The 287,858-nt window shown below is 42.0% G+C and overlaps 1 protein-coding gene across 2 annotated transcripts; it reads right to left on the bottom strand.

The window, feature by feature from the left end:
• Positions 1–48,333: 48,333 nt before the first annotated feature.
• On the bottom strand, positions 48,334–222,928 carry DPYSL3 (dihydropyrimidinase like 3). Of its 2 annotated transcripts, none has more exons than XM_063447373.1 (14): positions 222,530–222,928; positions 90,569–90,657; positions 86,593–86,777; positions 85,540–85,704; positions 83,843–83,904; positions 83,530–83,610; positions 80,784–80,852; positions 76,878–76,998; positions 58,997–59,153; positions 54,139–54,280; positions 52,444–52,614; positions 50,445–50,624; positions 49,645–49,807; positions 48,334–48,851 (listed from the first exon to the last, which is right to left on the bottom strand). In XM_063447373.1, exons 1-14 carry the CDS (start codon positions 222,863–222,865, stop codon positions 48,766–48,768), a joined length of 2,007 nt encoding a protein of 668 aa, XP_063303443.1. In that variant the 5' UTR covers positions 222,866–222,928; the 3' UTR covers positions 48,334–48,765. The 2 variants fall into 2 exon arrangements, with proteins under 2 accessions (XP_063303443.1, XP_063303445.1); XM_063447375.1 differs by lacking the exon at positions 222,530–222,928 and adding an exon at positions 132,082–132,328.
• Between the last annotated feature and the right edge of the window lie 64,930 nt (positions 222,929–287,858).

Here is a 287,858-nt window from a genome sequence, read left to right as displayed (position 1 = left end):
TATTTGTGTTCAACGATGTCTCCCAAGTAAAACAGTACCCCCCCATGTACAGATTTTATGGTGTCCTGGAAAGTAAGGGCTTGCGAGCCAAATTCTCTGGACTTTCTGCCTGTGTTGTCGGGCAGGTCCCTCAGATTGTAATTAATGAAATGACTTGATTGTGTAAAAATATTATATAAATATATTTGTAGAATTTAAATATATATATATATATGTATGTATATGTATATATTTATAATTTATAGATAGATTGATATTAATATCAAAATACAGTTAGAACAAATTAAAACTGGTATATAATTTTTTTTTAAAAAAACATTTATTTCATTTTTGTACATTTATTTATGGATAATTTTTATTTTATATATATATATATAAAATATATATATATATATATATATATATATATATATATATATATATATATATATATATATATATATATATATATATATAATTAACCTAATTCTAAGTGTAGTTTAATATTAATAAAATTATATATATATATATATATATTAAAATACACTTTTATTAATGATGTATGTTTATGTGTATATAAAAGTACTTAGATCATTTATATATTTCTAAGTTATATTAATATATATGAATATTTATATTCATATATACTTTTTATTTAATTTAAAAACTTTTACAAACTTTTTACAGGCATGAGGGGGACAGCCTGAGAGCTCAGGCAGTCCCCCTGCAGCCACTGCATAAGCCGGCTATTCCGGCCATGTGATCGCGAGGACCCCACGATCACATGGCCGGGGGGGGGGGGGGAATCGGGCAGAGGGCGTATGTCTAAGCTTCAAGGCAGACCCTAGGACCGCGCCCACTGTCGAGGGAATGGCGCGGACCCGGTAAGTACAAAGGATGACAGGAACGTTCTAGGCCGCCCGCCGGCGTTTAGGACCGCCTAAAAGAGGATGGCATAGAACGCCCGCAGTCCTTAAGGGGGTTAAGAACCTTAAAAACCATAACGGACTGAACAGGTATCCATATGGATGGATAAGAGGTACCAGAAAAGCAATTTAAAAAAAAAAAACAAATAAAAAAGTCAATATAAAAAGGAGTATGTATGTATGTATATGTGTGTATATGTGTGTATATATATATATATATATATATATATATATATATAAAACAACTGCTTATAAAAATGTAAAAAGTTACAAAACGTTAAACAATGCAAAATCCTGTATGATCTTACGAATAAAATCACCTCCTCTCCAGTCCCTAGATACTTGTTTGATACCAGAAAATTCTACATCTTGTCCATGTAACCTTTGAAAATGTTCTGAGACACTATGACTCTCCACACCTTTTTTGATATTATAAATGTGTTCCCTAATCCTTATTAGCGTCGTCCTACCCTCATATTGTAGTTTACAGGGACATCTCATAAGATAAACCACGTTATTACTATGACAAGTAATATGCTCCTTAATCACAAATTATTTTTGTGTCCTTACTGATTTAAACTCTGGCTTCCCATTAGTACATGAGTATTTTTACATGCAGAACACATCTTACATCTAAAAAAGCCTGTGACGCGTCCTAGAAAAGTACCTGGCGTTTTTTTAGTTTTCTCTTTATAATAACTATGAACTAGAGTATTTTTTATGAGATTTTAATTAACTATTGGAGAGAACTAAAAACAGTCTAGAAAGAGTTGAAAAAGAGACCAAGGAGATTAAAATCCGCAAATATAAGAGGGATAAGAGGGACTATGAAGGAACAAAAATACGGAGGTTCAGAAAAGAACACTCAACAAGGAGGGTCGACTCAAATTATGAGATGAATAGAAACTACAATAGGAACAAACCCGGTAAAAGAGAGACCAAAGACTCCCAACAAAAGGGATATCAGAAATGAAAAAGAAAATAAGAGAGAAGAGTGGATACAAGCAAGGAATAAGAATAAGAGACATAATGGTAGTATGAGATCTCCCCAGATACAAAGGGGTGGGGGGAGGGGAAGGATAAGTAGGATTAAGAGCCCACATTGGAATGTATTGAACAACCGGTTTGAAATTTTAAGAAATTAAAATATAGATCGTGATTTTTTAGACAAGGAAACGAGGAGTGACGATTTTCCTTTAAAAAGAACAAGGAGAATAAGTTTTGGGGATGCAGAGGAAGAAAACTAAAGAAAAGAAAGAAGATACAACCGGTGATTCCTATTGGGATTAACAATATCTTCTTGTATCCCCTAAACGAAAATAAGATTAATGTCTTAAATAAAGGCTTGAAATTTGCACCTATGAGGCACTTTATTACCTTCAAATATAGATCTAATGAAATATGGGAGGAGATTGTCTATCAAAAAGTTCTTCACAAATACAAGTTTTAATATAACACAGAAAACGGAGGAAAGTAATGATTTTAAACACACATCCCTCCAGAATAAGTCTAGTTTTTATCCTAGCCATCTTAAACATGGTAGCATTAAGGCTTTTGAAAAGGCAGTTTTTAATGATTTTAAAAAAATTGGTAAGAATAACAATGGTTGTAACCTCACTTTGGAAGAAAGGGCGCCCCTTAAAGGACACATTGTCATCAAACCCGCATATAAGGGCAGCAGTTTGGTGGTAATGGATTCTGAGAAGTATGTGGCAGAATGCACACGACTGTTGGGGGATACTGAGGTATACATTAAATTGCATGATTTTGCTATTACATGACGAAAAGTCATGATTTTATTAAAGACACGGAGGCGAGTATTGCATATCCCTTTCTTTACTGTTGACAAATAGCAGCAAAGGAAACAAACAGAATGAAAAAGAATGAACATGTGATAACATAGGCCCCTCCCCCTCAGGTCCCAGTATAACAGGCAGCACTTCCCTTCCATTTCCCTCTTTCTGCAGATGCGACCAAAGAACAATGTCCATAACTAGAGTAATGTGAGAATAAAGTCCCAAGGTAATAACAGAAAAAACCGAGGAGGTATAACATCACAAACTGGGAAGTGTGGCCGTAGAATCCATAGGACCGATGGAGGACAGCGGGAGGAGACCAATAAACTGGATCCTTGCTAGACGTCTTGCCAGATTAAGCTGTGGAGATATAAAGGACAGGAGCCAACAGGTTAAAGTCGATACTTGTAACTAGTTACAAGGTTACACCAGTGAGAACAAAGACCCTTGTATATACAATCCCACAAAACAATCAATGTTAACATATCCAGTAATATTGAAAACAACAAGTCTAAGGACGGCCCCACTTACCGTCCCAAACTATACTATGTGGTGTATCGTGGTATGAGTAATTAGGGTGGGGAGATACATACTTACCAGCGTGAGAATAACAAAAAAAGGGTGGGGCAATACTCGCCTCCGTGTCTTTAATAAAATCATGACTTTTCGTCATGTAATAGCAAAATCATGCAATTTTATAACAAGACACGGAGGCTCATATTGCAAGTTTAAAGCTGATCCATTATTACAGCGAATGTGTGTGGGGCCGGCCGAAAGTAGAATTCTCGGAAGGTAGATTCCCTAGACCAATCAGCTGTTCTCATAATGTTCTCTAGGCGGGCGCCCGCAGACATCATAGAAGAGGCCGATGCCCCTCGTACTGAGTGGGCGCCGAACACTGTAGTGTCAATGCCCGCTTGGGCCAGCAGCCATTTCACCCAGCGTGATAAGGTAGTGCTGGAAACTGGGTGAAAAGGGGGACGGAAAGACAAGAACAACTGACGGGAGGCAGTAGATCGGTGTGGTTCGGTGCGAGATTCGTATTCACGAAGGCAGGTCACTGGGCATAGCGAAGGAGAGGCAGGGAAACTAGGGTAGGATACCGCTTTGATGGACGTCTTAGTGCGTCTGCTGATGTTAAAAGTTACCCCGTCCGGGGTGTATGACTTGGCATCGACGTCCAGTGCACTGACATCCGAGACTCTCTTGCATGAGATGAGACAGAGCAGGCACACCAATTTGGCCGACAGCTGTTTGAGGGAGAGTCCTGCGTTAGCGGGCCAGGATGAGAGGAAAGCCAATACAACTGAAACATCCCAGGTCGTGGAGTAGCGGGGCCTGGGTGGCCTTGAAAATCTAGAGCCCTTGACGAGTCGGCACACTAGAGGGTGTTGTCCCGCGGGGCGGCCCTCGAAGCCTTGGTGAATCGCCGAGATAGCGGAACGGTAAAGGTTAATGGTCCTGTAAGCCTTACCGGCTTCGAAGAGAGACGTCAGGAACTGCAGGATCGTTGTTACAGGGGCCGAAACGGGATCCTCGTTCCGAGCCATGCACCAGCTAGCCCAAGCTCGCCAAGCTGACCCATATGCCCGTCTAGTGCCGGGAGCCCATGCTGCAGCCAATAAGAGTCTAGTTGCGTCCGAAACTCCTTGGATTTCCCAGGGTCCCCGGAGATTCGCCATGCCAGAAGTGGGAGAGAGCCCTCCAGCCGGAGGGGATGATAGCGACCCGTCGGGTCTTGCAGCAGGTCGTGGCGACCCGGCAGGAGTCGAGGATAGTCCAACGTCATCTCGAGCATTTGGGGAAACCAAGACTGCGTTTCCCAGAATGGGGTGACCATGACTAGCTCCGCCCGGTGTTTGCGGGTCTGCAGGAGTGAGCGAGGGATCATGAAAAATGGGGGAAAGGCATAGAGGAGGCCTCCCTTCCAATCTTGTAGGAAGGCATCCACTGCCTCCGCCATTGGGTCCGGCCTCCAGCTGAAGAAGCGTGGGAGTTGGGCATTGAGCCGGGAGGCGAAAAGGTCTATGGTAAATGGTCCCCAGAGAGATGATATGTTGGAGAACACCTTCCTGGCTAATCTCCAGTCGCTGGTGTCTGAAAGATAACGTGAACCCCAGTCCGCTTGGACGTTGTGCAGACCAGGTAAGTACTCTGCGTAGACCATCAGGTTCCGCTCCAGGCAGAATTCCCAAAAGTCTTTCGCCAACCTGGCCAGGACCGCCGACTGTGTACCACCCAGGTGGTTGACATATTTCACTGCCGAAACATTGTCCATGCGGAGCCGAATACACGATAGGGCACGGTCCTTGGCGAAGCTGCGGATGGCGAAGGAGCCTGCCAGGAGTTCCAGGGCATTGATATGTAGTCGGGCTTCGGACTCCGACCACCGGCCTCCAGTTGAGATGCCCTCGCAGTGGGCTCCCCAACCGTGTAGACTCGCATCCGAGTCGATCGTGAATTCCGGCGTTAAGCCGAAGATGGCTTTGCCATTCCATGCAGACAGGTTGAGAATCCACCATCGCAACTCGTCTTTCGTCTCGTTGTCCAGAGAGACCAGGTCTGCGTAGGATGCCCCGGCTCTTAGGTGAGCGATCTTTAGGCGCTGTAGCGCTCGGTAGTGGAGTGGGCCTGGGAACACAGCCTGGATTGAAGAGGCCAGTAGGCCTATGAGGCGTGCCAATTGGCGTAAGGTGAGCTGGGGTCGGATAAGGGCCCTGCGTAATTCCTTGCGGATGGATCGAATCTTGGATATCGGGAGATCAGCGTCGCTGCCCCCGAATCCACCTGGAATCCTAGGAATTCCAAGCGGGTGGCGGGGGTCAGGCATGACTTCTCCCAGTTGATTATGAAACCTAAGCGTGACAGGAGGTTTATGGCTAGTCGTAGATGTGTGAGGAGGGTGGAGCGCTCCTGAGCCATGAGGAGAATATCGTCTAGGTAGACGATTAGCCGAACTCCTCGACTGCGTAGCCAGGCCATAACGGGCCGTAGAAGTTTTGTGAAACACCACGGGGCTGAGGATAGGCCAAAGGGCAGACAGGTGAATCGCCATGTTTCGTGTCGCCAGTAAAAGCGTAGGAGGTCCCGAGAGGCCTCCGCTATTGGCACTGTCAGGTACGCGTCTTTTAGGTCTAGTTTCGCTAGCCAGTCTCCGTGGAGGAGGAGATCCCTTAGCAGGTGAATACCCTCCATCTTGAAATGGCGGTACCTGACTACGGCATTGAGGGGGCGCAAATTTATGACTGGCCTCAATTGGCCGCCTTTCTTTTCCACTAGGAAGATATTGCTTATTACGCCCGCAGGGCTGGGGGGTGCTAGTTCGATAGCCCCTTTGAACTGGAGGGTTGAAAGTTCTTCGTCGATCCGACCGCGATCCTGGAGGGAAAAGCGGATCGGTCGAGGAGGGGGAATGTGTGTAGGGTGGCAGGTGAGTTCTATATGGAAGCCCCGAATAGTGGCCAGTACCCAGGGATCTGAAGTGATTTGTGACCAGGCTGGGAAAAAATGTAGGAGTCTGCCCCTATGTAACCCGGGGAAGAAATGTGTGGTAGAAGGCAACTCACCGTATGGTCGTCTGGAGTTTGGGTTACCCCGAAGGCCTCTGGATCGCCATTGACGTCCACGGGATGGAAAAAACATGGGGCGGGAGGTCTCCTGGTATTGGTTATATTGTTGAAAGGAGCCTCTTCCCGTGCCACGGGATTGGGGATAGTTGCGGCCGGACAGACGGCTCCTGATTCTGCCGGCCCTGGTAGAGACCCGCCCCTGGAATACTCGCCTCATGGAGGCCTGGGCCTTGTCTAGAGCCGTGAATGCCCCCACAAAACGCCCTAAGTCTTTAATGAAGGAGTCTCCGAAGAGGAGTCCTTGGGCGTCTTTGCCCGCCTCCGTAAGGGCGAGGTTGGCTAGTTTGGGCTCAATTTTGAACAATATGGCTTTACGCCTTTCAATAGATAGGGAGGTATTTACGCTCCCAGCAATACAAATTGCTCTCTGGACCCAACCTCTAAGGTCTTCAGGGTCGACCATGCGGTTCTCCGCTCTGGCGTCTTCCGCCAAGTCAAATAATTTGGCCAAAGGCCCGAATATGTCCAGGTGCTTGTCCTGGCAGGACTTCAAAGCGGACTCTAGTCCTTTACGGGGGTTCCAGCCCAGTTTAGTGAGGAACTGGGTCATTTTAGGATCAACCTCTGGGGTGTCACACACCTTGTTGGGCACCAGAGGCCTAGGACACTCCGCCCTCAATTTGTTGCGGGCCGCCTTGCTTAAGGGTTTTCTGACCCAATTTTCCAGGTAAGTGGCAACGTGGTCGGCCGGGAGCCACTCCGCCGACCTCGGATGATGAAGGTCATCCGGGTCGAAGAGTGGGACCCCCGAAGGATCCACGAGGGATGGCCCCGCAGCCGCGGGGTTCCTGGTCCCTGTCTCGCCTCCGGGCATCTCTGCCTGAGCAGAGGAAAGGAGGTCGAGAGCGCCATCGGCGGAATCCGCATCAGAGTCGGTATCTGACTCGTTCATAGCCTCCTCATTTGACCCGATTTCTGAGTCGGTGTCGCTCTCAATCTGTGCTCTAGCACATTTCCAAAGCCGCGCCCGTTAAGCCTGGCGCGGAAAGGCTCTTTTGCGTGGATGGGACACGCTTTCTGGGGCGACCGAAGGTACGCCAGTCATGGTGTTTCTGGAGGCAGAGGAGTGTTTAGACTTACGGGCAGCCTTTTTGAAGTCCCCTTTAGATACCTCTCCCTGGGGTGTCAAGGTGCCCGAGAGTTGCTCGTCTGAAGGACGGGGCAAGAGGGCTTGTGAAATGGTGTGGGAGAGGGTGGAGGACATAGACCCCATAGCAGCCATAATGGCGTCTGTCACTGAGCGCTGTAGCGCTAGGAACTGTGGTCCACCGGGTTGGGTAGTCCCATCCGCCATAGAAGGCGAAATATCTGAGGTGACAGGGGCCTCAGTTCTGGTTACTGGGGAATCCGACTCCCCAGAGTGAGCGGACCCAGTAGATGGGGGTTTAGGCATGATAAAGGACGTATGGGTTAGTCACCCAAACAAACTAAGCAAAGGAAAAAACGCTCTCACCAGGGCCCAGACCAGCGACACACTAAGAGGTAGGGACAGGATGTCAGAAAATGGTCGCCGGGAATCTCGCGGGATTCGCAGCACCCGCGAGATACGCGGTGAAATTATGAAACAAGGAGAAGTGCGCAGAGAGGCGCTCGAGCAGAAGAAACAGACAAGATTACATAAGCAGGGGAGGTCTGGGCCCTGAGGCTAGTGTATAACGACACAAATACTAACCTTAGAAATAAAGGACTAAATAAATACAAATTAAATAAATATCAATTAAATTATCAATGAACAGTATATAAGAGAAATATGAGGAGAAAATATGGCATGTACTTATCTTTGTGTCAGAGCAGCAAAGAAAGAGGGAAATGGAAGGGAAGTGCTGCCTGTTATACTGGGACCTGAGGGGGAGGGGCCTATGTTATCACATGTTTATTCTTTTTCATTCTGTTTGTTTCCTTTGCTGCTATTTGTCAACAGTAAAGAAAGGGATATGCAATATGAGCCTCCGTGTCTTGTTATAAAATTAAATGGAGATCCACTTGGGAATATGAGGAAATCCTTAACAAGACTTTTGGATAGAGAAAGACTGGAAAGTATTTTGACATCTAAAGAATTGAGTTTTTGAATACAAAATCACAGAGAACACCGGTCTTCTATATCCTCCCAAAGGTCCATAAGGTTCTACTCAACCAACCTGGGAGACTGATTATCTCTGGGATTGGCTCCATATCCAATAATCTGCCGAAATATATTGATTAATTCCTTCAACCAGTGGTAACCAAAACAAAATCCTTTCTGAAAGACACGACAGATGTCCTAAGGGTGCTTAAGAATTTCGTATGGAAAGATGGATATTTTTTGGTTACCTGTGATGTTACCTCCCTGTACACATGTATACCTCATGACAAGGGATGTGCAGCTGTCAGACACTTTTTAGAACAAGATCGAACATTATCATCCACTCAGATTGATTTTTTAGTTGATTGTATCAGATTGCCCCTCGACCATAACTATTTTCGGTTTAATTCTTCATTGTTTTTGAAACAAAGAGTGACGGTGATGGACAGTTATGCAAATCTTTTTGTGGACGACTGGGAAAATTTGTTTATTTAGGGGCAACATAACTGGGGTGCACGAGTACATGCCTATCGTCGTATATATAGATGTTATGATTTTTATTTGGCAAGGGTCCGAGGATGATTTTGAAGAATTTTTGAGTTTCCTCAAAAATAATATGTGGGGAATACGCCTCACTAGTAATATTAGTGCCCTGACTATTGACTTCCTGGATCTTAAAATTTATGTTGAGGAGGGAGTCCTTAAAACACAAACTTTCATTAAAAAAATGGATGTGAATGGGTATTAGGGATGTGCATGATCCAAATATTCGGTTCGGTTCAGAAATTCAGGTAAGAAAAACAATTTGGCAATTCGGGACTTCGGCACTTCGGTTCAGTTCGGGATTTTGGCAATTCGGGACTTCAGCAATTCAGAAAATCTGTAGGGCTCTCTAACCCTACCCTAACCTAACCCTACTTTAGCCCTACCCTAACGTTAACCCTACCCCTACCCTAAGCCAACTCTACCCTAACCTACCCTAAGCCAAACCTACCCTAATCTAACCCTAACCTTACCCTAACCCTACACTAACCCTTAGCCAACCTTACCCTAAGTCAACCCTGCCCTAACCTAGCCCTATCCATACCCTAACCCTACCCTTAACCAACCCTACCATAACTCAACCCTGCCCTACTCTAACCCTACCTTAACCTGTAAAAATACTCAGTGTACTAATGGGAAGCCAGAGTTAAAGTTTAAATCACAAAAGGACACAAAATAATTTGTTATTAAGGAGCATATTATTTGTCATAGTAATAATGTGGTCTATCTTCTGAGATGGGAGGAGATACTGCTCATTTGAGAAAGCCCCAAGAGGAGGAGCGAAACGTGTCACATGACCAGGAACGCTGAAGGGCTTTGAAGTATCCATACGGGCGATACCAGCCATGAGAGGAACAAGAAGGACAGCAGAATTCAATCATCTTTCATTCACTGAGGGTTGGTGAGCGGACGGTGGTCTACATACATTTCTGCATATGTTTTTTTAATACTTATAATAAAGAAATTTTGATTACTTATTTATTGGAATTTTGTTTTTTTATTTATTTTTAGACTTTGTAATTTTATTGCACTAGGTGTGCTTTCTGTGTTTTTGTCTCCTATCTAGATACCACATTTGTGAATTTATGATTTTGCAAGTATATTTGTATTTGTCACATTGTGGGTTGAATTACAAAATCAACCAATTACTGCTGGTATACACCCAGAATATATCTAGAGTGTGAATTTTAAATATCACTATATTTATTATTTTGGTATCCTTAAAATGTAATAATCATATTGGTTTATCAGTGTGAGGTAAGTGTGTTTATATTTAATATGTAATAAAGTTAGAGCAGTTATGCAAACATTTCTAAATCCAGAATTGTTCTGGCTAATACAGACATTTGCAAGAATTCCAGAGGGAAAAGAGATGTGTCTTCAAAAGCATCTATTCCCAAGACTGACTGTATGTGTCTTCTCTTCTTCTTTTTCTTTCCTCTCTTTTTTTAAGTAGTGTGTCTCTATTTTTTACGTCATCTTAAATTTACCAATGGGATCAGATGGGGGTTCACTATTCATCCTAGTGGATCTTCATCAATAGATGGCGCAATTGTATCAAGATGGTTTTCATCACTATTTCCAATTACCACTTTGTCTTAAAGGGAATATCCAGTGCCAGGAAAACAATCAGTTTTCCTGGCACTGTAGGTTCCCTCCCACCCCCCAAGGGGTGACAACCCCTTCAGTCACATACCTGAGGCAGCGACGATGTCCCTCGTCGCTGTCTCCTCCTCCGCGCCGCTCCTCCTACTGACTCCGTCGGCCGGTGGGCGAGACTAAGCGCTCCCCATAGGAAAAAAGATTTTCAATGCTTTCCTATGGGGAAATGAGCGACGCTGGAGGTCCTCACACAGCGTGAGGACGTCCAGTGACGCTCTAGCACAGATAATCCAGGAAGTTCCCTCTAGTGGCTGTCTAGTAGACAGCCACTAGAGGTGGAGTTAACCCTGCAAGGTAATTATTGCAGTTTATAGAAAAGGGTTAGGAGTAGTGGGAGTTGGCACCCAGACCACTCCAATGGGCAGAAGTGGTCTGGGTGCCTGGAGTTTCCCTTTAAGAGTTAATTAAAATCCATGACGCAAATGACGTGGAAAACTGTTATCTTTTTCTTTTTTTTACTTTATTATTTATTAAAAAAAAATTTAGTCTATAAACAAGTACTGACAGACTTACAGAGTATACATAAACAACGCTATAGAATTGAGTATATTGTAATATAGATTTTCATGACCATTCTATAGCAAAACACTATACATGTGGCAATTCTATAGCAAAACACTGAACTAAAAATCATTACACAAACAAACCGCGAAACACCATAAATGATCAGACCAGGGGTATCATTATTTTCTAACTAATTCACTATAAATATATTTATGAATACTTATACACTATTTCAACCAATTAATAATTTGGAATAATCTTAAGAGGCAAACCCTATTATTGTGTAAAACACATATTAATAAGAAAATTGAAAGATGGAATATACTTTTTAAGAGCATGAGATTATATTTTTTTCTAACCACTTATCGTACAGTTCTTGTTTCTTAAATGAGTGCAGGGTGGAACTAGATAGATCTCTTTTCATTTGTAATTGGTGCGTTAATTAGTCAGTCAAGAGGTTTTTTTGGAAAGGGAGATTTGATTTCCAGTGTCTAGCTATTATAATTTTAGTTGCTAATAAACAATGCATAGCTAATGGTATTGTTTCTAACTCCCACTTCAAATGCAGTAAAGCTACTTCTGGTTTCCATTTTAGATCATACTCTGCATTGTGTTTAAACAAACTATACGCCCAAGTTATAATGGTTTAACCAATATACAGTGCCACCAAATATGTAAAAAGGAACCATCTAAGCTACCACATCTCCAACAATTTGATAACAGATTTCAATACACCCTAGATATTTTATAAGGCATCAGGTACCATTTGTTCATTATCTTATACTGACATTCGACTAATTTAGACAATGAATGTTTTCTTGTACAGCTTTGAATGAATTGAATTAGTTCAATTTTTCCAATTATTTAAGATCTTTAAAGGTTTATTATTTATGGAAAACATTAATTTATTAGCTTTGGATGTAAGTTTTAAAAAAAAAAAAAAAATTGTGGGAGAATATCGCTTGTAAATAATTTGTAATTGTGTTCGAGTTACTCATTAATGTGTTATTAAGAAAGTTTTTTAATCTTAGAAAGGTAAAAAGTTCTTGTTTGGAAGTTGATATTTTCACATAATACCTGCAAAGCGTAGTATTTGGTCATTCTGAATAATATTGACTATTCATATTTTGTTTTAAACCATTTATTCAGGGATATACCTTGCATATTGCCTTCTAAAGTTATTAGTCTTTGGAATTTTTGTCTCAATTCTAAACGTTTTTATTTTATTACGTTTTTTTAATTCATCCCATGCTTGGATAGTCTGAGCTAACATTAATAATTTATTGTACATAAATAGAATTCAAGTCTCTCCTTTCCTTTTAACAAAAAAACAAACTCAAGTACAGATGGCGCTGGAAACAGACCAAATAATTTATGGTGAGACGCTACACCTTCCACAGTGTACAAGCTCAATAACAAAATTGTAAACAACAAATAAGGTGCGCTGTGCCTTTAAGACTATTATATATTTAAATTATATCCTTAAAATGATTTTATAAAATCTTTTGCAAATATAATTTACTAAAGTGTGTATATTGTAAAGTGCAATAGTGCATCGGTGCAAAAAACACAATGCAATAAAGTGCTACCATATTTGTGCAAAAAACAGTGAAAAAAGTGCCACACTCACTTGCATGCTAATACATAAATGTATGCATGGGTATTGGGTGCTTCAATTAGAGGGTATACATGAACGTGAAAAAGACAAAAACAACCTCATAAGGTAATATAGCAAGGTAAACTACAATAAATATGGTAGTTTCAGAAAGGAACACTCACAAGTGTAGAGCAGAAGAGCCTGCTCTAACTGTAATGGCTTCAAGATATACCACTATGGACTCAACTGTGGTAGTAAAAAACATGCAATCTTTATTGTGACTTTTAAAATAGCAGCAGCTGTCAACAATTGCTTCTCACCCCACTGATAGAACTCTTCTTAGATATCACCACTGCCAGCTGTGGGATAAGGTAGTCGAAGTTCCGATGGTTCCAGGGGGTTTGGCTAGAGTAGCTTGTGTGCGTGTGACGTCAAGGCGTGATGACGTGTTTCGCCGGTATGCCGGCTTCTTCAGAAATGCGTCATCACGCCCTGACGTTGCACGCACGCTACTCTAGTTACTTCAAGTAATACTACAAGTAATACTTCCTGATATTTTTAATCCTTCGCTCCTCTAATTTAAGACTATGTCCTTTTGTTGTGGAAGTTTTTCTTCTTTTAAATATAGTCTCCTCCTTTACTGTATTCATTCCCTTTATGTATTTATATGTTTCTATCAACTCCCCCATCTCGTCTTTCCTCCAAACCAAGCATGTCAAACTCAAAGTCTAAGACGGGCCAAATAAACAAGGTTTATGTTTATGTGGGCCGCAAAAACAACAGCGTTATCTTGTTTATTTTGAAGTTCTATGAGTGTGTTCTTCACTTTGGCTGAGATGATTTGGAGGCTATTGTTCATGTGTGGCAAAAAGTTGCGCGGCTAAACAACATCTCCATGGGGAGCATTCAGCGCCTCTATGCAGACCCAATCTAACACACTGCCCCTCCTCCCACTCTAATACATTGCCCCCAAATCCAACACAATGCCCGTTCTCCCTCCCCTCATCCACTCTACCATACACTGCGCCCTTCACCCAATCTAATACATTTCCCCTTAATCTAATACACTGCCCCTCCTCCCTCCACTCTGATTGTTTTACTCGGAAGACTTCACTGAACACAAATATTAGTGTTTCAAAACAGTAAAATGTATTATAATGATATCGTCAGTGAAAGTTAATTTTTTTGCATTTTTCACACACAAGTGCCACTTACACGGACAATATAACTGTTGTGATACGTGTTACTGTTTTGAAAAACTAATATTTGTGTTCAGCGAAGTCTCCCGAGTATAACAGTACCCCTCATGTACAGGTTTTATGTTTTTTTCAAAAGTTACAGAGTCAAATATAAGGCTTGCGTTATAGTTTTTTCTCATTGAAATTCGCCAGATTGGTTACGTTGCCTTTGAGACCATACGGTAGCCCTGCGATGAAAATTACCCCCATGATGGCATACCATTTAGTGGACAACCCAAGGTGTTGCAAATGGGGTATGTCCAGTCTTGTATAGTAGCCACTTAGTCACAAACACTGGCCAAAATTGGCATTTAATTTAGTTTTTTGCATTTTTCACACACAAACAATTATTAACACTAACTTTGGCCAGTGTTTGTGACCAAGTGGCTACTGGACATAACCCATTTGCAATACCTTTGGTTGTCTACTTTTGCAAATGGTATGCCATAATGGGGGTAATTCTTATTCCTGGGCTACCAAACGGTCTGAAAGGCAACGTAACCAATCTGGCGAATTTAAAAGTGAAGAAAATGAAAAATGTAACATGCTGTATTTGACCCTGTAACTTCCCAAAACACCATAAAACCTGTACATAGGGGTTACTGTTTTACACGTGAGACTTTGCTGAATACAAATATGTGTATTTTATTGCAGTAAAGGCAAACAGTATTATGACATTCACAGTTAAAATTTTACATAGAACTTCATTTTCTTTTAAATTCTTATTTTCTCCCTTTTTTTATATTTTATTCATATTAAATAGGCATGTGCATGGGGAAAATTTAAGGTTCGGTTCGGCATTCCAAAATTCGGAATTAAACTTCGGAACTTCGGAACTTCGACACTTCAGCACTTTGGAACTTCGGCACTTCGGCGGTTCGACACTTCTGAAATTCGGCAACTTCGGAACTTCGGCTTTCTGCACTTCGGAACTTCGGCAACTTCGGCACTTCGACACTTCGGAACTTCGGAATTTCGGAATTTCGTGACTTCGGCACTTCTATTACTAAAAATTACTTAGTATTATTAAATTTTGACCCTACTCGCTATAACGCGAGTAGGGGCATGTCTAGTGAAAAGTGAGCAGCCTGTGCCTGCTCACTGTTTAAAAAAAAAAAAATGAAAATGAAAAAAAAAAGTAAAAAGTAAAAGTAAAATGATGGGGGGGGACCTATTGTGCTCCCCCCAGCCCCCACCCCTGAGCGGTGGGTGGGGGCCCTAAATACTAATAAGGGGGGGGACCTAATGTCCTCCCCCCTGGCCCACACCCCTGAGCGGCGGGTGGGGGCCCTAAATTGGTATAAGGGGGGGACCTAATGTCCTCCCCACTGCCCCCACCCCTGAGCAGCGGGAGGGGGCCCTAAATACTAATAAGGGGGGACCTAATGTCCTCCCCCTTGGCCCCCACCCCTGAGCGGTGGGTGGGGGCCCTAAATTGGAATAAGGGGGGACCTTATGTCCTTCCCCCTGCCCCCACCCCTGAGCAGTGGGGGCGGGGCCCTAAATACTAATAAGGGGGGGACCTAATGTCCTCCCCCCTGGCCCCCACCCCTGAGTGGCGGGTGGGGGCCCTAAATACCAATAGGGGGGACCTATTGTCCTCCCCCCGGCCCCCACCCCTGAGCGGCCCTAAAAAAAATGTCCCATCCCCTCCAGGTGACTAGGGGTCCCCAAAACCCTAGTCACCCCCTCCCCCCACCAAAAAAATGATCCCCCTACCTACCCCCCTCACCCTAAAAATAATGAGGGGGGACCTTTAACTTAGAACCTGTTCGATGTTTTCTTTCTTCTAAAATCTTTTTTCAGCCCCAAAAAAGGCCAAATAATAAAACATAATAACCGAGGCAATTAAAAAAAAAAAAACGAGCGCAAACAAAATAATCCTTCTTCACCCATGGAGGGCTCCGCGCAGACTGAGCTCTGCAGGGAGGGGGAATGCTTATAAGGCATTGCCCCGCCCTGCAATTAGGCTCAGAGCACTCTGATTGGTGGGTTTAAGCCATCCAATCAGAGTGCTCTGACAGGTAAGTCTCTACATTTACCTGTCACAGCACTCTGATTGGTTGGTTTGAAATCCACCAATCAGAGTGCTCTGTGTCATTTTACACAGCGTGGGAAAGTTCTTTGGAATTTTCTCACGCTGTGTAATTTGACTCATAACTCTCTGATTGGTGGATTAAGTAACCAATCAGAGAGTTATGAGTCATATTACACAGCGTGGGAAAGTTAGGTCCCCCCTCATTATTTTTAGGGTGAGGGGGGTAGGTAGGGGGATCATTTTTTTGGGGGGGGAGGGGGTGACTAGGGGTTTGGGGACCCCTAGTCACCTGGGGGGGACATTTTTTTAGGACCCCACCCGCCGCTCAGGGGTGGGGGCCAGGGAGGAGGACATTAGGCCCCCCCCTTTATTAGTATTTAGGGCCCCCACCCACCGCTCAGGAGTGGGGGCCAGGGGGGAGGATATTAGGTCCCCCCTTATTTTACTGTATGGCCCCCACCCACCGCTCAGGGGTGGGGGCCAGGAGGGAGGACATTACATGTGTCCCCCCCCTTATTAGTAATTAGGGCCCCCACCCACCTCTCAGGGGTGGGGGCCAGGGGGGAGGACATTAGGTCCCCCCTTATTTTACTGTAGGGCCCCCACCCACCGCTGAGGGGTGGGGGCCAGGGGGGAGGACATTAGGTCCCCCCCTTATTAGTATTTAGGGCCCCCACCCACCGCTCAGGGGTGGGGGCCAGGGGGGAGGACATTAGGTCCCCCCCTTATTTTACTGTAGGTCCCCCACCCATCGCTTAGGGGTGGGGGCCAGGGGGGAGGACATTAGGTCCCCCCCTTATTATAATTTAGGGCCCCCACCCACCGCTCAGGGGTGGGGGCCAGGAGGGAGGACATTAGGTCCCCCCCTTATTATAATTTAGGGCCCCCACCCACCGCTCAGGGGTGGGGGCCAGGGGGGAGGACATTAGGTCCCCCCCTTATTATAATTTAGGGCCCCCACCCGCCGATCAGGGGTGGGGCGGGGGGGCAATTGGCCCCTCCTTTAGTTTAAAAGCGCGGGTGAGGGCTCGGGAAGGGGGACCTTTTTTTTCAAAACAGTGAGCAGCCTCAGGCTGCTCACTGTTTACTAGACATGCCCCTACTCGCGGTATAGCGAGTAGGGGCATAATTTACTAATACTAAGTAATCTTTACTTAGTATTAGTAAATTTGGCTGAAAGACCAATTTAGGTCTTTCAGCCTTTTAGTAGATAGCTCCCTAATACCGTGGGAATTAGGGAGTTATCTACTTATTCATTCCTGTCATTACACTGACTGGCCAAGTAACTTACATTTTATATGAATGTATGTTACTTGATTGTTGTAAGTGTTGCAAATGTTTACAGGTGAATCCTGGCTATGTTTGTATACTTTTTATTTAAAATTGTATACAATGTAACATTCTTCTTCTTTCACTGGGTAAGTATATTAGTACTTAGGCAATACTGTGCTTCGGAACTTCGGCACTTTGACACTTCGACACTTCGACACTTCGACACTTCGGAAATTCGGTAATTTCGGAACTTCGGGACCTCTGCAATTCGGCACTTCGGCAATTCGGACATTCGGAAGTACCCGAATGTCCGAAATTCGTCCGAATTCATATTCAGACCGAAACGAATTGCACATGTCTAATATTAAACTTTGTGTCATACCTAAATATTTGATGTTAAATGAAAGACATGTTTCCCCTGAATAAAATGATATATAATAAGTGTGGGTGCACATAATATGAAAGAGGCGAATTACGCCTGAACAGACAGCGCAAATTCAAGTTTTTGTTTATGTTTTGTTTTGATCACAACGTGTACAATTGGCTCAGTCCATAAGGGGTTAAAAAGGATCAAGACCAAGATTTAGAAAATAACCTATTAATCCAGTTGATCCAAAAGAATGTAAAAAAAAGCAAAACTATTTGAAGCGATGGGCAAATATGATGCAAAAAACTTTCTTCTTGATATCCTAATGCCAATCAGATTTCTAGAAAGATAGTAGAGTGTAGCACACTGGTAGAGCGTTACACTGGAGCTCTGTGGTAGAGGTCTGCTAACCCCAAAGCACCTTCAAAGTGAGAAGCCACAGGCTACACAGTATAGGGTGAAAATAAATGAATTTATTAAGGTCCAAAGGACACAACAGAGATACAATATTTCAGCCATGATGCCATAATCATGTAATAATAACTGATTAAGGCCTCGCGGCCTAAACGTCATATCTCTGTTTTGTCCTTTGGACCTTAATAAATGCATTCATTTTTCACATAATACTTGGCTTCACACTATGGCTAATCAGATTTCCCTTTGGATTAAGAACCTTAAAGGTTTAGATACTTAACAAATCCTGAAACAGTACACAGGGGTCCATTATAGAGCAATATTGTTTGTAAAATTAAAACATACACAAATGTGTCGATTTTTCTCGCTCACTGGATTTTTTTTCTCGTCACGTCGGTAAAAGCATAATTTTCTAGCATGTTACTCCATTGGCAGCTGTGAATTATGCATTAAAATTCAGTGAACAAACATGTACATCATCGTTACAAGTTTAACAGCCAGGCACAGTCTCCGTGCAGACCTCTTCTAGTCTGGATTCCTTAGTGAGTTGTCATATTGACAACACTTGGCAAAGAACTGGAAGCCATATGAAAGCCAGCGGGAACAGGCACGTGCTGGGAGTCAAAGCACAGTTGGACATGAGTGCTGTGTAGGTCATTAGAATAAGACAACCTGGGGGAAGAATGAATATTCAAAGAAATGACGGGCTTTGATCAGTGTGGCCAATGATGTGTGCCTGGATTAACTGTCTCCTGGTAGATTGCAACTGATAACAGCATCAAACATCATAACTGCAATGAATGAAAATATTTGGCAGTCATCAGCCTACTGATGGTATACAGTTAAATGAACTAAGCATAAAATATTGATTTAATACTTGACTTAATTTCAGAAGCTTAGATTATCTTTTTCAAAGACTGTGCTACCGTGAATTGCTAGCTACTAAGGTTCTACAAGAATTTATATCTTCAAAGTAAGATGATGTGTTCAACTCCCATATTTCGAGAACAATCAAAAAATGTTGTCTGTTTCCATGAGTGTCATCATTGCATTCACAATCCAACATTATAGACCCATTTTACTGCAGGTTATACCTCGTAGTCAGAAAACAGTACCCATGTGAAAACCAAGACAAACTTGTGATTTAGTTGTTTTACACCTGAGGACAATCTAAGTAGGTTGACATCACAAGATTAATGACCAAAAACGTGCTTTCGCAGGCTTTTTGCTTACGTCACAGATTAAAAATTAGTGACAGCCAAGTGTCTTGATGATAATAGCTGCCAGGTGGATCATTTGCCTATTGTGTCCAATATGAAAATTTCACAGCCTGTAAGTTTCATTAAGGTAGTTTGTGTTGTCTTATATAGTTTGCTATGTTATTTTGGTGTTTCATTGCTTATTTGCCTGTTAGTTGGTTTCATTGATTAAAAAGGAATCGACAGTATGCATTTGGTGACATTACTTGCAAACATCATTAACTCAGTGGAGATGTTTATATGTTATTTCAGCTCATGCTCAAACATTTTGAATTTTGGGGTATTCTTGGTTAATTGTTAGAAAAGTGTTTTGAGTGCTTTCAAGTATCGAATTTGTAAAATCCAATGATTTGGTCAATATGCTGATAACATGAATTACTTAGTTGCTGATTAATTTGTGGTTGAAATATTTCTGGAGGACATACTGCCTGCAATATTTTTTACCGATAAAATGTCAGATTGTTTGTTTGAGCACTCTGTATATTTATAAATATATTTTATAATGGTTCACTGGTTATGTAATACATTTCTAAACTTGCAAACCATTCTGTGTTGGTATTGGTCAGCCTGAGACCAACGAGAACTTGATGCAAGTGGTTCAGCTCAAGCATCTTTCCACCTGGTTTTGAATTACAATTTTTTGATGCTGAGCCAGAATTAAAGACAAGTGGTGTCTGACTATAGAGCAGGATTACCCACAAGGTAACCTTAGGCACAACCTAGGGACCAGGGCTTAGATAGGGATCTCAGAACCATTCATTTGCTTGACCTCATCCACCATTATTAAATAAAGGACAGTTGCCTGTTTGCTCATGCTTTAAGGTGTTTAATATTACAACCACAATATTGTACAACTGGCACCGCCTAGGGAAAAAAAAGCTACTGCTTAATAACATAGACTGTTTTCTTGATCTTCTTTAAGCATATTCCTGGAATTAAACAAGAAACAACAAAGTTATATAATAAACATGAATGGCTCTTAATGCCTTTGTTGTTGCTTTAAATATAGCATTTTACACCAATGTTTGACTCAGCTGACGCTCTTAGCCAATGTTTGGTCTACATTGGCAACCGACATCTTCTCAAGAATACTGGAAGCAGCATAAGCTATCTAGATGAGTGTCAAACAAAGTTGAAACAATGTGACAGCTTATACTGGGGTGGCTCCAGGGCTCTCCTGACATCATAACCACTACAGTGAGCGTTCCTGAAAGAAGGAATTTTGAAAATTGGAAATTGCTTCCAATTGTTTTGTTTTTGGGATCAACGGCAGTAACAAAGAGGTGTATAAGACTGAGCCTGATTGTCCGAGCCTGAAATAAAAATTCTGTTTTTCATGTTTCAAATAAACAAAATTACACACACACACACACAAACAAAAAAACAACACAGTTGAGAAAGGGTTAAGAGTGTTCAGGGACACACCAGTGCTTCCAAAGCTTATACCCACATATATATATATTTTTTTTTCTTGCCTTTCTTATAGTCTACCAGTCAGAGATAACCACTTTGAAGCCTTCATAAATTATTGTATCCCCCTGCAGTGAATGTTCAGCATGAAAGTGATCTGCATGTAATTAACGGTATTAACGGTGGGCTTAACCCAACATGGCCATATGGTGCAACTGAATCCCCATATTTGTTTGCTAAGAAATGCCTATAACATTTAAACTGTATGTTATCTGTTCCCTAGTCTGTTTTCTGTAAATATTTTGGTCTTTACGGCAGCACCACTAATTAGAAATGCATGTTCTGGGTGTGCCTCCAGTTCCCATTTGTTCTGTGTAGATTTGGAATCTAGACCAGATTCATATTGGGCTGAGCACCCCACCCATCCACTATAGGTGCCCCTTTGGAGTTGACTACATGAAAGCATAAATTGTGGAGTTTAAGCAATAATTATTGCAGGTAGCTTGTTAATCTCCCACGTTTGAATTAGTGTAGGACCCACCGATATTGGGGTACTGTGACGTATGGCCATATGGTGGAACTGAATCCCCATATTTGTTTGCTGAGAGAGGTGATTTTAAGTAACCTTGCAAGATTTAAACTGTATTTTCTACGAACGTTTATAACCATAGAATTAATTAGTTCATTTATGTATTTATTTATTTATTTTTGCCTTTCTTTTGGTCTTGAACGTGTTAAAACCAGCACGAGATAACCACTTTGAAACTTTCATGAATGATTTCTCCCCTGCAGTGAATGTTCAGCATGAAACTGATCTGCATATAATTAGCGGTATTTAAATAAAACGTGAACTCGTTTGCATACTTGCTTATTCTCTTTGAAAAAATAAAAAAAAATCTGCCGCATCTGTCAAATATTGTTTTGGTTGAACTTCCAACCTGTCTAAAACAAGCAGCAAAATAGGAGACGTGGGTCAGGCAAGAACTAAAATAGTCTCACAGTTCTTTCTGAGTTCTGCCAGGTACACTCTGCTTATCCTTTAACCAGTTTTCATTAGAGAGGAAGAATTATGCAAAGCCATGTTTATTGGACACGTACATATTTATAGCAGGTTTGTAACATAAAATTATGTTTTAAAATCCAGACCTATGCTATTTCTTTTTCTTCAATATTTAGAATAATTTGTGTCATTTTATTAGATCTTATGCCATTTTTTCTGGTGGCATAGTTAAATTACCTAAAATAAGCTAAGCTATGCTACATCTGCACCAAGAAAAAAATAATTCTGGCCTGAGTAAAACCGCTCCATATAAACCATAGAACCCATGGCACCATCAAACATTTAATATGTAGAATTGAGGTTTTATTGGCATTATACCACCTTTCTTATGGAAATCCTATGTCTATGCAGTAGTCACTAATCGTGTGATAATGTAGCATAACCTGACTGAGTGAAAAAGAAAATAAATCGTATTCAGTGGCATTGCACTGATGACTTATGTGGTCTAAGTTAATTATGAACATACATATATGAGGTCCTTGAAACCCCAACATTTGAGCTTATCAAAAGAGCCAAGTTGTCTCTCACCTCTACCCACTGCACAGAGAGCAGGTAATTTAAACAAATGTATATATATATCTCAGTAGTAACCAGGGACTCCTAACAAATGCCTCCTCCTCTTCCATCACCTCAATTAAATTAGTAGTTATCTGTCAATGTCTTTGTAGAAGACCTTCATTCCCTTTTTTACTCAATCTACAAAAAGCTTGTCATGAAAACAAAACAAAAAAAAACAACACATCATTAATAAAATCCAGTAATTCATTAAAACACAAAGTGCCCTAATGTTCATGTAGTCATTTAAAAGTGCTTCACGAAATTATTAAAGATATCCCAGGCTAGTCTTATGAGAAAAAACGTGGTTGGGGTTCACTGTGATAAGGTGGCTGTGCAAGCCTTTTTATTACATTGCAGTGAAGGCTATGTAAGTCTCTACGTTTATGAACAGGAATTACTTTTAGCGTTATTTTATACCCATTTTTTTTGTATGTGGTTGGGTTTAGTATGTTGTCACTGTGACATTGTTATATAGTTTTATGGACAGTTCATTTTGTCTGAAGAAAAGAACATGAAAAGCATTATCTCTTAGTATCATTAGAGGTCAATGATTCCATACTTTAACTCCTTACTGTGTGTGATGATGAAATCATGGTTATGCTCTCAAAGATCCACTACTTCCATTACATACAGCTCTGAGCATCTGACAAGGACCTCTGGAGACCATGCAGCAGGAGGCACAGAGAGATAGGTAGATAGGATAGGTAAATGAGGAGTGGCAATGGGCTTGTGGAAAATGGAGAGAGTGACAATGGTGCTCTATGATATAGGATGAAGATATTGCAGGTATAGGGAAACTTTGGGCAATAGCGTTGGACATGAGTGCTGTGTAGGTCATTAAAATAAGACAACCTGGGGGAAGAAAGAATATTCTTCCCCCTAGTTGTCTTATTCTAATGACCTACACATATATATCATGGGGATGGCAAAGTCATCGAAGGGCATTGGGGGAGATGGAGACACAAAGAAACATTCTTGAGGGATGTGATGGAAAGACTGGGAGAGGGGGATGGATAGCTATTTAGGAAGGAAATTGTAGAGACAATGGGGTAAAAGAGAAATACAGTGGCCAGATGGAGACTCATTTGGTAGGGGAGATACACTAGTGTATATATCTGGTACACCATGTGTTGTGGACTACATCTCACCTGTTGCATTGCCAGCATTGTGGCTGTAAGAGCATTATGGGAGATGTAGTCTGCAACGTCTGGAGTGCTGAACGTTGCCTGTCCCTTGTATATATCTTCCTAATCTCAGAGTCCACTAAAGACTCTGGACCAGGAGCAGATTACTGTGGAATCCAAAGGCAGACTAGATTTGAATAAGGCGAAAAAAGACACTCGCAATTTTTTTCCTAAAAACACCAGATGCATTGATAATTTAATGCATTGGAGTCTATTTCAGTAGGATATTGGTCTTCTCAAGAGTCAAAATATTGCAATATTTTGCCTAGGGTTTTTATACACTCTTGATTAATTTCCTATACTTTGAAAAGTTGCTACAAAGATTGGCTATTTTAGTGTAAATTCAGATTTTCAATGGCTACATGATAGTTTTTTGTCGTTGCTTTGTTTGTGATCAACTCAAACTTAGTGTTTTGTAATTCCAAGATAACATTTGTGGAAATTAATCGACATTATTGTGAGGCATCAGGAATTTAAAAATACATATACATCAAGGCTGTACTTGTTAAGAGAGAGCAATCGTCAGTCCAATTTTCACCCAACACATCCCTAGTTGAACACGTCATTGTGTTGTAACTTAGCAAGCTGAAACTAAACATTTTTATTTATGATCAGAATACTTGGAATATAAAAGAATGCAAGTCCAATGCAACTAATTAATAAGCAAAAACTTTATTCAAACAAACACATATATATCAGTACTACATTTGAGAAAAGGCTAAACATAAAACCACAGTGTTTCGACACATACTGGTGTCTTTTTCGAGGGACAGCAGTATCACTACTGGGGTTAAGATGGATTTTTTTTTCTTAGCTTGTTACAAAATTAGAAGCGCTTCAAACTGGGTTATTTCCTTCTTTTGGATCGACAGCAATGACAGATGTGAGGAAGGCTGAACTTGATGGACGCATGTCTCTTTTCAGCCTGTGTAGCTTGGTACTGTGGTAGGCTATCTGTTTGAAGTATACTTGCTGTGAATAATATATTCAACCTGTTTGCTGTTAGTTCTATGTGTAGTACTGATATATTTGTGACTTTATTTTAGTAAATAACGTTTTTGCTAATTGATTAGTTGCATTAGAGTGCATCCTTTTGTATTTGAAGTGTATTTTGGTACTAGGGGAGAAGCTCTTTAGGTATGCACCCATAATTTGTGTCTGTGTTATTAAGTACTCTCCTGTGCAAACCTGTTGTGGAGCATTTTTTTTTTTTATTTTTTTTTTGAATTCTTTATTTTTGTTGTGCATATGAGAATACAACATTTCTTGAATAGCCACAACAGCTCTAACAAGCGCATTATTCGTGTAGTGGTGTACATATTTGTGGCATAGAAGTAACTTGCACATTTTTGGTTAAGTAGACGTGTCATTTAACACATAGTAGTAGCTTGACATTGCACATTTTCTAGTTAGTTGCAAGATAAGGTTACATGCAGGTAGTATATTTAGTTGAGCTAGGTACATGCTTGAGTATGAGAGATATAACATCACCCCTCAGGCCCCCCTGGACATACATGGATGCATTTGGTAAAGCATGAGAGACACAGCTGCACCCCTTAGTCCCCTATAGTTACATGTTAATGCATTTAGATCATCCGAAAGCCACTATAGGTATACTTGCTAAAGTAGGGTCGTGCACAAGACAAGGGAGAGTGCTGCTTATTAAGGGTAGCTTCTCTGTGCTGCAGCTTACGAGCATTAGTCCCTCTGACAGTTCTTCATTGATTCTTGCTGGAGCTGGACTTTGTCTCCGCGGGAAGCCGCCATCTTGGTGGTCTCGAGGCCGTACTTGGAGGGAAAGTCCCACTGCCGACCGATGCCAGTACAGCTTGTTCTAGGTAATGGGGAAGTAGGCTTCTGACCTCCGTCCATCTCTGCTGCTCTGTGGATTGTGCGCTGGCTCCAACTTCGGAACTCTCGGGGTCAAGGAAGCCTGCGTGCTGTGAGGGTTCTCGTGGGCTGCGGCTGCTTTGCGGTTTGCTTGGTCCACCGAGAGCCTGGGTCAGCCGTGGTGGGAGGCTTAGTGTTTTCTGCTCGTGGTCGCTTGGGAGCAGGCTGGAAGTGTGGTGAGTTGGATGTTCAGCTTCATGCAGGGGCACCCTGCTTGGCACCCTGCTTGGTCCTTGCGGTCTGCTGTTGTCGGGGCTCAGGTCTCTTGCGCACATGGTGGTCGCCATTTTGTGTGCAGCGGCGTCGCCCATTGTATCCCGCTCAGGCCCTTGGGGTGAGGACCGGGATCACCCCCCGGTCCAGAGGGGGGGGAATCAGGACCGGGTCCGCCGATGGTATCCCTGTTCGACGAGCTCCAGTGGGCAGGTAAGTGGTGTGGCGGCCGTCCACTCCTCTCGCTGCCGGGTAAGGTCTCGCCTGTTGCCGCAGGGACCTCTCCCCTGAGGGACTAAAACCCTGAGGGCAAGCCTCTCCTCAGCTCTGGTAGCCCTAGACGTCTGGGGTCGCAGTTGTGGGCTGTTCATGCTTTTCAAAACCCGATTTACAGGCATAAAAGGTGATTTTTAGGTTAAATTGAGCCGGAGCTGGTCTGTCCTGCGACCGCTCGGCTCGGCGGCCCGGCCCCGCCCTCGTTGTGGAGCATTTATAACCAGAAAACACACTTTTTTTTCAGCACTGTATGTATTTAAAAAGAAAAAAAATCTTGCAATATTTAACAGGTTCCATTAAATCAAGTCGAGCCTTTTTCTCAGTTTTAATCTTTTTTTGATCAATCCACGTGACTGATTCCACAGCACAGTAAGATCTGTCCGAATCATTTCTTGATCTTCTGTTTATTTCACAATCCCACTCATTTCGAACATCTTTAAAATGCAGTGCTATGAAGGCCATTTTGAGAACCCAAATGAAAGAAATGTATCTGGTGTTTATTTACTATCAAAGTCGGAACAAATTAAAATCCAAGTTGAAAAAACTGAAATCAAAAAAGCCAACATATGGCTATTGCTCAGTTGAAGAATTTTTCTAGATCTCGTATGTATGTTTTACTCACTATAATTCGTGCTCTATTGGTTTTGTTGTTATTTACATTAAAATGCATTCCTGGATTTTGCGTGTTATGTTTCTGTTTTATTTATTCATTGTGTTTTCCCAGGAAGAATACATCCAGATGTCTCTTGCATATACCATGCAAAATACAGTTATAATAAGATTTATATTCAACCAAATTAAGTTTAAGTGAGGCTTTACCAATTACCAATTGAGCCAGTGATTTTAATCCTGTGGAAGGTTTGATTTTTTTTTTCCTGAGAGGGTATTCCACAGCATGTAAAATAATGTCAAAGTATTTAACAAGGAATGATACATTTGGCTTCACTAGCTGCCTAGCAAAATCTTGGGTATTAAATATTATTATAAGTCTTCAAAAACTAGTGTAGATCTCTTAACTATGCCATGGGAATTGTATCCATCATGTTCCAAAAGATTCAGCTCAAGTTGAGTATGAATAAATGTACCAAATTTTATAACACAGAAAATGTGTAGCCAAAGAACAAGTATAAATTGGCTTTCTATGGGACAGCTGGGCCTGCTCAAGTAAAGCATCTTGGTGGGTTAGCTTTGTGTGGTGGAATGACCACCACTTTTGGTTCTCAATTTCAAGAGTGGGGAATTAAGGCTAGGGCTATAGCGTTAGGGAAGCACAAAAGGAGGTGTTGCTGTGTCAGTGTTGGCATGTTGTGATTTTAGGAACTCTCTTCAAGGTCTATATATGTTTTTATATCTATGGGCATTGTGCACTGTGAACCATCTCAGTTATTCATGAATTCTGAACTTCTCTATTCTATTCACCCATGCCATGGTAGATGGCTGTTGTGAGGATTTCCCCACACCTGTCAACACGGTTTTCGCAGCTATGAGGAGGAAAAATGTTAGGGCACGTCTACCAGTTCAAGATTTAGAGATTACCTGGTTGTATCTAAAGTGTTTTTAGAAATAAATAAATAAAAAAAACACTGTTAAAACAACTAGGTAATCTCTAAATCTTGGTCTGGTAGGCATGCCTTGAGGACTGGTTTGGAAACTACTGCGTTAGGGAGTGTTTGTATTTAGTATTTGGTTTGTCTGTAAAATGGAAGAGCCTAGTTGATTATGTAAGTGGCACATTTGTGGCCATTACTCCTTAGATTGTATCTCTTATCTCTTTCCAGAAAAATGTAATTATATCGCATATCCACCAGATGTGTTGGAGGGAGCCGATATCCTTATTACATCTTCAGCAAAGTGTGAACTCCACTATGTTAAATCCATGTATATCTAGAGGAGCTTGGTACTATCTTGAAATCAATTTAAAGTTAGCTTCCTGGTGAGGTATGATGCAATGTTCTTGAAATGCTCTTTGAAATATCTTCAACCAGTTCTGGTCTCCTATATAGGAGACTCAAACTGGTTGTTCCATGCCCAAGTCTCTAAGTATCTTAATTTAGAGTGTATTAGAGGTTGGAGCAGTTTATCGCATTTAAATAATGTCTTTGTTTTAGGTTTATATTGGAAACATAATAGATCGAATTTAGACTCATTACGTAAGCCTGATTCCGGAAGTTGGAGTGTGTTCAGGAAACGTTTGATCTGGAAATATTGGTAAGCTTGTATTTGGGAAGGATTATTTTGTAATTAGGTCAGAGATGGGTTTCAGTTTAGATTTGACTAATAAACATGTTAGAGATATATAGGGTAGTGTGTCATTGATAGTTTGGGGTTGAAGAAGTTCTTTGATTTTTAGAGTTTATGTTGGTGTATTTCTGCTATAGATTCTAGAAGTGAGAATGAGGTGACAGTGAGGGACACACAATTTTGTATTGGCATCATTGGTATTTTTGAAGTTTGAATGTTCCATGGATTGATTAACTATCACTGAGTGAGCTCTGGCTGATTGAGTATGTAATATAATACAACAATCAGATCCACTTCACTAACTGCAATTATACAGACTGGAAATCATAGATGTTGTAAAAACAATGTGGGCAAATGGTCCAGGAAGAAAATATTTAAGAATTGGTGTTTACACTCTGACAGTGTTAAGTTTGGCGTCAAATTTCAATGTAGTTTTAGTCATGGACTTTTGACTAAAAAGCCATTTTAGTTTTAGTCATATTTTAGTAATCTGAATTGTTTTAGTTTTAGTCTAGTTTTAGTTAACTAAAATTTGGCTAAAATTGTAAGTTGACGAAATTAACACTGCACTCTGAAAACATACAGGATTTTTCACAAAACTGTAAATGGCTGGGGGTTCTCATAAATCTCAGGGATTTGCAAATTTAGGGCAAAAATAACCTAGCTAGAACAATAACTCTCCACATCAGCTATGTTTCTAGTCCATTATTACAGTCAGTGAATAACAATGCCTTAGTGAATAAATTGGTGTACTAAGATCCAAACTAGACGTGACAAAACATTTTGCAATTCTGTTTGACACAACAGATACAATGATTTTGTTTATTTCAGACTTTCGTGAATCTGGTTAGTTTAACAGACTCAGCAATTAGTAGCAGCAAACCGATCTTCAGTTTCAGATCTGCAATGGCAGGAAGGAGCTACAATGAGAGGAATACTGACATATATATATATATATATATATGTATGTATATGTATATGTATATGTATATGTATATGTATATATGTAAATTAGACAGAAATCTGTGATGAGAAACAAGACAAGCCAATAAGTAAGGAAAGGCAAATTAAAGTCTTCTGACGCCTTGTTTTATTGGACTCTGACCTTTTATCTGTTGCAACTATTGATTGAAAATCAATCCAAAAACCCTGAAACAAATACCGTAGTCAGTTCTGCTTGCAAAGTTCAAAGTGTCTAGAAAGAGATTTACAAAACAACACAAATTGCAGGAGATGGTTTAGTTAACCCTTCCTGTTTAAAAGGTTGGGCATTCCTTCTGTTTGGCAAACACTGCTCATCTTAATGGTAGATTTCTCTTCATGTATATATGGACAATGTGAAATTCTCTCTAACCATAGGAGGCTGCATATGGTAACAGTAACAGTGAGGTAACAGTGAGGCCGCACTCGCTCTGTGCATTGATTCCTAGTACAAGTCACATCGAAGGGCACAAGGTGCGTGAGGCCTTATCACATCCACGAATCCTGGCTTTACTCAATTATCTCCCTGAAAATTAGCTTCATCATACAGTATATTGAAAGAAGCGGGAATCCAAGAAAATATACATTAGAGAACACTGGAAGCGAACAACAAATGTTTTGTTTTTTTCTTCTAATCTCTACCAAGTTATTGCAATGTACAAATACACAATAACTGGTATTTTGCAATAAAAGGGTTTAATTTAATCAAAACTGATCAAATAAGGGAAGTAACAACAAAATCGACAAAGTGTATTGTCCACCAATTCCCATTTTAAATAGCTGGTTTGCATACTTCCCTATGTTATATTTTATATACCAAGTCTTCATAATTTTATTTATCCATGCCATGGTATCCATTTTATAGAATTTTCCCACATTTATATGTCATTCTCTTCATCGCTTTATATGCTTTCACCACAATTCCTCTAACGAAGGGCCTATGACTGACAACAAGATACGTCTTATGCTATAATCCTTCTCCTCGGACTAGGTTCAACATTTTCAGTCAGTGTCAGTGAGTGTGTGTTTCAAATGAGTGAGTGTGTGCATCTGTCAACGAGAGTGTGTGTATCTCAGTGAGAGTGTGTGACTGTCAGTGAGTGTGTGTCTGATTAGAAAAAAGGGGTGGGCCTTTTAGGTGGAGAGGTGGGGTCGTTGCCATAAAAACGTGTATGGTCTGGATTGGACATTTGCAAAGTTAGTAAGATGACCACATCCATCTGGGAACACCATTTAGTTCAAATGTATATTGTTTATTTTATTTTTTGGTTCTTTAATTCTATCACAGATCCAATATATGACAGATATCTAGTTCTTAGTCTGATTATATATGTGACACATATGGGAATCGTAATTTCTTTAATAGTCAAAACCAGACTGGTATAGGTGACCTACAATCTAGTGAACACCTTACACAAAAATTACACAAAAATTACACAAAAATGTAAATTGCTATTTTCTGACCTGCAGAAAAGGGATTGCTGTATTGTATGTTTTACAAGAAACACATTTTAAATCCCCTCCACTGTCCCCACTTTACAAGTCACTATACCATATCCAGTTTCACTCTGCGACTCAAACTAAGTCTAAGGGTACATCTATTCTAATTTATAGAAATGCTGCTCATCAAATCATGTGCATAATATCTGACTCTCTGGGTCGCTTTGTAACTCCGGCATACACTGTTATTTCTATTGTCTATACTTTTATTAGCTTATTTTCCAAACTTTGATCAAACATCTTTTGTGACCAAACTGTGTGCCAAAGTGGATTCTGTCAAGGAACCTTGGTTCTCTGTGGGGACCTCAACTTTTTTTTGTACACTGACCTAGACTCTTTTGCCATGTTTTCTGCGCGTAGATTGCAGGCAGTACAGAGCTTCTGTAAATCCTCACATTCTGTACTGGATCTTAATGTTGTGTGAAGCACTTTCCTCCCTGACAAGAAGGATTTTACCTTCTACTCTACACCCCATAATTCTTATACCCACATTGATACATTTTGTATGCAACCCAGAGACTTCCTATAAGTTCATTAATGTTAAATTGTCAGGTCCCCTGCCCCCGCGCTGCTCATGGCGACCTTGCTTACCCCGTCACCACGAGTGGCGTCATCTGGTCCCTGTCTGTGGTGTGCGGCTGTCCCCGCCACCGCGCTCAAGACTGGCAGTGTGTCTGATGCTGCACGCTCCAGAGCAGCATCCTTATATGTGTGCCGGACCCAGTCATGTTACCCGGCACACAGTGATGACCTCAGAGACTACAAGGGAAGGAAGAAACTACTCCCACGTGTTGTGATTAACACGAATCGGAGGTTAGCCAATCAGACACACCCTGTGTGTATATAAGCTAACCTCCCCCTTGCTTCAGTGCCCTGTTGTGGTCTCTGGTTTACCATTGAGTATTTGGATTTTCTGGTTACCGATCTCTGGCTTGTCTTATGATTATTCTGTCCTCTCTATCCCTGACCTCGTCTTGTCTATACGTTACTCCGTCTCTCTGTATTCCCTTGACTTTGGCTTACTTTGACTATTCCTTTTGCATAGCTCGGCCATTCTTAGGACTGGTATTGGAATCTGTTGTGTCCTGTCTGCGTGTTTGGGTTCCCTACTGAACGTTACAAAAATAGGCCAAATAGTATGGTCTGACCATGCTCTGGTATTTCAGAGACTATTTGGTACACATTCTTACAAGGGTATAGAGTTTGGGATATTAAATGATTCCCTACTAGCTAATGACAACTTTACAAATGAAACCCTCAAAAACCTTAAGAATTATTTTCTTACTAATGACACACCAAATGTTTATAAGTCTACTTTCTGGATTGCCCATAAACCAGTACTCGGAGGTCTCTTTATACATGGCATCCTACATTAAAAAACAACATGGGGAGCAAATGACCTAATGGTTTTTAGAACTACACAGAAACAAGAGGGACAATAAAAGATGTCATTGCTTCAAAATGCAAAGCCAAGACCTTATCCTTCAAAATGCCAATTCCAATTTATGCCGCTTCGAAATAAATCATACCACCAAGGCAATAAGGCAGGTAGATGGTTGGCAACTAATTCAAAAATGTGTCAATCTAAAAAAAATAATAATAATAAAATGCATTTCTAACATGTGCACACCTGTCTAAAGGGCTGTATCAAACTATGCTGCACACTTGAGGAACTGCAGTTCACGTAAAAGATGAGCAATGGTACCTTGCCCTGGTTATGATCTGCTATCAATTCACACATTTTGTTTCTATTAATTCAAAAAAGGACAATCAGTATTACCCGACTTACAGAAAATGTACAGGAAAAACAACCCGATCACCTGGCCTTTAACATCTAAAGACAATCCCCAGATATCTACTCTTTTACTTTACAATTTATTTTGTACTTAATATTGCCTGTACTTCTGTGAATATCTCATTCTCAAGGTACGGTGTATGTCTGGTTGTCAACCTTTAAATAAAGAATGAAAACGAAGTGCCAATCTCAATTTAGGATTCCTTATTTGTTATTCTCAAATAAGAGCAGCATCTATCAACAACATTTAAAATAATAGCAGAAAATTTGCAACATTCTATAAATCACTATGCAATTCTCTCTCCACTCCCCAACCAACACAAGCACTTATAGACACATTCTTAAGAAACTCATCTCTTCCTACTTTGACAGAAGATCAGAGAACTCATATAACTAGTTCCTTTACATTGGAACAAAATACATCCATTATAATAAAATTACCTCCCAAAAGGCCACAGAGTCCAGATGGTCTTACTAACTAATATTATAAAACCTTCAGGTCAGTCTTATCTACTAACTTCCTCAAATTGTATAATTCTGTCACTCTGTCCCAAGGTGTGCCATCTGACATGCTAATGGCCAATATTATCACTCTTCCCCAACCAGGTAAACCCCCTAGTGACTGTAGAAATGTTAGACCTATGTCACTCTTGAACATAGACACTAAGATATACGCAAATCTCTTAGCTGACCGACTGAAATTGCTATTGCCTGGCCTAATTTCTGATGACAAAGTGGGCTTTATAGCAGGCTGCCAGGGTATGGACAATACGAGAAAGGTGGTGAAATTGGTGTCGTACATGGGAGGGACCATAGGAAGGGTTCTCCTTTCTTCCCTAGATGCTGAAAAAACATTTGATAAGTTGGATTTTGGGGTTCCTTGCTTCAATCCTCCGCAGGTTTTCCTTTTTGGATACCTTTATTGCCCAGATTTTGGCTCTTTATAAAGTGCCCTCGACAATGGTTTCTACTGGTTAATTTACAAAAAAAGGTTCCTTTTGTCCAATGGCACACTCCAGGGTTGCCCTCTGTCCACACTTTTATATGTTTTGGCTCTTGATCCCCTAGCCAACTTAATTAGAATTCCCACAGATGCACATGGCATCAGCATTGGTAACAGGTGCTACAAATTGAGATTATTTGAGGATGACTGGGTCTCTAAATATGCTGGGTCTCTAAATATTAAAGACTGAATTGTCCGCTAATGCAACGACCCGTTCTAACCGTTCTAAGTCGTTATATCTCTATGGCCCCTTTTCCAAAATTACCCCTGGAGATGTTAGTTCTACTAATCCCTAACCTACACCTTTCTCCATGGAAGAATGTAGGAATTCTGCATATTCAGGTTCTCTCCATTATGCTCACAAGGAAAGTTCCCATTATGTAATTCAGCATCCTATGGGCATTTTCAAATCATCCATTGGCTATGCTCTTATTTCCCTACTAAGATTTCTAGCAGTTCTTCATGCGTCCTGACAAAATTAGAGCTGTTGTGCTTCGGTAGATCTCTGCTACGAGGCCAGATGTTCACTTGTTATGAATTGATCCATAATTTCCCAAAATCTTCTTGTGCTATAAGAACATAGAACAACACAGAAAAAATCTTTACAATTGGTATACGGCCCCGACTAGAGTAACCACTTGAACCCTATTTTGACTGGCAGGTGTTGGAGGTGCACCAGCGCTCCTGGATCCATGTTCCACATTTGGTTGTCATATGATCTGATTGTCCCCTTCTGGAAATTCATTAACTTACTGATAGTGTGCAGATCAGGGGAGCCATTCCCTTTTTACCCCACTATGCATGCTCCACCTAATATTTCCACAGAACGTATCTACAGCTAGTAATAATGTATCAGGAATGCACTTTATTGATATTATGTGGAGATCTGATAAAACACCATCCTCAACTTTGTCAAGTGAAAAGTAGCCAAAAATAGGGTTTATGAAGTGGGCTTTTGCACGTCAGCTAATACTGAGTCCAGAGAGGTGCATTGGTGGGAGCCATGGGATAAATATCGTAATGAGACCCGTCCCAACCTGGCTTTACCTGAATTTGTCCAAGATTGCCAATGAGTGATCTGACCCACATATGTAGCATCTGATTCCAGACAACCCTTTCATACTTTGTCTTACCTCTTTGGAATCTGGTTAAAATTTTGGTACACTGCTTCACTTTTGAATCATGTTATCACCTACCTGCACTGCCTACTGTTATTTGCTGATATTTATTGACATTTTCTATATTATTGACCAGATAACTATATGTCTCGTATGCACTTCAGTATGCCATTAGCTTTCTGACGAAGAACCTTTAGAATACCACCAGTAGCGCGTGTGTTATGCTATGGTTTCAATGTCACTATTTTCCCTTTCAACCGTTTTTATTTCATTTAGCCTTTTCTCTTTTGTTTTATAATGTGGACAGCGATTTTCTACGGCATGTCATGATTATGTTTGACAATATTTTAAATAAAGTACAAATCAAAAACATAAATCAATGGAAGATAGTAAGAAGGGGTAAGATAGTAAGCAGCTTTATAAATATGTGGTCGATTTTTTAGTTTTATTTATTATAAACAAATGTTATGACTTTCTAGAGCTATAGACCAGTCCAGAGATTTTCTCAAGAGGTCTTCTAGCAACTGTCTTCTTTTATCTGATGTTGCACCAAGAATTCATTAAACTCAGAAAAATTTCACTGAATCAAAATAAGAACTGCTAGATGCAGGCGAATGTAGATGATTAGGAAAACAAATCTCCAAATCAGGTAACGTTACAGGCTGGGTATTTTGGCCCGAATTCAGCCATTTGGTTTTCCACTCACTTCATTTTTGTATTTCCTGAATAATCCTAACGCTGTCAGTATCTAGTCCTTGCTGGCCACAGAAAAAAACATTTAATAATCAGCTTGACTAAAATAATTTGAACACCCCTGTAACGTATTCTAAAGACAAACAACACATTCAAAATTATTTTCAGCAAATCTATTGATTTGCTCGAAGATGTGATACTCTCTCATCACCATATCTCGCCCTAAAACGAAATCTGCAGCTTGATCTGAAATACTAATATGTCGGATGTGGTTTCCTGGGTGGATTCTGTTCTGTGTTTCGTGTTAAAGGAAAAATTATATTATTGATATTTGAAAATGACCGTGCTTCCTGAAAGCAAATTAAATCCATTTAAAGCCATTTGTAGCATTGGAAGACATATGGCGAAGATGTCTTTCAGAGATGGCATGAAACCATTATATAATGTGCACGTTGTGGTAAGAAGAATGTAGATGAATTGGTTTTGTTGTTGTTGTTGTATTTTTTAGTGTTGATGAGTAATGGGCTTCAAATATTGAGCTTCATGTTAATGCTAATAGAACATAGTCAGAACATAGTCTAAAGGTCTGAGATCTGTTTCATCCTCAGTTCACCTTCATTCCTTGATTTCATCAAAACACTATAAATATTGAGATATATTCATTAACCTGGAACTGTTGAGATGTGATTATTGGTAATTTTACACCGTAATACATTTTAATAAAAGTATGGTATGAAATGTGGATCTATGTTCATTGACCAGAATAGTAAACATTTAGTTTGCTGGGTCCAGCACTAATGTGAGCCATATTTTGGGATGCTTTGGGAACATATCTGTAATCTAATATTTTTTTAGTCTTATTTACTAAACCAGCAGTAGATGGTGTTCGACACTCGCGATGGTGTGGTCTTCATCTCTCATAATGCTCATACAGCCATAATGCTGGCAAAGCATCAGGGGAGATGTAATTCACATCTGTAGAGACGAAGGTTACCTATCCCTGCATTAAAGGGAAACTCTACTCACCGAAAATACAGCTTATTTTCCTCCCAAACTAAATTCTACCCATCCCCTGCACCTCTGTAACCCCCCTTGCAAGACATATAAACTTCAATAAATATTATAATTCTTACCTTATTTCCAGCGCCGCGTCACACATCCATCCTCCGTCGTCTACACCCCCTTCCGCGTCATCCGATCAGCTGACCCACTCTCCTTCCCTCCGCCAATGAGCTCATACTCATTGGGAATCATTGGGAAGCAAGAGCGCATGCGCATCTAACGCAGCGCCCCACCCCTCGCACGCTTCACGCAGAGATTCATTGAATCCCCTTGTGAAGCTGCATTAGACCCACGTGATGTGCGACGTCCTCATACAGTGCGTGGGGGCGTCGCACGTCGTAACTCACCTTTCCTCTCCTATGGATGCGGAAGCACCATCTAGCGGCTAGGTAAGAGAAGGCAGCTGGAGGTGGGATTTTCAATTTAACCAAAACACTGCGGTTTAGCAAAAACCACAGTGTTTTGACAAACTTGGTTAAGGGTAGAGGGCCAAGGCACCCAGACCACTCAAATGAGATGAAATGGTCTGGGTGCCTAGAGTGTCCCTTTAAACTTAATTATAACAAATGAAATATGAATTGTATGAATTGTACGACTGTGTCTAAAGTAGCTGTTTTGGAAAAGTTCTACAACTCTGTTATTGTTATAAATTTTCTATTTTGCTTTCAGTTTTGCAATTCAGATTTAATTTGCTAACATTTAGAGTTTAGTGAATAAGCCCTTTGCTTGCTCAGCGAATTGATGATTTTGCTGTTTTGGAACGTGACCTGGAGTGTTGTTGAATGTGTGTTTCTGTCTGTTTATAAAACACAAAACATATCAAAAAATAATATAAAATGAAAATGCTAAAATCATAAAATCATAATATTAAAAAAAATACAATAAAATGTGTGTTATGCGTGTGCATTATATGAAAACAAATGACATCTTGTGGTTCTATAGACATCCATAAGACACTTGACCTTCTGTTTCAAGGTTTATGATGTCTCCCCAACAGCGGCATTGTTTTCCTATAATACATATATATCATATAACATTTGTGTTAATTTCCAGTTAGATCTGGTTTAACCTTTTCTAAGTCCCAGTGTATCTAAATTACAAAACCATTAACCAGTACTCTAATTGAAACATAATTGTAATGAAATAAGCCTAGTTTATCTGCATGACCCTAAAATTCAAAATATATTTTAAACGAAATGAACATTAAAGGAACATTTAAAACACCATAACCGCTACAGTTGTTGTAGTGGTTATGGTGCCAGGAGTGTCCTATGTCCCCCTCCCCCCACCTCCACCCTTTGTAACTAATGAAGTTGTTTTTGAATGGTTAAACGTCTTACTTGGTGCCGGTCCTTGCATGCAACACTAAGACAAGAGAACCAGAGATTCCTAAATAAGAGCCTTGCAGTGCAGTGAACCCTGGATAGAGTGTCAGCTTAGAGGACAACTGTCATCAAATTTTCACTTCTTGTTGTCACATGTAATGAAACTTTATTTTTAATGTTGTATATTGACGTTTTGGAAAATGTCACTATTTTATCAGGGCAGTGTCAGACTTCAATAAAGCATTAGTGGTGCAGCTCTGAATTACTGTGAGAAGCATTGGTCCAGCCTGGAGATCATAACTAGTGATTATTTCATAAGGCAAAGTGAAGCTGCCTCTTGTCACTGTACTAAAAGTATCTACTCGATTTTCGAGGAAAACAGATGGGGGAGGGGTGCAGTAATCCAAGCATTGCCCATACAACACTTCAGAGTTATATACACATCTTTTTTTTATATATTTTTTTATTCTTTATTTTTGTTGTGCAGGTATAAAATACATGAACAGTAGAGAACATGTCTGCCGGTCTGGAGGCAAAATGTTCAGAAAATAACATAGACATTGTGAAATAGATGCACTTTTTTTGTTTTGCTTTATATAAACGAATACTGTATCGTAGGACTGAAATGTGACTCATATGTAGATAAGTAGACAGCTACTACCTTGTTTTACCAATCACCTTCAAAGATGAAATAATAAAAGTATGAGAGGTAAAAAACAAAGGGGTATGGTCAGTTGGTGGTGCCAGCCCCACCAAAGGGCTTGTACCCAGATAAATTGATAAACTGAAGAAAGAGAAAAGATCTCCCCTAAAGGAGTTCCTAAGCTGGCAAGGAAAAGATTAGACAACAATAGTAAAGTGATACCTACAAATCCTAGGAGGTATGGTGTATAAATCGGAGGGAAAACGAAGGAGCAAAAATATGCTTCCTAATGCCGTTAATAGTGCCCTTTGTAGAAATAATTGGAATATATCTTTATTGAATCCTTTGAGAAATAACAAAGGGACACTATGTTAAAAATCCCCCCCCCCCCCTTACAGGCTGATAATTTAATGGTAATCCAATTACCTATTGTATCATGTTGCCTGAGGGAGAAAAAAATCCCTCTAAATCTATGGGTGTAGGCAGGAAATACATAGACCTGAGTAATGCGTTGGAAAAAATGTATCAATAAAAAGATATGAAGTTATTTGTATCTCAGACCGACAGCCAACCCCCGAGCGTCAGCTCGTCGTTTTCTTTCACTTCACTCGTGCACTAAGGTACACTTTATTGCACTATGGGTACTCAGACCCATTCTTTATCCTGCACAGTGTTATTCCTAGCTAGTATTGGTGATGGGTGTTTAGGCAGTTGATTCCATCGTTCAGATTTAGCTTCAGCCTAGAACACCCTTGAAGGTGTTTTCAGGAGACTAGGGGCTAGCTTAGGGAATTTTCCTTCTGAGGAAAGACCTTTCTGAGCCCTTATAGCCCATCTTCTAGTCCAGTACTCCTGGATACAAGCTATGCAACAGAAACAAAAGGGTTGGCTGTCGGTCTGAGATACATATAACTTCATATCTCTTTATTGATACATTTTTTCCAAAGCATTACTAAGGTTTATGTATTTCCTGCCTACACCCATAGATTTAGAGGAATTTTTTCTCCCCCAGGCCATATGATACAATAGGTAATTGTATTACCATTAAATTATCAGCCTGTAAAGGGGGGGGGGGGGGGGGGGGGAAACATAGTGTTAAAAAAAAATGTCATAAGACCGGCACTGCAAGCATCATTAGAGGAATATCCTACACGTGGGGAGTTAAAATACCACTGTATGCTGTTTTACTCAGAGCTGGTCATAGCTCTTTAAATTGTAAGTTGGCACTCTTAGGACCTCAGTGTTCTCTGTTGTTGCAGTATTACCAAAGTTATTGCACCATTGGGTTTTTCCATCTTTTATATATTTTATATGCTGACGTCTGTCTGGGATGGTGTAAAGAATCTTGTGAAGACACCTCCAATTGTCCAGTAATATCCTACATGTGGGGCGTATTAAATACCACTGTATGCTGTTTTACCTAGAGCTAGGCTTAGCTCTTTAAATTGTAAGTTGGCACTTCTCCACGTCTGTGTTGTTCGTGATCCTTTCTGCATTACGGTTTTGCACTATTGGTCTCCCCTCTCTGCTTTTGTATTCCATATTCGACTACTGAGATCCCAAAGAAAGAACATAAGAACACTCACTCAAGGTCCACATTGTACCTAAAGACTTTTTCATCTCCCTTTATTTTATTTAGCGCACCCTGTATTTGTTGTCTTTTGTTTTCTCCATTCTTTGAAGGGTTTGAGGGTTACCCTTCCTTTCAGGTGTGCAGCTCTATCCCCCCTTGTGATCAGTACTGTAGCGCTGTTCCCCTCCCTTTCAATTTATTCAGTAAAGTGAACATTCAAATGTAAGGTGAAAATAGCCGAACTGGGGGGCGGGGCCGGGCCGCCGAGCTGAGCGGTCGCAGGCCAGCTCGGCTCCTGCAAATGGAGGCATAAACAGCCTATCAATCGTGATTTTTACCGGCGAAATCTGCGACCCCCAGTGACGACGGGCTGCCTGAACTGAGGAGAGGCTTGCTGGCGACAGTTCTAGTCCCTCGGAGGATGGGACCCGCTGCAAGAGACGGGACCCATACTGGCGGTGAGTGCAGCGGACGGCCGCCGCAGCGCTATCCTGCCTGACGGAGCCCGACAAGCGTGGAGCAATATGCAGACCCGGCCCTGTTCCCCCCCCCCTGTGGGCCGGGGGGGTGATCCCGGTCCGACCCCAATCCCAGCCATGCTTACCAGCTACCAGCTCTCTGCACAAGCATCGCCATGCCGCCCGAGACCCACACACAAGATGGCGGCGACCACATGTATAAGACCTGCACTCACAGACGCAGGACGACCTGCAACCATCATCCGACCTGGCACACAGGGCACTACCAAGCACGGGTCCGGACACCCGGAGATACTCCTGCCACAGGGAGCTCGACGCACACCGCCCACGGATATTGCATTGCCGAGAGGCCCGCACACGCTTCATCTGAGCTGGGTGCTCACCGGGAGGAATCCCCTCCACAGCCTGCCATACACCCAGGGAGAAGCTAAGGGCCCGGCGGAACCCTGGGCCCACGGACCTGATGATGGGTCCAATGGCACAAGGGCGCGAGTGCCCATCAAGGCCTCAGGCAGAAGATGAGCGGCCCTCAGAAGCAGCACAGCCACAACGAAGATCCCGGTCAGCGGCCTAAAGGCATCAGACGCAAGTGGGACTCCGGGCCCAGATTTGGCCCCCTGTCGCTGGACAGCTTAAAGACTAACCTAAGTAACAGACCGGTGGTGGTATTCGCCCCTCTCTATGAGCTGATGTACCCCAACTTAACCCTATTAGCCTAATTGTCCTCACTTAGCAGATGTTGGGGTAGACATGCTGGTCTAGCCTCTCTAATCTAATACCAAACTCAGCATTATGTCTTATACTAGCTAGACTAACTAAACCTGCTGCTCCATAATCAGTGCGTATGGTGCTAACATTAACGTCATTTCTATACATGTAACTGCAGTTTCTTAATATGTCACAATCTTGGGCTCGGGCAGGTATCTCACTATTGATCCTTGAGTCATGCTTGTTGCTGAGCCTGGCGCAGATTCTCAGCATGTTTAAACTCATGTTAATATAACAATTAATCGCCTGTTATTGATATATGCTGTCGAACCACGTGTATCTTACACACAGTATTCTGAACCCTCTAAGCTAAGCTTGTCTATATAACACAAAAACGAGGCTGTTAATCCGAGGAGATAATGTAATGTACAATGATGTCTATAACCTGTATAACCCCTGCAAGTCTCCCTCTCTTTATTCTGTTCCACCATAATCTCATGCCTCAATAAAAGAAAGATTTACAAAAAAAAAAAAAAAAAAAATAGCCGAACTGGAAACATTCTCGAAGTCAGCTGTGCTTCCAGGGACACGGTAGGCACCCATAGCATGTCAGTTAATTGAAGTGGTCTGGGTGCTGTGACCCTTTTGCACTTAGTGTTGCAATGTAAAAAATTGCAGTTCCAGAAAATTGCAGCTCTAAGTCTGCCCTCTTTGGCTGTCTATCAGACAGCCACTAGAGGGCTTCCGGAATCCAAACCGACCTCACGGACCTCCAGTGACAGATTGTCCCCATAGGGAAGCATTGAAAAATGTTTTCCTATGGGGAGGTCTAATACACGCGCAGCCATTGCCACGCAGGCACATTAGGTCTCCCCCGCCAGCTGACGAGGGTCATCGGCGCTGGATTCAGGTAAGTAGCTGAAGGGGTTTGACCCCCTTCAGCAACATGGGATTGGGGGCGGGAGGGAGGGGGAAACTACAGGATTCTCTACCGCCAGGACAACTGGTTTGTTTTCTTGGCACTGGAGAGTCTTTTTAATTTGGCCTTCAGTTTGAAATTCACTTTGTAGCCTCACTTTAGTGAAGAACCCTGTCAGTTTAATCTACATAAATGCAATGTTTTCAGAAAAAAAAAGCTATTAAATAAAAGAAACTGAGGCTCTAAGATCAAACTCCAGCACCATATATATTGTTGCACTAAAACTCTCACCATAACTCTCTGCCCATGTATTGCATTCAAAGAATTCTGGAGTTTGATAACCCTATTTAAATTGTTTAATTATAGATGCTGTAATTTGATTTCATTGAAAGATTGGAAATTGTGTGATTAGTTCAATAATCCAAATTTTACAATTTGAAAGTGTTGCCACACAACTTGTTTCAGGATTGCGAACAGCAAATATCATAAAAGAAAAATGTCTCCACCTTCTGGTAGGTCCATAGCACTGCAATGACAGATTTCATACTGAATTATAAATTAAAGCAGTTTTTCACTTGTAACAATGAAAAGTCTGGTAAACTGGAAATAAACTCTTTAAAGTGACAGACTTACAATACTCGAGAATTGTAATGTATAGATATAATTAGGGCAAATTATGCTGTAATACAGAAGGAGATGACCATGTAGTTCTAGTCAGGTGGTGTTGCATATGAAGGTATGAGTGTGCTCTGAGTAGGGTTCTATCACATGTCAATTGACATGTGCAATCAACTGAAGTTCTTAACCCCTTTAATTGCCTATTAGTTGGTGTCGCACATTTGCCAGTTGCCGCAGTAGTGAAGGAGGAGGAAGCAACCGCACAACCCATATTTACTGTGGTGCTACTACTCCTAAATTGGTCAAGCGAGGTCAGATCTACAGTCATACATCCAGGAGTGACATGTGTCCCCACCACAGCTTGGAGCTCCACAATCCTTGGATGTCACGTCAGTTGTCAAATGGTCAAGTTTGGGTGCCAGAGATTAGAAGACTGTAGTATTCAATGTTTGCGACACTGATGTCACACCGGTAGTGCAGTGCTTAAATGAACACTCATAGTACCATTACCACTACAGCTTGCCCTTGCACCCACAATTGTTAGGAGTCAAAGCATTCTAGAATTCTGCTTCCCTAGACCTCAGTGCTGTTTTTCATGCTGTTCTCACTATTTAAGCTTAGCTCTTGGCTGAGTGTGACCAGCTAACACTCTCCCTGTAGGGCTTAGATCAGAAGAAGTAAAGGAAGCTTCTGAGCACACGCTACTGGCTCTCACTGAGCAGTAATGGAGGCATGGAGCGTCTCCCAGAGACGCCAAGGTATGCAGTCAAACCATGCTGTAGTAGTTATGGTGCTTAGAGTGTCCCTGTAATGTCACTGAAACTTTTGACACTGGCAGTGCAGTGGTTAATGCTAGTGATGTAATATGGATTTCTGCAGTGCAGCAATAATTCTATCTATACTTTCCTCGGGCAGCATGTTACCGCTACAGCTGACTAGAAGCGGGGAGTGCGCATATATCGGGGAAAATAAAAGTGGCTGAATTGATGACATTGTACCAAAGACAAAATGCATCTTTGCCTCGGGCAGTGAAAATCCTTGCTTTGACCCTGAGCACACGTGAATGATGATTTCTAAAACATGGGTTCCTCCAATGAATACCTTGAATTGATGTTTAAATTATGCATCGAGCCGTTCATTTTTCATTAGTCTGAATTACATATTTCCGGATAGAGTATTCAATCATTTATACTATGTGTAGTGAGTTTAGTATTTTATTATTTATTAGACTTTTCCAGGGTGTTGGCGGTCATAAACTTGTCATATCTTTTTGGTCTCCAATACACAGAACCATCCTGAGCTTGTACAACTAATTACAGAAAAAAAACTATTTCCAGAATGATATTCAGAAAATTAAAGGGACACTGCAAGCACCAAAACCACTGAATGCTAATGAAGTGGTTTTGGTGCATAGACCTTGTCTCTTTTGTCTAGTAATGTAAAACATGTTTACATTTTGCCTAGACAACTCCTCCGGTGGTTCTCAGTCACCAACTTGTTGGAGCGATTTAGGGTTTCTATGAGAAGAAATGCATTGCGCCACAACAATCAAAGGTTATGATTTCAGCGTAGGGGGAGTGGCTGCCGAGAAGAGCTGTATTACAGGTAAGTTTAACCCCTTAAGGACACATGACATGTGTGACATGTCATGATTCCCTTTTATTCCAGAAGTTTGGTCCTTAAGGGGTTAAAGTTTTTTTCTTACTTTTTTTCAGTTTTAAAGGGATGGCACAGTATCTAAAGAAATAAAGGAACACCTAAAGGTTAAAAATAATTGTATTTGTTTATAACTTTAGATTGTTATTTTAAGTCTTCCTTTATATGACTTTCCATGTGGCACGAGATTCCATTCATTATCGGTCAGCTGCTTCACTGTAAATAATTTCCCACATGATAAATGATCATGATACATTTCCTACATAACAAATTGTTTTCTGATACAAACTTGTGTATTGATTCAATGCTTTCCTATGGGCACGGCCTAATGCGCTCCCTTTGCATGTGCATTAGGCTCCTCTGTCAGATGATGTCGGAAGAGGTGAAGTCGGATGAGCAAATAAAGGGTTCTCTATAGAATACAGACTTGTATTCCTAACACTATAGAACCCCTTTAAAGTGAGCACTGCATACAGCCCACTAAATGCATTAAGAACACCATTGCAGACTGATTGCTGTCAGCCACAGTGATTCTCAGGCTGCAGCAACTCTGAGGAAGTACCCAGGGTTTGAACAGACCCTGGCAGGATCTCCCTGCATGCCCCCATGCATGGTGTGATCGGTCCTAGGCTTCGCCAGCTGCCCAGCTCTGATCACAGTGTACTAGGAAACCTATTTGCTGATGTGAGACTAGCAGAGGATTTCCTTAGGGTTAGGTGTTGGGTCAGAGGTAGAGGTTGCGGTAGTAATAGTCTCTGCTTTTTCAGTGGTTTTAAGTATTTGAATAAGTTCAACCATTTTAAAGATCTTAACACATCTATCCCTGTCTTCACATCTGTTCTAGATAGCTAGGTTCTTGCTAGGTTCTACGTGTTACTGGAGTTTTGCTTAGTGTTGGTATAAATGCCTTTTCAGAACCAGGAGAAATTTAAGAGCATGCAATACAGAGAGTTGCTAATGGAATACTCCAAGCACCATAACCACTGTAGACTGCTTCCGTGGCTATGTTGCCAGCACTAGTCAGCCTGTTGAGAATGGTTTGACAACATACTTGGTGTCAGCTGTCACCTCCTCTCTAACCAAAAGCTCCCTGCAGTGAGTTGAGCCCAGTGGTGCAAGGTGCAGCTCATTGGCGGAGAGTGCTCAGCTGACGCTCTCAGCACTGTTCAGGGGAGCTAACAGAAGTTCAATCCTCAATAGGAGGAAAGCCAAGTAAGTTATTAAAGCACTCTTAAATGGTGTGTTTGATTACTTACCTAGCAATGTTTCAGGGCACTCCTGGCACCATAACCCATAACTACTACAGAGGGCTGCAGTGGTTATTGTGTTTGGAGTGCTCCTTTAGTCTTTTGCTAGACATAGAGGGTATCTATCCCTGCATTCCATACTTGTCAAGCATGGGCTATTGTATGGTGTCTCTTCAGATAATGTGTGCAAGTGATATTTTTATTTGTATATATTTTGCTTTTGTGTATGTTAAGCAACTAAAACTCAACTAAATAAAGAATGCAATATAGTGCAGTCTGTTTTACCTGCAGGTTCCAATGGTGATTGTACTAGATAACTTTTTCAAAGAAAACACTGATAAATCTGCCCCATAATCTCAATCTTCAAATTTCACGAAAAGTGAGAATGACACTGATGCACAAACTCGGGGGGTGAGAATTGATATGGGTGCTGAGAAGTGTCATTTCTGGCTCTTTGATGAACAGGGCAGAGCTAAGAGTTTTGCTTTAGAGCCCTGTCTTTGACAAACTGAAAAATAACAATGCATAGAAATAAAGCACAGATGGCATACTAGCAATAGTCTGAAGTGGCTATGTTGCCAAGATGGTCCCTTCTAAATCAGTGATTTTTGTGTTGAAGCATAAATGAAAACAATAGCATGTTTGTAAGGAAAGGGAAGGGGGACTGATTAGTTTAAAACATTTTGCACTATTAAAATTGTTTATAGAAAGAAAGAACGGCTGATTAGTACTATCTGGGTTAGTCGGAAGGATTTTAAGGTATTTGTACTTGCTAACAATCTTTTTCTGTTTTTTTTTTTTTTTACACCTTTTAGTAGATGGGGTACAGAGGAACAGTAAGTTGTACATTTATAATAGGGAGTATAACACGACGGGATGCATAGAGCTCTGAGTGGGAATGAAAAGCACTATAGATACAGCAGAGATGAAGAAGCAGGATGTTTTGGCAGTACTGAAACATACAAGAAAAAAGTATGTATTGCTTTGGTTCACTACAGTGGTGGTTCCTTTTAAAGTTGCTTTAGCATAGGACATTCCAATGATAAAGAGACAGCATGAAAGAAACTCATTTTTACAGTAGAGGATGATACTGAAACAATGAGACAAGTTGAGTCTGTGTGTAAGTAATAAGATTCATAGTAAGTAAAGTAATAAATTCATAGAAAGAGATATAGAATGCACATAAAAGTTTAAGAGCTTTGAAAGAAAGGGGAATTTTGAAGGTAATATGTATTGTACAACAAGTAGTTATAGTCTTTTAGCTATTGAAGTTAAGTGGTGTACTAGAAGAAGGACACAGTTTTTTAATTGCTGTGAAATTTTAAAACACAACATAAAAACAAGAAATTATAGTAAAGTGTGGAGAGTAATCAAACCAAGACATAGCTGTGTGATAAATATGGAATATGCAGTTTGTATGTTAAATAAAAGAATTGAAAACATTTTAGTTCTCTTCCTTAATTGAGAATTTCTGCAGCAGCTTTTCCGACCAGTGAGTGCAGTGAGAACCCCCTTTCTTTAACCCCATAAATTATCTGTAATGTAGATTAATGACCTTCAGAAGATATAGCCATGCCCCGACAAACAGTGTGCAAAAACAATCTGAAATGTATCACTGACAGCAAGTTGTGTGAAACAAATAAAAAATGTAAAAAAAAATTGGCGTAGATGTAAAACAAATACAGGCATACCCCACTTTTAAGTACACAATGGGACCAGAGCGTGTATGTAAAACGAAAATGTACTTAAAGTGAAGCAATACATTTTTTTCACTTCCCTATAGTCATTTACAGGAATAACTGATACTGCAATTACAGATTTCCAGTGATTTATTTAATGATTTCCAGTGGGCTTTTATTCAGTTATAACAAACAGTAAAAAAAAAATCTCATTCCAGATTGTGCCATTTAACCTTAAACTGGGAGAAAAAGTAAAATAAACCTGCCCCCTGGGCCATTTTCTGTCAATACAGGGCCAATTTGTATGTGCACACTTTGTTTAGAAACACCTCCTCATTACTTTAAGCATTTATGGTTTAACTTTGAATCCTCAGAATTGTGGCTAATGCAGCTAAGCTGCTAAGTCATAATTATAGAAAATGGCAGGGTAAACCCTTTCACTGGATGGCGCTGATTACAGAATATGGACAATGTAGGGCAGTAAAGAAATGTATATATGCTCAGCTAGGAGTAGACATTATAAATTTGAGATGATTAACCTGTGCCATGGCAGAAGGTGTGAAAAGTTCTTGCCCCAATGACACTGAACTGAGCTGCTGCGGGAGAGAATAGAACCTTCCATTACCTGTTCACTCGCAAACAGAAGAGGCGCAGGAATGTCTGTACTCGCGAGGCATCTTTAAGTACACTCGTGGGTATGTCTGTACTTGTGAGTGTATGTAAAGTGAGTGTATGTAAAGCGGGGTATGCCTGTAGCCAGGTCTGTAAATAGAGATCTTTATGTTAGACTGCTCTCTGCAAATTGGTTTTCAACAATCTGCACTAAATATTTATTTAATAAAACATGTGTATTGTGCTGTGCAGTATGTCATGCATTGCACGCATATTAAATAGGGAACGTCAAAAAATTTTCTTCACGGAAATCAAGTTCAAGATATAATCCCAACAGGTATCACTGTGATTCAACACTGAATTTAGCTATTACCATGGTATGATTTGGCAGTTTTTGTTTTAGAGTTGGTATCATAGTACTGAATTACAATATTTAAACTCTCATACATTAAAAAAGACTACAGACAGCCAATCAGAATCTGTGATTTGCAAGTGCCTGCCAGCATTCCGATGTGCAAAGGAAATGAATTGATTGATGATAGCGCCACTTTAAATTGCTACATAAATTCAGAAACAACAACAACAAGAAAGAAATGCAAACGTGTTTTAGGGATCACTATTTTATTGCAATTCTTGTATAAAAACAGAAAAGCTTGTTAACAGCAGACCCATGATTTTTCACAACTAATGAATTCACTCAACAGATATTGGTGTTCAATGCCTCGTTAAAAAAAAACTTAAAAAATGTGAACACCAATAACAACAACATGAGAATGTTATTGGATCTGACACCCTCTGGAAAACCGTAATGAACTGAACTGCATGCACAGGTTGAAAAGTAAGGCTATGCAATTATGAAAAAAGGAAGCAACAACTTTAAAGCTAGGTAGCAAAAAGCGTTTGTAAAACATAAGGCCTGAGGGTTAAAAACTTTTTTAGACTGAACTTGGTTTGAAATTGACTTTACGTGTTAACCTTTGTCTTAAATACCAGTTGTACCATTTTGGCTTTCCCACTTGATACATGTCTTAGGTGTTTAGCTAAGAGATGTTATATTGGAGCGCCCACCAGGGGGAGCTACAATTCTCCTGCTGGCAGAACGGACACTCTCATCTGGGTTTCCTGTAAAAGAAGCAACAAATATAAGTATAAGGTTTAACTAGAAGTGTTTTATGGTAATTTCTGCAAATGATCTGGGTAGTGTATACAGTATCCACATTACATAATATTGTGCATTCTGGAGCCCAAAATATACACTACATTCATTGCTCAGACATGAACCACATTATAGATCCCTAAGAGAAAACTGTTGTAGATACCTGGGTAAAATCTGTTGTCAATACCTACAAGGTTATTCACTAAAGAGAGAATTGCTGGGAATTCAAAGTGAATTTGAAATTTAAGTCAAAATAGCTGAGCTGGAGGAATTCTCCAAGCTATTTTTCCAGTTTGGCTACTTTGGCCATGGCAAGTCTCATTTTAGTGAATAACCCTGTTAGTACAAACCTCCCTTTCCTATAGCAAGATAAACAAAAAAGGTTGGTGCCATTGATACGTTTTGCCCATTCAACTCATATTGGCTACAATAAAGAACAATATAAGCTTTGATTACTCTATGTAGACGCGTTGTGACAAATCTGGCCTTCTTTCTAAACACAGTATCTGTGCTTTATTCTGCTAATAATTTCTATTTCTTTAGGTTGTCTTCCTGGCAGTCACCCATAACAGTCTCGGCAAAGTATAAAATTCAACGTGAGTGGGTTCATAATATGGGATTAAGAGGTAGACTGTACAAATGCTGATCTAACTGACCTAGTTTTCGTTGTCTAAGGCATATAATGTGAAAATTCTCCCAATATATAGACAGCGTTTTTGTTTTAAAATGTCCATCACATCATCACGCAGGTTTACTTACCAGCAAGGCTAAATCCAGAATGGTGTAGGTTTCTGACTGGTGCAGACTGGCGAGTTGGGGATCCCTTTGCAGAGCCAGCAGGAGTCCCTGCTTTGGGAGTTGATGACAAGTCGAAGACTGGTCCATCATACATGCCTCGGGGCACGGCATGCAATTCTGCGATCTGGTACAAGGATATTTACGTATTAAGTATGTGCAAAAAAAAAAAAGCTTAACTAATTAGAACTAGGTAGGGAAAATTAGTGAAAATATTTTTTCTCTGTTAGTTATTTCTTAGTTCATCATAAAAAACATATCACATATTTTTTACGTCTAGATCATGTAAGGCTTGTCTAGGGCTATTAAATGAAGCATTACAATAACATTGTTTTGGAGTCCAAGTGTTTGAGGAGTATTACCCCATTTCATACATAACATACATTTTGCTCATAATGAAAATCTTCATCAATCAATCAATCAATCAATCAATCATCCTAGCCTTTATTTCTCACATACGGAGAGAGGATGATCAGGGATAAAATGCCTATTGCTATCCCCTAGTATGACTCTTGTCTAGACACACGGATACAATCCTATTAGCCACAATGTTGCCAGTTGTTTTGTGTTGTTGTCATATAATAAAATACTTGAGGACTTGTGATGGATACTCCAACAATGAAAGACTGGACTTTGATTAGTATACACCCCATTCAGTATATATCCTTGTATATTTCTTGACCGAATCACCACTAACAAATGTTAGAGTACTACCAATCCTCCATAACATTCTCTGATTTTCTAAAAAATGTTCTTCTTCTCACCTTGGTCCTTGCTTTGATTCGCTTGTACACATAGTCAGAGAAAGGAGTGCAAGGTATATAGCGACCTGTACCCTGGGTAACGTGGAGTGTTCCATCCTCCAACATTATCTTTCCTTGGCATATGACGACAAGAGGCGCTCCACGCAGTTCCATGCCTTCAAAGATATTATACTCTGCAGCCTGTAACACACAAAGAGATACCCAATTTAGGTTTACTGGTATATCTGACCTAAATGGATGCTGCCAACTTCTAATCCCAGGTAGCTAGAAAGAAAACCAGTTCTAAAGCTTAATTTCCTATCATGCCTAGCTACACATAAATCACACATTTTATATACCAGCACATTTGAGCTAAATAATCAAGTATATCTGCACAAAACTATGACCAACACGTAATTTAGAAATAGCATTTAATAAATACAGGTCTGTTGAAAAACGTATATTTGCGGTGCATAAAGTAAGCCTGAAGTCATTATCAACAGACGTTATATGCTGTTGTCAGTTGTTTGTTCTTAATGTAATGCAAATGGAAATCCACAATGGTCTCCCAATCAGTAGAACATCACCATAGGGAATGCAGTCCACAAGAGTTGCAATGGCAAAAGGTGCCAATAATATCAGCCCATGGTGAAAGGCTCAATAATATCCGCCCATATGATTAGATAATTATAGAACTAATAATGAAATTGTTGAAGTAAAATAAAATTGATAAAACTATTTGAAACTGCTTAAAGCCACTAGATTTACTTTTAAAAGTTATATATGGAATCATAGTATCTTATTGTTTATTGGTTAGTCGCATGCTAATTACTAGTAAACTCTGTTAGGAAAGTTGCAGTAACTGGAATTGCAATACTGAATAAAATCACAGAGATGGAAAACATTCCCATTGCTGCTGAACTGGGTAATTTTCTAACTCAGATGTTTTGTAACAACGAGGTGTCTGCTTGTTTATTCTTCTTATTTGGCCATAAAGATTCTGGCTTCTACAAACCAAAGCTCTCCAAGAGATGCTGTCATTCTATTAGATCATGCTTAAAGACTAAGACCTTCCAATGTTTTAAACACTTTCCAACGCCGGCATTTTTTTCTTCTTGCACGATATCAACTAATTTCAGGAGCTAGTCTCACTAGGAAGAAAGTGAGCTAAAATCTATGCTAGCTATGTTTCACATAGGATTCTGCTACCACCTTTTTTTATCATCATTAATTTAAATAAGCTATCTATTCAATTTTAGGATAAACGTCTTATTTATGTTTGGAATTAATTGGAAATACATGTTTAATTGAAGAACCATTTAACAAAGTACAAGGACAATATACTGACATATGGTTATTATCTAAAGATTAAAGGAAACACAAACGTGTATTTCTGACACTATAGTGTTAAACTACCTATTTAATCAATTATCAGCAGAGGATTGAGCAGTGAGACTGCAGGTCATGATCCATACACCAAAACTGCTGTATTAAGATAAAGCTGTTTTGGTGACTATAGTTTCCTTTTAATCCAATAGAAACCTCAATCCAAAGTAATACAAAGGCAGCATAAAAAGAATTATGCTAGTAGTTTATTGAAGTAGAGTCGGTTCTTGTTTTCTGCTGTGTGCTGTTGTACGTTTGACATTGTTATGTTATTTAATGGTACTTGTTGTCTCTCATATATATTGACTATGTTGGATGTGTTCATGACAGACAAAAGTAATAAACATTCAGATTTCTGCTACTGGGAGAGATCCTGCTGGATCTGCTGGGAGACATTCGTCTGAAACATCTAGATGTATCCCTGTTTCCTTTTAGGGTTTATATGAATGTACACCAAAGGGTGAAAGGTGTCAAGTTCCCTTTAAAGAGTATTTCTCTTACTGCACCCACTTATAACAACACCACATCTAACATTTCTGAGTTGTTATTGTATGTCTTTGGATTTCATACTTACTAATGTTCACCAAATACTCTTAAATTGAAGTTTCACCACTAAATGCTATGTAACACTTACTGAATGGTGACTCTTGGCAGAGACGATTTTCACTGAGTCTGGGTCCCAGATAACCAGGTCGCTGTCTGATCCAACAGCTATTCTCCCCTTTCTGGGATAAAGATTAAAAATCTTGGCAGCGTTGGTGCTAGTTACTGCAACAAACTGGTTTTCATCCATTTTTCCTGTGGCCTTTTGGGGAACAAGATATTTTGCATTATTTTCTAAGAAAACAGATGTTTTAAATATTGTAGATACACAGTTGGCTGTGTGAAAAAAAAGAAGAAATTCTAATATAAAAACAAAACAAATTACTAAAATCAAGCATTTCTTACCTGCAGCATATGGTAAGAAATATAAACCATGTGATGACATTATATAAAGCTGTAGATTAGGATAAACATTATATCCTACCCTCTCTACAGCTACCTTTCATATCTCTCGCTCAGAGCCTGGAGCAGACTATATAGATTGGGTAGAGGCAGATGAAGAGCTTAAGCTCTCTGTGCTACAATGTCTCTAACTGGGGGGTACACAAGGAGGCAAGAAAAAAATGGATAAGGGGAATCTTCCAAGTGGGTGATAGGGTAAGGGGAGACACAAAATGGACTGAGGGTGAAAGAAAGAAAGAAAATGGGCAGAGGAAAAAAGGAGATACACTAGGAGCGATTGGCGTAAGAAAAGAATCCCAAGGGAGTAAAGAGAGGCACAAAAAAGGGGGCATTTTCTGTGATGAGGTGAAACAGTTTGCTAACGATATATATTTGCACTGCTGTAAAGACGGGCAGACAGATGGTGATCTTGAAGGACCACTATAGGCACCCAGACCACTTCAGCTCCCCCTAGTTTTTACCCTGCAGCTGAAAACATAGTAGTTTCAGAGAAACTTCTCTGTTTACACTGCAGGGGAAATCCAGCCTCCAGTGGCTGTCTCTCTGAGCCACTAAGGACTTACTTTGTTTTGGGTGCTTTTCAATTATTGCACTCCAATTATTTATGCATTACTGCTCTTTTTTAGTAAGTCTCAAAAAGATTTTGTGAAAACATAGATCACAAGGAAATGTGTGAAGGCAATAACATGTCCTTATTTATGGCAAGGTTTATAAACCGTATTCTTACATAATCCATATCTATCATCCCCCAAAATTTACCAGCTGATTTTATTTGTTTAAATTCAGCAGATTATTGGTAGATTATTAGGGTTATTAACTAAAGTGAAAATCCAAGGGGAATTTCAAAGTTAAGGTCAAAATAGCAACATTCTCTAAGTCAGAGATGATTTCAGTTTGGCTACTTTGGCCCTAAATTTGAAATTCACTTTGAATTCTCACTTTAGAGAATAACCCTGTATATATTTTTAAGGTGAGAGCACCTAACTTATTGTTAACCTCTTAAGGACCAAATGTTACACATTACAGTTCTCATAATCTATTTTTTTTTAGGTTTTCCTGTCCCAATCAGCCCTGCAGTCTTTAACCCCTTAAGGACCAAACTTCTGGAATAAAAGGGAATCATGACATGTCACACATGTCATGTGTCCTTAAGGGGTTAAACGAGTGGGGTGTTGCATATTTGAACAGAATTCTTAAATATCAGATTGTTATGACAGCAAAGACTGACATTCTTCTTCAAAAGGTTAAGGTATCATGCACCCAATGAACATTGTATCGTTCACACTAAACTGTTTTCATCGCAAGGTTATTCAAGACTGCTCACCACTGCCTTGTCCCAGATCACAGACATCCTTTCTTCAATTCCATTTGTTCCTTCTGGGATAAGAGTAAAGTTATCTTTTCCAATGGCCTTTTGTGCTGTGCTAAATGTAGCATGAGCGCTACCAGACACCTGCAGATCCCCACTGAAAATACAAAATCCATTATAAATTAAAGTACATGAAAAAAGAAAGGCAGCATAGAAACTACATGTGCTTAAAGGACTCTTGCTGCCATATTGATAGTTAATATAGGAAATTATATATATTTACAGGGTTTTTCACTAAAGTGATAATTCAAAGTGAATTCTAAATTTAAGGTGAAAATAGTGAAACTGGAAAAATTCTCTGTTGACTATTCTTCCAGATTGGCTACTTTGGCCTTAAATTTGAAATTCACTTATGAATTTACTTTGAATTCTCACTTCCTTTAAAAAAAATAACATAGTGAATATTAGAAAAGGGACAAGTCATCAGTTTTTACGAAGTACAGAACTCACTGATATGCAGTCCCTGATAGCTAATGCTCAAGTCTAGAGCATTTTGTTCTCTGTATAGACTTGTGTATAAGACATCCTGCTTACATAACAAGAAAATATTATTGCATCATTTTAAACAGATTGAAAATATGAAAACAGCTTCATATACAAAATCCAAATAAACTTGTATTAATTAGTATAATTACTAATCCTAGAGACAACCTCCTAGAGACAAGCTCAGTTTATCTCAGATATATTAATTTTATTTTGCCTATTACGGAAAATGATTGCACGGTATGCACACACAGGGTATTAGGTTAAGGCAAAGTGAGAACAGTGACTTAAAGATACTTTCAAATGCACAAATAAAGATAAATAAATACACAAATAAATCACTATTTATAAATATATCTACTAAACAGCTTACAAAAGCTGCAGGTCTCTTGTCTGCAGCGTTTTCGAGCCCTACCATAATAAAACCCAGCCGAGACTATCTGAGGCTGTCCAAATACAGAATTCCTAATGTAGCTCAATGAAAAGTATTTGCAAGCCAATTGCCTGCCTATTGAGTTTAGCCATTAAGCTATACAAACCAGGAAGTAACAGGATTGGTTGTCTAATTTAAACCCAGGAATGTAACAAGGTTCATTTTATTGTAAAGTGTCAGTTCTAATGAAGTCTGGATTATGTAAAGAGAAAGAAAGCACTCTTCACAAAATAAAAGTGTAAGTACACTAAAAACAGAGATGGATGTGTTAGTTAATGAACACCAGGAAAAGGCAGATATTTTAAATAACTATTTTTCCTCATTATATAATAAGGAGGGGCCTATGGCAATCGATATGCCAATCGTTGCTGTGAAAAACTTGCAGAAAAATTGTTATTGGATGACTCAAGACAAGAAAGTTAACATAAACAAATCCTCAGGGCCTGACCATATTCACCCACAAACACTTAAGGAGCTAAGTGTGGAAACAAGTGAACCTCTGTTTTTAATATTTCAGGATTCTTTTTATGTTTTTTAGAATTGTACTGGAGGATTGGAAGATGCAGATGTGGTTCCTATTTTTTTTTTTACATTTTTTATAAAGAGGATTCAAAATCCTTTCCTGGAAATTACATATCTGTGAGCTTAACTTGTGAAGCTAGAAAATTATTTAAAGGGTTATTAAGGGATAATTTTCAGAAAATCATTGAGAAGAACATTGTTAATAGCAAAAATCTGCATGGTTTTGGAAAAAAAAAGGGCAAGTCAAACTAACATAATTGCATCCAACAAAGAAGTGAGTAGAAATATAGATCAGGGTGTTGCAGTGGATGTGATCTACTTGGATTTTCCAAGGCATTTGATATGGTCCGACACAACAGGTTAGTGTTCAAACCAAAAGAAATAGGTCTAGATGAAAATTCTACTTTTTGGAAAGAACACTGGCTTAAAGATAGGGTACAGAGAGTTGTCATCAATGGTAAATTTTCAAGATTGACAAAAGTGGTAAGTGGTGTCCCTCTTTTCTGGGATTGTTACTATTTAAAATATTTAAAAATGATCTTGAAATAGGCATTGTTTCAGTGTTTGCAGATATGACATATGAGAGTTGACAATGGAAATTGTATGAAGCACCTTGTTCCATACATGTAGTGCTGTGGTTCATATATGTAGTGTTGTGGTCAAACCTGTCCAGGAAGCCAGATATACAAGGAAGGGAAGTCATTCCCAAAGATGCCATGTATGTGATCCACCCATTGTTTGCTACCAACCAGAGTGTGTAAGTGTTCGATTTGTGTTAATTACGCTGTATGATAGTGATGGAAGTTTGGCAATGCCAACCGTCCACTTTTGGTGGGCACATATAGAGTTTTACGTTTAACTCTAGGGTGTTTCCCCATTCGCAATTGGTGTAATTGGAAATGTTTGGACAAATATAGAAACCTAGGCAGCAATGACATTTTAATAGAGGCAATCCTGTCTTAATATTAGGATAGAATATTTATACCAAGAATTTAAGTATTTTTCTGCCTTTTTAGTAGGGAGAGTAGTTTAGTCCATATGTGAGAGTTAGGTCTGAAGGCAAATTCATTCCCAGGTAGTGGAGGGGGGAATTCTGCATGTGAAACGTGAATTTAGATTATAAATTGTTTATAATCTCACGGAATATGCAAGGCTAAAGCTTATGTTTTAGCCAAGTTTTCTTTAAAACCTGATACAAGTGAATAAGAATCTATAAGGGAAAGAAAGTTTGGGAGGGATGTTAATGGATTAGTTAATGTTAGTAGTACATCATCAGCATAGGCCGCTATTTTATATTGCTCTCATCGGATTCGCAGTCCTTTTACTGAACTCTCATCCCAGACATTCTGCAGTAATGGTTCCAGAAATAGGACGAACAGTAAGGGGGATAAATCGACAGCCCTGTCTGGTGCCATTAAGTATATTAAAGGTTGGTGGATTAGTGCGATGAATGAGAAGGTTAGCTGATGGGATTTGGTAAATTTGGTTAATTTTTGAGATTGCACTAAGAATTTGGTCTGGAAACCCAAATATTTTAAGCATGCCAAAAAGAAAAGGTCAAAGTAACTGTTCAAATGCCTTCTAGTAAGAGAGTTGGGGTTTGTTTGTAATTAGCGTACAAAGTTAGGTCAAAGCATCTACACATGTTTTCGCATTTTTGGAATGAAGCCTAAATGATCTGGGTGCACCAATTTTACCAGAGAAGGTTGAATTCTACTGGCCAGATCTTATTATATTTTAAAAAGAGCAAATTTGTGATTATCTCTGTATATCCCTGATTATCAGCACTAGAGCAAAACTATGCTTTTAACAATTTGTTTGTATCTATAGCAGATACAGAAGCATTGGCATAATGAAATATTTATTAAATGCATGCATGTGTGTGTTTTGGGAAAAAACATGTTTAGAAAAAGTAGAAAAGTGGGTAATCTTTTTCTAAAGTGCTCCATGGATGAAAAGTGTTTAGGAACCACTGGTTAAAAGGACACTCTTTTGCTTCCTAAAAATGCTTTATGTGTGAAGAGTGTCCTCTTTTTCATTTTAGAAAAAAAATATTTCAATAGAAATTCACACTTTCATAAATGTACCCTGTCACACCCCCCTTGATTTAATGCAGACAACAGGACCTGTTCCTTTCTGGTTCTGTGTAGCCCATTTGAGCTAAACTAAAAAGGCAGCCAATTGCCCTGAGCACCTGCCTTGCAAAGCCAGCTTACTAAACTGTGATTGCCACAGAAGAACTCGGGGTGCCTTAAAAGACGAGTTCTTCCAAAGGCTGCAGACAAGAGAACTGCTTTTTTTCATGCTATTTTTTTATATACCCCCAATAATTTTTTTTTTATACATTTTTCATTTGGGGTATATCTACTAAATTATGATATTTTATTTATTTTTATTTGAGAAGTGAAGTTTGCCTTTAACATCATCATATATAACCATGAGATGGCAACAGAGAGGCCCAGCTTTCCATACTCTACAAATTAGTACATTGGTGTGTTTGACATGCAGCCCAATTCCTACAGCTGCACTGTTAAGAAATGATAAAACCCTATCAGATGTCTGCTGACAAACAATACATCACACAACGTTCTCAGTGGACACGTGTGTTTGTCTGTTTTTCTTTCTACAAATAACATTGTATAATGACGTTATTTCACATTGTGCCAAAAAATTAGGTAACTGCATTTAAGCCCCCAAACACCATGATTTATTCTTAAAATTATACAGTAAATGTGGTTTCAAATAACACCATTCCAAGGAAATATTGCATTACGTGTGTTTTTAAGCCTCACTATCCACAAATCTTCCAAAACCAAATCTGACATATGATTGATGAAGGGCAAAGGGGATGTTGGGGATTGTTGTCCATCATCCCTTTTACAAATCTTTGGTTTATCTGCCCATTACATATCTTTATAAAAGACTGATTAAATGTGCAGTCATAGAGTTCTTGCTTAGCACATGGAGTATACATGTTTGACCAACTCCCATTACAGCTATTTATCAATAAACATTGTCTGTCTTCTACTGCATTTACAAAGAGACAGAAACCATGCACATATCTTTGGTGATCTGAACCAGATGGAAAAACATTGCTTATACACAAGATTACAAAGCTTTTTAAGACTCAATGCAATGATCAAGGGTGTTTCAGAACCAACAAATCTTTGCAGTGAGAATATGTTTTGTTATTTATTTTTTTACTGACTGCAATCAAAGAAATGAGAATGGATTGATAGATAAGCTGAATCTCAAACCTCCCAAAATTCGGCTCCAGCAACCTGGGATGCTAGGGAGTAAATCATCTGATGTTTGCATAGGTGTGTGTGTGTGCATTGGTGCTGACATGCAGAGGGGAAGTTTCTCTTTACATACCTTGCCAAAAGTGAGTTGATGTAGTCAGGTGTGGTAGGGTCGGGGCTCAGAGGTGGAGATGTCACAAATGCTGCAGCTTTAGCCCAGTTTTTGCTCCAGTAGTGCGTCCCATCTGTCCCCAAGCTAGCCGTGATCGGTTCTCCAAAAACAACATTACCTGCAAATTAACAGGTTTAAACGTTATTATATTAAGAAAATATCTCTAACAAAAGTAAAATGGATTCATTACTTTGTATTTAGTTGTAAGATTAGGCTGTGCTATCATTCAATGTGAAAAATAACATCTGATTTAAACAAACAAGATGACATCAATCCAGGAACTGCAATATAAATCATCAGATATTCGGACAGAAAACTCTCGGAAACAGAAGAAAAACATATTTTACAGATCTCCCTAGTAAAACTTCTTTCAAAATAGAAAGATAGCGGGGGCGTGGCCGCGACCTTGACCAAGATGGCTGCTTAGTCCGTTTGCTCCGTTCCACTATACCCCCTAAACAGCGATTCCTCATAGCCACGGACGACAGATGGGTCGCAACAGACGCATGGAGCCCCCACAAACACCGAGGGGCTCCCAACAACACAATCCCCAAGGCACCATGGACTCCTTTCTGCAGCCGGCCTCCGGCTCCGGCGGAGAGCCAGTAGGCCCGAGTTCAGCACCGCCGTCTCCCTCATCACCTGCCGGCACGGAACACTCCACACTCGCCAAGATAAGTGAGGAACTTCGCTCCATATCGGCCTCTATAGCTTCTATGGCCACCAAAACAGATTTACTCACACTTACCACCACGATTCAGGATGCTCTCCGCACGGAGATGGCAGGCATCAGGACGGAAGTGGCTGCACAAGAGACCTGCATTGAAACCCTGGAGCACTCCACAGAGACACAGTCGACCAGAATCTCTGCGTCTGACACAGCGATTACACGGCAAGGGGACATGCTGCTCGACATGAGGAGACACTTGGAGGACCTCGACAATAGAGGCCGCAGGTGCAACATCCGGGTAAGAGGAGTCCCGGAGATAGGTGGGGAGGAAAACGCGGCGGAGGTCCTCTCAGACCTGTTCAACATCATACTACAGGCTGCAGCACCCCAAACATTTGAATTTGAAAGGGCACATAGAGCAACACGCCCGCGCTCCGCTGAGGATGGACCGAGGGACCTTATCTGCTGCCTCCACTCCTTTCCCATCAAGGAAGCCATTATGAGAAAAGCCCGTGAACGACCAGAATGGACATTCCACGGCTCTCAGGTCTCCCTTTTCAATGACCTCTCCCCCCTCACACTTGAGGCCCACAGAGCCCTCAGGCCGGTCACAGCGGCCCTGCGAGAACATCGCATCACCTACAAATGGGGCTTCCCTTTTGCGTTGCTGGCTCGCCACCATGACAACTGGATCTCAGCGAGGTGGCCGGCAGATATACCACGCTTCCTAGAAACCCTGGATCTACCACCTATCCAAGTCACGAACTGGTTCCTGGGCCCCGCCGGACAAGGCCCGCGACCTCAAAGAGCTCCACGGAGACGTAGAGACGGATCCCCTCAGAGACAGCCCCCCAGACGACGCATGGATCAGGGAGGCCAGGCCGAGTGAGTACCATTCCCTGAAGCGGGATACCTGTTCCTGTACCCCCGGTCCCAGCCACTCCTTGTGCCCAATGCCTATCCGCATGTCTGGGCCTAATACACCTGAACTGCCCCCCCCCCTCACTTATTTTCATCTCCCCGCCATGGACCGTACACCCCCACTTATGGTTGCCCTCTCTCCGTGTACCGCTGGCTGATACCTAAGGAGGACATCCCATCTGTCCCTCTGACGGACACCCCTATACAACACTTGGCAGGCCATAAGCAACCTACGGAGTTTATTTTACTTTCCCCAACCACAGATGCTGGTGGCTCTATAGCACTCAGCAGCTTCACCCGAGCACCGCTTTGATCTGAGCATACCCCATGATCCTCCCACTCCCACGGAGACAGAAGTGACCGCTAAGGCCCTGCCCACAAGTCTGCATTCCAAGGTCAGAGACCACTCGGGGCAACGGCCTTGTGTATCCCCTTCACGTGGAAATACACACACGACGAGACTTGTCCTCCCGGCTTTTGCGGCCACCTCACGACCGGCACCCACAGGATTGATTACTGCCGTTACTACCGTTCTATTACATCTTTACATTTATCCAACAGCGAAGACATGCAATGGCCCCCGCTCCTTGTAGTTTCCCAGATGGAACGGGACAGGAGGGATGGTCCCGCACGACCTTCCTGCCTACCGGACTAGAATGTAATCAGTCCCTTGGGCAACACTGGACTTTTATACAAGGACCTACTACAATGTTATGAACGGCTAGGCTATTAACCATTTAGGTCATTGGTAACCTAAGATTGAACTGCTGTTTGCTGATATATACGGTAACAATAACCACTGTTTATGATAACTTTATTGTGTACACCAGACAGGACCGACAGACTCACCCACGCCCCAACCACCCCCACCAAAGCGACACACCTATAGACTAAATGTAGATGTATATGGTATGACGGTATATGGTGAACAATGCGACACAGGGATGACGAGTTTATCCTTACTATATAAGGGACGCTTGCCGTGTGGCGCACCTGTGATCCACACAGTAGTTGACTGGGACGGACACGCTTCTAGGGAACTGAGGGAGACTCATGAGGACAGCGACCAACCCCTCACCACAGCTTACAGTGCTGGCCCACGACTTACACACTCTAGAGCCACGCGGGCCACAGACGGGGGGAAACAGGAGGGCCTTTACCACCCAAACATGCCCACGAAGCGACTCCGCACGGCCCGCCATACGCACTAGACTAGGGGGGCGGGACTGACTGACGGTTCGACAGACTGAGCCCATGCAAGATTCACGACACTCCATTATTCAAGGGACTGAGACCGTAGGCAACAACTGCCTCCGGGGGGAGGGGACCTCGGACGCACGGGGGAGGGGCACAACCGGGGATCTACAGGAAACATGGGAAAACTTTTTGAATGGTTGTTGTCATTATCGATATTGTTATTATTCTGTTACCACAATGCTGCATAGTTGCTGCTCGTCTTACTGTTGTTCTGTTAAATATGCTTAATTTCACATACACTGAATCGCTCTATAGACCGTGTAAGCTCAGCATACTGGGGTACTAAGTGGACGGACCCTACGTCTCCACTGACACCTGTTAACACTTGGTCAGGTACTGGCCCACGCAGTCCCACACATACTCGTGCTACAGACGTGCGACGGATCACAGTTGGACACTGTCTACAGGTCTGGTTACCGGGACGTGTTCCCTGTGCTACCCGCCGCAGCACGAGTCACCACCCCCTGTGGGGTGGCACACGAGGGGTACCTCTTACCCCGGCGGAATTTCCCAACTACCGGGAGGTTCACCTCACTTTTCTCTTACCCCCCCCTCTTTCTCCCTCCTGTCCACTCTCCTCTGCCTACCTTCTTACTCCTCCACCCCCCTCCCCGTTCCCGCCCCACTACCTACTGACACAGACCTCCCCATCTAGTCCGATTGGCCTGCCACGGGAACCCGCGCCCGCGCGGTGTGGCGAGAATAGACTTGCAGCAGGGAGGTGTTCGGGAACTTACTGCCCACCACACATATCCCTTATTCGTGACAGACCATGGCTTACCAGCCGGCACCACTATCTGTCCTCACCCTTAATTGTAGGGGTCTGAATATCCCGGAAAGGAGATCCCAACTTCTCTGCGAACTTAAGAAACGACGCACGTCGGTTGCTCTGATACAGGAAACGCACTTTAAATCCGGCGCAGTGCCTAAGCTTCATAACAAAGCGTACCCAACTAACCACTTTTGCAACCACCCCACGGCGAGGAAGGCCGGCGTAGCAATACTGATTTCCGCAACACTGGAATTCCAGGTTCTAGACACTGTTACTGACCCACAAGGTAGATACCTCTTCCTAAAGGGAGCGATAGCAGGCAGAATATATACCTTTGCCAACATTTATGTACCTAACAAACGCCAAGCAGCTTTCGTGAAGAACACTCTAGCGAAGCTGAATAACTTCTCGGAAGGAATCCTTATCCTTGGAGGCGATCTCAATGTCCCACTAGACCCTATTCAGGATTCCTCCACAGGGCACAGCAGCATCTCACAACTACACTTACGAGCAATTCGGAAAACCCTGGGGGACATGGACCTAGCCGACTGCTGGAGAACACTCAACCCCACTGTCAAGGACTTCACACACTACTCCGCATTCCATGACAGGTACTCGCGCATCGATTATCTCTTTATCAGACAAATGGGCCTGTCACGGTTGATCTCGGCCAAAATAGAACCCGCCACATGGTCTGATCACGGACCCGTGGTGGTGGAGCTCCAGTCACCGCTCTTTCGACCGTCCACATGGACGTGGAGACTCAATGAGACTCTACTCATGGACCCTGGCATTCGGGAACAGGTTGCCCAGGCCCTAACACACTATTTCCAAGACAACGGGTCCCCAGACGTCTCTCCGATCTCAATATGGGAAGCCCATAAGAGCGTCCTTCGGGGCACACTCATACGCATAGCCACTCATAAGAAACGGGCAGCGATGACGGAGATGGCTGAACTCTACAGACGTATCACGGAGCTGGAATCCCAACATAAAAGATCACGTCTTCTGGAAATATACCGGGACCTGATGCAAGCTAGGCGTCAACTACAGGAGCTCCTGCTGAAACGCCACCACCGCTCACTGCAGCGCTCTAAGGCGTTTTTTTACACCCACACCAATAAAGGGGGTCGGCTCCTTGCGCGTCTCCTGAGGGGCCAGACGGCCCACACTCAAGTTCGCAGATTACGCCTCTCCTCGGGCAAGGTCTCTAGCCTACCAGCGGATATCGCGGGGGAATTCAAGTCGTTTTTTTTTTTTTTTTTTTTAATTCTTTATTTTTCTTGTGCAGATGATGACAACAAGCAAGTAGAGCCACAACAGCATCCACAAGCATAGTTATTGCAGCTTACATTGTGGCAGATTAGTCGGCACATTTTTTGTATAAAGTTGACAGGCTAATAGAAACGCTTACATAACATGTTACAATAGTTAAGCCTTTAACAAAGCTAGTCACGTTTAAGGAGTGTTGAGAAATTTAACATCATTCGTTACCGAACGCTTTTGATTGAAAGAGTATTAACATAACGTATTTAACTCAAGAAATGCGTAGCTAGCTTATAAACATATAATGATAGAGTTGAACATTTGCTTGGCTTATAAGGAAGAAGCACAGATTTATGAATAGTGTAGTGCAAGCTGAATAAGGGCTAAGTACGATTAATGTAGTGGGTCACGTTGAGGTCAGCGAGTAAAACATAATGCATATATATTGGTACTTAAGTGTGAGAGAGTTCGCTTAGCTATGCAGGAGTAAACTCTGTGATCGCCCTGGACAAGGGCTTAGTGTGGGTATGCAGTCTGGTGAAGTTATACAATGGGTTCAGGTGAATGGATATGTCACATTTTGTGGTAGTTGTGCACTACGTGCTACTGTTGGCTTGTAGAAGCCCAACAGTGTGAAGCTGTCCGTTAGTTAATCGTTGTGTGCCTAGAGTGGGTTGCGTGTGTGTCCAGCAGGGAAAGATATCAGGTTTAAGATCCGCACGTTATGCCTGATCAGATAGGGCAAACGGGGAGCCATTAAAGGTGACGTGTTGACTGCCTGTGGATTTAAAGGCACAGGCTTATTTAGGGCATTATCTGTTGCATGCGGGTTAATAGCAGAGGTAACGGCTAATTCAAAGGGCAAAACAGATTTTAAACATTTTAGATGGACTGGGCTAATACATTTTGTGGTTAGATACAGTAGGCTTGTTACTCATTGGGCGTCAGGAGGGAGATTGCCTGGTGAAACAAAGTTTTATCTACAGTCCAGCACGTCTTTAAACTGCCATATGGCAATAAAATAAGATGTTGGGTACACATGTCTGCACAATTAGGACATGCGTGGGAGAAACACGCTGAGTATGTGCACTGGTTAGCTCCACACTTTTAAGTAAGGGACAGGATAATGATAGTGATATACGGGCACAGTGTTTAGATTAACTTGGTAGGGAGCTAAGTAAGATATCATTACACTGTGCAGTGCTGGTCTGTTATTCAGGTGCATGTCTGCTGAACACATGAGGATATTTAACCTTTACATAGCTGCGAAATATATAGGCATGCAATAGCTCGGGAGCAAAGCAAGAAAATAAAAAATAAAATAAAAAATAAAAAATAAATTAAAAAAAAAAAAAAAAAAAAAAAAAAGAAAAAACAACACTACTATGAATATGAATAAACTGCGCTCAGAAATTCGATGTTGATTGCTAATCTCAAATCATAGATAAATATAGAACCATGTACATCGTACAGTGTCCCGGAATTGGGGCCGACATGGGTGTAGTCCGCTTCTGGAGCAAACCCGATACCAGTACAGTCCGTTGGCTGCAGCATGGGCGGTAAGTTGGGTCGTCACGACCATCCACAGAGATCTATTCCCAGAGAGAGAGTCTGTGTCCGGTTGGCTGGAACGAGTCGTGGTCTCTTGGTGGCTGCGTCGGGACCCAGCAATGGGTGGGATAACAATCCGGTAGGTGATCTATTAAGTCCCAGAGATTTTAAGTTGCTTGATAGAGGTTGGTGGTGGGGCCCAGTGTAGTCAGGTGGGGGCAACGTCGGAGAGAAGGTGAAGGCGCCTCAGTTCGGTTTATGTGGTAACTGCGGCGTATGTAACTGGTGTAAGGTTTCGGGGTACAAATGGGGCGCTGCCCGCTGGATTCCAACTGTGGGTCGGTGTGGTGGAGGTTGCGGGGCCCGTCTGGAGGAGTGAGTCCCTTGTGAGGCCCAGGGTCTGTAGTAGTTCCGCTGCGTCTAGCGGGTCATTGATCTTGTGGGTTATCTCCCCGTGCTGTACATGGAGTGAGTTGGGGGTCCGCCAGCGATATGGAATATTTTGCTGCTGAAGCGTAATGGTGAGGGGTCGGAGTGACCTACGCCACGCCAAGGTGCCCCCTGACAGGTCTCCATAGAAAGTCAGCTTCCTATTCTCGAATTGCAGGGGGGTCTTTCCCCGGAGGGCGGTAAGGACCGACGCTCTGTCCGCTCCGTTACGAAAGGTAAGGATGGTGTCCCTTGTGGCTGAGGTAGGGGCTTTGGCTGATTTTGGGACTCTGAATATAGTTATGGGCTCAATAGGTGCAGTAGTACCTGGAGGCAGTATGCTGGTCAGAAGGCGTTTGACCGTGCGCGGAACTTCTGTCTCCGGTAGCTCTTCTGGCAGCCCCCTGACCTTGATATTGAATCGCCTCTTCGCGTCCTCCTGGGCATCTAGGCGTCGTTCCAGCAGCGCATTCTTGCGGTGCAGTTCCCGCAGGTCACTTTGCAGGGTAGCGATGGTGCTCTTGTGTTCCTGAGAGGAGGCCTCTAGCACAGAGATGCGGCCTGTCAGACCTCGCAGTTCGCCCCTTAAGGCCGTGACATCCGTGAGGATATTGCTTTGCAGGTCTGCCAGGAGGGCCTTGAGCACCCCCGTGGTCACCAGGTCGGCGTCAGGGTCTTTTCTCACGTTGCTGGAGGGTTGCTTTGGTTTCGGGTCTGAAGGTGGGAGGTATTCCTCCTCTGCTTCCTCAGAATAATCATCCGAGAGGTCCAAGCAGCCACCGTGGAGCGCCGCCATATTGGCTTCACTCGGGCCACATGCTCTCCTCCACATTTCCCCGATCGTGAGCCCCGGGGTTGTTACGTCTGCCGCCTTCTTCTTATGCTTGCGTCCCATTTGGCTTGTGGGGTACTTGCTGACAAGGAGCGGTGGTGATCTTGGCGTTGATTAGGCGAGATTTCTCCGATTTTGTCGCGGAGCTCCAGAGTAGTGCGTCCGATCACCTCGAGTCGCCGACCGGAAGCCCCGAATTCAAGTCGTTTTACCTATCACTATATAACCTGGATGCGGAGACACCGCAAGCACATTCCGCAACGACCATGGCTCATACATGGGACTACCTCCGTGACACGATCGGACCGACAATCTCACCGGACACAGCTACCGAGCTAGAGGCCCAGGTCACAGAGGAAGAACTGGCAGCGACGTTAAAGGCGACCAAGAGAGGGAAGGCACCCGGCCCGGACGGCTTCTCCACAGGCTATAATAAGGCGTTTGCACCGATACTCCTACCGTGGCTCACGAAAGCCCTTCATGCAATTGCTGACGGAGGCCGATTTGGCGCCGAATCCCTAGCGGCTACCATAACTGTTCTTCCTAAACCCGGAAAGGACCCAACGCTATGTGGTAGCTATCGCCCGATCTCGTTGCTGAACGTGGACACGAAGCTCTTTGCAAAAGCGCTCGCGACCAGACTACGATCCACCCTCCCCTCCCTCATACACAACGATCAAACGGGTTTCATACCAGGCAGGGAAGCGAGAGATAGCACACTTCGTCTCTTCGCGATACAACACCAGGCGAGGAGAACTCGGCGGCCCCTTCTCCTGATTTCCACAGACGCCGAGAAGGCGTTTGATCGTGTAAAATGACCCTATATGTTCGCCACACTCAGCCAGATGGGATTGGGACACAGATTCCTAGCGATGATCCGGGCTCTATACGATAAACCACGGGCCACGGTACGAGTCAACGGAGCGCTCACCGGAGATTTTGAGATATCCAACGGAACGAGACAGGGGTGCCCGCTATCCCCGCTGCTTTTCGCTATGTCACTGGAACCCTTCCTTCAGAAGATACGCCAACATCCAGACATCAGTGGCTTCCAGTGGCTGGGCACGACACATAAGGTGGCCGCATACGCGGACGATCTCCTATTCTATGTAACGAGCCCCCGAATTACGATGCCCTGCTTACTGTCGGAAATGGAGATATTTGGGTCGATCTCAGGCTTCAAACTCAACCTGTCGAAATGTGAGGTGCTGAATGTGTCTCTGCCTGAGGATGAATACGCGGCCCTGGAACCATTGTTCCCGTTCAGATGGTGCCTCCAAAAGATGAAATACCTTGGGATCTGGATTACCCCAGATCCCAGCGACCTTTACCGACACAATTTTGCTCCCTTACTGAAGAGGGTAGTGTCAGACCTGGACAGATGGGCGCACCCACACATTTCATGGCACGGACGAGTAGCCGTTCTAAAGATGAACATCCTACCGCGGTTACTCTACCCGTTCCAGACTATACCCCTGGCCCTACCGAACACCTTTTTCTCCGCTTTAAAATCCGCGGTCATACGGTACGTATGGAGGGGGGAGAGGGCGAGACTCCGACACTGTCAGGATCGGGACAGGGATCCAACACGCAGAGTACAAAGAGTGGAAAGGTACGTATACCGGGCCTTAGAATGGCCGGACTAACGTACCGAGAGTAATAGAGAATAGTCAGAGACAAGCCGAGGTCGAGGGAACGGGAAGACAGATAAGCGAGAGACAAGCCGGGTCAAGGGAGAACAGAGAAGCAGGGAAGTACAACAAGCCGAGTCAAAACCAAATAGAGCAAACTAGAAAACCAGAGCACTGAGTGACTAGACAAGCTAGAACCACGACAGGGCAATGAGCTGAAGAGAGAAGTAAGCTTAAATACCCTGGCTCCGGATGGTAAGCACGCCTCTGACAAGTGCCGATTGGATATCGGAGACTTGAGTGACAGGTCGCTCGTGATAGCGTCATGACGTCACGTATTGAGCGTCCTGCTAGAAAAGGATGTGGATTCCTCGCGGCCGGTGTTTAAGTGGCTGGATGGACCGCGAGGAACGGAGGAAACAGCTCGCCTGGATGGATAAACCACCAAGTCTCTACCTCCCTTAGAGGTAGAGACCTCAGGTACCCTGACAGTACCCCCCCTCTCAGATACGCCCACCGGGCGGAAGGAACCGGGGCGAGATGGGAAGCGGAGGTGAAATGCTCTGCGAAGGCGAGAAGCATGAACGTCCTCCTGAGGTACCCAACTCCTCTCCTCAGGACCATATCCCCTCCAGTTGACCAGATATTGCAATTTTCCCCTTGAAATTCTGGAATCAACGATGGAGCTTACCTCGTACTCCTCCCGACCCTCCACCTGAACAGGACGAGGCGAGGAGACCTTAGAGGAGAATTTGTTGCAAATAAGAGGTTTCAACAAGGAGACATGAAAAGAGTTAGGAATGCGTAAGGCAGGTGGCAGAGCAAGGCGATACGCAACCGGATTGATACGAGTGAGAACCCTGTAAGGGCCTATGTAGCGAGGAGCAAATTTCATAGATGGAACTTTTAGTCGAATATTCTTAGTACTAAGCCATACCCTATCCCCAGGAACGAAAACAGGAGCCGCTCTTCTATGCTTGTCAGCGTGTTTCTTGAACAACGAGGAACTATGTAAGAGAATTTGCCGAGTCTGATCCCATAATTTCTTCAGGTTGGCGACATGATCATCAACCGACGGTATCCCCTGAGAAGAGGAAACCGAAGGAAAAATCGAGGGATGAAAGCCATAGTTCATGAAGAAAGGGCTAGAGCGAGTTGAATCGCAAACAAGGTTATTGTGTGCGAACTCCGCCCAAGGAATCAGACCGACCCAATCGTCCTGGTGTTCGGAAACAAAGCAACGCAGATACTGTTCGATCTTTTGATTGGTACGTTCAGCAGCTCCGTTAGACTGAGGGTGATAGGCCGAGGAGAAGTTCAATTTGATGCCCATTTGAGAACAAAAAGATCTCCAGAAACGTGAGACAAATTGAGAGCCTCTATCAGAAACAATCTCCGAAGGAATCCCATGTAGGCGAAAAACCTCTCTTGCAAAAATCTCCGCTAATTCAGGAGAAGTCGGAAGTTTAGGTAATGGCACGAAATGGGCCATCTTAGTAAATCTATCCACTACTGTGAGAATAACAGTCTGTCTCTTGGAAGCAGGCAAATCAACGATAAAGTCTATGGACAAACAGGACCAAGGTTTCTCAGGAATGTCCAAGGGGTGTAACAGGCCACATGGAGATGCATGAGGTAGTTTAGTCTTGGCACAAGTCTCACAAACTGCGACGAACTCCTCAATATCTTTTCGAAGTGAAGGCCACCAGAAATCCTTGGATATCAAAGAGTATGTCTTGCGAATCCCAGGATGACCAGCTATTTTACTTTCGTGAAAACACTGTAAGAGCTCCAGTTGAAGTTCAGGAGGAACAAAGTTTCTTCCCTCAGGAGTGTTTCCGGGAGCTAGATGTTGTGACTTCAAGATCTGGTCAAGTAGCGGAGAATGAATTTTGAGACTGGTATTAGCAATAATATTGCATTTGGGTACAATGGAGGACATAAGTGGTTCAACTGAAGCAGAGGGCTCATATTGGCGAGATAGCGCATCGGCTTTAGAATTCTTTGACCCAGGTCTGTAAGTCAGAACGTAATTGAAATGGGTAAGAAACAACGACCAACGAGCCTGCCTGGAGGACAACCGCTTAGCCTCTCCGATATAAGACAAATTTTTGTGGTCAGTTAGAATGGTAACAGGATGTAATGTACCTTCCAATAAATGTCTCCACTCTTTCAAAGCCTTGATAACCGCTAGTAACTCTCTGTCACCAATGTCATATCTGCTTTCAGTACCGGTCAATTTTTTAGAGAAAAATCCACATGGGTGTAATGGTTTATCAACCCCCAACCTTTGAGATAGGACAGCACCTAAACCAGTCTCTGATGCGTCTACCTCAAGTAGAAAAGGCAGAGAAGTGTCGGGGTGAACTAAAATTGGAGCGGAAGCGAAAAGCTCCTTGAGAGTTTTGAACGCAAGGAGAGCTTCAGTAGTCCAATTCTTAGTATCAGCCCCCTGTTTGGTCATATTAGTGATAGGTGCGATAATGGAAGAATAGCCCTTAATAAAGCGCCTGTAATAATTAGAAAAACCAATAAATCTCTGTATGGCTTTAAGACCTTGGGGTAAAGGCCACTCTAGAATGGATTGGAGCTTATCCGGATCCATCTTAAATCCCTCCCCAGAGATCACATAGCCGAGAAAGGTTACCTGGGTTTGATCAAAGCTACATTTCTCCAACTTGCAGTACAAGCCATGCTGGAGAAGCTTGTGCAAAACCCTCCTGACTTGCTTGTGATGAGTCTCAATCTCACTAGAATGAATGAGTATATCATCTAGGTATACAATGACGCAATCTTGCTGAAATTCCCTAAGAACCTCATTTATCAGATCCTGGAATACAGCTGGCGCATTGCATAACCCAAAAGGCATAACAGTATATTCATAGTGGCCATATCGAGTATTGAATGCCGTCATCCACTCATGTCCCTGCTGGATTCTCACCAAGTTATATGCCCCTCTGAGGTCTAACTTGGTGAAAATTGTAGAGCCCTTCAAACGATCGAAGAGTTCGGTGATCAAGGGAATCGGGTAGGCATTTTTAATGGTTATCTTATTCAAGCCTCGATAATCAATACAAGGTCTCAAAGAACCATCTTTCTTTTTAACAAAAAAAAATCCAGCCCCGGCAGGGGAGGAGGACCTCCTGATGAATCCCTTGTCTAAATTCTCGTGAATATACTCCTCTAGAACTGAGTTCTCTTTAGTAGATAATGGGTATACATGACCTCTGGGAGGCATGGTACCAGGGAGTAGGTTAATTTTGCAATCAAAGGACCTGTGTGGGGGTAAGGTATCGGCTTTCTTTTTGTCAAATACTGCCTTTAAATCTAGATACTGAGACGGAATTTGTGTCTCTGTAGGATTGTCAGAGTTAGTCGAAGTGTTGGTCAAGCCGAGAGGTGAAACCTTCCGCAAGCATTTCTCTTGACAATTCTGTCCCCACGAAACTATCTCCCCTGATTCCCAATTAATAATAGGGTTATGCCTCCTCAGCCAGGAGTACCCCAGAACTATGGGAATAGACGGAGAAGAAATGAGCAGTAAGGATATGTCCTCTCTATGTAGGATGCCAACAGTTAAGTTAATCGGTATGGTCTCATGGAAAATAACAGGCTCAAGTAACGGTCTACCATCGATGGCCTCAACAGCCAGTGGTGTCTCTTTTAACTGGGATGGAATAGCATGCTTGGCAGCAAAACCCTGATCTATAAAGCTCTCAGCAGCTCCAGAATCGATTAGTGCCATAGTCTTAACTACTCCCTTCTCCCACTTTAAAGAAACGGGTAACAGAAGCCTGAGCTCTTTGTAGTTGTGAATAGAGGACAAAGTAGAAACACCCAAGGCCTGTCCTCTAGAGGAACTTAGGTGCGAGCGTTTCCCGAACGATTGGGACAATTTAGGCGTAAATGACCTCTGACTCCACAATACATACATAAACCCTCCCTTCTCCTGTGCTGTCTCTCCCTCTCTGTGAGATGAGTACTGCCTATCTGCATAGGTTCAGGAATACGTAAGTCCTCGAACTCAGAATTTTGAAAGGTAGGCGCTAGTTTAAAGGAGGGTCTACGGGTTCTATCTCGAGTGTTCTGCCTCTCTCTTAAGCGTTCATCAATACGAGATATAAAAGAGATTAAATCCTCCAAATTTTCAGGGAGTTCTCTAGTAGCGACCTCGTCAAGAATTACATCTGATAACCCATTCAGAAACACATCTATATAAGCCTGTTCGTTCCACTTAACTTCTGCCGCCAAGGACCTGAACTCTAGTGCATAGTCCACAAGTGTTTGATTGTCCTGTCTAAGGCGCAACAGTAATCTAGCTGCATTGACCTTTCTACCAGGAGGGTCAAAAGTTCTTCTAAACGCAGCTACAAAGGCATTATAATTATAGACTAGTGGATTATCATTCTCCCATAAAGGATTGGCCCATCTCAAAGCTTTTTCAATGAGTAAAGTAATAACAAATCCAACCTTCGCTCTATCTGTAGGATAAGAGCGGGGTTGTAATTCGAAATGGATGCTAATCTGGTTCAGAAAGCCACGACACCTCTCCGGTGACCCGCCATAACGTACTGGTGGGGTAATACGGGAAGAAGCACCTACAGTGGCTACCTCTAGACCTGAGACTGCAGGAGAAATAGACGGAGTACATGTCTCCTCAGGTGGATTACTAGCACGAGACAAAAGTGCCTGTAGTGCCAAAGCCATCTGATCCATCCTATGCTCCATGGCGTCAAACCTGGGATCCGAAGAACCAAGCTGACTGTTTGTACCTGCAGGATCCATTGGCCCTGTCGTAATGTCAGGATCGGGACAGGGATCCAACACGCAGAGTACAAAGAGTGGAAAGGTACGTATACCGGGCCTTAGAATGGCCGGACTAACGTACCGAGAGTAATAGAGAATAGTCAGAGACAAGCCGAGGTCGAGGGAACGGGAAGACAGATAAGCGAGAGACAAGCCGGGTCAAGGGAGAACAGAGAAGCAGGGAAGTACAACAAGCCGAGTCAAAACCAAATAGAGCAAACTAGAAAACCAGAGCACTGAGTGACTAGACAAGCTAGAACCACGACAGGGCAATGAGCTGAAGAGAGAAGTAAGCTTAAATACCCTGGCTCCGGATGGTAAGCACGCCTCTGACAAGTGCCGATTGGATATCGGAGACTTGAGTGACAGGTCGCTCGTGATAGCGTCATGACGTCACGTATTGAGCGTCCTGCTAGAAAAGGATGTGGATTCCTCGCGGCCGGTGTTTAAGTGGCTGGATGGACCGCGAGGAACGGAGGAAACAGCTCGCCTGGATGGATAAACCACCAAGTCTCTACCTCCCTTAGAGGTAGAGACCTCAGGTACCCTGACAGACACGACCTCCTCTGTCTCCCAAGACACCGTGGCGGCCTGGCACTGCCTGACTTCAGGAGGTACCACCAAGCCACAGCCTTGCAGCGTATAATTGAATGGCATGCAGTACCTCAGCGAAAGCAATGGGTTTCACTGACACGGAACGACCCAGACACCCCTGTGCAACCAACTATCTGGGGAAAGGGTACTAGAAAAACAATGAGGACGACAGGGGAGGGAATACTGGAACAAACGCTATACACCTGGAACTCTGTGAGAGAGGCCCCCCACATCTCACCTACGCCTAGCCCAATGCTTTCCATCACACACAACAAGGGAATAGGGGGCGGATTCCCGCAGACGATGTGGCCATCCGCGGAAGGACGCGACTACATACCCATACACACAATCCTACATAACGGGTCGATACGACCACTGGACACCCTTCTGGAAGGACAACCCCAGACGCCGCTAGCGACGCTCCGTTACCTACAGGTGAGACATTATCATGATAGTATGCGGGACAAAGAACGCCTACATAGGGCACGCACGTGGTTTGAGGACTGCTGCGAAAGGAACACCATCATGGACAACGCGATCTCCATACTCTACCAGCACCTCCTGACGGGACATCTGACAACAAATACACAGTTTCGCAGACAATGGGAGGAACGGTTGGAAACTACCTTTACCCCACAACAATGGGACAAAGCACTTCTGTGGCAACACAAAAGCTCGGTCAGCTCACAATATCAAGAAACCAATTACAAGCTGATAACCTCCTGGTACAGGACCCCAGTCCTGTTACACAGAGTATTCCCAACTGTTGCCCCAACGTGCTGGAGATGTCAGAGGTCTAGAGGAACGATAATGCACATTTGGTGGGAGTGCAGCGAAATAACTCCGTTCTGGAATATGATCAAACACCGAATAACAGATATTCTAGGCGACATACCGGACTGGTCAGCTGCTTTAGTCCTCCTACATATCTCACAGATGTCGCTGTCCTCCTATAAAAAGTCTATCCTTAGACATCTTTTGAACGCGGCTAAGTCGCTCATCCCGTTATATTGGAAACGGACGGAAGTGCCTAGCGAAGAGGAATGGATCCGCAAAGTGGAGGACATCCAGGGTGCAGAAGCACTGCAGGCATCCCTACAGGATGGAGGCAGTAAGCATGCCGAGCGGTGGTATCCATGGTTTGCCTTTGTATCACGTAATTCACGGGGCTAGGTCGGTGAACCGATGTCACGCGCAGGGATGCTGGACATCCCGTGGTGAGGCCAATGTATGCTCCCCGACGCTAACCCCCCACCATCATCCTCTATACAACTGACGAACCCCTGCCTCCCCTCCACACTCTGTCCACGACTGCTTCTCCACACAACCGTTACTGAACAACCGACTGACCGACTAAACCCCAACGCGCACATCCGATCAACACCGAGGGCTCTGAACCCACATACCCAAACGACCCTAGAACCACCCTACAATAGGCAGGAGACTTCTTACACACACTCACAGGACACTCTACCCGATACCCATATAACCCACTGGAGTAGAAACCGAGACATATTAGACACCCCTTATCCTCTCTCCCCCTCTTCCACCTCTCCCCCCCCCCCCTCCTTCCCTCTCTGCACCCCCTCTCAACCTTTACCCGCTTGGATCCCTACCTTTACAATAGGTACTCTAACACACTTTCATGCAACCCAAGCATGCGGAGGCATGACGAGACAACTCCGACTGTCGGACAAGTCTTTGTCACGCTATAGCGTATTCCATACGCCGTAAAGGGCGACACCTTCAGAGATAAATCATCTGAGCTTATAGAGCCACCTACAACGGTACTTCTTTCTAGAACCTCAAATGGGTAACCGATGTTATGTGACCGTTTATTGCTTAATGCCGCTGTATGACACACTGTATTGACCCCACTCTGTTTAAGAATGATGTAGTACCCTTTCTTCCCTTTTGTACCCACATGCTTTTTTGACCTAATAAAAACCAGATAATAAAAAAAAAAAAAATAGAAAGATAGCAGGAATAAGCACCCTCAGTGAAAGTTTCATTCATGAACCTTCACCAACAGGGGATAATTAGCCCAACATTCCCTAGAAATTCAGCCTGTATCTCTCAAGTGCCCTGGCTGAACAGAGACACTGACTCCTAGCTGCAGGAGTTGGAAATACAAAGGGAATTTAAAATTCAAGGCCAAAGTAACCAAACTTAGCCTTAAATTTGAACCTTGAATCACCGACAATTCTCAGTTTAGTGAATAACCCTGTAAAGCTAAATAAATAAAGTTTGTTATCAGGTGGCAAGCTCACTTTAAACAACTGGAGTGTGAAAGAGAGATAGCCACTAACGTGTTGTTGGTTGACTGTAAGCCCTCTATCAATGCTGCTTGACGTGCTTACGTGTATGCTTTCAAATCTGTATTGTCTGCATATTGCAAATTTAATATAGCAATCTGTATATGCCATACACATTAACTCATCTCACTCATCAAGCTCATTGGAACACAAAGTGAAGGACAGGAGGTGCATTGGGGTTTGGAAATAATGTTTTTGAGAAATAATAGGTTTTCATACATTTTCAAAATATTCATATAGTTAAAAAATAAAATATATATATATATTTTAATAGTTATATGACAAACAAAACAGGCATCATGTTCATTCTGATATGGTTTAAATCTGTTAAGAAAAACAAACTTCATATATGTTGATGGTAATTTTTTTTATGCCCCATTTGTCCCTTATTAGTTAATTTTGGACACGGGCAGTTGATTCAGTACTTAAAAATACGGAAAATATGATACAACAGATGTCAACAAAAGTAAATATATTACAGCTAGCCTGTGAAACAGATGTGAAAAGCAGATTTGTTTAATGAGAATAATATTTCAATATGCTTTGTTCCAGTTCTGGAAAGATTAAAAGTTTGCAATACAATTTATTGCTTTTTTTTTTTTTTAATACGGCTGTATAGCTCACTGTTTGTTATGTTGCTAGGAACATCATGGGCGACCTTGACTGGTGCAATTTTATGAGCTTTAGATTATGCTTAGCATTGCCTTAGCCTCTGATCTCATCATCAGCAGACACATCTACACAATGGTTTGTCATGGCAACATTAATGTATATCTTAAAACATAGGAAGCAGTGCACCTTTTTTCCTGGCTTGGGAGACCAGATCTACAGAGCTTTTACTCATCACTTTAGTCACATACAAGGGACAATTTGTTTGGCTTGCAATGGTAATGGCACGGAAAACAGCTTCAGCCTCCAACTGAAAGAAAAAGGATACAAGGAATTAGGAATAGAGAAATAAAGTTAGCATTCACATTCGTTATTTTACCACTTGCGATTTAATATGAGCCAGCAAACTTTTGTAGATAAAGCAGAAAAGTTAAATTAGACGCCTGAACACTATGTGATGCAAAAACTCCATAAGTTATGCTATATGATCTAATCTTGATTAATGTCATAACACATTAAAAAGGAATGGTACTATTCTATTGCATTATGTAACGCTGAAAATTGTTCAGTTACAATAGCCCTTATCAGTACAAGTATAAATTGAGTAAGGAGCACAACCATAAATGTATACATACAAAAAAATCTTTATTAAATGACTACTATAGGCACCCAGACCACTTCAGCTTAATGAAGTGGTCTGGGTGCCAGATCCAGCTAGGTTTAACCCCTTAAGGACACATGACATGTGTAACATGTCATGATTCCCTTTTATTCCAGAAGTTTGGTCCTTAAGGGGTTAAACCTTTTTGCTGTAAACATTGCAGTTTCTCTGAAACTGCTATGTTTACATATGGGTTAATCCAGCCTCTAGTGGCTGTCTCATTGACAGCCGCTAGAGGCGTTTCCGCGCTTCTCACTGTGATTTTCACTGTGATTGAGAATGCTTTCCTATGGACTGGCTGAATGCGCACGCAGCTCTTGCCGCGCATGCACATTCAGCCAGGGACGTCAGAAGAGGGAAGAGAGTCCCAGCGCCCTCAGGGCACTATAGTGCCAGGAAAACGAGTATGTTTTCCCGGCACTATAGTGGTCCTTTAAATGGGTACACACCAATAGAATATCTCATTAAATATGAAACAAGAAAACAAAATCATATAATGTTGCACAGCAACAGCCAGAAAAGCTCTGGATATGTATATACGTAATGCATGAATAGCTAAATATCAGTATTATAGATAACTAAATGAGATACAAATAAAACCCAACCCCAAAACAAACGAATACATATAGAAAAAATACAAAAAGCATACCAGACCTAGTGAGAAGTAAGGACAGAGTCAATCAAAAAGACCCCAACGTTTCGGAAAAATGCCTTTATCAAGGGAGCCTGTCTTGGCTCCATTTGGGGCTAGTTTGCATTAATTATTGGAGTGTGCTTACCTTGCTTTATTTTTACTACAATAGCCCTTATCGTCTGACAGTGGGTTTGATAAAAATGTTAAAACAATACACGAATAGTGTATAGTTCTGCTTTCTTTTTATGGAAAGACTGGGCTTACATCCAGAATGCAGATAATTGTAAGTTATTTGTCAGTATTAGAATTGTTTTTAAATTAAAAAAGGTGCTGGCGAAAGAACAGATACATTAGAAAGGCATGAAAATTAAAGGTAGAATTGGATGTGCTGTACCACAAAGTTTTACGTGATGCCATACAAAAGTAAGATTGGTTAAACAACTGTCTTGTAGGTACAGTTAGTGATGTTTTCTGAGCCAGCGAGACAGTCAATGTAGAAGAATGTAAATTTCTAGCTTTCAGACACAGCACACACCAGAATAACAGTACACACATTTACAGGGTTATTCATCGAAGTGAAAATTCAAGGTAAATGCAAAGTGATTTTTTAATTTAAGGTTAAATGATATCAATTATACTACTCAGGATTTACACTTTAAATTCACTTTGAATGATCACTTTAGAAAATAACCCTGTTAGTGGGAATAATGTAGCCTTGGTTCCATACAGATGGTATGCAGCAGATTTATTGTTACATAAATAATTTCATTTACAGATCTGTATCTAATCCGCACTCTGTATTCCTTTGTCTCATCCATGTTCCGTGCTTTTATAGTTGGAACTTAGCACTACAGCGCAGGAGATATGTTGCACTTCTTACATCACCATAAGCAACGACTTCATGCTCTGAGTATTCTCTTTTTGGCAGGCATTAAAGTCCACGTGGTTCAAAATGAGATAAGACCACTTCCTGTCTACTTAACAGCCTGGATGTTGAGATCGTTTTTGCCACGCACATCTTTTCCACATTACATGGCTTGTCAGTGTAACTTCTTTCAAAGGGCCCAGAACAAACAATGCTGTAGGATCACTAGTTTTTCAGCGTGTAGTCTAGAGCAGGAATGTCAAACTTAACTTTACTTGCTAAAACCCTGTGAGGTTGATAATCCCAATGTTTAACTCTACAGAGAGACACACAGCTGGGCATGTGTACAGATGCAAAACTCAACAGCAAGCCTTTATTCATAAATACAAGTAATATTTGCAAGAAACAGACTTTACAAAAAATATGTTAAGGGGTACCATTTAGAAAAGAGAGGGGAACTTGTTTTAAGCATGAGTCTGCTTTGAGTTGCCTGTCGCAATACAGTCATTCTAATTTCACAGGACAGATTGTGGATTTCAACTACTTTTATAGCAAATATAATGAGCTCATTGACCATTTATGGAGTTGTCGCTTTTCAGAGCAAAACACTGAAAAGGTGGATAACATAAGAACATTTCTTAGAAGACGGATAGCTGAATAAACTTACATGTCATCATAATCTGCTTTGGCCTTTATTTTAACTTTATTTTTATAATAATTGCAAGCTGGTATTTAGAGTTGGTGATGGTGTTATTTCCACTTGTTTAAACTGTGTGTCCTGTTTATTCTGTGTTCAAATAGACAGGAAAGCTATTTTGAAAGCTCTTTTATGTATGACTGTGTTCAGTTCTTTGTATTGTACACACTAAAAGTATTCCTTGATGCTTCTGGCTGTTATTACCACTAAATGGACAGTGATTTTGCAGAACCTATTGGTGTAAACAGTTACACACGCATAATTAAACTAATGCTAAGGAATTTAATTGTTAGAAAGCATCTTAATAGTTATGAGTGAAACACAGTTTTCCTTAAAATGTACTCTGGTAGCACAGACCAATTAAATTAGGATTGGTTTATAATTCAGATTTAGCATTTTTAGAGAGAGGAGTAAAAATAGATCTACTCCTAAAGTGTATTATTCTTTCTAAAACTGTTTAGGTGAAATCATTTTTTGGACATAGCAGAACACCCATTTCCTCTTTAACTGTTTATGTGTGTAGTGTGGCCTAAATTACCCAAATTACATTTCTACTTTGCAATATCTAGTGGGATTTGAGTTGTATGACTCTGCTGGAGCAAAGTTAACATCAGTTATTACTTTGGAATATAGAACATTGTGGAAATATTAGCTGTAGTAGCTTTTTTTAAAAGTAGAAAGCTGGGGGTGGGGAGTGCAGTGTGATGAACTTTTTTCATTACTTATGTCCTGATGATGAACTAACATCCCTTGTTTCCCTTAGTGGTCATTATGGACTATACAATAGTCAAAATAATGAATCATCAAGGTCTGTGGAGGGACAAGTCAAAAATGGTGGCCAATGCCATTTCACAGCTACAACGAGCCCACAACAGCATGAGTTGTCATGATGCTAACCATGATTCCTTATCAAGAAGCTTAATTTGAAACAAAACTCTATATCACGGTTTTCTTTGTTTTGATCTTAGTTTCAGTATTAAAAAAGCACAGTAAACAGTCTCCACCATACTGCAGAAGCAAAGATAGGAAATCCAGTCCAAGGCATACAAAGGCCTAGACTGAAGAAGCCAGTCCTTTAAGGCTAGTGATCTCCTCACCTCTGTAAGTTCTGATATTTTTTATGTATTTCTGTAAACCACACAAAAATAATAAAAGAAGGATAAGGTAGAAGGTTGTGGCAAAAATTGGCAATGTGATATTTCCTCTTAGCAAAACTTGAGAACAAGATTGGATCTTACCTCCTCTGGTCGGCTCAAAACATGGCCCTCAGGTCCTGTAATTCCCAGTTCTAACATTCGGCTTTGTTCCTAAAACCATAAAAACAAGAATGGCCAATGACAAATCCATATAACTCTACTAGAACATTACGTAATGTTGAAAAATTGAAATAGGCAAATTAAAGAGTTAGAAAATGTTACATTAAAGGTTAATGAGGTTCTACAGTTTTGTCAAAACTATGTCTGCTAAGCACTAAATAATTCCAGTAACATGTATACACTAACAGCAGTCAGTGTACCCCATTGTTGGCAAATCTTAATCTATATTAACCTGATGACTACTCTTATGATATTAGGGAGCAACCGTCCCTTCTCAAATGACATAACAACCAAATACCCAACCCATATGTTGCTCTTGTGCAAATGTTTTATTTTTGAAATGTATTTTTTTTTTTTCTTTTACTCTTTATTTTTGTTGTGCGGGTGATTACAGAGCATTGTCATGCGCCACAACAGTGTTCATTTACTTGAAGATACATATAGGTTAAACAGTGGCACAATTTTTTTAGCTAGGCAGTTTTGTTTAAACGATAGCAATCTATTTGATAAACAAATATGTTTGCGTGAACCTGACAGCGTTGGGTCTCAGCGTTGCACATAAAAAAGAAAACAGTGATCTAGTATAAACATTTGTGTCATTCTGCGGTGTTGTGTTATGATGACTATTGTATTAGATAGTGAATTATGCGTTTCGAAAGGTTGTCTAGTTTTAATATTTGCATTAGTAGTGTGTGTTTGAGTGAGACATGTATAGGGCATGGTAGGCAAATGCAAGATTGGCGGTGCTTTATGTACTGGTTTAGGTATGATTTGACATTGACTGCGTTTCTAAAGTATTGTGTGACAGGGTAAGGCTTTTCGAGCTAGCAGGTTGAAGCTTGAGCTAGTCTGGCTAGTCCTGGTGAGGCAGGAGCTGAACTACTATGCGTAATATATTACGCGTTAAGTGGTAGAAACACAGTTGGTCTAACATTTTAACAATAGAATGACAACTTTAACCTTCGTGATATTCTTGTTGCACTGGTGCCGCTGGGTAATTAGTAGCCTAGGTTAGAGTCCCTGTCCGGAGTTAAATGTATTTTTAAAATGTATTTTGCAAGACACACAGGGCAGAGCATGCAAATTATTTCGCCTCTAGAGAGAAGACTGAATGGGCTTGTGCTTGCCTAAACATTTCTCCCTAGACATGCACAAGGGGGCATGATGGTGTCCAGAGCGTTGAAGTGTAGCAGAGGTAAGGTGTTTTTAGTTGCCTCTACGACTTAACCCCTTAAGGACACAGCTTCTGGAATAAAAGGGAATCGTGACACACATGTCATGAACACTATAGTAACCTAAACAACTTTAGCTTAATGAAGCAGTTTTAGTGTATAGATCATGCTTTTCAGGTTTCACTGCTCAATTCACTGCCATTTGGGAGTTAATTCAATTGTTTCTGTTTATGCAGCCCTTGTCACACCTCCCTTGGCTCTGATTGACACAGCCTGCATGAAAAAAACTGGTTTAATTTTCAATCAGATGTAATTTACCTAAAACAATTGTATCTCTTTCTCTGTAAATTGAACTTTAATCACATACAGGAGGCTCTTGCAGGGTCTAGCAAGCTATTTACATAGCAGGGGATAAGAAAATCTACATTAAACAGAACTTGCAATAAAGAAAGGATAAACTTTAGATGACTCTTTACAGTAAGTGTATAGGAAGGATGTGCAAGTCACATGCAAGGAGGTGTGACTAGGGTTCATAAACAAAGTGATTTAACTCCTAAATGGCAGAGAATTGAGGGACATGATTTCTACACCAAAACTGCTTCTTTAAGCTAAAAAGTTGTTTAGGTGACTAAAATGTCCCTTTAATGTAATGAGAACCAGTGGATTGGAGTAGAGGATCATCAGAATTTATGACCTCATCATGGGCAGATCAGACCACAGAGAGGAGTCTTAAAAAAAAAAAAAAAAAAAAAAAAAAAAAATGATATATATATATATATATATACACACACATATTATTTTTTTTAACAAAGGACCACCAGTAAGCTACACTAAAGAAGGAACACTAACTAAAAAATTAAACATACTTATGTTCTTTTAACATTTTATATTAAAAGATTGTAATATTCCATAACACACAGTAAAGATATTATAAACTGTGACTATATTCTCAGGATCCTTAATATTGGACAGTCAGTGCTTAGAAAATATAGGGTACGCAAGAAGACTGTGCACGTGATGAATGTATTCTTAAAAGCCTTTACATTTTGAATCATATTATTATAATGTTCTAGTGAGTGTAAAGTTTGAGTGTAAAGTTAACAGAAACCACTAAAGAATAGCTAGTGTCTCAGCAGACAAGCAGAGGGATTCATTGTGACAATAAACCTGACAGTAACTCAATTTAGTCACAGTAATGTCTTATTTAATTTAATGGCTCTTAGCCTTGAATAAGCATGGTAGAAGTAACCTGGTATTACTGAAACCACATCAAATATAAATAATCAGCAGCTGCTACAGAGAAAAAAAAATAGCAGTTGTAGATGCAGAACTACAAGTCCCATGTCGTTTTACCAGCTGTAAAGCTGGCAAAGCATCATGAGAGTTGTAGTTCTGCCTCCGCTGATCTACTTCCTGGCCAATGCTGTTCTAACACTTTTTGGTATGTGTTTGTTACATTTTCAGAACAGCTGTGTGCAAATTTTCCCACCTCTTACCTGAGCTATGATGTCACCGTTCTCAGCATGAACCTGAGCAATCGCACCAAGTCCTCCCAGGCAGGAGAAAATCTCGTACAACTGAAAAATACACAGTCATAAAACACACCATTAGACCAGTCTTTTCTAAGGAAATTATAATTAACTGAGATAATGCAGGCATTTTACTACGAGTTACAAACTTATAAACAGTTCCCCCCAACCTCTCCCAAAAAATGTCCTGGCTTCCATCAGACACACAGAAAGGTTAAAACAAGTACATCGTTCACTCCATTTTGGTCTTTTGCCCAGAAAGGAAGGAAATATAATTTACCTCAGTGTTGGACATCTGATACAAATCTTTATAGGCCATGTAAACCATGAAAGAGTTAACTCCTAAATGAAATGAAGGAAGAAAAAAAAATGAAATAAGTATATATGACAGAATATAGAGATGGAAAGGCAGCGATACAATTTTCCTCTCATTTAGCACAGGAACATGAGATAATTACAACACCCCAGTGGAATGAGAGTAGTTGGCCAGAGCTAGTAAACATGTAGGGAAAGGTCTTTTTTGGCATCTCTGCAGGCCATTTATCTCCAGGAAAACAGTGGTAAAGAAACACAGCTGAGGTAGCCGAGGTATCTCAAATTTAATGTTCCGGCACTAAGACACTAATAAATAAACCAAAGTGAACCATCCTCTTTAAAAGCGTGCTTAGAATAACACTTTTATGACAGAACATATAACTAATTTCCACTTCCTCAGCTGAAAGAGTTATGTTCGAAGCTGGAAGCCTGGGCACCGGGACAAGGGGAAAAACATAGGTTGATCGAGTCTGCGTCAGACTGGTACTGCTAGGAGAGGTTTTAAATGCATTATTATCTTAGGAATGGCATAAACTATATGTTGCGTGACGGTGCCCAAGAGCTTGGAACAAGTGTCAAATACCAGTGTTCTGGAATGTCTAGACCGCTAATCCTCAAAAAGGTCTGTAGAACCTTCATAAAAATGGCTTTATATGCATTGGCACACAAACAACAAATACAAATATGTATGAACAAGGTATGAGATGTGCCTTTTATCCATTTTACTGCTGCAATAAGCCCTGTATGTTATTATAAGGCTGTACAGAGAGGCAGCAGGAGAATAAAAAATGAAAAAAAACAAGATTCACTTGAGATCACATCTGTATTTTGATTGGCTGTCTTATGTTTTACTCAAGAAATAGGGGAGGAATGGAGGCATCCACGATGTACCCTAGCTCCAACACATTAACCTAAATCCCACTATACAAAAGGGATGACCATATAGCGAGACCCCTTGGTTTAAAGCATGTCAGAAGACACCTAATAGTCTTTTTTCCTCCCTCATCATTGTACATTATTTACGGTAAGGGTAATGCACAACTGTGGCATTCTCTTGCTGTTGCACAGGATCTCTTAGCTCCAGAACACGCCGTATGATAAATGGTGGCTCTCCTGATTTATAGGGATCCTGAGAAACACCATATAGTACTTTTATTTTTTTGTCTGTTTTTTTATTTATTTATTTACTCAGTACAAAAAAAAAGCAGCTGATTTCTCAAATAAATTATTTATTTATTTATCTATTTATCAAGAAATAAATTCTCATCTAAAAAAGCAGTCTTACTGAAATCTTTATTGTCCTGCACTGACAAATTCAGGGTTGCTTCGGATGCAATCTAGTGTCTGACATGGAATGTTCTATTTCCATATTTGTAATTAAACTGTAAATGTGCATGCTAATAGTTGTTTTGTGAATACATACATTTACATTTTATGTGAATCGGACATGTAAAATTTGAAAATATAAAGTTAGCTCTGGTAAGATGGCAAACTCAACAAACATTTAGGCTGAATCTGAGTGTTTGGCTGGAATGTAAGGGTAATAGAATCCGAAGCATATAATGGTAAGCCCAAATAAGAAACCTAAAATTATGCCAAATTTACCAACTGTTTCATATAATTAAACACACGGAAATATCTTAGTGAAATCCACTAGAGTACCTTTCTGCTTGATCATTGTCTCCACCTCCTGCCTCACGCTGTCATTCCAGTGAGTGATATCCACATGCAATGAGTAATCACAACACGTTTTGCCATCGGCCCATTCTCTCCATTTATCAAAGGCTTCAGACAAGCTAGCCCCTGGTTCTGGGATCACATGGTCAACTGGACAAAACAAATCACATAATGCATTTTAAATGTCTTAAAACCCAATGCTGATAGTTATAGGAGATAAACACAAGGATCTTTCCCAAACAGTGTGTAACTAACATATATCTTAAAAGGGTCATTCCACATCCCTAAAGCACTTCAGCTTGCTCGCTGAAGTGCTTTATGGGTCAGCAGTATCTCATTTAAAAGGCCTTTATAAAAGTGTCAATTCTCTATGAAAATGTAACACTTTTATTATTACATACGGAAACACCCCCTGGATTTCAATCAAAAAGCCAGGGATGTTCGCTTCCTGCATTAGTGCGACTGCCTCCCCCTGTATACCTCCTCAGACCAGTGCTCTTTCTGAATGTTATACAAAGTGTGGATAGCTTCAGAGGCTTCTCAATGAATAGGTTATTTCCCTGTGAAAACGGGGATGGCTTGCAAAGGCTGCAGTTCCTAAGAATTCATGCATGTAATCATTGGGTATATACCTACTATATAGTGGGGGGAGTTTGTTTGTTTCTTAGTGATTGTAAGTGTGGAAAGTTTAGTTTAGTTTAAAAAGGGCAGAAACTAACTATACCTGTGTATTATCAAGGTTTGTTATAGAAGAAATACAGTGACCACAACTATGAAGTCTTTGGATTTTCTGTTTCAAGGTGATTGGGTAAATTCCTTGACATTCTTAACTTATATGATCTTGATTATCATGATTATTATATGAGAATACTTGGCGGCCTTATGCATCTACTTAATGAAACAAAACTCGCATCACCCTTATCATTCTCTACCATCTGTGTGTTGTGATGATAGGAAATTTTATATAAAATATCAAGAAACACATTGATCCCCAACCCTACTTTCAAGTGTTGAATCATATGTTACTAATATACTAACATATCATTGTCGTTCCACCAGCAAGAGCAGCTTTAGTTCCTTGGAAAAAATCATCCACTGTTGTCATTCCTCTGTAGGGCATCTGTAAATGAGTGTGCACATCAATGCCTCCAGGGATGACCATCTTCCCATTGGCTTCAATGGTCTTCACACCACCTGGGACTATTAAGTTGTCTCCAATCTGCCTAAAACACAAACATATAGAGCATTTAATGAGTGGCACAAACTGCAGCATAGCAAAGAGTCACTACTTCCTACTCCTGGTCTCAAGGACTTTATTTCCATTTATGATCAGCTCTCTGTAATGTATGAGTATCTATGAACTGTATAATGAGGAGAAAGGTTGTACGGGAGGAGTCTGGCGCCACACCATTTGAAAACTTAAAAAAACTTCAAACTTGTCAAAGACTCAGGAAAGTGAAAAGCTTGCTACTTTTTGCTGACTCAGTATAAAGTCCTTGGAATTACATTGGTGTACTTGTCTCTGTTGCTTTTAAAAGTGGTACTGTTGTGCTAAAAATCACAATGAAAGAAAATCAAAATAGCAATAATAGGCCTTGTTTCTGGTAATCTAAGTACTTGAGAAGCAGATGGCTTATAATGGTAGCTAAAATTGCAGAATAACTACATAAAGGATGCACTTCTTTACAAAATCTTTGTAGCCTGAATAACACAGAGAAGAAAATATGAGCTGGAAAAAAAAATATATATATATATATATAAATATACACATATAAATATATATAAATACATATACACATATACCTTCCAAGGAGGGACAGTCCCTATTTTTTGCAAAATCCTCCTGTCCCTCTTTTCTAGGAACTCCATATTGCTTATGTGTCTGAGTGGATAAGAGAGCACCTCAGTAATAATTTGCTTTGAAATGGAAACGATAGGCACCAAGACTACTTCATCGCACTGGTCTGGGTGGTCTGGGTGCAGTGTCTCCCTGTTCCCTTACGCCTGTGCTTTAACCCCTTAAGGACCAAACTTCTGGAATAAAAGGGAATCATGACATGTCACACGTGTCCTTAAGGGGTTAAAGAAACTGCAATCATTGCAGGGTTAAAACTGCCTCTTGTGGCTGTCTACCAGGCAGACACTAGGGGAGCTTCCTGCAGTTTCACGGAGTTTGACAGTGTCTAATGCACGGACAGTGCTCGCTACAAATTAGGTTCCTAAGTTGCTGTGACTTTTGCGGAGGAGGAGCCCCATTCTACACTGGAATCAGGTAAGTGAAAGAAGGGTTTTTAACCCTTTATTTACCCTACGTCTGGGGGCGTAGGGTCGGGCAGAGAGATACTATAGTGTTAGGAATACAGTTTTGTTTTCTTAACACTATAGTGTTACGTTAAATTATGTGTTTTAAAATTCATCTGTGTAAATAAGACACATTGTTCTTGGTTTAAGTGTAATTTTAATCCATAAATTGTTATCAGTAAGTCACTTAGTTATTGAGAGCAATTCCATCTCTGGTCACGCGCCCCAATCACACCCCTGATGTTCCTTTTTATTTATATGAAATGTTGGGAGGTATGCACACAGTATGTTTAAAAAGAGGAAACTAAGACTTTCTGAAGTCATGACACAATGTCAGCTGCTTGATTCTAATTTATTTTCCAATAAAACATACCACTGGAGCAAATAAAGGCCTTCCAGCTGTTAAATTGTCCTTGGCAGTCAAATAGATATAGATAGATTTACTTATCATGTTTGCTCTTATAAATTGGATTGTTAGGTTATTTATTGTTAGGTTACTCTTATTTTTAAAACAGAGTTGGCCAGTGATAAATTAGGTAAAGTTTTTTTATTTTACAAAATAGTAAATTGTGAAATCAGAAATAGTAAAAAATAGTAAATCAGATTGTGTCCCCTAATTGCACGGACCATCTCCTGATCTGACCCAATGTTTTATTTTGTATATTCACTAAAGGCAACTCGGGGGCACATTTGGGAAATAAACATAAAAGTGCAATTATAATTTGGAGCAATGTGTTAAATACGTGTCTGAATGCGTATGTGTCAGACACAACATTTGTGTTTCCTGTTCCATCAGCTGCCAGTTTGAGTAATCAAAGTGATCACTGACTTCATCTGCAACTTCAAAATTCATCTCCACCTGTGCTTCTATGAAAAGTGAGGTGATGGAAGCAGAGCAGAAGGCTATCAAAAGATACCAGAGAAGACAACAAGTTAAGGTTAACTAGCAAACAATTATTTCTACAGCCCACTGTAGTGGCTGTGGTGCCAGGAGTAGTGTCATGCCCTTCTAGTGTAATCTGTCTGTAGACATTTTAGAACAGTTGAACAACTTACTATGGTCATTCTGGGTGCCCGCAATTGCAGCCCATGCTTCTGGATTCTCCTTGCTGGGCAATCCAATTAGCTTCAATAAGCTAAGCAGGGCAGCACTCATTGGCTTTGAGGGTCATAAAACTGCGCTGCTGATTACACTACTAGACATATCCTACAAATGGAGATTATATCACTGTATGCCCATCATACAAAAGCTAGTCTTAGCTCTAAACAATGTGAGTAATAGCATATAAGACTTGCACTTTAAAAGTACCACAAAATATTGGAACATATTGCACTATTGGCTTTCTTCTTTGTTTTATTTTGTATATCTATACGGTACCCAAGAAACTTTGAATCCGGTATCCCTATAGAAAAGGACGAAAACCATAGCCTCCTCTATGGGATTTGGCTGCTACCTTTGCAAGTTACATACTGACTTTGGACTTTTATATTTGCTACTTGCTCTTTGCTTATTTGTTTCAGTGTTTTAATATTTTAAACACATTTGTTCATATTTGGCGCAACCTTTTCCTGTTTTGCTGCATTATTCTATTTCTGTTGGGTCTTTGAGGTAGCCCCATCTTTTAGGTTTGCTGACGCCTTTTCTTTTCTATTTGGTTGTTCAGCGCTGATCCTACTGTTTGCTTTTTATGCATCTTGTTCAGGAGAAGGCCAAAGGTGGCACGTCTGCCTGGTGGTGCCAGGTGTTGTCAATCCATTCTAAAATGGTTAGACAAATTACACTGGTAGGGTGGCAGGGTTCTAGTGGTTTTAGTGGTTTCTAAAGAACACACTTGGTCAGTAAAAACATGTTTAGTACACTTGATATCCATAGCAGTATTCCCCATACAAATCCTCAATGCACACTGACAGTACATGATTTATTTATATTCCAAAGGAGATATAGAAAAAAACCTGAACCACTGGTATGTATTGAGATCTGTGTTGGGTTTAGCTCATTTAAGAGTTATTGAAAAACTAAAAGGGAAAAAATAAATATTATGCTCAAGCTTCAGTCCAATCTTCCTTGATTTGAACTCAGAACATGGTAACCACCACAAAAAATACTGACCTAATCCATTTCACAGTACAAGGTGTGACGTGATATTAGTATATCAATGCAAATAAAGGATTCAGCTGGGTAGCTTGGTCTTATATTATTTATTATGTAGCTTGTAAGAAAAAATAAGAACAATCCTACAACGGATACATGTAATTTGTCAGTACATAGTGAAAAACATCCTTATAGGACCCAGACAAAGTTGCTATTCTTATTTTCCTATCAACTATCTGCCCATGCTGTCAGGGTAAACCAAAATACACATGGATTTAAGAACATGAAGTATGTATGCACATGACTTTTTACTCATTATTATACATTACTTTATATAGCTACCCAACATACTAGAAGAGTTTAACTCATACTGACTTCTCTCAAAAATGTGCCATTTCCTTGTCACTTGTTTTAAAAGCATAACTGTGTGGTGTGTAAAAACATAAAATATTAATAATACTTATAATACAAAATATAATATATAATAAAATAATTTGAGAAGGATTAGAATTAGATGTGTTTTATCACAAGGTACAATCTTCACTCTATGTAAAAATAATGCTGGGGACATTTAAATATTCCTACTCAGTATAAGGGTAGATATAGCCCCTTTTAACTTACTTAATAAGGCCATCTTCCATGTAGATGTCAGCATAAAAAGACTGGTCATCGTTCACTATTCGTCCTCCTTTGATCAAGAGACGATCACTCTGTAAAAATAAATAAGACAGAATTTAACAGACATACACGTTTGATAATTTGGTGAAAACAGAGGCATGATGTGTAGCAATGATAACAGTTCCAGTAGTTAACTATGAACAATTTAGATGTACATTCCAGAAACCAGGAGAGTTAAACAACAACAGATATCTGTGAGTTATCCTCCAGAATACTGAGAATACAAATTGCTTCCAAGATTAATAATGATATTTGTTGCAGCATATAAGGCTCTTGACGAACAATTAATCAGAGCCGAGTGTGAGCAACAGTGTTAATTTTGTTGACTAACAATTTTAGTCAAATTTTAGTCAACTAATATTTTTGAGATTTAGTCGACTAAAACTAGGACTAAAACTAGACTGAAACAAAAACAATTCAGATGACTACAATACAACTAAAACGGCTTTTTAGTCAAAAGACTATGACTAAAACTAAATAAAAATTTGCTGCCAAAATTAACACTGGTGAGCAAACCATAAGAAAAAGCTTGTGAGCAGGAACCCAGAAAAATCTGGGGGAGATAGCATTTTTAATTGCCGGGTATATTCTTATTCCGTAAACTAGGAGTTGTTTATCCCATTGTACAGCGCTACGGAATTTGCAGTTGCTATATAAATGATTAAATAATAACATTAATGGTCACTACAAGGAAGGGGTTTTACTTAACCAGATACAGCACCGGGATCCTCCTGATGCCGCGCCCCCTATTTCGTCAAAATGACGAAATAGGAGGGTGCGAGCAGGGAGCAATAAAACACTTCTATTCAGCTTTGCCGAGCATGCGCAGATACTTCATAGGGCGGCATTCATGTCTCGACTAGGAAGCACCTCTAGTGGCCATCTGAGTGTCCACTAGAGGTATTCCTCAGCAGTAATGTAAATACTGCCTTTTTACAAAATGGCAGTGCTTACATTAAAAAGCCTGCAAAGACTATAGACACCAGAACTACTACGTTTAGCTGTTGTGGTTCTGGTGACTATAGTGTCCCTTGAATATAGAGAGGAAAAAAGAATCATCACAAATGTAAGAAATAAGATGTCTATATCATTATTCTAAAAATTATTTTAAAAAAATAAAAAAATATGCACATTCCTAGCTTAATTTTTAGCACGACATATGACACAAACATTTTGTACTTTGCAGATTACTTTTTATATTTTAAAATTGTGTAATACTGACCACATTTGCTAACTGCCATTCAGTGACACTGTCAGAAATGCATTCCATACATTTTACTACCCGTCTCTACCCCTTCCATTTATATTAGAACCCCACCTACCCCTTCCATGAATATTAGAACCACCCCTACCCCTCCCATGAATATTAGAACCACCCCTACCCCTTCCATGCACAAAAGAACCCCACTTACCCCTTCCACGCATATTAACCCCCCTACGCCTTCCATGCATATTAGTACCCGCCTAACCCCTTCCATGCATATTAGTACCCCCTAACCCCTTCCATGCATATTAGTACCCCTAACCCCTTCCATGCATATTAGAACCCACCCTACCCCTTCCATTCCTATTAGTACTCCCCTAACCCCTTCCAATAATTTTTCTAACTCCCCCCTCCTCCCATCCATATTAGTACCCCCCCTAAACCCTTCCAATTATTTTTCTACCTACCCCTCCCCCCTACCCCTTCCATGCATATTAGTACCCCCTAACCCCTTCCATGCATATTAGTACCCCCTAACCCCTTCCATGCATATTAGAACCCATCCTACCCCTTCCATTTATATTAGTACTCCCCTAACCCTTTCCAATAATTTTTCTACCTCCCCCCTCCTCCCATCCATATTAGTAGCCCCCCTAAACCCTTCCAATTATATTTCTACCAATCCCTATCCCCCTATCCTTATTAGTAGCCCCCCTAAACCCTTCCAATTATTTTTCTACCTTTGTCCCCCCTTTTACCTGACATAGCAGGGGGACCTCTGGACGTCCGGCAGGCGCAGTGTCAGAGTGAGCGCCGAGTAGTCACGTGACACCCGGCCAGGGCCGGTGCAAGGATTTTTGCCGACCTAGGCAAAAGTAAAGTTTGCCGCCCCTCCCCCATGTGACATCACAATGCCCCACCCATATGATCTGCCATGTTAACTAATGCCAGTGCTGGAGTGCCGCCGTGTTTACATTAAAAGGCCTGCAGGGACAGGCTATAGACACCAGAACCACTACATTAAGCTGCAGTGGTTCTGGGGACTATAGTGTTCCTACGAACATGCTTGTGAGGTTCTAAACTAGCATTGTTCGATCCCCACTTGTTGCCCAGTGCATCAGCAAGGGAAACTGAGGGAGTGAAGGGCCAACATTATTATAGACTTCACTGTGCTAGTCTAGAGAAGAGGCTTCTTGTTTGTAGCCTATATAGTTATCCGGGGAATAGGTATCCCCATGTCTTATCATATGTGAGCTATTCCCCTGTCCTACTCTATATCTCCTGTCCTCACAACACATACCAGTACCACACAAAATAGTAAGAAGAGGTGTGGATTGTTTTCAAATGTACCTTCTCTTTTTAAGATGTGGAAAATGAGATGAGTAGCTACTGAGTTTCCCTCTTCTGGTTAAAGGAGGTTTAGGAAATACTAAAGTAAATCTTAAATGGTTATATAGGAGCCTTTTGGGTCCCATTACATTCCTATATGTTTGTATTTTATTTTATTTTGGTTCAGTCCTGCAGCCTAGGATGATATCTTGCCCATAGATTTCCTATAGATTGTTTTTGTAGCAGTCGGTCGAAGCTTATAGAATAAAACAATGTATATATTTTGTCCAGTGAAAGAGTTAAATACTGTAGCCAGCTACTTAGATGGAGGCAATATTTTTACATGTATTTTGTTAAATCAACATCTAAATTCTATATTTACAAGCATTTGGCAAGAGACTGATGTTATTCACTTACAAGTTTCATATGGCTAGATATTTTCATTACATTTTATGCCCTTACTGAAATTAGTCTGTTCATCTTTTTTAAACTATAATAACTTCCAGACATAAGAACTATTTCAATTAGCAACGAGGAAACATTATCACTTTATTAAACCGTATTGTAAATGAATACATCATGGAAAGCAACTCAAAATTATGTTTTATTAGGATGGAAGTGGAAGATGTATGGTGTACTGCTTTACTTTAAAAAAGCGTACCGCCAAATAATTCCAGTGGTCAAACAGGAGACAGGACTTTGCTGACAGTTTATGTCACAACTTATTGAAAGCTGAAAAAAGGAGAAGGTTTGAGAATGAATCCCCCACGTCCCAAACAAAAGGGGGAACAGGGGGACAAAGTCTCAAAACAATAACCAACACTAAATATATGTTATAACATTTGTTTTGGTAGTACCAGAAAAGAGTCTCAGATACTCTTTAATTTATATTTGAAAAAAAAGTGTAAAGCGCAAAAATATATCGTAGTTAAGACTAAATTTTATTTTAAAACACATGAAAAAAATATGAAAAAAACACACAAAGAAAACAAACACAAACAATAACGTGAAGAATTGTTAAAAAGGGGGAATCTAGGTAAACCAGAAAAACGCAGTTAATTAGAGGTTCTTGTGGCTCATAAACAGGTCTGTATGGATAATTATGGCCTATAAATTTGAAACAAACTTTATTATTTTTTTTATTTTTTTTAATTCTTTATTTTTTCAGTGCGTATATTGGTTACAGGCATACATATGGTACCCCAACGGCATTCCATATGCAGGTTTCAAGACATTAGTTACAGTGGGGGTAGATAGACAGTGCACTTTTTTTGTTTTGTACATATCACGTTATTATAGCAAGCTATTAGGTGTCGTTTAGTGGCATAACATGTGAGGTCAGACTTACGAGTAGGTTATATATTCTAATACAACATTAGAGTATTATGCATTTGGTGCTCCAGCTGTTTGAACCGCTAGTACAATCAGTTAATGCTGTAGGAGCATAAAGACAAGCTTGGCTAAGAATTACAATTTGCTGTACTGGAGTTAGCATGACATAAAGTTAGACGTTTGCTGTCTATAGTCATATGATTGTTTGGTCTCTGATGAGTCGTTTGATCTAGTGAGTTACGCTCTATCTTGGTCTACCCCAGGCGCCCCCACAGAGCATGTGGAGTTTTGTGTGGTTAGTCGCTGTCAGGTCTGGGGTCTATGTAGTTAACACTGATGGAGGTATTTGTCAGGGCTTATGTGCGGTATCTTTGTCTGGATTGGCTTGTTTATACCAGAAGTTGTCAGGTTGTGATGTCAGGTAAGTCAGAGTGTGTGTGAGTCAGTGGATACCGTTTCAGTGTTTGCAGGTACACAACGCATTTATGAGGTATACTAGTGGTAGGACAGGATTTGTGTGTATAGTAGTTTGCTAACAGTAGCTGTCATGTGTGGTACAAAAGATGTTATTAGGCATTAAGCAGGTAAGACAAAGGGTGTTAGTATGGCATAACATATCTTATAATGAGAAGAAAACATAGAGAAAAAAAAAAAAAGAAAAAGCATGAAACTGTGAAATTGCCACGTGTGAGAGTCCGTTACAGCCTATGCCTGATCGATGTTGATCCCATATCCAGGGAGAGTGTTCATGGGTTTGGGAGCGTGGGGTCGGTCTATTCTATTCCTGACCAGCGTGTGGTAGAGCCGCAATGAGGCTGGTGAGTGGGTCTGCGTTGGCGCCATGCCCAGTAAGTGTGGGTGTTGGGCGGCTGCGCGGGCGCTTGTTTGCTTGCAGGCAGGTGAGTAGGTGATCGCTTTGCAAAGGTGAGAGGCTGTAGTGGGGCTTGTAGGCTTAAGTAGGGTGTTGTGCCAGGTACCTCTTTCCAAATGCAGCAGTGAGTCTGCGTTATGAGGCTAGTTCAGTGAAGTCTCACACTTCTTGCTCCCCATTCATTCTCCGCCGAGCTTTGGTTGTATGTACCTGGGTCTGCACGTTGTTGTCAGCCGGCCAAGCCCTGGGGTAGGTTGTCATGATGGTCGGTTAGTGTTAAGTGGTCTCTCCTGCGTTCGGCTTGTTCGTGCTTGCTGGTCGCGCACATGGTTGACGTGCGGCGGCCATCTTGAGGGGCCCTTCCCTGTAAGCCCTCTGTGGTAGAACGGTTGTTTGGGCCCAGGCTAGCGTATCTGTCGCAGCCCATGGAGACCGGGATAACCCCCCCGGTCCAGAGGGGGGGGGGGGGAGACGAGACGCCGGCCGGAGACCCGGGAGAGCGGCCGTCCCTGCCCGGCTCAAGCTCCAGCGAGCTTCGGGCCTCGTCGGGTTACTTTGGATGCCAGTCCAGGGTGTGAGAGGTATCTCCGTGTGCCCCAAAGGTTGGAGGTCCCGGTGGGCATCAGTTTGGACCTGTGGTTGCCTTTGGCTCCTAGTTGGCTCCGATTCTTCAGGCCCTGAAGCGGGAGCTCAGACAGAGCACGTCCAGGGGCGGACTGACCGGTCGGGCACTTCGGACATGGTCCGAGGGCCCGGCCGGGAGGGGGGCCCGCCATCAGGGAGCCCGGCCGCCCCTTTAAATGCTGCAGCCGCCTTAGCGCTCAGGCGGCTGCAGCTTTTCACCTCCCCTCCCCGTAGCGTGGCCGAGCTGCTCTGCGTCCGCGGTGCCGGCCGGAGTGATAGGAAGGTGCACACACACTGAGTGTGCACCTTCCTGTCAGTCCGGCCGGGTACAGGAAACAGAAACTCCTGTTCCGCGCGGAACAGGAGTTTCTGTTTCCTGTACCCGGCCGGACTGACAGGAAGGTGCACACTCAGTGTGTGTGCACCTTCCTATCACTCCGGCCGGCACCGCGGACGCAGAGCAGCTCGGCCACGCTACGGGGAGGGGGTAAAAAGAGACAGGGAGGGAGAGAGGGAGGGGAGGGGGGGAGTTGAGGGAGGGAGTTGAGGGAGGGGAGGGGGGAGTTGAGGGAGGGGAGGGGGGGAGTTAAAAGAGAGAGGGAGGAGGTAAAAGAGAGAGGGAGGGGGGGGATTAAAAGAGAGAGGGGGGGGTTAAAAGAGAGAGGGGGGTTGTTAAAAGAGATGGGTTAAAAGAGAGAGGGAGGGGGGTTTAAAAGAGGGAGGGGGGGTTAAAAGAGAGAGGGGGGTTAAAAGAGAGAGGGGGGTTAAAAGAGAGAGGGGGGGTTAAAACAGAGAGGGGGTTGTTAAAAGAGAGAGGATGGGGAGGTTAAAAGAGAGAGGGGAGGTTAAAAGAGAGAGGGGAGGTTAAAAGAGAGAGGGGAGGTTAAAAGAGAGAGGGGGGTTAAAAGAGAGAGGGAGGGGGGTTAAAAGAGAGAGGGAGGGGGGTTAAAAGAGAGAGGGAGGGGGGTAAAAAGAGAGAGGGAAGTAGGGGGGGTAAAAAGAGAGAGGGGAGTAGGGGGGTAAAAAGAGAGAGGAAGGGGGGTAAGAAGAGAGAGGGAGGGGGTAAGAAGAGGGAGGGGGGTAAGAAGAGAGAGAGGGGGTAAGAAGGGAGGGGGAGTGATAAGAGGGGGAGGGGGGAGTAAAAGAGGAACGGGGGAGTAAGAAGAGGGGGGAGGGGGTAAGAAGAGGGGAGAGTAAGAAGAGGGGGGGAGTAAAGGGGGTAAGAAGAGGGGAGGGGGGAGTAAAAAGAGGAAGGGGGAGTAAGAAGAGGGGGGAGGGGAGTAAGAAGAGGGGGGAGGGGGGTAAGAAGAGCGGGGAGGGGGTAAGAAGAGGGCGGAGGGGGTAAGAAGAGGGAGGAGTAAGAAGAGGTGGGAGTAAGAAGAGGGGGAGGGGGAGTAAGAAGAGGGGGAGGGGGGAGTAAGAAGAGGGGGAGAGTAAGAAGGGGGTAAGAAGAGAGTGGGAGTAAGAGGGGGGTAAGAAGAGGAGGAGGGGGAGGGGGGGTAAGAAGAGGGGGAGGGGGGAGTAAGAGGAGGGCAATTGCCCCCTCCCCTGTCCGCAGGCACCGTGCGGGCAGCCGGCAGGGGAGGGAGGAAGAGAGGACCCGGGAGCTCAGCCTGCAGCTCCTCTGGGTCCTTCTTGCGCGAGCACAGATCGTTGCCGCGGTTACCACGGCAACGTTACGGCTCTTGCAAGAGTAAACTCTAGCCCTGGAGCTACGGGCTAGAGTTCACTCTCAACACTGTGACCACCAGGTATTCCTGGTGGTCGCAGTGGTGAGAGTGAACTTTAGCCCCATAAACACACTGCCCCCACACACCATACACATTCACACACTGCCCCCCATACACACACACCATACACATTTACACACATTGCCTCACACACACACACTGCCCACCCATACACACACAGCCCCCATACTAACATTGCCACACACATACACAGCCCCCTCGTACACACATTGCCCCACACACCCTACACATTCACACACTACACCCCCTCACACACACTGAACCTTTCACACACACTGCACCCCTTACACATTGCACCACTGCTCCTATACCCTACTACAGCCTCATATCCCAGCAGACCCCAGGTAAGTTGTCAAACTGTTCTTAAACGGTTTGACTACTTACTCTGGGAGGGGGGCCCGGCCCTCCTGGCACCATAACGACTACACAGAGTAGTAGTGGTTATTGTGCATGGATTATTTCTTTAAATAATCTACGAGTGCCCCAGTAGCCAGCAAGCCAGCCAACCCACAGGCCAGCGAGCCCACAGGCTGGCCAGTAGACAGCCAGCCAGCCTTCAGGCCACCAGTTAGGCTTAAAGCCAGCAAACCCACAGCCTGCCAACCGCAGCCAGCAAGCCACAGCCTGCCAGCCAGCAAGCCACAGCCTGCCAGCCGCAGCCAGCAAGCCCACAGCCTGCCAGCCGCAGCCAGCAAGCCCACAGCCTGCCAGCCGCAGCCAGCAAGCCCACAGCCTGCCAGCCGCAGCCAGCAAGCCCACAGCCTGCCAGCCGCAGCCAGCAAGCCCACAGCCTGCCAGCCGCAGCCAGCAAGCCCACAGCCTGCCAGCCGCAGCCAGCAAGCCCACAGCCTGCCAGCCGCAGCCAGCAAGCCCACACAGCCTGCCAGCCGCAGCCAGCAAGCCCACAGCCTGCCAGCCGCAGCCAGCAAGCCCACACAGCCTGCCAGCCGCAGCCAGCAAGCCCACAGCCTGCCAGCCGCAGCCAGCAAGCCCACAGCCTGCCAGCCGCAGCCAGCAAGCCCACACAGCCTGCCAGCCGCAGCCAGCAAGCCCACAGCCTGCCAGCCGCAGCCAGTAAGCCCACAGCCTTCCAGCAAGCCCACAGCCTGCCAGCCGCAGCCAGCAAGCCCACAGCCTGCCGGCAGTAGCCAGCAAGCCCACAGCCTGCCAGCCGCAGCCAGTAAGCCCACAGCCTTCCAGCAAGCCCACAGACTGCCAGCCAGCAACAGTAATTAAGGTAAGAGGAGCCAACTTGGCCTAGGTATCAGCTATGTTGTGTTGCTATATTGTGAATAGGAACCATAGTGTTGGAGAGACCCCCTCCAGGCCCCATTAGACTCCATTGTAGTCTCTAATGGGACCTGGAGGAAATTATTTCTAACACACTCTCTAAAGGACACTGAGATAGCCTCTGCTAGAATGCTCCCCTTGAAGGGATTATTGCACTTTTGTTCCTTGTGTCTTAAGATTGTGTAGGGTGTGGCTGGAGGCGGTGCATGGAGGCGGGACATGGGTGGCGCTTGCTGCGGAGTATGGGTGGGGCCTGTAAGGGGGCCCTTGATTTATTTTGCCCGGGGGCCCTGAGGGTTCTCAGTCCGCCCCTGAGCACGTCTGATCCCGCCGGCGGTCAGACCCCGCCCCCGAAACAAACTTTATTTAAGAACAAGCTTGTTAATAATTGTAACCTTTCAGTTTGAAACACACTATGTTTGAAAGCAAGGTTATCTTAAATCTATCCACTTGTATTTCTCTACATGTATGACTATAGACTGTGTTAAGAATGCAAACCTCCATCTAAGTACAGTTGGTATGAGTCAGAAACAAACATCAAAACGTCAACCAACAGGATAGGTTGTTCATATGTTAGCAGGGGGCCAATTCGTATAGTGTATCAGCTGGTTGTGGGTGTCTGCGGCAAAAGCATCTGCAGTAAGAAAACAAGTCACTAGTAGTTTTTTTTTTTTTTTTATTCTTTATTTTGTCTTGACACGACATGTTACATACATGGACTTGCACGGATTAAACATGAGTTAGCGTGATTCCACATGGGTTAACAGAAATTAACATGGTTTAATACAATCGTTCAGCGGACATGCCATGGGATCTCTGGAATCACATTGTGAACATGTTTTCGTATTGTTAGTTATTATGTGGCTGTGATATATTAACATGCATATCTGTAAATCCGGTCTGTGTGACCTATACGTGTCTTGCTAGTGTTAGGTAAGGTTCGCGCCCTGCCTATGGCAAGTCACAGGTGTTGTTAATGGCTATACAGCCGCGTCCCTCTTCCGAGGTGTCAGATGTCCGTATGTCCCATGAGTCTGCTCCCGTGAATGCATTACGGTGGTCAAATGTTTTGATAATTCCAATTAAGATTGGAGGAAAAGAAAACTAGTAGTTTTTTAAATAGATCAAATTGTGACTATGACCACTAGCAGATAATATATGCCACTATTAAGAAAGGTATTTTGACATCAAGTCTCTTGATATTCCCTCCAAACAGCCAGTCAATATAACGTCAAGTTTGCAGATATTTTGATAATTATTTAACAGAGAAAATATACCCAAAGGCTGCTTGACCTATGATATGCTAGAAGGAGAAGATGATAGTCTAGACCAGGGATAGGCAACCTTTGTCACTCCAGATGTTGTGGACTTGGCAACGAAGGTTGCCAAAGCATGCGTGGGATATGCATAAGGCTATCCTAGCTATGAGATAAGGCCAGGGACTAATGAAAGTATTTTAAAAATTGGGCAGACTAGATGGGCCGAATGGTTCTTATCTGCCGTCACATTCTATGTTTCTATAATGCTCTTACATCCATAATGCAGGCAAAGCATCATAGGAGGTGCAGTCCAAAACATCTGGAGTGCTGAAGGTTGCCTATGCCTGGTCTAGACCAAGCATGTCAAACTTGTGGCCCACAATTAATTTATTTGCGGCCTGCCATGGGGCCGCTTTGTGCTGTGGCGGTGACCAGCCGCAAGACAGGAAAGATATTTACTGTCTGCTTCTTGTCTTCCCTTCCTTGAGGGAGGAAGGGGGTACTGTATATTAATTTGGGGGGCAGTGTATTAAATTTGGAAGAGGGAGGGGTTCAGTGTATTAGAGTGGAGGAAGGGGGGCAGTATATTGGATTTGGGGGTAGTGTATTAGAATGGGGGAGGAGACATTGTATTAAATTGGGTCTGCATGGAGGTGCTGAACGCTCCCCATGGAGATGCTGATTGGCCTCACAGCTTTTTGCCACACTTGCACAATGGCCTTTCAATTATTTCGTATGGGAAAGCATTGGATTGGCTGAGATCATCAAGTTTGATGATCTCAGCTAAAGTGAAGGACACACTCATAGGACTTCAAAATCAACTAGATAACGCCATTTGTTTTTTACAACTGTGCAACAGCATACATTCACCACTTCAGTCCCAGTACCAAGCTTTTCTTAATATGTCAAGGTAGTTGGACTGAAACATTGGTTATATGCAAATGTACGTCTCCTTAAAATAAATCTGCTCCTTTGTTTACTTTGAAGCCCTACGAGCGTGACGATGTCCAGTGTCAGTTAGGCAACTTTTTATACTGTACTTTTCTATGAAAACTGAAGATTTAGTTTCTTTAAGGCCCACATAAATGTAAACCTTGTTTATTTGGCCCATGTTAGCCTTTGAGTTTTACTTGCTTGGTCTAGTCCATAGAAAATATAACAGTCTAGCCTAAGTTAAAGGGATACTGTAGTGCCAGGAATTCAAAGCTTAATAAAGTTAAAAACCCCTTATTTACTTACCTTTTCCCAGTGCCGAAAATAAAATACACATATTTGTATTCAGCGATGTCTCACGTGTAAAACAGTACCCCCTATGTACAGGTTTATGGTGTTTTGGTAGGTTACAGGGTCAAATATAGCATGTTCCATTTTTCTGTTTTTTTCACATTGAAATTCGCCAGATTGGTTACGCTGCCTTTGAGACCGTATAGTAGCCCAGGAATGCAAAAAACGAATTTGAACGCCAATTTTGGCCAGAGTTTGTGACTAAGTGGCTACAAAAAAATACTGGACATACCCAATTTGCAATACCTTGGGCTATCTACTTTTGCAAATGGTATGCCATCACAGGGGTAATTATAACTCCTGGGCTACCATACATTTTCAACGTAACCAATATGGCGAATTTCAATGTGAAAAAAATGAAACACAAGCCTTATATTTGACTCTGTAACTTTTGAAAACACCATAAAACCTGTACATGAGGGGTACTGTTATACTCAGGAGACTTCGCTGAACACAAATATTAGTGTTTCAAAACTGTAAAATGTATCACAACATTTATATCATCAGTGTAAGTGCCCTTTGTGTGTGAAAAATGCAAAAAAATGAATTTTTACTGATGATATCATCGTTGTAATACATTTTACTGTTTAATATTTGTGTTCAGCGAAATCTCCCGAGTAAAACAGTACCCCCCATGTACAGGTTTTATGGTGTCTTGGAAAGTTACAGGGTTAAATCTAGTGCTAGCAAATTGAATTCTCTGGACTTTCTGCCTGGGTTATCAGGCCATTCCCGCAAATTGTAATTAATAAAATGACTTCATTATGTAAAAATATTACATAAATATATACATAGAATTAATATATATATATATATATATATATATATATATAAAGATTTTAAAAGTATTCTTATTTATAAGTATATATACATATTTATTTATGTATATAGATATATATATATTATTTTGTTTTAAGTGTATTTTGATATCAATATATATATATATCTCAATATCAAAATCCAGTAAGCACAAAATTACACGTTAGGTTCCCCCTGCAATTATGTCAGAAGAGTCAGACAAGTCAGAGCCAAGAAACCTGGATGCTGAAATCAGATAAGTGTTTAAAGGGTCTTTAACCCTTTGTGTTAGCTGTGAGCAGAGGAGAGGGAGCTTTGTGTTCCTTTAAATTAATTTGTGAATAATATTCCTATTATTATTCTGCTTACTGCATAGTATTATAATATGTTTTTGTATGCAACTGGTCTTTTAAAGTGAACTTATTACTTAAGAATATTTAACTTCAGCTATGCATAAACTTAGAATTCATATGCCCTACTACAACATCGTTGGTTAAGCTCAGTACCCTTCCCCTCTTCTTGCGGTGCACGGATATAGCTCATCTAACAAAAATGTGATAAAGACGCTGAATTGTGCTTTTACCACAACATACAGATCATTTATGTTGTCTACAAACCTATTTTAGATACTCTTTGAGCGATAGGTTCACGTTAAATGAACTGTTGATTCTATAAAATAACTGGTCTTGACTCAACCTCAAAGCAGTGAGTCCGTATAAAAGGAAATATGCTTCTGTCTCTTCTGTCGTAAGCTGGTTCCAGACAGTCACAATGTAAACATTTCATATTGCAACAGTTACAAAAAGCTTTGTGTCTGGACAATATTTCATTTAGAAATTACATTTTCTGTATCCTTCACCTATGCGCAGTCTTGATGTTAAGATGTCTGGGGCACTATATCACATACATGGGCACTATATCACATATCAATCTCGTTACTTACTGTCTACGAACCCTAAAAAGAAACCAATTCTTTGGAAAATTACACCACAGAACAAAACATTGAAAATCACCTATAAAGTGATGCTATAGTAACTCAGACCACTTCATCTCATTGAAGTGGTCTAAGTGCAGTATCACAGTCCCATTTAGTCCTGAAATGTAAATCATTGCAATTTTTAAGACACTACAAATATTACATTGCAGGACTAATATGACTGCTTCTACTGTGAATCAGACAGCCACAAGAGGCACTTCATGGTGGTTAAGCGACTTTTGGTTGCCTAACTTATGCTGGATGTCCCCCCACTCTGCATGAGGACATCCAGCATCCAGACACCCAGTTAAATCAACAAAGGAAAGCGGTGAAGCAATGCTTTCCTATTAAAAGGGCCTAATGCGCTAGCGGTGTTAGCCATGCATGCGCCTTAGTCGTCCGTCCCCGTTAGGTGACTTCGGAGGAGGGAGACCGCCAACCCAGCACCGAGGGAGATCAGCGCTGGAATTCGGTAAGTGTTAAAAGGATTTTTTTTAACCCTTGCAGTGCTGGTGGGAACTATAGTGTAAGGAATACAATGCTGTATTCCTTATTGTATTTATTGATTCCTTATTGTATTTATTTAATTTCTTGTGATGCTCTGTTTTCTTTAATGTATTCTAAAGATAAAGCAAGTAATGTCACAATCAATTCGGCCCTGGCACAGAAAAGGCACAGGTTGTACTGGCGAAAGAAAAAAAAAAGGAACATTGTTTCCATGTTTCATCTTCTCTCTTCCAGGTGCAAATTGTAACATTTACAACACATATCACAGGTAGTCAAGATGGAGAAACTCCACTTTAAAACAGAGTTTAATAAAGCAGTGTGGATTTCTAAACACATATGTTAAATATAGGAGACAAGTAAACATAATGTTAAAAACCCTAGGTAGTGATGGTTATCCTTTTAACCCCTTAAGGACCAAACTTCTGGAACAAAAGGGAATTGTGACGTGTCAGACATGTCATGTGTCCTTAAGGGGTTAAATATAATCAGAGACAACATTAGTGGTATGTTTAACAGCTGTCATAATTAGTGATTACTGAGTCATTGCTATAACTGCTATTAAATTAAATTACATGTATACTTTCCGTCAACTGATGAAACAATCGCCTTATGGAACATTTGGGCTGAGTTACATTATCATACTGTAGAGAGTCTATAGAAAGTTTTCAATTCCCAATAGACAATACACTAATACACACCCTTCAATTATCCATCTGCTGAATCCAAATTGCCATGTACTAAAAGAATAAACATTGGGACTAAAGGAAGAGGTAAAACCATGGGGGATTATCTATAAAGATGCATACATAAAACTATAAATGGCGTATGCACAGAAAACAAGAGCATATGTCAAAAGAGATCATAGCCCCCTTTATTTAACTTTCTTAGTATGTTAAAATAAACCAAGCAATCAAAAAAAATTGAACTTTTTTAGTAGTTTCCGGGCGATAATCAATTTCCATTTGAAAATAATAGTTTGCATATAATTTTATCACAAAGTTACTTTAAGAAAGCACTTGACCCATGCACACATCCTAAGTCAAGTCACAGGGAGTACTTAAAATAAAGAGAAAAATAAATAAATTGAACAATCAAAAACATTCCATGTTTCAAAGCAGTTTGTTGTTGTTACTCATAGCTTTTTTACTGTCAAAAGATGAGCAGTATATATTTTTATCAAAGTGTTACTTAAGCAAACTGCTCAAATTTTGCAGACACCCTAAATCACGGGAAAATACTTAAATAGAAATGTGACGAACGCCCGCTTGCCTGGACGTCCCTGGGCTCCTGTAGGAGTGTGGAGGCTAGCATCCTGCCCACTGACTATGGGCCATAGAAAAGGCTGGTAAAAAGATTTGGTTCATGGGATTTATTTGTACTGTTCGGGAACCGAACAAACTCACGAACTGCGGACCACCTCTGGGCTGGTTAACCCCTATTTTGCCTTCCCAGGAACCATTATCTTCCTCAGTTCAAGATACCATTTAAACTTGTTTTTTATGTTACCAAAGTTGACTGACTGCTAGCCCTGCTAGCCTTTCATGGAACTGTTTTGGACATAGGACCATGTGTGCGGTTGGTGAAATAATTGACTTCCATGGAATCTCGAACCCCTGAACCGATCTGGGTGATTTTTGGATATGTTGGTCACCCAGATCGGGGCTATCCAGGGATGTAACTTTGTGGGGTTTTCATGTTTTGAAGGTACTTTTGGGGTGTTTGTAAATTGTATGTTTTTTCTGTGCCTGGAGATAATTGAGTTTGTACAGTTCCTGACTCAATTATCTCCCAGACACAGGGGAGGGATTACCCTATTTTGTGTGGGAGTGACATGGGCGTGTTTTCTGTGTTCTGTACTGCATAAAAACAGGCCATAGAGCATGAATTAAACAGATCATCTTACCCCTTCATGAAGTCCAGGCTCATGCTTAGGGGATTGGGAGCAATATTCATACTTATAATCACTACTGCGCTTGGGACTTGGGAGATTCTTCATGGATGTACTCAGCTGGAGTACTGGGATCCGTTACAAGAAAGTTAAATACATGATACAGTGAATGATTCCATGCTTTATGTATTTTACCAGTGGTTTCTATGGGAAATGTAAACTTTTGAAAGATGGGTGCTATATATTTTAATTTGCATATACATTAGAAGGCCCCCTATATCAATTATGCACAATAGAAATCCACAAAATAAGTTTAGGAGTTTGTGGTGTGTGGCTTAAATACCTATTTCTCCCTTATTGCTCGCCTCCAGTTCCTTCATTTATGTCTAATGTTGTTGACTTTTTAGTTGTTTTTTTTAATCAGAGTTTTTTTTATTGGACTAAAATGCTTGTTTATTACTATCTTTATTATAAAAAAAAATAGATTTAATATCCCTGTAGGCCCCTATAGCAAATGTTTAAAAGATCAATTAAAAGATTCATATACTTTATTAGATCATGTATTTGAATATACACAAAAAACAAGCATAAACAAACAAATGACCAAAAGATATGCTAAAAGGCTGTGGTCCCTTTAAATGACTGGTGATATAAATGTAACCAGGAAACACATATAAATCACTTAAGTCCCTTATGCTAACAAACAGCTCTAAAAAGTCTCCGCTAAATCACTATAGTGAAGAAAAATTATAACAGTGTAGCTAGCCTAATAAAACTAAGTGGAGAATTGGTAACCCTTGAGTGTTGGGTAGCTAAGCTAGCATAATACTAAATGTCTTCTATACAGCCAGATACATTGTCAGAATCTAGGAGAACGGACAAGGAGATTTGGATTGTAAATAATAACTCCTGCAAATGTAACTAAAGTTGAAACTGTAGTCGAAAATGGTTGCATAGTCTGCTTATAACAAATAACTGATGTTCAATAATGTTCCCCTATTACATATAAGAAAACCTACTTAAAGTGGCACTGTTACTGTCCCAAAGGGAAGGTAAAGGTGAGATTACATACATGAATTTGTCATCTTTCTCGCACTGTCCCATTTCAACAAGCACCAGGAGCCGACGTCACTGCTATACTCTTGCGCATGCACGAGAGTACAGCATTGAGGACTATGGGGGATCCCACAGACACAGCCAATTCCCTGCAGCCACCACTGGTGACAGCTGTCAGGATTGACTGTTAGACCCCTTCTTCAGGCTAAAAAGTCAGGCGTAGGAGAAATACAGAGACAAAGTAGTTCCTTTCACTGAAATTCCAACACAGTCAAAATAAGTATTTCCTAATTTATTATTTCATACCTATATGATTTTAAAAAAAATAAGCCTGATTATTTATATCTTTAAAAAGCTCAGCTCTTTAATGAACCCAAAATAAGCCAGATTTTTTATGTTTAAAAAGCTCAAAACTGTCCTAACATAGACAAGGTTCTATCTCCATGCAGTGTAAGTCAAAAAGCACGGATTTTCATGATGCCAGTGAGGTTCAACTTTTTTCAACTTTCTTTCAAGCGGCTTTAACAAGCAGCTAATTCATTGCGTGCAAGCTGCATGGTCAGCCTCCAAAAAAGCCTCTTTGAGAGATCTGATCAAAGCTTTTGAGACGAAACATATACTTTACCACTTAAAAACCCCCTTTTTGGATCTAACATTAGAAGCTATGAAACGCATAGTTACTCACAAGGAAGTATCAGCCAAAATTGTTATGTCACTAATAGGCAGACTCAAAGTCCAGTTTAATGAAGAAGAGAACTACAGTTTGTTCATAAATGTGTCCAAACAACCCACTAAGCAACTCACATTATATCTCTGTGTGGACGTCGAAAAATAGAACGTGTTTCAAAGTTGAATAGTAATTATCTGACCCTTTGTGCATTAACTATTACCAGCTGGTTAATTCTCTAATTTAGCATAATTTGCCAACAACACATTGGCTGATTTTTAAAAAAAAAAAATATTTTGTGCTGTCTAGTATATTTGTTATGCTTGTATTGTGTTCCTTGAACAAATTATAAATCATGGACACAACAAAGGGATATTTTGTATTCCTCAATCAAAATTCATCTGATTTATGAGTCAGAACCCAGGGGAAACAGCTGACAGTACGCCAAAGGCCCCTATCAACAAAAAAATGAAAAAAGGGCCACATACTGCTTACAAGAGCCTGTATAGTCCAAAAGTAAATCCAGAAATGGAAGCCAAAATGTTTGTTATTTTTACTACAAAAAAATAGCTTAATTTTGAAAATGGAAATAATGCTCTATTTTATGTCCATATGGAACAAATTTTCACTTTTCTCGGGTGCATATGTCATATGTCATATGAAATCATTGTTGCCAATTGGATTAAAACCACCACAGCTGCTTCACAGAAACCTACCTCCTAATTGCTGAGAACAACAAAGGAAAGGACTCAAAAAATGACATATGAGTGCTTTGAGCATTTTTAGCTAAAGGACTGCAGTATGTATGTGAGCAGTCCATCACCAGTGATGTACTGCTATGTACCAGTGGCATGATTCCACTCTGGCTGGACTCTCTTACATCCCATCTTTCATACTTCACAAAGTTACAAAGTATGTAAAAATATCAATTGCAGGTCTGTGGATGAGCAGGGCACTCCAGTTTGATCTCCCCATATGCCTTGTTGGAAGGGAATTAATTATGTGTTTTGTGTAGTAATGGTTTTAGAACCACACATCTAAACTGAGTTTACATTTACTTAGTAATGGATACCTTTCTTTACATTTAGCCAAAAAATATATTTTTAGGGCGGACTCTTTGATCATGTCATTTATAAATATAACTTACTAACCCACAAACAGACCTAAAACACGTAATTACATTTCATCCTTAAGAGGCAATGAGGACTCCAAGAGAGTTCACTGTGTTTTAACTTGCAAGTTAAGATAATTAAGGGTCTGCTTATCTTGTATGGGTGTCAAACGTTCAAAATGTTTTATATGATATAATTGTACATGTGTACACATTTATTTAGGTTAAAGAAACACCCATGAATGTTAGTATATTCATAGTACATTAATTAATTTAGATAATTTATTGAGTTAATTTGATTAATTTATTATTATTATTATATATTTTTTTAATTCTTTATTTTTAAAGTGCAAAAAGGAGGTACAAACATATCTGCAATGCTACAATAGCAGTTACAGACCGATCAAAGCTGACAATTTGTGACATAAGATCAATACTGCACATTTTTAAGAAAGTTAGAATATTGCTGAGTAAATCGGTAGATTAGAAAATACGATGAACAATAGCAAGAGATGTGTCATAAGAAGTAAATTGACATGACATACGTAATAACTTCAAGAATTATAATAAGTAGGAGACATGAGTCTAACTCGCTTACTTAAGTAGCCTAGTAGCCTACGGTATTTCCTACATTTTCCTGTCGCATAGTGGGTTTGAGCAGGCTACGCTTGGGCTTATAGATCGCTGTAGTTTGAAGCCGCAGCGAGACATCAATTTTAAAACAGTGCTAAAACATTGACTTTTCTATATCATCGTTAGGCTAGAAAGGTTTGTGGGATCATTAGTTACGCGTAAGTTTTATGTTTATGTAGTTAGTATTGCAGCTGCAATCTTCCTATCTAACGTGATAAACTGTCCTGGGTCATAGTGGTACATAGTACAGTTAGTTAGCTTTACAGGCTGTTCTATTCTATCTAGATGTCAGATACTCAGCATATAACCATAGCCCCAGTTGGTACTGGATTAATTAAATATAATGGAATAACGAGTATGGGTTTCAAGTATCCATAAGTCTCTTATGGGTAAGTGGGACAGGCCTGAGAGACCGGTGTTCGGCTGAAAGTTCACAAGGTATTGGTTTCTTACCCCCGACATGATGAAAGCACAGTCCCGTGCGGCATCTTGCTCCCCAGATGTCTCCGGTCTTAGTGGTCTGCCAGCTCTCTGCAGCCCCATGTCTCGGTTTGGGTTGAGGGGGGGCAGCAGTTGTTATGCATCGTGTTGGTCGAGGGACCGTTTGGGGGCGGGGTACACCGATCTGTGCACCTGTCATGGTTTTACCTCCCCTGCTGTGCTCTCAGAGTTACGGAAAGTTAGGTGTGCCAGGCAAGTGGTGAGGCTGTTCTGGCTTAGTGTAAACGTTGTGTCCAGGGGGTCTATCGGTTTGATATCAACTGGGAATTAAACTTTGTCTATGAACATTTACTAACTTGGTGTGGGTACTCTTCTTTCATTCCGGTGTGGTTGCTGGTTCACCTGGGTGCTCTGGTGTTGTCCGCTGTGTTGGAGGCCAATTGTTGTCCCCTGGGTGCAAATGTTTGCGCTGTGGCAGGATTCCATTGGTGGGATGCCCGTTCTGCCCCGTTCTGTCCATTTGTGGTCAGAGAGTCCAGTGGTAGACCCAAGGTCGCTAGCAACCCTGTGGCTTCCTTGAGGTCTTTGACTTCTAGTGTGGCATTATCCTTTAGGATCAGTAGTTTATGCTCCGTTTGCCAGCGGTATGTTATCCTGTGTTGTCGAAGTAAGGCAGTAAATGGTGCCAAGGTTCTTCTCCACGCCAGGGTGTAACCTGTTAGGCCCGCAAAGAAGGTGAGAGGCATACCTTCAAAGACATATGGCGTGTGGTTTCTGACTGCTGTCATTATCGCAAGTCTGTCTCTTCCGGACATGAAACGGACCACAAGGTCCCTGGGGGCCCCGTTTGGCGCTTTGGGTGACTTGGGAGTTCGGAAGAAGTCTTCTAGGCCTACCGCTCTGCCTTGTCTCAGGGGCAGTAGCTCTGTAAATAATCGCCGCAGGAGGTGAGGCAACTCATCGGTCAGTACGTCTTCCTTGATGCCCCTTATTTTCAGGGTTTTTTTTGCGCCTTGTGTCTTCCATCGTGGCCAGGCGCTGGTCAAATGATTTGTGCTGCTGCTGTAGTTTGTCTATCTCCCGTTGTAGTGAGGAGATTTGTTTGGAGTGTTCCCCGGTGGTTCCCTCCAAGGTGCCCAACCTGCCCGACAGGCCTCTTATGTCTTCGCGGATCTTGGCTGTGTCTGCTAGTATGGTATTCTGGAGGGTTGTTAGCAGTGTTGTGAGGACCTCGGTGGTGACTGGAGGGGAGTCGGATCCCTTGGGAACCGGTTTAGTGCGTTGTGCTGCTGACATTTCGCCTTCCTCCCCTTCCTGGTAAAAGTCGTCCGATACATCCGAGAAGTTCTCGTGGTAGGCGGCCATCTTGGGCCTAACCGCGTTGTTAGCTTGGCGCAGAAGGTCGCCAATATTCTGATTCAAACTTGGTTTGTCAGGCTTTAGTTTTTTTGCCTTTCGTCCCATTCCTGTTCTCTGTCAGGGGGCACGACTGGGGTAGATGTTGGGGGCTTTTGTGACCCAAATGGGGTGTAATTTCCTTTTGAAGGCCGGGAGCTCTCATGAAGTGTGTCTGCACTGCCTATTATTATTTTTTTTATTATTATTTTAACCATTTGTCCGCTAACACCTTGCGCTGCTAGAGGGAATTGCACTTGCCTTCTACAAGATTTGTTCACAGTGATTCTGGATAAAATTCAGTGGTTGATAAATATGCAAATCTTATATTTTATTATGGGATTAACATGTGAACACTACTGATTTTAAAGCAGACATCGGATGGTACCAAATGAGATGTGCACATTTGATTGAAACAATCATGTTTATTAACACGAACATAAGAATTGGAAATTTTGTTGTAATTCAGCAGTTTTTACCACATTTTGACATACCGGCCAGAGGAATTTTAAACATGTTTTGTTAGCGCCAAATCCTGATGTTTAAAATGGTTACTTTAACCCCTTTTCCAAGTTTTGTTTGTTAGCTTTGATATGTCATCAGCTATTAAACACCCCCTTGTTAAACTTTAAAAAAAATAATTATATAATCTTTTAATTTACCTTGAATCCAGAGCAGGCTGAGATCTTCCTTGCTCATTTGTATGTCCCATTTGACGTCACGCTGCATCATCAAAGGTCCAATCAAATGATACTTTATGAGAAGTATTTAAATGGACTGTTTTCCACAAGTCAGATCACATGGCTTTTAATATATATATTAGAAAATGTAATGTTCTAAATGGAGGGATGGAGGAAGGCAGGGAGGGGACTTCTTAGCTTTCAGCACTGCCTTCAATGGTAGAAGCTATTTGCGTCTGTCACCACCGCGCAGTGAGTGCTGATGACAGATGTCATTTTTGCACAGAACTCATATCAGGAGTTCTGGCCAAGCCATGATCTTGCTATTCTCTGACTTAAGTCTCCTATTAAGTAGGAACAGTCCCTATTTTGTACCCCAAACTCTTTGTCCCTCTCTCTAACGTCATGCCCCCTTTTTCTAAGAGCTCCATGTGTCTAAGTGCATAACAGAGCTCCACAGCAATAATGTGTCTTTAAACTACAATGATTGTGTTTAGAAATAAGTCTGTGTAAATATAATACAGTGAAGATGATTTAACCCTGCAATGTAAACATTGCAGTTTCTTTGAAACTGCAATGTTTTACATCACAGGGTTAAGGGGATAGGGGCACTGCACTCAGAAGTGGTCTGCGTGCCTAGTGTCCCTTTAACATGAATCGTATTTTAAATTTTTCTTTGTCATATTTTATCTTTTAAGGATCCCAGTCAGGTTGGCCGGCAAACATTTAATTTTAGAACTAAAATAGCGCATTTAAATCAAGCTCCCATCATCATCTTCCTAGCGGGTGCATAATTTGTTTCTCTCACATAAACACATATCTGCATATCTAACAGAGATTTATTATGTGTTGCACTAATGCACATTCCAAGCCGACCCTTGCTGTTCCTGTGAAAGGTTTTGTATGCTTGGCTTTGCTATGCAGTATTTTCTATATATCACATATATTGGGTTTACAATACATAAATTAGTACATTTATTAAAAGAAATTAAAAAGAATTAGTAAAAGTATTCTGAAAGAAAGAAAAAGTCAAAAGTAGAATAGATTCAATACCAAAATACTGAAATATTCACGGATATATTTACCAGACTGTGAGCTGGTAATCTGAAATCCCAATTTGCAAAGTTCAGACAAAAAAAAAGAATTAAAAAATAGCTACACTATGTATATGTTTGAGCTACAATAGGTATAAATTTAGATCTTTTTGACTTATTTTGATAAATTCAGCTTTCAATTCACCATAATTCGCGTTACTGAATACATTCCTAAGTAGATTCAAACCATTTCAGATTGTTTAAGAAATGTGTTAATCAACATAAAGAGACTACTTATAATTGCTACTGTGACCTGCTTGCCTACTTGGCACTTTCCAATGGCTGCATTGGTCTGGCCTTGCATGTAATGCTATAATCAGTACACGGCACTCAATAAGTACCAAACCTTATAAAGACATATCCTGAATGGGTGGCGTTACGAGGATGAGGCTAACCCAAGTGAAGAGAAAAATGCATGGTATCACTGCCAAGGTGCCCAGTTGGAAAATAGCAGCTTCAAAGATTTAGAGGCACACTAAATCATTTAAAATTGTCTGCGTGCACTGTCCCCTTAACCCTGCAATGTAAAACATTGCGGTTTCAAAGAAACTGAAAAGTTTATATTGCAGGGTTAAGACTGCCTCTAGTAACTTCCTGTTTTTCCTATATATATTTGTGTTATGAGGGAATGCCATGGGCGTAGGAACCCAAAAAAATCTGGGGGGGATAGCATTTTTACTCGCCGGGTATATTCTAAAACTAGGAGTTGTTTATCCCATTGTACAGCGCTACGGAATTTGCAGTCGCTATATAAATGATTAAATAATAACATTAAAGGGTCACTACAAGGAAGGGGTTTTACTTACCCAGATACAGCGCCGGGATCCTCCTGATTAGAACCACCCCTACCCTTCCCATGAATATTAGAACCACCCCTACCCCTTCCATGCACAAAAGAACCCCACCTACCCCTTCCGCGCATATTAACCCCGTACCCCTTCCATGCATATTAGTACCCCCTAACCACTTCCATGCATATTAGTACCCCCTAACCCCTTCCATGCATATTAGAACCCACCCTACCTCTTCCATTCATATTAGTACTCCCCTAACCCCTTCCAATAATTTTTCTACCTCCCCCCTCCTCCCATCCATATTAGTAGCCCCCCTAAACCCTTCCAATTATTTTTCTACCTACCCCTCTCCCCCTATCCTTATTAGTAGCCCCCCTAACCCTTTCCAATTATTTTTCTGCCATGTTAACTAACGCCAGTGCTGGAGTGCCGCCGTGTTTACATTAAAAGGCCTGCAGGGACAGGCTATAGACACCAGAACCACTACATTAAGCTGCAGTGCTTCTGGGGACTATAGTGTTTCTTTAATGTGAGGTAAATTAGAGATTAGTGCCACGAATAATATACTAGATTGCCTACTTACAACCAGATGAGGATGGTGATGGGCTCTAGCTGCCGTCTGGCTCCACTGGTCTGGTGTAGAACAGGCTCTCTGGAGGCTGTTTGTAACTGGTCCCAAAAATCAATGTTCTGTGAGAACGGAAAGCAGCTCCATTTTTGGGGGGCCCTTTACACAGCTCAAGGTCTGGGTCCCAGGGTCCACCTTCACGTTCCACTAATGAGTTTGTTCACAGGGGGTGGAGTGTGTAGGGGATGTCCTGATATGTGTGTAAGGAATGCATTGTGTGAATCTGTGTTTGTATGTGTAAGGGCTGCAAGGTGTGTTTCTGTGTATGTACGGGATGCAGTGTGTGCGTCTGTAAGGGGTGCATTGAGTGTGTGTACGGGGTGCATTGAGTGTGTGTAAGGAATGCATTGTGTGTTTCTGTGTGTGTAAGGATTGCATGATTGTGTGATTGTGTGTGTGTGTGCACGGGGTGCATCGAGTGTGTGTAAGGATGAATTGTGTGTTTCTGTGTGTGTAAGGGTGGCATGATTGTGTGTCAATCTCTCTCCCTCGTCACTCTCTTTCTCCCCCTCCCTCCCTCCCTCCCTCGTCACTCTTTCTCCCCCTCCCTCCCTCGTCACTCTTTCTCCCCCTCCCTCCCTCCCTCGTCACTCCTTCTCCCCCTCCCTCCCTCCCTCGTCACTCTTTCTCCCCCTCCCTCGTCACTCTTTCTCCCCCTCCCTCGTCACTCTTTCTCCCCCTCCCTTGTCACTCTTTCTCCCCCTCCCTTGTCACTCTTTCTCCCCCTCTCTCCCCCCCTCCCTGTTTCTTTCCCCCCCTCCCTGTTTCTTCCCCCCCTCCCTGTTTCTTTCCCCACCCCCTCCCTGTTTCTTCCCCCCTCCCTCCCTGTTTCTTTATCCCCCCTCCCTCCCTGTTTCTTTATCCCCCCTCCCTCCCTGTTTCTTTACCCCCCCTCCCTGTTTCTTTATCCCCCCTCCTCCCTGTTTCTTTCTTCCCCCCTCCCTCCCTGTTTCTTTATCCCCCTCCTCCCTCCCTGTTTCTTTATCCCCCCCCTCCCTGTTTCTTTATCCCCCCCTCCCTGTTTCTTTATCCCCCCTCCCTGTTTCTTTATCCCCCCTCCCTGTTTCTTTATCCCCCCTCCCTGTTTCTTTATCCCCCCTCCCTGTTTCTTTCTTCCCCTCCTCCCTCCCTGTTTCTTTATCCCCCACTCCCTCCCTGTTTCTTTATCCCCCCCTCCCTGTTTCTTTATCCCCCCTCCCTGTTTCTTTATCCCCTCTCCCTGTTTCTTTACCCCCCCTCCCTGTTTCTTTATCCCCCTCCCTGTTTCTTTATCCCCCCTCCCTGTTTCTTTCTTCCCCCTCCCTCCCTGTTTCTTTATCCCCCCTCCCTCCCTGTTTCTTTATCCCCCCTCCCTCCCTGTTGCTTTCCCCCCCTCTCCCTGTTTCTTTATCCCCCCTCCCTACCTGTTTCTTTATCCCCCCTCCCTGTTTCTTTATCCCCCCTCCCTGTTTCTTTCTCCCCCCCTCCCTCCCTGTTTCTTTATCCCCCCTCCCTCCCTGTTTCTTTATCCCCCCTCCCTGTTTCTTTACCCCCTCCCTCCCTGTTTCTTTATCCCCCCTCCCTCCCTGTTTCTTTATCCCCCCTCCCTGTTTCTTTACCCCCTCCCTGTTTCTTTACCCCCTCCTCCCTGTTTCTTTATCCCCCCTCCATGTTTCTTTATCCCCCCTCCCTCCCTGTTTCTTTATCCCCCCTCCCTCCCTGTTTCTTTATCCCCCCCTCCCTGTTTCTTTATCCCTCCTCCCTCCCTCCCTGTTTCTTTATCCCCCCCCTCCTTCCCTGTTTCTTTATCCCCCCTCCCTGTTTCTTTCTCCCCCCCTCCCTGTTTCTTTCTTCCCCCCCCTCCCTCCCTGTTTCTTTATCCCCCCTCCCTCCCTGTTTCTTTATCCCCCTCCATGTTTCTTTATCCCCCCTCCCTCCCTGTTTCTTTATCCCCCCCTCCCTGTTTCTTTATCCCTCCTCCCTCCCTCCCTGTTTCTTTATCCTCCCCCTCCTTCCCTGTTTCTTTATCCCCCCTCCCTGTTTCTTTCTCCCCCCCTCCCTGTTTCTTTCTTCCCCCCCTCCCTCCCTGTTTCTTTCTTCCCCCCCTCCCTCCCTGTTTCTTTCTTCCCCCCTCCCTCCCTGTTTCTTTCTTTCCCCCCTCCCTGTTTCTTTATCCCCCCCTCCCTCCCTGTTTCTTTATCCCCCCCCCTCCCTCCCTGTTTCTTTATCCCCCTCCCTCCCTGTTTCTTTATCCCCCCTCCCTGTTTCTTTATCCCCCTCCCTCCCTGTTTCTTTATCCTCCCCCTCCTTCCCTGTTTCTTTATCCTCCCCCTCCTTCCCTGTTTCTTTATCCCCCCTCCCTGTTTCTTTCTCCCCCCTCCCTGTTTCTTTCTTCCCCCCCTCCCTCCCTGTTTCTTTCTTTCCCCCTCCCTCCCTGTTTCTTTCTTTCCCCCCCTCCCTGTTTCTTTATCCCCCCCTCCCTCCCTGTTTCTTTATCCCCCCCTCCCTCCCTGTTTCTTTATCCCCCCCTCCCTCCCTGTTTCTTTATCCCCCCTCCCTCCCTGTTTCTTTATCTCCCCCCTCCCTGTTTCTTTATCTCCCCCCCTCCCTGTTTCTTTATCTCCCCCCCTCCCTGTTTCTTTATCTCCCTCCCTCCCTGTTTCTTTATCTCCCCCCTCCCTGTTTCTTTATCTCCCCCCCCTCCCTGTTTCTTTATCTCCCCCCTCCCTGTTTCTTTATCTCCCCCCCTCCCTGTTTCTTTATCTCCCCCCCTCCCTGTTTCTTTATCTCCCCCCCTCCCTGTTTCTTTATCTCCCCCCCCCCCTCCCCTCCCTCCCTGTTTCTTTCTTCCCCCCTCCCCTACCTGTGTTGTAGCGTGGCCGAGCTGTGTACTGTCCGCGGGTACAGGGAGCTTTTGTTTCCTGTATCCGGCGGACTAACAGGAAGTGCACACTCAGTGTTCACTTCCTTTTAGTCCGGCCGGGTACAGGAGACAGATGCTCCCTGTACCGGCGGACTATACCGCGCTCGGCCACGCTACATTGAGGGAGTGACAGGAGGGAGCGCTGAGCGCTTCCCTCCTGTCAGCCCCTCTCCTCTGGCTGCGCCCGGGCGGTGCGCCCTCATGGACGCACCAGCCCGGGCAGAGCTGCAGCCGCCTGAGGCTCTCTGCAGAGCGCTCGGGCGGCTGCAGCAAAAGGGGGGCCGGCGGAGCTGGGGGGGATTTCCCCATTACCTGTCCCCCCCGCATGATTTGCTGGGGGGGATACGTCCCCCCCATCCCCCCCGGTTCCTACGCCCATGGGGAATGCCATCTGGGAAGGTAAAATAAGCTGTGTAAAAAGGAGATAAATTAGTTATTTAGTATAGGTTTCATATTATATATACAGCTAAGTTGGAAAATGTGGCTCTTTTGTTTCCAAAAAGTTGTAATTCCCTAGTCTATTTATTTATATATTATATATAGCCACTAGAGGCATGGATATATGCCTCTAGTGGTTGTCTGCCAGACAGCCACTGGATGTGCTTCCTGCTTTTTCACACAGAGTTTAACACTGTAAAATGACACTGGACGTCCTCACGCTGTGAATGAGGACATGGAGTGAATTCAAATCCCCCATATAAAAGCATTGATTCAATGCTTTCCTATGGAGCAGGCCTAATGTGCACTCGGCACCCGCCACGCATGTGCATTAGGTTCCCCCACGGATGTAGGTTGAGCCAGTGTGGGGGAACCTTGGCACAGGAATAAGGTGAGTGTTTAAAGGGGTTTTTTTTAACATGGGGGGGGGGACACACTATAGTCTTAGGAATACAGTTTTGTATTCCTAACACAATAGTGTTCCTTTAAAAGGACATCCTAAGCATCATAACTATCACAGGTCATTTAGGTGTTATGGTGCAGAGTCTTTGGGTATCATCTCCATGGTTTGTGTCAAAGCATATGAAGTTGTTTGACAAAATTTGTGGCTCTCCCAGGAACTAAAGCTTGACCTCTTCTCAGATGATGCATTAGTAAACTATATAAGTCATCAAATGCTGCATACCAATGGTAGACAGAGAGCAATTTGGTAGCCTACAGTGAGATGTAGTGGTTTTGGTGCTTAGAGCGTCCCTTTAAGAGCAAAGTGCAAGCTTAATTCTGAAAGATGCTACCGTAGGATGCTACATGTAGATTGAAATTAGCATTTGACTGTTTCAAATGGCCCCTTCGATGCATGCAAGCTGCCAAATGCATACACATAGTAGCATTGATACATTTATCCCCTACATTGGTCTGAAATTTGACAAGCATAATGTGTGCGTTCAGATTTATTTTTTGATAAAGTCAAACTTTATAACATCTTTTTGGTGGTATACATTTGATCTTTGTACCTTATTTCATAACTGTTGCAGAAATTGGGGCTGAGAAGTTTTCTGCCTTTTCAATGTTTATGAATAAAGAGGTCCTCGTAAATAAGGATTGACATTTATCATTGAAAAAAATGAAACATATTGTCAATGCACACCATGTACGTCTCCTCCTTCTCTGGGAGGCTTCATTGTGCTGTAGTTTCAGTCATGTCTTTTAGCTGAAACTGATTTCCAAATGATGTCAAAATATATTGTAACATTTGCTAGTGGTCTATGGACAATGTTTATTGAAAACAAATATGAAATCTGATTGACTGAAAGATTTTAGCCCCTTCTTGGCCTGGGAAAGGTTTAAGGCTCATTGCAGCAATCTCACAAACTGATATAGTAGGATAAAGTAAAATATTGGTATAGGATTCACATTCTATTCTTTCAGAACCATGGACAAGATTTGGCATTTTACATATCTTTAATTTGGACTCAAAGCAACCTGAAGCTACCAATTAGTGTACATCTTTTTTCTTATCAGCAGGCACAGGCTTTTGGAAGGCGTGATTATTGGGGTCTACTGCACGCTGCGCCAATCAGCATCTATTCATAGAGATGCATTATACCAACACATCTCTATGAGGAACATTCAGCATCATCATGCTGGAAGTGAGGAACATGAAACGCCAGTCCTGTAACAATTGCAGGAATGTAAGAGGGAAATGGTTCTGATGGCTGTTTTAGTGACAGACACTAGAGGCATTCTGAGAGCTCAATGTAAACACTACCTTTTCCCAAAATGGCAATGTTAACAAACGGGAGACTGCAGGGACAGGCTCTTTGCACCAAAACCCACTACATTAAGCTGTACTGGTTCTGGTGATTAGCATTTTCCTATAAAAACAGTTTATTGGATACAAGTGCCAAGTTTCCAAACATTTTACATTTATCAAAAAAGAAATTCCTGGGTGCCCACACTCAATAAAATATGCGTTTCACCACAAATAATGCAAGCTATGTTCATTATAATTGAATAGTAGCAATAGTATAATAGTACAAAGTGCTAGGACCACACAAGGAAAGTATAGTGCAGACTACCACGTTCACACGATGCCTATGGTACAAAATACCCCTTTATTTTATTTATTGTTTCATTGATTTGAATACGAATTTATCATTGGTCCATGTCAGTCTTTACATATTCACAGATTCATTAAATCTAGAAATAGTTTTTATTTGTTTCATCCCTGTATATTCTTTTTCCACACATGATAAAACATTCTTTTGTTTGGCACAGATAAATAGGCCTGTCAGTGCCTGGAGGCATGGAGTCTTTTTACAAGTTCAATATCTTATCTGTGTAGCTCCATTTGTGAGCAAATGGGAGCATTTTTACAAGTAATAGCTCTTTGATCACAGCTGACTGGAATAATATTGAGCAGCTAAATACCCTACATTTTTGCAGTCATGTACCCAGACAGGGTTACTTGCTAAACTGGGAAATGTTGGGTTCTGACCAGAAAATTGCACTATTTAGTTAAAAACAGCTAAGCTGGAAAATGTGGCTCTTTTTCCCCCAAAAAAGTTGCAATTCCCCAGTCCATTCCAAATAATACCCAATGCAGTGAATAAGCTTGGGAGATTCTGCAGTCTCATTCACTTTGTTTCCCACTGTCGCATGCACTAAAATACAAATATTTTTTTTAATAAGCTTTTAACTGATTTAATATGTTTGAAAAAATATTGTAAAATTGCCAAATATTTTGACACATTTCTAAAAAAAAAAAATTGTTATATATTGATAGATTTTAATATTTTGATTAAATCGTTTTAACAGTTCATCCAAAAATATTAAATAATTTGAAAATTTGATCCAAATATATTAACTCGAGGCCTAAATCAGAATAGCAAAAGTGAGGCTAAAATAGCTTAGCTGTAATTACAGCTGAGATGTGGAATTTTTCTGAAGAAAAAGCTAATTTTGCTAATGGAATATAATTTGCTAGAATTCTGCTTTTAAAGGGGGCTTCTCTTTTAATTTGCAAATAATTGTATTAAAGGGACACTATAGTCACCAGAACAGCTACAGCTTAATGTATTTGTTCTTGTGAGTATAATAGCTCCCTTCAGGCATTTTCATGTAAACACTGCCTTTTCACATTCTGCATGGAGATGCTGAATTTTCCTCATAGAGATGCATTGATTCAATGCATTTCTATGAGGTGCATCTCATAGAGATGCATTGATTCAATGCATCTTTAACAGTTCTCTATGGCATTTGGCCTCGCCCCACACCTATGGGAAAGCATTGGATTGGCTAAAAATCGGCCATTTTGATGATTAAACTTTTTGATTATTAAACTTTTATAGGGGAGGTAAGGGGGGCAAGATAAATGGTGGGTATAGCACTATAGGGTCAGGAATACATGTTTGCGTTCCTGACCCTATAGTGAGCCTTTACTATATTGTGGAAATGATGGTGCTTAGCACTTTCTCCAACAAAGGAATCTATAACTGTAGACCCTATTTCTGGTCTTTTTCTGTAAAGGATAAATATAGTGTCAGGAAAACAAAGTGGATTTCTTGACACTATAGTGCCCTGAGGGTGCCCCCACCATCAGGGTCCCCCTCCCGTGGCGCTGAAGGTTAAACCCCCTTTCAGCAGCTTACCTTATTCCAGCTGGTGACCTCTCCTTCCCCGCAGACGTCAGCGGAGCCGGCCGACATCACAGGATCCGAATGCGCATGCATGGCAAGTGCAGCGCACGCATTCACGCTGTCAATAGGAAAGCATTTCTCATAATATGCCTCCAGTGTAGCAGATGTGCCTCTAGTGTCTGTCCGGAAGAGAGCCACTAGAGGCTGGCTTAACCCCAAATGTAAACATAGCTGTTTCTCTGAAACTGCTATGTTTGCATGTGAAGGGTTAAAACCTGAGGGACATGGCAGTCAGACCACTTCATTGAGCTGAAGTGGTCTGGGTGACTATAGTGTCCCTTTAAGGCACTATAAATATATAATACAGTGCCCCATTCTCCATGAATTGCTCAGTTTTCTAAAGGTTCGTCTTACCTGGGTTTGCTGGGTGCCTCTCCCTGCACCCTCACAGCCGCAAACTCTCTCTTTACTGAGCTAAGCCCACTCTTACCCAAAGAGATGGCACAGCATGGCAGAGCATGGCAGAGCTAACAGAAGCTCGTCGCAGGAGTTTATGGGGGTAAGGAAGAAGGGAGAAGCGATGGCAGACCCCAGTTAAAATGTCAAACATTTTTTATATTTACACTGAGGGAGGGGACACCATGGCACTACTGACACCATAACCACTATAGTGCCATAGTTGTGCATGACCTGTTTCTTTAATCTTTCGATCTGTTTGAAGTTACAAAGATCACATTTTTATGCTTGCCCTATACACTGTTCACAAGTAAATTTGTTTCAATTTAATTGATAATATTTAAAACTTGGGGTTGTACTAGAACATTTAAAGCTTTTATCTGAGCAATGATACTTCAGTAACTGTACTAGATAAAGAAAACAGATTAATTCAGAAATTATAAGTGGAAACAAAATACAATTAAGATGTTGGGGGTTTGGTTTAATCACGCTAGTCATGTTTCCCAAATGGTAATTAGCAGCTGTTGGTGTTTCTGTGCATATCACATATTACAACATCTTCAAAAGGCCCTTGACAGCAGTGGTATTTTAGTAATGTGCAAATATGCCTTTGCTGTTTATACAACTGTATAAAATCGCTGGAGAAAATTTTATGCTACCAGTGCATTCAAGCTCCGAATCTGATATAAACGATGTGATGCTTTAGGACAGGGTTCTCCAATCTCTGGCCCTTCATATGTTTCTGAACTACAACTCCCATGATTCTCTGTCAATCTATTTAATTCAAACAATCATGAGAGTTATAGTTCAGTAACATCTGGAGGGCCAGAGTTTGGAGAACCCTGCGATTGGAAGAATATTCTCTTTGAAGTTTCAGATATACAACAAATCAGCACTCAGTTAACCTCAGTGACCATTCTTCTTCTCCACCACTACTGCATGTTAATAAATGTATTCTCTTGAAATTATTTTGTTTGCTTTTTTTAACATGCCACCGTACTCTCAATAACTAGATTATTTTCACTGATGAAACGAATGCGGAATAAAACAAAAAATGATTGCTGGTGCCCAGGGGACCCTAGTCCATGTCAACTAGTCAAAAAATGGTTTGACTTATTACCAAAGAATGGTGCAAGGAGTTCCAGGCACCGTAACCGCTACAGACCACTGTAGTAGTCATGGTGCTTAGAATGTTCTTTTAGTGACTATTATTTCATTGCTTAAAATAGGATGAACTCACATCTATTTTGAGCTTGGAAATTCCACATTGAGGTTTGAAATTGTGCTTGCTAGATCTAGATGCAAGCCAGGAAAAAAAAGCATCTTTGAGGAAATAGATCAGCGACATGAGTTCACCATCAGTGTATGAGTGCAGTGACAGAATACAATGCACACACTGTGTGGGACTCCAGATTACATTTGTATGTTGACTAGCCAAACGGCCCTATGCCAAAATATTCTTGTGATCGCAGCAATAGAGGAAAAATTATCTGGTTGAAAATCCCAATTCTAAGATGATATGTAATCATGAATCTCTAAAAACTGCCCTGTACTCCACGGTTCATAACAACACACAGTTCCTGCGTAATGTATTCTTGGAATATATCTACACTACTTGAACAGCTAATAAACAAGCTTCCAATATCTTTCCATAATTATTAAAGTGTATTGAAATTCACACCACTTTGTCCTTCAACTGAATGCCACCATCTTAGCTCCATGTCCTTCTTTGTCTTATACACCTGGCAAAGAATTTGAGAAAATAAATGGTGTTTCTTTTCATTCTCTTTATTTGCAGTGTTTGCCTTGGATTTGCCTTGTCTGAAAAAGATTATATAATCTTATAATCTTATAATCTTTAATGTAATATTTAGAGAAAAACTAAATCAATCACAAAAAAAGTTAATAGAATTGCAGATGATTTTCAGTGTTCTATTAACTGATACAAAGTCAGAGAAGTAGCAGTACCCTTAAATGCTAATTTAAAGGCTAGTACACAAAAACAGGGTTATTTAGTGAAGTGAAAATTCTATGTGAATTTCACATTTAAGGCCAGACTAGCTGAACTCAAATCATAGCTGACTTAGAGAATTTATCCAGTTCAGCTATTTTGACTTAGAATTTGATATTCACTTTGAATTCTCACTTTAGTGAATAACCCAGAGTGTAAAACTGGTAATACATAATGTAATTTTACATTTAAAAAATTGTGAAAACGTACTGATTTCATAAACAACCAGCAAAAAAATGAAATGTGAAACAATACAAATGAGATGTTTCCAGATGTCACTAAAATGTGTCCTATTATCCAGACAACTATGGCTGTTTTTGTTGTTGTAGAACAGATCATCAATGTGAAACTGAGGCATTGACAAAAGGATGCAATTAAACTAATTATAATGGCAAAAAAAAATTGACGACATCTGGTGGTATATGTCGACAATAGCAACCCCATGGAAGGCCAACATTCTAACAATGCTTTTGAACCTTATCAGGGATTTATAGAAGCACAAGATGCTCAATTAAAATGGCAAACTAACAACAAACCAGTTGGGATTCACTGGGTTCCAACCCAAAGCTTATTGGACATTTTGTGTGTGTTTCTTTTAATACTCAATATCAGTTTATTGAAAAAGAGATCTGCAGAACAAGTATATGTAATATGGCCCATGTCAGAAGTAAGGTAAATTAACAATGTTAAAACAAAGTATATAAAGGTGAATACAACAATGTTACCACATACCAAAGCGTATTAGTACAGACATATCATTACTTTATGTGGGATATTTGTGCACGTAGAAAAAATTAAATTCCAGAATAGAAATATATTTATTTGGGCTTGACTATACATGTGTCCTGATGAAGGTCTGCTGTGACCGACTGAAACGTTGACTCGGTTATGGAATAAAGAAGATTTATTGATCTAAATCCTTGGTGTGCCGGTATTTCTATTTTTATATATATATATCCATTTGCCTATTGTGACCCTACCTCGTGCAGGGCAGGTGGTAGTGTATGCAAATCTGAAGTATACTGTTGAGACAGTTTTAGAAATAGAAAATGAAAGTGCAGAAAAGCTTATGGGAAATATAAGAAGGAAAGAGACATAGTAAGAACAAGAAAGTGAGATAATAGGATATAAATCAGATAGCTGGTGCTGAGAGGAGAAACAATATGGGAGGAGAATGGGTAAGGAGCTATTAGGAACAGAATAAACAGTAGAGTGAAGGAGTAAGGGGGGGGTACGAAGAGAGAGAAAGAGAGAGAAAAGTTGGGGGGGGGGGAGAAGGAGGGATGGGAGGGGGATACAAAACTGGTGGGAGCAATGAGGCTTGCTGTCCACGCTGCAGACAGTCCTCTACATCGCTTAGGTGTGAAGCATGCTGCCCCCCCCCCCCCCCATGTCAGAATCCCGCCCATTGAGGCATTTGGCATTTTTTTATATTTTATCCCAGTCACAATTACCAGGCTCATTATTCCTGTTTTTCCTTCTTGTCCTTATTGCGACCCTGCCTTGTGGCGAGAACTGTACCTGTTTAAAATCATTTCAAGATGTAAACTAAGAGTATAAAAATGTTTAAAGACTGATACAGTTACTAATTGTTAAAAGTGAGTCACAGTAAATGTCTAATTACTGACTCCTGAAACAAAGGCATTATTCAGCCACACCCAGCTGTTTCAGATCTTCAGATGCATCTTTATGCTTGGACATGGGAATTTAAATAGTTATTACATTGTGTCCCATTTCAGTGTGTTTGCTCAAGCAATGTCCTCAATGGTCAGTCCAGACTACCACTCATGAGATGCAATGTTTTGGTGAAGGCTGGTCCATAGGGGCCGGTGGGAAGTGGCCACATAGTTTTTGTTTTGTGTATTTCTTTTTTAATCAAGTCTATTTGCATGCATGGTAAGGCCTATTGGCACTGTAAGGCCTATTGATATGTGTGTGTTATAGAAAACACACAATCTGTCATGATTACATCTGTAGTTTCCAATCTCCTCTTTATTGATGACTGGAGATGCAGCCCGTATCAAACAAGGCATCCCCTCCCATGGTGTTAAGTGGGAAGAACCAAAAAGGTCAGCGGGGGGTGGGAGTCAGTGCCCCACCATCTTTAAACTTCACCAGCTGTCACTGGTTTGTTTAGTTATGTATTCTCTTTTGTTTTGCTTTTTTTTTTTTTTTTTATATTCCTTTTTTAATAATAATAATTTTGAACCTTGAACACACTCTTTCAGCCCTGCCTGCTAAACCACCAGTATTGTGTTTTTTTTTCTTGAAAAATACTTCTATACAAATACATATGGCTCCGATCTCTGGGATTTGTAGTTTAATTGTGAGCTAACTATAAAGCAGATAAGAAAACTACAACACCTAAAAACCCTTGTTGTCTCCATAAAGCAATGTTTATGTGATAAATTCACCAATAAAGATAAATGAGCATAATTGTCTGACATATTTCCAGGTTTAGTAAAAGCTCATTAAAGAATCTACATTCTACTTGGGCTGGGCAGCAAATGGATTCTAAATACATTCTAAATGTATTGCTTTTTAATGCTTTAAAATGTATTAATGACCATCTGGTCTAAAAAAAATGGCACTATAATGACCACCTGATCTAAAATATTCACTCAGTTTATAAAAGAGGAATAATCATAAACCTTACTATGTGAAAAAAACTGGAAATTATACAGCAGGGATTTGGCTAATCCTTCATACAATTAACTACTATCTTTGAACCACAACAAGAAATGTCAGGAGACCTGCCTGCTTCTCTGGAGACAAACTATTTCTCCTGATAGTTTTGGGTAGACCAATCACAGATGTATGGCTTCTGTTGTGTTTGAAGGCAGGATAAAATGATTGATCCCAAAATTGGGTTTCCATGGCTGCAGCCAGCTACAGTCGCCCATAGTCTCCATATTACATCACTGTTTAAAATATTTTTCCATAACAATAAATTAATAGGTGGGTATAGTAAAATACAAAGTCACAAAAAAACTGAAAATTTGTAGACATATACACAGTAAAATACACTACTGATATAGAGGTTTTTCACAGCAAGTCTTCCTCTGGAGAAACCTGTTTGATTATTTATTGATGTATAGTATCACACTATATATTGTTTCACATTTTTACAATCACCCCGCTTTTTACCTATGTATCTACTGGATTTGACAGCATTATTTCAAGTTTAAATCAAATGGATATTGTTTTGACTAAGTCACTGTTAATGTTTAGCATTATTTAATATTGCTACCCATAGGTTTCTGATATATTTTGAGTTTATATATATATATATATATATATATATATATATATTTCTACCCATTTATAATATAGAATAAAATAAATCTAAATATAAGTAACAGTTAATTTCACATGAAACACTGTGCTTTTCATTACATAACTGCATGGATAATTCAGAAGGAAGAAATAGATTTTCTCCAAAATTATATGTTTTCATTGTTGATTATCGATCAGGCATGGCGATGGGCTGTCACACAGGCCTTAGGATGATGCCTGTACATGTCAACAAATAAAAAATATTGAGCTTGTGTTTAACTGTTGACTAAGCAAAGGTAATAATTGAAAAATATATACATTTTCCAGTTTGGATTTTGAAAAGATTTTACCATTTCTGGGCACAATTTGAAGCTGCTTTTTCAAAACGGTTGTTTGTCTTTTTACAGAAAACAACAAAGAGAATGTGTAAAAGGCCTAACATGAGGGGCTTCGACCTACATATTTACAAATACAATTTCTGGCACCTATCTTCCGATTAAGTTGTATGTTTTTATAGTTGATATTGGGTAAAAGTTCAGAAATATTTTTTTAGTTAAAAAAAGTCTCTTTATATTTTTATGTATAAAAAAAACACAAAACATAGAACACAGTAGAGAATACAATTGGGTATTGTTAGGCCCCAAAAGACAATAAGTCAAAGGGTTGTCCAACATGTTTTAGGAATCAGACAGACAAATTTGGGAGCCAAAAATTGCAAAACCAAATACTCACAAATGCACATTTCCCCCCCAAAATGTGTTATACTATATTAAAATGTAAACTCCAATTTATCTTAATTCACTTAGTGTTAATTCTCTAAATAGTGATTGCGGTGAGTTTACATCGAGTCAAAGGGGAAGTCCGGGCTGAAATTTAGCCAAACCTCTTTAATTGGTTTATACAGATTATACAATTTAAACATTCAACAAATACATTTAAAACAGGGGTTTTAATTATGCTTTGTCATTCTAAAGTCATGCAAAGCATCAAGGGAGTTGTAGTTCTACAGCATCTGGGGATCCACCTTTTGGGCACCCCTGTTTTCAAATAAAACCAAGTCCCACATTTGCTGCAAAACCCAGGAATAACAGTTTGTACAAGGCACTCTCAGCAAATCAGGAAGTGGCAAGGCCAATCTCAGTATATCATGCATATCCCATAAAACTATGTATAGTAAGGTTTATGGGTACATTAGTAAAGTCATTGATTTAATGTTTAGCTCATAGCTTTCTGTCGATAATAGTACAACCTGCATTAGCTTCATTTCTAAAATGAAAAAAAAATAAAAAAATAAAAACAACTGAAGGTAACAGAAGCCAGTAGTAGATTGCTTAATTTATGGGTATTTTTTAATTAAATTAAGCTAATTGCAGGTTCTACAGAGCTTTAAGCAGAATGCTGCCAGATGAACAAAAACTCCTAAAGACCCTTGCTGTGCAACTGGCACAAACAGGCAAATAAAAACGGGTTGGGAGGAGTGAGGGACAAAATGATATTAAATGATACTAAACCTATTTTTAAAAAAATAATGTAAATTAAAAAAAACAAAAAACCTCTACTAAAATCAATGTGTGCCTACAGCATCCATTTGGGATAAAACAGCTGAGTTGGAATCAATCTCCAAATTGACAATTTTGGCCTAAATTGAAGTGAACTGTCCCCTCAGCGAATAACACTCTAGGATTTGTTAGTCACTGCACAATGGCGTGCCTTATTTCTGAGCTTTGAATCACCTATACTGAATCCTAAACACAATGAGTATAATGGAACATAAGGACTGTGCATTAATTTATAATTTTCATGTAATTAAGCTGCATACTACAATTGTGCTAAACATTCATCTGAAGAAAGAGAAGAAAGAGAGAGAGTGTAAAATAACGTAATAACGTCTTGCTGGCATGGGAATGCCATGTAGGGCGTGGCACATTCTCCAGATTGGAAGGTACCTTCCAAAGCAAATATCTCTAAGCAACAGTGTTTTCCTAACAGTTTACAGTAACAGTTATACAGTAAAAAATATCACCTCTGCCTCCAACAGACAAACCACTGGGTCTGAGGGTGGTATTGTTAAAAATCTACAAAGAATATGTTGTGGATTATGTAACTGCATGTATGACTATACGTGGAGAGTACAATTATTTAATGTGATCTTCTTCCAAAGCACATGAATACACAGAAAAGGATGGATATGTCCTATTTATGCACCAGAACAAAGATTTATTTTGGATTTAAAAAAAAGAAAGAAAGAAAGATTAATGTAAATTATACAGCAATGTCTATGAAACCTTAACGTGTGTGTGTGTGTGTGTGTGTGCGTGTGCGTGTGTATTATACAGTACGCAATTAATCCCTTAAGAACCAGGCATCCATAATGTGCCACTGGTCACTAAAGGGTTTATGGAGAATGATAAAATAATTAGAGCAATTCAAGGTTTATTCAGCACAATTATGAATATTTAACAAATGATTTGCCAATTTTACTTTGAGCTGGAAAAAATAGGTAAACTGGAGAATTCATCCAAATAGACTATTTTAGGCCTAAAATTTCCCATTCCTTCACCGATCACTCGCAAACCAAATTAAACATTTTTACTAAAACCTAAGATGGCTCCCAGTTTAATGAATAACCTGCATTGATGGCAACAGGTAGGACGCAGGAATTCTGTCTCTGGGTTTACTCACTGATTAAGGGAATTAATTGCTAGAGACACAAGCAAGTAACTGCTGCTATATCATGATGATTGTATTTGATGATTAGTGAACTGTATCTCTGTTGTAATTGTAATCCAATTTGCTCCTATCTTGATGCATGTGTTCATTGTTTACTCAAACTGAGGAGGATATCCTGAGCACGCCCTCAGACTCTTTGTGCTTATACTGCCTACATTTGTAAAAAGATAAAATAATGCAGAAGACGGTGGTGACACTGCAATGGGAGATTGCTTTTGGATTACTGCACCTGCTTGCCACTCGCTTCCCTTGTGCAAATCTTCAGATGCACAGACGTACATACCAAAGGATATTGCTAATACAACCGTGCTATACTGTATCTGTGTGGAGTATTGACCTGCATAGATGGCTGCATTGAGTTGGGAATAGATTATATGAGCCATCACTGCAGATGAGGTAGAAATATAATTTTGGCTTTTGTGAGAAAAAATGTGGTAAATCTTCAAAAATGATGTATATAACCCAGATCTTTAGAAAACTGTTAAAATGAATGTGATTTGCAAGCAGTGTCATAGCTCTTCAGTAAATGATATAGTAGAATAGAATAACACGTGATTACATTATTTTTAGATTCAGGAGTTATACAGGGAATCTCGTGTTAATTGAGCGTTTTGTAAATCTGGTCCACCTCCCACCTCTAAATCCAAGACCGTGATAACCTAAATGATAACACCAAGTAAGAATTAAATCTATCTATATATCTCTCTATCTTGTATCACAATTTATATATATACATATATATATTTATATATATATATATATATATATATATATATATATATATATATATATATGTAATCCCTTGCATGTCATACCAAATTCCCTTTGTCTGCTTTGTAAAGATGGAGTTGCCACCTTTCCCACTCCCAGAGCATCCCCCACCCTTTACCCCACAAAAGGTCTAATTAAATTCAGCAGAGACAAAGCACAGCTGCACGTATTGCATCTGACATGCATGAAGGGCCAGCCTGCCTGCCTTCCATAGAAGACAAGGAAACCAAGCATCAGTCTGCAGATCGTTGCATTGCACCTGTGATAAATCACAAACTGATAAATCCTTTATAAGTGATAAGGACATCTTAAATCTTAAGTACAGGATGGGGATGAAGCATCTATAAAAACATGGAAGTCGTGGCCATTTATTCTTGGGTGGTGCGGCTAGGACCACCCCTAAGATAAAATATGACAGATGTAAATCTGACATATCTTAGATTCTATAAACCCTAGGACCATAGATGCATTGTTACTGTGTCACGTATAGAATATGATGGATGTGCATGAACATATATGTAAGGAAATACATCTCTGTGGATCCTATGTATTTAAATAAATCAGACACATACACTTATGTATGTGACAATGTATCATTCTAAAAGGCACACATCTACTCATATGTGTGTATCTATATGTGTGTGTATACATATATGCACAAATATATCTACACGTCCATACATGCTGAAATCTAAATGCATTATTAAAGGAGCAAACACATATGTTCACATGTGTATGTCAGACATGTTTTTTTCCATACATTTCCTCTACATAGATCTATGTATGTGACAATGTATAATTCTAAAAGACACACATGTACCCATATGTGTGTATCTATATGTGTGTATGTTTGTGTGTGTATGCATATGTGCACACATATATGTACCAATACATAGATGCTGAAATATACATGCATTATTAAAGGAGCAAGCACATATGTCCATCAGGCGTGTGTTTTTTGCCTATATTTCCCCATACATCCATGACAAGCAAGTACATAGTTGTACACAATTTATGTTAATGTATATAGGTTAGTGTATTTCTACCCATGCATCCCTTGTATAGGATATGCCTTTATTACTAATTAGAAATAAACAATGTTCTTTAAATAGATTAATGTCACTTTGCAGTGGAGCTTATCCACCTGCCAGTCACATACAGACCATCAGCCCATCCCCAGCATCGGTTTATAAAGATGTATCTAGATGTATCCCAGCCCTTTATGCTGATCTAATACAGTCAGGTCAATTTCACCTTCTTATGGCTAATCCTTAGAAAGCTGATAAATGCAGGGGACAGTGTAATAAATTCGTCTCTGCTCCCAAGGAGTGAAAGTCTGGTTAGAGGAATTATAAACACAAAATTAGGAAATGTGAGCAAAATAAAAAAAACCGCAGGGGGGGTCTAACACCAAACTAGGTCGCCTGATCTAACCAGGATCGTCATGGAAACATGTATCAGACATGCTAGAGGAATCATGACAATGCAATAGAACGTGGAATGTTTCAATGCAGTGATACATAGAAACATATCCTAGTAAGGTGCATTTAATGGGAAACCTCCATGTGAACACCATTTTGCAAATGATCCATTTTAAGGAAGACAGAGATGGGCAGACTCACTGTTATCCTGGGAATGTTCTTCTTCCCCTGGTAAGACATTCTGAGAATTTCCTTTCCAATCCAATGTCCCTCTGCTCTGGACTCTGCTCCCTTGCTGTCTATGGGGGTTTTCACTGTTTCTTTTCAGTAGATCAGGTGAAGGATTTTTTTCCCCTTGCTGCCTTGGACAATAGTAAATCCCTTTTAGCAGTGCCAGCTGGGACTCAGAAAACAGAGAACGATAGAGAGCTGATCTCGGCTCCTCCCTTCCCTCTAGTAGCTTTCTAGTCCCCCATTGCCTCACCCACTTTCCTTTCTGCAGCCGCAATTGCAGCCTTCTGACACGAGGTGGCGCTGCATCCACTGCAGTTTTCAGCACCAATTCAAGAAACAAAATGGGTGCACTAGATTCAAATTTAAAAAATGTATTTTCATGTGACAATGTCTCATGATTATGACCTCCTGAAATTGGCAGGAACCAAGTATTAGCGTAATACAGATGCCATCAGCCCGATAGCAGAATAAGTAAAATTTTACTGAGAGAAGAACATATGGCTAACAGTTTGAAGAATGATCATGTTTGCAAAGCATTTCTCTTATTTTACAGCTTCCTATATTTTAATCTGTGTGGGGTTTATGCACCTAACAATTAATAATTGAAGTGAGAATTAAAAGTGACTTTCAACTTTAAAGGGACACTATAGTCATGCCAATGAAGTGGTCATATATGTGCAGGGTCTATCCTTTTAACCCTGCAACATAGCGTTTATTTTGTTTTTAGAAATTGCAATGTTTACTGGAATTACTAAATTATTTTTATCTACCAAGACTACACTTAAGGCCTGGGATATTGTTTTTAAAAATGATCATTCTCCCAGCCTATATAGAGCAATGCCTATTGAGTTATTGAAATATTATATTCCATCCTTAAAAATAGAACTGTTGAAGGAATGCTCTATAACTAATCTTGACAATTTTTTTCACGGCAATGCTATTCTTTCTTTGGAAAAATTGAAACTTAAGTATGGATTAACGAATGTATGTGAGTTGGATTGTAAGGTAATCATTGACAAATTGAAAGAACTATATAAGGTACCTGAAACGGATAAAAACTATAAAACGCTTGAGATGTCTCCATTAGAGAAAGCTTTTTTATGCAGCCCCACTAGTAAAGGCATGATATCCTTATGCTACTCGTTTTATAACGCCAAGCCCCTAGTTAAATTAAAACATATGTTGTCATGGGAGACGGAGTTGGGTGCCCAGTACCAGGGCCAGATTAAGAGCCCAGTGGGCCTGGTGCTGACAATTATGACGGGCCTAATTACAGGATCATATCGACCAAAAACAGTAAAACACTCCCAAGCGTCATGTATCTGATGGAGATGGTGCTGGAGAGAAATAAAACAGCAGCTATAAGAAAACACATACCCTAGGCTAATCTCTCACTAATTTATGTTTTCATCTTTCAAGCAAATCCATAACCCCTAACAGCAGTGTCCAGTCAAGCAGGAAGTCAATGGGCACGGTAAAAGGGTGTGCCACTGACACAAATCACGTAATCTGCCAAAAGGGGCGAACATGCCCAAAAAGAGGACATGTCTTCCCAAAGAATTAGGCCAGCCTGGCATGAATGCATGTCAGGCTGCCTGCCAATCATGCAGCTGGCCAACTAAGGGCATACTATGCAGACAGCACCCGAGCTTGGCATAAATGCATCTAATGACGCGCTCGCTCAACGCTTTCTAGGGACTGTCCCCTAGCACTCGCTGGTCCACTTGTCTCCTTACCTTCTTACTAGCAGGTAGAAGCTCCTGGTATATAGTCTGGGACAGAGAAAAGCTGTATGTAGTCATAGGGAACATGCCACAGTGTTAGAGAGACCAACGTCTGCATTACCTTAAAGGATCACTATAGGGTCAGGAACACAAACATGAATTCATGACCCTATAGTGTTAATACCACCATCTAGCCCCCCTGGGCCCCTCATGCCATTAATATAGCAACATCTTACTGTATTCAAGCCTGAAGCTGTAACTCTGCATGCTGTTAGAATCAGAAAAACAAGCAGTCTGCTGACATCATTAGAAGTGGTGGCCTAATCCAATCACAGTGCTTCACCATAGGATTGGCTGAGACTGACAAATAGGCAGATCAGGGGCAGAGCCAGCATGATTCAAACACAGCCCTGGCCAATCAGCATCTTCTCATAGAGATGAATTGAATCAATGAATCTATATGAGGAAAGTTCAGTGTCTGCATGCAGAGGGAGGAGATACTGAATGTTTTAGATGCATTTTAGGCAGCCATGACCCAGGAAGGATATCTAACAGCCATCTAAGGAGTGGCCAGTGAAGTTATCGCTAGTCTGTAATGTAAACACTGCATTTTCTCTGAAAAGACAGTGTTTACAGCAAAAAGCCTGACGGTAATGATTCTACTCAACAGAACAAATTCAATAAATTGTAGTTGTTCTGGTGACTATAGTGTCCCTTTAACTATATTCATTGTCAGCCAGTCCACACAAGTTTTGTTCCCATGCATCCCTCTTAAGTTTCCATACTTAAGTAAGAGTATGTGAAAAGTAGTTAGGGTTGCCAACTTTCTTGGAAAAAACATACCGGCCTTGCTAATTTGCATAATTAAATATGTATGGGTGACATCACATGATGTAAATCACAAGGAGTGACATGAGAGAAAATGCTGTAAAATCACCAAAAAAACTACTTAGTTTGATTCTGCTGTATAGATGGATACCACCCAGTGCCCCTATGTCTCCCAGTGCCCCCATGTGTCGATTACTCCAGGTCTCAGTGTTCCTATGTACCAGTGTCTTAGTGCTCCATGTCTCCCAGTGTCCCTAGTGTCATGTCCCCAGGTCTCCCAGTGATCCTATGTATCACAGTGTCTCAATGCCCCATGTCTCCATGTGTCCCCATGTATCCCAGGGTCCCCATGTCACTAGGACACTAGGAAGACGGGGTGACCTGGGGACACGGGCAGGGGAGGGCTGGCGGCCTTAGGCCTGGGGGGCAAATCCAGTCAAGTGGCCCATTGCACCAAGAGGAGAGTAAAAACACCTTTCCCATGTGATTGAAAGTGTGTGTGTGTGGGGGGGGGGGAGGGAAGCAGTCACCTAAACAGACAATCAATGACAGGCACACACACTTGCTGATTTGGCACACACTAAAAACACACACTCACTGACAGGCACACGTACACACTCACTGACAGACACACAGATACACACAGAAAGACACATTGTTACAGGCATACTGACTCAGACAGACAGACATACTGACACACACAGGCATACTGGCTGACACAGACAAATTGGCACACACAGAGACATACTTGCACACAGACATACTGACACACACACAGAGATACATACTGGTACTCACACATACACACACAGAAAGACACACTGTTACAGGCATACTGACTCAGACAGACAGACAGACATACTGACACACACAGGCATACTGGCTGACACACACACAGACAAACTGGCACACACACAGAGACATACTTGCACACACAGACAGACATACTTGCACACACAGACAGACATACTTGCACACACATAGACAGACATACTGAGACACACACAGACAGACATACTGGCACACACATAGACAGACATACTGATGCACACACACAGACATACTGATGCGCACACACACAGACATACTGACATACTAACGCACACACAGACATACTGACATACTGACGCACACACACACAGACATACTGACATACTGACTGACACAGACATACTGACACACACAGGGGCTGACTAATGCTGAGGTGGGGACAGGGGCTGACTAAGGGGACAGGGGCTGACTAAGGGGACAGGGACTGACTAAGGGGACAGGGACTGACTAAGGGGACAGGGACTGAGGAGGGGGCAGGGGCTGAGGAGGGGGCAGGGGCTGACTAGGGCTGAGGTGGGGACAGGGGCTGAGGTGAGGACAGGGGCTGAGGTGGGGACAGGGGCTGAGGTGGGGACAGGGGCTGACTAAGGGGACAGGGACTGAGGAGGGGGCAGGGCTGAGGAGGGGAATAAATAAAAAACACTAAAGTGTATTTCCCCCCTCCCTGAGTCTTACCTTAGGCCAGGGAGGGGTGGACAGCAGCCAACAGGAGCAGGAACAAGCAGCAGCCAGTGAAGTCGTCCTCTCCTGATGATGTCAGGAGGAGGGGCCATTACTTCCTCTGCTCTTCTCCCAGACTCCCCAGCGGCCCTGTGAGAAGAGCAGAGGAAGTCACGCCCCCTCCTCCTGACATCATCAGGAGAGGCCGGCCGACTCCACTGACTGCAGACTGCAGGTAGAGTGAGGTAAGTTGAAAAATCTGACTCCTCAGCCAGAGGCAGGAGATTCAGATTTTTCCTTTTTTTGCTGGATGTGGGCGGCCCTGGGTTTAGGGCGGCCTGGGGGGCAATTGCCTCCCTGCCCCCCTTCCCAGCCCGCCCCTGGACACGGGGGACCTAGGGACACGGAGACACCAGTGACACTGGGAGACTAGGGGACTCTGGCTGGGACACATGCGGACATTGGGAAAATAGGGGATACTTGAAGACATGGGGACACAGACACCAGGGACACAGACACTGGCTGGGGGACATGGGAACATTGAGACATGGGGACACTGAGACACCAGGGCCACAGACACTAGGGACACTAGCTTGGAGACATAGGGACATTGAGACACTTGAGGCACTGGGAGACACGGAGGCACTAGGAGACATGGGGACAGTGAGACACCGGCAGACTGGGGGCACTGGGAGACTAGGGGTCACTGAGACGCCAGGGACACTGGCTGGGAGACATGGGGACACTGAGAGACATGGGGACTCTGTGTCCCCATGTGTCTCTGTGTCATAATGTCTCTCAATGTCCCTTAGTGTCTCAGTGTATGTCTCCTTGCAGCCTTTTCCCCCCCATCCCTTACTTCCCTGAGCTGTAGGCTGTCTCTGCAGGGTGGGAGCTGCTGTCTGGACTCCCTGTAGCTGCTCCCCTGCGGATCAGTGATTAGAGATAGGCAGGGAGGGATATGCTGGAACTTCCTATCCCTGCCTCTCTCCATACACAGCGACCCCTACTGGCCAGTGCTGGTATTGCATAGTGATCTCTTGTTTATACTGAGAAAAATACCTCAGTATATTTGTATTGCCAGTATCACTGTAATATTGGAACCAGCCAGGCAGCCTCAAATACTGGCTGTGCCAATAAAATAAAAGCCAGGTGGAATCCCTAAGAGTAGTGTGTAAAAAAAAAAAAAATGTAAAAATTTTTTTTTATTTTTTTTTAAATCAATGGGCCTATTCCATGGGCCTGGGCCTGGAGCTGCAGCTCCATCAGCCCCTATGTTAATCCGGCCCTGCCCAGTACGATCTAGAAGAATGGTTCGGTTTTTTTAAAGCTTTAAAAGGTATTTCGTATTGCACCGACCACTTTGAAAATCATTATAAAATTTTATATCGTTGGTACCTGGCCCCGTCTAGATTGCACAACATGAACAATATGTATTCTGACCGGTGTTGGAGGGATTGTGGGGGTGTGGGCAATATGGCCCATATTTGGTGGTTCTGTCCTAAATTAACTAAATATTGGAAATTGATTCACAACCTAATTATTAAAGTGGACAGAACCATTAGCATTTTAACCTCGGAACTAGCCTTATTTAAAAAACTCCCGGAGTCCATTAATAGAACAGACAAAATAATCATAGGTCACATTTTGATCGCTGCTACATCCTGTTTACCTAGACATTGGAAGTCCCAAGATGTGCCATCTCTCAGGGAAGTTTTTAATTTGATTCTAGAAAACAAGGCACACGAATTATCACATAGAGCTAATATGCGTGGTTTCCCAATATTAAAATACAATTGGGATAAGTGGGAAGAAAAAATCAAAACTGCATATGGTCTTTGACATATTTGTTATTAAAGTGCATTGATGTAAAAACATATTATTTTTATTTTTGCCATATACACTGTTATGCCTATTGTAATACTGGATGGTTATTCTTTTCCATTTCCAAGTTTCCCTTCCCTTCCTACCCCCAATACAATGTTTATGTTCTTGTTGTTGTGTAAAACTTTAATAAAAATTATTTGAAAAGAAATTGCAATGTTTACATTGCATGGTTAAGTCCACCTCAAGTGGCTCAGTATTACAGCCACTAGACACACTAAAAATGCTGCATTAAAAATGGAATTCATGTGTGAAATTTACAAATAAATGGACAACCACTAAATGGAACCTGCATCTGTAATGAATTGGCTAGAGTCGCTAGACCAAACAGCTCAAAATATGCCATTTTGAATACTCTGGTTTGCCTACTTTTGAAAATGGTATGCCATAATGGTGGAATTGCAGAAAGGTAATGCAAAGGTAACCCAGGTCCAGAATATCACTTTCACAAATTTCCGAGTTGAAAAGGGCTTCCAATATGTTAAGCCATGTGACTTCCCCCAAAAAACTGCAAAACTGGCACATAGAGGCAGTTATATTTATGAGTCAATGTTAAATAAAACATATTGAGGTTTTTTTGCACTAACTCTTTTCAGGACTATGAAATGTCTTGTGCAAATGGAATTCACGTGTGTGAAAAAACACAAATAAAATTATAACCATCATATTGGCCCTGTATTTGTAACAAAGTGCTAGGCCAAACATCTCAAAATACTCAATTTTGAATACTCTGGGTTGCCTACTTTTGAAAATGGTATGCTACAATGGTGGAAATGTTATTTATGTGCCCATAAGCACCAAGCGCTCGACAAAGAAAGTCTTTGATATTTCTGCCCTCCTTGGGTCTATCTGCCCTCATTCTTTGGTCTTGCGACCCATGGCAGGTAGGAGCAACAATCCTCCATTTTTCAGGTTGAATTGCAGCTAGAAATCACTGTTTTAGGGCTAACAATCTACGACCTCATCAAGCATGCCCGGTTTGGCTGCTTGGCTCCACCCCCTCAGAGCAGGGCCAGATTAAGAGCCCAGTGGGCCTCGTGCTGACAATTATGAGGGGCCTAATTACAGAATCTTATCGAAAAACACTAAAACAGTCATACCTCTCAAGCGTTATGTATCTGATGGAGATGGTGCCAGAGGGAAACTCATAGGATGCAGCTATAAGAAAACACAGATTCTCTTAAAATATGCTAATCTCTCTCTAATTAATGCTTTCATCTTTCAAGTAAATGCATTCCCCCAGCAGTGTCCAGTGAAGCAGGAAGTCAATGGGTGGTGTAAAAGGGTGGGCCACTGACACGAATCACGTGACCAGAACTGCCAAAAGGAGCGAACATGCCCAAAAAGGGGGCGTGTCTGTCCAAAGAATTGGAAGGCCAGCCTGACATCAGTGTCCCTATGTATCACAGTGTCAGTGTCCCCATGTCACCCAGTCCACTAGTCTCCCAGTGTCTGTGTCCTCATTGCTCCCAGTGTCCCCATGTCTCAGTGTGTCCTGTGTCACTAGGATACTAGGGGACACTGAGAGACATGGGGACACTGAGACATGGAGACACATACACTAGGGACACAGAGACATGGGGACACAGACATTTTGGGACACTAATACACTAGGGACACAAATACATGGGAACACATACACTGGGAGACTAGAGGACACTGGGAGACATGGGGACACTGGCTGGGAGGCATGAGGACACAGAGACATGGGGACACTGAGACCCTAGGGACACAGAGACATGGGGACACAGACACTGGGAGACTATGGGACACTGGGAGCCATGGGGAAACTGAGACACTAGGGACACTGGCTGGGAGACATGGGGAGACTGAAAGACATGGAGACACTGTGTCATTAGTGTCTCTGTGTCCCAATGTGTCTCCCAATGTCCCTATGTCTCACAGCGTCCCCTAGTGTCTCAGTATTCCCAGGTCTCCCAGTGTCCCATAGTGTCTCAGTGTCCCCATGTGTCCCCTAGTGTCTCAGTGTTCCCATGTTTCCCAGTGTCCCCAAGTGTCTCAGTGTCCCCAGGTCTCCCAGTGTCCCAATGTCTCCCTGCAGCCTTTCCCCTGCATCTCTCACTTCCCTAAGCTGTAGGCTGTCTCTGCAGGCTGGGAGCTGCTGTCTGAACTCTCTGTGCTGTGTAGATGCTCCCCCGCGGATCAGTGAGTAAAGAGAGGCACCGAGGGATATGCTGTAACTTCCTATCCCTGCCTCTCTCCACACACACTGACCCCTACTGGCCGGCACTGATATTGCAGAGTAATCTCCGTTTATACTGAGAAAAATATCTGCATTTGTATTGCGGTATTACTGCAATACCGGCATGGCCAGGCAGCCTCAAATACTATTTGTGCCAGTAAAATACCAGTCAGGAGGAAAACCTAAGAGTAGGGTGTTAAAAAAAAAAAAAGAAAGAAATTTTTTTTTTTTTTTTTTTTTTTAAATGGGCCTATTTTATGGGCCTGGGCCTGGGCCTGGAGCTGCAGCTCCATCAGCCCCTCTGTTAACCCGGCCCTGCCTCAGAGTTTTCTTTACATGAAAAGTAAGCTAATAAAATTTACACAAACGCCTGTGTAAATAAAGGGGCCTTAGTTAAACCTGTACTCCCTATACTCATTCCTTTTTCTTACAGCCCACCATACACAGAAAGCGCAGGGGTGGGGGCCAGGGGGGGAGGACAGTAGGTCCCCCCCACCCCTATTATTTTATTAGGGCCCCCACCCACAGCGCAGGGGTGGGGGCCAGGGGGGGAGGACAGTAGGTCCCCCCCTTATTATTTTACTAGGGCCCCCACCCACCGCGCAGGGGTGGGGGCCAGGGGGGGATACAGTAGGTCCCCCCCCTTATTATTTTACTAGGGCCCCCACCCACCGCGCAGGGGTGGGGGCCAGGGGGGGACGACAGTAGGTCCCCCCCCCTTATTATTTTATTAGGGCCCCCACCCACAGCGCAGGGGTGGGGGCCAGGGGGGGAGGACAGTAGGTCCCCCCCTTATTATTTTATTAGGGCCCCCACCCACAGCGCAGGGGTGGGGGCCAGGGGGGGAGGACAGTAGGTCCCCCCCCCTTATTATTTTATTAGGGCCCCCACCCACAGCGCAGGGGTGGGGGCCAGGGGGGGAGGACAGTAGGTCCCCCCCCTTATTATTTTATTAGGGCCCCCACCCACAGCACAGGGGTGGGGGCCAGGGGGGGAGGACAGTAGGTCCCCCCCCTTATTATTTTATTAGGGCCCCCACCCACAGCGCAGGGGTGGGGGCCAGGGGGGGAGGACAGTAGTTCCCCCCTTATTATTTTATTAGGGCCCCCACCCACTGCGCAGGGGTGGGGGCCAGGGGGGAGGACAGTAGGTCCCCCCCATCTTTAACCCCCGCGCAGGGGGGGGGGGGTTATTAGGTGTTTTTTTGTTTTTTTTTACAGTGAGCAGCCACAGGCTGCTCACTGCTTACTAGACATGCCCCTACTCGCGGTATAGCGAGTAGGGGCATATTATTTACTAATACTAAATAATCTTTACTTAGTATTAGTACATTTGGCTTCAAGACCAATTCAGGTCTTTCAGCCTTTTAGTAGATAGCTCCCTGATACCGTGGGAATTAGGGAGTTATCTACTAAGCGGCTGCAAGATGCAGCCACAGCAATGAATAGGATCGGAGTTTCATTCATTAGAATGAAATTCCGATCCGAACAAAGTACCGAATTGCATCCTAACACCAATGGAGAAACTGTTCTCATTCTGTTAGGATGCAATTCGGCAGTTTTGCCGGCGTTCTGTCTAAGTGACAGGACTTTCGGCAATACTGACAGGAAGCATTGTGGGAACTGGGAGGAAAGCTAGGGATCATGGGAAAATTGCTCTGACCAGCGGAAATGAAGCACACTTTGCTCCTCCGCTGGTCAGAGCTGGTCAAGCGGAGGAATCCTCCATAAGACAGAGTCCCTACTTTGTCTTATGATTTTAAAGAAAACTAAAGAAGAATGGAAGAAAAGAATAACAGATCCTGAGAGAGGCGGAGAAGAGGAAGAGATTGAGGAAAGGTAAGTTCGGCATGACAGTGCCGCTTTAAAACATTAGAGCTGGAAGCACAATTAGTGCTAAGGTTCTTTAACAATGTCATTCTATTTGGACTAGTGAAATGCTATATCTAATTAGCAAAGTTCAGAATGAATACATGGAAGTTGATGTTAATATCTGCTAAGAGCTGGAGTTTTAAGGATTTGTAGTGCAGTTACCAGCTTTATATTTATGAAAGCTGTTAGCTTAAAGTGTCATTGTCACTGTCTGTGAACTTTGCCGAATTTGCAAAAAACTCAACGGTAACATCGCCACTGGGGGTCATGTGGCTGGGGGGGAGGGGGAAGAGCAGTTAAAGATGAAATTATTTTCCAGAACCTGGCCCCAGCGGATGCTGCTGCCATCTTTCTCACTCTAACCAACGTAATTCCTGTATTTTCACACATGCGCAATAGTACCGCATTGAGGTCTATGGAGGATCATATGAGACAGTGGGATCTATCATAGATACAGCCAATTCCCTGCAGCCGTCCATCCTGAGTCTAAGAAAGTCAGGCGGAGAAGAAATAAAGCGAGTAGTCCCTACTTTGTCTCCGTATATCTCTTGACTGGGTTGGAATTTCAGTGAAATTCCAACAGTCAAAATGAGTATTTAATAAAGATTCTATCATCATAAAATAATTTTCTTTTGCCAGGGGGAGGTATGTGACAGTGACACTTTTACTACCACTCCGAGAAAGTTTTGCTGTATTTCCTGGTGGCAGGATATTTTATAACAGGGGAGGTGGGCCGAAGGAGGTAGGTTTAAGATAAATAATGTGGTAAAACCTTTATTTTCAAAAATAACACTTAATTGGGCAAGCAAAAACAAATATCTAATTATTTAGTCCAAAAGCTATAAATTGTATAAAATTTTCCTTTAATAACCAAATGCTTTCTTTTGATGTCATCACACTGGTCACTGAAGACCTTACATCAGCATGTACTTTCCTGCTAATCAAGCCTTACCAGTTCTATACAGCCCTGTGCTCATCATCAAATAGGTGGGATATTAGGTTTTTAAATTTGATCTCAGAAAACCATATCATATTGAGAGTAGAGACTGTCATTTGTCTTTAGTGGGTTAAGAAAGTTTGGATACTTTCTCTACACCTCCCTTAATAATCTAACCCACCCATTTCCATAATTGAAAAAAAATATATATTTTGAAAAAATAAAAAATTGAATGCAGTCAAGATCTTGTTTAATTAAATATGTTTCACACCATATTAAAAAATCTGGAACAATGAGTCACAAAATGATAGACTTTATAGTAGCAGTGTATTCCATTTAAACTTTTATTGCATTACTAATCCTGTTTGTCCATAAATATATAAAAAAAAAACAAAAAAAAAAAACAGTTATCACATATGGAAAAAATTCAAACACGTATTATATAGTCTTCAAGCCTATTGGAAGAGTAAATAACAATTTTAGAAATATATTATCAGGGGTTTATTCACTAAACTATTCAAAAGCCAAACATTTCTCCACAGCTTGGCTAAACTAAATATGGTACATAGGTGAGTATAGAGAAGGGAAAGGGGGATGGATACACCCCAGAAAGTCTTCTGGGGAATAAAAGCGTGAGAGGGACAGCCAATCATGATGTTGTGGCTATTAAGATAATATATTTTACCGTTTAAGCAATTGCAAAAACATAGCATATTGTTTAAAGGGACACTGTAGTCACCAGAGCAACTTCAGCTTATTGTATGCGGTCTGGTGAGTATAATCAGTCCCTTCAGGCTTTTTGCAGTAAACACAGAGAAAAGGGAAGTGCTTACAAAACAGGCTAGGGATACCTCCACTGGCCACTCCTCAGATGGCAGCTAGAGGTGCTTCCCGAGGCACTACTGCACAGTGTGTGCAGTGTGTGATTGGCTCAGAACATCACTTCTGATGATGTCAGTCAAGCATGCAGATCAGGGGCAGAGCCAGAAGCAGCAGACTGGAATAAAAGTAAGATTTTACTATATTTAGAGGGACAAGGGTGGGCCAAGGGGGATAGATAGTGATTTTAACACTATAGGGACAGGAATACATGTTTGTGTTCCTGACCCTATAGTGCTCCTTTAAGTTGGTTGGTTATCATCTCTACAAAGACATATAATATACTATAACGATATTGCTGGGACATCCTGCTTTAGGTCCTTTCTGTCCCGCATCTCGGGAAATGTCCCCGAGTAGCAAAGTATGGGCGCATCATTAGACATGCTCAAACAGTGAAGAGGGCACTAGAACCATGGAGGGAATGCTTCAACAGCGCTCCAGGCATGGCCCTGAAGGCTTAGAGCCGGACAGGCAAACTGTCAGTGGGCAAGCCTGCCACTTGTTTTGGACTACGCTTTTTAAAGGCCGACCCATACATTTTGGCCATTCATAACTGGCCACGCCCTCTCAGGCCCAACACTCACCCTGTCCTGAATTACCCAGGCAATATGTTTAAAAACATGCGGACCCAACATGCGGACCCAACATGCGGACCCAAGCTTCCATGGCTTTTAGACTATAACTGATATGCAGTAGTGTATCTGTGTATTATACAGCCTACCAAACTTTATTTGAAATGATTGGGATCTTCTCCAAGATAAAAATACCCTACGACTTATAATGTATTTGGAAAGTCTCGGGGGAGTCTTTGTTGCAACAAAGGCCAAATTTGATGGATCTTCTCCAATTTGGACTTATTTTTCTTCTGAAGATGCCAGCAGTGCATCGTAAAAAGAACAATACATTTTTCATTCTCTCATTAAACAGACACATTCAAGCGTAAAAGATTCAAAGTTGAAGGGTTCATATTTTAAACAATATGTTGCATGTGCTTCTGGCTACAAGTTAACTGTGATGCAGTGCAGTCACTTTGCATGTTCTGTTTTTTTTTTTAAATTCACCTTATTTTTTCTTACAGGGAGCGTAATCTTTGGCATAGCTTAAAGCAACGCTATAGCATAGGAATACAAATATGTGTTCCTAACGCTGTAGTGACCTGTTGACCGTTTAGGTCCCCGGACCCCACATACATGGAGTAAAAAGGTATTTTGCTTATCTTTTCTCCCTCCTACCACACTTCTCCGTACTGAAGCTCTGCCTCCATGGCTGAGAATATCAAAATGGGCTGCTACGTTGAGGACAGGGATCGGGACAGGAGCAGCAGGTTAACACATCCATGGGGTACAAATCTCAGTTATTGCTCCCTCACGGTGTGGTTCTTATTAATGAGTCAAAGCACTGCCTCCAGTAATCCCGACAGCTATGCTCTGACTCACTGAGCGCTGGACCGCGAGGGACAAATTACTGAGGTCTGTACCCAATGGATGTGCAGGCAACAAGCTTGACCACTGGTCCACCAGGAAAAGTTAACACCCTCTGCCCCCATGGACCACAAGGAAAAGTTAACACATTCTCCCCCCATGGACCACCAGGAAAAGTTAACACATTCTACCCCCATGGACCACCAGGCAGAGAATTAACCAACACAGTCCGTTAGGGATATTTAATTCCTGCTGGAGCACCAGGAATCATATCCCCCCTATCTGCAGTCCTGCAGAAGGGTAAGCAGGAGGGGGACAAAGCATAGATAACCATTATACACAAACACACACAACAAACAACCAACACCATCACACAAATCCCTACTACACACAGCACACAACACACATATTCCACACAGCCAGCACACAATGCAGACACATACTACACACAGCAAGCACACAACAAACGCACACACACTTACTACAAGTCAGCACACAACACACAATACACAGAGGCGTATCTACTGAAAATAGCGCCTATGGCAAGCATGGCAAGTCCCTCGCCCTCTGTCCAAACATCTGGGGAAATCAAATGCTTCCCTATGAGAAGCATTTTACTGGATTTTAGAGAGAGAAGCAGTGATGCAGTGTGACAACAAGTGGTGCGTAAAGCATTGTAGAGAACTGCAACTGACTCTGGATTCCAGATAAGATCATGCTTATTTTACCGTAGTTTTTGGGGGGGTTTTAAACACCAGGGGGAGAGGGATTAAGTAACTAGTGGCCAATATGGCATAATACATTTAAAAAAAAAAAATAGTGAAAAGGGGGGAAAGGGCTGGAGTAACCCTTTAAAGACAAACTACAAGCACCATAACCTTTAAAACTAGTAGTAGTAATGGTCATAATGGTATAAAGAGTGTACTTTCCACATTTTCTTTTAAACCATTTTTGGACAGGTTGCAAAAACTTAGTATCTCCCCAGCACCTGATTCCCTACACCTTAGCATCCACTTAGATAAATGTGCAAAATTAACTTTTGCTTTATCCTTTAAAGCCATCCAACCTTAGATTAAAATTACAGGCTGCGAGTGTTTGGAGAAAGTTATCCAATGCTTATAGCCAATCACTGCCTTCCAAGGTTGGAAAGATAAATGAGCTAATGAGTCTCTCATATAATTCAAAAATAGTGTCTTATACAAAGCCCCCATTATCCCTTGGATGAGAGTGCAAAATATGATCTTCCTCGAATAATAGGTTTGAAATTGATTAAAATAAAACAACATATTCCTATGTCAACAATAGTCACATATTGAACCAGAATAAACCAAAATACTGACAAAAACAGGGATGACAATAAATATCAACAAATAGTCTAATATTGCCACATATTTTGATGGTCTATCATGAGAAAAAAAAATGTTTAGAGCTAGAATGAACTACATAGCTTCCAAGTGTCCCTAATTAAGGACAGTCCTTATTTTGGGCACAGATTCTTCTCTCCCCCTGTTTTATCCTAATGCCTCTTTTTTTTAGAGCTCCATATTGTTGGTGTGTCTGTATAACAGAGCTCCACAGGAATAATTATCCCAGTAATGTGTTTATGAATTAGTCTGTGTTAATAAGATCATTGTTCTCACTCAGAATTACATTTTAGTTGCATCATGTATTAGTAATGCCACCTACATTTTTTTAGCACTACCCCTGCAACACCCTCACTGAAACCCCTTAAATTAAAGTGTCTCTCTTTGTCCATTTATGCTTTTGCCCTAATTATTTTTTGGAATGTCTATTATTTATTAGTGAGTTTTACAGAATAATACTATTGCTAATGCATGTGTAAAATGAAATAATAGTTAATTTTTTTTTGTTCATCCACAGTTTTGTGATATTAACTAATAGAATCCAGTAAGCATAGCTGTGATAACGGGCTGCTACGGAGCTTGGTGTTACTGTGAGAAAGAGCTTTATAAACCTAATTGCCATGGAAACCATACAGAGTAAGGCGTGTCAAGCAGCAGTGCTTGATTTCTCCATTGGTAGTAAATGAATGGATAGCTAGCTAGTAAATACCATATCTGAAAATGTAAATGTATTAATGTGTGGATTTGTACAATACATTGTAGTATGCACTGCTGTACTCCAGACACGCACAACTTTGTATTTTTTACAAAAGCTAAGTAATATCACATGGCACCGCATTTTCTAGATCTACTGTGTAAACTGTAAGCAATATCAAAATAGTGTATTTAGAAAAAAATATAAAATACCAAAATTTAAAATTTAGTGAATAAAAATGTAGGAGTAAATTTAAATACATCCAGTGTTGGGAGAGTTGGATAATGTGACTAAGGGTGTAAAAAAAAAAAAAAAAAAATCCTAACCACTGAAGGATTACAACGGAGATAAAAAAAAAATACACATTATTTAGAATAAAAAAAATCAGAACATTAGGTTAACACAAGTAGCACATATATAAATACAGTTATTAAAATGTATTATGTCATTCAAAATCAGTAACACCCAAGGACAAGATAAAAGGTAGACCTCCTGATGTTGAAGATCTACAAATTCATCGAATCTTTGCCAGTCTTAATATCCGGGGTTTTTTAGGTCTGTATATAGGCTATGGTATAATATTGACTATTTAACAAATGTTTTCAAATTTTAATATTTTAAATTCAAGGTCAAAATTGCCATGCTATCAAAAAGACACTTAAATTAAGCAGCTTTTTCCGTGTTAACTAATATGTGCAATTACCATAGCAATTGCCCCTAATTGCATTTTAGAGAATACAATGGGGTAGTATCCATTTTGAAAATAATATTGGTATTGTATTTATTTTTTATCACTTACTCTAAAAAAGTTTTTTCCAGAAATGCTGAAATCATTTATTTATTTTACCCATACATAGGTTTTTTTTTTGTCATTCTTTGTTTTATTGAAGCATTGAGTGAACATTACAGAAAGGAAGAAAATGAGTCATATATATCTGATAATAGACGCAAGATTACAGTGTTAACAACATTATATATCCTCCCATGAGGGACTGCTTCGTTTTATGGGTTAGAGTAAGTCGCTTCATCCGATTAGCTATGTAAATCCAATTATTATATAAGGTCATACAGGCTGAACAATACATGCTATGATTGGCATAAAAAGACTAAATAAGATCATTTTAAACAACTCAAACTAATTTTAAACAATTTAAACAGGTCTAGCAGTGTAATGCGCAGTACTAGTACGGTAGTGCTTGTAGGGCAGATATGAACCCTCAGCGGTGTATATCGTATGGCTAGTATTATACTGTCACGTAACATATTATCTTCCGTCTAAGGCACCGCACATCATGTTAATCTGTAAGTTGTGCTATCTTTCTACGGCATTAGTTATATTGAGTATATGTGTGGGTATGTGGTGTTCGCTTTGTCAGACATGGAGGTGTTTCAACAGTTGTGCTCCTAATATCCCCAGCAAGCTGGGTAACCATGTGGTGTTTTATAAGTCACTTAGCCCACGCCAGTAGCTGGTACGATATTGTCCCCCAAGATGGTGTTGCATTGCACGGGGTCCAGAGGGTGAGGCAGATGTCCATGTGCATCTCGTCTCTCAGCTTCCCGGTCTGGAAACTTGGTTCCCGCCTCAGCATGCGGCAGGGTAGGCCCCTTTTCAGCCGTTCTAAAGCCTTGCTCCGACGAGAGTGTGTCCTCCTTGTGGCTGAAGTTTCAGGTCGGGCTTGGAGACATCTGTGATACCGTGCAGGTGCTTGGCGTTTCTGATTCTTCTGTCCGTTATGGCGTTGAGTGGGAGTGTCGCCGGGGGGTTGCGGCTCGGTATCAGGCCCTGATTCCCCGTGGAGCGTGTCTTCTCACTGGACTCTGGATGCCGGTAAGGCTGTAGGGGTGAGTCGTCAGATGGCTGTAGTGGGCTGTGGTGGGTGAGTGTTCGTGGGTGATCCCCCTTTCTAAGGGTGTCCCCCTTTCTATCGGCTGCGCGTGGCCCCTCTCACCTGCTCTCCTGGGGGTTTGCTGTCATGCCTTTGCATTCTGAGCTCGGAGCTGCAGCTTCTCCCAGAATTTGGCGAACAGCTCGTCAATGCGCCTCGTGAGGTTGGTGCCGCTGTCTGTGCTGCTGTCTGTGCTTTTGGGGATAGAACCGCTGTTGTGGTGAGTACTCAGCCGCCATCTTGTACATGCCTCGTGTGTCGCCGGCCCTGGAGCACGTCTGCTTCGTGGCAATCAATATAAATGTGTCGCTCCTGGCACACAGCAAGGACCGGGATATCCCCCTCCGGTCCTGGGGGGGGGGGGGGGGGGGGGTAGGAGATTCGAGGGTCGAGGTGGTTTTGTGGAAGGCAGGGGGAGAGAAGAGCGTCCATCTCTCCGTCCTGTAGGCCTCGGTTTCCGTAGATGGGGTTCTCGGGCAGGCAGTCTAGTGATTTGGGTATCCGAAGATGTGCCCGGGTGTCCCCCACATGACTATGCCCCTCTCAGGTGGATTTGCGCCAAGTGGTGGGGTATTTACCCTCGAAATCTAGTGTTTTGTGCAGGAGCTTAGACCTGGCACGTCCGCTCAGCCTGGGTGCTAGGCTCCGCCCCCCTACCCATACATAGTTATATTGCTTTCAGCATGTCTATTGATGTAGCAGAGACTCTGTGTAGATTATTCTTGTTGGACGATTCCTGGCTGTAGAAATCTCAGTTCATCTGCTCCTTTTATCACCTTTTGTAGCTAAAGATGACAACAACCACAAAGATAATGATTATTAATACCGCTGAGATACTATGCTGACTGTATAACCTGCCAAATTGTCCTACATTGCACGTACGCATGTCTTGTTATTTTGTCTGTATCTTAATTTATTTATTTCATTTATAGTCTGGCTGTAATTACGTATAGCTAGATTTTTATCTTTATACAAAACGATTGTGACAAGTCATGGTTTGCCACAATCTTTCTTAACATTGTACACTAAAAATTGTCAATAAAAAATTGATTTACTGAAACAAAAATCTCACTTCATGTATTGCAACCCATTATGAATTCAAGCACTTTACAGACAGATGGTATTTATGTATTGATTCATGTACTGATTAATTTATATACCAATAAAGTAACAGATATGTCAACAAGTGGCAAACTGAATAAAAATAAAAAAAAACTACGTCTGTATCAACAACAAGGTAAGATAGTTTTCTGGAGTTGATTCTTGAAATGTTCCGGCTCTATTTTCTTTTTTTGCATTTCTGTTTTTTTTCCTTACAACGGGTGGTAACACCACATCCTAGTAATTATACAAACCTGGTGGCTCAACATCTGGGGAGAGTGGAAGCTGAACATGTACATGGTGCTCCACCTTGTTATATCACAAGTTTTGTAGCTCTCCTGCACTATATTCTGTAGTGCAGGGTTTAACTCAGGAGAGCTAATGGAAGCTTATGCTTAGGAGCTTCCTGCACTCCGGTGTTAGTAGAGGAGATAGGAGGTAGTGCCGGTGAAACGTAGGTAAGAAGTCAAACCGTTCCAAAACTTATTGATAGCTTACAAGGGGAGTAGGGCACCGTAGCAACCAACTATTAAAATCATATTTCAAAACCTACTGTATCAGTTTGTATATGAATCTATCAAGCACCATGGGATTTCTTGGGATATATGAATAAATTATGATAATCAGATACCTAGCTAGATCTAACCCACTTATGAATCACTAATGGAATGCTATTATATACAAATCTTTCCTTTTTACAGACCCATATGAGAAATGCATTTCTTTCACGAATGCCTTAGAAAGTGCTAACGACATAACTACTAATCTCTGGAGATACAGTATTGATTACAGTAAAAAGTATGTTGGACAGGAAGGAGCAATGAAAGGATTAAAGAACAAGGGGAAATGTAAAATATCAACAAACGTCTTCATTTTCTTAATAGCTGGCTGTTGTATTGTCCAGAAAATAATAAAAAATATATTTTTCTTGAGTGTGATAGGAAGTGTGATGCGAATTGTTGAAAAAGTCTTGTAGTATAATCTAACTATGCCTTAAAGGACCACTATAGTGCCAGGAAAACATACTCGCTTTCCTGGCACTATAGTGCCCTGAGGGTGCCCCCACCCTCAGGGTCCCTCTCCCGCCGGGCTCTAGGGGGGTGGAAGGGGTTAAATTTACCTCTTTCTCCAGCGCCGGGGAACTCTCCTCCTCCTCCATATCGCCATCATCGGTTGAATGCGCATGCGAGGCAGGAGCAGCGCGCGCATTCAGACAGTCCATAGGAAAGCATTCATAATGCTTTCCTATGGACGCTGGCATCTTCTCACTGTGAAAATCACAGTGAGAAGCGCGGAAGCGCCTCTAGGGCAGTCAATGAGACAGCCACTAGAGGCTGGATTAGCCCTATTATAAAGATAGCAGTTTCTCTGAAACAGCTATGTTTATAGAAGAAAGGGTTAATCCTAGCTGGACCTGGCACCCAGACCACTTCATTAAGCTGAAGTGGTCTGGGTGCCTATAGTGGTCGTTTAACTGGTTTGATTTAAATAGTAATTTTCCCTGTACAGCAATGTATGTGTGTAAAAATGAAAAGCATAACGATCTCGGGACGGGACCCTGTATCAGCCGATTCCTCTGCTGGGGAGAGTGGTGATGAGTCATAGGTGGTGGAAGGCCTCTCCCCAGCCCTAGGCCTTGTGTGAGGTCGACATCCGTTGTCCACAGACTCGGGAACTCAGCAAGGCCCTCCCTGTATGGGCACTGCGGAAGGTCCTGGTGGTCATCCGCCACCAGCGGTGGGTGGCCTTCCGGCGTTGTGGTTGATGTCTCTGAAGGGATCTCCGGCCTAGGTAGGCATTTGGCTCGAGTAGTGGGGGCTTGGTGTGTTGCTTTGCCTGGGACATGCCTGTTACCCCTCTGTAACCCTGGTCTTCTCCAGTTCACTGCAATGGGTAGGAGGTAGTCGGGTAGTGTGCTGCTCCAGCTTCTCCCAAAAGTGGCTGAATATGTCATCTAGTCACTCGTGTAGGGGCTGACAGAGTGCAGGCATTGAGGTGCAGTTGGCAGCCGCCATTTTGCTGTGCCCCATACAGTCTACGTGTGGGCTACAATAGGCTGCAGGGGCCAGTAGCTGCATGTGTGCCAGGTCAGTGGGGATCGGGATAACCCACCTGCCAGTCCATAAGGGAAGAACAGAGGCTCTTATTAGGATCAGCCGAGAATTGTGGCAGTGGGAATGGGAGAGCGTCCGTCTCTCCCGTGTCGCCCATGTGTCTAGGCCGCAAGAGTTTTCCGAGCAGAGCGGAAATAATAATCCACATGTGTGGTGTCTTCATGGAGGTCACTAAGTCCCCTGTCAATTGCCAGCCAGCTTTTGTCCGGTTCCGGCTTCTGTTTGGTAAAAGTTAACCAGATTTGCAGATTTTTTTCAGAGCTGTTGCAGGCTGCGTCCGCTCAGCTTTGCGGTCAGGCTCCGCTGCCCAAGTAATACTTTTTTAATACCATTACCTGAGTTCCTGCACTTATAAAAGAAGGTGGCGTGGTCCTCAAACATACAAGGCTACAATACTGAGCCAGTATTTAGGCTCCACGTTTGTGAGTATTACACTATTTCCAAAATTTCCTTTCACTCTGAGATACATCACTGGATAAAGGGATCCATTGATAGAACTAATACGAGAAAGGGAAAAGGTCGCCCAAACAGACCTAAAAGCTATACACGCCAGAGCACCTTAATATATATAATATGGTTTTACACTATTGTCTACTATTTTTCTGTTTAAGGTATACTTGCTGGTTTACCACACATTTTCATCAAAGCCAGTTAAGTAACTTGTTGAAGTATTGCACTAAACACAGATCTGTACACTTGTTGCACTTTAAGGACACATGACATGTGTGACATGTCATGATTCCCTTTTACTCCACAGTTTTTTTTATTGAAATTTCACTTTTTGTGTGTTTGTACATTCAGTGTGGTAGCAGCTACTAATTGATGAACATTTGATTAATTAATAACAGTTTTTAACACACAACACTTTTTTGTACCTTGCCCTATTAGTGTCTGCCCTCGGCCCACAAAAATTAAGGATTTGATCATGAACGCTATATCCAGATTTCTTATGTAAAATACGCTGACATAGTCTTGGAAAAACTGTATTTTTTTTATTTGTATTGCTTTGTACTCTCTATCCATTTTTCTTTCCTACAAAAATCTTATTTCCAAATTAAAGATTGTAGAAAAATTTAATAAAACCATTTGATGACCCTCACCAATAATGAAAAATAATAATTAGAGAAGAAATACATTAATGCTCCACCTTTATTGTCTGTCCATATGCGGGTGGTTAGGTAATTGTTAATTGTGATGGATAGGTATTACCCTTTGCCATGCTACTTCCCCAATATTGCAGGCTCTGGGATAAAAAAATTGAAGCCTGAATCCCCTCATGGATTATAACATACCTTCCAATTGTCACTATTTAGGAAGGAAAATCCCTATTTGAAACCCAAATCCCTATGCCCATCTTTTCTGTCCCAACCAGGGCCGCCATCAGGGGGTGACAACCATGACGGTTGTCACGGGCCCGGTGGCCCTGGGGGGCCTGGCCGCCTGGGCCCCACGTGGAGCATCTGCACCGGGGCCCATCAGGTGGCTCAAGCATTTAGGGCCACACGATGAGCCCTATATCTTCAGGGGCCGTCAGCGCTGAAATAGCGCGACTGGGCCCCTTTAAAAAAAAATGCGGCTGCACCGCAAATGCTGCTGGGAGGAAGTGACGGACAGTCACTTCCTCCCATCTTTCTGTGTGTGTGTGTCTGTGTCCTTTTGTGTTTGTGTGTGTGTATTCCTGTGGGTGGGATTTGGAGGCGGGGCTTGGAGGCGGGCACCCGAGGGCCCAGACCTTGAGCTGTGTTAGGTAACACAGAATTTCTGATGGCGGCCCTGGTCCCAACACCTAACTTTTCTATAAGCTCCGTATTGTGATAACAGAGTCTTAGTGTCTTAGTGATAACAGAGGTCCAACTCCTAGTAATGTGTATTTAAAATGTGTGTAGAAATCACTCTGTGTAATTAAGATACATTATTCTTTGCTTATCTACATCTAATCTACATTTTAGTTGCACAACTTGTTATTAGTATGTCACCTAAAAAATATTTCAGAACAGCCCCAGTTACCGTGCTTAAAATTAAAGTGCCCCTCTTTGACCATTTAAATGTTGGGACATATGGGAATAACATGAGGATGTGAAGTGCCTAAAGCACTTTAGAGTTTTGGAAAACATAGGAGTTTGGGGAAATGTACACAGGATTTTGATGATAACAGGCAATAGTTCAACAGAAAAAAGCTATTTTTTCATGTGGCAGAAAGAAAACAGTGTTGGTCTGGCCTCCAGAGCTATGTCTTCGGACTTGCAATATGTGTAGCAGCCAGGGAATTCTCTGTGCGTTGCCATCATTGTCATTTATAGTCCTGTATTACATCTCAAATCAAGGTACCATGAAGCTATAAAGCTGTCTACATCTCTTCCCACTGCTCTAACTGGGCTTATTTTGTAATGATTCCAAGTATAGATATCTGCTTTAAACAGCTTATTACAAGATTACGTTAACAATTTTTTTTTTATTTTTTTTTTACAATAAAATAAGCAAATCTAGCTAAATGTTTGTGAATGTATGAGTGCTTATATGTGGTTTTAAGCTAAAAAGCAAGTTATACTCCATAATATGGTTTTTGGCTTCTCATCCAATCAGGACTGCCAACTGGATCTTGTATGGGAATTTTATCCCTTGATTATAATAGACTTAAACGTTCTTAGTGTACATGGGTGCGTACAATTAATTATTCCTGGTATGTAAAAATAAATTGTTCAGCGTAAGGCACACATACACTGGATTGTGTTTATTGACCTCTTTACAAGCAGTGTTTGGTAGTTTTTAGACCCTCACAAATAAGTATAGATTATACATTAATAATGGTTTGATTCACAAAATTGCAAATGACAGAAAAGGGAAAATTAGGCTGAAGTAGTTGAAGCAGAGTTTTTTTTTTAAAGAATTAAAAGGAAGAAAAAATTCCCTTGTTATTTCTCTTTATTTCTATATATAGTCTATATTTCCCAGTTAAGTGAATACACCTCTATTACAATAATAACTACTAAGAATGCCATAAGCTGCACTGTATAGAGCACATGGCAATATTTTAGCTGCAGGCATCAATGTAGAACAGAACAAGGAACAATTTATTATAAAGTGAACTTTTAGCTGTGGTTCCTGGCAGCATGGCACTCTCTTTGTTAAACTGCAATTTTCCATATTGGAGATATTCAAATTCAGATGCATTTAGAATTGTTTGTGTGAGACAGCATACTTGAAATCAGGGGTAGGCAACCCTCGGTCTCCACATGTAGTGGACTACATCTCCCATAATGCTCTTACAGCCATTATTCTGGTAAAGCGTCATGGTCCACAACACCTGGAATGCTAAATACTGCCTATTACTGTGTGTGAGAGAGATGATAACTAACGGTAAAGTCTGTATTATGAGACAATAATGCTAATGACATTTCTAGAGACATCATAAACACCACAATAAACAATAACTTTAGCGCTAACCTTCATACTAACCTTGCCTTAAAGCAGCCTTCCCCAAACTACAGCCCTCCAGATGTTGCTGAACTACAACTCCCATGATTCTCAGCCTATTTATTTCATTCATAGAATCATGGGAGTTGTAGTTCAGCAGTATCTGGAGGGCCGGAGTTTGAGGAAGCCTGCCTTAAAGGAAGGTGCTTTGGTGCCCCACCATCTTGAAACTTCACCAGTCACCACTGCACTGGAATATTGCTCATGAGTCTTCAGAGGTAATGATACCACATATGTAAAGTGTGGCGAGAGCCACTTCACCACTGGGTTTTGGAGAGGACTGCTTGCCAGCCCTTTACCTTGTGATTATGGCCCCTGTGACTTATTTGGTTCTAAGGCACTATTTCTGCCTATTGGGACTGTGGACAGGGGCTCTTCGAACTTTCAAAGTAGTTGAAGTGGCACTTCCGATTCAGTCGAAGTGTCGAAGTAGTGGCTGCCATTCGTATAATCGAACACGTGGCGGTGGCCATCTTATTTAGTCGAACGTGTTCAGCTGTGTTTTGTCGTCGAGTTCATGGAACTCAAATCGGACACGCGATAGCACGAACACTGCTGAACAGTTACCTTCTCTGACCACAGGAAACAGAGCTGTTTTCATATACCAGATTGTACAATGACAATGGTTGTGTTATTAGTTGTGTTACATCGATGACTTATATACATTCGTCCAACATTCGTCCACAAGAAGTCGGGACAGGTAGGCGATGTCATTAAGGGGTGTTGTCAGTGACGTGAGACGTGTCACTAGCGACGCTCACAATCTGTGGGGGCCGTCTGGAAAAGGGGTGATCTCATCTAAAAATGGGGCAGGCCAGAGCAGGCCAGAAAAGAGGTGGGTCCTCCACCTGAAAGCAGCCTGGCTGCCCTTAGCTTTAAGGACGATGCTCCCTGCATGGTCCTAGTGCCTGCTGCACTGCAGGAGCATGCCAAATAATGCACGCACTCTGTGCTGCTGAAAATATGACCACTTTGGAAACAATATTGTATCATTATAAAAAGTTTTATTAACAACCTATTTACTAACTCTGGCTGACAATACAGGGGGAAATACACGTCATCTAATGCATTTCATGTCCCAAGGTACTTAGTCATATTTGTAAAGGGAAGGCGCATGGTTGTGCATTAAAGGAACACTACAGGGTCATGAACATAAACGTGCATCCCTGACCCTATAGTTTTAAACTAACTATTTTGTAAGCTTCCTTGGCTGACATCATCAGTATTAATTATCTCAACCAATCACAATGCTTTCCCATCCAAGGATGCGGGATGAGGGGGGGTAGAGCCAAACAACGCCCTGGCCAGTCAGCATCTCTTTTTCTCTGAAAAAACAGTGTTCACAGCAAAAGTGTGCAGGGACAGGCTATAGACACGAGAACAACTACATTAAGCTGTAGTTGTTCTGGTGACTATAATGTCCTTTTAAGAAACCACAACTCATACCATACAGGTATGTAATATAATTTTATTCGCTCAGAAATAATTCCTTTTCATCAGTTTTCTGTCATTTATGGCAAATGATTTGTGTATACTGTAAACATATTGCCTATTTATTGGCTGTTTTCTTTACTTGTGTGCTAAGCAGGGAGTATAGTACAAACACTGAAGTACGAAATCTGCAACTACCGAAAAATTGCAATTACTCAGACGGAGCCTTTTTTCATGCTTGTGAAGCTGTGTGAGACTAATCAAAATGTAAAAACACATATTACTGTACAGCTGTAGGAGGTGTTCTGCTCTCCCTCTCTGTACTCCCTATTACTATAATAGTTGTGTATTGTATTTCAGGAACATGTCCCAGTTACGTATTTGGGCTTTTTACTACCCTAGGCACAGCCAGGCCTATCCCCCTCTGCCCCCAATCACACTTTCTCTCATCAAAACTTCCCCTAGGGGTTATGACTTTGATGCCTGTCAATATAAGAGTGTATTTGAATATGTATTTCTATAAGTGAATACAGATATTTGTGTATTTCATACTTCCCAACAAAGGCAGTCCCAGAATCGGGACATTGGTGGGAGGGTAGTAATGGGGGCGTGTCAGTTACGTATTTTATTTCTACCTGCAGAGTGAGGCAACAGTCTCAAAGCCAATTTGAATGAGACAGTTGTCTCAAAGTATGCATGTCATTGTCATGTCATGTATATATAATATATGTAAACATCCAGATGTTTGTGTAATGTGTGATGTATTCCATGAATGGGGTTCTCTTTACTGTATAGTTTCTGTGAAATATTGGGGGACTAAGGCGTGGAAAATCTAAAGAAAGCCTGTCCTACTCTTGTTTCTACCCTAAACATGACGGTTACTAGAAATACCTGTTTGAATAGCAGGAAGCAGAAGCAGGATTTAAAGTCTATCGGCACTAAATCCCCAAGGATACTACACTGGTTTTTATCACCATATATCATAACCTAATGAAATATAAAATGTAGGATTTCTGAGGGTGATGGATGTACTTTACCTACTAACGTACATCAATATACAACCACAAAGGATTTATTTCACTAGCACTTTAGCTTTTAAGGGTGTTAAACAGACCAGGGACATGACACTGTTTATGATTCAAATATCCCTTGACAACCTCTCTTTCCATTTTATGGGCATTTAACACATATAAACCTCATCCCATAAAATATGCCCTCCCCCCCACCTCCCTAGTAATGAGAGTGGAAGGCCTAATATCTGAGGCCTGAAACCACATTAAAGGTTTCAGTCAGTACTGCCTTATGCTGTTTTACAGCTGTGTTTAAGAGACTACTCTTACAGCTTGTTTTCTTCTCAAACCATCGTTCCAGCTGAGGGATTTCGGCCATCTCTACAAAATGAGTCAGGATGTAGAGTTTGAACCTCTGTGGGCTTGGAATTAAATTTTTTTTTTTTAAATCACACATTTTAGTTCTGGAAGCGCTCTGTCTCCAGGAAGGGAATTTGTGATGTATTTATTTTTCTTACCTCTGTTGTATGCCATCCACCCATAGCAACAGTTGTAATTCATATATATTTGCAGGATGACAATACTTCGCTCACGCATGATAAGAGTAGGGGGGAAAAGGGAGACATTCTCTCAAACTGTAATACAACCTTTGTGGTATTTTTATCAAGAAGGAAGAGTCACTAAAATAGACAGTTTGCATTTTGTACCTCATTTTTTAATTATTATTTTTAAAGTACAATTTCGATAATTTTCTTTAGGTGCACACCCTGCTTAGTAAAAGTTAAAGGGACACTCCTCTGCTAAAATACAAAAATAAATTTTAAAATTCTATGTTTAGCAGATCTATCCTGAATTAAAACTTGCTTGCATTTAATTATGTATTTTTTTTATCGGGTTATATTCAAAAACAGCTTGCAAAAACTGCAGATCCCGTTGCAAGCCCTCCTCTTCTAACCCCGCCCCCACTTCCTGTGGAGGTCCAATCACAGACTTCCAATTTAGCTCAATGAAAAGTCTTTGCAAGGCAGGTGCTCTCAGCAATTGCTGCCTCTTGAGTTTAGCTCCACTGAGCTAACTAAACCAGGAAGTAACAGAACCTCTTGTCTGCTTGAGAAAGCCAGGGAATGTAACCAGGTTAATCTATAAAGGTGGCAATTTATACTGAAATCTGTGCTTTTTATTAAAAAAAATAAAATGCGGACACAGTCTTCACACCTAAAGCTTTTCAGCAAGCTAAAGTGTTTTAGGGGTTTGAAGTGCCCCTTTAAGAGAACACTTTAATGTTAGTAATACAAACATGGCTTTCTAACGTTCGCGTGACAAAAGTAATACAATAAAGCAATTTACTTATAGCTTTAGTAAAGGTATCAATACTGATAATCTCACATGTGTGACAATCAATGTCTCTTCATAAAGAGGCATTGACTCTTGTCAGTGGAGTGTGGAGCCAACGTACGTTGGTTGTACAAAGACTACAGGACCTCACGAGGAAGCCACTCTAATGGCTGTCTGAGTGACATTCACTAGAGGTGGCGTTAGGTAGCATTGTAAACATTGTCTTTTCTCAGACAATCTATTTGCCCCAGAATCACTACATTAAACTGTAGTGGTTCTGGTGCTTAGAGTGTCCCTTTAATGGATGTAGACTGTGTTGTCTTTATCCAAGTTTGGTTCTATAGGCAACAAAATCTCTATAGTTTTATTTTTTTACAGATTCTTTATACATGTATTTTTTTTTTTTTTTTTTTTAAGAAACGAGTTTTCATTTTTTGTAAGGACTCACATCACATTCTTCTGGACACCATAACCACTTAATATAAGTAAAATAGTTATTGTGTCTGGAGACCATTGGCGACCTTCTTACCTTAACCCCTTCAGGACGGAGTCAATAGTACACGTTCTGATCAAAACAAAATGTAAACAAAAACTGGAATTTGCGCTATATGTCTGTTCAGCCGTAATTCACCTCTTTCATATTATATGCACCCGCACTTATTATATATCATTTTGTTGAGGAGAAACGGGGCTTTCATTTCATATCAAATATTTATATATGAAACATAATGTATTATGAATAAAATCAAAAAAACTGTGAGAAAATTTGTAGTTCCGCCTCATATTTTAGCTGTAAATGTCGTAATACTGTTAGCTTTTACTGCAAAAAAAGCACATATTTGGATTCAGCAAATTCTCACGAGTACAACAGTAGCCCCCATTAACAGTTTTTACTGTTAAAGTTAAAGGATCAAATATGGCACATTCCATTTTTTCTGTTTTTTTCACATTGAAATTTGCCAGATTTGTTATGTTACCTTTGAGACCGTGTGGTAGGGCCTAATTTGCCGGGGAGCCCTCCAGAAGAGGATCGCGGTGGAGGTGAGTAGTTGCAGGCTCCTGGGGACGGCATAGAACACCATAACGGCGTTAAGGGGTTAAAGTGTTAATCGGTTTTTGAACAGAGTAGTGTTAGGCTGAGAGACTCAGATAAAATGTTTATGTTTCCTAAAGTAACCATTTAATTTTACTTCATATCCATGATTTTAAGTACTACTGTACTCTTAACCCATTAGTGACCAGACCGTTTTTCAATTTTCTTACCGTTAAAGATGAGGGCTGTTTTTAAATTTCTTTGGTGTTTGTGTTTAGCTGTAATTTTCCTCTTACTCATTTACTGTAACCACACATATTATATACAGTTTTTCTCCCCATTAAATGGTCTTTCTAAAGATACCATTATTTTCATCATATCGTATAATTTACTATAAAGAAAATTATAAAATATGATGAAAAAATGTAAAAAAACACACTCTTTCTAACTTTGATCCCCAAAATCAGTTACGCATCTACAACCGCCAAAAAACACCCATGCTAATATTTTTTTACATTTTGTCCTGTGTTTAGAAATATCCAATGTTAACATGTTCTTAGCTTTTTTGCAAAAATTGTACAGACAGCAAGAGCAAGTGATCTATACAGTGATCACTGGCAGGATAGGGGTTAATAGCCCCGAAAAGAGCCTTTGGGTCTCACCAAAAAAAAAAAAAAAAATTCACCAAAAAATGAACCCCTAAAAAAATGCACAGACAGCAAAAAAGTTCTGCTGTGCAAGAGACAGTGATTATAGTGATCACAGGCAAGAAAGGGCTAATGGCTCTGAAAAGAGCCTTTGAGTCTCACAATTTTTTTTTTTTTTTTTTTAATTTTTTTTTTTTGCAGTGCAGATAAAGGTTACATGCAGGCTCGGGGTGCCCCAAGAGCAGTCCTCAAGCAGTTCACCTCGCTTAACATGCGGGGAATGAGATTATCTAGCACATTTTTTATATTTTAAACAAGATGGTTCAGTAAAGTTTCATCAGTACAATGAGGTAAGTATCCAAGCAAGCTTTATCAGGCGTGTCTATTGCTAACTACAGTGCTGTGGAAATACAGGTGAAATAGGTGTTGATTTTAACAAAGATTCGGCTAGTTGCTAAGCCTGGCTGTCTCAACTGCTTGTGCCTATTCAACTTTTCAGTAGTAGCCCTCGCTAAATATGCTGATCTTAAGATGTGTACATAATATGAGTAGTCGTGGTATCTATGCAGGTCTCTTACGTGTATAGGTGCATGAGTATGTGTGATTGTGTTATGTGTCACATGTTAGGTGGTCGTCTAATGTACAGGTAGATCTGAGGCACAGAGGAAGTACCTAACAATTAATACACAGACAAATCCGAAATAGACCATTAACAAAAATAGTGATCGCAATCATGTGGGGAGTTACAGTAAAGCTGGCATTAGTGTGTGTGAGTCCCATCGTGGCAGCTGCCGCTTATGGTCAGATCTCCAAGGACGGTGCAGCTGCAAGGAGCTTGCCAGCATTCAACCAATGCCCAAAGTAGGAAATTGAAAGTCCTGCATTACGGGTGCTAGGGAGGTTGCAGCATTCGGGTGGTTCCGTCGGGTGTCCCTCTCGCCCCAGGCCGGTTGGTAGGCCAGCATCCTCTTGCCACAGACGTGGGGGCTCCTAGGATCCCAGTCCTCCCCTGCATGGGGCAGACAGGAGGTCGTGATGGTATGCCGCCACTGGATGCGGGTGATCCTCCGTCTTTGTGGGTGATGCCGTGGGGTTTTGCCCGTTTTGGCCCTCGGCCTAGGTGATCTCTGGCTAATAGGCTTGCGTAGCTTTACGGTGTTGGGGATCAGAGGGGGCCAACTCACCGCCCTACTGTGTACCTCCCTGAGCTGTATTGTGGCTGCAGCTTGACGGGCTTCCAGCTTCGCCCAGAAGCGGTCGAAGATAGCATCCAGCTTCTTCTGCGTTATTTGCGCGGGAGTTAGCAGTGTTGTTTCCGGCTGCGGAATGGCTGGTTCCCGCTGGGCAATACAGGCCTCCATTTGTGGGCTCTGCTGGAGTTTGCGTGCTGAGGCTAGCCAGGTCGGACCGGGATGACCCCCGCCGGTCCAAAGGGGGGGGGGGGGGGAGACAGGGCTGTAAGAAGAGCTTGGGGTCGCACAGCTTCACATCTAGCGGGGGATCGGCCGCAGCCCCCGCCTGACGGCCGTACTGGGCCTCTCTTCTCTCCTCCGACCTCCGTCGGGCGTGTGGTGTACCCGCGGGCGACAGACCCGGGGTTCCTCCGCTGGCTCCAGAGGTGGGTAAGTCCCTTTTGGTAGCTTTATGGCTGGCCGGTTGGCTGTAATCAAGTTTAGCTGGGGAATTGAGCTCGGAGCTCACACAATGTGCGTCCAGCCGCCATGATGTCCAGGCCCCGCCCCCTGAGTCTCACAATTTTACAAATCCTTACCTAAAACTATCTAAATTTCTCTACCTAAACAAAGATCTCCCTCTCTCACTAAACCACAAGTGAAGAGAGGGAGGGAGATCCACACTGATCAGAGTCATTATTTACTAATATTGACCTTACCAGACAAATGGGGTTCATAGTAATAATAAATATTATTATAAGGGAAGCTCTGATTTATTTTACTTGTTTTTTTTTATTGATTTTATTTAAGTCTTTACTGACTGCACACAGGCAGAGCATCAGAAGCCTACCCGATGGCTTCCGATGCTCTGCTACTCTGCCTGCCGCCTTGTGGGGCATCCCGGAAGGGATCTTCGGAAGTGATAACTCGGCTGTCCAGCAGTCAAGGGAGTTATTGCAGTATCGAGTCATCACTTCAATACCTTTAGAGCAGCTGGAAGCGATCACGATCCCTTCCAGCGCTCATATTTGCCGCGGGCGTACTAGGTACATCCGCAATCCTTAATAGCCGTTTGTTGTCGGACGTACCTAGGGCGTCGGCGGTCCATAAGGGGTTAAATCTAAATAACATTTCTAAATAGATAAAGAATACAGGGTGTGGCACTAGTCAGATTATCCTTTTACTGTTTATTTCAGTGATCTTGTGATTTCAGAGGAAGCAGAAACCACATGAGAATCATTTCCATGTGAACTAGATATCTCTGGGAATTGAAGTATATCAGGAATTAATTCACTAGATCCAGAAATAAAAAAATGTAAAAAAAAAAATGTTAACATTCCTTTAAAAATAATGAACATGGAGCTGTTACATTGGCTTTTCTGGCCAGTAGATGGTATTAAAGAGCTTCTTCAATAACTCCTGCCTGTAAAGCCGCGTGAGTTGAAGGCTATTTGAGAACAGATACCCATGGTCAATATAAATACATGCATTGTCTTGTCTTCTTTGATGCCATTGTATACAAAATTCAACAAGTATCATTTCATCACACAAGTATTTTAATCAATATCTTAGTTAATCACTAAAGTGAGAATTCATTAAATGTCAAATTAAAGCCAGAGTAGCAGAATGCAGAGCATAGCTGACTTGGATCATTTTCCCAGTTAGACTATTTTGACATTAAATTTGAAATTCACTTTGAATTCTCACTTTAGTAAATAACAGTGTTGCCGCGGTACTTATAAAGCTAAATTAATATCATACAGAAAGCGCATATATCTTTTTTTTTCAATATAAAAACATACCTAGTAAGTATGTTTTAAATGCATTCTTAAAGGGTTACTCCAAGCAACATGACCACTTCAATGATTTGAAGTGGTCAAGATGTCTGGAGTATGTATTTGTTGCTTTTTTGCTTTACAACACTGCACACACATTAACCCCTTAGCTGCCAGAGGTGTAACTCCATCTGGGGTGGCGCCATGAGCTAGCCTGGGCTGGCTGCTGTCTATTGTGTGCAAAACCGGCATCTGACTCCAGCACGCAGATTTAGGAGTGATGTCAGGCAAGGAGGATCGTGTTGAAGGGATATCTTGGACTTTACAATGGAACAGAGGTGAGGTTTAGTGCTTTGTGATAACTTTGTGGGTAGAAGGGAAATACATCCTAAAGGGTTACTTTAATGAAAACCAATGTTTTAGAAAATCATGTGCTCTTTCATCTTTTCATTTCCTAACCCTTTCCTATTGCTTTATTAAAATAGATAAGGGTTGGCCTCTGACAAAGGGAGTTTATGATGTGGGGTGAAGTCAGTGCTATGTATAAACTTCACAGGCCAACTAAGACATGGAGTATGAGTTGGATGAGGTGGCTCCATCTTTAATATAGCATGCAGGGATGTATCTACGGTGAGGCAAACAAGGCATTTGCCTTGGGCGGCAATTTCCAGGGGGCAGCAAAAAACGCCGTCCCCAAATGCCCTGGCAAATACCTTGTTTGACTCGTTTTTTGGGGGCCCAAGAGCTGGCCGACTGGCCACCTTTGGGCTCCCCCGGGGCAGGCGACCAGTTGTTTCACGGGCGGGCGGCTAGGGAGCACTTTCCCCTGAGCTCTCTCTGCTCAGCTCCCTCGCGCGACCCGCAGTAATGACGGGAGCCAGAATATGACGTCATATTGTGAGTGTTGGGGGGAAATGTGTGTGTTTGCCAGTGAATGTGAGTAAGTGAGTGTCAGTGAATGTGAGTGAGCATGTGTGTGTCAGTGAATGTGAGTTAGTGGGTGAGTGTGTCAGTGAATGTGTGTGTGTGTCAGTGAATGTGAGTGATTGTGTGTGTCTGTCAATGACTGTGTGTGTCTGTCTGTCTGTCAGTGAGTGTGTGAGTGTGTGTCCAGTGAATGTGTGTTTCTGAATGATTGTCAGTAAGTGTACGCATCTGTCAGTGAGTGTCTAAATGTGTGTCAGATTGTGTCAAATCAGTGAGCGTATGTGTGTGTATGTCAGTGTATCTGAGAGTGTGTGCTTGTCCGTGAGTGTGTGTCTGTCAGTCAAAATGTGTGTTAACATAAAGAGGTGTGGCCTTGGCAGGAAGGGGCGGGTACATTTAAATTAGGGGGTGCCCGAGATCTATCATGCCTAGGGCAGCACCATTTTAAAATACACCACTGATAGCATGACACTGCTTTCAACAATATGGAAGGGGCATGATGGCATGGAGTAGAGCTACACTTCCCCATTCTTATCTGTAAAAGAGAAAACATACAGTTTCCTGGTATAGGTTTTTTGTTATTTTTTTATGTTTTATTAGTACTGTATACTGAAGAATCATATTCTCCCATTCTATGCAGCTGCCACCTTTTCATGAACAGGAAGTCTTTTTGAGAACAAGGGAAAAATAGTTCCCATGCAAATACTGCAAAAAATAAAATAAATGACACTGAAAAGGTCTTGAGTCAGAAAAAACACAGAGAATTTCTTGTTTCAACATTAAATGAAAAGAAAATCCTAAACTGGGTGTGACGAATGAGAAATTTGATTGAGCGAGTTTCATCGCAGTTGAGCTTCTGCACAAAATCCCTAATGAAGTTAGTTGGACCAAACTTGGGCAGAGTCAGAGAAAAGCAGAAAATGAAAGTTAAGTGAGAAATAAACATCCCAGTAAAAAATTTGTAAAATTTTATTATTTTTGCAGTGCACAAAATGTTACAGGCAGGCTCGAGGTGCCCTCGCTTAACATGCGGGGTACTTGTTTAACAGGCACAATTTTATAATATGTAATATAAACAGTCTGGGTCATTTAACCCCTTAAGGACACATGACATGTGTGACATGTCATGATTCCCTTTTATTCCAGAAGTTTGGTCCTTAAGGGGTTAATGCAGTATAACATCGACTTAAAGTGTATTATTAAGCTGCAAACAGGTTAGGTCCATTCGTCGATCTGGTAATAACATGAGGTATACAGGCTTACATAGCTAGGTACCTACACAGGCTAGTGCGATTCGGTATGTTTACAATAGTGATTTGTGTGAGGCCCAGAGGCAACCCTCCGAGGGGAGCCAGATACTTATCACCGAGCATATAAAAAAATCAACTTATATCTTAGCAGGTAAACTACAAAGGTAACTAGCCTGAGTGTGAAAATGCTAAGCTGTTATAGGTAGGTAAGCTAATTAAACATTGAGTCTTGCACGTTTTGATGTCAGTAGAAGGTACCACTGCTGCCCACCGGCAGTAGATTGTCAGTTAGCGGTCTGAGGCAGTCGCCTTTTGCAGGCTCAGGAGGCTTTGGGTCCAGGCTGCATGGTCAGTGTGTGAAGCTGCTTAGTCCCGCTGTGTTGCTGTCCGTCGGCGGTCAAATTCGTCGCTGGTAAGTTGCTGGGATGGCAGAGGATCCATAGGTGCGTGTGGTTATGGCGGTGGGTAACAGTTATATCTGGCAACAGTCCATCAGTCCCGAACTCAGACAGGGGCGTTCACCCCACCCCAATGCTTGGGAACCGGTTGGTGTAGGCCGGAGGGAGTACCGATCCTGCGTGCCTCGTGGTTCCCCTCCCGCCCCAGGCCTTGTAAAGAGCCCGCATTAAGGGGTCACAGACTCGGGGGCTCGTATCAGAGTCCAAGTCTTCCCCGGTTGGGGTCTGACAGAAGCCCTGGATGTACTTTCGCCGCTTGGGACAGGGGGCTTTCCGTCGCGGTGGCCTATGCGCTTGGTGTTTCCCCTTGTTGGCTCTCGGCCCAGGTGGGCTCTGACTGTGCGTGCTCGCTGCTTGTGTGTTTCGCTTGCCCAGAGGGTGTACCTGCGCCTGACTCTCCTCTCCCCCTCGTGCACTCCCCCGGCTCTGTGCTTGTGTGGCTCCGGATCGAGCCTCTAGCTGTGCCCAGAAGCGGGTAAAGAGCTTGTCCATTCTTTATTCAAGGCTGGTAGAAAATGTTTGGTCTTTAGTTGGCTCGTGCAAGTTATGCGTGGAGTATCTGTCCGCCATTTTGAGGGAACACATAGCGGGCCAGGCCCTCACTGTGGTTGCTGCTTGTGGAAGGCGAGGATAGGTGAGGCAGCCAGTGGGGACCGGGATAACCCCAACCAGTCCAGAGGCGGGGGGTGGAGGGGAGAGGGGGGGGATCAGGTTTGCAGCAGCCTTCTCCAGTGTGCAGGGGGGTAGCCCGTGGCAGTGGGGCAGGGCGGCGGCCGTCCACCCTGTCCTCCGCTCAGCTAGGCCGCAATCCCCGGGGTATCGCTAGATCGGCCGGAGTTTCAGATTGCCAGTAGTGAGGTCAGTCTGTCTCCTCTCCAGTGTCTTAATTTCTCTGGTTTAGTCAGCTTGGTGCTTGGAGAGTGTTTTTAGTCGCTTTTCAGGTCTTAGATTCTGGGAGCTCAGCTTACATGCAACTGATCTGCACGGCGGCTCAGCCCTGCCCCCCTCAGTCACTTTTTATTCTTCAATTTCTAGTTTTAAAAACATAACTGAGAAATAGTTTTTGGTGGTACAGCACGACAGCATAGTCAATTATTGACGCCTGCTTGTTTCACGTAATAACATGGTACAACTTTGAGGTCCAACCAAAATATAAACTATTCAAAATATGACTTGATTTTAAAATGATGGGTCATCTGGATTTGATTACTAAAAAATAATAGGCATGATGGCATAATAACATATGCCAATACTATATCAATATAGAGTACTAGAAAACTATGACAATAGTGAGGTGGAATCCAACAGGATATCAGTTCCGTTACTATATTTCCAGAGGGAAGTGAGCTCCCAAACTTCTTACTGTGAAGGGAAGTGTACAGCTTACAGCAGGGCCCCAGATGTTGTTTAACTACAACTCCCATGATTCCCTGGCTATCTGTTTAATTGAAAGAATCATGGGAGTTGTAGTTCAGCAACATCTGGGGGGCCGAAGGTTGGTCAGGCCTGGCTTACAGTATATATACCTCCTAAGTGACCCAATTTAGGAGAGACAGTGTTTATTTTTATTCCTAATCCCTCTGTCATTATTTTCTCTCCTAAAGTCCCACTTTAGTAAGAGCTCCATATTGTTGGTGTGTCTGAGTGTATAACAGACCTCCACAGCAAAACTCACAGTAATGTGTCTTTAAGTTCAAATGAATGTGTCTAGAAATCAGTCTGTGTAAATAAGATACATTGCTCTACATTTTAGTTGCACAACTTGTTATAAGTCACCTACAATTTCCCCAGAAAAGCCCTGCCCTTGATCACACCCCACTTACACCCCATAAAATTATTGTGTCCTACCTTAAGTAGAAAGCTATCTAAATCCTCCTGCCCTTCTCTTTTCACAGAAGTAGACATAATTTTGACAGTATAGCATGCAAAAGCCACCCATGAGCTAGGAGATATAAAATGTCATGTTAACTGGATTTTAACTTTTCAACGTTTGGTATTTACCTATTAAAAGCATTCAGTTGTTTGCACAATATTGTGATGGGTGGCTCTGTCCTTTAAAATGGAATCAGTAATAGAGATTTAACTGATAAGTATCCATATGTTTATAATTTGATTATGCCCATGCTTTCTTGCGAGCTCCAGCAGAATGCAGCATTGGAGTTTTGCCATGGTAACCCACAGCAATGCTTCAACAGCCAAGACTCGTAAATTAGCTACTTAATTTAATCCAGCGCCGGGCTCCTTCGGCGCTGGTAACCTCTCCTCTCACTCCTACGTCAGCTCCGTAGTGGAGTGGAATGCGCACATTAAAAATGCCCATAGGAAAGCATTTCTCAATGCTTCCCTATGGACGATCTGCACGCTGAATGCGATTTTCGCATTCAGCGTCGCAGAAGCGCCTCTAGCGGCTGTCAGGAAGACAGCCACTAGAGGCTGGATTAACCCTGCAATGTAAACATAGCAATTTCTCTGAAACTGCTATGTTTACATCTGAAGGGTTAAAATCTGGGGTCCTGGCACCCAGACCACTTCATTGAGTTGAAGTGGTCTGGGTGACTATAGTGGTCCTTTAATCCATGGTTTAAATTAATTTAAATTCCATTTGGGGTACAGATGTATTGTCGTGTCAGGGTAATAACTGATAGATACACAAACTTAATTGCAGTTACATATAAATTCAAGAAATTCTAAAGTTTCAGCATTATTATTGCTTGACTCCTAGCTAAATGCTGGCTCTGCATTTCAGTCTGGGCTTAACTTCAAAAGCTGCAGTTAAAGCATGTTTATTATCTGAAGCTAAGAATTTTTGCAATTAATATGTCTATAAACAATTTCCTTCCGTCTCAGTAATATAGTATATCTTACCTCAAAACAATGTGTTTCTGTGGGCACTTAGGACATTAGTCGGCGTGCCCCATAAATCTTTATAAAGTGAAATATTTATTTTACTGTCATCACTTAATACAAGGGAACAGCAAATAAAATATATAATTAAAATAAATGCAGGTTTAGAAGATACACCCAAATCACAAGAATATCAAATGATCACACTCATTAAAAAAAAAAAGAAAAAAAAAAAAAAAGAAAAGATGGACTGGTATATATAACTTTTCTTTTTTTTTTACAGTTTTATTATGTTTGTTTAGGAATTATGCATTATAGGGTTATATTGTTAATTTCATATATATATATATATATATATGCAATTTTTATTTTTTGTTGTAGTATTTGAAGAGGTGTTACATGCATCAAAAGTGTTTGCGACACCTTAGTAATTACTTTTTAAACACATGTGATTAGCTCTTTAATAATAAAGGCTTCCAATTTCAGCTAAATATTAATTTTAGTTTCGTTTGGAATGAGAACATAACATTGAGTTTTTTAACATATAATATTTTTACTATGTCAGTTTTAAATTCTGTGGTTTTTTCCTTATTTTAAAGAGGAAAAGTGAAAGTCTTAAAAAATATACGTAATGTGCCCAAGAAAATGTAGTAAAGAGAAAATGTAACATATGTATCGTATAATAAAGATGTAGTTTTAAATGTTATCTGGATATTATTCAAACCAACCATAAAAGACTGAAATTATTCTGAAAGCGGTGGTAACTTGCATTTTTTACACAACTATTTCGCCATGGCTTTTCTCGAGTTTCCTTCATGAGGAAGTTTCATTCCTTCCTGTTTTTTAATCAAAAAGGGAGGCTTACTGCTGCATGTGGTGGTCCTCCACTCAGTGTTGTGCTGGGACATTGGTTTCCGTTAAAGGAACACTTTTGTGTTAGGAATGCAAAGCATGAGAACGTCCAGTGTCGTTTCACAAAGTCAAACTCCATGAAACAGTAGGAAACGCCTCTAGTGGTTGTCTGGTATACAACCAGGCAGTCTTAAAGGAACACTATAGGCACTCAGACCACTTCAGCTCAATGAAGTGGTCCCCATAGTTTTAACTCTGCAGCTGAAAACATAGCAGTTATTTCAGCCTCTAGTGGCTGTCTCCCTAAAAGCCACTTCCGCAATTTACACTGAGTAAATCACACTTATTTGACACTAGAGGCACTTCCGTAATTTACACTGAGTAAATCACACTTATTTGACACTAGACGTCCTCATGGGGTCCAGCGTCAAAAATAAGATCCCCATAGGAAATCATTGAATGCGAGCGCGCCTCTGGCCGAACATGCACATTTGGCTCCACTCAGGAGCTGACGTCGGCAGGGGAGGAGAGGTCACCAGCGCCAAGTGAGCCTGGTGCTGGATTAAGGTAAGTGGCTGAATGGGTTTTAACCCCGTCAGCGCCGAGGTAGGTGGGCCCCAAGGGAGGGGGGCACTCCAATAGCCTTTAGTGCCAGGAAAACGGGTTTGTTTTCCTGGCACTATTGGATCCCTTTAACACTGTAGTGAAACTGCAGAGTTTTAGATCAGTGTTCTGCAACCTTTTAACACCTGCAGCCCGGCGAAAAGAGGAGATATATTTCGCAGACCGGCGTCAGCCAGAAATAAAAACCAATGGTATGTGTAAAAGATGCAGTGTGTGTGTGTGAGGGGTGCTCTGTGTGTGTGAAGGATTCTCTGTGTATGAGGGGTGCTTTGTGTTTGTGAGGGGTGCAGCTTGCATCTGAGGGGTGCAGTGTGTGCAGGGTGTGTGTATAGGGGCAGTGTGTGTGTGGGGGGCAGTGTATGTGAGGGTATGGGGGCAGTGTGTGTATGGGGGGCAGTGTGTGTGTGTATAGGGGGTAGTGTGTGTGTATGGGGGCAGTGTGTGTGTGAGGGATGCAGTGTGTGTGTGATGGATGCAGTGTGTATGAGGGGCGCAGTTTGTGTGTGTGTGTGTGAGGGAGTGCAGTTTGTGTGTGTGAGGGGGGCAGTGTGTTTATGGGGGGAAGTGTGTGTAGGGGCAGTGTGGGTGTGTGTGTGGGGTACAGTGTGTGTGTGGTGGGGCAGTGTGTGTGTATGCGGGATAATTCTTGTGGGTCTGTGGGGTTGGAGGGTAGGTTAATAAATTATAAAAAAAAAATAATTAACAAAAATAATAATTTTAATATCTCCCCTCCCTGCTTACCTTTGCCTGGGAGGGGGGACAGTACTAATCCCTGGTGCTCCAAGTGGTGAGAGTGAACTCTAGCAGCTCAGGCGGATATTCAGAGCGTGGTTGTAGTAACCGTGGCAATGCTCTGAGCTCGCAAGAGAACCTGGCAGAGCTGCAGGTTAGAGCTCCACCGGGTCCTCTCCCTCACTGTCAGCTGCCAGGATTACAGTGCTAGCGGGCCGGTGAGGGAGATCTCTGATCTCCCCTCCAGTCCTGCAGAGCCAGCACATGATCATAGCACTGGGGAAATATTTTGCGACAATTTATTGCCAGTCCACAAAAGCTTTCACCCGACTATACTTCTACACTGTAGCGGTATAGTCGGTGAAAGCTTTTGCAGGCCGGCAATAAATTCTTGTGGAACGGCGCCGGTTGAAGACCACTGTTTTAGATGACAGGGTTAAAGGGCCAGGGACAGGGCACCCAGACCATTTCAATGAGATGGGTGATCTGGGTGCTTTAGTGTCCCTTTACATAACAGTATCGAACTAACTAACCCAGATCTGCCATGTTCCATGGCAAAAGGTCAGCAAGAAAGAGGGGGTAAAAAAAAAAAAAAAACCTGTATTTATATACATGTTTTATCTGAAACTACATTTAATGCTAAAACAAAAACAGCCCTAGAAACAGTTCCCCACACAACTCTATAGACACACGCACATACGCAATCCTGCAAAGAGCACCCCAGACACAATATCACAAACAGCCCACACCACACATTCAAGTACAAGAAGCCTACATACACACATTGAACAACAAATACAGTTCACACACATTCATAACACAACAGGCAGCCAACATAAACACACACAATACTACAAACAGTTACATACATGTAGCACACCAGGGCCAGATTTCCCATTAAGCAGAGTAGGTGCCTGTCCAGTAAGGACAGCTGTTTTCAGCACTTATAATGTGTCTTTTTGAGCATCAGTAGTCTGATGTGGGGAAAGATAAGTACTAGGAGACATTTATAGAGGGAATAAAACTCAGCACTGTCCCAGCTCCTCCAGCATCTATGTCTGAGGCTGGACAGGAAGTGAAGGGATCCCTTCCCATCTGCCCACTAGAAACCTCTCACACAGGAAATGCATTGCAGGAGGAGCAGGGGGAGCTCTGGTTAATGTACACTTCAAAACCACTCCTGCAGCTCTAATATCATCAATCATAGCAGACTGACTGGAGAAGTATTTTGCAAATAATCATTCAAATTCCAGCATCCAAGGCCTGAAAATAAGCCATTACCTTAATCCTATGTTTAACTTCTCTTAAAAACTAGACACCTCATGTACCCCAATACTAAATTTAACCTACACCCAATAATCCTTATACTACAACTGTAACCCCTCTTTAATCTTTTTAACATTATGTAATCTAACTCTGACATCAGATTTACACAGCTGCATACACTCACTATATTCACAGATTCAGACAGAATTTGGCCCTGGACCCCACCACACACACAAGACCACAGACAGCCAACACAAATTCATAGCACAGACAGCCCGTATACATACATAACACAGCAGCTAACTTACACACACACACAATACCAGAAATAGTACAAATAAATACACGTAACAACGCAGACAGAACCAAACATAAAAGTACCACAATCAGCACACAGACATACAAAACACAACAGGCAACCCATAAACATACACACAATACCACAAATAGCACATACACAACCCCCCCGCCCCACACACATACACAAACATCACACACATGCATGCAATGCTGCAAATCCTCCACAGATACAATACAACATATACACCTGCATATATACCATGGACATCACACACAATGCATACAGCCCAAACATAAAACCCCACAATGCAGGCGCATAGCTATATACATGATGAATTTTCCTATATACATTAATGTTACCTTTAAAAACAGGGATGGCACTCCATTTTTTTTATTTCATCACAGCACTATCAAAGGTTTGCCTATCCTGCCCTGCAATATTGACCCAATGTATGAAATATGTGTCCTCTTTTTTTCATTTTATAAACTTCCTTTTGTGGAGCTAAACATATGAGGCAAGCATGTTTTGAGCTGTCTGAAAATATAATATAGTTTGTGTAGTTCGATAGCTGTCCACATGGTGGTCCAGTCTGTCCGAATACTGTCCATGTAAAATATTTGAGGGAACCAAAAACGTGTAAATAGTCCAGTGAACTGCAAAATACATATTTATGATATAACTATAGAACAGGATCATCAAAAATATTTATGATATAACTATTGTGTATATATTTTGCAGTATACTAATAGGTACATTTCTCTACTTTTTCACAGAACAAGTGAGAAAAAGTAACCAGTAGAGGGAAAAAGAGGAGAAGCAGTAAAATAAATAAAAAAATGAATCTATATTTATTTATATGTTTGTTACATATATAATTTGTAATAGAGATTATTTTACCGTTTCTAATTTTTTTTACTCTATTGGGCACTTCTTTTTTGATTTGTGAATAAATCAACGTTTAATGGCTACTATCAATCATCTTTTTTCCCATTAATCATCTATTTTTTAGGCCCCATAGACGAAACTCCAAATCACGAATCAAACAAACATGCTCATCCATTGCCCAATGCATATGTTTGCTTGTTTATTTGTATGCCACCTCACAATTAACAACCCAGCAATTAGCTTGAATTCGAGCAAATTGAAATTTATCCAAAACAAATGCACAAGTCTAAAAACTATGTGTAAAGTTTCTCCAAATTCTACGTTATAAACTAGTGCCAACTCCGACAAGCATAGCACCCCAGGGAACTCTAGGCTGGGTGGGCATCATGGGAAATGGAAGTCCACAACCATCTGAAGTGCTCAGGTTGAGCATCACTGTTATAAGGTCACAGGCATGGAGTTACTTATTGCTTTTGCACCGTTGTGTCCAAATATTGCACTGTCCGTGAAGTTTACATTACACATAGAAACATAGAAACATAGAATGTGACGGCAGATAAGAACCATTCGGCCCATCTAGTCTGCCCAGTTTTCTAAATACTTTCATTAGTCTCTGGCCTTATCTTATAGTTAGGATAGCCTTATGCCTATCCCACGCATGCTTAAACTCCTTTACTGTGTTAACCTCTACCACTTCAGCTGGAAGGCTATTCCATGCATCCACTACCCTCTCAGTAAAGTAATACTTCCTGATATTATTTTTAAACCGTTGTCCCTCTAATTTAAGACTATGTCCTCTTGTTGTGGTAGTTTTTCTTCTTTTAAATATAGTCTCCTCCTTTACTGTGTTGATTCCCTTTATATATTTAAAGGTTTCTATCATATCCCCCCTGTCTCGTCTTTCCTCCAAGCTATACATGTTAAGATCCTTTAACCTTTCCTGGTAAGTTTTATCCTGCAATCCATGAACCAGTTTAGTAGCCCTTCTCTGAACTCTCTCTAAGGTATCAATATCCTTCTGTAGATACGGTCTCCAGTACTGTGTACAATACTCCAAGTGAGGTCTCACCAGTGTTCTGTACAATGGCATGAGCACTTCCCTCTTTCTACTGCTAATACCTCTCCCTATACAGCCAAGCATTCTGCTAGCATTTCCTGCTGCTCTATTACATTGTCTGCCTACCTTTAAGTCATCAGAAATAATCACCCCTAAATCCCTTTCCTCAGATGTTGAGGTTAGGACTCTATCAAATATTCTGTACTCTGCCGTTGGGTTTTTACATCCAAGATGCATTATCTTGCACTTATCCACATTAAATGTCAGTTGCCACAACTTTGACCATTTTTCTAGTTTACCTAAATCATTAGCCATTTGGCTTATCCCTTCTGGAACATCAACCCTGTTACATATCTTAGTATCATCAGCAAAAAGACATACCTTACTATCAAGACCTTCTGTAATATCACTAATAAAAATATTAAAGAGAATGGGTCCAAGTACAGATCCCTGAGGTACCCCACTGGTGACAAGCCCAAGCTTCGAATATACTCCATTGACTACAACCCTCTGTTGCCTGTCACTCAGCCACTGCCTCACCCATTCAACAATATTGGAATCCAAGCTTAAAGATTGCAGTTTATTGATAAGCCTTCTATGTGCAACAGTGTCAAAAGCCTTACTGAAATCTAGGTAAGCAATGTCTACTGCACCACCCTGATCTATAATTTTAGTTACCCAATCAAAAAAATCAATAAGATTAGTTTGGCATGATCTCCCTGAAGTAAACCCATGTTGTCATTGATCTTGAAATCCATGTGTTTTTAGATGTTCAACAATCCTAATCTTTAACATGGTTTCCATCACTTTCCCCACTACTGAAGTAAGGCTTACTGGCCTATAGTTGCCCGACTCCTCCCTATTACCTTTCTTGTGAATGGGCACAACATTCGCCAACTTCCAATCTTCTGGGACTACTCCTGTTATCAATGATTGGTTAAATAAATCTGTTAATGGTTTTGCTAGTACACCACTAAGCTCTTTTAATAGCTTTGGGTGTATTCCATCAGGTCCTATTGACTTATTTGTCTTTACTTTTGACTGTTGAAATAGAACCTCTTCCTCTGTAAACTCACGTGTAATAAATGACTCATTTATCCTTTTTCTTAACTGAGGTCCCTCTCCTTCATTTTCATCTGTAAATACCGAACAAAAATATTCATTGAGGTAGTCAGCTAGACCTTTATTCTCTTCTACATACCTTCCTTCTTTTGTTTTTAATCTAACTAATCCTTGTTTTACTTTTCTTTTCTCATTTATGTATCTAAAAAAAGTTTTGTCCCCTTTTTTTACTGACTGTGCTATTTTCTCTTTTGTGTGTGATTTGGAAGCTCTTATAACTTGCTTAGCCTCTTTCTGCCTAATCTTATAGATCATTCTGTCTTCCTCACTCTGGTTTTTTTTATAATTACTAAATGCTAACTTTTTGTTTTTTACTATTTTGGCCACATCTGCGGAGTGTCAGGGTACCTGAGGTCTCTACCTTTGAGAAGGGTAGAGACTTAGTTGTTTATCCGTCTAGACAGGTCATTTCTCCCGTTCCTCGCGGTCCATCCAGTCATTCTAACGCTGGCCGCAAGGGATCCGCTTCCTTTTCTAACATGACACTCGATACGTGACGTCTTCACGCTATCCCGAGCGACCTGTCACTCTATTGGCTTTATCCTATCAGCACCCATCGGAGGCGTGTCTACTCTCCGGACTCAGGGTATTTAAGCTTGCTTCTCTCGTCAGCTCATTGCCCTGTCGTGGTTCTAGCTTGTCTAGTCACTCAGTGCTCTTGTATTCTAGTATTCTCTTTGGTTCCGACCCGGCTTGTTGTACTATTCTGCTTATCTCTGTTATCCCTCTGACCCGGCTTGTCTCTCGCTTACCTGTCTTCTCGTTCCCTCGACCTCGGCTTGTCTCTGACCATTCTCTGTTATTCTCTGTACGTTAGTCCGGCCATTCTAAGGCCCGGTATACGTACCTTTCTACTGTTTGTACTCTGCGTGTTGGATCCCTGTCCCGATCCTGACATTACGACAGGGCCAATGGATCCTGCAGGTACAAACAGTCAGCTTGGTTCTTCCGACCCCAGGTTTGTTGCCATGGAACACAGGATGGATCAGATGGCCCTAGCACTACAGGCGCTATTGTCTCGTGCTAGTAGCCCACCAGAGGAGACACGTACTCCTTCGATCTCTCCTGTAAGTTCCGGACTAGAAGTAGCCACTGTAGGTGCTTCTTCTCGTATTACTCCACCAGTAAGTTATGGCGGTTCTCCTGAGAAGTGTCGTGGCTTTTTGAACCAGATCAGCATCCATTTCGAATTACAACCCCGCTCTTATCCTACAGATAGAGCGAAGGTTGGATTTATTGTTACGTTACTCATTGAGAAGGCTCTGAGATGGGCTAATCCTTTATGGGAGAATGATAACCCGTTAGTCTATAACTATAATGCCTTTGTAGCTGCTTTTAAAAGAACTTTTGACCCCCCTGGTAGGAAGGTCAATGCAGCTAGATTACTGTTGCGCCTTAGACAGGAAAATCGAACACTTGTGGATTATGCACTAGAGTTCAGATCCTTGGCGGCAGAAGTTAAGTGGAACGAACAGGCTTATATAGATGTATTTTTAAATGGGTTATCAGATGTAATCCTTGACGAGGTCGCTACTAGAGAGCTCCCTGAGAATTTGGAGGATTTAATTTCTTTTATCTCTCGCATTGATGAACGCTTAAGAGAGAGGCAGAACACTCGAGATAGGACTCGTAGACCCCCCTTTAAACTAGCTCCTGCATTTCAAAATTCTGAGATCGAAACCTCACGTTTCCCAGAGCCTATGCAGATAGGTAATACTCACCTCACAGAGGAGGAGAGACAGTACAGGAGAAGGGAGGGTTTATGTATGTACTGTGGAGTCAGAGGTCATTTACGCCTAAATTGTCCCAATCGTTCGGGAAACGCTCGCACCTAAGTTTCTCTAGAGGAGAAGCCTTGGGTGTATCTATTTTGTCCTCTGTTCACAATTATAAAGATCACAGGCTTCTGTTACCCGTTTCTTTGACTTGGGAGAAGGGAGTAGTAAAAACCATGGCTTTGATCGATTCTGGAGCCGCTGAGAGCTTTATCGATCAAGTTTTTGTTAACAAGCATACTATCCCATCCCAGTTAAGGGAGACACCCCTGGCCGTTGAGGCCATAGATGGTAGACCTTTACTTGAGCCTGTTATTTTCCGTGAGACCATACCTGTTAATTTAACTGTTGGTATCTTGCATGAGGAAGACCTATCCCTGTTGATCATTTCCTCCCCTTCTATTCCCATAGTCCTGGGGTACTCCTGGTTAAAGAGACATAACCCTATCATTAATTGGGAGTTAGGGGAGATAGTTTCATGGGGTCAGAATTGTCAAGAGAAATGTTTGCGGAAGGTCTCACCTCTTTGCCTGGCTAACACGTCGGCTAACTCCTCTAATCCTACAGAGACACAAATACCGCCTCAGTACCTGGATTTAAAGGCAGTATTTGATAAAAAGAGAGCCGATACCTTACCTCCACACAGATCCTTTGATTGCAAAATTAACTTACTCCCTGGTACCATGCCTCCCAGGGGGCATGTATACCCGTTATCTACTAAAGAGAATTCAGTTCTAGAGGAGTATATTCACGAGAATTTAGACAAGGGATTTATTAGGAGATCCTCCTCCCCTGCCGGGGCTGGATTTTTTTTTGTTAAATTATCGAGGTTTGAACAAGATAACCATTAGGAATGCTTATCCCATTCCTTTGATTACCGAACTCTTTGATCGTTTAAAGGGTTCTAACATTTTCACCAAGTTAGATCTCAGAGGGGCATATAACTTGGTGAGAGTCCAGCAGGGACACGAGTGGATGACGGCATTCAATACTCGATACGGTCACTATGAATATACAGTAATGCCTTTTGGGTTATGTAATGCACCGGCTGTATTCCAGGATCTGATAAATGAGGTTCTTAGGGAATTTCAGCATGAGTGTGTTATTGTATACCTGGACGATATACTCATACATTCTAGAGAGATTGAGACTCACCACGAACAAGTCAGAAGGGTTTTGCACAAACTTCTTCAACATGGTCTGTACTGCAAATTGGAGAAATGTAGTTTCGATCAATCCCAAGTAAACTTCCTCGGTTATGTGATCTCTGGGGAGGGATTTAAGATGGACCCGGATAAACTCCAGTCCATTCTGGATTGGCCTCTACCCAAGGGTCTTAAGGCCGTTCAGAGATTTATTGGGTTCTCCAATTATTATAGGCGCTTTATTAAGGGATATTCTTCTATTATTGCGCCCATCACCAATATGACCAAACAGGGGGCTGATACTAAGAATTGGTCTACGGAAGCTCTCCTTGCTTTCAAAACTCTCAAGGAGCTTTTTTCTTCCGCCCCAATTTTAGTTCACCCTAATACCACTCTTCCTTTCCTACTTGAGGTAGACGCCTCGGAGACTGGCATAGGTGCCATCCTATCCCAAAGGCTAGGTGTGGATAAACCGTTACATCCATGTGGATTTTTTTCTAAAAAATTGTCTGGTGCGGAGAGCAGATATGACATTGGTGACAGAGAACTACTAGCTGTTATCAAGGCTTTGAAAGAATGGAGACATTTATTGGAAGGGACATTACATCCTGTTACTATTTTAACGGATCACAAGAACTTGTCCTATATTGGAGAGGCCAAGCGATTGTCTTCCAGGCAAGCTCGTTGGTCGTTATTCCTCACCCATTTCAATTACGTTCTTACTTTTAGGCCTGGTTCAAAGAATTCTAAAGCCGATGCTCTATCTCGTCAATATGAACCTTTGGCTTCTTCTGAACCGGTTCTGTCCTCTATAGTACCCCAATGCAATATTATTGCTAACACAAGTCTCAAAATCCATTCTCCATTGCTTGCTCAGATCTTGAACTTACAACATCTGGCACCTGGACAGACCCCTGAGGGAAGAAAATTTGTTCCTCCTGAACTCCAACTGGAGCTCTTACAGTGTTTCCACGAAAGCAAGGTGGCTGGTCATCCTGGCATTCGCAAGACTTATTCCCTGATCTCCAAGGATTTCTGGTGGCCTTCCTTACGAAAGGATATTAAGGAGTTCATCGGAGCTTGTGAGACTTGTACCAGGACTAAACTGCCTCACGCATCTCCTTGTGGTTTGTTGCTCCCCTTGAACATTCCGGAGAAACCATGGTCCTGTTTGGCCATGGACTTTATTGTGGATTTACCTGCTTCCAAGAGACAGACTGTTATTCTCACGGTGGTGGATAGATTCACTAAGATGGCTCATTTTGTACCGTTACCTAAACTCCCCACGTCTCCTGAATTGGCGGAGATTTTTGCGAGAGAAGTTTTTCGCTTACATGGGATACCTTCTGAAATCGTTTCTGATAGAGGCTCTCAATTTGTCTCACGATTCTGGAGATCCTTCTGTTCTCAATTAGGTATCAAATTGAACTTTTCCTCTGCATATCACCCTCAGTCTAACGGAGCCGCTGAGCGTACTAATCAAAAGATTGAACAATATCTGCGCTGCTTTGTTTCCGAACACCAGGATGATTGGGTTGGTTTGATTCCTTGGGCGGAGTTCGCACACAATAATCTCGTTTGTGATTCTACTCGTTCTAGCCCCTTCTTCATGAACTATGGCTTTCATCCTTCCATTTTTCCTTCGGTCTCTTCTTCCCAAGGAGTACCGTCGGTTGATGATCATGTCGCCAATCTGAAGAAGTTGTGGGATCAGACTCGTCAAATTCTCCTGCATAATTCTATGTTGTTCAAAAAACACGCTGATAAACACAGAAGGGCGGCTCCAGTTTTTGTTCCTGGGGATAGAGTATGGCTGAGTACTAAGAACATTCGTTTAAAAGTTCCCTCTATGAAATTTGCACCTCGGTACATAGGCCCTTACAGGGTTTTGTCTCGTATCAACCCGGTTGCGTATCGCCTAGCTCTGCCATCGGCCTTACGTATTCCCAACTCCTTTCATGTGTCTTTGCTGAAAACACTGATTTGCAACAGATTCTCCTCTACGGTTTCCTCACCTCGTTCGGTTCAGGTGGACGGTCAGGAGGAGTACGAGGTCAACTCCATTATCAATTCCCGATTCTCTCGGGGAAGATTACAGTATCTGGTCAACTGGAAGGGATATGGTCCTGAGGAGAGGAGTTGGGTACCTCAGGAGGACGTTCATGCTCCCCGTCTCCGCAGGGCGTTTCACTCCCGCTTCCCATCTCGTCCCGGTTCCTTCCGCCCGGTGGGCGTATCTGAGAGGGGGGGTACTGTCAGGGTACCTGAGGTCTCTACCTTTGAGAAGGGTAGAGACTTAGTTGTTTATCCGTCTAGACAGGTCATTTCTCCCGTTCCTCGCGGTCCATCCAGTCATTCTAACGCTGGCCGCAAGGGATCCGCTTCCTTTTCTAACATGACGCTCGATACGTGACGTCTTCACGCTATCCCGAGCGACCTGTCACTCTATTGGCTTTATCCTATCAGCACCCATCGGAGGCGTGTCTACTCTCCGGACTCAGGGTATTTAAGCTTGCTTCTCTCGTCAGCTCATTGCCCTGTCGTGGTTCTAGCTTGTCTAGTCACTCAGTGCTCTTGTATTCTAGTATTCTCTTTGGTTCCGACCCGGCTTGTTGTACTATTCTGCTTATCTCTGTTATCCCTCTGACCCGGCTTGTCTCTCGCTTACCTGTCTTCTCGTTCCCTCGACCTCGGCTTGTCTCTGACCATTCTCTGTTATTCTCTGTACGTTAGTCCGGCCATTCTAAGGCCCGGTATACGTACCTTTCTACTGTTTGTACTCTGCGTGTTGGATCCCTGTCCCGATCCTGACACGGAGTACCACAGTGGTTTCTTGAATTTTTTTGCTTTTACTGACAAGCCTAATGCAATTTTCTGTTGCCTTCAGTAGTGCAACTTTTAAATAATCCCATTTCTCTTGGACTCCATTTAAATTGCTCCAGTCTGATAATGACTCCTTTACACATATTCTAATTTTAGAAAAGTCTGTTTTTCTAAAGTCTAAAACTTTTGTTTTTTTGTGTGGTGTTACTCAGTCACTGTTCTTATATTAAACCACACTGACTGATGATCACTGGATCCTAAACTTTCACCTACAGTAATATCAGATACCAAATCTCCATTTGTTAACACTAAATCTAGTATGGCCTCTTTACGAGTTGGCTCCTCAATTACTTGTTTTAGAGACAATCCCAGTAGGGAGTTTAGAATATGTGTGCTCCTGGCACAAGCAGCTATTTTTGTTTTCCAATTCACATCAGGAAGATTAAAGTCACCCATGATGATAACTTCCCCCTTCATTGTCATTTTAGCTGTTTCCTCAACTAGTAGATTATCTAACTCTTCAATTTGTCCTGGGGGCCTATAAATCACACCTACACGAATTACTGTGTGATTGCCAAATTCTAATGTAACCCAAACAGACTCTATGTTCACCTCACTAACTTTTATTAGGCTACACAACCTGTAATATTTGCTTGGCACGCTGGTTAAGAACTAAAATAAATTAAATGTGTCCCTTCCCATAAACTGTAAGCTAGGAACTAGTTCAGAGAGTTGATTTTGTGATTTCAGGGAGGCCAAGGATGGAAATGTTGAGTACAGCATTCTTTTACACCTCCCACTAATGATCAGAGCCAAACCCTGCATGCTTCATTATTTGGCTATCTAACATGCCACTTATCTTACACAGACAAAGACCTGGCATAGGCAAGGTAGTGCTATTATTTGTGCTATCATTACAAACTGACCTAAAATTGGACAAGATCATTATTTGTCATCTTGACAGAGTTTTAACATTCTATATAAAACAAGATTGTATAGTGCATCCAGGGCCGGACTGTGAAAAAAATTCAGCCCTGGAATTTTTTAATCACAGCAGCCCACTAAGAAGGGGGAAGGTCAGAAAGAGTGTGTTTTGTCATCATCAATGACAAGCACGCCTCCTCTCAAAGTGAGCATGTTGGTTCAATGCTCTTCGAGGGCAGACCATGCGCAGAGCTCTTCTGAAGAGCTCTAGCATGAGAAAAGGGCCCTGTATTTGTTCTGCACTGTGCAAGCACAGTTAGTAACATGCTTGCGCTGTGTTTGATTGCAACTTGTCTCTGGTGTCTCTATAAATGGGATACCAGGAGACAAAAGGGCCAGGAAAGAGTATTGTGCATGTGTTTGGAGCCTGCTTGTGGGTTTGCGTGTGTTTACAGTGAGCTGATTGTGGTGTGGTATTGTGTAATAAGGTCGGTTTTAGTTGTGTTGTGTTTGTTGTGTAATGTAATGCGTGTGTATAGGGGATGTAGCAAGTGTGTGCATAAGGGCTATAGTGTGTGTGTGTGTGTGCATAGGGGTCTAGTGTGTGTTTGAAGGACCCAGAATGTGTATAGGAGATCTAGTGAGTGTTTGTATATAGCGGATTCAGAGTGTATATAGGGATCTAGTGTGTGTATGTGTGTAGATGATCCAGAGTTGGGTAAGGTATCTAGTGTCTGTCTGGAATGTAATGTGTTTAGGGGTGCAGTATATGTGTGATGGGTGCTGTAGTATATATATCTATATATATATATATATATATATATAGATATATATATATACAATTGTTTGGAAGTATTGTGTGTGTGTGTGAGTGGTGCAGTGTGTTGGGGGGTTCTGTGTGTATGTGTGAGAGGTGCAGTGGGTGTGTGTGATGGGTGTACTGGGTGTGTGTGAATGGTGCAGTATGTGTGCACCACTCACTATGTGAGTGGTGCAGTGTGTGTGTGTGTGTGAGGGGTGCAGTGTGTGTGTGTCTGTGAGGGGTAAAGTGTGTGTGTGAGAGGGGTACAGTGTTTGTGATGGATGCTGTGAGTGTAAAGGGTGAAGTGTGTGTGAGGGTGCTATGTGTGTGAGGGTGCTGTGTGTGAGAATGCTGTGTGTGAGGGTGATGTGTGTGGGTGGGTGCTGTGTGTGTGTGTATGTGTATGTGTGTGAGGGTGTTGTGTGTGTGTGAGAGGGAGCTATGTGTGTGTTAGGGTAATGTGTGTGAGAGGGAGTTGTGTGCGAGGGTGATGTGTGTGTGTGTGTGTGTGTGTGTGTGAGAGAGTGCTGTGTGTGAGGGTGATGTGTGTGTGAGAGTGCTGTGTGTGAGGGTGATGTGATTGTGTATATGTTAGGAGGGATTGAGTGTTTGGGAGGAGGCAGATTAATGCAACTATATTAGAATTTATTTATAAAAAAAAACCAAAAAACTATCATTATATCCCCCTTCCCGTCTTACCTTTAGCCTGGGAGGGGGGGGGGACCATGCTGTCATCCCTCGTGGTGCTGGTGGTGAGTGAACTCTAGCCTGTGAGGCTAGAGTTCACTCTTGCGATATTGGGGGGTTGCCAAGATAGGGCTCCGTCGGTTCCTCCTCTCCCTCCCCAGGTGCATGTCTGTGCAAGTGGGACGGTGAGGGAGATATTTGATCTCCCCACCGGCCCGTCATGGACTACAGCAGGGCCGGCGCTTCGACAGTGCGGGCCCTGCATAGACCGGCAGGTGAGATCCTGTGACCACCACTGCCAGCCTCGGCCCATGGCTATTGCAGCCGACCGGACATTTTGAAATAATCAAAGCAAAGGATGGTGTACCTACACAGCCTGAAATGAAAATCAGAAATTCGTGACTGGCTGTCAAATGTCAAAGATAACGGACTAATTGTTACCAGACATAATGCTAAGTTAATAACATTAAAAAACATATTTTTTTTATTAGAATAGCTAATAACGAGAATTAATGTGTGGTGAATGTGCTAGTGTACAAACAGTGAACATAAAATAGGTATTAGAAATCTGTTCCTTATTTAAAAATACCTAATAGTGTTAAGGAATTATATCAAAATGTAAGCTAGGGTATTATCTATTATTGTGTAAAGCCCTGCTGCTTGCATAGAAAAACTATCTAATCTGCCTAGAAATCAGATGCCAGTTAAGCAGGACTGATAAGGACTGCACAGGGAGATTGGCAAGGATGGAGTCCTAACTGTGAAATAAAGAAAAGCTAAATAGCACTCCATAAGCTGCATTACATAAGCTGCTAAATGAAAATACCCTAATTCTGAGGGGTTCTAGGGAAAATCATTGTAGAGTGAATTTAATACATGCACTTAGGTCATGACGTGCGGACGTGCTGAGGCGTGCTGACGCGCTGACGGCGTGGTGACGGAGGAGGAGGGGCGGCCCGCCATGTAATGGCGCGCCCGGCGGGAGACGACCTCGAGAACCACTAGGTTTTTTCTTTTCCCTTATCGCATGCCATCAAACTGAAAAACTGTGTGGGGGCACCTAGAACTGCAGCAATTTGAAATTATATCGGTGGCAGTTCGACCTTCTTCAGCCTTGAATGAGTAGAGGGGCAGGCAGCTCTTTAGCCACGCTGGATTCCTGGACTCCCGTGTCTCAGCTCCTAATGAACAGCCACGCTGAAAATTGATATGTGACAGTCGGATTTCCAGCGACGCTTCAGTGTGGTAATACATATTAGCCGCTGTGCTGTCTCAATCTGCTGTGTGGTGTGTGAAGACTCATATTTGCAGCTGATCTTGCCTCGGCAGGGTAAAATAGCCTGAAGCCCTTAATAATGTCTTTTTATGTCACAGTATGCTACAGTCTGAACAATTAGAAGGATAAAGAAAAAAAAGAGGCTATAACTTACTGCTAAATGTCTTCCCAAGTTTGGGGGGTATAATCTGTCTTGAATGCACAATATGTTTAAATCCTGATATATACAGTACAGAGCATTATAACTGCACCTTGGGAACACTATAGTGGATGTAGATATTTTCTTTATTGATCTGCTGCATCCTCAGGACGCTTAAATATATCAACTGGCAATATATCTGTTAAATTCAATCCACCCAATATCTGAGCAACTGTATTTCATTCTGTACTCTATGTGACTCTTGATCATGGCTGCTAAAAAGACACACGATTCAAAATCCTCCCTGAGGAAGGAGAAAAAAGATACAACTCAGGACAAATCTTTATCAGCCTATTTCTCTCCCCAACATAAAAACTCTAAACAGAAGATGAACGACACGGATGCCAGCTTAGAATGCTTTGACTCAGAGGCCAATAAGGAGCCTTTAACAATTACTTTCTTTTGTTCTACCTTAAAGGACAATCTGCAACAGATTAAAATGGAGCTTGCTACAACAGCCACAGAAATAAAATCAGAAATTAAACAAGAAATAAATGTACTTGCAGCAAAAATAGACAAATTCGAGGATCAAATTAAAGAGCTGGAATTCACTGTAAAAAATCTAGCAGAAGACTGCCAAATGGCCAATCATAAGATTTCAGACCTGGAGTCTAAATTGAACGGTATCGAAGACCGGTCTAGACGTAAAAATCTGCGTTTTAGAAATATAGCAGAAAAGGGAAGACCAGAAGATGTAAGACAAACCCTGATGGAATATTTTTCTGCGCTTGGGGTGGAGTGTAATTTACATAATCACTTAATAGAACGGTGCCATAGACTTTTCAAACCTCAATCCATTCAGAACGACGCTCCGCGAGATATCATTGCATGTTTCAATACAGACGACTATAAAGAAAAAGTTTGGAAAGCCGCAAGAGAGAATCAGCTAACCTCGGGCTGTTTTCAAAATGTAAAAGTATTCCAGGACTTATCCTTCGAGACGAGAACAAAAAGGAAAATGTTTAATCCAGCAATCCAAGTTCTTAGACGCCATGATATAAAATACAGGTGGCTTTACCCGCCCAAAATAAGCTTGTCATTTGAAGGGAAAAGAGAGGTATTTGAGTCAAATACTAAATTGCTGGACTGGCTGAAAGGGAACAAATTGACTTTGTAAACAGCTGAGTCAGGGGCCAGGGCTAGATTCTGATACTATAAGGAAAGAAAGGGAAAGAAAGAATCTTTTTTTTTTTTTCTTTTTTTTTTTTTTTTTTGCGTTTATGGTGTAAAGGATATGTCGGTGGTTTCTGGGTGGGATAATGGTAATATATCAGAAATAACCCCTATATTTGGTAGGTGAGCAACCAATTTTGACCTTACAAGTGTTAACAGCAAAGGTTTTTTTTTTTTTTTCATTTTGTGAGGAGTTTATGGAAAGGGCTCCTATTGAAAGGGCTATTGTAAATAATAGCCTGCACTATGGGTTTTTAACACTAAGGCGATGGTAAATAATTTGATAATAATTAGACAAAAACGTGTGTGTAAGTAAATAATTGTTGCATCATATTTTTATTTAATTTAGAACGATACTATTTCACAGTAAGGTTTGATTTAAAATTGGGAGTAACACAAATATATTGATATACACGGATATAATGATACAACTTAATATAACACAGAGATATAGTACTGAGAAATAAGAAAGACCTCATTGAGGTATATTGATAAAATACAACTCCACACGGGGATATAATACTCTGTAATTGGGATAGGATACATACACTAATTGATAATTTTTGAAATAGTTGCTTGTATAGTTTTATATTACATAAGTGGTTACTACATATACATACACTATGTAGGTAAATTTTTTGTAGACCAATATGGAGGGGTATATTTAGATACACACTGAAATAACGATATAACACAAAAAAACACAGTGCATATATATTTCGATAGATGATATGATGTGTCAGACTCGTGAGGCCAACTGACATTTTCTGTTTATTATCAACAAAATAGATGCTATACAATAGTCTCATTAATAGAATAACTGGAGAAAGTGGATCGGGTTTAAATTTTGTACATATGACGATATAAGTCCTTAAGAGGAGAAAGAGAAAAAAAAGGGCAAGGATTTATGTTTTTCCTTTTTTTTTTTTTTTTTTTTTTTTTTCTTTTCTCTCTTTTCGTCGATCAGGTACAGTGGTTTCCTCCAAGGCGTTTTTTCTGGGCCCTTTGGTAGGCTCGCCCCTCTTGGTGTAGTGATACTACATTGCTGCCGTTGATTTCTAATACTATCGGAAATCTACGGTTAAAATAGAGTAGAAAGAACCATCTTCTCTCTAATCTAGCTGTATGCTGGATGACCATGTTGGATCTTTTCCGATCCAATTTTAATGTGATAGAGTTCCTTGTAGTTTGTTTTTTGGTTGGTTTTTCTTCTTTTTATGTTTATGTGTGTTTTTCCGCGCTCAGAGCATATGAATTCACTGACAAATGTATGGCAAAAAATGATAATAGTACTCCTATCTGGGGTTACTGGGGGTTTAATTATAAATATACCCGACTAATTTTCTGATAGTCACAGATGTTAAAATTATTATCTTTAAATGTTCAAGGATTAAACACGAACAAAAAAAGGAGTAGATTATATGATACCCTTAGTGAACATAACATTCAAGTGGCATTCCTACAGGAAACTCATTGGTTGCAATATCTTAAACAAAGATGGGGTGGGGATAAATTTACCAAGATTGTCCATGCTTCTTTAAAAGACAAGAAAAAAAGAGGAGTTGCAGTCGTCTTCAATAGTAATATTGAATTGGTAATCGAATATATTGAATTAGACCCAGAAGCTAGATATATAATTATTGTATGCGTAATGGATAAAAAGACCTATACCTTAGTAAATGTTTATTTACCGAATGTCGACCCTATGACAAAATTCTCATCAATAATGGACAGAGTGGACAAAGTATCTAAGGGGTATTTAATTATAGCGGGCGATTTTAATTGTGTGGGAGACCCCAAAATGGATAAGACTTATATCTCTACTACTACAAATGATAAAAGAACTGTCAAACAATCTAAGAAACTAAATAATATCTGTAAACAATATAACCTTCATGACATATGGAGATTATTACATCCAACTGATAAAGACTATTCCCATCAATCGTGCGTGCATGGTTCATACGCTCGTATTGATTTTTGTTTATTAGAGGCTAAAGCGATACCCTTATGCAACTCAATTGAAATCAAAGAGAGTCTATGGTCCGACCATAGCCTTATTTTGGTAGACTTTGGTAATAAATCTCCAAGGGCATATAATACTTGGAGACTGAATGACGCTCTCATAAATGACCCGAAGAATAAGGAAGAAATAACCCAATTATTAAAATTTTTTTGGTTAGAAAATAGTCCCTCCGATACTTCGCCGGCAAACAATTGGTGTACACACAAATCAGTTATGCGTGGCTACTTAATTAAATTAGCACATATAATGAGGTCTATAAATGGGAAGCCCCTAAACGATTTGTATATTGAGTTTTATAATCTATCTAAAGTAAATAAACAAAATCCATCTGCAGAAATAAAAACTAAGTTAAATGTGTTACAAAAACAAATTAATTTCAAAGTGGAACAAAAAATTCAATTAAATATCCATAAACTAAGACTAAAAAATTACTATACTGGTAATAGAGCCAATAAGAACTTATCTAAAAGACTTCTAAATCATTATGCAAAAAACAGGGTGGAACATTTGATTGATGGCCAAAAGATCTATTCGACACCTGCTGCAATAGGGGACAGATTCAATCAATTTTATGAAGATCTGTATAATCTTAAACTGTCGCCTAACTTAAAAGTTATTCAAAACTATCTAGCCGATATCCAGATCCCAAAAGTCACACCACATGATCTACTAACTTTAAACAGGATCATTTCAGTGGATGAAGTTAAATTTCAAATCAATAGACTTCCTACCAACAAAACTCCGGGCCCTGACGGCTTCACGAATATATATTATAAACAAATGCAGTCCTTATTAATTAATCCTTTAACAGATATGTTTAATCAAATAGCTTTAAACAAATCTTTTCCAACTGAATTACTACAGGCCAATATTATTCCGATACTGAAACCTGATAAACCCAGCCACAACCCTAGTAACTATAGACCAATAGCCTTAATTAACGTGGACATGAAGATCTATGCGGCCATTATCGCTGATAGAATTAAGACTATTGTCGCGACGCTGATCCACCCAGATCAGATAGGGTTTGTGCCGGGTAGGCAAGCGTCCAATAATATCAGGAGAATAATTGATACTTTGGACTGGGCGAATAGAAATAGGAAGCCCTTCCTGGCCCTGTCATTAGATGCTGAAAAAGCTTTCGACAGGGTCGGGTGGGGCTACCTCAGCGAACTTCTTATTGCTTTTGGGTTCACTGGCTGGATACATGACGCCATTATGGCCCTATATTCCTCCCCCACTGCTAGAACGGTGGGTCCAAACATTACAGCAGGGTGGTTTGCACTCAAAAATGGTACACGACAAGGTTGTCCTCTTTCCCCCCTGCTGTATATATTGTCTATTGAACCTTTGGCAATCAATATTAGGAATAATCCCCTAATCCAAGGTGTCCAAACGAACATGATGGATATTAAGATATCACTATACGCGGATGATGCGTTACTTACTCTTACATCTCCAGAGTCCTCTTTAAAAGCGCTAATGATTGAAATTAAAAGGTACTCCAATATTTCGAACTTTAAATTAAATATAACTAAAACCACAGTAATGTTTTTGAATTTGAACAATGATCTGGTAAATACCTTAACCCACTCCTATAAATTTATATGGACAGACTCAGAATTAAACTATTTGGGACTATTTATAACTGCCAATGTGACAGACATAATGGAGAGGAATACAATGTTTTTCATGAGAAATATGAATCTCAAACTTAAAAGATGGAAAAATCTAGAAACCTCCTGGCAAGGTAAAATAAATATTATCAATTCATATATTTTGCCTAAATGGCTATATATGTTCTCTATGATGCCACTCAAAGTCCCGGGGTCTTGGTTGGCTATGATCCAATCTAGCTTCAACAATTTTATCTGGAATAATAAAAAACCCAGAATTGCTCAACAGATCTTAACTAAAAAACTGTCCAACGGTGGATTAAATTACCCTAGTATTACCTACAGTTATTATGCAAATATTATTAGACATATCTATCTCCTTCAGGACCCAGTGCAGGTCCCTGAACCATGGTATATTTTAGAGTCTGAAATGGTGCAAACAGATACATTGCAATTTTCGATGTGGACAGTCACAAACAATTCTTTAATCAACACGTTTAAGAACTCCACGATATTATTTCAAATTTTGGAAGAGTGGATAACAATTAAGAAAAAATTAGGCCTAATTAATAAGATACCTAAGACATGTACACTAGATATACTGCAAATCCTTATAAAAGATTTTTCTCTAAAGAACTGGGCCAATGCAGATAAAATTAAGTTAATACAAATTATGCAAGGCGATAATATTTTGTCATTTCAGACCTTAATTGATACTTTTCATATTCCATCTAGAGAAATTTTCACTTATTTGCGGATAAAAAACTTTATACATAAAAACGTGCTCAAATCGACTTCTATTTTTGCTAAAAATTTGGAAGTTATGTTTAAGTCTCAATCTATTAAAAAGAGCATGTCGGTTGCCTCATCAATGTTGGAACCCCTTAAGGAGTCGCCTTATAGATTGATCAAGACGTGGGAATTAGACTTGAAATTGCAAATTTCGTTAGATGACTGGAACTCCTCTTTAACTCGGGTTAATAAACATATCCATTGCTTGAATCTGTCAGAATGCCACTTCAAAGTTCTCTATAGATGGTATTATACTCCTGTTAGATTAGCCAAAATGTTTCACTCTGCCGAGCCAACTTGTTGGAGATGTGGAAGTCATTTAGGCACCTACATACATATTTGGTGGTCATGTCCAGTTGTTAAAGCTCTTTGGTCCTGGGCCTTTAATATTTTTGCATCTATGACCATAGATAGAATTCCGGAGAATGCTGCCGCGGCTCTTTTACATCTGAATTTGCCTTTTGATTCTCAAAAAGAGATCTGTTTTGCCATTCATTGCTTAGTCGCTGCTAAAATTATTATTGCGAGAAATTGGAAAATATCCAAGCCGTTTAATAAACGACTACTGATAGAACAAGTAAGGTACCAAATATCAATGGAACATGAGATGATCAAAAATTCGACTTTCACTTCTAGGAAAAACAATTGGTATTGTGAATGGTTAGATAAATACAGCTTACTATTTGGATAACTACCCTATAGATGGTTATCTCCCAATTTAATTCATACGAGACATATCGACATCTGTATAAATAGAGAAAGATCTCTTAAACTGAAAATAGAAGTTAATAACCCCAGTACAGGTGGAAGAGAACATATCATGATTATGCGCTCTGAGTTGGTGGATCTCTTTTTTATTTATTTTTTATTTATTTATTTTTTTTTATTTTTATTTTTTGTTGTGTCCTATTGTTGTTTTTCTATGTATGTATGTTAGTATTGATATGCTGGATTATAAGTGAATACGTGACTACTATTTGTGAATACGTGATATGCATGTTAAATATAAAAGATCTATGTATTTATTAGATAGATGTGCATATATGCTGCTAAGTATTAATTCCTGCATATTTGTTGTATGTCAAAAAAATGAAAAAATGTTTGTCTAATAAAGATTTATTAAAAAAAAAAAAATAAATACATGCACTTAATGAAACATCCACCCTAATTACTGAAGTGGTCATTGGCTCAGGTTAATGGAATAAAAAGTTTGTTTGAAAATGGATCCTGTCATATGACTGTTCCGGTAGCAATCTCATAAAAGTAACTCATAAAACATCTGCAAAACTAAATTGTTGAGGTAAGGGATTAACCTTTTTTTTTTCAAAATCGGAAACAATATGAATAAACAAGACAGGAATTATTTATTTGTGTTCTTTTTCCATTATTGTAAAATATGGATCTATTACTTAACTTTGGACACTATTTTCATGAAAAGCAGAGAAAGCATTGCATGGGGTAGTCTGTGATTCTTCAAATCTATTTATTTGTTGTAGTTATTGTCATGCCTACCACCAAATGACAGAAAGCTATGATCGTTTTCATGCTCTCAGCCAAAAATCCCATAAACAAAGGACACAATGGGGGTTATGTATAAAGTGTGTAATTTGCTTCTACATTTGCGCCAGTTTTGTAAACATGCACCATTTCTGTATGTATAAAATTGTTACTCCACTTCTGTTCATTGTTATCATTTGTTTCCACTTTTTCTATAAAGTGCCACATGTTTCTGCCACTTTTTATACCTGTTTAGGATATTTGTTTTTTTCCTGTTAAAAAGCAAATAAGGCAAACGAGAAATATTAGAAAGAAAAAAGGCAAATTCACAATCTTAAAATCTGCCACTCTGAAAATAGTGGAAAATGTTTTCAGAAAAAAATGGTACGCTTTTGCACCTTTTTTTTTTTCATTCTTTATTTTGGCGTGCAACAAAAGAATTACATACAGGCTGGTAGAGCCACGACGGCATCTACAAGCTTAATATGGTCGAATATTTGTATACATTGTCATGGCATGTGAGACAATTGCACTTTTTTTTGTGGGTTAAAGAAACAGGCTTCAATATAGATTGTAGTATAAGACTTGAAAGATAACAGGCTAGAAAACCAACCTTAGTAAAAGATTAAATGTGTTGCTGTGGGCAATCAAAAAGAAGACACTTCAAAACATCACCATTATCATTATGCAGACGTTTCTTTCTAAATCGAGTAACACACATTGGGATTGCTTAAATGATATTTAGTAGGTTACATGAGAGGTAAAACTCGGTTGGGAGTAGTGAATGATTAGGGTGTCCGGTTTGCCAAACCAATGATGGCACAACAGCTGGGCACCTTTAGGTGCCAGGCTATACAATTACTCTACCGGGTGTGGTGATCAATATGTAGTTAAGGAGTATTAAACCCTTGGTGTCTAGGCCAGTTATATTCCCAGCAGGTCGCACCGCAGTTAGGTGTAGGTGTACATTGAGGGATGAAACGGTTGCTTGGGTTATTTAAGGGACATCTCGTCCACATGCGGTTAACATAGAGAGAGCATAAGGCCATGCAGCTATAGCAACAAAAAATAAATAGTTCTGGTTAACGTTCTAAATGGCAAAGGAATCATTCAATATTGAAACTGAGTGTCTCCCAGGAGTATGCAGCAACTGTGGGAGTTTCTATGCTCTGTCATGAGTCCCTTCAGCCGATGCCCTTAAGTGGGGGGTCAGCGATCTGGTAGCGTGAGAGTCTTAGGTGTTGTGACCCGTGTTTTGGCCAGCTCTGTCGCCGCTTGTGCTCGGGAGGTTTCCCCTTTCGAGGTTGAGTGCTTTCCGTGGTCTGGCATAATATTGCCGCCATTTTGGGTCTCGTTTCTCGCCTTCTCCTCTGCCGATCAAGTGTCACTATGTTCCTGCTGGGTCTATTGCTGGTCACGGCTTGTCGGTGTGTAGAGCTGGAGTGTTCCGTCTTAGGCACTCTCTTGGCCCTGTGGGTCAGTTTCAGGCTGCCTCTGCTGGTATTGGGTCTCCCTGAGTGTTTCTTCAAGATGGCGCTCCTGCAGGGCCGGCCTTTCAGACACCTGGAACCTGTGAGAGCATTGGTTTTCCGCTGTGCGGTCACCTGGTCTGGGCTTGGTAGCTTGCCTTTTGTCTGAGTCATCAGGTGGGGTGGTCGCATGTAGGCATCCAGTTTCTCCCAAAAGGAGTTGAAAATTGCGGCCAGTCGGAGCTCCGTGTCCGCTGCGACGTGAGAAGCCTCCCAGGTCGCCGCCATCTTGGAGGCATTGTGTGCCGAGTTGCCCCTCTGTGTTACAGGCTCGGTCTTACGGTGAGGCTTTGCTGGGCTGCCCCTGTTGTCCAGGGGGGACCGGGATATCCCCCGCCGGTCCATAGGGGGGGGGGGTTGGAGGCAAGTGTGTCGAGGGGTCCGTGTGTGTTGTTGCTGTCGGGGTGAGCGGCCGCCTCTCCCCGGTGCGGTCTCGAGTAGGCCCCAGTGGCTTTTGAGGGTTCTCGAGGGATGTTCGTCTCTTTTTTGGGGTCGTTGGATACCCCTGGGTTTCTCCTGCCTGCATTGTGCCTTTTTGCCGGTATTTACTCCGATTTTCGGAGTGTTTGTCCCCAAATAAGTCGCTTCTAGTCAGGAGCTCTTTTGTTGTGCGGCTTTCCTGCTCGGCAGTTAGGCTCCGCCCCCCTTTGCACCTTTTTTTATACAATAGGAATAGGATATTTGTAAACCAAAAAAAACAAAAAACAATATGGAACAGGAAAATAAAATGATGGAAGAGACACAGAAATGAATATTTTCATCCCTTATCTCTTCTTTGCTGACTTCTATAAAAAAAACCTTTAGAACTTAGACGCTGAAGTCACTACACACAACCTAATAGACAATGACATAGTACAGTTGTTGGAGGGTATACATCTCCCCACAGTCCTCCCACCACAACAGGGTTCTCTAATGTAGATCTTCTGTGCATTCGGACCAGATGGGCTTGCCTTCGCTCCCCATGTGCATCAGTGAGACCTGGGCGCCCATGACCCTAATGTCGGTTTACTGAAAGTCCTTTCTTGCACCACGTTTGGTAGGTACTAACCACTGCATACTGGAAACACCCCCACAACGCTTGCCTTTTGGAGATGTTCTAAACCAATCAGTATTTGGTCAAAGCCACTCAGATCTTTTAGCTTGCCCATTTTTCCTGATTCCAACACATGAAATTCAAAAACTGTCTGTTCACTTGCTTCCTAATATAACCCTATCCTTGACAGGTGCCATTGTAATGATATAATCAATGTTATTCACTTCAGCCGTCAGTGGTTTTAATGTTTTTGCTGATCAGTGTATGTAAACAGGACAGGTGCTGTAGTTGCAATTCAGATTTGTTTTGGACCCCCAGTGGCATTATCATCGTCGGGGGTCTTTACAAATTCTGGAAAGTCCACAGATGGTGACAGTTCCTCTGTCTGAATGGAGCCTTCAAGAACAACAAGAAGGTTTCAGGTAACCAAAGGTGTCCTGTAAATATACTTACAAATAAATAAATGGAACACAAAAGAAAAAAAAAGTAATTCCAGTTAGATATCCAGAAACATACATATGGTAGTTACTGGCATTAGCAGATTAAAAGCTTAGTGTTTTGGAACAGCAGCTGTCATGGAAAAGGAGAATCTTCTTCACTTACTACTGCCAGACATCATCTTATGTCTTTGGCCAGATGATGTTATCTCCTTACAATAAAAAGAAAAGCATTGTTTGCTCACGAGCGTAACCTCCCGCTTTGTAAGTGCCATGTAAGATTCATTATACAGTGAGTGCTAATAACCAGAACTACATGCAAAGTCTCTGTATTTGGCATTGATTTTTTAATCTGTAGCATGCTAAAATTAACTTAACTGAGCAATTTGAAGTACCAATAAATATACACATAAAATACTATTGACCCTTTGTACCAAGGACAGATGGCAACACAGGCAAGATACTGTTCTTTCCTCTGTCTGTGTGTGTGTTTTTTTTTACAGTCTCTGTGATCCAGATCTTATAAAGAAATATGTTTGATAAAATAAAAGTATACACATTTCTTATTTTACTGTCTGGACCAGACTTATTACTTTTTGCACAGCTGTCATATTTGAAATTGATAAAAAAAATTCTTATTCAATCATTTTGATAACGATTACAAGATCTGATTACAAGATACATAGTGATGTATGAAATTAATACAATACATACATACATGATGTATAAATATATATATGTATATATTTGTACCTACTTCAGACTACTGTTATATAATTCCCTACTGGATCCCCCATGCAAAGAGCTCTGTGTATGGTCAGCCGTGAGCAGAGCTGGCCAGATATGCTGTGAGTCCGCCTGGCGTGTTCTCATGCTCGTTCTCTGGGTGTCTCAGTCCTTTCCAAATTGAACTTCTCCCAAGGCACCATAGTGGAACTTCTCCCAAGGCACCATAACCACTTTAATTTGTTGAAGAAGTGGTTATGTTGCCTACAGTGCTTCTTTAATGGAAAAGTTCTACCAGTGCCACAATGGGTTAAAGGTACAGTATAATTAATTTTTCAAACTTGGAAGAAATAGAATGTTCTCAAAAAATATTTTTCTGTGCATAAGATATAAATTAGATGTACAGTAAGAAAGAGAATGCACTCCCATCTAATTATTGCATCTAAGACCCAGTTCCCTCAAAACCAGTAACGCAGCAAAACAAAAAAAAAGAAATGGTTCAGCATTTTATTAAGGTCATACATTAGACTAAAACATTATCTGTTCATAGTAGATACCTAATAAATATAAAACAAAACAAAGGAGCGGTGGACCATTTCTTTGTTTGTAGGATATGAATTGCGATCTGAGCACTGCAACACCCGACCTGTACCAATCGGCTGTCAGCCGGGGCTAGGCCAGCATAAAAGCAAAGGCAAAGGTCCTGTTGTGGGTTGAAATGTTGTTTCTGTTTTGCTCCAATAAATCTGCCCACTGGATTGAACTTGAGTGCCTGGACCATCATTACTTTTTTGCAAATTTCATGTCCAGAGAGTCCAAACTTACAGACTGGAAAGTAATATATGCTCCCTCTATCTGCTTTTAAAGAAGCCCATCCATTCTACACCTACTCTGGTTCTATGAGTACGTAATTCACTTACCTCCCTTTACTTTCCTGCAACATATAATGAAGGGAGCTGTTCAATAAAACAAATTATATGGAAGACTTACCAATAACAGTCTTTTGGTGTGGAGTGTAATCATTTTCTCTACAATCATTTTCTTTGCTGAGTTAGGCTTTAAAGTACTTGTTAAAAATGAGTCAGGCAATAAAATAAAAACTTTACAGCTCATGATATTTAAAAAGCTTGACTAAATGTTTATATTCTGCAGAGAAGTCAATAAAATCTATTCTTCTATAAAGAACCTTAAGTCGGTAATACACTGCATAATGGTATTGGGAAACTGGAAATGTTCTAGCTATTGCTGTAATGCTGCACTCTCTGACTGTACATGCTGACTGACAGTAAGGGTAGTTTCAATTCCAATACCTGGAACATTTTGTGTTTCTTCTGCTAACATTTCATTGATGGATGATTTATAACAGTTAACTGCAGTATTTGACATATAATGCATCAAAATAAATCATTTGCTTTATGTAATGATTAGATTTATTGGAGGCGACCTATTATGTCACATTGCATGAAAGCTCATGGTGAACTGGTGATGCCAATTCTCACGTTTGCTGTAAAGCTACCTTAATAGGTCCTAATTAGGGGATGGCAGGGGAGTTCATCAGGGGATGGCTATTGTCCATTGGGCCAGTTGTATAGAGAGGATTTTGGGTTGCTGCCTGACAGCCCAATACTACAATATATTATGTAATTGTATCGTTTAGCATTGCATTCTAGTTATTGCATTAGTATAAACCTGGAAATAGAAAATGAAGGGAATGGAGTTTATTGTTTTGTTCTCAGATTTAGCTTTTTACTTGCCTAAGCCCCCTTAGCCAATTGTAGCCAGCCCTCCACCGGTCCCATCCCTGTAAATATCTGCATACCCTAATGCTGATCTGTTTCACTGGCACTCTGTTGGTGTTCTCTGCTGTTCATGCACTGCTTCTCATCCATTTGTTTATTAACCAGATTTAGTCCACCCTTTACTGTCTTACTGATTTTACTGACCCTTTTACTATCCCTCACACTAAGACAGTGTTACAAACATTTGTTTCTACATTCTATTAAGATTCATCCACATGTGGCCTCGTGCAGCATCTCAGGTTCAGACAGTATGGAATTGTCCTACATTGATTATATTTGTAATACAAGAGAAGATGTATCAATTGTAGGATAAGGAAGTGCTACTTCCTTCTTCTACTCCAATAGATTGATACTATGTGTCTTCGGATTTTTGCAGTTGGGATAGCTGCATATGTACAGGAAACGTGCCGCTGAAACCCTCAATGGTGACTTTACCACTTGCAGTGCTTTGGCCAGGGTGCAGGGGAAGCTATCCTTGATGTACACTGATGTCTATGAAGAATCCCACTAGATTGCGGACGTTTCCATAGACAATGCCTTTTTTATCATCCCCATCACTTGACATGGCTGGTGGAAATGACAAAATGTGACTGCCGTAGCTCTGCATTTCTCAAGTAGAGGAAATATATCGAAATAAAGTAGTCCCAACTTTGTCTTAGTATATCTTTTGTCTGCGCAGGGAAATTCTAACATTGCAAATGTGAGTAGCTTTTATCTTTATGAAATGCACATTTGTTAGAGGTGATTACAGAGCCGCTTTAATTATATGGCCCCCCCAAAGCAATATAAACACAGTGGTTATGCTATAAAACTAGGGGTGGCAGTTTTGTTTGTGTTTTTTTGGAAACTTAGGCCTTTCCTGACACCCACCCCCAGCACTCTCAATTCCTGGACATCAACAATTTAGATAATGAGAAACTGCATGTAAGCTCATTGAGCAGGGCCCTTAACTCCTCTGTTTCTGTGCGTCCAACTTGTCTGGTTACAACTACGCGTCTGTTAGTCCACCCATTTTCAAGTGCTACGGAACTTGCTGGCGCTATATAAATAATAATAAAATAATAATAATAACTGTATTTTTTGCATTATTAGCTACCGAAGAGGCAGGCTATTGATGCCGAGGTGAGGCTCCGTTTTTGTTGAACTGTAACGGACCGTTTCAGCAGACAAGGGGTTAAAATCGTTTAGGCGATAATCCCCTTTTCAAAGACAGGCACAGCTACTGTAGAATCACCAAAACTCACGAATTGGATATAAGTGAATGCACCAAACTCCCGAACTGCATACAAGGGAATAAGGTAGCACTCCAAACTCCCGAACTGGTACCTCACGAATAGCTGCTAGCAGACGTAATCCAATTACCTCCCAGCACAGAGACCAGGCTCCTTATGCACATGGGGACACAAAGACAGTAAAACACTTTAAAATACATAAAGTCACCTTTTACACATAACACACAGACATTTCACATATCCCCAGATAGCTGGGATCTGAGCGCACAAAACTACCGAATAGCGCTCAGATCCTATTCACACAGTTCAATTGCCATGGAGCCGAAGTCTTTAACTCCACGAATGGGCTCCATGGCATAGCTATCTGGGTTAACACATTCACATAAAGTCTGGTCCATAGTCCAAAGGCAGCAGGCAGGCAACCAGGCTCCTCCAATGCAATGTGGCGAGATTGGTCTCGTCACATCTCTCCCCTTTTCCAAACAGACTAACAGGGTATCTGACCTCCTGCCGGTCAGTGCCCTTGTTAGTCCAGCAGCCCACCCACAAAACAGAGAAAGCAGTACAGCCCACCCACAATAAATGGTTACTACACCTGGGTAAGGGAGAATCTTGTCCATGTCCAGGTGCCTCACCACGGCTGTGTGAGGGACTGGTAGGCTGCCTTGGTGGGTTGCTGAGTGGGCAGAGACCAGCGGTACTCTGCCCTGATGCCAGTACTACCGCAGGAGTAGTCTGGTTGGAGCCTGGTTGCTGGAGACTGACTGTCTCCCCATTAGGTGCATAGCTCTGCTGCTGAAGGGGAAGACCGACTGTCTCCCCTTTGGATACACAGCTCTGCTGCCGGAGGGGGAGACCGACTGTCTCCCCTTTGGCTAAACAGTCCTGTCGTGGGGGGGTAGGACCGACCGTCCCTACCCCCTGGGTGGTAAGTGCAGAGACCACGGTCCCATCTGCACAGGTGTGGGGCTTACAGTGTCCCCCTGGTACATTAAGCTGTCGCTGGGGAGAGGGGGTAACAAGCTCCTCTCCCGACAGAACACTCTGCCGCTGGGGAAAGGAGACTGGGCTCTCTATTCCCTGCACATTACTAATCTGCCGCTGGGGAGAGGTGGTAACAAGCTCCTCTCCCATACATACTTCCAGTCTCTGTGGAGGGAGACCGACTGTCTCTGCTCCCAATACAGTGTCCTGCTGCTGGGGAAAGGAGACTGGGCTCTCTATTCCCTGCTGGACACTCTGCTGCTGGGGAATGGAGACTAGGCTCCCAATTCCTGGCACATCACTCGGCCGCTGGGGAATGGAGACTGGGCTCCCAATTCCCGGCACATTACTCGGCCGCTGGGGAATGGAGACTGGGCTCCTAATTCCCTGCAGGATCGGTGGAGAGAACTCGGTCCCATCTCCACCGGCCACCTGGGGTTCTTCCCAGTACATCTCCTCAATATCTGCCCAGCTGAATGGGTCTGGATCTGGGTCTGTCACCTTACTGTCCTGCTGAGCCTTCCCAATGGAGTGGAAGAGATCTCGGTAGTCCTGCTCCAGTTCCCACTCCAGTATTGCTAGGTGAGCCAGGTCTTGCTCTACCTCATGGGGGTCATCCCACTCATGCCTAGCCTCCCTCTCATAGAAAATGTCCTGAAGTCTGGTTTGCGCAGGGCTCCCGAAGCCAGGCTCTGCAAAGGACTCCCATAACAAGCCAGGACCATCAAACTCCTCTCCCTCTGGCTTGTCATGTTCGGCTGTCCAGGGTATATACTGTGCCATATACCACCAGAGCGCCTGGTAGGCATCCTCCAGTCATAGCTCCTGCCATACCCGGTGCTCTAGTTCCTTCACCCATTCCTCCAGGGGCTGCTCTCCCAGGAAGGGCATCCGCAGGGCCACTTGCTTCTGCAACCGCTGCTCTTCACTGGGGAGACTCTCACCCCGCTGGTATTGTACATTATCCAGGGCCTGGTACCAGATGCCTTTCCTTAATGCATTCCGGCCATCCAGGTCCTCCTCCTCGTATAGCACTACTGGTTCCATCCTGGTGCTGTCAGGGTCGCTGTACTGGGACATGCGTTGCCCTCAACTTGTATATCCAAAGAAATGGTGTTCTGTAGCTGTCCTTCTGGCTGTAGGAACGATCCCGCCGCTTGCCACCAATTGTAACGGACCGTTTCAGCAGACAAGGGGTTAAAATCGTTTAGGCGATAATCCCCTTTTCACCGACAGGCACAGCTACTGTAGAATCACCAAAACTCACGAATTGGATATAAGTGAATGCACCAAACTCCCGAACTGGAACCTCACGAATAGCTGCTAGCAGACGAACAGGAAAAGCTCCCAAGCGGCTTACACTCCTGGCAATCAGTCTCTATCAGCATACAGTGAATCCCCCCAAGAACGAGACAAGGCTCCGTGTTGAGGGTCAAGGAGTGGTCTCAGGTGCTGGCACACCCAGCCTGGTTTTTATTACAGTCTTTTCAAATACAGGACCGCCCACAGGGAGGTATAAAACAACCAATCACATATCAGTTACATCCCACATATTCCCTCCCCTTATCCTGAGAGGAAACTCAATTACACATACAGTTAAAACATACTTTCTACCCAACTTTCATAACTCTAAAACCATACATCACGTTCACATAAAAATTACATATTCACAATCAATCCATTCAGGGGAACAACATATTAAAATGGCATGAATCAGACCAGGGGTTCAAAAGTTAGTAAAAATATCTTTTGGGGCCTGGCTGGCACATGGCTATCTGGCCCAGACCGGTTTCAGAGTCTTCTATCCTGGAGATAATGGAGAAGTAATCCAATTACCTCCCAGGACAGAGGACAGACTCCATTATGCACATGGGGACACAAAGACAGTAAAACACTTTAAAATACATAAAGTCACATTTTACACATAACACACAGACATTTCACATATCCCCAGATAGCTGGAATCTGAGCGCACAAAAGCGATCAGATCCTATTCACACAGTTCAATTGCCATGGAGCCGAAGTCTTTAACTCCACGAATGGGCTCCATGGCATAGCTATCTGGGTTAACACATTCACATAAAGTCTGGTCCATAGTCCAAAGGCAGCAGGCGGGCAACCAGGCTCCACCAATGCAATGTGTCGAGATTGGTCTCGTCACATGAACCATTCCAGAATAGTTTAGCAAAAAATGGGGGATGGAGCCCAAATACTTATAGCACCATAACCACTACAATGGGTCACTGTGGTAATTATTTAAGGTGGTTTAAGAGGTTAAAAAGCTTTTTTCGAGACTATACATTTCACACAGCTGTGTCTTTGAGATGCATTCATTATGTGACTCACAACACGCTGTATGACCAGATGATTTACATTACAATGTGTACACGATGTACACATACTTAATAAGTCTTGCAGTGCTAAGATCATTTAAAATAAATATATCTCTTTGAAAAGCAGAGGAGTAATAAATGCCTCACTCATCTGTCTGGCACTCAGTGGTTAAATATGTAAAGTGTGGTTTTAGCAAAGGAATTCAGCCCTAAGTGTTACTTGGCACCACATTATTAGTAATATACACAGTGGTCGTCTGAATGACAGCACAGATGCATTTCCCAGAAGGCCACATTCTACTGGAGATTACCTTGTGAATAGTAGCTTAGGTCTGCAATATTTAAAAGATGTTGCTGCCATTTTAATTTATCCCTCTCCCTTTAGTGAAATGTATGTTATAAAGATGAGCTAAAGAGACATAAAACTCTTTACTAGCCCCTCTCATTATTAGTAAAAGGACTGGTTTAACTGTATAAGATTAACGGGTAATTGTTACGTCTCTGGAATTAATGCCATTGAACAATGCTCTGAAAACCACCATTAAAAAAAGAATTATAAAAAAAATTTAAAATCACAATTATTTTCTTTTAATGTGATTTTAATGCTTCTCCATTATCTATATTAATCTATCAAATCTATCTTTAGGCAGAATTCACTGGCTTTGAATGGTAGCCGACACTCCTCAAGCAATGCATTATCTCAAAGTGAGTGCTTGGGAAACCTAGTTAAGTGTAAAACAAGAGCAGTTTGACGGTGGTCTGGTGCCAGCGGAGTGCTGAAACCATAACTACTATATTGTGCTGCAGTGTGCAGTGCTTATGGTTTAGAGTACCCCATTTACTACAGCTTGTAAGTGGGCTGAATTAAAATAAAAGCCTTTTTTGTTTTAGATACTGCAACTTTATAAAAATAAATAAATTAAGGTGCCCGGAGATCCCTGGTGCTGGCGTACCTTTATCGATTCATGAACGGTTTAACTCTAAAGTCTGTGTTCCAGCTCCGGATCACTCTGCCTCCCTGTCTTTCTGCTATCTGAAATCTTGGATAACAATGGCTCGGACAGTGGTGCCGCTGATTGGCTTTAAACCATCAGCTAATGCACAAAGCCAATCAGTAGCTCACCATTAAAAAACAAAACTCAAGAGAGCTTCTTGCTCTCATGGCGGAGGTAGCCAGAACTTGGAAGACCCCAGGTATGTTGTCAAAATGTTACCAAACAGTTTGGCTACCTACATTGGAACAGGGCACCCCTTCTCTGTAACTGTTCAGCATGCTTCCTTTAAATATAGGAATAAACAAAATATAAAAAATCCTGGAAAATGACAGTTCCTTTTAAAGGGACACTATAGTCACCTGAACAACTTTAGCTTAATGAAGCAGTTTTGGTGTATAGAACATGACCCTGCAGCCTCACTGCTCAACCCTCTGCCATTTAGGAGTTAAATCCCTTTGTTTATGAACCCTAGTAACACCTCCCTGCATGTGACTTGCACAGCCTTCAATAAACACTTCCTGTAAAGAGAGCCCTATTTAGGCTTTCTTTATTGCAAGTTCTGTTTAATTAAGATTTCCTTATCCCCTGCTATGTTAATAGCTTGCTAGACCCTGCAAGAGCCTCCTGTGTGTAATTAAAGTTCAATTTAGAGATTGAGATACAATTATTTAAGGTAAATTACATCTATTTGAAAGTGAAACCAGTTTTTTTTTCATGCAGGCTCTGTCAATCATAGCCAGGGAGGTGTGGCTAGGGCTGCATAAACAGAAACAAAGTGATTTAACTCCTAACTGACAGTGAATTGAGCAGTGAAATTGCAGGGGAATGATCTATACACTAAAACTGCTTTATTTAGCTAAAGTAATTTAGGTGACTATAGTGTTCCTTTAACTGTAAACATAGCATTGATTTATTTTGCATATTCACTATATGAATTAATGTACTTTTAATAGATAGATCCTTATTATTTTTTGTCTCAAAGCAGAATTCTTACTTCATCATTATCCTTGATCCCAGAAAGATGAACCCTTTCATGAATAGATTTACACACTTTTTATGAATTCAGAGGACATTCATTTTTTTTAAATTTATTACACTCTTTGTTATGTTGCCGATGTGGGTGCAGGAAAGAAGAATTTATTTTGAAGGAGAGCGAAAAAATAAAATTATCAATGGGAACATGCAATTCTGTGCATTTTTTAGTTTATGGAAATTGATTTAACCTACTCAACTACTCAACATTTATCTTGCTTGGTCTTTCTAAATTACAAAAAAAAACCTTCTGCATGCCTACCAACTTATCTGATTTAGGGTTGCCGTCCTGATTTTGTTCCCTAGTGTCCCGCATCCAGATGTAGTATCAGTGGTTGCTTGTGCTGCTTGTAATGGCTAACTACATTGGAGACTGCTAGCTCCACTAGAATGGAGCACAGCCAGTGTACACTGTAGGCACCATAACCACTTAAAGTATGGGTCCCTTTAGTACTCCCAGCCTGTCCCCCAGTGACTACATGGCAAAGCCTTACAGCACAGAGAACCATAACTGGTAATGGCTAAGAGCATCAGCTGACACTCTCTATCAAATCACTGTGTTCTCTCCCTGCTAGTGAGAGTGGTAAGTTTTTGGATTAGAGTGTCAGTTGACTATCAGCCAATCACCACTGGGTATGCCATAACGCAGAGCTATTCTCTGTCTTTGTCATGTAGTTATTGAGGGTAAAGGGATCCTGTATCCCTGTGAAATTGTAAGATAACAGTTTGACAGGGATGCAGGAGACAGCGTCTACAGACTCCAGACACCATAACTGCTTCAGACCTGGTGCCCTTATGTGGTGTTTCTGAGGGCAACATGATAACTATTTATTGTCCATTCATGATGTCTCCCTTTCATTGTCATGTGGGGTTCTCTCTTCATGTCTATACTTGATTCCATAAATTGGTAAAGTCCTCAATTTTATATTAGAACTAGCAAAAGGTTATTGAAAGGTGATGCTACTGGGCTCTATAGTATATACTATAGTATATACAATATATAAGGTTTGACGACTACTATGTAGGCAGGCACCGAGTGTCACAGACCATCAAAAGTAGCACCCAGTTTCATAGTTTTGTCATCACTGGCTAGACAGATAAAAACAAATTATTAATGCAAGATGTTTTATTTTTGTATTATCTCTTAACTGTCAAACTTAATTTGTAGATGATGGATTTAGTTTAATGAAAGTGACAACAGTACAGAAAAAAAATTTCCATGTATAATATGACAAGCATGAATATTATGTCTGTCATTCTAGCATGCTTACAGAAATCTGGTTCTGCTAATTTCTGTAGACTGTGGCCACTTTATTGGAAAAATATGTAAGAGTATAAATTCATGGCAGCATTTCATTCCATAATAAATGGACATCTTCAACAATTGAGCAGAAAACATGTAAAGAATTTCCTGTATTCTGCAAATTAAAGTGAGAGTGATGTTCTGAAACACAATGCAACTGCTTATCAATATGTACATGGCTAGTCTGTCGGATCCTTTTATATTTTATTCATTTTTTATTTTTTTAATTGTACTTTTAGGAGAGTTTTTTGATTGTCAGTCATCTTTTTTTTATTTTTTTTATTTCTGGCTTAATTTCATCTCTCTCGCATAAAAGCCATCAAGCAGATTGAGTATGGGGGAAAAAAGAAACTTCTGTTTTTACATCATTCTTATAGTATTGACCCCTTAAGGCCCAGTGATGGATTAGGGCAATTACAACAATTACAAGTATTCTTTAAAGGTACCATATCTAAATAGAATATGCATTAATTTTGCATCAATAAGACTGTGCAGAGCTGCCGATTAAACGGAAATTTTACCCGGATTGTTTAATATTGTGCTGACGTATTCTTTATATTTAACAAAAATATCTGTTCATGAAAAGTAAAATTAAATTAAGAAATACATACTTTTGTAATTACCTACTCTGACCCTTGCACAAGGCAGTCAGCATAGATGTGATATGAGGAGAAACAGAAAGTTTGATGGGAATATTAAAGAGATCTAGTAAATTCTGCTTATTTTTGCAGAAATTTCAATTTCAGAATACCATCTAATTTACAGCGGCTGGAAAAAAATCCTCCACTTTACTGCTTGAAAATGTGGCAGAAATATTAATAAATGTGTTGTATTGGTGAAACATATTACGGACATTCAGAAATGTTAGGGTGCAAAAAAATAAAAATCTAAATCATATGATAAATTACTAGACTTTAAAGGGACACTATAGTCACCAGAACAACTACAGCTTATAGAATATGTTCTGGTGTGTAGAATCATTACCTTCAGACTTTTTGCTGTAAACACAGTCTTTTCAGAAAAAATGCAGTGTTTACATTACAGCCTAGTGATAACTTCACTGGCCACTCCTTAGATAGCTGTTAGAGATCCTTCCTGGGTCATGGATGCCTAAAATGCATCCAAACATTCAGTGTCTCCTCCCTCTGCATGCAGACACTGACCTTTCCTCATGGAGATGTATTGGTTCAGTTCATCTCTATGAGGAGGTGCTGATTGGCCAGGGCTGTGTTTGAATCATGCTGGCTCTGCCCCTGATCTGCCTCCTTGTCAGTCTCAGCCAATCCTATGGGGAAGCACTGTGATTGGATCAGGCTACCACTTCTGATGCTGTCAGCAGACTGCTTGTTTTTTTTAGGCAAACAGCATGCAGAGCTAGAGCTAGGGTCAGGAATACATGTTGAATAAGTCATATGACAAGTTTATAAAAAAAATAATAATTTGGAAAGCTTGTTTTTTTGGTCTTATTTTGTATTTATTTTATTGGAAAAAATATTCCTGAAACAAATAAAATCACAGTAGTTAACTTGGGATGATAATATAGTTTTATTGCAGTAATATTTCGAAAATAACAAATACACAAACAATGTGATATTTTAATCAGTATAAATATATGTGAAGTAACATTATAAATCGATGAGGACCTCACAAATGGTGTACTGCAACTACCAATTTTTGATTCACTTCTTTATGTCTACCCTCTTCTACTCTGTATCTTTTTTTTGCAATATTGTCTCAATAAACAGCTATTGTATTAAAATAGCTAATTCTCAACAAATAGTTATTGAACTAAAATAGACGATTCACAATAAAGTTATTGAACTAAAATTAGATGATTCACAATAAAGTTACTGAACTAAAATGAGATGATTTGCAATAAAGTTATTGAACTAAAAATAGATAATAGATAATGGCTAAATATGTTGGATTATAGCACTCACACAATTGGTACATACAATTGGTATACACATTTGGTACATTTTACTACCCATGTCATTAGAAAACTGGAATCGAGACAATTTCCAGTCTATTAAGTAGCCAACACTATCCTCAGGCTTGTATCTGTTGTATTAGGGGACCATGCACACTATTTTCTAAAACATCTTTTAGGATATGATACAGATGGGCCTTTTGTTTTGAGACATTTTTTTTTTTTTTTTAGTAGATTCATGTGTATTTCTTGCAAAGACAAATTATATATAAGATTGTTTAAAACTTCAAAATCACTTAAAAGGATACTCTAGGCACCCAGACCACTTCTGCCAATTGGAGGTGTCTGGGTGCCAACTCACACTACCCTTAACCCTGCAAGTTTAATTATTGCAGTTTTCATAAACTGCAATATTTACTTTGCAGGGTTAAGTCTACCTCTAGTGGCTGTCTACTAGTAGACAGCCACTAGAGGGACTTCCGTGTTCTTAGAACACGAAAAGTGTGTTATACGACGCTGGATGTCCTCACGCTATGTGAGGACCTCCAACGTCGCCGAAATCCTCATAGGAAAGCATTGAATAATCCTTTCCTTTCCTATGGGGGGATCTAATGCGCATGGGCATTAGGCCTCCCCCGCTGGCTGATGTCGGCGGGGGAGGAGAGTAGGAGGAGCCTGATCCAGCGCCGAGGGACATTTTTAACCCCTTCAGCAACTTGGAATGGGGCTACAGGTTCCTGCAGTGCCAGGAAAATTGGGGAATCCCTTTAAATCATTACATCATTACATCACTGTAGAGCGTATGGTACCTGTATTATTATTTTATTATTTATATAGCGCCAGCAAATTCCATAGCGCTGTACAATGGGTGCCCAGGATCAATCTAACAGTTAGTGGTCAAACTGTTTAAATGATTGCTCCAATCACTATGACCATGTCAGTGATTTGAAGTGGTCATGTTGGTAGAAGTCAGTATGAGCAGTATTTCAGCTTGATATTTGTAATTGTGTGCTTTGGACTAGTTGCACCACCAGCACAGGTGACATTGACAGCCAAGAACACCTTTCCAGGCTGCCAATGTCAATTCTGTGCATAAAATATTTCTGTCGTCAACGCACACTGTACGCTGCCGACAGAAGTGATAATCTTCCGCTCTGCCTGCAAGTGGAAGATATCTCTCCTCTCGCACCCTCCCTACCTGTGGGTGCTACCATTTGCCTCCCTTCCTTGCACATTTAAAAAAGAAAAAATGCCTCCTTTCCACTCCTCTTGTTGGCCTGGAATGTGTGTATGCGCTCTGACCTGGTGAAGTGCTCCAACTAAACTGCGCATGGCCCTTGTGACATCGGGGGTGGGGAGGATGAAGATCAATGCCAGGAGCTTTGCCCGGTAGTGAGTAAAATCTTTATTTTGCAGGATTTGCTGCAAATCGAGGGGGGTGGGGGTATATCTCCATAGTGCCAGCAGTGCATTTTAAACAAGAAAGGTATTTTGCCTCAAAAGGGTTAGAGTAACCCTTTATGTATGGTTTGGCAACTTACCTCTTTCCTTTACTAAACTAAGCAGGGTCATTCAGGACTGAGCACATTGGCTGAGAGTATCAGGTGAGCTGCATCTACCAGGCATTACTCTGCAGTGACATCCAGCTTCTCTTGCAAGATAAAACCAGATGTGGCGTGGGTGCCCAAGACACCCAGGTAAGTTGTCAAATGATACGATAATTGTTTGACTACTTACTGTGGGCCAACAACAGGGCACTCTTGGCACCATAATCATTGCAGCCGAATGTAGTGGTTATGGTATTTGGAGTGTTCTTTCAAACACATCTTCAGCTTGTTCTACCATATGCAAGATGTCACTGCGGAGTTGTTACAATTCTGGCCCAGGAGTCACCAATGCCAACACAGTGAATGGAAGATTTCAGAGAGAGATTAACTGTTCTAAAATGATATTTATCACTTTAGTAAAAAGAGAGTTACATTCACAGGAGGGGGGAGATGTGTACAGACAGACGATTATACTATATACAATAAATCTATGGAACAAATAGCATATGCACTCAAAAGAAAATGTAGGGGTCATTCTCTAGGTAGAGAGCTGCAGAGAACTGATAAAGCAATGTTAGCCTAAATTTGAAAATGTATTTTCAGTACCGTATTCTGCAAATTCAAGTTCAGTGAATAAGGTAGGACGGAGAAAGGGAGACACAGAAAGACAGACAGATATATTATACCAAAAGGGATTCTGTGTTTGTTCACGAAACGATGAAATTAGGTAAACATAAGTTTGTATATTTCCAATAAACTACTGAACAACCTTTTTCTCATGCAAATGAATGAGCACTGAATGCAATACACATTGCATTTACTTGTAAAAAAAACAATTGAGAACTGTTCACACTAATGAATATTGGCTGAAAGCAGCTCGGCTGCTATAAATTAATTAAATACAAACTGTACATTGGGGTGGAAAAGACCCATTTAAATAGAAAAGTCACAAGTAGATTGCACTCATGGTTACCTATCTGAAACATAGAAACATAGAATGTGACGGCAGATAAGAACCATTCGGCCCATCTAGTCTGCCCAGTTTTCTAAATACTTTCATTAGTCCCTGGCCTTATCTTATAGTTGGGATAGCCTTATGCCTATCCCATGGAAGGACCATTTACATAACATAGTGCTTTTGCCTTATCTAAATATTTCATAGCAGTAATATTTGGAATAGGACAAACAAAGAAGCAATCTGATATTTTAAGCAGTACAAGTATAAGTGAGGTAACATTAAAAATAAATAAGGTACATTTTACTACCCATGTCATTAGACAGCTGGAATCAGGACAATGTCCAATCTGTTAAGTAGCCAAGGCTATCCCCAGGCCTGTCTCTCTTTTATTATGCAACCCTGCACAGTATTTTACAACATATCTTATTGGATATGATGCAGAGAGGCTTCAGGGGAGGAAAACATGTTGAGACAATTATTTTTATAAAGAAGAAGATTTACGTGTATTTCTTGCAAAAGCACAATATATAATAAAGGTTTGGTTTAAAGTACAAAATGACTTAATTCCATACCAGTGATTTTTTTACCCCTTGGGGACTCCAGACTGGGCTGGTGAAATAGCCAATGGATATGTAAATAGCCATTTCCATGTGAGTATATGTTCATTTGCATATAAATAGCCTTTTGAACTCTTGCACACGTTAAAGAACTCCCTATTCTTAGAGTTTCAAGCATGCAGACTTTGAAAACAAATAGTTTCAGAATTTCACTTTTATCGTGTTGCATGGATGATGACATGTGACTTGGCTGGATTAATCATGTCTGTAATAAATAAGACTGAAATTATCAAGAAGGACAGATGGACAATACCTACTGATACATTAGGACAGAAAATGCTGAATATTTTTCCATAATTGCAAAGGGTTTCAGTAACGGTGATAATGTAGACGGCTCGAATAGAAATTTTAGTGATAGGGAATATTGGCTGAATTCAGTCTATTGTTTGAAAAAATATTTTTAAACGTACTCCCCTAAATTTATGTGCATTAGAAAAAGACTGCCCCCTTCCAAAAATAGCACATTTAATTCATTGAACTTTTTTATCCTCACGATTTTTATTAAAAAAAAAAAAAAATGCATGTAAAAGATTTTCATAACGCCTTATAATTTAAAAAAAATAAATTACAACTTTTTTTCTTTCTTTTTATATAATGTAAACTCCAACTGGCTCTAGATCATAAACAAGGCCCCAACTGAAGATGAAAGTTTGCCAATATAGGCCTCGATTTTAAAAGCTTTCCAAATGATTCAATAATGTTAGAAAATTCCAAGTTATTTATCTACAAAACTCCTATGGACTTTAATGGTGATTTCTGGAGAAAAATCACTTGGAAACTTTTCTAACAGCATTGAATCATTTGGAAATCTTCATATATCGAGGCCCTAGATACCTGCTGCTGATCAGCACATTACCAAGGGAATACTGATAGCAGGATGTATGGCTGGAGGGGAGTCTAATTACAGGGAAGATTAAAGGGTCTCTTTAGGCACTATAAAGATTTCATCTCATTGAATAGTTTATAGTGTTTAAGGTCCCATGGTGCTACGCAGTCCCTCCATTCAGTGTTAAATGATTTTCGAGCAGTTTAACACTAAGGCCTCGATTTAATATTGGCCATGATTTAATAATATTGGATACGATTTCAAAATGATTTGGATACACTTTTAAATTACTCAATAGTAATTTGTAATACTTTTATTTTTCTAAATATGATTTATGTTTTAATATTTTAATACTTTGAAAATATCTTTTGAAACATAAATCCAAACATATTAAACTTTTGGAAAGCTTGTCCAAAAATATTAAATTGAGGCCTAAATCAGGGTCCCAGGTCACTCACAGCCCGGCCCCCTACTGGAAGTATGGCTTAGGCAATTTATATCAGCAATGGATACTATAATAATCTGAACGTGGTCAGCTGACACTCTCAGCCAATCACAGCTGTCCATTGCTGCTCAGGCTAATGCTTCCTAATTAGCAAAAGCAGCACAGATGGAATGGGCTGTTGGAGACTCTTGTTTAACATTAAAACATTATGAACAGTTTAATGCCAAATGGGAGAAGGCACCAGGGAATTCCACTCACTGAAAAAAACGTCATAAAGGTGAAGCAGTTAAAGTGCCTAAAGTGTCCCTCTAATGGCAATAGACAAGAAAACTTGAAAATGATTTGGTACCGAATCATAGTTTACATAATAAACTCTGGGTGCAGAGGATATGTTCTAGGTTAAACAGCCAGTTACATGTTTTGATAAATACAGTTTATAAGGAATGAAAAAAAATAAGTAGATTGCTTGTGGTTACTCAAACACCCTTCACTTCACTTCACAGTCTACAAGGTTATGGGGGGCTGTTAAGGGGCAATTGCCCCCTTGGCCACTAGCATGGGAGGACTGGCAAGTCAGATCATGGGCTGCTGCCTCGTACCATTCTTCTGATAATCAAAATAGCAGAAGTTGTGTTGGGATGTTTGTTTGCACAGTTCTGCAGTTGTACAGCTGCCCAAATTGTGTTGGGCCTTTGCTAGCCCAATATTGTGTTGTCTTGTGTATGGTCTGGTGGCCTATGCTTTCCAGACCTGGATTGGCCGACTGGAATATTTCCTTGGTGGACTGCAGTATCTTAGACTGAAAAAGCTGCCAGACTACAATGAGCATGTCTTTGAGGGATTCGGTGATCAGCGGGTGAGACAGTTATCATGATAATTCATGACACACTTCAGTTGTCATTGATATTGGTCTGTGGAAAACAGAACCTGCATTACTTAAGCATGTGAGTAAGACCAGCCTCACTGAAATCTATGAGTTTTGCGTAAATAAAAAAATAAAATAGGGCCATTCATTTGTACTTGCCCCCAGGCCAAAATTTGCCCGCTCTCCTCTACCTGAGGTGCCATCATGACGGAAACCACCCGGAAGATGCCAGGGCTTGTATCATCACGGCATCACCACTGTATAGACAATGAAAGAACCTAGAAAATACTGATGTCATTAACAGAATATGAAAGTCCAAAGATTGGACTGAAACAAAGTATTTTTTTTTTTTAAATTCTTTATTTTTATCGTGCACAGAATAACAGTACGCTTGTTCGGCCACAATAGCTGTTGCAAGCTGAGTATCGATCACATATATTATAAGTTGGTACAGCATATCAGTAGGCGGCATATTAGTTTACAAAAAAAAAAAAAGGATGAATTAACGCTGTGAGTAACATTTAACCTGTTCCACCATAATAGGAGTTGCAAGTAGCAGAATTTGTGTAGACAAGTTAAGTTTGGCGTGGCATGTGAATAGGCGGCACATTTTTAATTTAATAATGAAATAAAGTATAAGAAAATTAAGTAATAACGTCTTGACAGTGGAGAGGCAAAGCCTTGTGTAAGATGCAGGCTTTTCTGACTGTCTATAGTATGTACGACAGTGTTGCGTACTATTGATAAGGTCGCTGTTGTTTTGTGGAGGCAGGTGTATACCCGCTTTCACGTGGTTAGGCTTAGGTCTCGTGTTGATGGTGCACTACACTTTCCTGTACTTGTAGTCATGTTCTGTAGCTTAATGGTGTGTGTGTCAGTGCGTGCGTTTTAGTGATTTGGTCTGGTCTGTGTGTTCGGGAGTCGGTGTGTGTGGTAGGACTAAGGAGGCCTGTGTGGCTGTGTAGGTTGCCTTATCGTTTCAGCCCCTCTGTCGGTACTTGCGGCTTCCCGCAGTACGTTGCAAGCTAAACTTAAGATATATAGTCTAGTAAATAATACCAACAGTAATTAAAATCTAAATAAGATAGTACAGTGAAAAATCACAAGTGAAAACTAGGAACTTAGCGGTAGTATGATCGGGCAGTCTTTTTAGCTTATTCTTCCTTGTCCCCCCCATGGTCTCAGGTGTCCGTTGTGGGCCGGCCGGCCCTCTGCGCTCTAAATGCGGTGAAGGACGAAGTAGGGGCCCCGGCTGGCTTGAACGATTGCACTTTGGCCATGTCCCAGGTGTGAGGAGGCTGCTGGTTCGGGGCTTGGATGGTGTTCACCGGGTTTGTCGGCAATCCCAGCGCGGTCAGCACTGAGTCCATTTCCGCTGCGTCTGTCAGACGGGTTGTCGCGCCCCCATGGGTTATGATCAGGCTCCTGGGGAATGCCCAGCGATATGGGATGGAGTGTTGGCGGAGCGTGGCTGTAAGTGGCTTGAGCCGGCTTCTCCATAGCACTGTGGGCCTAGACAGGTCCTGATAGAAGGATAGGGTGGCATTTTCAAATGGGTGGTCGGCTTTGCTTCTTACTGCTGACATGAGGGTCCGTTGTGCTGTCCGAGTTCTCAGCTGCAGTATGACATCCCGTGGGGTATCCACTGGAGCTTTGGTGGCTCTTGGGATGCGGTACGCTCCGTCTATCTCTGCCTGGCGTGCTTGTTGTGGTGTGAGCAGAGAGGTAAGTAGTCTCCCGATGTAGTGTGTTAGGTCGCTCGAGACCACTGTCTCCGGGATGCCCCGGATTTTTACGTTACTGCTTCTGTGTCGGTCTTCGAGTGCGTCTAGGCGAGCGGTGACCTGAGACTGGCTGCGCTGGAGCTCCGTATTTTGGGCTTCCAGTTGTACACATCGGGCCGCCAGGTCTTTTGTGTCCCCTTCTGTTGATTTAACACGCCCTTCCACTGCTTGTATCTCTCCACGCAGTGTGGCTACATCTGCGGCAAACAGCATGCGGAGGTTGCGGAGCAGGGCTTTGATATCTCCCTTTGTGGAGGGCAGCTCACTGTCCTCGTCGGAGGATGGGAGGTGTAGTCCCCCTGCGCTAGGGAACTCATCCAGCTCGTCCATTACTTGGTCCTCGGAGGAGGCAGAGGCCGCGTCGCCATGTTTTTTTTTTGGCGCGGTGTAGTTTGAGGCCTGTGTGGGCCGGAGGAGAAGGTCTCCGATGTCGCGTGCCCCTGTCAGTTTTGAAGTGCCTTGGTGTTTGGACCTCTTCCCCATCTCGTTAGGACCTGGTGTGGGCTAAAGTCGGCGTGTTATAGGTAAGTATATTGCTTATTTCAGGCTCTTTTCAGCGGAGCTCTGCTGAAACACGTCTGCTAAGGTTGGCTGCTGGCTCCGCCCCCCTGAAACAAAGTATTTTAAGTATTAATCAAGAAGACTTTTGTACTGAGTGCAAAGTCCACTGAGTGCCCTCCATTGTTGAATTGTATACATTTGGCTGGACTTTGTAGCACCTTGGCATTGAATATTTGAGATAAGAGTTCTGGGCTCTGGAATATTACATATAAAGATATGTGAGTACAAGGCTAGTGAGCTAGTATATCAATATCGCAATTGTGCGCTTTAGTGGATATATTGATGTAACAACTCTAAATATAATACAAAGTGCTTAGAGACATATTAACTTTCTAACATATTTACACAAAAGAGTAATTTATAAAGACAGAAAATGGACACATGATGTTGGTGAGGAATATGCCTATAAGCCTTGACTCTCATATTAACTCTAACATGTTTAAACAGTTATTATAAAAAGGGGCCTTAAATGGAGTAATCACCATAGAAGTCTAGAGAGAATTTTAATTGTTTTTCTTTTACTGATTTCCCATTTTATTGTCAGAAATGCTGCAATTTTGCCTAGATAGATTATACCAACTAATAGCACATGAGGATACATTAAGATGAATAGCTCTAATGGAATTCACTAATCTCTACAAACCAATAAGTGTCCATAGTTCAATTTGGTGAACATACACATGCTCTTTACATGGATTCTTTATACTCATTACGCAAGCATATTTTCCTCTGAAAATTGTGCATTGATACAGCATTGCTTTTGGTGAGCGATGACAGCATAAAACACAGAAGATAGCTCACTTGGTAAATATAACAACTACACAATCTATCTCCACCTTGGATGACACATGTCTCTTCTGGCTAAATCACATTAGCCTGTCGTCAGATCTAAAAGTCAGAAAATGGGTCAGTGCTAGCACGCCACAGGAGATATAATAGTAAGAGAGTATAGGCAGCACACCTATAGGAAGAAGGGTCCCCTCTAGTCCCCCCAAAACGTGATAGGGATGATAAAAAATTTGAAAAATTTTATAAGTAAGATAAAGATAATAATGTAAATAAATAAATAAAGTATAAAATATATAGTCCAGGTAACTTAACACTAGTCCAAATAAGGTAACACAACAGTAAGGAGGGTTCTTTGTGGAGCGGCAGACTGGATTGATAGTCACGAATATGGGCTTGTAATCCGATGCAACATGTGGAGAGGAAACAGAAGAAAGGACTCCAATGGTACAGTATATAAATGCACTGGATAACAGAAGGTATAATAATAAGAAACTACTCACAATATCCAGAGCTTAAATCCAGCTCTGGTTGGGAACGTGTGAAGTGGAATAATCCCCACTCAAGGATATGTAGGGTTCTTCAGGTTTCCAATATTATACAACCCGGAAAAATAAAAGATAATAGAATATACTGCTCACTGTATCTTTAAATAATAAGATAAAATATGAAATGTACTTACAATATGCCGAGCAGGCTCACTGCTTGTTGTATAGCATATGGGTGGTATAGTCCCCACCTAAGGATCTACATCGTCAGTTCTAGTTCAGTAAAATAAGACATTTTGGGTTATTTACTAATGTTGAGGTGAATTCAAATTTAAGGACAAAGTAGTCAAAATAGAAACCTGTCAGCTATGCGTTCAGTTTGGCTACTCTGGCCTTAAATTTGAAATTCGCTTCCAACTCACTTGGAGTACTCACTTTAGTAAATAAGTATGTAAGTATTTTTCTTGCTAAAACAGTTTGATGATTGTTGTTAAATTAGACTACAAGATCTCCATCTGACCCAGGCTAACTAGTCATGAAATTGTCATGGACACACAAAAACATACTTCTAGTTGAGAAAGGAGATGGTAACTTTTAAAGATACCCCCCATTCCCACATTTGATGGGTTATAATCTAGAGAGGTGGCACAGACAACAATAGCTTGTCCATTCACAGTTAGTTCAGAAATGGCACCACAACCAAAAAAAAAACTGAACACATTAAAGGTTGATGCCAACCCAAAACACTGACTATTCTATTTCTAGAAAAAGCACAAAGTGGGAAAATGAGGCTGAGGTAGGATCCTCAGTTCCTAAATTTAAAAAAACAAAAAAACTCCTATGCAGCTACAAGTTCCTGAACCACTGTAATTCTCTAACATAGGAGAAAATATCAACATAAAAACTTCATGGACAGTGGTACACCACAGTGCTACTGTGTGCTTAGTGAAGGACAAGCAAAGGCATTTAGGGTCATATAACCTTTCTCACATATAGGATAAGTGCCCTGATAGAAATCCTGTGGTATGATTCAATATCTGAAATACCATGGGTGATCAAAGCACCCAACTATTAGACTGTAAGTGTTTTAGTGGTCAATGCATGGGCACGTGTTACTGTGGACATATAAATCTACAATTAGTAAAAAAAAAATATATATATATATTAAAGATATATATCTCATTGCAAGAAGTATACAATGAGAACCAAATCTGTGAACAATGGTAGTTTTTAGAAGAAAGCAGATGAGGAAAACCATATTAAAATCACAAAATGTGTATTAAAGTGCTTCATATGACATATATGATATAAATGATGGAAGAATGTTGCAGGTAGATAAAAAAAAAAGTTATTGTAGCAAACGTACAACCCGAGGGCCCATCATAGTAAATTTAAGGAAGCGAATAACCCTGTAAATGTATATAACTAGTTTAACTAATTTGGTACTAATTGTACATCTTTGGTATCTTTTCATAGATGTTTTTTAATTCTAATTTTAGTTCTCCTGTAGAATTGAATATATCATATTTTACTCCTGGCAATATTTTCACTTTTTTTTTTGTAATGCAAAGACAGCACACATGATTTTTGGGGGTATCAGATTGCATTATAGTTTAAAGAGAATTGCAAGGTCCCCATCTCCCAGCCATTTTGAAAACATAAGATATCATAAAACATTTTCCAATCTCCTAGAAAGTGCATAATACATTCCATTGTGTTTCACAGTACAAAATATATAGTTACACAGACATTATGAAGGCCAATTATATTATCTATAACTCATTGTTTGGGAGGGTGTCTGGTATTCATGGATACAGGATTATTTGATTGTTCACTGAAGTGTTAATTGTCAAGAATTTAAAGTGAATTTAAAATTTGCTGACTTTGGCCTAAAATGCTACTGTAACTTTCAGTTCACCTTGACTTTCTAAATGTGTTTTCACCTACATTTTGCTTTTTGAGTTTCATATAAACTCTGGGATATGAACAGTTTGGCTTTCGATCAAGGACGGACAATCTACAACACTCCAACTGTATGCCTGCCAAGGACAATACGAATAGTAGCCAAACAATAGCTAGATGGCCTATCTATCAGCTACATGGAGATAATTGCATTTTTTTTTAGCACAGACCCTCCTTTTGTGTTTGGGATGTCCATCTGCCGTAGGAAGGCAAAAAAAAAAAAAAAAAAACAACACATATGGACAAACAGGGGCAATGAATACTAAATACCACCTACATCATATCTGCTCAGTCAGTTAGGACTGGGGTAGCACCGTGTCCTGAGATTAGACAGTGACTGTGATTTAAACTCTAGACTTTAGCTGCTGCAAACTAAAAATGGGTGATCAAAGTTATGTTTTTTTTTCCCCCACTGACCCTATGGATCAGCATTTTGAAATAACATTAAATGTTAATCTTCACATACCCCTTTATATATTAATTCACAATTAATAGATATTATCTTTATAATAAATATAAAGCTAATTCAGTTGTTCAATATCATATATCTGTATATATATACACATCTATCTATCTATCTATCTATCTATCCATCTATCACAAGGAAGAGAGATAGATATTTAATAAGTCAAAACAGTATATCTGGAGATCTTTTTCAATTCTGCAATTCTGGCCCTAATGTTAAATGTTAAATGTAAAAAAAAAAAACACGAAACATTCACTATCACAATTTATGTGAGCAAACCTGCTCTGACAAAAAAAGTGCATTGTGGTATATTCTTCACAAATATATAACGAAAAACATTAATTACATTTTTCATGAAAAATATTCTGATCCTTTAATAGTTACAAAACTGATACTTCAAAGTCTAATTTAGCAAAGTGTTTAGCAAAATATAGAAGACTTGTCATGCATTTTAATATATGTCCTAATTAGAGTACCGGTATATAAGTATGTGTACTATGCTTTAATGAAGACCAGTGATAGCCAATCCATTAAGGAAGCCATTTCTGGTAGTTTGACAAGTTTACATTACTCTGCACTATTATTTGAGGCAGTGGAGACGTTCCAGTTTACAGACTATAATCTCACTGATATTAAGTAGTTATTACCAGGCATTTTTGGAGGCAGGGCTCATAGTTGGCCCTGGGTTCTCATTTTTTTTTTTTACTGCTCACATTTAATAACTTGTTTTTAAATATACAGATACGTGCACACACAAACACATCAGTGTGTGTATGTGTGTGCATGTATGTGTATCCAAAAAAAGTGTGTAGGAAAACTTTCATACTATTGTGCATGAGTCATAGACAACACTTGACAAAAAAAAAAGCATTATGTTTAACCACTAGAACCAATTTATTTTACATTGTTACATTAACCTTAAGTGGAGAATTCTGGGTAAATAGGAATCTAAGCTATGCACAAACAGGAAAGTCTTTATTTTCCCTCACACATCTGACTTATTGTTCAGAGAGCAAAGAAAAGTATTTGGAGCGTATGTATGGTAGACTGTTTATTTCTGACTAATGGCTTTGATCCATTAATTCTATTGTGGCATCTTTTGCCAACACCTCATTTTCTTGGGAGGCCACTTCAAAAGTTCAGCTTGATGTCAATGAATAGAACCTACATTTCTTTTTCTTTTTTTTTCCTCTCAGCCCAAAGAAAGGAGGAAGCAGAGCATCATGGGCTAACTGTTGACTACATCTGTGTCAGTGGTCATGATAATTAAACAGTATGGCGAGGAGGGCACTCTGAGTACCATCATTATGTCATATTGTCTGTTGTCCTTTTCCTTTTATATTAGGACTTTTCATGTATTCTAATAATAGCTGAACTCTGCCGAACTTTTTACGGTTATAAATGATACTTTAGAATACTCCAGAATTACTTTATTAACCATTTGAGTATAAACTAAAACTACCCACATTAACTTATTAATTAGGAACCCTTATCATATTTCCAATCTTTTTTTATTTTATTGACAAAAAAAAGCTGTCTAATGTGACAATGATAAACGTCGATTACTTGTAACATATCTAAACTGTGTCAGTTTTGTGTCTGAATTACAGATACACCCATCAGTTTATTTTGTCATAACACACTTGCCTACTCAAACTGAGCAACTATTTTACTTATATTTCCTCAATATCAATTTGAAAAAAAAAAACAAAACTAAAAACTAGTCGGTAAAAGTCAGACAAAAACTAGCGCCCCAGTGACATTATTTACACATTAAATGCCTGTTGAGGTCCAGGTCTTAGCAGGTGTTAACTGAGGCAATTCTAACAATGAAAAAAGAAACATAAGACAAACAATACGTCATGCAGTATTAGTACAGGGAAAATGAACATGTGTGGTTTTATTTATTTATTTATTTATTTAGCGAGTTTTTTAAATTACTGACTAGGCACATCCTTTCATGGTTCTGCCTGTAGAGTACAACCCCTATAGACCATGTAGTACAGGGAAGGGATCCTGAGACCCAGCCAATATCAACTTTGCAGAGAGTTCAGTAGAACTGACTGAGCAGGCTCTCAGACACAATAACTGGGATCTTACAATGCAGGGGCTCACCCACAGCCAAACTTTCACCATGTGCAGAAAGACATCATACAGACTTCTATACAGGAAATTAGTTTTGTTTTGTGTTTTTTTTTTTTTTCTCTCTCCATCACTCACTGTTACTTTGAATGACACACCCCAGTCACCTGGAGGAAACCTTGCTAGTCTGGTGTATCCTAGCAATTTTAGAACACTCCAAGCTGAAACATATTAAATTAAGAATTCGGAGGATGTTTGACTTGTTAAGTTCAGGATTACAGGTTTGCTGTGTCTCCTGTACTCACTCCCTCCTTGGTTGAAACACAGTCAGACTAGACCCAGCTAATTACCCATTTAGTTCCTACCTTCTCCTGGTCCAGGTTCTGCAGCACCTCTTTCCCAGTCGAAGTCTTGATCTCCACACCAGGGCTGCCCACATCTTGGTCCCCGGGGGCCTTGTCCTGTTTGTTTTTTTCTTGGGGTTGGCTAGTTGCCCCTGGACGAGTAGAGGTATTCTTCCTGCCCCCTCTCTGCCCCACAGATAGAGAGTCGAAATCTATAGTCTTGCTCTCAAAAGCTCCTTCCACATTGCTAAACAAGCCCCCATACTTCACCCGGGGCACCTGGTCAGTTGTTCCCGGACGAGCAAGGTAGAAAGGCAGATCGTCTTCCTTGTCCCATCCCCTGTTGCCTGATGCCATTGCTGAGACACACACAGAGGGAGAGCTGGAGCTGAGCACAGACCGGAGAGCTGGGAGCTGACACAGGACACAGAGCGATGCCGGTCACAGCCAGAGGGGGCAGTGCTGCGTCTGATCTATGAGCTCAATGACACGAACACACACTCCCCATCACTGGCAGCAGTCACGCTGACACCCTCCCCATCACTGGCAGCAGTCACAGTGACACCCTCCCCATCACTGGCAGCAGTCACAGGAACACACTCCCCATCACTGGCAGCACTCACAGAGGCACACTCCCCATCACTGGCAGCACTCACAGAGACACACTCCCCATCACTGGCAGCACTCACAGGAACACACTCCCCATCACTGGTAGCACTCACAGAGACACACTCCCCATCACTGGCAGCACTCACAGGAACACACTCCCCATCACTGGCAGCACTCACAGGAACACACTCCCCATCACTGGCAGCACTCACAGGGACACACTTCCCATCACTGGCAGCACTCACAGAGACACACTCCCCATCACTGGCAGCACTCACAGGAACACACTCCCCATCACTGGCAGTACTCACATTGACACCCTCTCTATCACTGGCAGCAAACACAGGGACACCCTCCCCATCACTGGCAGCACTCACAGGAACACACTTCCCATCACTGGCAGCACTCACACTGACACACTCCCCATCACTGGCAGCACTAACATGGCCATCTCTTTCGACAGTTAGTGACAGTGTGTGTTACTTTCATACAGCCATAGTTTTCTTAGCTCAGTACGAAGTGATAGCTCACAATGGAGGAGCTTCCATACTCAATACAAATAATCACTCTACATCTGAAAGTTATTAATAAGTACATGACTTTTTTTTACTAGCTTCTCTTTCCATTATTTTTTACACAGAGACACACTCCCCATCACTGGCAGCACTCACAGGAACACACTCCCCATCACTGGCAGCAGTCACACTGACACCCTCCCCATCACTGGCAGCAAATACAGGGACACCCTCCCCATCACTGGCAGCACTCACAAAGACACTCCAAATTACTGGCGGCACTCACAGGGACACACTCCCCATCACTGGCAGCACTCACAGGGACACACTCCCCATCACTGGCAGCACTCACAGGGACACACACTCCAAATCACTGGCAGCACTCACAGGGACACACTACCCATCACTGGCAGCACTCACAGGGACACACTCCCCATCACTGGCAACACTCACAGGGACACACTGCCCATCACTGGCAGCACTCACAGAGACACACACTCCAGCAATGGCATCACTCACAGGGACACACTCCCCATCACTGGCAGCACTCACAGGCACACACTCCCTATTACTGGCAACACTCACAGGGACACACACTCCATCACTGGCAGCACTCACAGAGACACACTGCCCATCACTGGCAGCACTCACAGAGACACTCCCCATCACTGGCAGCACTCACAGAGACACACTGCCCGTCACTGGCAGCACTCACTGAGACACACTCCCCATCACTGGCAGCACTCACAGGGACACACTCCCCATCACTGGCAGCACTCACAGGCACACACTCCATCACTGGCAGCACTCACAGGGACACACTTCCCATCACTGGCAGCACTCACAGGCACACACTCCCTATTACTGGCAACACTCACAGGGACACACACTCCATCACTGGCAGCACTCACAGAGACACACTGCCCATCACTGGCAGCACTCACAGGGACACACTTCCCATCACTGGCAGCACTCACAGGCACACACTCCCTATTACTGGCAACACTCACAGGGACACACACTCCATCACTGGCAGCACTCACAGAGACACACTGCCCATCACTGGCAGCACTCACAGAGACACACTCCCCATCACTGGCAGCACTCACAGGGACACACACTCCATCACTGGCAGCACTCACAGGAACACACACTCCATCACTGGCAGCACTCACAGGGACACACACTCCATCACTGGCAGCACTCACACTGACACACTCCCCATCACTGGCAGCACTAACATGGCCATCTCTTTCGACAGTTAGTGACAGTGTGTGTTACTTTCATACAGCCATCGTTTTCTTAGCTCAGTACGAAGTGATAGCTCACAATGGAGGAGCTTCCATACTCAATTCAAATAATCACTCTACATCTGAAAGTTATTAATAAGTACATGACTTTTTTTTACTAGCTTCTCTTTCCATTATTTTTTACTTGACAAATATTATTTCTGAATGCAAAGTGATAAATCATTTTACATATGATCTTATTTTTTTTACGATATGCAGAGTTCACTTTTACTGTAACTAAATCTCCATTATTATAGCCCAAGCCCTCCATGGATCGGATTATTGTTCTAGCACATCACACAGATTTTTGATTGGACAGAGATCTGAGGAATTTGGTGTCCCAGGGAACATCTTATGTTATGTTCCTCAAATCATTCCTGAACATAATTTGCAGTGTGTCAGGGGACATTGTCATTAAATGGTTTATGTGGTCTGCAGCAATCTGTAGATGGTTAGTATGTGTCAAAGTAACATCTACATGAATGCCAGGACCCATTTCCCAGCAGAACATTGCACAGAGCATAACACTGCATCCAATGGCCTGCCTTGCTCCCATAATGCATCCTGCTACCACCTCTTTCCCTGGTAAACCATGCACACGCACCTGGTCATTCACCTGATCTAAAAGAAAAGGTCATTCATCAGACCAGGCAGCCCTCCTCCATTGCTCCATGGTCCAATTCTGATGCTCACATCCTCATTAAATGAGTTCCTCATGGGCCCTCTGACCGCTCTGCGGCTACACAGCCCCATGCGCAGCAATGCAGTGTGCGTTCTGACACCTTTTTATCATAGCCAACATTAAGTGTTTCAGCAATTTGTGCTACAGTTGCTCTTCTGTGTGGTCAGACCATATAGGCTAGCCTTCATTCTCCACGTGCATCAATGAGCCATGGGCGCCCGTGATCTTGACACTGGTTCACCAGTTGCCCTTCCTTGCACCACTTTTGGTAGGTACCTACTGCATACCTGGAAAACCCCACAAGACTTTCTGTTTTGGAGATGCTCTGACCCAATCATCTATCCATCATCATTTGTCTCTTGTCGAAGTCACTCAGGTCTTTTTGTTTGCATATTTTCCCTGCTTCCAACACATAAAATTCAAGAATTGACTGTTCACTTACTGCCTAATATATCCTACCCCTTGACAGGAGCCATTGTAACAATATAATCAATGTTTTTAACTTCACCTGTCAGTAGTTTTAATATTGTAGCTGATCAGTGAATGTACATATACAGTAAATATTCGTTAGCCCTGACCAGCTCCCTGTTAGAGGCTCCTCGTTAAAGGGCCCTGTTTAAAAGAACCTGATTGAAGTTGCTATGGTGCCTGGAGCCCGCTGGTACTGGGTTCCTCACTACTGTCAAACTCACAGTTTAGCAGAGATGCTCAGTCCCCGGCAGCCCGCAGCCTGACCCCTACTGACAAAATGGCGAAGACAGTTATGTTCATCCTCACTCTATACCAATTCATATCAAGGACTGGTAGCTGATATTCACAGCCTTTGCATGCTACCCTGTTAGGGGCTTGACAATATCTTGTTCAGGAAGGCAGTCCTGCACCTTTCTGGCCCTGAGGGAGACTGAAAGTATAAATTTTAAGTCTTAATGGTAACCTGTTCCAAATACGAGTCAGAACTATAGCTTTCAGTGATGTTAAAATGCCCTTTGGTTGACAAACGCTCAGAGTGATACAGGCCTTCCGAACAGATGACAGCTCACTACAATCCCCTGCGCTTCTGAAAGCTACATGGCTTTTATATAGCCCTACGTGCCTTAATATGCCAAGGTTAATTGCATTAGAATCTTAATGTACAGGCACCCAAAGCTCCATTCTATCACCCCACAGATGCGCCTTAGGCCATTCTAGTTTAGGCGAGAGACATTTAACTAAAAAAAAAAAAATGAGTTGATGCATGCAATGTGTGACATGTCGAAACAATGTATTTTCTGTTCAATTTACCTGCAAAGCACACTATATGCTGTACAAAATGCACAAAAATAACGAAATAAAAATGCCCTTTTAATCAAAAAGACTATCGTTGGTAGAGCATTCATTTAAAAAAAAATTATTTTTGTTGTGCATAAGTTTGACAGACAAGCTTGTGATGCCACAACATCAGACACAGGCATTTCAAAAGGCATGTTACTGTGGCATGTAATTGAACTGCACATTTGCAATAATAAACAGGATAATGTAAGCAATGTCATATATCGAAAGGCAAGGAGATTAACTGAAAAATACTGCGTTGGCTGACCATGTGCGTCGGCCATCTTATGTAGCCCGGCCTCGGAGCAGGAGCGCTGCAACTCACCCAGGTATGTCTTGTAGGAGCTGTGTTTGCAACCCCATCGGGGACCGGGATGACCCCCACCGGCTCAGAGGGGGGGAGGGAAACGTGGCCCACACCGCAGTTGTGTCACAATAAGGCAGGAAATCGGCCGCGTCTCTTGCTACAGATGATATAGCAGGCCGCAAGGGGCTTCAGGTGCCTCAAACGTTGAGGAACGCTTGTTAAGTTGGTCTAGGAGATTGTCAATGTTGTCTCCACAAATCATAAGGCAAATTCGGCTGCTCAAATTAAATATTTCTCGATTTATGAGCGTATATCACAGGATTATCTGAGGAGCTCCCTCAGCCTGCGTCCTACTTGCTTGGTGGTCAGGCCCCGCCCCCGGTGGGACATTAATTTTAAGGGTGTTCATGCACAAAACCATGATATGTGTTGATTACACCATTGGGCTGTATCCCTGTGCAAGTTTTGAAGGAGCAAGGGGAAATTAATTAGTTATGTCTAAATAAGGTCACAAGATATCCACATAGCCAGGTATTTTATCTTTTCTCTGCAGTATCAGAATGGGAATTATTCCTGCAGGGAAGCAGATTCCTGGGAGGAGAGAGAGATGTCCAAGTCTTCAGACTTGTCTATGTTTAATTTAAAGTTAGATATCTTTCCAAATGTGGAGAATATCTTTTAAATATTCAGGAGAGAAATTTGAGGTTGTCGCATAAAGAAGAATAGGTTATTGGTACGCGATTTGATTCAAAAAAAGGCTCCACGTGTAAAGTTGGAGCGAGAAAAGGGACAGTCTATTTCAGACAGAAACTGGCCAGGAGAGAGAACCAACTTCAAACCGGCCATAGTGGCAGAATTTCTTTTTGACACTGATAGAGAGGAGAATGGTACACCAGCCATCTGAGCAGTATGTTTTACATCAAAAACTCTGGACATGTTGGCCTTTGCCTCCCTACCTGGAACAACTTCTGACTGTTCTGAGCAGACCAGGGAGGGGATTGGAGCGAGAACCTAAGCAAATAACATTGAGGTCCACAGTGAGCAGAGAAATAGGCCTATAACTCTAACACTGACCAGGATCCTTCCCCTCTTTGGAAATGGTTGTATGTGTGGTGAGTAGAGAGTCAATATGAAAACTATACTCCTGAAGCAGTGCATTAAACCCTAGAAGCATATGTTGGTATAAGATGTATCTGAATACATTGTAATAACAGAGGGATAGGCCGTCTGGGCCAGAGGCTTTGTTAGTGTGGGACAGCTTGACGGCAGTCTCCAATTTCTCTTCTGTAATGTCTCCCTCCAAACTAAAAGCCAGCTCTTCATTCGAAGACTTAGGAACCAATTTGTCCAGATATTGACAGATCTTCTCCTTTCTAGCCACTACCAATAAAGCAGATGGAGAACCCTGCAAGTTATACAGTTAGGTCTGGAAAATATTTGAACACTGACACAGGTTTTGTTATTACGGCTGTTTACCAAATTAACTTCAAGTTACAGTTAATGAATACAGGCTTAAAGTGTAGTCTCTCAGATTCAATTTAAGAGTATTCACCAGGGCTGGACTGGGGATACGAAGCATCAGGATCATGATGAAAGTCCACAAGAGGGACTGAAATGTTGATCTTCTCTTAAATAGTTCAATAAAAGTAAAGTTTTAAGGAAATCTGAGCGTGCAGTCAACTATTTCAATTGCCTGGATACTGGAGCCATGGTGATGCACCCAGTCACACAACTTTGAAGCCTGAGTGCAAGGTACAACAGCTTTTATTTATTTACATATATATATATATATATATATATATGTTTAAGGCTGTAAGGCCTGTATTTGTGGGAGGAGTTAAGCGTTCCTATATAAACGTTACTCCCCCCTTCCTACCTTGCCGTATGCACGCAGTTCACCTGTTCACCTCGCTTCCGTGACAGCTGAACTTCCGGTCTCGTCCACCGCTTCCGGTCTCGTCCACCGCTTCCGGTCTCGGCGTCCTCTCAGTGCCACCGCTCATCCGTTCGGGCATGTTCATCTAATTTGGTCCCCTAAACGAACCACCTCAAATACGAACACCAGGTAATCGGCGAATAGCCGTGTTCTGGCTATTTGCCGTTAGACAATACGCTATCACGTTGTACGTTTTTCTCCCCACTACTGCTTTATGTCAAACCTACTGCAATTAGTTCAGTTTATGTATTGATCAAGCAAAGTTTCTTAACAAAGTGGGGGAGTTGAGTTTACCCGATTTCCCCACTGATTAAGCCTTCTGTCAAAAGAGGGATTCTGTCTCACAAATAAAAAAGCCAGTTAATTCTTGCTTAGTTGTATTATCCGTGATTTACAAAGTATGGTTAACTGTTTCACTTCCAGAAAGGGTGGACAGTAGATTTCTCTTTGATGAAAGTTTTGATACATTCAGCACATTTAACTGTGCAGAGAGACATCGCTATAAGGGCACAGATTTCAATATGTGTTATGTCTAATCAAGAAGTAAGCTCAGTTTGTTAGAGGCTGGCTCTGTGATTGTATAAATCGTCCTGTAATTGTAAGGTTTTTTTTTTTCATTTTTGGGCTTTGACTTAAGACTTATTTACACAGGAGACAAGGAGGATGTTGTTGTTCTCGTAAATGTCTTTATATAGTGCTACACTCCATGGAAAGTCCGCTTAAAGCAGATCCGTTTCCAATTCTTATCTACACCTGGTTTATTCAAACAGCCACGGTTTTACATTTTTGAATAAATAATGCAGGAAGCAGCAGGCAGCCCTATCTTTAAGGAATATTTATTTTTGCATAATTTGGAAAATACCGTTATACATTGGTTTCGCAATTACTGTTGTTCTGCTACCATTAGTCAATTACTGGTTCACTATTGTCGCCTATACATACGTTTCTCGTTCACATTCCCAACAACTGCCTTTACAAGGCCACGTTGTTACACAATTGGGTATTTGGGGTATGTGGGCTTGATTCCTGCCTTGCCTCGTCAGGCCACGGCTTCACTCGACAACTTGTAGTACGTTCATTCATACTCACTGTCTGTAACAATTGTCCTGTTACTCACTACCTTGCTATTTTCACAGTCCTCTCTCCGTCGAATACTAATACGCAGGCTTTTACTACAAGCCATTACTCTTGTAGGTTTCGTGCTTTTCTGGTACTAGTCTATCCTAATTCACGTCTCTATTTACTGCCTGCAATACCACGCATCATTATAGGGGTTTTAACATAAGGGGCTTGATTTCGCACCACGACTCTGCACTACTACTCGTCTTGCGGTACCACATCTCACTATCTCACTATACCCATCCTAGACTCCCTCATCTCCTTTTATTTCTTCACCGTTGTCATCCTTTGAATCCTACCACGCTTTAGCACAGTATCCTCAAGGGCTACCTTATAGGGGAATAGTTAATGTCCTTAGTCTCTTCAGCGCACTCAGGATCTATGATTATAATCCTATAGGCAATATCACGGAATTCACTAAATAGATTACCTACTATCGTCTACCTGTACAACCAACTGTGTTGCCCTTCTGCATGTCTGCATAATCTGATACTGTTTAGAAGCCACTTATATTTTAGGGTTGACTTTTACTTTTAAACTGCACCTTGATTTCAGGTTCGAGACAACATCCTATCACCAGTCAATTACTGGCTTGTTTTATCTACAGGTTTCATTCAGGTACAAATACTTTTCGTTCATTTACTGCCTCATCAAGGCCACGTATTTACATGTTGGGTTATTGTGGTACGGGGGCTTGATTTCCCGCCTTGCCTCGACAGGCCACGGCTCTACTCGATTACTCGTTATACGTTTACTCAAACTCGCTATCTGTGGACAGTCGTCCGTTTCATACAAACCTCGCTCTTATCAACCTCCTCTCCCCCTCTGATACTATCGTGCTTTCTTGGCACAATACCTTCCTGTAAATCCCCCTTCAGGGTGATATCCTGAGTTTCTTCAGGGTCTATGGTTACTATGATGTTATCCACATCTCCTACAACTACACTGAGCTGCTAATACTTTTCTCTCTCTTCTATCCTACATCCTCAGTTCCTCCTCTTCTTCCTATCTCTTTTTTTATACCTCCCTGTAATTCGAACCTCACGGTTCCTATCAACCTCAACTCTGTTTACTGCATACGTTACGTTCCACCCTCATCAAGCCCCCGTCTAGGGTTAGAGAACTGGCTGTTTAGGGTTAGGTTGCTGGCCTTAGTTGTACCACGGATCGGGTCCCGCGAGGCCAACTCCCCAATCTCAACACGGAGATTTTGCCCCTCGGCCCAAATCATAGTTAGAGCCTCGCATTACCCACCTATCGGGTTCATAGCTAGGGCCTCACCTGACACGGCCACACGTATTTGGAACTTTACTGTCACTGAGAGGCCAACACCCCGCCACCACGCTAGTGGCACGAGCCCCACACCCAAACCATAGGTAGAGCCTCTCACCAGCCGCTTGGCAACTAGCAGGGCCTCACCTGTCACGGGGTAGAGAGCTTTTCGCTTCGGCACTAGTTAGCCAGCCAGTTCTACACATATTCAACTGTTTGTTATTAATCAGTTCGTTGTTGTTGTGATTTTTTTTTTTAGCACATCCCAAGAAGGTAATATGGGAGACGAACCATTCCTCCCTTGTACGATTACTGAACCGAACCCGGAGGATTCTGTGTTGGGGATCGGCTCGCTTGGAGAAATTTCTGCCATAATAGGAAGTCTAAACACCATTCTGGCCAATCTTCAGTCGTTCAACGATAGGCTTTCCGTCTTAGAGAACTCCAGCCTGGCTCGTATAGGCCCTCCACACACGCCCATTCCCTCCACCCCACAGAGTTGGCCCCCCGCATCACCTTTCACACCCCCTCACGGTCTGGGTACTCACCCGCTTATTTGCAATGATTTTAACCTGGGCATATGCAGGTCCGCCAACTGTGGATTACTTCACGTATGTGCTGTATGCCTCGGGACTCATGTCAAGACCGTCTGCCCATACATGTTGTATCAAAGTTCTTGAGTTCAATACTTTCAACTTAACGTTTTTGGGAGTCACATCCGCCCGGCGCTGGGTGGTATGTTCGTCTCACGGGTTCTACACTTGGTGGGGGTGTCTCACACTGTGCACCCTAAAATGTCATATCTCCTCAGCTAATCATGTATTATTTAATGTACACCACCGGTTGTACTAATAAACATTGCCTCAGCATTATTCTGTCTGCTCCGCTTTCAGTCGCATCCTCTTCCGTGTCATCGCGGTTAATTTCCGCATTTCTTAATAAGCATTTTTTAATCATCCTAATTCGGTCGCCCGGCTGTTGGGACTCGACAAATAGTGATCACCTATAGCGTTTTCTGATTGCACTACGACTACGTACGACAGAACGTGACCTTATTACAAGGCTCAGTGGTACACAACATTCACAGGCATACTGTATAATTGTAGTCTATTCTGCCTTTTTGCCACCTTTTATTCAAACCTTCATACAACACGATCGCACTATACTGAACTGGCATACACGTTCTGACAAACCTTTCAAACCATACCCCATCTTAAACATAAGATATCAAAAGATAAATAGTTGGTTTATCACTCTACAGTAACGTATGTCCACAGATGGGAATTCTGGGCAGTAACAGCATTCGCACCACACAACCAGGTCTTAAATCCATGTGCCTGCACCGTACAAGGGTTCTGAGACCCTACAACTCTACGATCACAACTAATCAGACTGGCAAATCATGTCTCCTCAAGGTAGATTTAGAAGGTGCAAACACTACATTGTGTCACGCCAACGTTCAAACCAGACAATTAAGACACTTGACCTACTAATCATTCCCTAACTACTCCAAAATACGATTCTACATTCATACTCCTGGCATTAGAGTAGGATAGAACCACTGGCTCCTATTTAGCACGCCCTTTCAATAAGCATGGCATCCAGTAGCAGTACGCCGGTACACATAATTAGTCACTAGGGATCAGGAACATTCCTAACAGATAAGAAGTAAGGCAAACGGATTTTATACGATAATTATAGTGCAATAAGTGTGTTTTCTTGCATTTCCTTTTGCCCTCTTTTACAGGCCTACCCCCTACGTCGGTTCCGGCACACCACACCGACTTAATTCCGATCACAAGGTATTTCACTATACGATATGAACCGACCACAAGTTTAAGGCTGTAAGGCCTGTATTTGTGGGAGGAGTTAAGCGTTCCTATATAAACGCTACTCCCCCCTTCCTACCTTGCCGTATGCACGCAGTTCACCCCACCCACCTCTCCCTCTTATACAATTCATTCGGGGAGGCCCTCTTTTACAGGCCTACCCCCTACGTCGGTTCCGGCACACCACACCGACTTAATTCCGATCACAAGGTATTTCACTATACGATATGAACCGACCACAAATATATATATATATATATATATATATAATTGTTCTCGGAATTTATCTAATATGGAATGGAATGTAGGAGAAGCAAAGTTGGTGGAGGTGTGCCGAAACCAACGTACGAGTAGGCCTGTGAGGAAGGCTGAACTTGATGGACGCAAGTCTCTTTTCAGCTATGTAACTATGTAACTATGTAACTGTAAAAGAGGGCCCACAAAGGTGAATTGTTCATATAGATGGGTGTAGGTGGGTGGGGACAAACAGCTTGCACAACAAAGGTAAGTAGGGGGCGTAGGGTTTATATAGGATCATAATGCCAAATGGCCTTCCAACTTGTGCTCGGAATTTATCTACTACGTGATGGAATGTAGGAGAAGCAAAGTTGGTTGAGGTGTGCCGAAACCAACGTACGAGTAGGCCTGCAAAAGAGGGCAAAAAGAGGATTCAAAGAAAACACACTTTATTGCAAGTTTATACATCTTGTCTACTGAAAGCTAGTAAGGAGCTTTTACTCTGATTGAGGTATACATGTAACTAAGCTGAGGATTACCTGTGGCCCCATCACCTAGTGATGTGGACTGGGGTGTAAGAGCTTGGAACTGCTGATGCAGTGCTTCTGCGAAAAAAGAGACCAGCGAAGGAAGCCGTGAAGTGAAGTAATGGATTAGTACTGATAGTGTGTGGCTGACCTTGGATACGTAAAACGGAGTGACAGCATAGGAGGTATAAATAAGATGCTTGATATGTAGGTTTAGAGGAAAAGGCAAAAAGTACAATAGTTTAAAAAAGTCTTGAATCAAGCAAACTCTACTTGTGATATGGAACAATATACAAAGCCCTGGTGTGAGTGATAGAGTAGTCGTGAAACTGCGTGAAGCGTGCGTATCTGTATGAGGTGTAACTGTGTGCTTAGTCCAAGATTATCTCATGAAAAGGTTGTATCCTGGATGGTATGTAGGGAGACCTTAAACTGAGCGTGAAAAAACTTCGGCGGCTGTGTTGTGGACACCAGTGTCAGGGTACCTGTGGTCTCTACCTCCGAAAGAGGTAGAGACTTAGCTGTTCCTCCATGCAGACGGTCTGATGGCTCCCTTCCCCGCGGTCTATCCGGTCATGCTAGGCCGGCCGCGAGGGAGTGACTGCCTTTTACAGCATCTAGGCAGGAAGTAGTCATCAGGACACTCCCCCGGAACGACCTGTCAGTCAATTGCTGCAGGACCAATCAGGACGCCTCGGAGGCATGGTTACTGCTCTGAACAGGGTATTTAACAGAGCTTCTTTCATTAGCTCATTGCCCTGTCGTGGTTCTAGCTTGTTCTAGTCACTCAGTGCTTGTGTATTCTATTATCCCTTTTGGTTTTGACCCGGCTTGTTTACCTTACTCTGCTTATCTCTGTTACCCTTGATTCGGCTTGTCTCTCGCTTACCTGTCTTCTGTTACCCTCGACCTCGGCTTGTCTTTGACCATTCTATACTGTACTACTTACGTTAGTCCGGCCATTCTAAGGTCCGGTATACGTATCTGGCTACTGTTTGTACTCTGCGTGTTGGATCCCTGTCCCGATCCTGACATTACGACAGGGCCAATGGATCCTGCAAGTACAAACAGTCAGCTGGCTGCTCCTGATCCTAGGTTTGAAGCCATGGATCACAGAATGGATCAGATGGCGCTTGCGCTACAGGCTCTATTAGCTTGTGCCAATAACCCACCAGAGGAGATACGTAATACCCCTGTTTCTCCTGTCGGTTCAGGTCTAGAGGTAGCCACAGTGGGTGCTTCTTCTCACATTACCCCCCCAGTACGCTATGGTGGGGCTCCTGAGAAGTGTCGTGGTTTTTTAAACCAAATTAGTATCCACTTTGAATTGCAACCTCGCTCTTATCCTACAGATAGGGCAAAAGTAGGATTTATTATCACCCTACTCATTGAGAAAGCTCTGAGATGGGCCAACCCACTATGGGAGAACGATAATCCATTAGTTTATAACTATAATGCATTTGTAGCTGCTTTTAGAAGAACATTTGACCCTCCAGGTAGAAAGGTTAATGCAGCCAGATTACTGTTGCGCCTGAGACAGGAGAACCAAACACTGGTGGATTATGCACTAGAGTTCAGGTCTCTGGCGGCAGAAATCAAGTGGAATGAGCAGGCGTATATGGATGTATTTTTGAATGGCCTATCTGATGTAATCCTTGATGAGGTTGCTACCAGAGAACTCCCTGAGAATTTAGAGGATTTAATTTCGTTCATCTCTCGTATAGATGAACGTCTAAGAGAGAGACAGAACACTCGAGAGAGGAACCAGAGACCTTCTTTTAGGTTAGCTCCCGCTGTTCCAAGTCCTGACTCCACGATATCTTTGCTTACTGAACCTATGCAGATAGGGCATACCCGCCTCTCTGAGGAGGAAAGACAGCACAGGAGAAGAGAGGGTTTGTGTATGTATTGTGGAGCCAAGGGTCATTTACTCTCGAACTGTTCTAACCGCCCGGGAAACGCTCGCACCTAAGTCTCTCTAGAGAACAGGCCTTGGGTGTTTCTATTTTGTCCTCTACTCCTGATTATAAAGATCACAGGCTTCTGCTACCAGTTTCCTTAACTTGGGGGAAGGAAGTAGTAAGGGCTATGGGATTGATAGATTCCGGTGCTGCTGAGAATTTTATCGACCAAGCCTTTGCTAGTAAGAACAATTTCCCATCCCAGCTAAGGGAGACACCTTTGGCCGTTGAGGCCATAGATGGTAGACCACTACTAGACCCTGTTATCTTTCGTGAGACCATACCCATTAATTTAAATGTTGGTATCCTACACGTGGAGAATTTATCTCTTCTGCTCATTTCGTCTCCTTCCGTTCCCATAGTTCTGGGGTACCCATGGTTGAAAAAACATAACCCTATTATCGATTGGGAGTTAGGAGAGATACTCTCCTGGGGCCAGGGCTGCCAGGATCGGTGTTTGTGCAAGGTTTCTCCATTAGCTAATATTAACATACCGGAGAATCCTACTCAGTCCACAGAAAGACAAATACCAGACCTTTACCTAGACTTAAGGGCAGTGTTTGACAAGAAGAATGCCGATTCTTTGCCTCCACACAGGTCATTTGACTGTAAGATTAAGCTTCTACCCGGCACTATGCCTCCGAGGGGCCATGTATATCCTTTGTCTGTTCAGGAAAACTCGGTTCTAGAGGAGTATATTCGGGAGAATTTAGAAAAGGGATTCATCAGGAGGTCTTCTTCTCCGGCCGGGGCTGGGTTCTTTTTCATTAAGAAGAAGGATGGCACGCTGAGACCTTGTATCGATTACCGAGGCTTGAATAAAATAACTGTCAGAAATGCCTATCCTATCCCACTGATTACCGAGTTATTTGATCGTCTTAAGGGCTCCAAAATCTTCACCAAGTTAGATCTCAGAGGGGCTTACAATTTGGTGAGAATCCAGCAAGGTCACGAGTGGATGACGGCATTCAATACCCGGTATGGCCATTACGAATACACTGTTATGCCATTTGGACTATGCAATGCTCCTGCAGTATTTCAAGATTTGATTAATGAGGTACTTAGGGAGTTTCAGCATGATTGTGTTATCGTTTACCTGGACGACATACTAATACACTCTAAGGAGATTGAGACTCACCATAGACAGGTCAGAAAGGTATTACACAAGCTGCTGCAACATGGTCTATATTGCAAATTGGAGAAGTGCAGTTTTGATCAGTCTCAGGTAGACTTTCTTGGATACGTGATTTCTGGGGAAGGTTTTAAAATGGATCCTGTAAAACTTCAATCTATTTTAGACTGGCCCTTGCCCAAAGGACTCAAGGCTATCCAAAGGTTTATTGGTTTTTCCAACTACTATAGGCGCTTCATTAAAGGATACTCCTCTATCATTGCGCCTATTACCAATATGACCAAACAAGGGGCTGATACTAAGTTCTGGTCTAAGGAGGCTCTGGGTGCTTTCAAGACTCTCAAGGAACTTTTTGCCTCGGCTCCCATTCTAGTCCATCCTGATACGACTCTGCCTTTCTTGCTCGAGGTCGATGCCTCTGAGACAGCAGTTGGGGCTGTTCTGTCTCAAAGGTTAGGGGTGGATAAACCGTTACACCCTTGTGGTTTCTTCTCTAAGAAATTTTCTGGGCCTGAGAGCAGATATGACATCGGGGAAAGGGAACTGTTAGCAGTCATCAAAGCCTTAAAGGAGTGGAGACATTTGTTGGAGGGGACCCTACACCCTATTACGATTTTGACGGACCACAAAAACTTGTCCTATATTGGGGAGGCTAAGCGCTTATCCTCTAGACAAGCTTGTTGGTCCTTATTCCTGACTCACTTCAATTATGTACTGACTTACAGACCTGGTTCTAAAAACTCTAAAGCCGATGCATTATCTCGCCAATATGAACCTTCTACTGTACCTGAACCAGTTCTTTCTTCTATAGTTCCGAAATGCAATATCATTGCTAATACGAATCTCAGGATTCATTCTCCATTATTGGCCGAGATCATTAAGTTGCAACATCTAGCACCTAAACAGACTCCTGCTTCCATGTGGATTCCTGCAACCCTTGGAGGTTCCAGAAAGACCATGGTCCTGTTTGGCCATGGACTTTATTGTCGATCTACCTATCTCTAAAAGACAGACTGTTATCCTCACCGTGGTTGACAGGTTTACTAAGATGGCACACTTCATTCCCCTGCCTAAACTCCCGTCTTCTCCCGAATTGGCAGAGATATTCGCTAAGGAGATTTTTCGCCTACATGGGATACCCTCTCAAATTGTATCGGACAGAGGCTCCCAATTTGTTTCCCGCTTTTGGAGGTCCTTCTGCTCTCAACTTGGTATTAAATTAAACTTTTCTTCTGCCTATCATCCTCAGTCTAACGGAGCTGCTGAACGTACCAACCAGAAAATTGAACAATATTTACGATGCTTTGTTTCTGAACACCAGGATGATTGGGTCAATTTTGATTCCTTGGGCGGAGTTTGCACACAACAATCTCGTTTGCGATTCTACTCATTCAAGCCCCTTCTTCATGAATTATGGTTTTCATCCGTCTATTCTTCCTTCGGATTCTCCTTCCCAGGGGGTACCGTCGGTTGATGTTCATGTTGCCAATTTGAGGAAGTTGTGGGATCAAACTCGACAAATCCTTGTGCACAACTCTATGTTGGTCAAGAAACACGCTGATAAACGTAGAAGGGCGGCTCCGGTCTTTGTTCCTGGTGATAGGGTATGGCTGAGCACGAGGAACATCCGTTTAAAAGTGCCCTCCATGAAGTTCGCTCCTCGTTATATTGGACCCTACAGGGTGCTGACCCGTATCAATCCAGTTGCGTATCGTTTAGCTCTTCCTAATACCTTACGCATCCCGAACTCGTTTCACGTTTCATTGCTGAAACCACTCATATGTAACAGATTTTCCTCCACAATAGCCCCTCCTCGCTCCGTTCAGGTGGAGGGTCAGGAGGAGTATGAGGTTAACTCTATTATTGATTCTCGAATCTCCCGGGAGAGAGTACAATATCTGGTTGATTGGAAGGGATATGGTCCTGAGGAGAGGAGTTGGGTACCTCAGGAGGATGTTCATGCTCCCCGTCTCCGCAGGGCGTATCACTCTCGCTTCCCATCTCGTCCCGGTTCATTCCGCCCGGTGGGCGTATCTGAGAGGGGGGGTACTGTCAGGGTACCTGTGGTCTCTACCTCCGAAAGAGGTAGAGACTTAGCTGTTCCTCCATGCAGACGGTCTGATGGCTCCCTTCCCCGCGGTCTATCCGGTCATGCTAGGCCGGCCGCGAGGGAGTGACTGCCTTTTACAGCATCTAGGCAGGAAGTAGTCATCAGGACACTCCCCCGGAACGACCTGTCAGTCAATTGCTGCAGGACCAATCAGGACGCCTCGGAGGCGTGGTTACTGCTCTGAACAGGGTATTTAACAGAGCTTCTTTCATTAGCTCATTGCCCTGTCGTGGTTCTAGCTTGTTCTAGTCACTCAGTGCTTGTGTATTCTATTATCCCTTTTGGTTTTGACCCGGCTTGTTTACCTTACTCTGCTTATCTCTGTTACCCTTGATTCGGCTTGTCTCTCGCTTACCTGTCTTCTGTTACCCTCGACCTCGGCTTGTCTTTGACCATTCTATACTGTACTACTTACGTTAGTCCGGCCATTCTAAGGTCCGGTATACGTATCTGGCTACTGTTTGTACTCTGCGTGTTGGATCCCTGTCCCGATCCTGACAACCAGGAATGTAAAGCAGGTTGCTGCCAGCCAAGTCAGCCTATGAAAATAGCCACAAAATGGTTAGCGAGGATGGCCGCCCGAACGTAGGCCAGGTGCCATGGTGAAGGGTGAATAGATAGTAAATTAAAGGCGTTGGATAAGTCCATCTTGCTCAACCAAGCCTTACTACTTGTTAAGTGATAGCTTGTATGGCATGATCGATTTGCGTAGTGCAGTGAGAACTCCATAGCGGGAATGAGGGAGTTTGATGCTGGGAATGGATGTGCGGGAATGGAGTGCTTTGCGGAAGAGGTCTATGATCAGACGTATTATAGGGTATAGTGAATTTCTACATCGATGGGAATGGTATGCCAAGATGCGAAGTGTGAAGACCGTAAGGAGGCGATCATGAACCCAGCGTATGACTGCTGTGGACAGAAGGTGGTCCACCGTAAGAGGGTCAATGGGTGTAGATAATAGGTTAGGGCCTACGAGTGTACCTGTGGGAATGGCGATAAGGCTCGTGTGAACCCCTGTGAGAAACCCGGCACCAGAATCTACCAGATGCCTAGCTGGGTGTAAATGCAGATAGTATATTAGGATAACAATGTTAACCTTAGTTGGGTGTATCTTAGGTGACAGATGGGCTGCGTATGTGGACTAGGTGTAGATTCTGGAGCAGATGTGCAAAACCCTGCATGTAGTGAAATAGCATACCCCAGGATTAAAGTCATAGTGCACCCGAGCCTTCCCCAGAAATGAAATGGTCAGCCCAGCTTGTCCCTCTGGCCGCCTCCCTGACTAGTGCATGGGGTGAAGGGGTGGTGAGAAGTGGAAGTAGCTGTCTCTATGCGAGAGGCAATGATAAACAGAGGAATGGAAAGCTTTGTTAAGTCGTGGGTGTCACTCTTTGGAGTACTAAAATGTTGCCAAGAATATATCCTTTGTACTGTAGGGAGTCTTGTGAAGTGATGTTAGTTTAACGTCCTTTCCATCGAGAATTACTTTCTCCATGGAAATTGGAACAGGGTGGGCCGGTGAGACGTATGGAGTAGTGAGCCAAACTGTATGACCGAGATTGCCAGGTGAGCGCCTGCCGGGCTTAACGAGACACCTGGTGTGGCTATAGCCGATTCCATTTATCAGCCTGTTAATCATTTGGAGGCTGGCCAGGATAGCGACTGGGGTCTCCTGATTGGAATCTGAGGAGTAAGCTGACGGCCCTTGTGAACTAGAGCCGGGCCTGGGAACATTGGGCTGAGCCATTGTGAGCCAGTGTAGTTCTGCCTTACTGGCAGTGGCTGGGGAGAGGATACCCCTGTGTCAGAGCTCTGCTGATATTTTTTAGAATGTACCAGAATCCCAGGTAACTGAGGGTAGAAGGGGTGAGGGATTCCTATGGAGACCCTGGCCAGACTGGCGTGCTGGGTCCAACAGCAGACCGATTATCGGGATGGATACTTGTGACATTCTGAAAAAGAAATAATGATTTGGATAAGTAATGTGTCTTAGAGGTATGGATGAGACCTTCAGAGAACTGGCCTGCTAGCTAGTGCCGAAGTGAAGAATTTACCTACTACCAAGTGACAGGTGAGGCCCTGCTAGTGCCAAGTGGCAGAGAGAGGCTCTACCTATGATTTGGGCCGAGGGGATTTTGTGGCCACTTGAACGTGGAGGCAGGATGTCTGCCTCTCAGTGACCGTAAGAGATTCAAAACGTGTGGCCATGACATGGGAAGCCCTAACTGTAGCCCTAAAGAAGGGCGAGCGAGGTGGTTAACTATGATTTGGTCGTGGGGCTGAAACTCCGTGTGAGGTGGGGTGTAGACCTTGCGGGACCGTAGTATTACTTAGGATAACTAAGACCAGCGCCTAACCCTTAATGCCAGTTCTCTAGCCTAATGGGGCTTGTCTCTTAGAATGGTGTGATATAACGTATGTAGATACTTAACCTTGGGTGTTTGTCCTCTTTATTTGGGCAACGCGCCGGAAGATTACAATATATTCTTGCTTCTGCAGGGAACAGGCCCGGTCCGGGAAACCTTAGTGGGAAAATGAGTGTAAAAATGTTGAACGTATGAGAAGGTGTGTATCAGAAATACTGTAACGTACGAACGTGGGTAAGCTGAGGGACTTGAACGTTGGTCCGTAAATTAGAGACAAGCCCCTGGGTTCCCATAAATGTGAATTTTTTTTCATTATACGAAGGCAAAATGAGGCCTTAAGGAGAAACGTAATCGTAGTGAGTAAGATTACCAATACCTGATACTGCAATGCAGGGAACCAGGTAGACTGTAGGTTGTCGATGGCGTAGGACTTGGTGTCTAAGTAATGATATGTAGAAATAAATGATAAAACATGTACCGTTAAATATAGTAGTAATATGGTGGATTATGATTATGAGATTGTTGTTGACATTTTGTGAGGAATCTTAGCCCAGGTACGTTTTGAAGTGCAGAGCCCACTTTGGGAGGTGGGAGGTTGTATGAGGCCGTGGAGGCTGAATGAGGCCTCAAGGGAAAATGTAAAATGGTAAACCTTCTTACCTGTTACCGAAATGCAGGATACTGGGTACCTCTTATTGGAGCTCTGTTTAAAGAAATGTATAAGTAGTAGCAAGGTGGTGTAGATTTGTGTGATTGATGTTTTTAAACGCCGTGAGGAATCTCAGAACTGGCCTGTTGGACGTTTAGAACCCACTTTGGGAGGTGGGGAGGCTGAATGAGGCCGTGGAGGCTGAATGAGGCCTCGAGGGAGAAAGAGAACTGGTAATACTGGGATACCGCTTCTTGAAGACTGATTGGAGGAAAGTGGAGGTGTATTATATACGTAAATTATAAAAGAAAGAGTCAAACTGTGCCTTTAAGAAGATTACCCTGTGGAAAAAAAGATGTCCCGCAATTATGTGACCATGGACGGAAAATTTGTAAAACACATATATTTCACCCAGTGATGACTTTAAGAGCCATATAATAAACTTAACATCATATAGGAAAAAAATTTATGTGAGTGCTTGGTATAAGTAAAGAGACATAACTAGATATTGTATAGTAGATTAGTACATTTAAACACTGTAGCCCCTTTCGTTCAGTTAACCGAATGAACAAGAGTACTATAAATAGAAAGAACTCCCGCATTCGGTAAATGGAATGCACAAAAGGATTTAAACGAAAGCCAATTGAATAATCAGCTGCAGGCTGTAAAGTGTGAATTAACGAAAGGTTGCATGAAAAAGCCGTTTGAATGTGTTCGGCTGAACGAACGTATGAAAGAACAGACGAACGTAGGGTAAGTGTGCACGTACGGTACATAGAATAAACGAAAGTAAATGAAAGCGTGTGTATTCCGCATTCGGCTGTGAGCTGCACGAACGCGGAAGTACACGAACAGCATAACAGCACGAATAGGTAAGTAATGAAGGGAGCCTATCCCCGCGTTTTTAGGCCCGAACGTGGGAAATAGCTGAATGCTATTTCCCACGTTATGCTTACGTGGACGTGCCGGTCTCGTGACCAGAAGCCGGGTAGCAAGTAGGGAAGTCAGGTAGAAGCCGGTGGACGGGCACGGAAGATGGAGGTAAGAGCTGCTGGCGACGGACTCTTTACTGGAGACTGACTTTGGCGGGAACAACGGACCAGAAGTGCTGGTTGCTATGGTGAAGACAAACAGCCTTCCAATTTATATATATATACTTGTTGGGACTACTTGTTGGGACTTTTTGTGGTCTGGGGAGAGGTTTTTTATTTATGGGCTTAGCATTGCTATATTGTATCCCCTTACATTTTTTTGGGGGTAGTTACTCCCCTTGGGGTCACCGCTCTACTGCTATCCCAACCCACCCTCCCCTTTCCCCCTTTTCCTTATTTCTCTCACTGCTTTTATACCCTGAGCTGTGCATAGTTTAGTATATTGCCCTCCCTTTTTTTCTGTGAGGACTTTCCTTTATTAGGCTCATTGTTAGCCGCTTTTCTATGCTACATATCTCTCTCTTAATGACACCTGAGCAACTGCTGGAATACATCAACAGTACCGACACACCGGTCCGCATCACCATGACGACAAATGAACAAACGATTGACTTCCTCGATATACGATTGTACATAGAACACAAGAAAATAGCATACACATTGTACAGTAAGCCAACCGACAGAAACACCATTCTGCACGCGGACAGCTAGCATCCAAGGCACCTAAAGAATTCCCTCCCACAGTCCCAGTTCCTGAGAGTAATCAGGAACAACTCGAATGAAACCAACAGACAGCATCAACTAAACGAAATGTGGAATAAGTTCTTGGCTCGAGGATACAGCCCCAGCATATTGCAGCAAGCTCTGGAGAAAAGCCTGGAAGTGGTTCCAACACAGAAGTCAAAGGTGGGAAGACTGACATTCCCCATCACGTACACAACCATCTCTGACCGCATCAGGGAGTCTACCAACCACAACTGGCGCATGATGACAAATGACACCAGCTTACCAAGCCAATTTCGACAGCCACCAATGATGTGCTACCGCAGGGGTAAGAACCTAAGGGACTTACTGGTCAAGACGGACCCCACGCATTGCTATGACAAACCAACTACCCACTCGAACCTGGGATGTTACAGATGCCTAGGATGCGTTACCTGCAGTCACATGATTCCGTGCAAGACCTTCGCCCATCCACACACGGGCAGAAAATACACTATCAGACACAGACTCACCTGTACCAGCGATCATGTAGTATACAAATTGGTCTGCCCTTGTGGACTGGCTTATGTGGGCAAAACGGACCTTCCACTCAGGGAGAGGATGCGCAATCATCGTTCCAGTATTCGCATTGCATACAGGGACAAGGGCTCTGAGCTACCAGTAGCCAAGCATTTTTGGGAAAAAAGCCATCCCCTGCCCTCCATGAAGTTTACGGCGATAGACCATGTCCCACAGCCACTTAGGGGCGGCGACCGAAAAAAACTTTTGTTACAAAGAGAACTTCACTGGATTCGGACGCTGGACACAGTCCAACCCAAGGGCCTCAATGAGAAGTACACTTTGGGTATTTTCCTTTGACTGGACACTATGGCGGTTTTGGCCTGCGATGGACTTTATGTATATAGTTGTGTAAATTCTTGTGTGTATAGTCGTATAAACACCAGTGTGGCTACTTAAGATTGTCTTCTCACCCACTAGGATCTAATCTGTATCATCCACTAGCACTTAACCTAAGACCCCTAGCATGTCTTTACCCATACCACTAAGCAGTATGGACACGACGTATTTACCTTACTACCATGCAAATGTTGTTACATGCCACCTATACTGTATTACGTTATATCATAAGCTAGTGACTTTAGGCCCTCCTATAATACACATGCTCTATCCCCTGCATCCTGTGTACGGAACTGGCCTGCAAACCGATCATACTACGATCGGCTGGTTGCCATGACAATATGCAAACGCACGCTAATTCGAGGCCTAGCCGGTAACCATGGGAACGGCCGACGCGTGGTCAGCACAGCAGCAATTCGTACAGCTGCAGAATACTTGGAATGGAATCAATTTTGCCCGCGATTTTCTGGCGCCCAGGCAGTTCGTTACACAGGGTGAGGGGTAAGTCTCAGCTGTATCGTATGTACTGTATTTTGATTTTAATTGGATTAGAACTGTTTAACTTTGCTATATATTCTGTCACTATTACAATGCACTGTTATCCTGACGAAAGTCCTGACACAGGACTGAAACGTTGAGTTTTTATGGCAGTTGCCGAATAAAATTTACTTATTTTCTACATTGAAAGAAGTCCTTGGAGTGCTTTTCCTACCTTCGATCTCTATATAATTTGCTGACAAGCACCGGGCTATACCTACATCCTTACAGGAGTGCAAGCATTGGACAATTTTATATATATATATATATATATATATATGTATATATATATATATATATATATATATATATATATATATATATATATATATATATATATATATATAATATATATATATATATATATATAAAAATATATATGTGTGTGTGTGTGTGTGTATATATATATATATATATTATTGATACATTTCTTCTTTCAGGGTAATTAAATTATACAGTAAAGCATACTCACACACAGACACTGACAATCTTACTGATGCACACAAATAGGCTCATTGACAGGCAATCTCAATGACACACACAGAAAAGGTTACTGGCACACACACACATTTAGTACAGACAAAAGCTGATACACACACAAGCTTACTACAGACAAGCTCACTGTCACACACACATGCTCACTGATGTGCACACACTCTCCCTACAGACAAGCCCATTGACACACACATGCTCCCTACAGAAGAGCTCAGTAACACACAGATTCACTACAGACAAGCTCACTGACACACACATGCTCACTACAGACAAGCTCACTGACACACATATGGTCACTACAGACAAGCTTACGATCACACTCATGCTTACTACAGACAAGCTCACTGTATAAACATGCTCACCACAGACAGGCTCCGACACACTCATGCTCCTTACATACAAGCTCACTAACACGCACACAAACACATATGATCCCTACAGACAAGCTCACTGATACACATACAAGCTCACTCACTAGCATGCACACACACAAACTCAGTAGCGGGTGCACACACACAGAGGCTCCTTCACTAGCAGATGCGCGCACACACACACACACACACACACACAGAAGCTCGCTCGCTCACTCACTAGCAGATGCACACACACAAAGACATCCACACACACACAGGCAGACAGTCACTGACACCGAGGCAAACATCCACACATACAGAGACAGGCAGACAGCCACACACATACACAGGCAGACAGTCACACACACACAGTCACACACAGGCAGACAGTCACACACACAGGCAGACAGTCACACACACACACACACACACACACACGCAGACAGTCACACACACACACACACACACACACACACGCAGACAGTCACACACACACACACACACACACACACACGCAGACAGTCACACACACACACAGTCACACACACAGACAGTCACACACTCACAGGCAGTCACACACACAGGCAGACAGTCACACACTCACAGGCAGTCACACTGACCTGCTTTTTACCTCCACATCTCTTGGAGCTCCTGGAGGCTGGTTGTTGGGGAAGCAGGGACTCCTTCCTGCTTCCCATGCTGCAGTTAGCCAGGTCCCCGCCGCACAGTAAGCTCCGCCCCAGACGCATGCTAGGCTCCGCCCCCGCTGCAGATTTTTTTTTTTTTATGATGTGTGATCTGTGCCGGCCGCCTGGTTCCCCCTGCTCCCATGGGGCTCTGTGCAGCCACACAGCTTGTACATGGCCGGCCGGGATCACAGTATCCCGGTGGGCCAGTCCGGCCCTGGTATTCACATCCAAATTGGAGGAAGAGTTTGGGAATTACAGCTCTTTAGTATGTAGCCCCCTCTTTTTCAAGAGACCAAAAGTAATTGGACAAGCTGTTTCATTGACAGGTGAGGGCTATTCCTTTGTTATTTCATCAACTAAGCAGGTAAAAGATCTGGAGTTGATTCCAGGTATGGCAGTTTAGAGAAGGCTTAGAATGGCTCATGATCTGAAGCATACCATGCTGTGATGAGACCAATCTTGCCACATTGCATTGGAGGAGCCTGGTTGCCCGCCTACTGCCTTTAGACTATGGCCCCATGTTGAAAATGCTTGATTTTTCCCTGCAAAGGCACGAAAGCCGGGTCATTCAGTGCTTGCCCTGTTTGAGCGGTGATACCCCAGATAGCTATGCCATGGAGCCCATTCATATAATGAAAGACTATGGGAAAGACTTTGGCTCCATGGCAATTGAACTGTATGTGTGTTATCTGAGCGCCATTCAGTAATAATGCGCGCTCAGATCTGAGCTATCTGGGGATATGTTGAATGTACCTCTTTTATGCAATGGCTGCACAGTTATATATTTTATGTATTTTATTGTCTTTTACTGCCATGTGTTCAATGGAGTTTTGCCTCTGTCCTTGGAGATAATTGGATTACTTTCCAATTATCTCCAGGATAGAAGACTCTGTGGAACTAGTTTTGGGCAGAAAAGCCATGCTTCATTTGGTCACAAAGGACTACGATCTATCTTTTGAACCACTGGACCAATTTGTATGATTTTGACGTATGTTTGTATTTTGAGTATGCTAAAAATTTAAGTTTTATGTGAATGTGATGCATACTTTTAAAGTTATGAATAATGTGGAAGAACTGTATTTCTCTGCCTGTGATAATTATATTATCCATTGTGTAAGGGAATTGTATCACAGGCAGAGGGGAGGATTTTGTGTGGGAGTGTCTGAGTGTATTGTACGTGTTTATTGGTTGTTTTCCAAAACCCTGTCGGTGGTACTAATGTGTATATAAGAAGAATAAACCCACAGCTCTGTCTGTTCCTGCTTCACCCTCAAAACGGAGTCTTGTTTCGTTCTTGGGGGGATTTATTGTATGCTGTTCCCGTTCGACTGCTAGGAGTGTAAACCTATTCGTATGTTTTTTTTCCTATTCGGCTGTTTACAGCATTCGTATGTTTGAGAGCATTCATATGCTTCTCCGGTTCGGTGTATTGGTGTCTACAGTAGCTGTACCTGTGTCTCTGGAAGGGAAGATCTACTAAACAGCTTTTAACCCCTTTTTATGCCTGGGGGTGCCGTTGCACATGTCATCTGTAAAACACAGTGGAGGCAGTGTGATAGCATGGGCATGGCTTCCAATGGCACTGACTAGTGTAAATTGATGATGTGATAAAAGACAGATGAAGCTGGATAAATTCTGAAGTGTATAGGGATATATTGTCTGCTCAGATTCAGGCAAATTCAGTGAAGTTGATTGAACAGTGCTTCAATTGACAGATGGACAATGACCCAAAACATACTGGGAAAGCGACCCAGGAGTTTTTAAGACGAAGAAGTGGAATATTTTGTAATGCCAAGTCAATCACGTGATCTCAACCCGATCAAACATGCCTCTCACTTGCTGAGGTTAAAACGTAAGGTCCACGAACAAACAACAACTAAAGACAACTGCAGTAAAAGCCTGGTAATTTAAATGTGGAAACCTAGCATTTGTCCACGCATTCCAGACTTCAAGCAGTCATTGCCTGCAAATGATTCTCGACAAAGTATTTAAAATTAACATTTTATTTATGATTGTGTTCATTTGTCTAATTACATTTGAGCCTCTGAAATAAGGGGACTGTGTATAAAAAATGGTTGCAGTTGTTAAATGTTTCATTTATATTTTTTGTTCAAACTCTTAAATGAAAGCTGAAAGTCTGCACTTCAATTGTATCTCGGTTGTTTCATTTTAAATCCATTGTGGTGGTGGACAAAAGCCAAATTTATGAAAATTGTGTCAGTGTCCAAATATGTCCAGACCTAACTGTATAGGAAGAAACAGAATGAAACTCTGAAGAAATATCCTCAGGGTGAGACGTCTCTCCTACAAGCTTGTTAGAAATTTAGTGAACATGACATAGCTGTTGCTTCCATTGCTGCCTCATAAAAAAGATAGAGTCCAGAGAATTGTCATAAATGGTAAGTTTTCAAGCTTGACAAAAGTGGTAAGTAGTCTCAGGGTTCTGTTTTAGGATCAATTCTACTCAATCTGGAAAAAGGCATTGATAAAATAATACACTGTGGGGGGGTGGAGCTTAACCGCCGACTGGACCGGTCGCATATCCTGAGTGCTCTGCGCAAATGGGCTCTAAATCGACAACAAATCGATTTAAAAACTAGAGATTTGGGCAAATACCCTATAGCAGACAAACCCTGAACACCACAGGACCTGGCAGCACCAAACTACCAGCAGTACCGGACCGAAATTGGCGGTTACAGCCGGGGCAGACTTACGACCCACAAGAGACCCACTCACAGCACGGGCAGGGGACGCGGCCGATCCTCCATCCCGCAGCTGTCTACGAAGCCTGAAGTCTCCCCACAACTCTCTCCCCCCCCCCATGCCGGCGAGGGATATCCCGGCACCTGCTAAACAAGAAACAGTGGTGAACCCGGGAGGAGAAGGGGAGCCCGGTGTCCCACGCGGCCTGCCCAAGATGGCCGCCGCACAGACATCTCGATTAACTCGCACGAACCTGGCGGCCCAGACCTGGGGAGAGGCCTTCGAGGCTTGTTTTGAGGCAGTATGCCAGGCCTTCTGGGACCGCCTGGCTGAACGACAGAAGCTACGTACCCCCCCTGGACCACAGAGGACAGGTGGAGTGGAGCCTGTTACCTGCCCCCCTTCTGGGCCGGGAGCCCAACAAGAGTTGCCCCTAAAGCACAGCCCATTCACACACAGGGCGGACCGCAGACCTGCAAACCCTGGGGCCCATGATCCTGCAACCGAAAACTGCAAGATCAGCAGACCGAGAATAAGGGCTCCCAATGCAGCTCGGAGCAGAGGTCGCAGAACACGCCGCGCAAAAGTACCAATCCGATATGGCCCACAGGCTCCCCGCGGCTACGACATGAAGCCGAGACCCACGACGCAACCACCTACGGGCATGCCCACCACACGGCTCCGAGCCCGTAATATATCACGGAAAGCCCCAGGGAATCTGAAAGAGACCCCACTTACCTGCAACATAAAAGCAGACCTACACAGAGACAGACGGACAAGCCAGCCACCGGAACCTGCGATACTGCCCCTACCTGTGCCCCAGCAGGACTGCCAAGTACCCCGATCATCTATCCCAGTGCTGGGCATAGGCTGACGGTGGGCACAAAGGCCGGGACTCTCAGAGGCTCATACCCAAAACCTCTACCACAACGGACGCTGTGTCTGCCATTCTGCAGCCTCCTAAACAGAGACCCATCAAACCGTAGATCTTAACAAAATAAGCCTATAATTACTATGTGCCAATAAGCACTATATGTTTAAACTTATCGCAAATGTTTAGCAATGTGATGTATCGATTAGGACTGTAACAGAATAGCCCGTAGCGATAGTCTGCAAGCACCATAAGCCTGATTTAAATGTTATGCACACAGACAGTTTAACCAACCTGTGAACAACTAGCCTGCGATACTCTCATTATACCCTGTCTTATGCGAATCCTGTTTCTTACTTTATTAGTAATCAGTTTGGATATAACTCTGTGTCAAGCGTTAACCCAAAAATGTGCAAAGTTTTTTCCACTGCCTAATTAATGCAAATATTTTTTTTTGACTCTGCATGCTCTTGCTGTTGTGGCACGGTGTGCTAAATGTGATATTTCATGCACAAATAAAATAAAGAATTAAAAAAAAATAATAATACACGGTGAGAAGGATATTAATTTGCTGCAGAACGAGTTAAATAGATTAGGTGACTGGGCATTCAAATAGCATATGCAATTTAATGTAGATAAACAAAAAGTTATACACTTTGGGGTGAAGAATGCACAAGCAACTTACGCCCTAAATGGTAGTGAAATAGGGAATACATATGAGAAGGATTTTTGAATTGTTATCAAGAGAATATCAAGAGCACCAAATATAAAAATATGCTACCAACCACCAGGTTAACCCTGTACATATGGAACATGCACAGAACCAAATCATGGCCATCAGCACATCCATCACCAGCCATGAAACTCCAAGCTCTCACAGCCCTCATACCCCAATTCAACGCAAAAGAGTGGGCCACACACGGAGTCACATCCCTCCATCAAATAATGGAAAATGGCAAACTAGTCTCATTCGCATACCTACAGACAAAATACCAGGTGCCGAAAACCCTAAACTTTACGTACATACAAATAAAGTCATGGTTTCGCAAACACCAACCCCCCGGACACTCAACTCAGGCAGGACCGGCAACTATCACCCACTGAGCAATTGTGTATACAAAACAAATTCCCTACCAAACTTATATCTCAGCTGTACCACTTGATCATCCACAAGCTATATACAGCAAAACCCGCTTTCATCTTAGCCTGGGAATCAGATCTCAATATACAACTGGAAGAATCCCAGTGGCTCCGCATATTCACAGCAAATAAAAACCTGACATTATGTGCCACACATATAGAAATGTCCAGGAAGATCAGGGAACGGGAGGGGGGCCACTGGTGTGAACAATACCAAGGATTCCTCACGGGTCGAGTCATGTCATTCCGGGACTGGGCTCTGGTATCAGGCTGCGATCTGCTAACGCAAATGTGGCAGTGAAACCATCCAATGCTGGGGGACACAACTATCACACCATCACTCGGCAACTCCAGGTTATACTACTAAGCAACCCCGAGGCCCTAATGTCTAGAGCCATCGGAGCCAAAGTTAAGAGTTTAAATGTTAACAGTTATTTCGCAATGTTGTTCATATATCCACTTGGATACTGCTTGTGTTACTTAGACAGGAGTTCCAGAGCTGGCCAACAGAGGTCACAAGGCAGGGGGAGCCAAGACAAATTGATCAACGACTTTATCCGATGTACTGGCTTAGTGGATGTGTGGTGGGCTCAACACCCTGGCGACCTAGATTTCACATTCTACTCCGCCCCCCACGGGACTTACTCCAGGATCGACTATTTCCTAGTGAACAAAACCAGCATGGCCAGAGTGGTGGACTCGACGATCGATCCATTACGTGGTCTGGCATAGGATCTCCAGAAACATCATGTACAGACAGAAACAGAGGGGGGGGCTGGGCCTGCCACACCTATACTACTACTACTTAGCCGCACAACTCGCACAAGTGGCCATGTGGCACGCGCCATTGGATGTGAGGAGATAGGTGGACTTGGAATCCCTCCTAACAGGTGCAGACCTCCCTCAATACCGCATATGGGTACCCAAGGCAGATAGGCCTATTCTAAGGACTACATGCCCAGACATACTTAACTCTCTGAGAATCTGGGACGCTACTGCACACAAATATAAATTGACATCCTCCCCGTCACCACTGACCCCCCTCCTGAGAAACAGGGCTTTCCCCCCAGGTATGGCAGCGAGAGATTTCACAAACCTAGAAAAAGTAGGACTGCAGAGGATATGCCATATGTTTGAGCACGGCCACTTGGTTACCTTCAACCACCTAAAACAGCTGGCACACCTCACCCCCACAGATTTATTTCGGTACTTACATATTAGGGACTACGTACAACACCCACAGGTGCGACAAGCCGCTAGGGGGCCACAAACTTTCTTTGAGAGAATGTGCCTTAACGAAACCGCACAGCGGGGATTAATAACTACGATGTACACGCACATATGCTCAGAAACAACGGAATGGGGTACCCTAGCCTATGCAGACGCCTGGGAGAGGGATCTAGGGGAGGTCCAGGAAGGGGTAGAGTGGAGGGAAATCTGGGAAGCTAATAGTGCCGTATCCATATGCGTTTCCCTTCAAGAACAGTCCCTTAAAACAATGTTCAGGTGGTATACCACCCCGGCCAAACTGCACCGCATGAAACTAACACAGACCGATACTTGCTGGAGGGGATGCGGCCTTAGAGGCACATATATCCACATGTGGTGGGAATGCCCACACGTGCAGATTTTCTGGACAAAAATACACAACCTAATTAACAGAATTTTCCACAGAGCGCCCAAATTAGACCCTTGAACATATTTACTCAACAGATCCTTAGATGACTGGACGAAGAGGGAACAGAAACTGATCCATAAGATCACACTAGCCGCTAGGAGAGCAGTAGCGCAGACGTGGCTACAAGCAGACATGCCACCCATACAAAGGGTAATCTCCAACATTAAAGAGGTGTATTTAATGGACAGTTTGACCGCCCGGGTAAGAGGATCAATGACCAGATTTGACAAATTGTGGGAACCGTGGCAGAGCAGCGACCTCTCAGATGATACAACACATAGCCAACCCCCTTAGGCTAGGGACGATCCTAGATTAAGGCCTAAAAAAGACGGACATAAATCACAGAACTTCACACCACTCCGAACTGACGTACAACCTTCCCCTACCCCCTCCTTCCTTCTCTCTCTCTCTCGCCTCCTCGCTCCCCTCTCTCCTATCTTCTTTTCTCTCCACTTTTCTTCTCTTTGGTTCACAATATTGTGAGGGAACCGGGAACCGAACCTTGTTTGATAGCGAATTAGAGAACCCCTGGCCGGCCCAGGGTCACACCACAAGGGACGGGAGACAGAGTTCCCTCATGACAAAAAAAAACGCTACCTTACTACACTGTACGCAACGTAAGGCAGAATGATGTATGTTTAATACCGTTGGTTTCAGATATAGAGTACGCTAACGACTGAATGCAATTTGTTTTGTTGAGGCAAGCACTTGTCCTATAAAGTCGGGACATAAGGGAACAAGATTGCATAACAGATTAAAACCCCACAATGTTCTGCACCCCTATTGTGCTTCGTAAAATTGCAACTGTTGGGACAAACTGAGCAAACAATACCATTGTTGTCATTCTTAACCGAAAAACCCTTGACAAGTAGCAGAACAAACTAACCCAGAGGGTACGAGATGTAATGCATAAATGTATCATACATGTGACAATGTATATCAGTGTTGCGATCTTATGGGCTTTTGCACAAGCCATGTTGCCAATGTCATATTGCTACCTTTGTCAAGCCGAAAAAAAAAGAATAAAAAAAAAAAAAAAGAAGTTGTTGTACCGCTGGCACATAGTCCCAACCAAATTACGGCACATAAACCCTCAATCCTCAGGGAAATGCTGGAGATGCAATGACCAACCTGGCACCACATACCATATATGGTGGACGTGCCCGAAAATTACAACATTCTGGACACAAATATCGCAGCTGATAGCAGACACCACTAAGGTGATCATGCCTCCCCGACCCGACCAATACCTACTACAACTACTCCCACAAAACACAACAAAAACTACAAAATACCTAAAATACGATATACTTACAGCGGCAATACAAACGATAAGCAGAAACTGGCTATCGAACCACACACCGACGCTGACGACATGCACCCAAATTAAAGGAATCTTCCAGAAAATACAAGATCATGGCTAGGGACCCATACAAAAATTCTGGGTAGAAGCCTGGGAGTTGTGGGATGAATATAACAGAACCACAATTCCAAATAACGCAAGCCTGGACTAAAACACAACCAAAACCGAGCGATAAGCACTAATTACCTCGACATATACCCCTTCCCATCCCCTCCCCTCTCTCCCCCCCATATTCACTATCCTCCATTCCATAATATATTGTGTATTAAATAAAATTTAAAAAAAAGGAAAAGTGTACAGCACGATAAACCCCTACATGAAGTAGGATGATAAAAGCATGAAATCTGATGCAAAAAAAAAAAAAAAAGAAACAGTTACGTTTGATATGTTAAAACTGCCAACTTGGAACACTGTCTGTAACAACATGCAATAATATGATGATAATGAACAGTATGCACATGCTGTAACTTTGTACAATTCCAAAATTGTAAATAAAAAAAAACAACAAAAAAATAAAACCTGAATGTAAACTACCTGGCTTCAGCCATATGGCTTGTACCTTTTAATTGATGAGTGGATTTCTTTGATATGTTAATGATCATTAGATTCCAAGAAAAGAGAAAAAGTCTTGTTTTCCAGTATGATATCCAAAAGAAAGAAACTAATATTTACTCACAGATTAATAATTAAGCAATATTTTTGTTATATTTGGAATGTGACCAGCACAATCTTCTAATCAAGCCCACACATGATTTGCATAACTTAACCACAGGGGAAGGGATTGTGATGTCTGCTATATTGGGTCACAAGTAAGAAGTATGACATATCTATGGATTGGGAAAATGGTAATCAATTCATAGATGCAATTATTGTTTCTGTGGCAAGTACATAAGAGCAGATAGAACCAAATGTTTGCATTTGGATTGATGTTAGTCTGGAACACAATGGGGTGGTCCCATATAGTTACTATAGGTACGCCTTATCTCCACCTCTGGGCGAGGCTTGAGAATCCACAGGTTATATGTCTAATGATTCTGAACTGTGTCTTTGTACTTGCTTGAGGGGCCAGAAATCTAATTCTAAGTGAGTCACCATCTTTCTTACCAGAGACCCCCTGGGGCAGAAGTTTTACTTTGAAAAGCCGAGAAAGTGATTAGGACTTTTGTAATTTTATCCCTTTTGTTTTTATCTGTTGTTGGTGCAACTAATTTGATTGTCATCTATATTTTGTATGCACTGACTATTTTTGCTAAGTTCTGCCTTTGTCTGGTAAAGAATCATGTTACCTGAAGAGACTAATTAGTATTTTGCAATTACATAGATATTGTGCTAAATTACATTTGATGGGTTTTTATTATTAAATTACCGGGGGAACAAGGCACCCAATTTATAAATTGTCTTGGTGGTGGCAAATAGTAATATTTATATTATTATGTTTAAGTGTGGGTGGTGTTAAGGGAGATTTTCTCATTATTTCCGGTCTAGTGCAGACAAATAGTGAACTTTAACCTTTTCACCACCACAACTATGTCACGCGCACTCTTGAAGTAGGGTGCGTTCGTGACATATGTAACAATGTAATTATCACTGATTAATACTGAGTCAGGAGTGTTTAAAAGTAAAGATGATTAATATAGAGTTTCTAAGTTCCCCATGGTAATGTCTGCACCTTTAATAATACTATTTGTGATGTTCACTTGGAAATGACAAATAGTTACTGGAAAGAAACAGGTCCTAGAGAGACTTTATGCATAATGTATCTTGGAAAAGGGGGAAGCATTTTAACGAGTAACTCAATTCAGCTCAATAATAAACAGGTTTGGATTTCCAGTCTACGCAAAGACCTCCTGAGGTGGGGACGATGTATGTATCATGGTTCGGATGAATCAACGCCGTGAAGATGAACCTGCTACCACACTTATTGTACCTGTTCCAAACCATCCCGATTACGATTCCACCGGTCTACTTTCGCACCTTGAGATCCGCACTAACCAGGTTCATCTGGTCGACTGCCCCCCGAGAATTAAACAAACACAACTAGCTCTTCCGAGACACAGAGGGGGAACAGGGCTACTGTCCATACATGCATATTACCAAGCCACCCACCTCCTGTCAATCATAGACTCAGAACCCGACACGGGACGGAGACATAAGGATCCACCCTTACATCCGGGCGACGCTGGGGATCTGGACGAGGATCAGGTACAAACTGAGACTCACAACAATCCCGACCCTCCTGACCCCGGTCATTCACAACCCAGAAATCGCAGAGGCCCGACGTTGCGAGACATCGAGGGCCTCGGCGGGAGTGACTCGCCAACAATATGCTACGACCGATCAAGGACATGCTGTCCCAGCCTAGGGCGATGGGCATCCTCAGATATCGATACCACCAGGTGCAATGCTCCTATACGGCCCTACAGGGAAAGCAACTCATACAAAGGGACCTCACACAGTACGAAACGCTCTGTGCTCGCAAAGAACACCTACCCCAAGGGATCTTTACCCTCTACGCTCTACTCCAAGCAGCAGAACAGGGTCCCCCGGGCCCACTTCCACTATAAATGGGAACAGGCCACTGGAACTACCCTCAAGGACCAACAATGGGAAAAGATCCATGTCCTCTCCTACCAAGGAATACTCAGCTCCAAAATACAAGAGCTCAACTATAAGCTCCTGACTGGTTGGTACAGAACCCAAACCAGACTTTATGCCATGGGGATCGTGCCGACCAATACATGCTGGCGCTGCGAGGCGGAGGAGGGAACGGACCTCCACATCTGGTGGTAGTGCCCCCTGATCGCGCCCTTCTGGCGGCAGATCCACAACAAAGTCATTGAAATACTAGACTCCGAAATGCCCTTTGAACCACTCCCTATGCTCCTCAACCACATGGCTGGCTAGCTGCAAGAAAACTATAACAAGACACCTACTCAACGCCGCCAAAAGCCTAATCCCCCCTAGGTGGAAATCGAAACCTTGCCACAATGGATGGCGAAGGTAGCAGAAATCTTTGCGATGGAGTCCCCGACAGCTGAGCTACGCGAAACACAGGAACGCAACACCCGGCTGTGGGCGCCCTGGATCGAACACATGGCTGGGTGGGGGCCTTGGCAGACACCGCCGGGACCCGGATGGGTGGCCGAGTAAGGAACTTCAGGGCACTGGTCAGCGGCGGCGAGAGTTTCTCCCCCTCCCCTCTTCCTCCCACACTCTTCACTCGCCCCCCCCACAACCTCGCCGACTACCTACCGAACAACGGAACAAGTGGACACTACCCCGGACAGATAACCACGCAAACGGATAGTTACCTGACCACAGACAGCCACACCCAGCCACACAGACCACAGCTTCACCATGACCTTAGACATTAGCCCACGTAACCCTGCCCAGACACCCATGGCCCCCCCTACATCATGCTGTGCCCCCCCTTGATCCCCCCCAAATGCCAGCAGCTTGCTGGCCATGTGTTTAAATTATATTCCCTCGGACTGTAACAGTGTGTGGGAATGCAGGACAGAGCAGCTGGAACAGTGCTGGGTGTTTTCAGCACCCAGCAGCTTCCCCGGCACAGGCCCTGCCCCCAAAAGAAGCCCGCCTCCCACACATAAGCCCCGCCCCCTCCACTAAGCAGTAGCCCATGCTGCTCATGGAAAGGCTAGAAGATGGCTGTCTGACCCCCAGCAACAGCCTCCAGTGACAGGTAGGCTTAATGTGCTTGTGTGTGTGTGTGTCTGTCTGTCTGCTAGTGAGGAAGCTTGTGTGTGTATGGACTCAGCAGTGTGTGTATGGACTCAGCAGTCTGTGTGTATGGACTCAGCAGTGTGTGTGTATGGACTCAGCAGTCTGTGTGTGTGTATGGACTCAGCAGTGTGTGTGTGTATGGACTCAGCAGTGTGTGTGTGTATGGACTCAGCAGTCTGTATGTGTGTATGGACTCAGCAGTCTGTATGTGTGTATGGATTCAGCAATCTGTATGTGTGTATGGATTCAGCAATCTGTATGTGTGTATGGACTCAGCAGTCTGTATGTGTGTATGGACTCAGCAGTCTGTGTTTGTGTGTGTGTATATGTGTGTGTATGGACTCAACAGTCTGTGTGTGTATGGACTCAGCAGTCTGTATGTGTGTATGGACTCAGCAGTCTGTGTGTTTGTGTGTGTATGGTCAGCAGTCTGTGTCTCTGTGTGTGTAAGGACTGTAACAAGGGAAATGTGTTTGTTTTTTAATAATCCTTGGTGGAAAATAATGAATTCTCCACCAGGGATTATTAAAAAAACAACAACAACACATTGTGTCGGGGCAGGGCTTAACATGCGGCAGGGGCGGGGTCAAACTGCGGTGAGGGCGGGATTAAATGTGCCCCCCTACTTTTGTCCCTGGCCCACCATGTGCCCCCCCTAAAAATGAATCCTAGAGACGCCACTGGATACAGTCCCCCGCCCAGCGAGGGTTAGACTAAAGCTGGGAGACTGAGAGGAATGACATGTCCCAGCCACAAATAGGGAAGAGGGCTTGGGTCCCACCTCCACCTCACACAGGCATAATAAGCATCCCGTATCTGACACAAGCTTCACAACCACTCCCCTAACAAAGAAGAACAAACACAAAGGGAAGGGTGTGACATAGAGGCAGGTCAAGCCTCCCATGCTCACATTATTCGGGTCGACACAGAAGCACACCTTCGAGAGGGCCCAGACTACCAGGGTCACTCCTGCTTTAACCGTGGTATGCAAAGGGCACATCCACTACGACTGTTGCATAAGCTAATATAAGTGTTGAAACAATAATACTATTGTACCCCCAATTGTTAACTACCTTGTTCAAACGATAAAACTTTAAAATAAAGAATGTCAAATTTTTTTTTTGCTAATTTTTCAAGTCTCTCTGGGTTTGTAAAGTAGAAATGTATAGCATTTTACAGATAATAAAAAGTTAAAAGTTTTGTGACCACCATATTTAATAAGCTGTGAATTTAAGCCAACTATTAATATATTTGTTTTGCTGGGTGGGGGTGGGGGAGGAGAATGCTCAGTTTGACGAATCTGCTAAAATGCAATAAATTTACTATGACATGAAAACAAAAGAATCTCATCATACGCAGGCCAATTTTCTGAGCAGTTATTTCACATTACCACAGAACAATTCTCATTAACTATTGCTAAACAAATAAAAAGATTGTATGAGCTGCCAAGAGAAACAATATTAATGAAACAGAATAGATAACAGTAGGGGCCTGATATTTCATACTTTACTATATGACAGCGATGACCAAATGTTACCGTAGACCATCATCTTCTGTAGAACAACAACTCCCATGATGCTATGCCAGCCTAGGGTTACAACATTAATTGTTCTTTTTTGGCCAATCCTGCTATATGGTGTAAAGAACACACAGTAATGAACTTTCCAACAGTCTCATGTTTGGAAGGACTGTAAGAAAATGTGGGTCCTGTCACACTGCACCAGATTTGCTTCCTGGTTTCTGGAATTAAGGTATCAAAGAGACCAAGTTTATGGAAAGTTTATATGCGATGGCCAGTCAGCCTAGCATGCATTCTTCCAGCACAGCAAAAGAGTGCTTACACCACACCATATGCACAAGTAGGAAGGATCAATGTCACCTCTCCAGAGAGAGGCAAGCTGTGCTTGTGTGCATGACCTGTTGACAACTCAGCAGCCCCGTTCACGTAGGGGCATATCCATAGCTTTTGCATGACACCATCATTAATAAACTCCAGCAGCAAACAGACCTTACACTTAAACAAACAACCAATCATAAAAAAATTCAGCAGGATATATAACGGCCCAACAACAAAAGCATCTCCTCTTTCTTTGCTGCTCCTGCTGCAACAGGTCAAATTATTTCTGCCTCTCCTGGTTTGTGTGCTTACATTACTGTATATTATGAGCCTGGGGGGTCAGGAGTATTGAAGATGGCTGAGATGCCCTTCTACTCATTCTATCCTTGCTTGAGGGCTCATGGGAGCAGTTAATATGGCATGCGGGGGCCAGCTTCAAGCTCATTAGATTCACGGCGGACATTTTATTTTAGGCCCAGGTCGGTATTCACCATGGTCTGGCCCTATGCAGGCCGCAACCTATCCTCTAGCATACCAGATTTCTTCAATGATTGCCAGTTATTTTCTATATTTGATTCTACTTTTCCACTATTCCTAGAGAAAATATATGGAGTTATGGAGGAAGGTGCTATGACCTATTTTATGTCTGGCTGTTTGTGACTCTGGAACAACCCATGACATACCCGCTGCAATATTAAAGACTGACTGGCGAATCCCCCATATATATACTTGAGTACACAGTTGGAAGCTGGTCTTTTAGGGGAGAGCCCCCCTACAGAGTACCTGCCTGGATACTGGTCTCATGGGATTGTGACTACGATGCCAGTATTTGTATATGTTACACACGTGGGTGCTCCTCTGCTGTACACTTGGGGTTATAATTATTTAATGCTCATACTGGTCATATGTTGAGGGAGAGACCCTCTATCACTGACATTGTTCTGGTTTCCTGTGACTGCTACTAGCTATGCATTTACTGGGTGAGCCCGAGTTTTACTCCGGGGACAGTTGCCCTGGGTACATATAACCACACTTTTCCTGATCCCACTGCCATTTTGCTATTTCCTCAAAAAAAGGACAGGACTAGAATTGTTCAGTAGTATTTATGGACAAATCTCTACAGCCTACTCTTGAAAGTCCAGGCCATGATCATAATAGAATTCCATTCACCACCCAGTCAGGTGCTTACATGTCTCCAGGGCTCATGGAATCCTCATCAACGTTGAGATCAATATGCTTTTCACCAAAGGCTTAATTCAAGTTGCATTGGACGATGGTGGCTTGTTCAGCAACATCTTCCTCATAAAGAAGAAGACTGGAGACTTCTGACCTATCATCAATTTACACCATCTCAACACGTTCGTGCTCTATAAACAATTCAGGATGGAGGGCATCCATCTACCAGTTAACTCACTTTGAACTGAAGAATGCGTGTCCCTTAGTTCCCGTCGCCACTGCGAGTCAGCACTTTCTCTGTTTCTCCTGGCGGGCCCCTCCCTGCCAATTCACTTGCTTTCCATTTGGTCTCAGTACTTCCCGCTGTATGTCTTCTGTGGCCCAAGGCTGTACGTTGTCTTATCTACTTAGACATTTATTGATTTTTTGCAATTCCGCTTCTCGATTGCGATCTCAGACAATGTTTACTGTTCACTTTTTCAAGTCCTTTGGCTTTGTGGTGAAAAAAGAGAAGTCGGTGCTTTCTCTTTTACATCCAGTTTCTAAGTTTCAAGATCAATTTGGTAAATTGTGTTTGACTGCCCGTGTCAAAGATTACGGCCATCCGGAAGGAGATTTGCATAGTTCTCCAGCGAGAATCCACTCCTTTCCATCTTTTAGCATGCATTGTGGGTCTCCTGGCTTACTCCATCCAAGCTATCTTCCCCATACCCGTCAATACAGGCAATGCAAAACCTTAAGGGCTTCCCTTTCTGGTTTGGACATATGACTACTCAAGCCGGACATATGACCACTTGATGCCATACACTCCAGAAGTGAGGACGGAACAACGCTAGTGGCTGCTCCATATGCAAGCCTGGTGGTTAGGGGGGAGAACTTGCCTGCCCATAATCCACCAGTTGGTTCCCAAAACTGTGAACTGGGCTGAAAACAAATCGATATGGTTACTATCTGTTTACTAAGCATTTCAGCGCATCTTATGTTATTGAAGCAAGTTTTATGGAATTAGAGCAGATACCATAGATAAGAACAACATGCTCCTGATTGATAGTACCTCTTTCTGGTTGGCAAAGGCTGTGCAGCTACAGGAACTTTGAAGATGAGTATACTTTTATTCTACTTGTTGTTTTTTAATTATTATTAGTTTCAGTATTTCAGGGTTATTCACTAAAGTAAGAATTCAAAGTGAATTTCAAAATGAAGGCCAAAGTAGTCGAACTGGAAGCATAGGAAACTTCTAAATAGTTCCAGTTTGGCTATTTTTACCTTTTAATTCTCACGTTAGTGAATAGCTTTGTATGTTAATACTTTATCTATATAATGAATTAACAAAGTAAAGTGACTGCTCTTGACTTTTGCGACCCAATAATAATGATCACCCTGTGTGTAGGCATACTTTGCCCGCCAGATGCATCTCTTGTAAATTGTACAAGGTAAGTTTAAACCCTGCAGAACAGATAACTCCAGTAACAGAATAAGTAATTAGAACACTAAAGCATTAGGAAATACAAACTTGTGTACCTGTCATTAGTTATATAGGTCGTCCTCCCAATGATCAATACATTTCTATGCAGGTTGCAACGTCACGTAGAAACCTAGAATGGGATGGCAGGTAAGATCCATTCAGCCCATCTAGTCTGCCCAATTTTCTAAATACTTTCATTAGTGCCTGGCCTTATCTTATATATAGGATAACCTTATGCCTAACCCACGCATGCTTAAACTCCTTTACTGTGTTAACCTCTACCACTTCAGCTGAAAGGCTATTCCTTGCATCCACTACCATATCTGTAAAGTAATACTTCCTGATATTATTTTTAAACCTTTGCCCCTCTAATTTAAGACTATATCCTCTTGTTGTGGTAGTTTTTCTTCTATTAAATATAGTCTCCTCCTTTACTGATATAAATATAATCTCCTCTTTTATTGACGTAATGTAACCAAGTTTAACACCACTGAAGCTGTGTTTAACCTCTCAATGTAACCACTGTTGTTTCTGCAAAATGGCAATGTTTTATATTGAATGGTTAAATTGACAGAACCACTGCACTCAGACCACTTCATTTGATGAAGTGTCCTGGCTAGCTTTAGTGGTTCTTTAAGTCTTTCATAAGCGCCAAGTGTCTGATTACCTTTTCTCTCCCACCTAAAGATTATATATAGCCAGTCTGGCAGAATGTCTCTTATTGAATATTGTATTGGGCTCAGGTTTCCTTATAGCACAATTTGCATTGCTAGCCTGTTTGCTTCCTTGGCATCTATATCTATTAGCAACCTTATCTGTTTTTGAAACGGTATTGCCAAATTCTGTGTTCCATTATATGGTATGGTTCCACTCTCTCAAAACCAAGGGATGTTCACAGATTGTTCCAACTACCTATAAGGGGTCTTCCGGCCTATTCGATCAAACCTAGTCCTTCTGGTTCTTTTTTCCAGTGGTTGCTGAGTGACATTGTGTATTTGCTGTGTATTCTATGTCAGTAATTTATCCAGCTCTTATAACCATGTGTTGCTTTGTCCCTTTAAGACACTTTAATTTTATCGATTTTGCTGCATTTGTTTCTATTATATCTTTTGTATCATCCCCTTTAAAGGGTAACTGCCATGACTAATTTAACTTATACTCTTTTTGAAAGATCATACATTTTTATCTATACATTGTTCTAGCAGATTTGCAAGCAAATTTATAGATTGGGAGAAAAACCAGCATCACACAGAAGGTTTGTTCTCAAAGATCAGAGAGCAGGAGGAGCAAGGTGCGGACTGGAGGTGGGTGTTCCAAGAAGAGTAACACCCATGGAGATGGGGTAACGGTGGTGTTGGTAAGGTTGGTATTTCTCAAAAATTGACCTTGAATACAAAATGCTTATTTGTAATACATGATATATTAAGTGTATTTGGGTGTGATTTAAACCATTGAAAAAAATTGAGTGACAGGTTCACTTTTAACTGCTGTGAAAAAACTTGTTTATGTTATATTCATGTTACATTAGTTTATACACCAGGCCAGAACCAACATATAAGCAGATGAGAAAGTAAGTGGGACTTTAGACTTTAAAAAAAATTATTTTGCATCGCGTAAATGTACTATAAAAAAGAATTCCAGTCAGGGTGTTATCTTGTTATGGTACTTTTTAAAAGTAAACCAAAATGTTTAAATGTCTATCTGTTCCTGTCCAAATTAATAAAATTGAATTGCGTATATACGCTGAAGTAATTAAGTCTGACACACAAGGTTCAGGTTAAAATAACTTCGAGAAAGTTTATTGGCAAGTGAAGAAAAAGCGGGCGCGCAGGCCCTTTTAAGAGGCATTTTGCGTCATCATTGATTATTAGAATATCAGCAAATAAACATCATCAATTGGATTAATTGTTAAGTGTCGGAGTTAGTGTCTTACTTATTGGTTCAGAAAATTAAGAGGTTAGTCCCGTGCCCACCCACCAGAGGTGGGATTATTCTGGACACGGGTGGGGATAAGGGGGTCTTGAGCGTCATTTTACACGGTCAGTGATATCAGGCCTCATGTCCAGGTGCAAGGTCTCTTATGAATAGAACATTTCATTACTACTGTGTTCTTGTGGCCTTCAAACTATACTATCTTACAAGTTTAGGGAGTAGTCAGCAACTCCTGTGTCTTTGCAGGAAATACAGTCTTTGTCTACTATACTAATTGGGTTGAGAAGTTCAGTCACGTAAGGTAGTTTTAAAATGAACAAGTTAAGTCATGAGGACAAAATGGAGGATTGAAGAAGTCAGGTTAGGAGGACAAAATGGAGGATTGTCACAATATAAGGTTAAAATGGAGTTAGTACAATAATTCAATACAAGTACAATAAAGATTTTTAATAATCCCACATCAGTCCCCCCTATGAAATGTTAGATTCTAAGAGATAAAACTTTATTTGTTAGTATCAGAAGACGTGTTAACCCAAAGGCACAGAAACCCCGTGGCCGCTAGCTAGGTGTTAATGCAAAGTGCAAGTCTGTCCCTAGAGCTGACCCTAATAGGCTAACTCATCCGTCAGTATGGCTCTCGAACACTTCACACCCATGGGTGTCCCATGGCAGCTAACCCACCACTTCTCCACACGGGGCCTTTACCATTCACTGACAGATGCTGTCCCTAAGCTAGTCCCTTCCTAGAATTCCTGCACTTTATCAACAAAAGGGATAGTTTGCAGCGGCAGACAGGGTGAGTTGATGTCTTGGAATTCTTGGTCATCAACTTCGAGATGGGTGAAAGTGGGTGCCGCTTGGTCAACAGTCTTCATGAGGGATTTTCTCAGACATGGGAGGATACAACAAAAGAGAAGAGCAAAGATAAAAAGGAAAATTAGTATAGCCATACCAATATGCATTAAAGCTTTTTGCCATCCTGTCATCCAACCAAACCATCTTTCCCAGGGATCTTTTATCCCAGAATTCCTTTTTAATTCTTCAGACAGGTCATTTAATTTCTCTATGGCTAATGTAACTTTACCATTAGGGCCTGTGTTTTCTGGGATATAGGTACAACATGTCATGGTGTCGGGCAAAATTTTACAAACCCCTCCTTTTTCGGCTAAGATCATATCTAGGGCCATTCTATTCTGGAAAGCCATTTGGGATGTGGCCTGCAGCTGTTCGGCCAACCCCTGGAGGGCGTCTCTGGTATAATTAACAAAACGTTGTTGATTATAATAAATGTAATTTATCCAATTTAAATTCTTGTTTGCGGTAACTATGGTAAAAATTGATTCAAATCCTGCAGCAACTTCATCCCTTGCTTTAAACTCATTGGGCACCCCCCTAGGCACTCCAATGGCATCAATATACACATGAGGATCAAAACTTCCTTTCACTGGGGCGTCACGCTTAACCTTAGTGTGCTTGGACCCATGGGTGACGAGGTGTGTGTCAGAGATGATATGTATAGGCATAATGGCTTTAGCCAGAGTACACTCCCCCCACCACTGCTTGTCCATTCTGGATCTTAGCTGTAAATCCCCACACAACCAGTAAATATCCCCTAATGACCTGGTGTGAAACTGCAACAAGTCCATAGAGACATTTCTGTAGGTAGCACAATACCCCTTAGAGAAGTTACCCAAGAATTTACCTATTCCATCGTAATTAGCATAACAAGTGTAATTACCTTTATACACGGTAATACCATCTGGGGGTTTGACATCCTGGGTTAGGAGAGGATACTCCTTTGTCCATGCAATACATATGGACCTGTTAAAATTATAGTGATAGGCAAAAAGGCTTAAAACACATTCTTCTATATCTACTGGTAGGATTAAAGGCACAGTACCCAGGTGAGGCCGGGCACCGCCACACACATAGCATGCAGTCCTATTATGCTTATTAGCATTATATTTCATCCATTCTAACCATAGATTTACATCATTAAAACCTGTTTCAGCGGCCATGGTATCTTCAAAGGTGGGGTTAGCAATGGCCATCATGTCTTGAAAGGTCTGGATATGAGGTTTTAATGGGTTAGGGACCATATGGGTGGCCCCTTGCCACTCAGAAGAGTTGCACATATCTTTGAGGTAGAAATGCCCTAATTTACGGTAGGAACCCTTTTTCCAATACATTCCCATCACATACTGGTCTGCATCTGTTGGGCTTGGATGCTCAATGTTAAGGATTAGTTTCATTGGTGTACTCCCCCCAGGCTTTCTCAAAGTCATTCTCTGGAGAAGGGATCTACCATGATCATCTACTTTAGATACGGCACTTTTTGGTTTGTAACCCCAGGCAGGCCCGGCATTCCATCCCGCCGCCCCCCAATGGTCACAATTGTGCCCCCATTGCTTGTCAACTACACAAACATATGGGTCTTTCGAATGAGGGATATCTCTATAGATGCTCTGGATTTGTGGTGTGGGAAATGGGCATTCTACAATATCACAGTAATCAAAGGTATAAGTAGCCACCTGGGTGCACGATGAATTATACCAGAAGGTGTACCCACTAATATCTTTGGTAATGGCTACTTGCTGGGCCTTTATAAGGCTAATTAGGGAGAAGGTGTACCAGAGATACATGTCTGTCCGATATTCGCTTCCTCTGGGGCAGGAGATTTCTTGCAGTGGGAAGCGTGGATCCAATTTGGCCTACCGGCCAGTTTAACGGAGGTTGCGGTAATCAGGAGAACTTGGAATGGACCGTCAAATCTTGGTTCCAGGGTATTTTTCCGCACAAACTTCTTGACCAGGACCCAATCTCCGGGAAGCAGGTTATGGGTACCTGTATCCAATTCGGGATCTGGAATTGAAGAGAAAACTTGGGCATGTATTTTGTTTAAAACACTTGCAAGTTCAGTTACATAGTCTATTAAAACATCTGATTGGAGCTGCAACTGCTGCGGATAATAACTACCTAGTCTGGGTGCTGTCCCAAATAGAACCTCATATGGGGACAGTGAATGCTTCCCTCTAGGTGTGTGCCTAACACTAAATAAAGCTATTGGCAGGCTTTCTGGCCAGGGCATCTTTGTTTCTCGTGACATTTTTAACATTCTGGTTTTTAGAGTGCCATTCATACGCTCCACTTTACCACTACTTTGTGGGTGGTAAGGGGTGTGGAAGGCTAGAGTCACCCCTAGAGCAGTCCAAATTTCTTTAGTCACTGTTGCTGTAAAGGCTGGGCCTTGATCACTCTCAATGACTTCTGGGAGTCCGAATCTACATACAATATCTGTAAGTAGGCGCTTTGCGGTTGTTTTTGCAGTGATATTGGCCACTGGGTAGGCTTCTGGCCAGCCTGAGAACATGTCCACTATGACTAGTGCATATTCATGGGGCCCACTCTTGGGCATTTGGATGTGGTCAATTTGAATTCGCTGGAAGGGGTACATGGGCTTTGCCAGGTGTTTTGAAGGCACCTTGATTGGTTTTCCTGGATTGCACTTTGCACAAATGACACAGGCCTTGCAGAAGCTACTGATCAATGTTGTAATTCCAGGTGCTTCATAATACTTCTGTATGAGGGCGGCCATCAATTCTTTTGACAGATGTGCAGGCCCATGTGCCCATTGGACAACTGCTGGATACAAATTTCTGGGAAGACAAAATTTGAAGTTGTTGTAATATATTCCGTCCTTTTGGACAGCTCCTTTCTTTTTCCATTTCTGGATTTCTTCAGGAGTGACTGCAGCTTGCTGTTCTCGCAAAATTCGCAAATCAGTAGGAAGAGTTTGCAGAGCAAAAATAGGAACTTCTTCTTCTTCTTGTCCGGACACTTCTTCGTCCACTTCCTGCAGATCCCTGGCCGCTATCTTAGCGGCCTGATCAGCTAAGTGGTTGCCCTTTGCTTCATCTGTATCCAATTTCCCATGGGCCTTGACTTTCAAAACGGCAACTTCTTTGGGGAGTAGGAGGGCATCCATTAGCTCCTTGATTGCAGTGCTGTGTTTGACTGGTGTACCGGCGGTGGTAAGGAATCCTCTTGTCTTCCAAATTAGGCCGAAGTCATGTGCCACACCCAGAGCATATCTTGAATCTGTATAGATGTTGGCACGTTTTCCTTCGGAAATTTTGCATGCTGAAGTCAGAGCCTGTAATTCAGCTTCTTGCGCAGACATTGCTGGTGGTAAAGATGATGATTTGATAACTTCATCTGTTGTGGTTACGGCATATCCTGTATGGTATCTTCCTTCTTCATCAGCATATCTTGAACCGTCCACAAACAGGGTAAAATCCGGATCTGGTAATGGATTCTCATGCACAGTTGGTAAGTGCACTGTTTCCATTTTCATCTGTTCGAAACAGTCATGAGGTGTTTCTGGGTCATAATCATTCTTTATAACCAGATCTTGAAACTCCTTTTCCAGGAAATGGCGTGGCCATGCTTCTAGAAGGTCAGTTGTTGGGTATTTGGCAATACCATTTTCCTGTAGCTGTTCTTCATTCATGGTGGCCCATAGTTTTGCCATGGGCCCAAGATCATTCCATGACCTTGTCTTCAACTTGGTAACAGGAATATGTGGGATAGCGGTATCCCAATGGCGGTAAAGGTAGTTAAGTTGTTGAGGTAGCTGGACCAAGACCATGCTATTGCCTTCAGAATCACAATAGAAGTCTTGAGCAGTGAGCTTCACATCAGTCCAGTGGTAAAGCTCATCTTCATAGCAAGGTTCGGGAGAAATGTTTGGTTTGTACCACATGGAACAGAAGGCGTAATCTGGGCCTTCACAGAGAGGATTCCCATTTTCTTGAAATGTCAAATGTGGGTGCATGATCTTCTTGATACACCCGCAGAGCAGGTAAATGTAGGTCTCATCCGTGATGAATCCATAGTAGATACCCCCCTCAGGGAGTGGAAGAAGAGTGGATGGATTAAGCACTTGACATCTCTGGATGGAAATGTTGTCAGGCAAAAGAAGATGACACTGTAGGCGCAGGTGTCTTGCTGGAGACACGTGCTTGAGCTGGACTTGGTTGATGATGGCAGAAATGTCATGAGGGGCCAAAACAACCAGAGGGTGGCCAAGGACCAGGTCTGAGGTTCTTTCTATGAGCTCTCTTGCAGCAAAAACGGCCCTGAGGCAGGAAGGGGTCCCTCTGGCCACAATGTCCAGTTGACATGAGAAATATCCAATAGGCCTCTGGCGGCCTCTTAAGTCGTTAGTTTGGGTGAGAACTCCTGTTGCATGGCCTTGTCTTTCAGAGACAAATAATTTGAAAGGTTTGGTGTAGTCAGGTAGGCCCAAGGCAGGAGCAGAAGCAATGGCACGTTTGAGAGCATTGAAATTGTCCAGAGCTTCATTGGTCAGACAGAATGGGTCAGACTTAAGTGCATCATAGAGAGGTTGCATAAGCAGAGAGGCTTCTGGGATCCATGCTCTGCAGTAGGAAATGAGGCCTAGGAAGGCATGGAGAGACTTTGAAGTCCTTGGAGGTGGAATGTCTAGTACAGCTCTTACCCGATCCCGAGTAAGGTGCCTGGTGCCTTGGGATAGGCAATGTCCAAGGAAAATCACTGAAGATTGGCAGAATTGCAGCTTGATGAGTGAAGCTTTGCATCCTTGTTCTGCCAAATAGGAAAGAAGACTAATTGAACACCTTTCAGTAGTGGGAATATCGTCTCCACAGAGCAGTAGATCATCCACATACTGGAGCAAGACAACGTCTGGGTGCTCAGCTTGCCATGGGTCAAGGATGGTACTCATGGCCTTTGCAAATTGACTTGGAGAATTTTGTGCCCCTTGGGGCATGACAGTCCAGGTATACTGTTGCATCTCATGAGTGAAAGCAAACAGGTATTGACAGGATGGGTCCAGTGGGACACTGAAAAAGGCATTGGCCAGGTCAATGACTGTGAAAAATTTTGCAGATGGTGGGACCCCAGAGAGCAGAGTATGAGGATTTGGTACAAGAGGGGTGTCCAGGACGGTAGCTTCATTAACAGCACGGAGATCCTGGACCATCCTGTACTTCTCTGGCTCACCTTTTGGAGTTTTCTTTTTCACAGGAAATAATGGGGTGTTGCATTCAGATTTACATTTTACCAGGGCACCCTTCTCTAAGAGTGCCTTGATGTGGATAGAAATGGCAGCAGACTGTGCTGGTTTTAATGGATATTGTGGCTTTCTTGGTAACTTAGCTCCTGGAATAAGCTTTACCACCACAGGGGGAACATTTAGGTGACCTATGTCCTCTGGGCCTGAGGACCATAACTTGGCGGGCACCTGTGTTTTTAATTCCTCTGGGAAATTGGACCTTAATTCTGCTGCTTCCTCACGGGGCTTTTCTAAATGCAGCATCAGAGGCAAGGAGCACAGGGCTGAGGTGTCTGATACAGATAGAGGTGTAAACATTTCTACCTGCCCGTCTGGGGTGAAGGTGATGGATGCTTGCAGGCGTGAGAGAACATCAGCACCTAGCAGGTTAATTGGGCATGTGGAGGATACCACAAAGCGAGCAAGCAGGCTAGAGCCAACTCGTAGTGGAGTTGTTAAAGGGCTATGTCTTGGCTGGCCATCCACTCCAACACAAGAGACATCAATATTGGACAGGAAGGATGGGTCTGGCAGGTCTTGTTCTCGCAGAACACTACGGGCTGCACCTGTGTCAACTAGAAATGTGGTAAGGTGGCCTTCAATGGGTAAAGTCACTGTGGCAAGTGGCCCCCCCTTATCCCCTGTAGACACTGCCATGACAGGGGTTACGGACACAGGCTTGCCAATCTCCTAGTCATCGGGTTCCTCAACTATTGGAACCTGTTTGGTGGCTTTGGGAGCCAGGGCAGGCTTGGGTGGCTTTCTGGGTTCCCTTTGCTCCTTTCTTGGTTCTGGACAGTCACTTCTAAAGTGCCCCTTTGCTCCACAATTAAAGCAATGTCCCCCCTCCTCCGGTCTGGTACCTCTTGGGACTGGAGTGGAGCGGGATACCATGAGAGGAGCTGAAGTGGGTCTTCTTGGGGTCTGAACAGATTCCAAACCTCTAGCAACTAAAAGCAGGGTATCCAGGGGAACAACCTTATATTCAGGGCGTGCAGCAATGATTCCCTTGCGTATAGAGTCTTTAACACCTTGGACAAACGCACCTGACAGCATTTGTGAATGAATTTTGTCAGTAAGATCAAATCCTAAATCTGTAAACATTTGATACAGTCTTGCATGAAACCTTTCCACTGATTCTCCTTTATCTTGAATAACATCAGTAAGGCCAGCAGCCTGATCTGCAAGTTTGTCCTTAGCCCATTCTCTTAATTGGGTGCAAAAGGTTACCCCGGAGGGGTAATCAACATCACTGGAAAGCAGATCTGTACTGAGGTGACGGGCCATGCTCGGCCAATATGCATCCCCTGCTTTAATAGCACAAATGCTCAGTAAATCACGCCATGCGGCGGAATAAGTCTTTTGAATTTGAACTATCCCTCGGTAAAAAGGCATAGGCTATTTTTCTGGGTCAGGGAGCGATTTCATTAATGCACTAGCTTGAGTGGGGTTAAAAGCAACATATTTAGGAGGGGTCCGTTCTCCCCGACCCTTGTGTCCAAAGGGATCATCGATAGAACGATGAGCTGAGGCTCCTGCAGCGGACTCCAATGAGTCCAATGAGTCCTGGGATAGCTTATCCTCCTCTTCCTCATCTAATTCTATGATCTGGGCTCTATTGCGTGCAGGGCCCGGGTGAGGTGACAGGACCGGAGGATGAGCGGGGGTCCCAGATGCAGGGGTGGCTAGCGAGTCATAACCTGGGGATAGGTAGTCACCGGGAATTACCGGCATCAGGGCTGTACTGGGGGCCGCCATATTGGTGGCCGGAAAAGGTACTGCATTAGGATTAAGGGAAGAAGTGGCGGCCATGTTGGATGTGGGCACATCCGGGGCAGACTGTGCCGGACTGGGCATGACCGGAACCTGGGGAGTGGCTTGGGGAAGGGGTAGTGGATACCCGGGATAGGGCAGGGCCATGGGATATGGGAAGGGGTAGGGCCAGGCTGGGGAGGGGAAGGAGGTGGGGTATTGGACTGGGGTGGAGATGGGAGGGGACGGAGAGGGATTGGTAGAGGTGGGTGTAGAGGGAGGAGCCGGAGCAAGGGTGGAGAAGGTGGTTAGCTGGGCGGATGAAGAGGGGAGGGGATCAGTAACGGAGAGAGAATGTAGGGAAGGAATGGCAGATGAAATGTTAGGAGGAGGTACAGCAGGTAGCGTAGGGATGGATGAGGATGATGGGAATGTTAGAGACGGGGAAGGGGAAAAGAAAGATCCATCAGAATTCAGGACCGGGCAGACAGGGGAGGTGATGGGATGGGCGTTAGGAGGATTGGGAGTGGGAAACATAGTCAGCTGGCTATCACCTATTGCTGACTGAACCTTGGGGATAGACATTCCCTGGGCGCCATTTTGGGGCGCTGGCTGAGGGTAAACCCCAGTAACACAATTATTATGATACACAAACAATTTCACACCTTTGTGATTTATTTCTTCCTCAACCCAACCTTCTAGCTGAATAGCCTTCGCTACTCTGTACCATGCTTCAGCAGTCTTTAATAAATCATTATCTGTAAGCTTGCCTTTCTTTTCTGTCAGTAACCTACGCCAACTTTCTGGTTGCAATCTTCCACCTGTTGGTACAGCGATTTTACATACTTTTGCAATCTTTTCAACACCTTTAACCATCTCCTCGCCCTCTCTGTCCTCAACTAAATCACATGCTAACCAGCCCTTACTGGGCTTGCTCAAATCCTGCCCCATAATCCCTTTCCCCCTATACCAGCGTCCTAGATATAGGGAGAGAGAAGGAAAACTGAACAAGAACGTCTACAATGCTCGACTGCCACCTGAGAACCGTGGGACTTTCTCTGGTGCGTCTTCCCAAAACGTAGACTAGTCACTGAATCCGCCTACCCGGGGTGGTAGACACGGATTGGAGCGAGGTGAGAAATAGAAATAGGAGTGGATAGTATAATAATATAGGAAGTGTAGAAAAGATGAAAGGCAAGGAAAATCCTTAGAGACAGACACAGGAGTGCATGAGACTCCTAATTAGACAAAACAAGACAACAATACAATTGAAATACAGTGCATGCATCACAGTTCAAATGAAATCAACAGTAATCCCTTTCCTTTACTCGTGTGCTTACTCCAAAGTCACCTCCCTCAACCCCGTAGTGTCTCCGCTCGGAGAACGACTTTCGTAAGTCTCACTACCAGCGGCCACGGAAAACAACTGACACCGGTCCGAGTTCCGTCAGCCTCCCTCTGCACAGTAGCCCACAAGAATGTGGCCACCTCTATCCTCACTCCCGTAGTGCCCCTATAAAACCCACTTATAAGTCTCACTACCACGTGATGCGGAAAACAAGCAATGCCTACTTGAATCCCCCCAGGAAACAGAGTCCCCTGCCACAAGACTAAGTCCCCTACCACAAATAAACAGAAAACTGGAATTCCACCAGCCCCAGCGCTCAGGGTTGTGGTTACCAAAAGAAAACTGGAATCCCCCCAGCCGAAGCTGAGGTTTACCAAAACTGGAATCCCCCCAGCCGAAGCTGAGGTTTACCAAAACTGGAATCCCCCCAGCCGAAGCTGAGGTTTACCAAAACTGGAATCCCCCCAGCCTCAGCACTCGGGGCAGTGGTTACCAAACTTGGAATTCCACTAGCCCCAGTACTCGAAACTGTGGGTTACCACGTGCACAATGAGGCTAGCTGGGCTCTCAAAGTGTCACAAGAAGGATCACAGGAAATTATGAGTCTACACAAAATCCACAGTTCCAACAATCCTCTTTTTCCTTACAGCCACAGCCACGAGGCTCCTAAAAGAGGTAAACAGGCAAAGAAGACCCCCAGGAACGCATCCACAGGTCAACCCCCCTTTTTCCCTACAACCACAGCACCGTGGTTCCTAAAAGGAGTAAAACAGGTAACAGAAGACCCCCAGGAACGCATCCACAGGTCCACCCCCCTTTATCCCAAAAGGGGTAAAATACAAACAGATAAACAGACAAACTGAAGACCCAGGCAAGTCCCCTCAGGTCCACCCCCCTTTATCCCAAAAAGGGGAAAACAAGCAAGACAGAACCCCAGGCAAATCCCCTGCAGGTCCACCCCCCTTTATCTCAAAATGGGGAAACAGGCAAACAATTCAAACACACCCAGGCAACAGATAGACTAAAATGCAGGTAAACAAGTGAGTAACGAGACACCGGGCAAGATATTACCTGTCTTTGATGTCCTCCCGGGAAGCAGTCACAGACACGTGGACGGGTCAATCAAAGGGGCCGGAACATACCGGTGGCTCTGCAGAAGTCTCTACCGTGTACCTGGAGGTGATCAATCTCCTTTCCTTCCCCCTGGATTCCTCCGTCCACCCTTGTCTTCCTTAGGACGGCTCACCGGCCGGACATAGCCCGGTGCCCCACGTTGGGCGCCAAGTTGTTATGGTACTTTTTAAAAGTAAACCAAAATGTTTAAATGTCTATCTGTTCCTGTCCAAATTAATAAAATTGAATTGCGTATATACGCTGAAGTAATTAAGTCTGACACACAAGGTTCAGGTTAAAATAACTTCGAGAAAGTTTATTGGCAAGTGAAGAAAAAGCGGGCGCGCAGGCCCTTTTAAGAGGCATTTTGCGTCATCATTGATTATTAGAATATCAGCAAATAAACATCATCAATTGGATTAATTGTTAAGTGTCGGAGTTAGTGTCTTACTTATTGGTTCAGAAAATTAAGAGGTTAGTCCCGTGCCCACCCACCAGAGGTGGGATTATTCTGGACACGGGTGGGGATAAGGGGGTCTTGAGCGTCATTTTACACGGTCAGTGATATCAGGCCTCATGTCCAGGTGCAAGGTCTCTTATGAATAGAACATTTCATTACTACTGTGTTCTTGTGGCCTTCAAACTATACTATCTTACAAGTTTAGGGAGTAGTCAGCAACTCCTGTGTCTTTGCAGGAAATACAGTCTTTGTCTACTATACTAATTGGGTTGAGAAGTTCAGTCACGTAAGGTAGTTTTAAAATGAACAAGTTAAGTCATGAGGACAAAATGGAGGATTGAAGAAGTCAGGTTAGGAGGACAAAATGGAGGATTGTCACAATATAAGGTTAAAATGGAGTTAGTACAATAATTCAATACAAGTACAATAAAGATTTTTAATAATCCCACATCAATCTCATGCCAGTTACAAAGAAACATATATGTCTGACACTGTTGAAAAAACAGCATAGCACCATTTAAAACAGAAAAAAAAGAAACCACAAACCTCAAAAAACAATTCCAGCCCTCACTTTGCTTTATTATTGAGATGTAATTTATTCTTTCAAACCAGTAAACAGGGGTGGCATGTCTGGATTTGCGTATAACCCTTTGCTTTTGCAAAGCACAGGTAAGTTGCATAGAAGTAAGAATTATTTAGAGGTTCATTTTAATTTTAATTTCATTGGCCCCTTTTTGAGTTAAAGGAACACTATAGGCACCCAGACCACTTCAGCTCTTTGAAGTGGTCTGGGTGCAGTGTCCCAGGTCCCTTAACCCTGCAAAGGGAATTATTGCTGTTTTTAATAAACTGCAATAATTACCTTTGAGGGTTAACTACCAGACAGCCACTAGAGATACTTTCAGGTCTTTAGGTGACTTTTGGTCGCCTAACTGAATCTGGATGTCCTCACTTATGCATGAGGATATCCAGCATCACCCAAAACCCCATAGGAACGCATTGTACAATGCTTTCTTATAGAGAAAGTCCTAACGCGAGCGGGACCAGCGGAGTCGGAGCCTGAGGGACATTGGCGCTGGAATCAGGCAAGTGACAGAAGAGGGGGCACTATAGGGAGCTATAGTGCCAGGAAAACAACCCACTATAGTTTCCCTTTAACGCCTAGATTAATCTGGTTGCATTAGGATAGTTCCTAACAAAACATTACTATTTGTGTTATGCAAGTTAAGCTTAAAATAGGCACCAGTCCACAGACAACAGCAAATACAGTCAATTATGGAATTAAAATTGCTGTAATTATTGTTCTGTCAAGCATTGAAAACAGGGCTCTAAATCTAAACCCATTTAAACTATTACTTTGAATATAAGCACCACATATATCATCTGTTTAGAGTTCTCCTGTCCATTTTCCAATCATATTTATGATTCACGCTTCAGAAAGGTTTAAAATCATCAAACACCGGGAACAATATGACACTTAACTTCCAAAACAGCACCAAATAGGGAGGGGGGCCGCGGACCTTCGGGCTAGGGGTGCACAATATTCCCTCAGGACGCAGGGGGGAGGACCACACGACATCAGGGCACCGTGGGCATGGAAGCCCAATAACGTTATACCACCGCAACGATAGTACTCTGACACAGTACCAAACAGAAGCTTGGTGATTATTTAGTCCAGAGGCTACTACCTTTTCTTACACTGGGCCATAGCCCACTAGCACAGCTAGGCCCACCGGGAACCACGACTCAAACACCATACCAGACGACCACAGGCAGGACGAAGTTGTTCTGACACCATAGACCACCCAATAAGATTACCATGACACTAGGTAGCAATGCATTGGAGGTGCATGAACCATGCACGACCTCCGCACAAACCAAGACCTCGCTAACAAACAAAAAAACTTGCAACCATGACCGAACAACAAACCACATATAGGCAACCAAGGCACAGAAGCCAGACCGGCTCACAAGCGAGGCATACCAGAGGCATACACCACAACAGCACTACTGACCCACACTTAACCTATCCACACAGACACAGCGCACCAAACATATGGAGAGACGTCACAGGTGGAGTCTCTGCCTGGCTGTGGGGGAGTGTCACTTGGCCTCTCTAGGGTCAGGGAAGGGGCCACAGCAAACAAGGACCACAACCTGGAGGGCCCTTACCCATCACCACTATACCTCACTTATCATTCAGACCCTATGGCAAAAGTCTTCCTAAATCTCCGCTAAGCTCATCACGCTACTACACAATTCACGACAAAAGAACGGGGGGATAAAGTAAACAAAATATACAAAAAAAGTGTGTTAATTTCCATATACAACCGTTTATATTTGACAAACCGTTTTCCCTGTCATATATGTATATTGTGCAAACCTGTACTCTCACACACGCAACACGAAGACAATAACAAAACAAAAACAAAACAAGGCGGAAAAAATAAATAAATGTGTGATGATTCCTATATACACTAGTTTGTATTTGACAAACCAGTTTACTGTTCTATTTGTATCTTGTGCAAATCTGTATTTCTACATACACAACAAAAATAAAGAATTAAAAATATATATATATATATATCAAACACCAATTTCTTTACTTATCAAAATCTAAAACAATTTAAATTTCACCTTTGGAAAAAAATGTAGAGAATCATCTCTCTAATCCTGGAGGACAGGCTCTGACTTGTCTTTACTATGATAACTATGATATTGATTAGGAGTATACCTTAAGGGAGCTTGCAAAAAGGATACTCCTCATCCATGAAACAGTTCCGCAAGCTTTAAAGGGACACTCCAGACCCCTAAAGCACTTTAGTGTGCACAAAAAGTGCAGATTTCAACAAAAAATAGCATTTTATAAATTAATCTTCTTATTACACCCCCTGGCTTTCAATCAGACAATCTGTCCTGTTACTTCCTGGTTTGTTTAGCTCAGTGGAGGCAAACGTAAGATACAGCAATTACACACCTGCCTTGCAAACACTTCTCATTGAGCTTCATTGGGAAGTCTGTGATTGGACAGCCACAGAAAGTCTGAGCGAGACTAGAAGGGGAGGGCTTGCAAAGGCTTCAGACCTAATGGAAAAAATACATATTTAAATGGGTGCATATGTTCAAAACACATTTTAATAAGTAGACTACTTCATTGCCAATATCATTAATCATAGCACCATATATCTGTTCTGTTTTGATTGCAATTTATGAGACCGTGATCATAAATATGTTAGATTGAGTGTCTAGAAGTGTTACCATCTAGGTTACATGTGCTTTAATCATTTACTTGATGTTGGAGGGATGGTTGTGAACCCAATTGCAATCCCATTAAGATTTGATTGTCAGTAATGCACCCAGAGCTTAACCATGAGATCCTTTTTAGAAATTAATAAATATATTATTATTAATTATTTTTTTTTTAATGTATTTCAGATGTTAGCTTTTACTTATGATAACATAATCCGATTTATATTATTATGATGGTGACTTTAAGACGATGTGGAAACTGTGGCTTAAGAGCATATATGGCAGAATTATTAGACAACCTCTCAGACTTGGCAGCATCATTCTGTAATTAGATTTCATGTTAAGGCTACATTACTCATGCATGACTTCCTTTTTCTTCTAACAATTCATTCACAGTTTACATCAGCTTTAAGTCTGGGATAACATTCTCTGTATCATATCATAATACACTGTACTTCTCTTGCACCTTATTAAATTCAAAATGCAAACACAGACTCCTTCCTGTGTTCTTGTTCAATTGATAAAATGCAGTGTCCCACGGACTATTACAGGATTAGTACACATAACAGCATACGATATAAATATAATTTGATTCTTCTGGCTTTCATTACTTTCCTTTTTTTTAATGTCCCACATGTCTAGCAATATGGAGATGTCAAAAACCCTTTTTTCATCAAATTAGGTACGGAAATGTAACATTTCCTAACACAATAGTGCTAGAGTGGCAGTTTAGGTCCCCGGCCCACCTCAGAGTCTAGTTAAAACATAGTGTCACTCACCTTTTCTCCATCGTCGCAGCGATCTTGCTGAGGCTGGTCTCACCTCTGTGGCTGAGATCATCAATCCAATGCTTTCCTATAGGCTATTGCGCATGCAATCAATGCATCTTTATGAGCAGTGTACAGCGCTGAACACAGGGACTGCAGCACTGACATAGAAAGCACCTCTAGTGGCAGTATGAGTCATTGCACATAGACTTGTTACTAAGCAGCGATGTAAACATTGCCTTTCGCATTAAGCTGTAGTGGTTCTTGTGACTATAGTGTCCCTTTAAGACTTATTAATATTCAGCACCAAGGTATCTTTATATCCTGACCTTGAACCATATTCATAAAAATAATATTAAACAATATTACTGAATTTAACAGAAAGAAAAACTGCCTTAAGTGCACAAAATAAAAAAAGAAAAACGTTCTCACATATCAGTTCTGTGACTGAAATTAACATTTCATTTATAGGCATTTCCTGAAAGCTGAAACCCCAGAAATGGGTCCCTTTAGCCCCAAATATCTACAGCTGATGGATTGTGCTGGAGAATATTCATAATTTTAAAAATGTTCATCAGGCAGCTGCCTTTCAAAGCAGCCACCTATTATAAAATGAAAGATCACTACTAGGATAGAGCACCACTGGGTTACTTAAAGGGACACTCCACAGGCCAAATACAAATTTTTTTAAAAAATCACTGTTTAGTAGATGTATCCCAAATGAAAACTTGTATGCATTGGGGATATATCTAAAAACAGCTTTGCAAAACATGCAGTACTCTTGTCTGCTGCCGTTGCAAGCCCTCTTCTTCTAACCCCACCCAGACTTTCCGTGACTGTCTGATCACAGACTTCCCAATGCAGCTCAATGAGAAGTCTTTGCCAGGTAGGTGTTCTGGGCAATTGTTGCCTCTTGAGGTCAGTTGAATTGAGCCAACAAAATTTGGAAGTAACATTATCTGTTGTCTGCTTGAAAACCAATGGGGTGTAACTCTGTTAATTTATAAAAGTTTTCATTGCTATTGAAATCTGCACTTTTCACAAAATGGAAAAGAGATGGCACACTCTTCACACATAAAGCTATTCAGCACGATAAAGTTATTTAGGGGTCTGGAGTAACCCTTTAAGAGGAGGGTGGTGCCCCCAAGTCGCTGGCTTAGAGGGGGCCTGGGAAAAAGAATGTTACTTTACACCCCTCAATTAGTTAAAGGACCACTATAGTGCCAGGAAAACATACTCGTTTTCCTGGCACTATAGTGCCCTGAGGGTGCCCCCACCCTCATGGACCCCCTCCCGCCGGGCTCTGGGGAGAGGAAAGGGTTAAACACTTACCTTTCTCCAGCGCCTTTCTCCAGCTCTCCTCCTCCTCTCCGCCTCTGATCCTCCCTTTCGGCTGAATGCGCATGTGCGGCAAGAGCTGCGCGCGCATTCAGCCGGTCGCATAGGAAAGCATTTACAATGCTTTCCTATGGACGCTTGCGTGCTCTCACTGTGATTTTCACGCAAGCGCCTCTAGCGGCTGTCAGTGAGACAGCCACTAGAGGATTTTGAGGCTGGATTAACCCTATTATAAACATAGCAGTTTCTCTGAAACTGCTATGTTTATTAAAAAAAAGTGTTAATCCTAGAGGGACCTGGCACCCAGACCACTTCATTAAGCTGAAGTGGTCTGGGTGCCTAGAGTGTTCCTTTAATTAGTTAGTAGGGTGGGATCATATTGAATACTTAGTTATACTTTCATTGGGATCCTTGTGAAGATGAGCAGCATACTGTTAATGGGTAGAGAGGAGAGGACATGACATAGACAGGCAGGGATAGGTCTCGTCTTATTCCCACCTCTCAGTTAATGTAGAGGTCATCATGTTTTGAGCTCATGCACCAGATGTTTCTGTAACCAGGAGTTCAGCTTTGACTTGCTGGGTGTTTCCAGCTAATGTCAGTGCTACGTTCAAAACTCAGAGAATCCTTATTTGTAATTAGAATTTTTAATTATTATTTGAATTTCTTTGTACAGGACTGGGCATCAGGAGCATACAAAAGTCTAACTTGCCCTTTGGAGAGACTCCCTAGTACACTTTACAGCGTTCTAACACTAAACCACTAACAACTATACTGCATATAATATCACTAAAAAATGAAAAGTTACTCCCTTGAAGAATCCCCTTGGAATTGACAGTTTGTGAATAGTAATTCATTTTGTATAATGATGGTAGAGATGTATGCCCCACTGGGCATGTCCCTGCACTATTCAGCAGCGACCTCAGGTGTTTCACTTTAAGAAGTCCTTACATAAATATTTATCTTTACGTCGTAGAAAAAGTGCTAGTCTAAAATTGTATTGCTAGTTAGAATGTAGTTATCCAGAGGTTAATTAAGACCACCTCCTGGGCTCTGTTCTGTAGATTGGGTCAGCTTGTGTGTGGGTGGAAGTAGTGTTTGTGTGTGCATGCGTGCATGTAGTGGTTCTGGGTTGGAGAAAAAAACAGTGTGGCTGAGAGCTGTATGTCTGGTGGGTGGGAGGGGGGCTGAGTATGCCTACGTGTGCTGGTTGAGTCCTGTTTGTGGGGTGGTTGAATTTTGTGTGTGGAAGGTAGTCTGAGCTTGGCTATATGTTATGGGTGGTGGAGGCTTTATTGTGTCTGATTGTTGTGTGTGTTGGGTAGGGGGTTGAGTGTGTGTGGGGAAGCCTTACCAGTAATTTTTCCCTTTTTTTTTCATTTGCCTCAATTTTGCTTATCTTTTGGCAGGAGATAAATATGATCCCTGGTGGTCCAGTTAAGGGAATGCTGGGAAGCAGCATACCTGGTGGCCCATTGGCAGAGCATGGTGGTCAGTACCTCCAGTAACTCTATCAGGTGCAGACCACTTTAACAGCTCCCTCATGGTCCTGTCTGTTAGTCAATAACTCAGAGAGCTGCCTGTGGTGCAGTCCTTGGGAAGTACCCGAATAGCAGGGAAGCTCTGATATAAGTACACCTACAGGTCCCTAGGAGGCAGAGGGCCAAGCAGGGAGATCTTTTGAGCCCCTTGATGGCTCTGAGAGGGCCCCTGACAGGCAGAACTGAAGCCCCAGGCTCAGACAGGAGACCCCTTGTCTAGGCCCAGCATTAGGCAGCCTTATATGCTGTATTATGGGTAATCAGGCTCTGGGCAGAGATCTCAGCCCAGGCAATCAAATCTTTTATTAATTATAGAAGTATAGTATTCATAGAATTACTTTCATCGCGTCAATAAAAACTACTTCTGCAGTGAATTGAAATTTGAATTGAAGACAAAATCCAGCTGATTTGAAAGAATATCTCCAACTATTCTATAGTCAGACTCAGAACTATAAATAGTCTCTTCGTCTGCAAAGATAAGGTGGAGTATATACTTCTGCATTGCTGATATTAGTTCAGTCCAACTTGGCTGGGAATGATTTGCTGAAGGTTTACGGCGAGTCAGAGTAAATTCCGCATTATCCATGTGACAGGAAAGGAGGCAGAGCCATAACTCTGGGACTGAGCCATAACGTCTTTGCATCATAACAGTACAATGATCTGTAGTGGTTATGGTGCTAGGAAGGCTCCTTTAAGAAATGCGTGTCTAATTACAGATAATCTGCTATAAAAATTGAGTATAAATGTTCAGCTACCCAAAGTGCAAAATAAGGGGGGGTTTCATAAAATATCAATAGGGCACCTGAACAGTTACTTTATAGAGACAAACTAGTTATAAAATAATCCCTGTTGATCCTGTCAAACAGACTACCATTACGCTGCAGGCTACACAATCTCTGTTCTCATATACATGATACAAGCTCTTCCATATTAATAGCAAACCTTTCACTCTGTGGAACTGTTCTTTCAGCACCTTAACACACCTTCACAGATAATTTATAGCAGGTTTGTAATCTATACCCAGACCCTGGTACTTATATGTACTCAAATAACTTCTTATAACCTCATCAGAAACACTGTTACTATTATTGGGCAAAATACCAATTGGTCGCAACAAATTTAAATGCACACTGCTAGGTATTATGCAATAATGAGAAAGTAATTCATTCAACGTTAGTTTAATTCTTCTTTGTATATGACTGGAGGTAGCAGTGTCCTGGTTATCTACTGACTATTAATAAATAATGAGTGTGCAAGTCAAGCCTTCCTTGTTTCTGCGAGTTGCCATTTATCTTCTTTAACCATGGACACAGGTTGATTATTTAATTATTAGAATATCAGGTGGCCAGACTGGCATGCATCTGTTACGTATACCTTGTTTGCATTTAGTTTGCATATTCTTGTAGAGTATAAAATGCATACATACATAGTAACTCAAATGGAACTCTGGATATTTGGTTGGAAAATTTACCAGCACCGTATATTTGATGCTCATTATTCATGCATAGCTCATGTTATTGTCTCCTTTTCTGCACAGCACTGTGTATACACTGATCACTGTATACACAGCGCTGTGCAGAAAGGTAGGCAATTAAAACCAGCTGCCTAATATTGTGTAGGTCCCCCTTGTGCTGTCAAAACAGCTCTGATGCGTTGACTCCACAAAATCTCTGAACATGTTCTTTGGTATCAGGCATCAAGACATTAGCAGCATTCTTTAAGTCCTGCAAGTTTGCGAGGTGGGGCCTCCATAGATCTGATTGGTTGTTCCAGCACATCCCACAGGTTCTCAATCGGATTTACTGAACAATTTTTACAGTGTGGCCGGGTGCAGGGTAGCAGTGTGCATTATCCTGCCATCAGGAAACACCATTACATGACGAGATGTACAATCTCTAGGTAGGTGGTTCGTGTCAAGGTAACCTTCCCCATTAATGCCAGGACCCAAGGTTGTCGACAGAGACACTGCCTCTGCTGGCCTGCTTTCTTCCCCTAGTGCGTCCTGAAGTAATCTCTTCCCAATGTAAAAGACGCACATACATCCGGCATTCACCTGATCTAAAAGAAATGTGATTATTCAGACCAGGCAATCTTCTTCCATTGCTTCATGGTCCAGTTCTGATGTTTATATCCCCATTGAAGGAGCTTTCCACGGAGGACAGGAGTCATCATGGACACTCTGGCCAGTCTGAGGCTGCATAGTCCCAAACTCAGCAAACTGCAATGCACTGTGTGTCATGGGTGTCCGCAGGAATTATTCAGGGGGGGAAGGGGAGGGGCATAATTGTAATGTCATCCATGCTCGGCCTCTTTTGCAGCGCTGGACTGGGCATTCAAAGCAGCCCTGGAAAAAAATGTATGCCAGCCCCATAAGTCATTGTGGCATGTAGTGTATGTATATATTATTAGTATGTTTCTTTTTCTAATTAAAAATACTGGTTCTGTCAGTGTAAATAATGTAATTATACAGTAAGCATACTCACATGCAGACATAGATAATCTCACTGACACAAGCACACAAGCTCATTGATACACAGACTCACAGACAATCTCATTGTTACGCTACTAGAGGTGATTTGGATTGGAACTCGACTGCAGCTTGTAAACTCCCTAATTACAATAGTGAAGAAATGGAGAATACTTAAGTATCAATACTGTAGCTTTAAGAAAAAAGAGAATCACTGGTAACTTGATTCAACCGAAGTTTTAAAAAGTGTTAAACTTAAATGAATTGCATTTAGGCAATAATCCAATAAGAAGAAGTGCAAGTAATCAACAACACAAAGTTCATTATTAAGTATTTCTTCAGAGATGCATTAAGTAACATTCGTTCATGAGAATAATCTTCAATAGGAACAATAATCAAGTATCTAAGAATATTTGCAAAGCAAGAACAGTTCATAGTGAATAAGCATGATGGGAGTTGTCCTTCATGAGATTAGTAACTTGTAGCAATGAAGATTTGAGTAAGCAAGCATTAGTTCATTAATAAATGATATTGCAGACAAATAGCTGAAAGATATACTTAAGGTTAATATGGGTAGTCCTCCAATAGTTCAGAGACATGGTCCACTTGTAAAGTAGCAAAGTATCCGTTCTCCAGTAATCCTTTATGGCATGCAGCAATCCTTGCATTTGCTCAAAGGCTGGAACGGCTTGTCTGAGCTTGTGGAGAGGTATGTCTGGTGGAAGTAGCTCCCAGTAGCTGAGCCTGTGGAGCCCACAGTCTAGCGGAGGCAGCTCACACGTTAGCTCCCACAATCAATCACCAAGCACCCTCCCTATGGCCCAGTCTCCCTAAATACCGTCAGAGCTGTGTCAGAGGGGGGTGGGGTCCGGCTCCTCACTGCTGAGTGCCGAACCCGGAAGTGTTACTCCATGAATGGACCCCCCACCTAAGGAGCACTCTCCGGGTGCTATTACCTCGGTTTATGAGGGTACCTCCTGCGAAAGGCAGTAATCAACTTCGATGCATGTATTTCAGAATAATTCTCCCATGTGTTATCTTCTTCTCCATAACCCTTCCATTTAATAAGGTATTGTAAGTTACCTCTATGAAGTCTGGAGTCAAGAATTTTCTCTATTTCATATTCCAATTCTCCTTGTACTTCAATGGGGTCAGGCTTCCACAATTGTTCCCTATGGAAGGGATCTGGGAGAGAAGACTTTAGGAGTGAAACATGAAAACAAGATGCAATTTAAGTGATGGAGGAAGTTTCAATTTTACAGCATTTTCATTAACAATGGATTCAATTTGAAAAGGTCCAAGAAAAAGAAGACTTAGTTTCTTAGAAGGACGGTTAGTAGAAATATTTTTTGAAGATAGCCAAACAGTGTCACCAATTTTATATTTAGGAGGAGCTCTCATTTTAATATCATAATTCCTTTTATATAACGACATAGAACTTTCAAGGTTTTTCTTTAATTGCTTGAACAATGAAGACATTTCCATATTTTGAGGAGAAACCATTGGATTAGAAGTTGTCTTGGGAACTTCAGGGAACAAGGAGGGATGGAATCCATAATTTGAAAAGAATGGCATCATTTTGCTGCTTGTATGTATGGAATTATTATAGGCAAATTCAGCCATGGGTAACCAATTACTCCAGTCATCTTGTAAATACGTACAGTATTAACGAAGGTATTGTTCCAGACATTGATTGACTCGTTCTGTTTGGCCATATGATTGTGGATGGTATGCTGAGGAAAGTTTACGTTGGATTTGAAGTGAAGAACACATTTCCTTCCAAAAACGTGAAGTAAATTGAGAACCTCTGTCTTAGATTATTTCTTCAGGAAATCCATGTAATTTGATTATATTGTCAATGAAAACTTTGGAAAGTTCAGAGGATGAGGGTAACTTTGTCAAAGGAATGAAATGTGACATTTTTGTGAAACGGTCTACAGAAACAAGGATGGTGGTGTATTTCTGAGAAGGAGGGAGTTCCACCATAAAATCCATGGAAATAGACTGCCAAGGTCGTTCAGGTATTGGAAATCCAGTCAATAATCCATAAGGAAGATGACGTTCCACTTTTGACCTTTGACATACTGGACAAGACTTAACATAGGATTCAATGGCTTTGTCTTGACGAGGCCACCAATATTGTCTAGTAGAGAGTTCAAGTGTCTTTTTTTATTCCAGGATGTCCAGCAAGGGGAGAATCATGAATTGATTTTAAGAGGTTCTTTCAGAGTTTTGGAGGAATGTAAATTCTATTTTTGAAATAAAAGATTCCATCTTTTTTGAACAATTTAGGAGAAGAAGGTAGTTCAAGTTCTTTGTGAGATAATTGTTTCAGTTCATCCAATATAGTAGTTGTAAGTCCAATAATTTTATCGTTTGATAATATTGAAAAGGTTTTCTTTTCTGAAGCAGGATTAAATGGAATTCTGGAAAGAGCAACAGCTTTTTTGTTACGAGATCCAGGTCTTAATTTTTCTTGACTTAAATGAAGTGTAGGAATCTGTGGGAGACAATTATCCTTACAATATTCTGAGTCAAAGGTGAGAGAGAAGGGAGTCCAACGAATGAAGGGGTTATGAGTTTGTAACCAGTTGATTCCTAAGATGATTGGAAAAAGAGGAGATTTTATTATAGCAAAAACAAGAAATTCTGAATGGTTATTATTGGCAATTGTCCTGATAGGAATTGTTTCATTTTTTATAGGACCAGAGGGAATTAAAGATCCATCTATATCTCTGATGGAGACAAAATATGCTTTTTTCATAAAAGGAATTTTATTAATTTCAACAAACGAAGAATCTATGAATATCCCTGTAGCTCGAGAATCAATAATAG

This window comes from Pelobates fuscus, chromosome 3 (assembly GCF_036172605.1).
Source record: "Pelobates fuscus isolate aPelFus1 chromosome 3, aPelFus1.pri, whole genome shotgun sequence".
Classification (NCBI taxonomy): Eukaryota; Metazoa; Chordata; class Amphibia; order Anura; family Pelobatidae; genus Pelobates; species Pelobates fuscus.
The sequence above is the reverse complement of the archived record's forward strand: the minus strand, read 5'-3'. Positions and strand labels throughout refer to the sequence as shown.

Coding starts and splice junctions, on each gene's coding strand:
- DPYSL3 (XM_063447373.1), bottom strand. CDS start 222,865: ATGGCATCAGGCAACAGGGGATGGGACAAGGAAGACGATCTGCCTTTC. Junction 80,853..83,529: donor ACGGTGACATCATAGCTCAG/GTAAGAGGTGGG, acceptor TTATGGTTTTAG/GAACAAAGCCGAATGTTAGA. Junction 49,808..50,444: donor GAATCAAAGCAAGGACCAAG/GTGAGAAGAAGA, acceptor TCCTTGTACCAG/ATCGCAGAATTGCATGCCGT.